At 41.0% G+C, this 252,362-nt stretch overlaps 8 protein-coding genes, 3 long non-coding RNA genes and 1 pseudogene across 15 annotated transcripts; 7 read left to right on the plus strand and 5 right to left on the minus strand.

Annotated features, from left to right (window-relative positions):
• Positions 1 to 151: 151 nt before the first annotated feature.
• Positions 152 to 4,139, plus strand: LOC108894986 (oxygen-regulated protein 1). Its single transcript, XM_018693637.2, has 4 exons — positions 152 to 845; positions 1,333 to 1,489; positions 1,913 to 3,702; positions 4,074 to 4,139. Exons 1-4 carry the CDS (start codon positions 201 to 203, stop codon positions 4,137 to 4,139), a joined length of 2,658 nt encoding a protein of 885 aa, XP_018549153.2. The 5' UTR covers positions 152 to 200.
• A 5,746-nt stretch (positions 4,140 to 9,885) lies between these two features.
• LOC108895019 (N-acetyltransferase ESCO2-like) lies at positions 9,886 to 16,528 on the minus strand (annotated as a pseudogene).
• A 1,974-nt stretch (positions 16,529 to 18,502) lies between these two features.
• LOC108895018 (nucleolar protein dao-5) lies at positions 18,503 to 22,057 on the minus strand. Of its 3 annotated transcripts, none has more exons than XM_018693676.2 (2): positions 21,958 to 22,057; positions 18,503 to 21,236 (listed from the first exon to the last, which is right to left on the minus strand). In XM_018693676.2, the coding sequence occupies exon 2, from the start codon at positions 21,233 to 21,235 to the stop codon at positions 18,725 to 18,727; it is 2,511 nt and encodes an 836-aa protein (XP_018549192.1). In that variant the 5' UTR covers position 21,236; positions 21,958 to 22,057; the 3' UTR covers positions 18,503 to 18,724. The 3 variants fall into 3 exon arrangements, with proteins under 3 accessions (XP_018549192.1, XP_018549191.1, XP_018549189.1); XM_018693675.2 differs by having other exon boundaries at positions 21,973 to 22,053; XM_018693673.2 differs by lacking the exon at positions 21,958 to 22,057 and adding an exon at positions 21,649 to 21,936.
• A 1,373-nt stretch (positions 22,058 to 23,430) lies between these two features.
• On the minus strand, positions 23,431 to 37,996 carry vps41 (VPS41 subunit of HOPS complex). Its single transcript, XM_018693677.2, has 28 exons — positions 37,779 to 37,996; positions 37,366 to 37,404; positions 33,960 to 34,067; positions 32,446 to 32,523; positions 31,114 to 31,188; positions 30,027 to 30,089; positions 29,820 to 29,885; positions 28,143 to 28,262; positions 27,906 to 28,052; positions 27,751 to 27,817; positions 27,533 to 27,630; positions 27,171 to 27,300; positions 26,912 to 27,027; positions 26,696 to 26,814; positions 26,522 to 26,603; positions 26,304 to 26,396; positions 26,083 to 26,210; positions 25,789 to 25,933; positions 25,661 to 25,702; positions 25,522 to 25,572; positions 25,289 to 25,426; positions 25,133 to 25,187; positions 24,916 to 25,056; positions 24,693 to 24,829; positions 24,206 to 24,305; positions 24,067 to 24,111; positions 23,894 to 23,973; positions 23,431 to 23,789 (listed from the first exon to the last, which is right to left on the minus strand). The coding sequence occupies exons 1-28, from the start codon at positions 37,794 to 37,796 to the stop codon at positions 23,709 to 23,711; spliced, it is 2,562 nt and encodes an 853-aa protein (XP_018549193.1). The 5' UTR covers positions 37,797 to 37,996; the 3' UTR covers positions 23,431 to 23,708.
• A 6,610-nt stretch (positions 37,997 to 44,606) lies between these two features.
• On the plus strand, positions 44,607 to 109,904 carry pou6f2 (POU class 6 homeobox 2). The gene is made up of 9 exons (XM_018693700.2): positions 44,607 to 44,952; positions 58,915 to 59,012; positions 64,108 to 64,327; positions 78,617 to 78,933; positions 91,085 to 91,222; positions 96,107 to 96,316; positions 98,182 to 98,335; positions 102,079 to 102,247; positions 106,344 to 109,904. The coding sequence occupies exons 1-9, from the start codon at positions 44,781 to 44,783 to the stop codon at positions 106,849 to 106,851; spliced, it is 1,986 nt and encodes a 661-aa protein (XP_018549216.1). The 5' UTR covers positions 44,607 to 44,780; the 3' UTR covers positions 106,852 to 109,904.
• An 821-nt stretch (positions 109,905 to 110,725) lies between these two features.
• Positions 110,726 to 117,722, plus strand: LOC108895034 (uncharacterized). Its single transcript, XR_001962896.2, has 4 exons — positions 110,726 to 110,830; positions 113,874 to 113,916; positions 114,719 to 114,783; positions 115,559 to 117,722. It is a non-coding gene; the product is annotated as an uncharacterized LOC108895034 (long non-coding RNA).
• Positions 117,723 to 118,128: 406 nt separating this feature from the next.
• otulina (OTU deubiquitinase with linear linkage specificity a) lies at positions 118,129 to 120,512 on the plus strand. Its single transcript, XM_018693636.2, is given in 4 exon segments — positions 118,129 to 118,373; positions 118,566 to 118,619; positions 118,621 to 118,688; positions 119,908 to 120,512. Coding segments are annotated over 4 exon segments (645 nt in total). The 5' UTR covers positions 118,129 to 118,259; the 3' UTR covers positions 120,317 to 120,512.
• Positions 120,513 to 121,237: 725 nt separating this feature from the next.
• Positions 121,238 to 132,306, plus strand: LOC108895014 (protein IWS1 homolog). The gene is made up of 11 exons (XM_018693666.2): positions 121,238 to 121,574; positions 122,261 to 122,597; positions 123,847 to 124,440; positions 125,198 to 125,395; positions 125,632 to 125,964; positions 126,724 to 126,809; positions 126,958 to 127,064; positions 127,188 to 127,331; positions 128,177 to 128,308; positions 129,773 to 130,042; positions 130,651 to 132,306. Exons 2-11 carry the CDS (start codon positions 122,446 to 122,448, stop codon positions 130,867 to 130,869), a joined length of 2,235 nt encoding a protein of 744 aa, XP_018549182.1. The 5' UTR covers positions 121,238 to 121,574; positions 122,261 to 122,445; the 3' UTR covers positions 130,870 to 132,306.
• Positions 132,307 to 132,787: 481 nt separating this feature from the next.
• On the minus strand, positions 132,788 to 237,112 carry ankha (ANKH inorganic pyrophosphate transport regulator a). Of its 3 annotated transcripts, XM_018693670.2 has the most exons (13): positions 237,095 to 237,112; positions 151,682 to 151,767; positions 142,825 to 143,041; positions 142,526 to 142,644; positions 142,176 to 142,259; positions 141,876 to 142,046; positions 141,577 to 141,711; positions 140,799 to 140,891; positions 140,618 to 140,710; positions 135,768 to 135,897; positions 135,508 to 135,631; positions 135,221 to 135,320; positions 132,788 to 133,714 (listed from the first exon to the last, which is right to left on the minus strand). In XM_018693670.2, the coding sequence occupies exons 3-13, from the start codon at positions 142,994 to 142,996 to the stop codon at positions 133,586 to 133,588; spliced, it is 1,350 nt and encodes a 449-aa protein (XP_018549186.1). In that variant the 5' UTR covers positions 142,997 to 143,041; positions 151,682 to 151,767; positions 237,095 to 237,112; the 3' UTR covers positions 132,788 to 133,585. The 3 variants fall into 3 exon arrangements, with proteins under 3 accessions (XP_018549186.1, XP_050922871.1, XP_018549185.1); XM_051066914.1 differs by lacking the exons at positions 151,682 to 151,767; positions 237,095 to 237,112 and adding an exon at positions 150,420 to 150,455; XM_018693669.2 differs by lacking the exons at positions 151,682 to 151,767; positions 237,095 to 237,112 and adding an exon at positions 144,203 to 144,763.
• On the plus strand, positions 154,402 to 157,078 carry myca (MYC proto-oncogene, bHLH transcription factor a). The gene is given in 4 exon segments (XM_051066916.1): positions 154,402 to 154,648; positions 154,995 to 155,270; positions 155,272 to 155,704; positions 156,083 to 157,078. Coding segments are annotated over 3 exon segments (1,290 nt in total). The 5' UTR covers positions 154,402 to 154,648; positions 154,995 to 155,027; the 3' UTR covers positions 156,697 to 157,078.
• Positions 158,398 to 180,010, plus strand: LOC127139256 (uncharacterized). The gene is made up of 2 exons (XR_007809430.1): positions 158,398 to 158,523; positions 179,390 to 180,010. It is a non-coding gene; the product is annotated as an uncharacterized LOC127139256 (long non-coding RNA).
• Positions 237,113 to 243,255: 6,143 nt separating the features above from the next.
• On the minus strand, positions 243,256 to 245,325 carry LOC127139249 (uncharacterized). Its single transcript, XR_007809419.1, has 3 exons — positions 245,160 to 245,325; positions 244,591 to 244,704; positions 243,256 to 243,638 (listed from the first exon to the last, which is right to left on the minus strand). It is a non-coding gene; the product is annotated as an uncharacterized LOC127139249 (long non-coding RNA).
• Positions 245,326 to 252,362: the final 7,037 nt, after the last annotated feature.

Below are 252,362 nucleotides of genomic sequence, written 5' to 3' on the forward strand. Positions count from 1 at the left end.
TATGTATTAAACATAGAAGCAGCAGAGTCCTTACCACTGAATCTGTGGTGGCTGTTTTTCTACTGAGGATTCAAAAACATCATTATTTCACCATTGATCATCTAATATAAAGAATAGCAAGCTGAGAACCATGATGTGGAAATAAACAGTGTTTCTACAATGTCTAATTGTTGACATTTCTTTCTTGCAGCCAGTCAGCAATGATGAATCAGGCAGGGCTTCGGAGGATCCCCCCTGACCAATCGTCAGGGAGTGGTCACACCTTTGGCAGCCCTCGGCACCCGAGCATCAAAGACCCTATTCTTTCAAAGCGAGTGTGCTTCTACAAAAGTGGGGATCCTCAGTTTAATGGTCTACGTATGGTCATCAATAACCGTACGTTTAAAACCTTTGATGCACTCTTGGACAGTCTATCTAAAAAAGTCCCCCTTCCTTTCGGGGTCAGGAATATCACCACCCCTCGGGGGGTTCATGCAATCTATACTCTGGATGAACTGGAGGATGGGAAGTCCTACATCTGCTCTGACAGCCGTAAGGTAAAACCTATCAACCTGGCACTGGCCAGGAAGAAGCTGCCACCTTGGTACCATGCCAGGCCTGTTAGTTCCCGTCGTCGGACAGTGCAGCAGGCCAGGTTTTTCCCCGGCCGCAACATCCACAAGCAGGAGCCAGTGGTTGTGCGAACACCAAAGAAGCTACTCGTTTTTCGCAATGGAGACCCCACTGTACAACACACTGTGGTGCTTCACAAGAGGACTACACCCACTTTTGAGTCTATCCTGGAATATATCTCAGAGCTGATGCAGATCCATGTGGTGAAACTATACACCCCTGATGGCAGACGTGTGAGTGGTTCTGTCTGTCAACACAATTCAATTCCAAGACAAAAATAGGATTTTATAAGCAATGCATGTGCATTCCAGTACAACACAAATAATTAAGTTTTAGGTTTAGGTGACATCAGTATTGACCCATAAAGGACTGGCTTAAACATGGCTGTAAATAACCATCACATGAGAAGAGAAAGTGTTAAGCTTCTTTGCCAACTCAACCTAATACCCAGAGAGGCATTCTGGGATACTGCAGTGTAAGGCTTTAGGGTCAAGGAGCTATTGTAAATTTAGTGCCAGGTGGTATCACAAGGTGCCATTTTAACCAATAATACATTTAATTTAGACTTGTCATATGCATATATACATATAATTTAGAATTATGTAACACTATATTATAAGAATCAAGGATGATAATATTTTTTTATTTAAATGTTAATTGTTCTACTATATAAAAGGGACAAAAATGTATTTCTATTAATTTATTTTATGTCTGCTGCAGGTTGATGGTCTTACAGGGTTGATATTGTGCTCTGGGACTGTCGTGGCTGCAGGCAGGGAGCCTTTCAGGTCTGCAAACTACAATGCACAGAAATCACCAGCTCCAACATGGTCCTCTACCAACCGAAAGGGTCTGAGAAGACTCAAGTCTTTAAACCGTAAGTTGAATAAGAATGTAGATTAGATTCTTTTTCTTTTGTTTTATTCGATAGTTAGTTAGAGCATGTTAGTCCAATAGACTTTCATTCGAATGACACAGACTGAATGCCTACAGTAATCTACCTGCTCTCATGGGATGAAGATTGGGAAAGCGCTGAGGCAATGATATTACACATAATACCATATATGACCTACATACACTGTCTGCATGGCTGCTGGCTATTGTTCTTCAAGAGCTTTGAATAGCTGTACTGTCTTTCTAACTTCTTTTTTCTCTCTCTTTACCTTTCATGCTTCTTGGGTATCCTCTTCAAACTGCCTACCTATCCTCTTCAATCCTTGCCTGAAATGTTTGGATATTTTTTACCTAATTTTTCTACATTCCCCCTTTTTTATGTGCTCGGCTCTTTCTGACTGAAAAGGTAAAAAGAAGCATCTTTCATATGGTTCAAAGTCAAGGAATTTCTCTCCATCATCTGAGAGGTATATTGTGAATCGGATCCATAACTCCATGGCAGAAAGTTCATGCGATCTTCCCAGTTACCACACAAACTCTGTCGAACTGGAGTCGAGTCGTATGCTGGAGTCAGTAGCAGAAACAGACCGTGACACCTGCCTTGGCGATGGAGCTGAGGGGCAGGGCTGCTTGCTGCCCTCTGAGGATGACATTGAGAAGTCCTTTCGGGTGAACCAAGATGGCAGCATGACAGTGGAGATGAAGGTTCGCTTGACAATTAAGGAAGAGGAAACCATCCACTGGACAACTACTCTTACGCGCTCAAGTGTGGCCAATCAGCTTAATGTGAGCTGTTTGCCAGAGTCTGAGGCAGAGCAGGAGGTCTGCTCGCCTAAATCAGACTCGCTGGATTTACAAAGTCCTGCTGCCTCTATTGACACCATCAACAAGGACAAAACTAAGGACAACAATGATGAGGATCCACCATCCCTGAGCAACGGAACTATCAGTGAGAGTGGTAATGAAGAGGATGATATGAAAGTACAGACAGACGTGGCGTCACCTCGGAGAGCTCCGACACCAGGGTACACGCAGATAAGAAAAAAGCAAGCCTCTATGGAGAGCATCACATCAGTAACACCTGAGGGTATTCAGCAAGGAATTGTTGGCTCTTACTCCTACAAAGAAGAGACAGAAAATGGAGCCATGACAGAGCAATACTGTATGGTCAAACAGAGCACCACTCGACCAGTACCAAAACCGAGAAGACTTGGATCTGTGGATGCCAACAATATAAACAGCAGAAATGTATCCACATTCAAATCAGCTGAGATCCTACAGATTGAATCCAGTGGGGAGGAGGTCACTGAAACTGTCTTACACATATATGAACAGCAGACTTGCCAGGATAATTTCCTTGCAAACATGTGTGCGCAGGGTATGTCTGCTTCCAGGACTCCTTTTGGTCGGCCAGCTACTTCAGAAACAGGACAGCTCTCCTCCAGTAACGAGTTCGAACCTGAGCTCTGGAGACCTTCAACGGCATCTGAATCCATTAATATCTGGAGGGCTGAGAACATGTCAGCAACATCTGATTTTGCCTTGCAGTCACTGAGGACTGATGCAATGCAAGCGACAAATAGGCAGCAACAATTCCCACAGGCCACCAAAGGCAAAGGCAAGGCCAAACAAAGAGAGGTCAGTAAGGATAAGAGGGTGTCCCCGAAACCCAAAGTGATCAATAAACGGCGGCTGTTGACACCACGGAAAAGACAAAAAGAGAATTCTGCAGAAGCGGCTGGGACACGTACAAAGGCAAAAACTTTCTCCAGCGCTGGGTTCATTAAGCGAATTTATGGGAATAAATCAAAATCAACAAAAAGCACAATGAAGCTTAAAAAGAGACTGACACAAAAAAGGGACGCGGGTGTTACAACACAGAGCTCACAACCATCAGATGACATAGACATACCATCGCCACTGAAAGGAAGTCAGAGTGAGACAGATTCTTTAGAAACAAGCAAGCTGAATGTTTCTTCTACTGAGAGGGGAATACTGACACGACAGACATCAATGCATCAGGAAAAAAAGAATGAAAACAAGGCCCATGATATCAGCAAAAGCATGGCACTGCCTGCTCTTAACTCCTCCAGCTCTGTTACTAATGAATATGTAGAGAACTGGCTGGAGAAAGCCCACCTTACCCCCACTTCCTCCCCAGATGAGGAAACAAAAAAATTAGATGCAGTTACTCTTGTACAAACAGAAAATGGCAGGTGTGTGGAAGAGAAATCTGAAATACAACCATGTCAGACTCTCAGATCTGACCCACTGCTGGAGAGTTTGTCAGGAGCGTCTGTCAAACTGAGAATCCAGTGTTTTGAAAACAAATCATCAAGTCCTTCACTGGAGAAAAATAGAGTAACTCAGCAAGGGGAAATTGCTCATAATCATGGCACCACTTTAAATAGTGTAGCTCAGAATAATACAGAAGAAATAAACCCCTCCTTGAATGGCATCTGCTGTGAAATGAATGAGAAGGCCTCAACAGAAATGCGATCAGACACTACAATGGAAAGCAAATCAAGTCCAATCAAAATTTCATTACAGAATGCAACACCTTTCAGTACGATTTCAATGGAGCTACTCACACCACCGCCACCACCACCACCACCACCACCACCACCAGCTGAAATAACAGAGCTATCAAACACTGAAAGTTGTGTGATGGATGTACCTTCAGCAGCCAGCAGCCCATTATACAGGCTCTCATCAGTGAGCAGTCAAATGTCAGATAATCATCCATTATCTACCAGTCCTACATCTGACAATGCCGCATCACCTACCAACCACACAATGGAAACAACAACACCAGCTCAAACTAACATTCCCTCCATGCCGAGGGAAGCACCATTACCAAGATCTGTGTCTATTAAAAGGGCCCCTTTGGTCAGTAATGTGTCTCTTGAAAGGAAAATGTCTCTCAGAAAGGCTTGCCTGGATAAACACAGTGATGCCTCTTCAGACACAACCACATCATCTACTCCCATCAACACAGTGGGTGATAATGATAATGTGCTGCCATATGGCATCTGTTCAACACAGACACAACTGCCACCAGAAAAGATACAACAATCAAACAGCATCTTAGATTTAACAAGCAGTCCATCATGTTGTACGTCCGCATCTCCTATTAGTTTAACATCTGGAGAGAGAACATCATCAGCCAGCATTTCATCACTCCTAACTCAAAAAGAAGCATCATCACCTAATCCACTGGTGAAAAAAAGTAAAACTGATAAGCAGTCCGTCTCCGGAGAGGAAACCCCAAACCAAGAAGTTCTCCTCTGAACGTGCTAATGACTCTCCAAAATTATCATCACTACATAACCACCATTCTGTTAAAATTACGTCACCAAATATTGGGATCAAACGAGAACATGCAGCTTCCACTGCTAGCCCCTCTACTGAGAGAAAGAAGATGCTTCATAAACCTAAACAGCAAAAGAGACCGTCTCCATATTCTCAGTCTCTGGACATGGTGTCACCGCCGGTTGGACGCAAGTCAAGTAGAAAGATGCTCTCCAGAAACCTCTCCTCAGACAATGCATCAGAGCCTGCAAATAAAACTCCAAGGAAAACATCATCCCTGCGAAAACATCACCAAACATCACAGTCGATAAAATCAACAGCCGAAGTGGACAAAACACTGACCTGCGAGACTCTGGTGCTGGAAGCTGGTCAGATTGATGAAGATAAAGAGAAATCCATGACAGAAACACAGCCAGTGCCACAGCCATTAAACATCCCAAACCAGCCAAACATGAAACCTGTGCTCGAGAAGATTTGCTACTCAATAAAGTCGATTAGACAAATCACACAGAACAAACGTCCATCCTGTTTAGAAAAGTCCAACAGTCTGCCTGACTTCTCCTTTCACGTAGCCTCTACATTTGGCTCATCATCTAAAGCTCTCCTCGCCTTCTTGTCCGTCATGACCCTAAAGGAAGGCTTAACTAACTTCACTATGGATGAGCTGAACGCAAACAATGTCAGCTGTGCTGAGGCTTTAAAAATGATCGACTGCCTCAGAGAAATCGCCAGTATTGAGGATTCGCACATGTTAAAAGCTAGTTTGTCAAATTTACAGCAGTCAGCTTCCAAGCAGCTCCTGCAGAGTTGGAGAGGCTTTCAGGAACTCAGCGATAAATGCAAGAGTCGCAGCTCAACACCTAATTATTCAGAGCATGAACTCATGACAGAGGCTGGTCTGGAAAAAAGTCTCATTGAAGAAAATGTAATTGATGAGATCATGGTTAACTTTAACATACCAGAGAAGCTCAAGGAGGAACTGGCTTGTCTTTCAGTAAAAGTCAAAACTGAGAGTGACAATGAAGAAAAGATGGCTGCCAGGTTAATCAAAAAAGATAACATTGATTCTAAGATATCTCATTCCCCCACAGAAGATGATGTTACTGTCAGGGATGTTATTCAAGATGAGAAAGCTAATGTTGACGTGAGCTCCATGATTAAAAAATTCACAAACATTAACCAGCCTAAACAATCAGACATGGGCAGTATTCCCTTGATAACAGAGACAGTGAAGCATAAATCAACTGACCAGGAAACTAAAGGCGATGAAGAAAGGCAGCTTTATAGTACAGTAATGTTTGTGGAAGAAGATACAGAGGAAGGAAGAATGGAAGAAAATCAAAGTGAGGAGAGCATGAGCATCCCTGAGAATGAGCTTATCAGTGATTGTGAGTCAGGTTCAGGTGAGGAGGGGCAGAATATCACAAGTACCAATAAAGATGTAGAAGAGAGAGAGAGCTCTAAACAAAGTGTATCTCACTCAGAAGCAGTTGAGCAACAACCGGAAGTTGAATGTGAGGAAATAAAACAGGGGAGAAGTGCAGAAGAAGACTTCTCCAACTGTGACAGCCACTCTGAGGAAGAAGTGGACAAGCAACAGAGCTCTAACTACTATGTAGAGCTGAACATGGGCAGGAAGGAGAGTGTCCCCAGCCCAGATAGTGAAAAACAGTCTGAGGAAGAGGAAGAGCCACCAGAGGTAAAATGTAAGGAGCTGAGCAACAAGTCTGAGAAGGAGCCAAAGATTCAAAAATTGTGCGTCACTGATGAAAATGCAGGTAACTCAGATGTGGATGAGCCAGCTTCTTCAGAGGAAGAGCAGCTGGAGGTTGAATGTAAGAACCTGAAGGTTATAATTGAGGAAAGTTTGTCAGGCAATGAGGAAGAGAAGGAGAGTATTGAGGAAGAGGAGCACCTTGATGATCTGCCAGATCATGAGGAAGAGATGACAAAGTGTAAAAAGCTAAAAGCTTTGATAGAGGAGGCAGAGGGGGACAAGGTTAACTCAGACAATGAGGATCCCTGCTTGATAAAGTCTGACAGTTTAACAAAGCCTTATGGATTGAATGCAGATGAGGACAGCGGGAATGACCACAGCAGCTGTGAAGAGCAGATAGAGGTAAAGATTGAGCAAATCAGTAGCTCAATTGAAGAAGATTTAAGCTACTCTGAAAAAGAGTCCAGCTCAGAGGAGGAACATGCCAAAATGGACAGATACATGAGGGAGAGCTGTAAAACAAAGCAGTTGGTCGTCACGAAGGCTGTGGAAGAAGTCAAACATCAAGCTGAGGAGATAATATCCAAATCAGTTGCAGAGAGGATAAGCCTTCTGGAAAAGAAAGTCGCAGAAGCACAAAAGAGAAAAAATGTTCCAGAGAGTCCTGCTGTCAGGCGGTTTTCTCAAAAAAATGTCCACCTGGAGTCAGATGTGGAGGATTCACCCTCTGACTCTCCCACGTCTCAGTCAGCTCTCTGCACCCGATCAGCTCCTCAGTCTTCACTGTCTTTCAGCTATGATTCCAGTGGAGTTATTACCACGGAGCCTGAAGGCAACAGAGTCAGATCCATCAGGGAAATGTTCTTGGCAAAGAGTGCCATAGACATTCAGCCTGGACCCAGACGTTTCTCAAACTCATCTGAGCTGTCTGAGTTGAGAGCACAGACCTCTGCTAGCGGTGGCTATCAGACTCAGACTTCAAGTGAGCTGTCCAGCGGTGAAGACGATTCAGCACGGAAATCTATCACTAAAGGGTTTGTGAGGAGGACAATTGAGAGACTTTATGGCAAGAAAGAGGTGACTGCAGACGAGGAGGGAAGTGAAAGACCCCCGTCTGCATCAAAACAGAAAAAGAAAGAACATTCAAGCATTTTCTCCCCCTTCCACATAGTGCGATCTAAAGCAATGTCTGAGTTGTCTTACTTCAATTCCACTAATGCAATGGACACCTTGAGTGAAGCAACAAGATGCATTGCTTTTAATGCACAAGTTGGGCCTGGAGACAGTGTTCCTATTGATAATGGACTATGGCTAATTAGAGAAAACACAGTGATCAGAAAATCAGTTTCAGACCCAGTGAGTATAAACAAAGCCCTCACAAACCCTCCTGTGGGCGAGGGAATGTGTGAGGACACAGAACAGAACACCCCGTATTCACTTTTCAGTACAAAGTCTGAACAGGAAGACAACACAAAGTCATTTTCGAGAAAGTGCACCTACTTTTCTTTGCCCCATGCCAGCGACTCAGACGCGTGTCAGGATGACCTGAGCACGGCGAGCAAGGGTAGCGTGAACGGTGGTGACAGCATCACAGACACTAAAGACAATCCAGAGGATGCTAAAACGTGGGCAGAGAGGAATGGCACGCTGCCCGCTGGTGGTGTTACTGATTTTAAGATGAAGGATAACAAAGTGCACCCAATGGTAGAGGTTCCGCCGGGTGGTGAGGTTGTAGTGGTGCAGCCTGGGAAAGGTCAGGGTGTTATGAACAGGAGGCTTCCTGAGCCTGATATGTTGGACTTCCTGTACAATTTTTGTGGTGAGCACTGTCCCATTCTATAAGGACATTTTTGCAGCTTTTTAACAGAAATCACACAATCAATAAACAAAAACTCAAGACTTTTATTGTCTAAATTCAGAGGTACATCCCCCAAATACATGTTGGGCCACAGTATATAATTTTATTTTTGGTGCCTACACTTTGATGTTGCCATAGTCTTGGCATAATACACTATCATATGTCAACTCACTTGAGCTAACTGCCGAATGTATAACACTGTTTCACAGATACACAAGCCAATGGATTCAATTTTTATCACATTGTACCATATTTGTTGAGAGCTTGTGATACTGTTTATCAGTTTATGTTCAATGTTCAACGTAAAAATAGTCAATGTTTTTTTTTTTTTTGGTACCACCTTGATTGTATATTTGCCATACACCCTCCAGAGCAGCTCTTTTCTTATTATAGGTTGCCTGTCACCAAGAACAAGCAACTCAGAGCATTACTGTAATCTTGTTTTAAAACTATTAAAACAGATCAAGTCCCCGCTGATGGTCAGGCAACGAGGTCAATCCCCCACTGCACTGTGCGAACAGGTCAGTTTGTGGTCGCAGCTCAGGTTTGGCCTGGAGTTCAGGTCAAAATGGTGCTGTTTTTTTGTTTTCTTACCCTCAGAAAAGCAAATAAAGTGAAATGGGTTGTGTGCAGATTGTAGAAATTGTAAGTAAATACTTTAATATTGTTTTGTATATTTGTTACTTACAGTGTAAATAAGATATACATCAATTTTCACTGAGTAACGATAGTTTATCACATATTTATGATAACATGACCTTTCTGAGTAGGATAAATGGTGTTATTGTTTACAATGTGGCAGCTGTGACAATTTTGTCTCTTTAAATTGATGTGTAAGAATAAAAGTGTGTATTTACAACTGTTGGAGTGTCTCTTTATAATGACTTTTTCCTGGATTCGATTAAACATACACTGCAAATCACATGATGGAGATGATCCTAGTGCAGTAAGTAAAAGTCAAAAGGCCAAGGCAAACGCGGTGTTAAAGTTACCTTAGGAAGCTCAGCTCAGTTGTTGCTGATCAGTATCAGATCTCTGAGGAGGAGCGGGGACCTCTGTTTTCTCACTCTCTGCCTGAGGAAGTATCCATGTTGTTCTAAGGTTGTTTTCTTTCTCAGAAGTTGCCATCGAGCTGGTCCATGTTGTGACAGGAGTGTCGAGGAATGCACTAAGTGGGGAGTGTTTATATCTGCAACTACAAAGAGAAAACATGACAGTTAGACAATTCCCACAATTGACACTTATCTCAAAAATGTAAATGTGATCTTAATTAGTGCAATTTATATTCATTAGCATTTAATATTCTGAAGATAATGATTAATTCTGCCATTTTATTAGCGTAATGAATGCACTGACACACAAATGTTTACTGCAACAATGGCCACTAGATGGCGTTGCACAATACCAATACTTGTCTGAAGCAGGAGAGTAAAGGTACACAATAACACACTCACCTGTTGTTTCTACCAAGAAAAGAATCTGGGCAAGAGACAACATTTTAAAGTGTTTATTATTTAAATAAATATTTACATAACAGCTTCGTATAAATCAAATTTCTTTTTCTTACACGACACATCGTTCTAAAAGCAACTGCTGACACGAGGAAGAAAATAAGGGATGGATTACAATGATACTGTAAATCTGTGTGTTGAGAGAGGCAGAAGTCCAACTTAACCCCTCGTGTTGATCACTGAGCAAATATTCCTGTTTGCAATCATAAAGGCTGAACGTGGATGACATTTACCATCACTCACATACCGTTTAACACCTGAGCCTTAAGATCTTGCACATCTTCCATTATAGATTTTATTATAGTATGCATAAATCTACATGATAATTTCATATACATTTTAATTTGTTGTTACTAAGGAATAGGAGGATGATACTCTACGCTAACTCATTAAAAGGCCAGATGCCGCTTAGAAGAACATGTGGCTAAAAAGAAAAGAAAACAAATCAACATTGTAAGTCACACATTATTCATTCAGGCACAAACAAAGCAATAGACAGCCTTGATGAACTCAAAAGACATCACTCATACAGTATAGGCTACAATGCCCTGCTAAATGGTGTACAGTATATGGCTCAGCTTGGAAAACTAAAAACAGTTCAGGCAAGGTGATCTAAGAAAATTAGAGCACACAGTTAATGCCCAAGCTACAGTTCTAACCCACATCTCTTCGATCAGATTATTGAAATGAGTCCCGCCGGTCAGAATCACCTGGTTACGATGATTTAGTTTGAAATGTGAAATCAACAGGGACTGATGTAGGAAAAAAGTCAACCTCAACTGCTCGGTGTACATCGTGCAGTTGTGACTTTAAGCGTAAAACACAAATTGAAACAATGGCAGCATCACTGTTGACTGTCAAGAGATGAAAAAACCCTCAATGTACATATAGTTTACTCCATGACAGGTATAAAAAACATTACAACAGAGTGAAGACAAACTCTAAAATAACCGTTTATTTAATGCAATCAATTGATACTATGCTTCTCAGGGATGGGGAAAAAACAATGAAATGCTCTTTGTTTTCTATTGCTGTCAGTTCATGCATGTAAACTCTATACTTCTAATAAAACCAATTGTTTGCTTAAAAATGTATAAAGAAAATACTCTTTTTTTTTTCAAAATACTATGCAGGGAGGGATTAAAGGGTGAATTAATAACATTTTTCAACAACACCTTGTTGTTTTCATCCTGAGATTTAAACCAATGTGTATCCTCTCCAAGGATTAATTTAGTTTTTTAATCATTACACAAATAAAGACTCTGTGTCAGACACTTTTTTTTAGCGAGGGCGGGTCCTGTTAGTCAGTGAGCGTCTCGGTTGAATCCCATCATTACCTTTCCCCTGGGCTGTCATACCGCGTCAGTTTTGGGTTGGGACGAGCGTGTTCCGCTCACAAAGTTATAAACCAAAAACTGAGAGGTACCAAAGTACTGCGTGGCAAAGAGTTTCCCGTCGGGAGTGGGGTCGGAGAAAGCGATCTCGTCTTTGCTCAGGTATGAACCGTATATGAAGTTGTTCCTGTGCAGAAAAAACAAAACAGGAAGCGTTATTTTAGTTTTTCAGGTGATGTAGGAGATGTAAATGTTGGCAGGCCGTAGACACACTGACCTGAGGCACTCGAGCATGCGCGAGGCGATGCCCTGGCGTCTCATCATGTTGACGACCCAGATGCGGCTGATCCCGCAGATCGCTGGTTCTGGCGTGGTGGAGCAACACCAGGCTCTCTGCCGTTCAAACATCACCTTCTCTCCCTCTGAACCCTCCGGTACAGGCTCCTCGATCACCCGGTACCCCTGTGACCAATCACAGACACATACACGAACAAGGCTCAGTATTAAACCTAAACTAATGTCCAAGTCTATCAATTTCAGATCATTTTTTTGACATACGTGGTATCGACAGGTGTCTCACCTCTTGTATGTGCTCCGCTATCAGGCATCCAGCCACTTTCTTGTCATTGGAGATAAAGAGGAAGGTCTTGGTCTGAGAGGGACACTTGGTCTCCACCTGCTGGAAGCCGAGGTCATTGTCCACCATCTCTCTGATCTCCTCAACCTGTGGAACAAACAAGCTGCTGTTTAATTGAGAAATAATACGGTGGTGGTGGCTAAATAATTCCAGTTCATGAACACCTGCCATCTGAATGATGTCAAGTGCTATGTGTGCATTATAAAGGGTTAGATACTTCTTGTACTATATTATGTATGACTGAATTTTCCTGTATTGTGATACTGTACAAGATATGACACCCTCTATAGCCTTAGGCCCTTAACACAGGCTCTAAAATAGTCTCTCTACAGTTTATTTCCCACATGAAATAATAAGCTCAAATTGGTTTAACCATTATAATTTATCCAAGGGAAGATAGCAGTTACATTTCCTTTTGTTAGGCTGTATTATACTAGAAGACATTTTATTCAAGACATTTTTCTTCTGTCTTTTTCTATTGTCTATTTAATGCCTCACTTTCAAATGCCTTGTGTCTGAATGGTGCTATATAAATAAACCTGCCTTGTCTTGCCTACTGAAATACATATAACTGCTTTAGCAAGGCTGCCCACGACACTGACAACCACCGAAAAAAGCCACTTTCTGTAAACACTACCTTCTTCAGAGCATATTTGGGATCATCTGGCAGGACAAGAATGATTTTGCCGTCAGGATACTCTCCCAGAATCCTCTCTTTTTTCCATCCCTGAAAAAACATAAAAGAGAAACTGTTATATACAGTAACCATCTGACCATCTTAAATTTGACTACCTGGTGTTAATGTTCTTATCATGTCACTTTTCTTGCTCTTTATTATTGGTTATGTCTTAATTCAGTTACATGCTGCTGCACCAACAGGATAATTTCACCTAATGTTTGTCAAATGGCAGAATATTGTGAGTGAAAATTACTTGTATTAAACATCAGGAAAACTTCTTAATACTTAGCTTTGGACCTTTTATGGTGGTGAGGAGTCAGAACCAACCTGTGCTCCATTACTGAATTCCACCTGCTGTATTACAACATGCTCAGGGTTGTTTCCTGTTATTGGTTCAGATTACCTTGTTGCTCTTAATGTACCAAACTGCAGTCTGGCTCTCTCAGTCAGTTACCATCAAAGTTTATGTTCTCAGGCATCCATTGAACTTAACTGAACAGTGACTAAGTGCTCTAAAGCTCAAATAAACTACTCACAGCCCGATGTGGATGCTCTTTCAGTGCATTTAAAAAAAGACTGTTGCGTGGATACACTGGTGTTTTGCCCTGATGAGTCAATACTGTGAACCAGTCGGCAAGACAAATAATAGACGCCTCATTTAAGGAAACTCGCTCTCACCACGTATTTGACGGCGCTGATGAACTGATTGTGGAAGAGTAAATGCTGAGATTCATCCTCGGGGTTGGCAGCAGAGTAGAGCATCCCACACACGCTGCAGGCTACTGCTCCAAAATGTTTCTGTCCTGCATCCTGGCAGACAAAGGAAATAACTGATCATTGCTTTTATCTAAATACATCCTTCAAAAACAGCAAGAATAAATTAATAGAGTCCTACATTTTAATTACTGGAAGACGACATTAACAAATCCACTTACAATAATAGTTTGGGTGCCATCTTTGTCAGCCTCCTTCAGTTTCTTGACTTCTCTTTGCATACAGGCATCAGAGAGAGGAGTCCCACCATCTTGTGGCTTTCGCTGCTCTGCTGTGATATAAAAACACTCATCAGACTACTACCAGTTTCTACTGAAAAAAACCCATGTCAAACAATTTTAAGAGAAACTTCTTACTCTTGACAAGGCTTTTCCGATGTCTTCTCAGCTGCCTTGGCTGTTTCTGTCTTATTCTCTGGAGAGGGATCAACATCAGTGACTGTAAGAAAAGGTGAGATTTTTACACACTGGTAACATTTTGTACAAACAGTTGGAGCAGTTAAAAAAAAAAAAACACGCTCCATTTTTATATCTGTCATAGAAATATGCACTCATACTAATAACATACATTTTTAGCTTCACAGTTTCCATGGTCTTCTTGACAATATCACAATTTATATTATGTTAAATCTGTATCAAAAGTGTTTTCCAGACAGCGTGCTATTGTTCTTTCTCAGATTTCATAATCCAGTGATGACAGTACAAATAATATTAAATGGTTCAGGGTACAAATGAGAATAATTGCTCAGTAAAAGATAACCTGAAGACAGAGTCAGTGCTGCATTTAGCAATGCCACAAAAAACATGACAGAAGTTTAAATAAATCGTGTCACTTGCAAATAAATACATACCTGCAAGCTTCTGCTCACTCTGCTGTGCACCATCAGACGCTTTCAAGCTCTTTTCAGAGGAAACGGAAGAAGTGGGAGTTGATGAGAGTGGATCAGCTGTATCCTATGTAAAAGGAAGAGAGAACAGATAAGCGACAGTATATTCACATATACCGATTGTGAACCACACTATAGCAGAATTTATCTTTGAGTTACCTTGCATTTGCCATCTTCCCCTGATGGTGGGTTTGGGGTTTTCCGAGACATGGAAGCAGCATCAGGCTTAGAAACATCAGGTTTTGTCTCAGATGTGGTTGAAACAGTGTGTTGAGATGTTGTTGGAGCCGCCTGCTTCAGCTGTGCTGCACCTCCACTGGCAGTAGGTTTTACCTGGTTGGGAGCAGAAGCAGCAGGCTTGTGCTGACCCGGAGCCAAAACTGCATTTGGCTGCGGCGTTGTTAGGACAGGAGGCTTTAATGGAGCTTTAGCTGAAGGAGCAGGTTTTGATGAAGCTGCAGCTGTAGGTGTGGCCTTTGACTGGAGGGTTGTTGCAACAGCAGGTTTTGATTGTGGATTGGTGAAAGCAGCAGGTTTTAGCTGAGCCGTAGCTGCTACAGTGGGCTTTGACTGTCCTGAGATCTGCCCAGCAGGCGTGAGCGGAGCTTTGAGTTTTGCCTGGCTGGCAAGCTGTGATGAAACTGTGGATTTTGACTGAACTGCGGGTTTAGACTGAGCTTTGGGGTTTGACTGAGGGATGGGTCGGGTCAGTTGTGTGGGTCTCAGCTGAGGATTGGGCTTTACCGGAGCTACTGGTAACGGGTCATCATCTAGCTCAAAGTCATCAGGGGAATACTTGGGCCTGGGTTTGTATGGCTTGTACTCGACGGGCTTCGGTTTTTGCGCATTAAGTCCGTTGGGCATGGGAGGAGGTACAGCTGGGAGGGTCCTCTTGGCTGCTGACCTGGTGACTTTTGGGGCCGGCCCTCGAGCAGGGCCTGCTTTAGAAGTCTGAGCCTTACTTTGCCTTGTAGATCTACGGGTTTCAGTACTAGGGGGTTCAGTTTTAGAGGTTTCCGTTTTGGCAGGTTCAGCTTTAGCAGGGTGCAGATTTGGAGGTTTCTGCTTTAGAGGGTTCAGATTTGGAAGTTTCTGTTTTAGTCGGTTCTGTTTTAATGGGTTCAGCCTTGGGAGTCTCAGTCTTAGGAACTTCTGCCTTGGGTGTAGCAGGTGTGCTAGTTGAGGGAGGGCTAGGGGGAGACGTTACTGATGGACTTGCAGGTGAAGGAGTTGTGGTCAGAGGACTCATTGAAAATGGAGAGGTGGCAGACATGGGTGTTTGCCAGTCCATGTCTGAAAACATCTGATTTGCCTGGTCAGACTTCAGTTTCTTGACGCGTGCCCAGGACATTTTCTCTCTCTGCAGCTCCACCTGTCTCAGTCTTTGATATCTCGTTAGCTTCTTCTTCTCGTGGGCTTTCAGCGGCACTGAAACTTGCGTGATGAAGAAGCGTCTCTTCTGAGGCTCTGCAGCAGGTTTGGCCTCAGCCGAATCAGCTGGGGCTGAGCTGGGCTGAGCCGCAGACGCCTCCTCAGCGGGGGTCACTGAAGCAGAGCACCCTTCTGGTCCGGCAGGAGTTGCAACATTAATAGTATCTGAATCCTGCGTGTTAACAGGTGGACTTTCCATCTTGCCGGCTTCATCCTTGGCTGCTGTGGCTGTGGTGGTGGTGGCGGTGGCGGCAGCAGCAGCAGCAGCAGCAGCTGCTGCCGCTGCTTGTTTCTCCTCCTCTATCCTCTTCAGCAGCATGCTATCTGTGGCAATGTCCTCTGCAATTTCCTGACACAGAGCTAAGAGGTTCAGCTGCTGTCTGTTTGCCGTTCTCTTAGACGCCGCAGCTTTTTGCTCAGCCAGAGCTGCCAGCCGAGCTTTGGTCCTGGCTTGTGTATTCATTTCTTGCTTCTTGGGTTTTTCTGGCTCCTGTCCCTTTTTATCATCCTCAGCCTTCTCGCCGGCTGCACTGTTTGGCTTCAAGTTGGTCCCACTGACGTCGTCTTTAGTTTTCTCATTAACCTTTTCATCAGCCTTTTTAGGAGGGGCTGCCTCAGGTGTTTCCTGGAGTTTTTCTATTATTGTAATGTCACTGTCTTCCTCATTCTCCTCCTCTGCTACTACGATCTCACGACCAATCTCTATATCCTCCAAAATCTGCACTTCTTGTAGATCCAAATTACCCTCAGCATTCTCTATCACCACCGCATTACAATCTTCATTTGTGTGTTGAGCAGTGATGTCCATCATGTCAGATGATGGTTCCAAATTTTCTACTTCAAAACCTTCCCCTGTTGATATTTCTGTGCTAACCCTGGTCATCTTATCCTCATCTGAACCAGTCAGTGAAGCATCTTTGACCTCATGCACTTCTCCCTCAGGGAAGACGGTTTGTCTGGAACCATTTAAAAGCCTCTGATTTTCTGCTTCACCTACTAAAGCACTGTCTGGACTCACCTCCTCTGAAAGCGAGGCGGACAAACCTGATTCTGCTGCTGCTTGAGTGACAATATCAAAGTGAATTTCACTCTCTGGGACCGGTTCTAAGATCACATACTCCTCAGACGTACTATCTGGTACCTCAGGCTTGGCAGCGGTGGTGGCTTGTTGCTGTCGTCACCGTGATGTCTGTGACCTCCTGAGGTCCAGCGTCCTCCTGCACCTGTTCGGAAAACTCTGTGACACTGACGCACTCTGGAAAGCCATTCCTTTCACTTTTTTCCCTTGCATCTTCTGACTGGCCATCTGGCATGCTGATATCATCGCTGGAGCTGATCACTGCAACTTGTTTCACATCCACATTCATGTTACTCTGCTCCAACTGTGCGGGGAGAGAACTTTCTGGCACGCTGACGCTTTGTGCTTCCATTTCAGCTGCTGCTTGGCTGTCGCAAATTTGTCGCTTATCGTTGTCCTCATTTCCCACTTGTGGGTCACAAATTTCTTTGCTCTCCTCATTAGTAGATGCATCTTCTTTTACCTGCTGGGTCTCTGTGTTCTGTACATCCAGTAAAGACACACCATCACGCTCCTCTGATGCTGCAGATGTCTCCCTATCGTCATTACTCTCAGGACTGCTAATGGGCTCGTACACTATCTGGTTTTCATGACGCTGAACCTCTGACTGATTAACAGTCTTAATCTGCTCTTCTGATGCCTGAATTACAACATCAGTGTCATCTGGCTGGCCACAAACAAAAACGATTACTTCATTGCTTCCAGTTCCCTCTCCTTGTCCTTCAATAATGGTGTCAGCCTTATCACCAGAAATGACTGCAGCCTCATTAATCATTTGCTTCCCCGTTCCCTCCTCTAAGGCAGAATCCACTGGTTCTATTGATCCACTTATTACATCCATATCCCTGTGGATAACTTCAGCACTGGGTTCTGTCTCAGGCATATTTTCATTTTCTTTATTTTCCAAATTTGTCACAGGAAGAGGTTTCTGAATTGCATTTGATAAGGCTGCAGTGTGTTCACTGACTTCCTCCATCCCATGGTTTTGTTGCTCTGCTATAGGTGCTGCAGTAGTTTCCATGCTTGTTTGAATCTCTACATCTTTTTGAACATTGTCTGTGTTGAGTTCACTGACCTCCTGGCTTGCCTTGTATTGTATTTCCACTACAGATCCAGGATCAGAAATCTCCTCTGTTGTTGCTGCTGTTTCCGCATTCCATTTCTGTTTGATTCTCAGTAGCATGAACACATTCAGTGATAACCTCTTCCTTGTTTTCCCTCCTCTCAGTACAAGCAACGATAGCATCTTTTTCAAGTTCAGTGTCTGTGGTGAGTTCATTGACCTCCTGACCTCTCTGGCTCTGTGTCTGTGTTGCAGCTGTTAGATCAGCAACCTCCTCAGGTGCTGCTGCTGTCTGCATTTCCATTTCTATTGGACTCTCAGTAGCATTGACACATCTCATGATAACTTTGTTTTCATTTTCATTACACTCATTTGCAGGAACCTTTAGATCTTCTTTTATTTCAGATTCAGTGACTTGGCTTTTCTGACTTTGTATTTCCACTTTAGATGCTAGACCAGAAATCTCAGATGTCGATGAAACCTGTGTTTCCATTTTGATTTGATTGATGTCCGTGCTATGTTCACTTACATCCTGGCTCCTCTGGCCTTGTATTTCTACTGTAGGTGCTACTTTAGAAATCTCTGATGTTGTAGTAGTCTCCATATCAACTTCACTTTGGCTTTTCTGACTTTCTCTTAACACTGAAGAGGCTGGATTCTCTGGTGCAGCCACAGATTCAAAGTTTATCCCGTCTTCATCCATCACATTTTGAGAATTTTCAACCATTAGGTCGTCGTGAACCTTTGTAGATATGTCCGTAGCATGTCCGCTGACTTCCTGGCTTTTCATTTCCACTGTGGGTGATGTGTTAGTTACATCCCCTGGTGTTGTGGTTCTTATTTTTTGTATTTCCACTGAAGGAGCCGAGTTAGAGATCTCTGATGTTGCTGTCATAGGCAATTCCATTTCCATTTGACACTCTGGTGCAGCCATGGGTTCAAACGTTCGCCTTGTTTTCATTTTGCACAAACTTAGAATTTTCAACTTTTTGATCCTCATGAAATTCATCAGGCCTGTCTGTGGTAGATTCACTGACTTCCTGACTCATCTGGTTTTGTATTTCCACTGTAGATGCTAGGTGAGAAAGCTCCTGCGATGTAGCTGCAGTCTGCATATCCACTTGTGTTTGATTCTCTGGAGCAGCGACACACTCAGCATCAACCCTGTCTTCGTCTTCTGTGCTCTGACAATTTGTAGCTGGATGTTCGTTTGCTTTATTAGATATGTCTGTGGTGGGTTCACTCACTTCTGGGCTCTCCTGCCTTTTCACCTCAAGTGTAGGTGCTGGATTAGAAATCTCTGATGTTGTATGCATTTCAATTTTGTTTTGACTCTGGGGTCCAGTAGCACACACAGAGCTCTCAATTTTTTCAGGATTTTCACTCACAACATCTCCTTTCTGATTTTGTATTTCCACCTTAGGGGCTGCATGACAAATCTGTGATGTCGATGTGGTCTGCATTTCCACAATTTTAGAATTTTCAACCACACCATCCTTATTAAATTCAGCAGATACATCTGTGACAGCTTCACCAACCTCTTGGATTTTCTGGCCTTGTGCAGAGGCTGGATTAGAAATCTCCTGCTCTGATGTCGTTGTGGTCTGTGTATCCATTTTGTTTTGACTACTTGGTGCAGTGGCACACTCAAAGTTCACCCCCTTTTCTTTTTCCATACTTGTCGACTTTACCTTCACATCTTCAGCAGGTATTTCTGTAGTGTGGTCGTCACCTCTGTGGTTCTCCTGGTTTTGTGCAGCCTCTCCAGGTGCTGAGTCAGACATCCCCTCTGATGTTATTTTAGTCTGCATGCCCATGTCTATTTGACTCTCTTGGACTGTGACACATTCAGGTAGCACCTCTCTTTGTTTTTGCCCGTGCATTGCCTCGCAATCAGGTGTCAATATTTGAGCACAGCTGTCAGTCATCTTGTTTGTCACGCCACTGCTCAGCTGTACCTCAACAAAAGACCCGGGACCGGCAACAGACTGAGTCGACTGGAATTCAACTCCTTTTCTTTCACTTTCTTCAAGCTTTTCTTCAGACTTTCTGACTACTTTGTTCACCCCATCACAGGAGTTGGTAATTTTCTCTGGCACTTGGTCTGGCATGTGTACAGATTTCGACTGTTCTTTAAAGGTAACTTGGATTTTGACACTGAGGTCTGTTTGGCTCTCTGGATTACTGTTTCCTACCAGGATCTCTTCTGGAGCAGAGTTTGCTTTGTTTGACAACACTTTCTCTTCTATACCTACATCTTTAAGCTCTGCTGAGGCACTGGCTGCTTCAATCACTCCTTTCATTTCACATTCACTCTCCTTAGTTTTACATTTTCTATTCAGGTCCATTCCTTCAGAAACAAACTCTGTGGTCTCCTTTATTTCAGTTTCACTGCTCACACCTGTCTGACTTTCTGGTCTGCAAGCTGAGCCTGCTGTTTCATGTGCCTCATCTTCCCCTTCACAGCTTGGAATCACCTCTCCACTAAGAGAGCATAGTGTTTCCGCTGTCAGTGCTAGTGTTTTATCATCTACATCCTTTCGGCTTTTGGTGGACAACTCCTTTTCATTTTCCTCAGCCTCAGGTGTGATGCAAGGAGCATCTGCAGCTGCAGCAGCTGCAGAGTGTAATATTCCTCTAGATGATGGTAGTGTGTCATTATCTATGAGCTTTTGGCTTTCTGAATTTTTTAATTCCTCATGTTTACTAGTCTTAGCACTGCCTGACACAGAGACTGAAGTCTCCTTTGACTCTGCTTGTGCTGCATTATCTGACTTTTCTTGTCTCCTGAGTTCTGTAAGAGACTCTGCAGATTCTTTTTTCTCATTCTGATTAGCATCACCCACATTTTGACTATCTGGCAAATCTGAGAATCTGCCATAATTATGGTCCATCTGTACGGGGTCTGTAGGTGCAGATGGTAACCCTTGGCTTGTTTCCTGTGGGTCAGAGGATGACTCTTCAGCCTTACGCTTCGCTTTGTTAGAATATTTTCTGATACAGCGGGCCTTGTCACCATCATCCCTCTCTCGAAAGAGGTCAATCTTACTGCTGTCACTACTCAACTCATCGTCAGAGTCTGTAGAGGCTGTTCGCTTCAGGGAAGCTTTGGAGTTAGCTTTCTGTGAGGGAGCTTCTCCGCAGGAGGCACTTGTGGTGTTCAGGAGCTTGGCTTTTTTGATAGGCGGGTCAGAAATGGTTTTGCTGGGATCCTTCGAAGGCGAGCTCTGTTTGGATGACTTGGCTGGTTTATTTCCCTCTTCTGCTGAAGTGGACAGTTTTTTCTTGGTCCGGGGGGCTGCTGACTTTTCTTGCGAATTTCCTGTTTTCAGGGACCTATTAATGGTAGCTGGTGCAGTTTTGGATGGAAGTGCCTCCCCATCCTCATCCAACTTCCTCATCTTGGGCTGAGAGTCATGAGGAGTTGGTCCTCTCTTTGGGGCCGGCATTCTGTCAGAAAACATTAGTTGAAAATAGATAAATTACAACAAACATAATAAAGCCACAACTACAAAACAAATACAACGTAATGTTAAATTTATGATGTAAAAAACTGGCTAGGATTCACAATCCTGTTTCTTTTATCCTCTGTGGTGGAATAATAACATGCGGTGAAGCCCTCCTGAATAGATAACCTGCCCCCAAACCACATCAAAATAACACATCTGCACAATTGGGAAATAAGTAAATTCAAGGCTTATATTATATTATTATGTCCTGTAATTCTTTTCCAGTTGCATTAATAGTTACCTGGTTTTCCTATAAGCAACAAGGCTGGCTAACGTTGGACATAAACAGTGACAGATCGTAGTTAAACTAGATGGCTAACGAGTCACACAATGTACGATCTACATTTACTCACTTATCCAGCGCCTGTGTAAAGGATCTTATAGCTTGTCTGACAGCCGACAGAGACTGTTGCCCTCACAAGCTGTGCAGACAGTCAGAAATGGCCAGTTGAGTAGCTAAGAGTGGCTAGTGTGCTAGCTGAAGAGTCCACAGTGAGGGGGAGCTAACGCTAGCAGCAGCAGCCAACTCGCAACAAATGAGCGAAACGAGACTCGCTGTTCCAAGTCAGCGGAAAAACAGCGGCCAACACAGCCCGAGTCCACAGTTTACAGAGCAACCCCCACGATACTAACCCCAGCGAAAACAAAAAGGCACGACGTACGTCAGTGAAACTCACTTTTGATGTTTTCTTTTTCAACAACAGCTGTTTTTTTCCCTGTGAATAAAAATTAACTGTACTTCCGGAGGGAAACGGCGGATGTGACGTAGCAGCCCTTCAGCCACACTCAAAACCGAGATTGTAGTTTTGGAAAATTTAATTTTAAATATTTAGATTTTTTTTACATTTATTATCAGAGACTGTGATGTAAATGTAAATTTAACTAATGGAAAATTTCTTGTTTACAACTTTCAAAAACTGTTACTATATGTATATATCTATGTTTTATAGTCATGGGTTTAAAAAGATCTTTCACTGAACTATATATATCTGTATTAAGTCTTTTACCTACTTGCTTGCACATAATATTCATATATTTATGTTTATTTACCTTTGTTGTGTGGTTGTCCCTGTTTTTGCTGTATTTCCTGTCTTCCTGATCTTTGGTATTGGTACTGTGTTTGAGTACAATGACAGCCAGAAGAAAGTCCTGGTGTGTGTAAACATGCCCAATTTGGAGTAGAAAGTTAATAATATACAACATACAGGCAAAACAAAAGGCAAACTTAAGGAAAAGTGCAAAAGTATTGGCAGCGAAATGTCCTTAAAGTGTGCTAAAAAGTACTTGTCCTGCAGTAAAATGACCACTAGTGAATAGTTTTACTTTGAAAACAGGACTTTACTTGTATCAGGATATTTTCACATTGTAATGTTACTACTTTTATTTAGATAAAGGGTCCAAATACTTCTTTCACTGCTGAAAATCGCGACATCAGGTCTCTCAAGTGAGCTGGATGTCTTTTCTGGCAAAGTGTTGAGTATGTGATCTCTGCTTTATTGGTGCCATGCTTTCACATCTATTACCAGGTCACATAGTTGTAGTTTGTTTGTGGGTTTTCTTCAAAGCTTCTGTTAATATGGACAGAGCAAAACCATTAATATTTCAAAAAACTAACAGTGAATCTTTATACACTGTTTCTCAAAATTTCCACACTCAAAGATCATAGCTAAATATCCCAAATGGTTCAGTCTCTTGGAGATGTTCAACATACTGTATAAACAGGCCTCAAGGGGTGTTTCAGTCAAACCAAATCTAATGAGAGGTTAGACATCTTTTTCCAGGAATATGTTGTCATTTAAGACACATTTAAAATATACTGTGGCTGTAATGTTGCTAATTTGTTTTTGATTAATTACTAAAGCTCAAACAGTGAAGAGTAAATTAATTTCCTTTCCCTCAGGATCAATTATTTAATGAAATCTTTGATAATAATAAAATATAAAATAGTGTGGAGGGTGGTCTTAAAAGTTTCCCCGCCTTTTGATGATTTAAATCATTTCAATATACAGAATATCATAGACTTCTTATTAAATTTAGACTTTTTCTTGGATAAAACTCAGAAATATCAGACTTGTAAATACATTCTTAAACTGAGTTATGGGGAGGACATACATAATTATCGGACACAAACCAGACAGTTTTTATGTGATTTTATTTTTCAGACGACTGCAGACAATTCATCGCCAAATCACATTAGTGGCAAGCAGAACAAGTACAGCACTTTACAGTTGTTAGATTTAAATATACAGAGACAATCCGATATAAATGCTTTGCATTTTTGCAAGTGTACAATTCAGTGACTGAGGGAAAGTGATATTTATTGATCGATGCACTGACAGTAAAGGGAAAGCAGCAGGAGGGTGGAGGGGGGATAAAAGCATCAATAATAACATTGTGAGTGCACATATCCTCGTTACTTTTTCATCTCAAGGATTCCACTTCCTGGCCCTCGCCTCTTCGCACTGCAGATGTTACAAAACTGCACCCCAGGAATCTTAAAATATATAGGACAGTCAAGTTATGTCTGAGCTTCTTGGATGAAATAAAATACAACAGAAACATGTGATGAGTGGATATGATACATGTAGAAGTACTTACTGTTCCTGGAGATGGTAAACATTCTTTGTGAAACATGTGTCTGCAGTGAAAGACGACCACGCCGAAGGGTTTGGCCATATCTGAAACAAACAGCAGGTGTGAAGCATAAATGAACAACAAGTAGCTTTTAAATACAACACAACACACACAGCAACACACAGTAAATGACCTACCTGATGGTAATATTGTAGCATGACATGATTCACAAATGTTCTCCTCTGAAAAGAAAAACAGCAACAGTTTTAAGAGTTCAGTTTAAAAGGATTTTAATCTTCATTGTTTCCACATTAATGCCACGAAAAGTGGACCCACCGTCGACCCTGACTCCTCTCATCTGCGTTCGGTGCATCTTCTGCAGCAGGGAGAGAGAGTCGGCCACCAGGATCTTCTTACACCCCTCTCTCAACAGAATCTTCAAAACAGGAAAACAAACACTGGTGCTTTAATATTTCTCCTCTAAAATCATCTAGAGTGGTAAATATATCTTCTAAGCGGGGCTACTCAGGTTATAAGTTCCACATAAATGATTAAATAATGAAATAAATAAATAAATATCACAATAAAACACGAGAGATGCAATGTCATCTCCCTCCTACTGTCATGAAGTGCTACAAATCTAATCTACTAACCATGTACTAATAAGATTTCAGAGGGAATAAACTGCTCTTTTGTTGACAAAGAAAGTATTAATACAACACTCCACTCTACCATCTGTACCTGCGATTACTGATTCTGATTGTGTGTATCATCAAGATTGCAAGTGAAAAATGTTAGCTAATCTCAGAGAAACATGTCTGACCTGTAGATTGTAGTCCTGAAGGATTTTCACCAGTGAATCTCGGAGGTTTGGGATCTCCATGCCCTCCTTTATGCGGTGGATGAGCAGGATGGGATCCACATGAGTGCCAATATTATTAAGGAGGCCAGTGATGAATGCTGGAGAGAGACAAGAAATATTGTGCAAGTGAGAAAATGACAGGAGGAGAAGAAGAATGAGTGAGAGTGAGGAGACTGTATCATACGTGGTTTGTCAATGGAGTAAGAGATGAGATCCTCCCACAGCTCGCCATCGTCCTGCTCTTTAGCAAACTCAATGGCTTTGTCCACGTCCTCCAGCTCCTCCATGATCATCTGCAGAGCTCGTCTGCAGTTCCCCATCCGGCCTGGCAGCAACGTGACAGATTAGTTTCCTTTTAAAGATTTCAACAAGTAGGAAAACAAACACTGATTAACTCTTACTGAGCAGGAAGACGGTCTCCTCCACAAAGTTCCTCTGCTGACAAATCTCAAGAGCCTGAGAGAGAAAGACAGAAAAGAGGATTCAACATAATTCACATTTTATAGCTTCAGGAAATTTGGATGTGTGTTAGGATTAAGAAAGGTGAAGAATTGTACCTTTTCGAGTGGGCAGTGTGTGCTATCTCTCAGGAAAGGTAGGAGATTTGGTCGGTCGTACTCGGCGTACAGGCCAATCTGCCTCTCGTGGTACTTTTGGCCTTTGTGGTGGTCCCGCTTGAATAACTTATGGAGATACTGTAAAGAGAAGATGAGTTACAAACACGTTACAATCAGCTCTGAATTAAATTTTGAGGCTTGATGTGATTAAATTTAAAGTTATCTCAACTCACCACGTGTAGTAGCTCGGGCCTGTCTGCGAGTTCTTCGACCACCCTGTCTGTCTATTAGCAGAGTGAAAAGAAAGAGCATTTAACAGATATTCTTACCAGAATATTCCTCAAAAGACTGATGGGTGCGAGGTGCACTTACTGATATCTTGTCTTCATTGTCGAGGAGCATGTCCACAGCTTTCTGGCAACATAAATTCAGAGCAAATATTACTTAGCTGCTGACTAGAACAGATCCTTTGATTATGAAGAGAATGATTTGTCTTTTACCTCTCTGTCAAAGTCCATGAGGAGTACGATCTTGTCCTCTATGGATGAGAAAAGGTTGTGTTTGTGGATCAGCTGGTAAACGTCTTTGTGCCTCAGTCTGAGGTAGATTTCTAAGGCTCTGTCGTACCGCTGGTCGTAAGTATAACTGCAAAAGTATCAAAGACAGACGAGAGATGATTTTGGGTCAGTTTCTTCTGTCAACAGTTATTTTCAAGTCACTGCATTACTCCTTCAACCCCAGAGGCCCTTCAGTATCAATGCAGACACACAGTATATTATGTTGAGATGACTCACAGTTCAGCCAGTGTGGTGAGCAAGGTGCTATTAGTGGGATCCCTCTTCAGGTGATCGGTGACGGCCTGAACAATTGCATTGTTATTGTAAAGTTCTCCGGGCCACTCCCTGATCAGTGTAGCAAAACCCTGTTGCGGAGAGAAACAAGAAAGTGACTTAGCTGATATTTATTGACGAATTCATTTGTCGCAGGATGACAGGGCTATCAGAGGACAAAGTACCTCATAATCAGTCCTGAGGAATTCATGCAAGATCATCTCATAGATGGCTGGTCTGAGACGCAGATCTCCTCTGGGTAAATACTGACTGATGGCCTGAAGTTGGAGAGAGAAGCCATATTGATAAGAGACTGATCAACTGATACAAAGAGAACACATCACATTTCATAATCAATTCATAACCATGTTTACTGTAATATGACCGAGAGCCCTTCACCTACCTTCAGCTGTCCGATGGTCTTGAACCTGTAGACCTCATTTTCCCATAGTTCCATGTTTTTGCCCAGAACCTTTTGACACTTCCTGCATTGACAAAACAAAACACACGAATCAGATGGAGTCAGATGGTCCCTGGTAAAACGTATCATCTTACAGTCGAAACATGGAGAACCTACCTCGCAGCGCTGTCATAGTCTCCTTTCTCCACTAAGTGATTGATGTAAGACATCCCAATTTTCTGGACATCGTGTCTCTTGATGTTTTTGAAGCTGATCTCTGCAGCCATCAGCGCCTCCTGTCACAGGTCAACCACAGTAACAAGACACACAATTAATCTTTGACATAATAGACTGTAACCTTTTGTAACATTCATAAAATTCACAGACACAAACCTCATATTTCTTCTTTGCAAGCAGCCAATCGATGTGGTCATCCTGGTCTCGCTCCTTGGCCACGACGATGTCTTTGGGACTGATGATGTAGAAGAGCGACTCTCCCTCCGAATGCACTGTTAATGAAAATACATTTATCCCTCTGCGTACTGCGCATTACAGCTGACATTTGATAGTCCACGCATAATGAAATCAGAGCGCAGTTAAGAGGCTGCGTGACATTTCTCTCGAGGAGGGAGGGGGTGGTTTATAGTCTCACCGAGGCGGTAGTCTCTGCACTCGTTGTCTTTGAAGTTGCGCACGGTCAGCGCGTCTGAGGAGATCTCCTCGCAGCTCTCAGGGAGAGGCTGTATGATGTCGAGACGGGGCCGCGCGCAAAACTCCTCATCCTGCACACACAATGATGAAAAAGTTGTATATCATATTTCTTCCTTTATTTAACACTTTATTAGGTTCATATGTGGAATCTAATGCAATATCATGATGCCTGTAATGTTCATTTCCAACAGTGTCACCAAAAACTGATTATTAAGCTTCATAAATGTATATTTTATGGCAGGGCCGTTGTACTGGACTGTATTAGACTGTAATAAAGTGGACACTGAAAAGCAGCATAATTACCATATGATCAGGGTTCTCCTTCACAAAGTACAGGGCGACCAGCTGATCCGCCAGCGGCGCCAGGCCACTAATGAAAAACTCAGTCTCAAACGCAGACACTGTTTGAAAGAGACACAGGAAGAGAAAGCAAACAGGAGAGAATCAAATGTACTGTCCTCTTGTTGTAGTGGATTTAATATATTTATAAGACAGGAGTAGTAACAACAAATACTTTATACCTATTTCCACATAGCGGCTGGGCAGATCTCTCATTTCAGTGGGATTTCGCTCTTTCACGACACAAATCTGTGGAGAGAGAAGAAAATATCAACTGAAAAACTGCAGCAGCTGGTGCCTGTGATGACCTGTAAATTAAATAAATAACAAAGCAAACCTTAATGGAAGTGCCCCAGCCAACAATGAGAGTGGTGTTGTCTTTCCAACACAGGCTGCACGGGTACATATCAGGCCTCAGACTGACATTATCCCGCAGCACATTGGTGATCCGCTGTTTGGTGCTGATGTCATAGATTTTAACTCCCTGAGAGAAACCCCAACAGAAATAAAACATTAGCATTTTCCAATTCAGATACTGTGCTTTTTATTTTGGAGCGTGTGACCGAACACTCACCACGTTGTTTGCCCAGGCGATGAGATTAGCTCTCCACTGGACATTAGTGATGGAGCCCTCGCCTTCGTGTAGAACAGACGTCTTCCAGCGATTCAGCCAGTTTTTTTCATACAGAAGAAGCTTAGAGGAAGGAAACAGGAACATATACATATATTTAACACTGGGTATTTAACACTGGAGTGCAGTTGTTTGGTACGGCCTACAGAGGGCAGTAGATGCACAGTACATTACACAGATACAGGCAGTCAGGAGCTGTGTCTGAGAAAAGGGTGAAGCAGCCTTATAGATGTAACTTAAACTGTAAGGACCTCTCCTGCAAATACTGAAGTAAAACCTGTTTTTAATCCTTACATGTAGATCTGAATTCCACTTCAGAGCATTTAGGCACAAAGACAATAAAGATAGACTGCTCATTAGACTCTAACTGAGTGAGAAAGCTTCACATTCAGTGAAGTCTCACATGGACGACGTCATGAGCAATTTCATACATCCCTCTCACTTTGATCCTAATGCTTATGGCTTCTTTAGGATACACACCATTTACTGTAATCACTGTGGGTGGTGTAAAATATAGAAATAAGTATTTAAGCACAAATTCATGACATTTTCATGCTTTGTATTTACTGTCTTGTCTTCTCACGAGGTGTAGGAGCTTGGTGATAGTCCTGAGATTGTTTTTTTGGAACCACAGTGCAATGTGGCTGCAGACCTACTTCATGAATCACAGTTAAATGCTCAGGCCTTGTGCTGCATATACTAGAGGACAAATCCTGTCATTCACATTCCCTGCATTGTTACTTTCCTTACAATATAAACTAATATTAAAAAAGCCCCCCAAAAAAGTACATTATATTACCAAGGAGGTTGAGAGAAGGTTGTATAGGCCCTTTAATTCAGCAGTTGGGCTATGTTAATAAACAGTTTGCTCTACAAAGAGATGATATGACAAAAGAACTGTGGAGACAAAATTGAATTTCCTTTGACAGGACGTGGCTCCCGTTGAGGCTTATTGATTTTCATCACAGGCACCTTGTGGAGGGCCTCACAACTTGGAACTGAGAGGAATCAGCGCCAATTGAAAGAAAATGGCAAAGTAACACTAACAATGGGGTTTCATAAAAAAGTTGTTTTTCCTCACCCCTGTTGTATAAATGTCAGTATACTTTATTTATGGATGGCTGTGTGTTGACGCTACATTGGAGCAGTTTATGGAGGTGTAACTGGCATGTGGTAATACACAGTTGTTTTACTTCCAAAAGGTAAAAAGACAAATCTAACGTCTAAAATACTTTTCGCCTTCCGCAGTGACATACCTACCGGAGGCAACATTTAGGAAAGAGATCACTGTAGGCGCCCGGAAATCCTAAGACTATGTACCCTCTTGATAATGACATCTATTTGCTGTGCTTGTGAACCATTGCCTTTCAAACACTGTTGAGCGAACAGCACTTTGTGAAAATGGGCAGCTCTCCCGAGAGCACTCCAGCAAAGAGACAGAAAAGTAAGAGCCTTTCACACCAGACAAAGGCCTTTGCATCGCCTTCAGCAGAGCCAAAGTGAGAAGGTTTGCAGGATTCAGTTTTCACCCCGGACACAATCAGGATGAATTATTGTGGCAGGAAATGCCTAAAACTGTACATAATGACTGCACAAGTATAAAGTACTACTCAAACCTACCTTGTTGCCTCCAGTGACAAACTGTTTGTAGTTCGATTTGGTGAACTGAGGGTGCAACGCTACCACCTACGAAACAATACATAGGGGACAGATTAGACCATAAAGTTTGACTGTTTAGAGGAGTGAAATTAGATTTTTCTTTGTGCTATATGAAGGTAAGACCAATAGATTTCAGAGAAGTTTTCAGAAAATCTGATACCAACTCACTTTGATGGGACAGTCAAAGTTCTCATGGAAGCCCTCTCTTGTATAGAGGCCGAACACCTGAACCTGAAACAGAGACGAGACAGCAAAAAAGATGGTGAGCAAAGGTGAATAACTCAAAAATTTCTCCTTTAATTGCTGCCTCTGCAACTATCTGAGGCCAGCGGGGGGAATTGTGGTCAGAAAAGACTTTGATTGGCTCCCTACTTCTCCGCTGGGTCACCAATTAGTGGACAAGTTGATTCTCTGAACCCTGCAGGGTTTAGAAACAGGGGTCCTAATCTTGGACTTGACCGCAGAAAACTCTAATGTACCATTAGAGAACATGACACCCCCTTTTTCCTTTATCTGAGGCCCCAAAAAGAAGATTTTTTTTAAGTGTGGGAATAATATAAAACTCTGATACTATCGTCATTTTTTTTAGCTGCACCAGTGATTAAGGATTAAGCTAGATTTCAAAGGATTAACAGCCAGCTGAATTGGTTGAGGGCAAACAATTGCTGTAGCATTGATTTTAATTGTCTGCTCTACTTTTTGTGCGACAAGATCTTGTTTTTGCCACCAGAGTGCTAGAAATGTGTGTGTGTGTGTGTGTGTGTGTGTATGGGGGGGTGTGGTGGTGGTGATATCAGAGAGCATATCTTGACTGCGAAATCCATGAAGGATGGTGGTAATGATGAGAAGAGACAAGATAACAGCAAGGTGGAGAACATGGAGAGGGTATCCATAGACGGCTGATGGCTGACTGACAGCTCGACGGATCTGAGTGCAATCCTTTCCCCTACTCTTCAAAAATTGGTGCGAGCTTTTTATAAATTCCCGCATCATGAAAAAAATATGGGTTTATGTGGAGATATAGTGGAGATAAAACTCCAGGTTAATGCTTAGACTGTGAGAGAAGTGCCTCCTGAAAATTCACTACCAAATGCCTCAAGTTCCACATCATTAGCATAAAGTTTAACACCAGATAAGATGAGTTTTATATGAATCTGAGGACGAATTATGAAAGATGGAAAACACTGATTGGTGATTCTTTCTGCTGCAGGCCCCAAGGATCAGTAACCAGCGGTGATGAGCGGAGAGATCTCACCTTCCCGTCCTCGGAGCAGATGCCCACATGCTCTCCACTTTCGTCCAGACTGATCTGGTTGATCTTCACTGAACTCTGCGGAGACACAATATCATGGCATCTTTTTTTAGAGGTGGGTGAATATCTTCTGCAGCTGGCCAAATGTTGCTGGCTGACATTTTAGCCCACTAAATGAAATGCCAGAAAAAGCGGCAGGCAAAAAAAAGAATCTGAGTATGTAATGGATGCATGGTCTCATATGTGTCAATGCATAGAGCTTGGCATTAATAATGAGAAGGTTAGGGGTCCTTTCACTGCTGATGCTTTTAAATTTAGACATGCATGAGACTATAGGGCTCCTAAGATAAAAGGAATGGGATAAATTAAAGCATATGTTACTTGACAACCTTCAATAAAAGGCCTGACTGAGCCTCTGTGTAGACTAAAGGAGGAAAAGCTTTGTGCTTACCATATATTTAAAATTTCTCCAATGTGTCACCTGGGTATTTTGTAGGCATATATAATCCTTCTCTGCCTTTCACTGAATTCTGACCAGGGTCATTTTTAAAACTGTGTCACAGATCCATCAGTCAGAACTCAGTGGTGTCTCTTCTATTTGGTGAAATAGCTTCCTTGTTTCTTTCAGGCAATGACTGATAACTGGCAGTGAATTCCTTAGGTGAGTAGCACTTGAATCAATGTGCTCCGCAGGAGCACTGCAGTTAGAAGCATGAGTGCAGGTACAGAAATGTAAAACTGCTCCTTTATAGCAGCCAAATCAGCCTTGATTACAGATTTTTTTTGACTTGCAAATTAAATTACTGCTCAGTGCTCACTCCCTCCACATCAGGTGAGCAGAAATGTATGGGCAAAGTGAAACAGTGACTTGTGTGAAAGGTCCGATTTATTCAATCTGTAATGAGGTCGAATCCTTAGTGCTTTTATTTTGGGATTTAAAGGGTTTATCAACCTACGGCAATAAAAGGACATGGGAGCATTGATGGAGACATTTGCTTAGTATGATGCTTAACACATAGAGGAACAATAAAAGGCGATAAGAAGTAAAGAACTGCACTATTCGTCTTTACTATTTTGAATAGAGCAAAACAATTGGATAAGGCACCCTAGCATGACATGTTACACCGGTAGCTCTTATTATTAATATTGTTATATGATGTAAACCATGTTCACCATCTTAATTGACCACATTAGCATGCTAATATTTGCTAGTTGTTGAGATATTTCAGTCTGGACCAAAACGGTGGACCAACATGGACAGAGCTTTGACGCCTGCATGGCTAAAAAAGTGTAGTACATATGTCAGTATAACCTAAACAATATTGATGTACTCACAATTTCAAACCTCTGAGTTACATTTCCTTGGATGTCCAGCAGGAAGACCTTTCCAAAATGGGTACCTAAGGCAAGAAACTGAGAAAAGGATAAATTTGATGTAAATTAAACCAGAAGACACTTGAAACCAATTCAAGATTTTGGAAAAATCTTGTGCTGATGAAGGCTGTGGAAGAGGATAAAAAATATTTCCCGGAGCTGGAGTGACATGGGCAGAGTGGGGATTGGGTGGGCTTGGAGGCAAAACTGTGAAATTGCAGGGGGTGGAAAAGCCCTATTTATTAAAGCAGACAGTGTGAAATGGCATTTTTTTCTCAAATTAAAATGCTTAAGCATAATAAATGCACTGTACATCTTACTTCTTCCCATGCTCCCCATGCAACCTAATCACCTCCCTGCCCAGCACAGAGCTATTATTTCTACTGAGCAGCAACTGGTTTCTGTGTTTTGTGCTTCAGCAGAAATGCATGTGTGCACATATGTGTGTGTGTACGTGAGTCCACTGGGACAAAAAAATTATAGAATCTGGGAGCTTTTGGCATTAGATTAAGTGTGTGTTCTTCCACCCCAGCCCCTGCTCCATGCCCTCCTCCTAATCCCCCTCCCTTCTAGACCAGCATGTGGATGTGCGGCGAGCCCACCATGCTTCAGTGCAGTCTATAATGAAATGCTTATATTTACAGGCACAGCTGAGCATGTCAGACAGAGCCCCTGCAATCTCCCCAAATAAAATAACCAAAAATAAATAAATAAAGGGTTCAACCTTGTGAGGCGGAGCGACTTTTAAAAGGATTTATCAGAATGGAATTGTTCAAATGAAATTCCGATTCAGACACTTAAAATATGAGGCAACATAAGGCAATATGTGCTGTCGGTGGCTTTAAGGTTGTGGGAGTTTGCTGGGGCGGCGGGGGGCTGGTGTGACCACACATGTAGCAGGATGGCAGAAGGTACACAAGCGCAGAAATCCCAGGAAGAAAGACAGTCAGATCAAATTTAGAACTTCAGCAAAGCAATGTCTCTCAATATGGCATGGTTGCTGTTTTGAGGTTATTTTAAAACAAACAAAAAAAAAGAGGTGGTTGGGTGGGGACCAAATCCTCAAAGTAAAAATAAATAAATGAAAATCAATAGCGGTTAATAAAACATCAGGTGAGGAGACATAACTGGGTATGACTTTTGCTCTGCTCAGGCGTGCACGTGTACTGCTGCAGGTGCCACGACGATTAGCCATCTTGCTGAGAGGGGCCCTCTTAAAAATATCAACGTTCAACAGTGGGAATAAAAAGAGGAGAAGACAATGGCGCCTGGTGTCTTTTGATGCACCTCCCCGAGTGGAAAAGCAGGGGAAGGTGAGAAAAGAATGGCCTGCCTTTACAGATTGGACAGTGGGAATGAAAACCAACTTTGAAGAGGACATCTCTCAAATGTGTACATAAACAATGTGAAATCTACTTGAGACGGGCGGACTTGAAAGTGAAATGCCCTTGTGGGTGGTGGATTATAACCTCTACCTTGTCGTGGACGGTCATACAGCTGGCTGCATCCTTCTGGAGGATTTCGGTCACCCCATTGAAGAGCCTCTCATACTTCAGCTTGGGCTCCTCCTCGCTGTCCTCCTCCTGGTTGAGAAAGTAGACTCCTAAGATAGGCTCTCACTATATCATTTTACTAAAAGGTATTCATTACAACAACAGTGTCCCCTCACAAATGTTACAACTCACAATGCTTTTTGAAAAGCCCCCAACAAAACCCTTCATGCAGTCAACTGGAACAGACAAAATGTCCAGCTCAAGTCATTTAAATCCTGTGCTATGTGACATGACTTCATATGCTCCAGTATAACTTAACTTAAAGGTAGCTTATGGAGTTTTTGACCACTAGAGGTGCTGTAGAGCAGCGTTTTTACATGTGGGTGGGTGATGGTAGAGAAGACTGCTAGCTTGTAAATGTGGATGTAAAAAATGTCTGTTGAGAAACAGTTAAAGTTTGTTTGTCTATAAGAAAACTCCACATGGCTTTAACCATCGCATGAGAAAATAAAAGTATTTGTAAGGAATATTTTTCCAGTGCTAAAATGTACTTTTACATGCAAAATCACATCAAATTACTTGATGTTCAATGCAGTGAATTGTGTTCCTCAGCACTTCAGACAAAACTCTTCACAAGTGTAAAACAAACAAACAAACAAAAAAAAGATAATGCAAATATTGTATTTTTAACTACACCTTGCTTAGAATTAGAAATTTAGCAGCAGGGTTTTGTGCGACCATAACACATGCCAATTATATCATTACAATGCAACAGCTGTTAATTCCTATGTGGTGATATATTTTAAGATTTCGTTGTTTACGCATAAAAAGGTGAAGCCACATGAAGCCATTTTATGCTATTTAAATTTTTCAAAACAGGATGTTTCAGCTTTACATCCATTTATATATACACACATGACAGCACTGTATAAAAAAGATAATAAACAGTGGGCTGCTCATAGTCTTAAGCAACATTCCTATTAATCACCACTGATTAATATGCAACTAATAAATGTTGGTTTACACCACAATGCCGACCATGACTGCTGCAGCATCCATGAGAAAGAATCAGACCGATGCTGCATGTATTCTGACCTCTTCAAAGAAATTCATATGTCTTGAATGTGTGTACCAGGAGATATATGCACAAAGACACCGCGTGAAATGCAGCACAAAGTAATATTTATTTTCATTCATCCCCCAGTGAAATACATGAATCTGGTCTTTTCATAAAACAAACTTAAGGTATTCTACAGTGCTACACTTTCCAGCGTGAGCCAACATTTGCGGCCAGTCACAGCCTGAATATTACTCATAATTCAGTTTATAACCAATGCTGCACAGTCTGTGGCTGCCCAGAGGGTGCATCAACTCAAAACATTGTCTGCCATTATGTGCTACTGGGTTAGAGGTGGGGGACAATAGCGTGGAAAAAATGTTATTTTCAAAAACAATCCTTTCCCACTCAACAACGCCATATCTAGGCTATTTCCTGTGTATTCTGGTTGTGAGATTTCTGATGCGAGGGCATTTGTCACGGGTTTCAAAGGCGTATCAAACAACAAAGGCAAACTTCATCCCCAGAGAGAAACCACCCATTTTCAAACTTTTGCCATCTCTTGTAAGTTGCTCTTTGTTTTGTCAACTACTTTGTTTCTGTAACCATTTCTGCCATATTCTTTGCCTTGTGGCAGTTAAGACACAACAAGCTGAACCTTCTCTCTACATGTTCTGCTTTCAAATACACACTGAGGACCACACTAGTCACACACTTATATTCAAGATGAGAGAGGGGGGCATGCGCCCTTCATCATTAAGGAAATAATGAATCATTCTGCCACCCATGGGTGACAGGATGGGTGACAAATTAAAGTAAAATCTGAATATATGATTGGACAAACATGGTCAATGCAGACACACGACACAATCGGTGACTGCATAGTTTGACAAGTGTGAAAATGATGTAAAATGTATGCTAAGACCTTCACAGTCACCTAATTTAAATTCAGTTATCATCATCAAAACACGAAATGAGGGAAAACATTTTAAGAGAATGGTATACACGATCCACATCTAGGAGAACATTCCTCAAATACACATGTACATTGACAGGACATATTTTGGCATGTTTTTCTGACTTGAACACTTGAACTATTATGTGCTTTTTGGTAGCATAGCTGTTATATCAAAGCAAATTTAATGACAAAATTTGGATACAGTCTCAGACAAGCAGGGTTAAAGGGTTAGGATTCAAGTAATTGGTCAGGTATCTCCTTTCAGACCAATGACGCTCCTGACTCTCCACATTATTATGTGTCATCTGCTGCTCTAAAGTTAAAATGAAACCTACTCTCTTGACAATGTGAACAGTTCAGAGATCAGGCATCAAAACAAGACCAAGTAAAAACACTCACCACCGGACTTATTACTGTATTATGTCATTAAACTCAAACAGATAGTGAAGAGCACACCTTTGACTTTCAAGATCCACAATTTCGACAAATTATTATCCTGCTCATTACTTCTGTGAGTAGCAGAGAGTACTGCAAAGAGGCCCTCAGTGCCTTCATCTGGTGAGGTTGCTGTCAACCAGGTAACAGCAGCAGCAGACACCAGGCAAACTACAGTATCTCATAGTATTCTGAGTAAATAATCATCTGCTTGCAGGCACATGGAGGAGACACACAATCCCACAACCCCTGATGCTTGTTTCTCTGCGAGTGTTTGTGTCCTACAGTACTGAACACACTGTGCACAGACAGAAAACAGGATGCAGAAGCTCTTTCTATTTACAAGCCTGGAATTTTCCTCTTTTCGTTTTGCTCACTCTTAACTGTTTTCTTCGGAGAGGTGTAAGCGTCTGCTGCAGCCTAACCCTGATATTTCATTCTCCTCTCTGCTTCTTATAAAGACAAACTCCCCTTCCTGCCAGGCTGATGTGTAAAGCTATATTTTATTTAGCCTACTTGTGATTCTCAGAGGTGCCGGTCTACTGTAACATGCCAAAGCTCAGTCATAATATTGATGGATCTGGAGAGCCATCTGTAATTCATGAGTGTTTGACACCTCTCAAAACCTGACAAAGATCCTTACGGGATCAAGCTGGGTTGATAAAGGCTGGCTATGTATTACAGTTGTTTCAGTAGGCAACGAGCTTTATTTGAGTTCATCACCCGTGTTTGACAGAACTATTCACACCCCCTGACGTTGAGAATATGTTGCTGTTGATGCATTTTTACATCAACATACTGGTGCAACTGCATGACATTTCTGGGTGCAAATTTTTTTCCTTTACTCATTTGACCTTAAATAAACTTCTTTTTACTCTGTCTTTCTGCAGGACAAATAAGGGGGAGCACAAATAGTAAATTGTTAATGAGTTTCTTACCTCAGACTCATCTGTGGATTCCTCACTTGGCTTCCTGCCCTGAATGAAAATACATTTTGAATTAATTTCAACAATCAAATAGGTCTTACTGACACAGTAACACAGCAGAGATTACAGTTGTGAGACATCAGGAGGCTGATGCATTTTAATTTAACTCTTAATACACAAAGTGAAGATGAGGCATTGATCCATATTTCTTATGAGGATGCAGATATCACATCATAGTAAAACTAAAATAACCTCGCAAATATCTGCCTCCCACGCTATGAAGATGATGGAACTGTTAGATGAGAAGCTAAATCAAACAAAAAGACAGCTGACAACATTCACAAGTCATCATTGTTATTTATATTGATGCAGTAAGGTAGAAAACAACAGCAGTTAGCCAGCTAACGTTAGCATGCTGTGCTTACCTCTTCCACTTCCGCCATTGTTATAATCGACAGCGTTATATCCAATCTGAATCGTTATAATATCTCAGTACGTGTTTAAAAATACATGTTAAAGGTCCACAATAGCGCGATTAGGTTCGCTTCATGTCAAGAGCATCCAATATACAACAAAGTGATGTTTGTTGTCGATGTCTACTCCCTGTCAGAAGTTAAATCACATGACTGAATCAACGCCGTGAAGCATTGTGGGTATTGCAGTTTTCCATGCAGAGACACGACGCCAACGTTGAAAGGTGAGGAATGGCGTCAATTTAGGGCAGGTGAGAACTAAAAATTTGTTTTCTACCTTTGTAACTTGTGTCCCACAAGCATAACGCATTTTAAGCTCGTTTTTGTCCGGTTTTAACTTTTTTTTTTTTTTTTTACTAAAGTCAGTATCGTTCATATTTGAGACAGTTAAGCTTCGCAAGTTTGTGGAGGGGTGTCTATAATTATCGTTACACACAAGAGTTAGTCTGTTTTTTCTCTGGGATGAAAGTTAAAGGTCTTACACTAATAAAGTCTTAAACTGCGCCAGGTAGAGGACGGTATACTCTAAACCACAAATCATGTCTTTACAGAGATTTCATTAAGCCGACTTCAACAATTTGAACAGTTGCCAAATACAATAACTTAATGGCAGACTATCCTCCAAACTTTCCCCAGGTGGATAAAACAGTTAATGGCTGCAGTGATGAGAGAAGTATTCAGATTTAATTAGACTACTATAGTGGTGGCCTATATTGACTCACCACAGCACATTTATCAGCTACACTTACTGTTTTCTTTGCTGATTAATATTGTACATGCACAGCATTCTCAAAAGTATGAAATACAAGACAGTGTTACAGTTATCTACCCAGCAATATGTAACTAAAGTAGATGAAATCAGCTCCACTGCAGCCAGCTACAACAGTAAAATACCAGGCCTACTTACACATATGCATCAACAATAATAATCAAATTTTGTAACATATAATACATCACTCACAGGGGTAATTTTGCTGCAAAATAAGCACTTTTACTTTTGATACTTAAAGTGCCAAGGTACATTTTTCAGAACTACTGTGTAAAAGTATTAGTAGCACAATATAAAGTTAAACATGTTAAAGTCCTGTTTTCAAGGCCCTGCGTTATTATAAGTATTATTAGCTCATATGTAGCATACCCTCAAAGTGTTACATATGCTTTATGTTATTAGATTATAGTGATGCGTGCAGCATTTAATGCCCCAGCAGGTCAACTTGGAGCTCATTTTGACAGTGCCCCATTATTTTTTGAGCTGATTAAGTTTTGTATTTAAAATATGCATCTGCATCATAACTAGTATAGCTTTCAGATAAATGTAGTGGAGTAAAATGGAGAATACTTCCCTCTAAAATGTAAAGAACTACATGTAGAAAGTAGAATAAAATGCAGCTTTTACATTAAAATTATACAGGACAGCATTTGAACAAATGTGTTTATTTCTCACCACTGAATGGTTGTTGCAGATCTACAAAATGAAAATGATAAATTAAAAACTAAAATAATGCCTTTTTTTTTCCAGACATTCCTGAACATGGTGGCCAAATGAATCCCTCAGATATTAGTCGACTCTCCCTGTCCTTCCTCACTCTGCTGACAGCTGCTCGCCAGAGTCCAGATGAATGCCAAAGGTATGATTTGCCTCTTCTTTATTGAGATTGTCTCACACCCCCATCTTGCCTCATCCATCCTCAGGAGAATCCTAATGCACTGATACCAAGGGGGAATAATTTTTTTTTCTTTACAATCTACTTAGCAATGATTTATTGATTGTGGCTTCCACCCTCACAGAGAATTACCGATCCTTTTTGGGAAATCAGATTTTCACACCTTTCATCAGTGTGTATGTGGCGCTGGTCTCCAGAGACGGTGTGAGGGGAAACTGACTTTGAGGAGCAGCGGTGTGTGAATCTCTGCGGTGTCACTCCTCTGCTGCCAACGGTATGCCCAATGAATGGCCTTGTGGTTCTCTGCTGCTCTCTCTATAGTTTTGCATTATTTATTGCTTGATAAATACAGTGTCCGAGCTAGATTTTAATGTGTTTTCATTCCCTTTCAAGCCTTTAAAACACATGGTTTGCTCACTCTCATATCATAAGCATGCAGGAGCCCCTCTGAGGTATAAGCATTTCATAGAAAAAAAGAAAAGGAAAATAATAAAAACAACCCTTGCCCTCATAGGAGGAGTCAGATTAGTGTGCTGAAAGCTTTGATGCTCCAGAATGTCAGCTCCGTGGATCGATCTAGCAAAAAACACACACACACCTGACCAATCAGAGGCGCCTATCTGTTGTGGACCTGCTGGGCACCGTGGTTTACAAGCTTCAAAGAGCTCCTTTTAATACACCGCTTTGATAGCCCTCAGCCTTCACTGACCCACCGACTATCCACTGGGGAGCATTTTAGCTTTAGTGGAGTAGAGAGGGATAACTGTTGATCATATTAATGAGTGTGGAAAAAAATCACCTCAAATCTTCACTACTTATACCACTGGCCTGCTGCTATTCCAAAAAAGAGTATACAGAGGAAGTAGATTAGCTTGTAACTTTACAGGTAAGATAATAGAAACCTGCTGCATTTTAATGAGTAAATCACAGTGAATATTTAGACACATTTGCATGCACAGTGTTGCTCTGGAGTACACAAAGATCCATTTACTATGTGATAGAGGAACAGTTTGGTTAATAACCCTAAGGGGGAGACAAATCATCATCTACCATAGCACATTAGATATAAAGGTCTTGGGATATTTACCCAGTACAGTAGAGAAACACAACAGATACAAATATACAGAATTAGTGCTTCAAAATGATTTGGTGTCGCTGGCCTTTGACTGACAAATTAACACATACATTTAATGTTCATTATTTAGCTCTTGAAATATAGTTTGTTTTAGTTTTGAGCCTTTTTAAGATGGTCACATTTTTTTTTTTTTTTTTTTTTTTACATAAAACCCCAGTATATTTGTAGTCGTTATTTGTGTTGGTAGAGGTCATTTAGCCTTCCCTATAGCTTTTGTGCAATTTATTCCTGGAAAACTGAACTTATTTTATTCCTGTTACTGCAGCAATTGAAACAGATTTCTCAGTATCTGTGTCCTTGCATTACTCAGGCCATTACAGGCTGCATAACAAGGAATGCCAACTTGTTGAGTGCCAGCAGAAAAACACATGAGCTAATAACAGTATGAATTTACTTGCATTTTAATCACAAGGTCACTTAGGAATGGAATTAAAATAAAGCAGTCATGGGTTGATTGCGTTCAGCAGATGATCCATGAGGTACTTGGAAAACATTTGTTATCTCATAAAGTACTGACTAAGAGCCATACATGTTTTTCCAGCGATACATCACGTTAATGTATATAAGAGAAGAGAGCAGTCACATGTAATATAGTCAAGGTGTCATTTGTGCAGATTATAATTCTCACTCTGTAATATTTACTGAGACAGGCTTATTCCATTTTAGGGTTACAGGTGTCCTGACAAGGCAGGGAAACACCGTGGACAAATGACCAGTTCATTATAGAGAAAATGTGTCCGAATTGAATTCCAATCCACGCTTGGGCTCTAAGAAGCAGGTTTTGAGTATGTGACGTGTTTTCTTTGTGGAAGTGAGAGATGAAGGTATACTCAAAAAGTACACATCTTGATTTTTAAGTGGATTGTTGTGCAGTATTCCTCTGCAGAGCAACACAAAAACGAAAACAAAAATATACACATTATATCTTTGGAAATAAAACATTTTGCTTTATCTTTCTGAAGTTTTTTAGCATTACAACGTACTGTATCATTTCTTGTTTGTACAGAACAAGACAGTACAGAGCGATTTTTTTGTATGCCGACTGCAAAAACAGTACGCATACAGAAATAACATAAATATCAGTAAGATAAACAATGTTAAGACAATCATGATGAGTACTGATTATATTTTTTTCTCTGTTCATTAACCAGATGAGTCGTGAGTGTTGGAGTGGAGCAGATGAAACCCATCATCCTCACACTGGGACATCGCTGGTAAGACCACTAGCTATTAGCATGGATATCTGATGACACTCGGGACTCTCTGCTAACCACTGATTCTCTGGGCCACTGGGGGTGTTTGGTGAACAGGAGGCAGAGGCAGAGGGTGGTGGGGTGGAGAGGGAAGGGGGTCAAGTGCTTTTTCTTGTTTCTGCAACCTGTTCCTGAGAGCTGTGGCCAGACAGAGCGAACAGAGAAGAAATGAGACAAACCTTGTCCCTCATGTCTGCTCCCTTGAGCCCTCTTAAACTTACATTATTGCTTTAATCAGGGGTCTGAGGTCTGCTTTAAAATATGAAGCTAATCCGTTACACAGCCACTGCTTTGGATCAGTAATCTAATTGCTTATGGTAATTTTTAAAAATATCCCTTTTTATTAAGGATTCTTACAATAAGATTGCAGTTATCCCATTATGTGTAATTACATTATTCCATGAGTTTAAATTAATAAACACACCCAATTTGGTGTCATGATTGCAAATAGGCAAAGCTAGCCGTTTTGAAATGAAGTAATTAACAGCTGCGTAAGATGGTGAGAGATGTGTTGCCCCCTTATCCTGGAGCCTCAGAGGCCAGGGGAAGATTAGAGCTCTGATCTCATTCCCAGCACTTGTTTGGAGTCTGTCAGGAAGAGAAATGCCAGCATTAGAGAGGTACTGCCACACTCCTGATATGATGAAATAAGGAGAAAAGGGGAAAGGGAAAAAGATGGAGGGATGGACAGAAAGGACCCTGCCCTTCTCTGAAGTGTCAGGAGCTTGTTTATTCTATTTTTCATCGTAGCTGCTGGGGCAAAGATTCCCATTTTCCCTTTATTTTTTCCCCCCACCTCCTAACAAAAACCACTGCTCTCATTTTTTATAGGTCTTGCAAACTCTCATGCCCCAGTGAAAATTACATTGTGAAACGGTAGAAATTTCAGGGCTGCCTGTGCTCTCCGCTGTCCCTCTGAGCTTTCAAACAGTCAACAGACTGTGAAGAATAAATAATAAAAAACTATTGATTATTTTGATGACTGCAAGATTCAATTAGGTATTAATTTTGCCCTCCAGTGGACCTATCAAGCAACTCAAAGGAGAGGAGGTGGGAGGTGGGGGGTGGACCCAAATGCATGCAGAGTGCGGCCAGGCTCAGACAGAGGGGAAAATGTGTTTACCTCGGCGGGCAGAGAGGTGCATTGATGCGCAGTGTCCCACATTTAAGTGCTCCACAAATGAAGCCCTGATGACTAGTGACATTGTTACCAGGGATATGAGTATTGACCAGCCGCCTCACGTATTTAACGACAGCTTAAACTATTTCTATTGATTAACATTTTCATAGATTATCATGTGTCATATCAAAGAGGGCTGATTTCCCGTGATGAGCACATTAAAAAGGCCCCTCTGGGCAGGAACTCATCGACCACCCTGATAGAAGTAGGGGGAGTATTGATGGGTGCAGGGGCAAGATAAGACCCTCCTTTTTTCCTCCCTCTCTGTGCCTATATGTGCTGGTCACCTGTCCTTTGCTGAGACATATTTAGGTTGGACTTGATTCATAAATAAGGAAGAGGGCCGTGGTCCTGCTGCTGTGTGTCTGTGTCTCAGAGCCTGAGGTGGGGTGAACACTGTCTGAGAAGCTCTCCAGTCAGGAGACACAAGGGGGAAGAGACAGAGGGAGTGAAGGAGGGGAGGGAGAAGAGAGAGAGAGAGTGTGTGTGTGAGGGAGAGAGAGAGGGAGGGAGGAGGTGACATCTCCAGTGCTTGTCTTAGGAAGCAACCTCAGGCTTGAACCTGTGGTGGACATTCAGATTCACGAAGGTTGAGGAGGCTGCTTCTGGTTCAGTAGAAAGCATGTACTAGCTGGTCTCTGCGCTGTGGTGGCATGTTTTAGCTGCTGTTTGACTGACTTCAACATTTGGACTTGCTGAAAACACTCTCTTTTTTTTACTCTTTTCTTCTGGAGCTTTGCTTAGGTAAGAGCAGTTTTTCCAACGGCTTTAAAGAAAGTTTCCGTTTAGTGTTTGGAAAAGTTAAAAAAAAAACAAACCTGTAGACTGTATTCTATTAGTTGTGTGTAAGTGTTGGATCTCTTTAAACATAAAATATCCTGACTGAAGCATCTAAACCTAGAATACAATTTATAAAATGCTTTTAAACATAATTTTTGCATTTCTAAACCGTGAAGTTCACAGTTTTGCTTTGCTGAATTTATTCTATTCCAGGATGTTCAGACAGATAATACTCTGATCATGTCATGTAGATGTTTCATTCTTATTTCTAAGCAAAAGACTCAAAAAAAGAGAGAAGATAATTGGACAAAAAAATTGCAAACATCAGTGACTTCATCTCTTGTTTAAATCAGGCCTTAAGTTCATGTTGCCTCACTCTCTGCTGCAAGATGTCACCTTTGATCTCATATTGTGTCCCCATTTATGTGAAAATTGATATAATCACTGGCGTGTATTTTTTCCTCATATCTTCCCTTTTGGATGTAGAATTAGATTTATTTCATTTATTTATCGGCGCACAGCCCAGGACCTCTTTTGTAGGCTGCTGTCAGCTTAGTGTTTGCTGAAGATGAGGCACATGTCAGGTAGTAATGAGCCCTTGGAGATGGATGTATCACCGTTTTAGGACTACAGGGTATAATGGTAAAGCCACGCGATCCGTAACAGTTCTTCACCAGGCAGCAGCCGGCAGTATCAGCGGGGTAGCACCAGCCTCAGATAAAAGAGAGAGCTGGAGAGGGAGGGAGCAGGAGAGAGAGGGAGAGTGATGAGTGAGCCATAGAAAGGAGAAGCTGGGTAGAGAGAGAGAGTGAGTAGAGACATAGAGAAGGAGTCGGTGTGGGTGAGACGCTGAAGCAGATCTAACCAGGGGTGTTTTCTCTCTTTTTTTCCTTCCCCTCCTCCCTGTTTCCCACCTGGGCTCCCAGCTCCCTCCAGGATCCGATGATTACAGGGCAGCTGAGCAAGCCGCTGCTCTCCTTGCGCAGCAACATGAGCGCGGCAGAACTCCGGGCGGATGACAAAGCGGCCACCCCAGACAGCGAGCTGAACGACGAGCCCCTGCTCCTGCCCTCCGAGGCCACGGACAGAGAGGGCACTCCCAACAAGCTTTACGGTAAGTCGCCTCACTCTGTCCGTCTTTCCCTTGTCCTTCATGAAGCTGCTGGATGAGGTCTGGCTTAAGCAGTGGTGAGGGGAAACCTGAAGGCTTCCAGTGCTGGGACAGGTGTCAGCAGTGTCAGGCAACAAACTAAGTTTAAGTGCAGCAAGCAAGTCAATGTTTGGCTCTTTTAGTGCTTTGGTATGTTAGTGGGGGAATTGTATTATATGTCATTTTTGTGTTTCATGCACATTCATACCTCAGATTTTCTTAGTAGAGCAGTTGAAAGTGTATTGACTTTGCGAGAGAAAACTGAATTGCAGAAATGTTCCTTATGGAGATGCAGTGCATATTTATCACACTGTCTTAAATTATATTACTGCTAAATAAGTATCAGTGAATCATGCTGATGCCTTCTTACAATACACGACTGTTATTTTAATTATTTTTAAAAGTTTAACTGATGTGTTAAAATCTAATTTTACCTGCCAAGACATTTTCTTCACAGTCTTGGTGGTGTTTACTAATATTATTCACCTTTTTCTTAATATAAATGGATTTAGTGTCATATATTTGTTATTTAAGCATTGATGGAATTAATAGTGAACTATTCAGATAGATTATAACTTAATGCTTAGTGGAATTAAAACCTCAGCTTTACAGCATATATTGTAATTATCATTAGCACATCCAGATATAATATTATAGTTTCTAGATTACTCCAGAGATTTCTCTTTTGATAGTTATTTTTTTCAGTTTATTTCATCTTTATTTTTAATCTGTTGGTTTCTTCAGTTGCAAATGATCTTCAGAATTAGCCAATTTCTGTATCAGCATGCCTCATTATTTTTACAGTTATCTCATTAACTGAGTGTTCACACTCTATTTTGGTTGTGTCTAAATAAGCATGTTAAGTTTTTTTTTTTTTTTTTAATTATGAGCTGTTTGAGTCATGGACTAATTCAATCACTGTGCCTCGTTGTGAATCAATAAGCATAATGACATAAATGATCATTTAGCAAATGTTCAGATTATTTACTGTAATGAGAAAGGTAATGTAGCCTTAAAGCCCTGTGTAGCCCCTTAGTGAGATTTAGAATCATTAAAATTAGAAACTGAATATTTGTATTAATATCAAATTACAATATCTAGTAACTTCAGATTGAAGGGATTTGTTATTTTAGAGAGCTGGAAGATTTCAACTTGAAGTTATATATTCAATTTCAAGGAAATTATGTGCTCCCATCCCCTGAGTATTTATCTGTCCCCACTTAGCAAATTATTTCCATTTATTTTGTTTTTATTTGGTTAATATCAGTAGAACATTTCTGAGAGGAGACCAGTCCAAATATTGTGCAAAACAAATTTGAAGGACTTCTTATAAAGAGCTGATTCACTTAACATATTTTTATAATTTTACCCTTTTGTCAAGTTTTTTTTTAATTATATTATTCATTTTTTGATGTGGATTCAAGGTGACAAGTGACAAAAATCCTTCTCTTGTGGCTTTAGATGTTGGTTTTTAGTATTTATACACACTCTTCTTCCTGTGAGCATCTGTTTTTCCATTTCTGAAAGTTAAACTGAGTGTATATTTGTGTACATGCATGACTTAGTGTGTCTGTGTGTGAGAGATTTTGGCATGTAATTGATTTATTGCTGGTTATGTTTTTATACTGCTATTACCAGAGTATTTTATTTATTGTTTTGTATGATTTTAATGAGAAATGTTAATGGAATATCAGCATGTATGAATCTCTATCTGACCCTCTCAGTGTGTGTGTGTCTGTGTACGTGTGTGTGTGTTTACGTGCTTGTGTGCATGCGTTTGTATTTCCTGGGAAGTGGCAGCGAGTACAGTGAAGTACCAGTGGACTGAGCTTGCCAAACATTTGTGAACGATATAAAATAAGAATTTGGAGGAGGGATAGCCAAATATCACTCTCAAACCTAATCAGCGAGAGTTCAGCTGTCTTTTAAATCCTTATTTCAAGAATAACCTGAGGCTAGAGGCTTCTAAACAAGGACTGGGTACTGCAGGATTTGTCTCAAAAGCGTTGCAATTTGGTTTAATAAGCATCAAGTCTCTCCCTCTTTCTTCGTTTCTGATCAGTCTCTATCTGACTCCTCTCCTGCTTCTCACTTTGCTACTTCTTGCTTCTCTTTTTTTTCTTGTGCACTTTCACTTATGTGATGGTAAATGCTTTCCTATCTGTTTATATTTGAAGCTATCTCACTTTTACATACCTGTTACATTGTCAATGATAAATATGCAAGTGGCATATAGCTGCTTAATCATGTTGCTAATTTTTGGAGCCATAAAAATGATTTTTTAATGTCCATCTTGAGGTTAGGGTTTGCTGATGGCCTGTTGTCATAGTGCATGTGACTGGTCAGAGCTGCTCCAGTGAATTTCTTGGAGGGGGTGGGGGTGGTTTCTCTCTGCCCGCTGGCATAACCCATAGCAGCAGGTTTGGTTTGGAAACCGTTGCCCACATGACCTGTCAGAGAAAAAGGCAGGGACTGGTGAGGAAACGTGGCACAGTTGTGTTTTCTGCTGGGAGAGATAGGGAGGAAGAGTAACAGAAGAGAAGGGTGATTACAGAAGAGGGACTCAGCATCTTTTCGGTACATTTCCTGAAATTCTGCCAGAATAAAGTAAAAAGCAGTGGTGATAGTGACACTTAATTTTTTTTTTTCTTTACTCAGTGAAGAATTAGGACTGTAGTGACGGTTCTATTTTGTTTGACATTTTAGTTGACGTTTGTGTGAACATTTTGGAGATTTTTACGCTTTTAACTGCACCACACTCAGGTGTATGAAGCCTCTCCAAAACCAATTAAGCGTAACATGTGGCCATAAAGGTAAAAACTGGACTGTTTAGTTAGCCCTTTGAATATCAAATCAAACATTATAGACAATTATTGATATCATAGATGCCATAGTCTCATTTGCCTTTATTTGTGTTTGCAGCAAACTCTCATGGTTGCAAGATTATAGTAAGTTTGCACTTCTTGCCATTGTTCTATCAACAGGAATGCCACTGAGCCTTTAAACTGGGATTTACATTATTCAGTGGTTTTCTTCATGTGGTTCTGCACAGTGCAGAAGCCACAGTATTAAGATTCGTCCCCTTTACTTGCATTGTGGTGGAGAAGCAAGAGATGATGGTATACTTAGGATTCCTCAGTTTCAGAGGAGCAGAAATATGCGAAGTTTGTTCTGTTTTATGTCTGTTATTTTGCAAAATCTCTCTGATCTAATGTTCCAATTTCATGATTGGCAGACACACTTATCAGATGCACAAAAAACAGCACACACTAATAGTTTCAGGGAAATACAAATCATGTTCAGACTTAATTTGCTCCCCCAGAATAAGTATTACTGTATCTATCATGTAGACAAAAAACTGCTCTTAAATGCAGTTGGAATAGTTTTATGACACAGACACAAGCATGCACAGTGTGTTCATAACACAGGTGCTTGAAAGTCTGATTAAAACACACAGGTCTTCTGCTGAGGACAACCTACAGTTAAAGAGTTATAGACTTCATGAAAATACGGTATACAGTTGTATAATATCTCACTCTGGATTTTTTGGACAACAGGTGTGATAAATGTGCTGATAATGTCTGCTGCATATATGTGTTTTCATATTTAATGAACCTGCAGCAACTTTTTTATCCCTGACAGAATTGATGTATGATTTCAGTTTTAGTGCTTTAATACTTTGTGTGAGTTTGCGCAAGTATGAGAAGGAGAAGTCAGCGGGAGACAATGACAATAGCGGTCATGTTTGTCTACAGTAAATTGTCCACCTTCTACACCCACCACATGCTTACTGCGGTGGTGAAAGGGTCGTTCTCCTCCTAAAAGCTTGCCTGTGCAAATAGTCTTCCACTTCAGCTAACAGGGGCTACGAGGCACCACAAACATCCTGCCGCCTTGTATTTATTCCAAGTAGAAGTGGACATTAGGTGGGAAAGCTGTGGTTAGTAGGGCAAGCAATTTTTTTTTCAAACGGACGAGATGGTGTTGGAAGCGTACAGTTTCTGTCTTCTCTTCTCAAGCAAATCTCCCCCTTTCAGACATCAACAGACAAGATAATAAGACACTCAGAGCACAATTCCGTATTATATTCAGCAACCAAAGGCTCATCTCTTGTCAGTTTGCATTTACTCTTCCAAGGATGTGACGCTTCTATCATCATGCTGTCAAAGAGAGCCAGGCTGGAACGACAGGAGCACTCATTTCATACACTTACTGTCTACATGAAATGGTCTGCACTTATACGGATCCTGCCAAAATTGTGGAACATTTTCACAAAGGTCACCTACAGACCCCCCTCCCCAAAAGAGCAAAATGAATCTTTCATTGATTCCTGGTGTTGGTGGTCATTCACAACAAAAAGTCCACCCCGCATCTGCTCTAATGCTGTACCTTGCTTTTATTGTTTTTTTTACAAGCTTATTAGGCTTCACTTACTATCAGATTGTTCACTGGATTAGTGAAATTAATTTCATCAGGACAATTCAACATGTCACCCACAGAGGACAGTCTTTATTTTGGAGAGTATGTACGCTTGCGTTATTTGAAAAGTTCCAGCACAAATGTTAGTTTGAACAATTTTCACAGTGCAAACGTTTTCATCAACCATTTTTTCAGTGGGTGCACATCATGGATTTTGACTTTAAATGTGATGTGTCCTACTTTCATAATTCCTCTTGGGTTTATATCTGGTAGTTGGCTTACAAGTGGCCAAATTAAGTATACTGATATACATAATGCAGGGTATGTAAGAAAAGGTATAGCCACTCGGTTGGAAAAATTAAAACTACTAGTGGACAGTGGTGAGACAGCTTCAAGAAAACACCTGGACTAACATTTTTCTTTCTCTTTGTTGAGTTTCAAAGTTAAAACTCTCACATTTTACTTTGACATTGGCCTCCCAAAGTCACAGTTTGACTTTGATTGACTTGGTCATCTTGTCTCACTCAGTATAAAACAGTACAACACGCTTATTTCTTGTAGACTAACTTACTTACTGCCTGCTTGATATTATTACTATAGTGTATATATGGGGTAAGACTACTGTCTTCAAGCAGAATTCTCCTTTGCACTCCTTCCCACTGCAAATTCATACACATGTAGACACACAAAGAGACACGCACACACACCGCTAGAGGCACAAGTTCTTATTATTTTTGTGTAATCAGCTTAGTGAGCAGGATGCATGGTGGGATAGGCTGCTTGCTGATGCAAAGAGCCTTGTAATGTTGTGTGGTGAGGTTAAGTAATAAAGTGGCGCAAACCCAGTGCTGAATGGGCCATGCTGAGTAAATAAGAGTGGATAAAGGAGGCTGAGGGGGGAACAGGTCTCTCTGCAGGAGGTGGATCTCATTATGGGGATTTCTGCTGTCTGAGAAAACTTGAAAACAAGCTTAATGCATGCCTATAAAGCAGGTGTAATACATTTGCTAATGTGCCCGCAGTGGCCATGGCTACAGCAACACAATCGACGTGTGGCATGAAGGACGGGGAGGGAGGATGAGCATGAGGCACACTTCTTGTTTTCAATGCAAACAGCAGCAAAGGTCATCAGGTTTCACGGATGCTTGGTTATGTGGAGATGACTTTGAGCGACGCATAGAACTTCAAAATAACTGACAATATAATTCTCCCCATTGTTTTTATATTTAAAGTTAAAAAGGTTATTTTTGCCTTGACTAGAAAGTACTCCAAAGAAAAGCACATTATAAGTTCTGTAGGTGGACAGCTGTGGGGAAAATAAATTGAATTTCAATATGCATTTATTTTAGTTATACACTTTCTTTAAGTTGTGAAATCATTTTCAGAAAAAACCTACATGTTGTGTAGTATGCGCTCCATAACCAATATCAATAAGCCTTTCATGTAGAGCTAACAAAGAGGCATCACATCTCCTGGCACGGACACGGTTGGTGTTGTTGAGATGTAATTGAAGCTGCAAGGGTCACATTTTCGGAATAGAAATTACAGTCTTGTCTTTGACTTGTGTGGCGTGAACCAGAGATGCATCCCACAGCCCTTGTGTCCTTCACAAGCCTTTATTATTTATAACGCTCGCTCTTTGAGCAATGACCAGTACTAATGCATAACCTTCTGTCCTTCTGGCTGATTCGCTTCCTTTGAAACCAAAGATTGAGGCAGGAGAAGTGGGTGTATGGTGGATGAGGCTGGGGTGTGGGCAGATGGAGGGAGGGAGGGAGAGGAGGGAGAGTTGGGGGGGGGGCTAGTATAGGGCAGTGGAGATCCAGGCTATCGAGAAGTTATTATGTTTTTTCCCTTTATATCTGAGGATGTGGAATAACACTGTGATGCTTCTTTTCTCCAGAATAGAGTTATGGGCTTCAAAGCAATACTATTTCCTGACGTCCCTCCTTCCACTATTTGTCTGCTCCACCAGAATAATGTACTGGGAGGGGGTGGGGTGGGTTGGGATTGGGTGGGGTGTCTTTTAGCTACATGATTATTTGCTTGTTTCCACCTGTACCCACTCAGTCCTGTAAATATCACCACAACAGGGGCATACAGTAACTAATACAGGACTTTTTCCAGATAAACTCATTTCTAGATAAAGTCCATTTAGCTCAGGTACAGTGGAGGTAAGATATACTCTTTCGCAGCCTGTATCACCTGATGTTATCCTATAGTGATTGAGCCTGTTCCGCGGCGCTGCTGTGATCCATTGTTATTATACCTCTATGACAGAAGGAACGGATGAGGAGGGGGAGAGGAGGCTTCGAGGGGGCAAGGGGTAGAAAGTGGGACATAGGCAGCATTAGTGCCTGATAGCCTGGGGGGCCCAGGCTGATGTGTCAGGCATGACATGTGGGTGTCTAGCCCCCCACGCACACTCACACACAACGTCCACACTGTGTGCCGGACTGCCCTCACACCCCACCGGCTACTTCTAAATGTCCTGCAGTTGACCAGATGCAACGTAGGATGGACAAATATCAAAAAGGATGCTGTTTTTAACACAGTTTGAGGATGCGGATGTTGTTTATTCTGTTAATTGGCAGGAAATAGTGTAAAATGCCCATCACAACTTCCCAGAAAGCTATGGTGGTATTTTTAAATTGCTGATTTTGTCAAACCAACCATAGTCCTAAACTAGAAATAAAAAATATTCAATTTATAATGTTTTTAAAGCAGCAGATACAAACATTTCGGAGGCTGGAAGCAGTGGATGTTTTGCCTGATAAATCACTTAAATAATTAATTGATTATTGATTATTTTCTGTCAATGGACTGTTGGAATAATTAGCTGTTACTGTAGTTTCTGTGCAATTTGAAATTTTTCTTCTCTGTTTTCTTGACGTCATAAGTGTGTCTGCAACCAATCATAACATTTTCACTATCAATTAATCCATCTCTGTTTCCCAAGAACCACACATTCAAATGTAATGATGTACATGATAAACCTGATATAAAACAGGGAAGAGTTGAAAATCTTCAGATTATAAAGCTGGAACCAGAGCATTGTTGGCATTTTTGCTTGAAATCGGTTATCTGTAATAATTAATTTATTGTTTTCAGTTCTAATCATAACAGCTTTGTCTTCATATATAAATAAAGTAGAGAGGTATGACACAGAGCGAGAGGAAGGCCTTATTTCAGCGCAGGGTTGCAGGCTGCAGGCAGCAGAATCCTATTTACAGCAAATATCATTTAAGTAATTTAGGAGGAGGAGCAATAGTGAAGCAAGCATCTCCTAAAAGGCTTATAGCTCTCTAAAGCTTCATCTCAGCGTCCCGCCTTTGCTGACGGCCGTAAAAGGATGAAGAATAATTTGGATTGTTATTTGCCTCGTTCAACCCTGAGCTAATCAGGTTGACATTGCTTTGGGAATGAGGAGGACGCTCTGTAACAGATGTGCTCATGTGCAAAGTGTCCCAAGTCCTCCCGTGAGGATGCAACACAAAAGCCCTCTTCTCTCCTCCCTCCTTCCGTTCCTCTTTCCCTTCTCCATCGTCCTCTCTCCATCACACCATCTCTCCTTCTTGACCTTTGAAATGGGCCTTGCCACTTCGCACCAATTTACCTCCCCCCGGTCCCTCTCGTGCTTGTGCTGCTTCCATCTCCACTCCAGCATCAAGGGAGAGACAGGTAAGAGCTGGTGCAGAGCACTCTCATGTCAGAGAGCCTTTTGGTGAAGACCTGTGGCCATGAGTGAGAGCATAAGTGTCGGAGCACAGGGGCCCTCGCTGCTTTAAGCATCGTTTGCATGCAGATTCCTCATCCATTCATCAGAAACTGGAGGTCTCGCTTCAGAGGAGTACTATTTTCTGTTGTTTACATTTAAAACCTGCCTGTGGAGACATCTATTACTCCATCGCATCTATTTCCTCTCTGCCTGTCCTTCTTCTGTCCTCTTCTTCTGCTGCCCCCCAACCCCTCATATGTGTGGCTTAACAATCACCTCAGAAATAGTCACAGAACTGCTGAGGTGTAAAATCCTTTCTGTTCGGCACACTCCGCGGCACCACCTCCTATGTAATTCCTTAACTCCATAATTCCACTTTGCGGCAGAATAATGAATGACAGAGATTTTTTTCTTTTCCCTCCGTAAGGTCTACACCCTTGAGCAACGAGGTAATCTGGCTTTAATGCTGGAGGCCTCGGAAAGATTGCCGTGGCCTCTTCTCCCTCTTGCCCCTGCGCTGGGCTCTTAATTAAGGAAATGACAGCTCTCCTAGCAGCAGCAGTAGCCATAATGTAGCTAATAGTGTTACAGACAGCCACTCAAAAGTCAGTCTCTGGTGATTTTCTATCCCCAGAAACACTATTGACCTATCCCTTGCAGCTTCTCCACCCCAGCCTCTAAACAGAGTATTACTTTCCCACCGGTCCAGAGGGAACCATCTGACTAAGAGCACCTGGAGTTATTGGCAGCAGATTATGCCCTGTGTTATTGTTGAGGGCTTTGGTGGGAGTAATGAAACACTGAGCTAAATCACAGGTGATTTTGGCTCTCTTGCATTCTACAAGGAGTTAAGTAAATCACTATAAAGCCCACACTGCATATTATAGACTGCTCTCTTCCATACAGTGCCGGTGCCTTGTTCGTAACAGTACTTTCTGGACTTTACTCCAGGCTGCTGTAGATAGAAAAATGAAAGTGAAATGATCTGTCGCACTACATTTCTTTCTCTCTCAGCTCTCTGCAATGCCACATCAGCTTTCCAAGTGGTATTAACAAAATCAATGTTGACAATCCAGGACAATTGGTCGCGTATTGATGGAATTAAACCTTGTGTATGATGTGGCTTGTTGTTTATCTGTGTCCATCCTTTTTTTTTTTTTTGCTCGAACAGATCCCTGTCCAACATAAACGCACTGAATCAACAACACAACACACGTTTGGTGCTGAAAATCATATTATCGCTTCACATGTCTTTGCACTGTGATTACCACAGCTGCAATAACTCCACTCAGAGGAACAATTAAGAACATAATTAACTTAAAATCTTCACTCTTTTTAGATGTGGAATTATTTTCCACGGATTAGATTTCAGTAGCAAAATGATTGACAACATCTTAATAGCAAACACATGCACTCAGCCAGACATTTTCAAAAGAACCATTATAAAAATGGGGGTTGGCTGTTCATTCTGAATAGCCTGAATCGTTACCAGGCCTCTCTCGTACATTTGACAACTTACATAATGCATTTCCACTAAGATAGCTTAAGTGTTAAAGCTTCTTTTATGGGCAAAAATTGATTCATAAATGCACTGAGGCGAAAGCTAACATGAACACAAAGCTTTCAATAACACCCATTTTATTCAGACTGTCAATGTATGAAGCGGTTGCATTAGACAAGGTGGCATGCTGATTGCTTTATGAAATCCAGGCTAATTGTTTTGTGGCGTAGTCCTTGGGGCACCCTGCATTAAGACAGGCCGAATGAAGTCAAATAAATATAGCTCTTTGCACCCACCCCAACCCCCTCCCTCCCCTCAACACACACACACACACACACACACACACACACACACACACAGAGCACAGACAGGCCTTCTGCCTTGTGTGGCATTGAAAGTCGCTCTCCAGTGGCCACTTTGGTGATCAATGAAAGAGAATTTATATAGTGGTGGATATTGGCAATATTTCCATGACATAAGTCACATCAAATTGCACCCTGTGCCCTGTGCTAAATATGATTATGTCACTTACATAAAAATAATTATTTTCACTGTCACTAATAATGACGTTGTCAGTATGAGTTTGGATTTAATCAAGTCTATGTTTTGTGTAATTAAATTCATCCTCTTACTTTAAGTCAAGGCCATTATAAACCCACTGTTTGCGTGTACAAGGGCTAAAGAGTGTTTTCTGTTCTGAATGAAGATGTGATTTAAGTACACTAGTGCTGTTACAACAGCAATTAAATTGCTCAGGAAATTCAAAAAAGAGATGAAGCCTGAGTGTCTCAGATAAATGTAAAGCTATGTTGAATGTGCGTCGCCTGTTCTTTCATCCATTTGGCCTCTGCTTTCATCTCTCCTCACATCAATACATCCATTCATTCCATTTTATCCATTGTGTGACCTGCGTATAATCACGGCATCAAAGGACTTTCTTTTTAGTAAAGGTTTGATCGAGATATTTTCTCTCTTTTTTTTCTTCTTTTCCTGTGTACAGTACTAATCTCCATCTGGAAATCCATTTAAGAATCATTCACATTGGATAAGTAGATTTTTTTTAAAGAAAAGAAAAGCAAAACATGTACAAAGACTCTAGTAATAAAAAAGAATTGAAGATTGACTCCCTGGGCATTTCTCCTGTCAGCTATTTAATTTTGTTAAAGAAATTACACAAATCCTTTGGGGGAAGATGTGCATGTGTATTTATTTATTATTGATTTTTTCCCCCGCGATAAATGTGTTAACGTTACAGATATTTGCAAGGGGATGAAGCTTTCTAAGTTATTGTGAAATGCTGCAATGAAAGGCATCAAGGAATCGTTATTCAGAAAGTCTCCCACACTGTTTATCAGATAGAATACATTATTCACAACCAATATCTTAACTACAGTCATGAGCCGTACTCTTTGGAGCTTATTGATGATGTTATAAAGTCTCATTCCTTCATTGTAGTCGGGAATCTTAATTTAGCTTAATTGGCTTTTTTTATGATGATAACTGGATAATTCGCTGGAGTAAAAGTTTCTCTGTTGCACTGCTGGGTTTGTTATTGTTATCACAGCGTGGCAGCTGTATATAGAGAATTTCCTTTGAGATGGTTGGAAAGTTTGAGTTGCTGTAAATGAAAATCAAACTGTTTCAAGTCTGGGGGAAAGAAATTACTTTAATTTGATAACATTTAAAGAGAGAATTAACTGCTTAGAGACAATGCCTCTGATGAAATCCTGTAGAAGAATTTGTGGCCTCATGATATGCACTCTCCAGTTCTCCAAATAAATGTGAAATTATACAACAGATTATGATGATGGTATTCTTTATCTGTAGCTTTGTATTGACTCAGATGCAGTCACAAAGTCTTTCCTGTATGTTCAGATTGATCTTAATTCCAGAAACCGAGTGCACAGGGTGGGGCTGTGCACAACCATGATCCATAATGGGTGAAATAATTGGTGAAAAGAGACTGGCTTGTCAAAATATCCACTGCGTTGCGAGGCTGATAAGCGAGAGGATGTGGACCTTCATCGAGAAGCAGGGCCAGCCAGCCAGAGGTAGAAACCAGCTAGAAAAGCAGGCTTCCCCTTGGGCTTTCACATCAACCATCAAATGCTTGAGGTTCATTTGTTAGGTCATGCCATTCACCAATTATTTGGATTTTATGTAAAGATGAAGTGATTTTAGTTGGCGGAGGGGAGTTTAAAATGTAATGCATAAATATACTTGACAGGCAATGAGATCTTGCTGGCGAGGCTTTTCAATAGTGCATTTTGTATGAAGCCTTTATAAAAGGACTAGAAAACCACTGCATGCCCTGTATGTTTAACAGAAAACAACCTATTCATCCATGAATAAAAAGACACAATACATCAGGGCTTTATTCTTTATTTAAAAGCTGCGATATTCCATTTAAGAAAATCGATCTGATAGAGGAAATGTGATTACATTTTTAAAATTCATTACCAACATTGTGTGGTTAATGAGGTTATGTGGCCTTCAAACACATTTCCACACGATTGGCCTGACTTCATCTACAAAATCCACTTTATTCAAGGTAAAAGCTGTTTTATGAAGAAGCCAGTACATTTAAAAAGATGTTTTACTAAATTTTTGTCAGAGGTTTGTATCACATATTCAAAGCAGACCCATGCTTATTAAATTACAGATGGCACAGAACCTTTTTGTAAAATGATTGTATTGATGATTTTAAAATAGATAAGTCAATTTTACAGTATTGTGCCTGTAAATTAACTTAACAACTAGTTTCAGGCATTTTTAAAATCCCTCATTTCAGTTGTAGGTAGGAGTTTATACATGATATTTGAGGGAACAGAACAAAATAGCATCTTCCACCTCATTTTGGGCATTTACTCTAAAGCCCCTGAACGCTTATTTCTTTACCACGTGAACTACTTGTGACTAAATAAGCAACAATTAAAGTTGAAGTTCAAATGAAACTATTTCACATAATATTTATTCAAAGAATCCCACTAAGAAAACAAGCTAATCCAGAACAAATCAGGACTGTGTGGGTCCTGTTGAGGGGGTTTGCTCAGATTGTGTGTGGTGTGGTTTGCTCAGATTTTATTGACAATAGCCTTGTAACACAAGGAAACATCCCATACATGACAAAAACAAATTACTCAATCACTTAATAAATATGTTTCCAAATAAAAAGCTTAAATATTTCTGCTTAAAGGCTGATCACAAGCTGTAAAGCTTGTCACTAAGAGAACAGGTGTCTTTGTTTGTAATACCACATAGTTTTACAAGATTTTGTTTCAGCAGCACTCCACCAACTTATTCAAGAGACATTCATCCTCTTAACCAACCACTAAAACATCTTTTCAACTCTCTTATTTGAAGTCTCATGAAAATCAGTGCAAGGTTGCTTCGAGTATCACACCTTGTGTTTGTCAATTTGTTTCATATTGTTTTTGGAGCGTAAAGAATTATAAAAGCACAGAATTCTTGCTTTAAACCTGAATGTTTCCTTAGTGCCTTTTATCCGTCAGCCTCAGATATTTGTCCATAATCACAAGTTTAGGTTCAAGTTTTCAGACATTCTTGTTTTTAGTAACATGCAGTTCTTTCTGCAAGATTTACTCATCTTTGCACTCCACAAGCCTTTGTGTCAACTGTGAGGCGTTGTGCGATCTTGATATCATCGGGGTCAAAGGGTGAGGGTCAAAGCAGCCTTTTCTGACTTTTCAGAGCAGTCCACACTCGGCACGCTGCTGAGAGATCCTGTGAGATAGGGATTGCTATGATATCCAATCGTTGGTGTCCTTTATTTTCCCTGCAGCCATCAGCAAGCTTATTATCATGTCCCTGTCTGCTCCGCTCCACTCTGCCCTCATAGCAAACAGGTCTAATTGTGTCTCGTAGCTGCAGGCTCAGAACAGAGGGGGAGGCGGGGTGAGGGTGGGTTTAGATGAGTGATACTCAGTGATGTAAATGGCTGAATAATATGGCCCCAGCGTTTGTGGTAGAGCTCTATCTCTCGGCGGTAATCTAGGCCATCGGGGACCCGCCAGTATGCATCATCTCCCATCAATGAGCCTCTCCACTGGTTGGTAATTTATTCAGCGCTACAGCAGTTATTGATAAAACACTTAAATACAAATTCCCCTCCTTTCCCAACTGCCCTCCTCAGCTGTGTTCAGCGCTCTGTATTGTAAAATCACAGCTTGGTCTGTGTTGTGTGTTTATCTGCTTATGCTGACTGTGTTGATCTAAGGTGGAATCTTTGTTTTCTCTTGTCCTCCATGGATCTCTGTTGCTGTCTCAGGAGCTCGCGATGGTTCAGTCCAGTCTGATGCCAGCAGCAGTCCTTCAGAGCAGAGTCAGCTGGGCCAGTCTCACCCAGGATACCCACTGGGTCCACAGGTGAGTGAGAGGAACCCAAACTTGAAACACACTGCATTTTTAACCAGTGATGATGTGAACACCCTGATAATACTAATAGCCTGATTAAGACATTTACATAGTTTACAACTGATCAACTTATAAAATAATCTATCTATCTAAGCAGCAGCACCACTGCCACCCTGTTATGTTTGACTGAGTGCAGACTGGACGCTTCAGTGACTCACTACCACTCAAAGTGGTATTATGGCTAGCTGGTTAGCATGCTAACTTCATTAGAAAAAAAGAAATAGATAGTAGTAGTAAATAGAAGTAGAAGCTCTTGATGAGAAAAGGAGTGAAGTTTGATGCTGAGCTTGCAACATTTCCTCTAGACTTATAAGTAAACAGCTGTGAATGCTAACAGCCTAACAATTGCAAAAACTTACAGCACCATGTAGCACCTTTAAATATTCATGACTAAATAAGTAACAGTCAGTTTCAAAAATTCCAAAATCCTGATTGGTTGACATAAACGAGGGAATACAAAACAGAAATCTCAAATTTGAAGTAAAACTAACTGTCTAACTGTGGCAGAAAATATTGTATTTAAATTACATGGTCTAATTGTTTTGCTGACAGTAGTCCCTATGACCCACACATTCACTTTTTTGTCACATTTTTCACATGTAATAAAATGATTCTTTTTGTATCTGAGGATCCTCTCTTTTCCCAATAATGAGGAAACCAGGATATCTTGTTGGGTTTTCATTGGTTTCTCAGTTCTTCTGAGTGTATTTTTGTTGGTTTGAACTACTTCAGCAGCTCCCTGTGTCTCCAGTGTTTTCTAACTGACTTCAGATCTCTGAAAATGGTTGTTTTTCTGCCTTTACTAGCCTCGCTGCTCTTTTTTTATTCGATGATCATTATTGCACGTGTGTAGAATAAAAATATAAACAAGCCAAACGTAAGCAATGTACACTAAGAGTAATTCAAAAGACTGATGACTAACTCAGCTCTGCTATTCGTGTTATGTTTACTCTGATCAAAGCTATAAGGTGTTTGCATGACAGTTTCACTAATCAACTTATGTGTTACTCTGCTTCTAATCAAATTCTCACAGTGTGAGACATAAAACACCTTCAGTGAACGCTGCACCAAGAATCCTTTTCAGCTAAAATGTGAAATTGTAATTTATTTGTCATCACGTATCATCTTCAAATGTAATTGAGTTGCGGCACTAATGAGCTGACAATACAGGCCTTGTCAAAACAAGCAGGGGAGCAAAGAGCCTGAGCCTGCAGCCCTGTTAATAGCTCAATCAGGCATTGTCCTATCTGATTGGATTTATTGGCCTAGTGGCTCGCCGATGTTTAATGAACATCTATCTCATTAGTGTTGCTCAATGTCACCGCACCACACACACACACACACACACACACACACACACACAAAGAGTGTCAGGTTTTCTCCACCCTCTTTAATAAGGCCATTCTCCCTGCACACAGTGTTACTCAATGACAGTCAATCCTCATCAAGATAAACAAAAGAGGAAACATGAGAGGAGGAAAGCTGTTCAGTTTTGTTGAGTAGGTTTGCAGGGTGAGAAATCCCTGGTGAAAGAGTCAATCTGCCACGAGTGGAGATAAAGAATGAGCTTAATTAAAAGCACTTTTCTGATTACACGTACCCTCACTGGTCAGAGCCACTGTTTTGGTAATAGATAAGAAATAAACACAAAAGGGGAAGCATCTCGAGCAGCCAGCAGTTAGAGTCTGAGCCTCAGCAGGCGGCTCTCAACAGTCACCATCTAATATATTAATGCTGTCAGTACAGTCTCTGTGAAGCTAACACTTTTCAGAAACAAAGGCGCTCCGCATGCCATACCCAATTCTCTTGTTCCAGGATCAATATGTTTTGATAGATTCTCGCTCCAGAGCCGGATATTGTTCGAACAACCATTATCCGATGGTAGTTTACCCAACATGAATCCACCTTCCTTCTGTTTCCCACTCGCAGTTAGGATGACAAAAGTCTGCTATCTGGGTGATTATGGGCAATTTCTCAGTGCCAGAGCTGCCAAGCAGACAGAAGGGCCTATTCTCCCCTGATGGGCAGAGAGGCTGGGTACCACATCCAGTCCTGAGTGGGGCTGCTTCCCCAACCAGAGCCCAACACACACCCAGTTCTGTGCGTCTGTGTGGCCCCTAGGAGACCACTTCTCAACACTCAGCTGTCAGGCCTGCCAAGCACTGTACAGCAGCTTTCCAACAGCACCTATGGCGAGGGGGAGTGAGAGTATCAGGCGAAAAGCCAGAAGACGAAGTACTTGTAAAATCTAGCTGAGTGATGCTGGGGAATCTTGTAGTAAAAGCTTGTTGTGTGGCTGTAGAGGTGAGCTAATTATGTTGATGCTAAATTTATTCATATCTCTGATTTTGATATGAGCATGTACAGTGATCTCACCTCAGATGGAGATTATAATCAGTCTTAAACTGGCACAACAAACAGCCTAAAGACCAAGAGCGTGCTTTAAAGAAAAAAAAATCTCCAAAGTGCTTTCTCTCGGCAGCTCTGTGTCTAACAGCTGCCTGGTTCTCCAAAGCTGCCTGTAATGATAAATAAATCAGGGCTACATCTGATAATTGTAGAATTGTCTTTTAATGTTATTCCCTTCTATGTGAGGCTGTCTTTGCTGTCAAGCCTGGCAATCTCATTTTGTTTGGCTCAGAGATGAAATGTTCAAAGAGTGTCTTTGATTATATACTGCTTCGATTCAAGATTAAATTTAGTTTAAAACGCAAGATTAAACATATGTCACTTGGAGCTAACAAATGCATCGCCTTTGTTATTGTCCTTTGAGGATTCTTTGAGCTACCGAATTATTAATTCATTTTTTAAAGTTAATGGCAAATGTCATTTTGAATGCTCTCAGAAGCGTCAGATATTGTCATTGGTTATGCACTGTTGTTGTGTATCAAAGCAAATGTTGAGAAAGAGGAATCCTATACAGTGTTTGTGATTACTCCTGCCAACAACAATCACCTCTCAGTGCTTTTTTCCCCTTTAACAGCCTAGAAACACAAACAGGTATTCGTTTGTCTTTCAGTGCAGATATTTCGCCCTGAGATCTCTCCGTGCTTTGTGGCGTTAAACCCACGTGACCTCATACCTCTTAAACTGTGATCGCATGTGTGTGTCGGAGCGGGGCGCAGGCGTTCTTGAACCATGCAGGGTTATCACAGTGACACGCCTGTCACCTAGGAGCACCAGGGCTCGGGAGTACGGTGGGCTCCTTCGCACCAGTCAGCCCGCTCTGCATCCTGTGCAAGCTGCAGACACACCATGCAAAACAGAAGCAGATAGCTGACAATTGGAGTTAAAGGCTTGTGAACTTAAGTCACAGTGGAGGAGTCAACACAGTGCAGCCAGGCTTACCTAGCAACGTCTAAAGGCTGCTTTACTGTGGACACAACACAAGCTGACAATGTAGTTTTATTATCAGTTTTATTCCAAACAATTCAATTCAACGTTTAAAGAGTAATTTTGTCAGATTTTGCAGCATCTTCAGCATCTCCTGTCTCGTACCTCCTGTGCAAATTCAGTTTGACATGCTACAGCACTGACATAATTTGAAAAAAGGTTTTATGAGAATGAATGAAATGTAAGATGTCATTCCCAGTGTATTCATGGAGATTTCAGCCACGGTACAAACCTTCCCACTTCTGGCTCAAAGCTCTCGATGAAAAATGTGTTGGTGTATTTCCAAACCCACTTCCTCGGAAAATGCATTTGAAGAGATCTTCTACTGTGCAAAATATCTCAGAGCGATACTTCTGATAACATATCTTTTCCTCTATGGGTATGACTGCCCCGATTCCTCTTTAACTAATATGAATGAATGGATACATGAAGAGATGAGAGTGATGTGTTATATCCCCCATCAAAAGAGTAAAGTACTGCCACTTTTTTTTTCTGAATAGTACTGTGTATTTCAGGCACATTTCTGTGGTACCAGGGATTTGTTCAATGAGATAAAACATAAAACACTCTGCATCTCTGTGAGAGAAAAGTTCTCAGCTCTTTTCACAAAGATTGGATTTGATCTGTGTCAGTACCAACGGCAGTGTGTTTTGACTGTCAGTCTGTGACACAGCAAAGCGCAGAATTCAGCTGCAAAAACAACTGCATTCATCAAAACACACTGATTAGTCATACAGTCGAGTTGGTGACATCTGCTTCACTCCTTCACTTGTCTCAATTAAACATCACAGGATGTAAAATAGTGTGTGTGCATTCATCAGTTGCATGTGATGTCCTAATTCTGTATTTTACCTACAACAAGTAGGAGCAGTAATTAAATATTAATGGACGACAGAGGAATCTAATCATGTTGTGCAAAATTCAGGTGTTTTAGCCAGTGATTCTGAGCAAGCTGTAATTAATAACTAGCACAATTAGCCATTAATGGTTTTATTTAACACATATGAGGTGTTGCTGTCATGTAATCCTTAATAGTGGAACACAGTTCATCAGTTATATTATTTTAGTTGATATTCAATTTGTTTTCCACACCATTATATACGTCACTATTTGAATATATCCTTATAAATATTGTAAAATGGGTTTTATCCACCTGGATCCATACTACACATACAGTAGGTTTGAGTTGCACAGGGTATATAACATTAATGGTGTTGTGTATGCCAAAGAGAAAAAAGTGTTACTTTTACATCCTTCATTACCTAAAATAATAATATTGTATTTTAATTACAGATACTTTCAAAACGTCAGAGGTTTGACCAAATTTTAAAGTAAACACATTTTAGACTTTAATTTACAGTATTAAGTGACAGTTTGGGTGTGTGTTTAAAATAGGTGATGGGTGAACGTTTCTACCCCAAGATAAGCAACTGTAAGTAATCAGATTACATACAGTGTTTAGCTGACATTATGAGGGGAACATACAGTCACAGAAATGTCCAGGTGGAACACAATTAAGTGCAATTAATAAAGACTTTTTTTTAAATGCCTTGTTTAACACAACTAATGATATGAAACATATTTAAAATGAAAATTTATCTCCAGTGATACTATGGATGTGTCTGTGCATGTGTGTTTTCTGTATGTTTTGCAGTCTCTCCTGGTGGCGCAGCAGCTGGCCAACGCAGTAGGTGGCGTGATGTCCGGGGCGGCACCGGGCATGAACCAGCCCATCCTCATTCCTTTCAACGCAGGCGGACACCTGGGTGGGCAGCAAGGCCTGGTCCTCTCCTTGCCCACGGCCAACATCCAGAGCCTGGTGGCTGCTGCTGCTGCGGGGGGCATCATGACGCTCCCCCTCCAGAACCTGCAAGGTAAGAAAAAAGGGCCAACTAGACTGGCTTGTATGACAAAACAAGGTCAACCTGATATTCCAGGAGGAAAACAGAAAATACTTCAGGTACTCTAGTAAACCGATGGACGTTCTAAACAAACATCAACATTTTAAATCTATTTTTCTGTATTTTACATGATGATTCATAGAACACAAGACACCACATTTACCAGGAAGTATTAGCAATAAATACAACGAAATTTGCTCCCAATAAGAGTTTGTTACTTCAACTGTATGACATGAAACAGTTTTTTGTTTTCTCTTTAATAAAAATGCTTTACAAAGCTTCCAAGCAGGTAAGAATACTTCAGGGGTTTGTATCCCAAAAAGCTGCTATCCTCAACTTGCCCGGAGGAACAACCATATTAATTACAGGTCAACGTTTTGCAGTGCAGCGCAAAAGCACTTTATGCCTCTTTTCTGTGCATAAGAGTGCACTGTACTTCACTTTTTTTATCTCTTTTCCACCTCATCTGTCCATCCACATGGCTGTACTTATCCTTGCCTTTTAAACTTTAATGCCCAAGTGTTCTCTTTTTGATCATAGTTGTAAATGGTTTTCATTTTAATGTTTAAAACATTGTCTCTTTTATACCATTAGATTGAGGGATGGATGGGGAAACAGTCAGTCATAAATCTTGGATGAGAGAGCTGCACTAATGTAAAAAGATGCCAGGCTACATGTAAAGCAGTGTGTTTTTAGGATGGAGATTACAATAATGCCGGTGCAGCACAAAGTGCAGGGAAGGCTCCCTTCATGTGGGGAAATGGATGGACAGATGCCCTGAGTGAGGAAATGTGGAGGTAGAAGCCTAATGGACACAAACATGCATAAATAACAGCAGCCATCGCTGTGGGCAGAGCTTTTAATAAACCTGCATCTATCCAGCGAGCCCTTCAATGTATCCGTCAGTAGTGGACGATAATGGGCCCAGCAGGCCCGTCTGACTCACACTTCAACAGATCTTCCTCCTGGTGCGTGAGGGACAACCCAAAGGCTTCAGTGATCTGATGAACTGATCGACAAACACATTGTCAGGGTGTCAGAATGCCAAAACAAACACCTCTCAGTCATCCTCATTGTTCACTGCCAAACAAACCAACAGACAGTCTGGAATCCAATGTCCTGATAAAATTCCCCATCCATGAGAGATAGTGAAAAAAAAAAAAACTGTTGTGGAGAAATGCCTCTGTGGCAGATCTTTTTTTAAGCGTGTGGACTGACAGACTGCCTGTTCGCACGTCCTCTTATCTGAAGGGGATGCATTGAAGGGACCTCCATGGAGAGAAAGTGACACAAGTCACGAGTGAAGCTAAATGTCTTGACTGTGTCCGGGCCCCTCTGGCCACACGGCGCTCTTCCACTCTCCCCTGTCTGAGTTGATCACAGCTTCTCTGAATGAGGCCTGCTGGCACAGCACCTCTGTCAGACAACTGCAACTCTGGCCTCTGCCCCCGCCTCCCCCTCGCTTCCCCTCCCAGCCCCTCTGGGTCTCCAGGCCTGATTAATCACACATATAATACAGCGTCACACTGTCGCCGGGGAGCAGTCAGCTCATTTCACGACCTCAGGAGCAAGTGTGCTTTACAGCACTCACGCTGCTAGCTAATTAGCGTCAGATCAGACACAAGACAACTGTGAGGCACAGTAATGAGACTCCAGGAGGAGCCCAGCCAATGGCTGTATTTAAATGTAATGAGGCGGCTAATGACCAACTAATAAGGCTGTTTGTCTTGGGGAGTGGGTGGTTGAGGATGGAGGAATTGTGTACTTAAAATGAGAGTCAGCGTGCTGGTAGCCTTGTAGTCTTCAGACTTTTTACCCTTTATTAAAATACAGTGTTTAGTAGTGATATTAGGTCAGATTTAGTTATTTCAGACCAAATCGTTTTTGCATATTAGCTCCATTTTTTATTCAGCCTTAATGAGCCTTAAATGAAAAGACAAAATCAGAACAGGCAGTGACAACAGCATCTTTGATCATACGTTTTGATGGTGCTAATCAAAGCTGGCTCTGTAAGAATGAATGTTGACAGAAGGGAACCGGCTGGACCGCTGTGAGCTTTAGGAGGGCAGCTCCCTCAGACTGTGATGAATAACTATCACTGTAATGGGGTTGTGCTATAAAGTTGGAGCGGTTGCTTAAATAAAACTGAGCAGCATCTTGTGGCAGACTCAGTAAACACAAGCACCAGTGTAACTGGTTATTTGTCAGAATGATTTATGCCTGCAAACATGCAGTAAAAACAAATTCCCAATGAAACTAAACAAGGGAGAAAGTTATCTTTTGTGACAGAGTGCACACAATTCTAGCTGACTTCACAGAGGCAAAAACTAGGTTGGGTCATGCTAGAGGTCTGTAAATATGACAGCTCATATGGATAAAAAAATCATACATGATTTTCACAATTTTAACACAAGTATGTATGACTGATGCAGACAAAACATCTACAGATTTTTGTTTGTAGATGTGGTGCTAACTTGCGGCTGCATTTTTAATAGGTTTTCATTTCACATGATTTTATAACAAGCAAAGCATGATTACCATACTTGTAAAAGTAGTTGTATCAAAGCACTGTACATGTAATGCTCAATGGGAGGAAGCAGAACAAAGTCTCATCTGTCTACTCCTCTTCTCTGTGACTCACTCAAAGGTAATGCAAGAAGCTAGTTTACTGGAGCTCTTTCATATTAATAAGCATATCCCATCTTATTTGCTCTCAGCAGAAAGCCAGGCAGCGCATCACATCAGAGAGCTGAGTTCTAATGGTGAGGTGAGAGCATTGTTCCTCTGTACTCGTCCGCAGGAAACACAAAACAGCACTCAGGCTTCCTGATAAAGGTCGGCATCCCACTCACCTGCAGTAATGAGACCCAGTGTCAGTGCCAATCAAAGGCATGTCTGCTGTTTTGATGAAAATGCTCAGCAGTGTCGTTCGCAAGGTTGCGGGTGTTGGCATGATACAAATTAGGGAAATCACTCTGCTCATTACACCACCAAAGGGTGGGCTCCTGAGGGAAGAGCCAAATGTTTCCACACTAGTTAGACACGTCAGACTGCATCTCTTCTGCCTCAGCTGACTGCTGCTCCTTTAAGAGGTTAGCTCACCGGGCCGGGCCACTGACTTAACCTCTGTCTGCTGTGGGAATGCCTCTGTGTCCCTTTACCCGTTACATTATCGGAGTGAGAGAACTTCAAACATCCTTTTCGGGCTTGTTATAGCCACACTAGTTGCTCATTGTGGGATTCCTTTCCTCGTGTGTGTATATTTGTTGAATGATTTTTGGGATAAGAAAAGAAATAAGCTATTGTTTGTGTGCACATTCAGTCCAGCAGAGGAGTACATTAAGAGGACCCAGTGCAAGAAGTCCATATTTCCTCACATCAACATCTGCCATCTTAACACAATAGAGGCCAAACCCATCCCTTCTCCCTTATCGCTGTTTAATTTGAAGTGTTCTCAAGCAGTATGTATTCCACGTCGTCCTTTAATGATTTAACTTTGCTGTGGTTGTAAGATGACTCGCAGGGGAGAGAGCTGCATTAAATAAATAACAGTGATAAAATGTAGACCTCATACATTTCAAAGCTAATGCAACTAGCGGTGCAATAGGAGCAGCTGCACACAGTCCTGGAGCGGTAATTTGATTGATTTGTTGTGACAGCAGCCAAATAATTGAGAGTGAGAGGTGCTGCTGGAGATGAAGCGCAGGCAGAGGCAGGTTCGCTAGGCAGTCCCAGCAGATATGGCACCAGGATTCTCCTCTCTGCCATTGATATCTGCCAGCGGTTTATTGTTTGTCTTCAATAAGCAGCTTGGAAACGTGTGGGGTTACTGCCTTTGTGACAGTTTGGCGATGGGAGAGATGAGATAAAAAAAATCACCAATCAAAATGTACAGAGGAGCGACGGGAGGGTTAGAATCAAACACGCAAATTTACAGTCAGGCTGATGCGCAGGTTTACTGTACATGCACATATGAAGACGAACAGACACACTCCCACGAGACTTATGATTTATACTCTGATATCTTTTTTTGAAGCTGAGATGTGAGTAAATTTTACCCCCTGGTGTTTCACTTGTTGCAGACATGCTAATGATTTGTTCTGAATTCAAGTTACACATATTTCATAATTGCACAAAAATAACAGTACAAATGATTCACAGTGTATCTGAATGTAAAGTATGGATTTTTTTAATATATGTAACCTGAGATATTCTTACGTTTTGTGACTGGTAAGAAACCGTGGTGCTGTTTGTCTTAACCTGCTGGCTCTTGACTCATGTTTTGTTTCTGTGGATGGTGGCAGTGTCACTCTGGCTCAGCCATGCCACAGGACAGCACGCTGCCAGAGCCTGAAATAGAAAGAAAAGAAAAGAAAAAGAGGTGGGGAGGGAGAAGAGGATGAGTCTTTATGGCGGTATGGAGGAGGACAATAATATTGTTAATCAGATGTGGCTGTGTCTGCTCCTCCACAGCAAACCCTGACATCTGCCCTCACTGGTAAACACTGAGGGAGGCTTTTTGCAAACCTCCTGCCATAAACACACAGCCAACAAGACAGTCTATCCACATTACACACTGTGTCTGTCTGCACTGTGTATGCACAGAGTGTAATGCATTTATTCAAATGGGTTTTTGTAGTAGAAATGTATTAGCGGAGCATAGTTTTCTGAATTAGCAGTTTGAATTCCAGTATGACAGTTTTTAGAATTAGCTTCATGAATAATTAGAAACATGCCTAAATTATTCCATTTTAATCCAGCTGTTTTCGATTCCCTCAGCTCCTGAGCTACAACAGATTGCCCTCTGCCTGGTGTAATTAAGTTTTTAAATGTAAGACATGCATATTATTGTGTCCATTCAACCAAATTAACAGTTTATCATTTCAAAATATTACAAATTATGTGGGTGTTTTTGTAATTAAACCTCAAATATCTGAACCTTTTCTAAAATACACTGTACCCTGATATCCTGAATGAATATTAAGAATTTAAGATTGACACACACATTGATTAAGTGTCCCCATAAATTATGCACAATCAATAGAATTCATCTTTTCATCACCACATAATCAACTTATTCTTCCGAATGAATTGACCAGTCGACCACAAGTCTGAGGTTTCAATAAATCAGGGGTATTGAGTGTGATATAAATTACAATACATAATAGTGTATTGTTTTCATGATATTTCAACACTTGTAAAATGCTTCCAGTAAATGCCTTGACCACTTGGCCCCGGAGTTGTTTTGTAGAAATTACATCTCACTTTTTTCCCCTCCCTTTTTCCGGCCAGACTGTTTCCGAAAGATTTGCTAAAGGTCTGCCATATTGCTGAGGTGCAATTCAGAAGCTTTCAGCAACAATCTGTAGTCAAGCATTTTAAATGAAAATTGATTTGTGATTTACATGGTCAGTGAGGGGAAAATGAACTTATGAAATGTTGTAAATGAAATATTAGACAAGGTGCAGTGGGAGAGAGCAGACAGAGATGGTAATCTTGTGGAACTGGAATTCCCGCCTGGCAGAACTGGGTGACATTTTACATTTATCTGTGTTCTGCATGAGTTGTAATGTTAATGGTAATTTTATGGGACTGAACTGGAATGAAAATGGTGTTATCACCAATTGCTTCAAATGTGGAATTGTGTAAAGTAGCACAGCTGCATCCTTTATTTCCTGTTCCCCGGTAATGTGAGTTATTGCATGATCTGTCCTCCGAGGTTGAATGTGTGTATTCAGTCTGTTTTTATCTGTGTGTTCTCGTCAGAGCACTGTAGTATATCACATACCTTTAGCACAGAATGAAATACACACATGGTTGTATTTTGATATTAATACAAAATGCGACATCTGTGGATGTGTCTCAGGTAGGTATTTGTTTTTGTTCATGATTTCCTGCAAATTCACATATCACATTGACTTTAAATTGATGTTAATGAAAAAAATGTAGATAATCAACCTAGAGTATAGGACACATATTGAATCAGTGAAAACTTGCAGCATTATTTAAATTTATCCTCAATTTCAATCCAACTTTAAATAAGATCATAATGTAAAATAACACATCATCAATATGGATCTATCGTGGACTGAATAATACAAGCAAATCAATGTAGCATTACACTCTAATCCATACTACTTACACTCAGCCCAGATGTTCTAATTATGATCAATACCTTGTGCAGTGAACGTTTCCTATTCCCACTCTGGCCGTGTACAACGTGTATGGATTTTCATAGAGCTTGCTCTTCCATGTTTGAAAGAGAAAAGAACCAAAGAAGTGAGAAGAACAAACAAAGTGATCCTGCAGCAGCAGCAGCAGCAGAGAAGCTGTGGGAGTCTGGGAGCCAGCCTGGATCACACAGAGGTCATTTTTAAACACAGCTCTCCAGTTCCCTGTGTGTGAAACCAAAGAGTCCGTGGTGACATTTGTCAGCAGATGGTATGGAACCAAACCCCTCACCAGCGGGGACGTCTTAGCCGCTGCTAAAAGCTATCTGTGGTTACTAATTGCTGACCAGGGCCTAATTACCTTAATTAATGGCCGAGGTATCTGGGGGCCAGATTTGTGGGGGCTTTTATCAGTATCAGTGCAGCTTAAAAGGTCCCGCAGGAGGCCTGAGGAGTGTGTAGGTCCCGTGGGTGCTATTTCTGGACTAACTGCAGACACATCACAGATGGATCCTGTGGTATCAGTACAGGACGGCATGTTTGGAGAGAGATATCTGTTACTTAGAGATCATAAGAAAAGAGGGAAAAAGGGGGCTTTTCTTTTTGCACATATTTTCTGCTTTTCTCTCTCATACACACCAGCCTGTTTCCTGAATTACACCGCCGTAATTCACAATGACAAAGTAGACTTAGCACCTTTTTCCACAGACCGTGGGGGGTTTTGTTCAGTGAGCTCTCACTGTGAAATTAGCCCTGGTACTTTCATTTTCCAGCTGCAGTGAAATGGTTAAAAGACACAGATCAGCCAGTATGAAAATAGAACTGATTCAACAAAATCTGCTGCTTCCCCTTGCTTGCTCCTCACCCATCCAGCAAAAAAAACCCTCCCCCACTATTCTCTCACTTCCCCAGCCTTTTTTTTCTCCCCCCTCCGCTATCCCATCCTCACCCCCTCCCCCAGCCCCGTCAGGCACCTTGTCCGCATCTGAAGAAGGCTTGTAAGTTTCGGGTGCATACATTTCTTTTGATGATATATTGTCCCGGTGTGGAATTTCATTTACTGCCGCTGCCCTTTGCTGAACCTGTTGCTAGTCAGTGAGCACGATAAGCGTATAAGTAGCATGCTACTTCATTCATCATACATCGTTCTGGGCTCTCAAATATCTCATATGCGATTCAGGAAGAAACTACTAAACCGGCACAAAGGATCCCACCAGGATCAGCTGAGGTTCCATTAAACGCTGTGTACAAAATAGAGTGCACTTGGTACTTGTTATCAAATACACATTTTCTATGTTGCATCTACAAAACATTAGCCTTCATTTCATGGTGTACACATTGTTTATGTAGTGGGAGTGGGGGGTATATCTCAAGTGCAGTGCTCATGTAGTACATAATTCCATTCACATTGCATTTTGAATGCATGCATTTTGAAATCTGTTTTTTCCCTCAATCATAGTGGCTGCTCTGTGTTGTATTAAACAGCATTAATAATCACAAGAGGCTCAGTGTCACTCAGAAGTCTCCACATCACTAAGGCAGACAGTGTTGTGCTGCTGGGCATGTTGTGCTGTGTGAAAGTGCTTACACGCTCCCTCAGACAACCAAAGGGAATAATTAAAGACAGAAGATGGAGGCAGAAGAATGGAAAGCAAATCCCATTGTTTGGGGTTATTTCATCCCACTGAATTTCTTTTTCTCACTTTCTTTCGCTCTCTTCTCACATTCCTCCCCAAATGCACTGTGGGTATGTGGCACGCTATCAAAAGCATATGTAAGCGAAGCAGCATAGAACAAAAGCCCTATGATGTCCTCCTCATACCCACATTGTCTTTTGATTATTCTACAATCATTTTATATCTGTGTAAGTTGGAGAGGAAGGGAAGGCTTAATAACCTCATAATATACAATGCTGTAGCTGTTCAGAAACCACAATGCAAGATGTGTTTTATATGGTTTGAAAACAAGCTTTGCTTATTCTTCGTTCGTTCTCGTTTTCTCTAATGGCATAATTTCTTCAAGCCCTCAATATCCAAGTTATCACCAAAATAATCCACAATGAAATTCAAATTTAAGGTGAACTAGACTATTAGGGTAACTCCACTCCACTCCATTTCTAGAGCAGTAAATGTAGCCCCTCAATCTCTCTCAGCTTTTACTGTCAGTCAGAGAGCACTCAGTCATCTCCGTGCATCAGGCCCGCAATATTGATTTTTCCACCCACTGAAACAGCCGCATGAACATAAATTTTGCATGAGGCTTTTACTCGCGGCCTCCGCTTTGGTCTGACGACACATGATGGGACCATGAACACGCTGTAATAACCCAGTCTGTCCTGCCAAGCAGACAGACGCTTTTTTTAAGAAGAGAGAGAAGGCAGTGGGGGTCTGGGGGGGATCCAACACCTTCTGGACTCTGAAGGACAAAAGCGAGGGACCCCTTACTGGGCACTGCAGTATTACACATTGTGTGGCATTTGAAATAGCAGTGAAACTCCTCAGTGTCCAAAAGCAGGGGAAAATTTCTCAATATATATACAAGAGATGTAGCTGGTTTTAGTTGTTAATATGATTTTTAAAAAGTGTTTTTATGAAACAATATAGATTATAGGAATATTTAGATATTGAAAACTAAGTAATAAAATAAATGTGTGCAGTCTTTAGTTGAAAGGAAACCTGCTCCCAGCACATGATTTGGCACCTCAGGTCAGTATTAAAGGGAGAAAAAGGAACAATCAAAACAATGATTGTTACACAGTCTCTCAAAGGAATGAAATGTAGTGAAAGTAATCTAGAGCTCACTTTGCTTGGGACCCCCTGGAACTCTCTCAGGGGCCCTTTGAGGCCCCTGGACCACACTTTGGAAATCAATAACCTAGCGTAAGCAACACCAAAAGGGCAACATTATCGAGTGCACAGGGATTTTCTTGTATGTGTAACATCTCCATGGAGAGGATTTGATTCTTTGAAATGCTTCCCTCAGAGTGAGAATTCTACAACACAGCTTGATATTGCCTTGCATCACAAAGTGAAAGCATTATCTGTGGATCCCTGCAAGTGATGTGGTTTAGTCTCTAAAATCCTGTGGCTCCACGACTCCTCTCAAATCTTAACTGCCTATATATGTGTATATGTGTGCGTGTGTATGGATATATATATTTTTTGTCTATAGTCTCTGAGCTCCTCCTGCAGCAGGACTGAAATACTGAAATTGCCTGTTGTGGCCCTGACTAATGTTTTTATTCAGTAGTTCTTAATTCTTGAAGGTTTCATTTTCCAAATGTTTATTCCAGCCACAGCCAAGGTAGGAATCTATTCTGCATTCCTTGTTGGTAAAAAGAAAGTGACACAATTATGTGTCCAAGGTTGTTTGATTTTCTGTTTTATCTGTAGCTGATGAAATTCCAACTTTACTTAAGGTGTGTGAAACAAGACACAGAGTAGATCAAATAATTATTTTTTAAGTGACGAGCATAGGTGGAAAGAAACAAAGTACATTTAATCAAATTCATGCAAATCCAAATATTCGTAGAGTATGTCCAGCTCATGTTAACTTTGTACTTCTTTTTCACCACATTTCAGTGATAAATATTCTGGTTTTTAATCCACTGCATTTATCTATAGATTAAACTACCCAACTGCTGTAGAGTAAAAAATAGGTCCACCTTGACCAATACTACAGTAAAATACTACTTATCCATAAATGTATCAGCAATTATGATCCAAGAATGTACTGTAATATATATAGAAACATTATAGTTCTTACAGGGGACATTTTCAATGCAGGACTATTATAATAAATGGATGAAGAAATCAGTTTTGAGTCTGGTAACTTTGTCACAGTTTCCAGACTAAAGAATTAATCACAAAACATTATTAACAGATTGATCATATGTGATAGGGAGTGACCAGTGGTGATGAGAGTTAACAGCGAGCTAAAGAAATGAGTGCAGAAACAGTGATGTTATCCACTTCATCAGTGTGCGCGTGCTCCGATCTAATCCGTAGAGTAAAAATGACCTTCCTTTGACCACCTTCATAATTACCAGATCTCATAGAGTCTAAATCTCCCTACCTCCAGTGGAGTAATTATCAGTGTGACTCACTGAAAAGGCAATTGAGACAGTGGTTTATGGACTCCCATAGTGGAACGTGCGGCAGAGCAGTAATAGGGGAGCTTGTTTGTCCCCTCTCACCTCTCTTGTTAAAGAATGACAGCTGCGTTTAGACTAGAGCAGTTCCTAAAAATACAGGGTGGGTCACATCAGACGATTTCATTAACTCCTGACAGACTCCTGTAGCAGTTTCTGACCTCTTTATTCACAGCACTTCTAAATTATGGCAAAGACTTTCAACGCAGTTAGGGATGATTTTAGCTGAAGACATTTTTCTGCTCTCAGTTGAATTATGTATCTGAGGTGAATAGACGCAAACAGCACACCAATACACATAATTTACTGAAGTGATACAAAAGGTGCTGTAGATTTTATTCATTGCTGTGAACTCCTTTTTGACGTCCCTTCAGCATTAGATGACTGTCCCTGTCTTCCACTGTCCATACTTTACACAGTGGGGAGCGCACAGTTTGTTAGAGTTAAAGATAGTCAAAGTCCTTTTGTGCAGATGTGATTACTGTGACGGTGAAGCCCCTCTTAACGATGGCCTTGGCTCAACTTTTTCTAAGGGTTATAAAATGATGAGCACCAATTCGCTTTCTAGATAACCTAAAAGCATCAATAGATAATTTTGTTTTTCTTTGAACTCCAGTTAGTATGACACGAAGCAGGCGTGTTATGCGGTGTGTATCTGCAACTTATGCAGAAATATGGCCAAAGCACTCGCATTGATGCATGTACATTTCTCACACCGGGCAACTGTGGCAGTTAACAGTCTTTAGGTTGAGTATCAGTGTTGGACATCAGCCCTGACTACACCTGTACACAAACACCATGCACACACACATAAACGATGTATAAGATAACTCATAGGGAATAGTTGTAAACGTAGGTGTTGTGCATTGAGAGGAAAACAGGGAGCCAAGCTTGAATCAGCCCCGGAGAGAAAAGTGCTGTAATAGGGGGGTTGGCAGGGACTACTGAGATAGCGCTGGTAATGAGAGAGCAGGCTGCACCCCCCCTCCTCCACCCCACCCCACCCCTCTTGCTCCTCAACCGCACAGGAAACAAAAATAGCATTTTGTCTGACGAATGTGCTAGCTTTGACCTAGCCTTTCGACCTCTGACAATCAGTCTCGCTTCGTCCTCCAGTACTTCAGAAGCCGGGGCCGGGACAGTCAAAGATAACAGTTGATTTCTACTGTGGCACTAAAGCACAAAAAAAGAGAGGACATTCTCTGAAAGAGAGATTGCAGACAGTTTCTCAAAGCGTTGAGGTTGGAGGCCTCAGACTCAGCGCTGGTGTTTCATACTCCCAAATGATTGTTGTTAAATGTTTAAATGGAGCACAAAATGTCACAGTTCAGCTTGTATCTGATCATTTAGCTTCACGACTTTTCGCTATGATCTGGCTCATTCCTCATTATAAACATTAACATAGGCGAGTTGTGACAACAGCGAAAGTGGGACCCTTGCTCTTAACATCCCTCGGGCGTGATGACTAAGTGGGAGCGCTGTTTGCATCGCAGTCTGAGGACTGGTGAATATGAAACACAACAAAGAGACAGTGGGAGATATAATGAGCGCTATAGGATCCCGGCACCCTTTTGCCCTCTCTCCATCATAAGTGAAGCTCCCGCTCTCATCCTCGGCCCTGTGTCTGCTGGAGGAAGGAGCACAAACAATTAGCTGAGACAAGCCGTTTGGATTATGTGCTCAACCAAAGCAATCAGACAGCTGTGGTTAAAAGAATGAGCTTCAAAATGCCAGTTGCCCAGTTAGAGGGGAAGGGAGGGTCAGTGGTCCTGACAGTCTTAACAAGATGACAGAATTTATAAAGCACTGCTGTTAAAGAATATAGTTACCTGCGGTGTAGCCCTTATAATAAGGCCACATGGGGCTTCTTCCATATTCCCTCTGTATTTGTTTTCTTTTGCCTCATATTCTTTTGTTGTGCCTCTTGTTCCTCGGCGTAATGGTTGGCGCTGGAGGAAATTCTCCAATCGTCTTTGATCTTTGCCTGGTTTCGATAATTTTTTGACAGAAATCTCATTTTACCCCCCTTTTGTTTTCTCTGTCTTTGTTCCCTTTTGTTCCATCTTTAAATAGGGCTCAACATTTTTGTCGTTGTGAAGTTGCAAAGGAAAAGAGCCGGTCCTGTCAGCGGGCTCAGGCGCTTGCCAGACAACTTGCCCCAACATTTCAAGGGAGAATTGGACTCTCGCCGTTTGCACAGATGATATATAATTCATGGTGGGGGTGTGAGAGAGGTGTCAATGTGTCAGGAGGTAGAAGAAATGTAAAAGTGTACTGTTTACTGGCCAAGAGACGCCAGCTTTTCTTTTGCTGAGCTTCTGCAGAGTGAGGAAAGAGGGCGATGATCTGATCTTCATCAAATGTTCATCTGTGCCTGTCCTGCAGTCATAGTGACCATACTAATCAAAGACTTGTCTGCCCCGATGTTTTATTCATCTTTTATGAGACAACTATGCTTAAATTATTTAAGTGCATTGATTCTGTATATATACAAGCTTGTCTACGCCTGTGTTCACAATTGCTCGGCTGTATTATCAATGGATGTTCACAGACACTCCTCTGAACCCGTGTTTGTTATTCAGTCCTTTGTGTTTTAAGTCATGTTGATACTAAACTGTGTATGTGACTCACACTTTTAAGCAGAGCTACAAGAGTTCATTTAAAAATTCAAGGTTTTTATTGTCATATTTCACTGTAGTGTAGTTTCTACATTTAAATGAACAACTGTCTAAATCTGTTAAAATGGATTTTAGGTGCAGAAAGAGACATTTCCCTTTTTTTGTTTTATATTTTAATCCACAGAAAATCATGGTGGATCCTGTCATGGTCATCTGTTGTACTTTTGTTTTCTATAAAGATGTATCATCACAGAGTCAAAGGAAATTGTACAAACACAGCTATTAACTATCTGCATCTATGAAGCTGTTGTTCATGTTTTTACCACATTTTTTGCATTTACCTTTACTCGGGAATAACTTAATGCACAGGACTTTATTTTGCCATGTAGAATATAGTTTATTTTAATGATTTTCTAGAGTTATTGACTGACAAGGCTGACAAGAGATTTCTGAATGTGTGCACAGGTTAAAAAAAACTTTTCTATCCGTTATATCTGTATGGAAACTCAGTTTGTCCTTTCTTCTGTTTAAGCTGTGAAGGTCAGCTTAGATGGTGTTTTTTAGTCCAATTCTCCACGTATAGTCGGTTTTTGTAGACATTATTTGTCGCCTATGTTGTGTTATGTATTTTTTCGGATGTTTTTGTAAGAACTGCCAAAGGGAATTACCATGAAGCTGAGGTGCACCTTCACAGTGTTCCCAGAACAATATTTTTATGTTCATTTTATATCATATTTCAGATGGACGTAGTGGGTCCATGGGAGTATTTGCATGCTGGTGTGGCTGCAGACTGTTCTCTCTCAGCCTGAGTATTAACTGCATAAAAATTTATAAGCATTTAAATGTAGAAATGAGGTTCTAATGGTGTGTCATTATTGGATCCAATTAGTTAATGGGTTTATTTCTGAACTCTTGCAGTGAAGATGGATGTCTCTTTCCTATGAGATTTTAAGCCATTAAACCAAAGATTCTGACATTCTCGAAGTGACAATGAAGACTTTTGGCTCCAGAGAGAGCAATTATATCAGTCAGGCTTGATAGCTTTGTCCTCCAACTAGCAAAATTAAATTCACTGACTCTATCATGCAGGGTATAAACCCTGGAGGACCTTGTTGTGGCTCCATGCAATTTACATCTGTCTCTCACTATTCACCCTATGCATCCCACACCTCCATGTGTACCTGTGTTTCTATCTGAGGTGTGAACATATTCCTCAAATAATGAGAGCTTCCTTTTTAAGTGCCATGTTGTCATGTTGTCAGTCCAAACTCATTTGTGTTGGCTCCAAGAAGACTCAAACAACTCGCTGTCCTCTCATCAACAGCTACCTCATCACTCAACTCCCAGCTCCAGCACCTGCAGCAGCTCCAACAGATGCAGCAGCACCACCAGCAGCAACAGCAACATCAGCAGCAACAGCAGCAGCAACACCATCATCAACAGACCCACTCCCACGCCCAGAACCAGCTGTCATCCCAGCATCACATGACCCCACCCAACCAGCAGCAGACCTCCGTCCCGTCTCCGGGCTCGGCCTGCTCCTCCACCTCTGGACAGCCGCAGCAGTCTCCGCCGCACCGACCCAACCAGTCGCCGGTCCGCAGCCTCCCTTCTCCCGTCACCCCGCCCATGCCTTTGCCAGTAAGTCAACAAACTAAGATATATTTCTCTTTATAATACAGATTCAACCTGTTACCAATTCTCTTTGGTTTTGTTTTGTTTGTTTTTTTGCATATTGTTTAAAGCAACTTAAACTACATATTACCTCTTGCTCTTGCTATAATTTAAGATGTTCATACTTTATTTTCAGGATTGTACAAATCTTACTTTTCTTTCTTTTTTTACACATTGATTAAGTTCTGTTTTGACAATTTTATAACAACACGATACAAAGAAACATGATAAAATCTTCCACTGATTTAATCCAACTTGTCCACCAGCATTTACAGCACTAATGATTTAGCACATATTCACTTGTTAATGCTCTCAGTGTCCTCCACTTGTAGCCTATTCATGTAATTTTTCATGGACACTGAATGAACTACATTAGGAAGAGCACAGGAAAGCCACAGTATTACTTGAAGTTACACTAACAATACCCAAAATTAAAAAGCACAAATTAGATGTGTGTTTCCCATTTAAAAATATGATGACGCACTTAAAAAATTCAAGTGTGTATCTGAATGGTCTCATTGATGATGGTGTGATTTTGGGCAGGTCAACCTTGAGAACATGTTGTGCTTAAGCAGTATACACACACAGCGCTTGATTTTCTGTCAGCACTTGATCTTTATCAAGTGGCCGTATTTGAATGGAGGCTGGCAGCTCTTCTGTCTATGTGGAGCTACTAGAATATGCATCTTGTTGCTGAAGCCTTGATGCACTTGAGCACATCAAACCTCACAAAAAGGCAAGAAGCCTGATTCACATCCTCCTCCTGCAGATTCGCTAGGGACTCTGAGGTTATCTATCCTTGGGCTTTCCAGCTGTAATCAGTCCCTTAATCTTTGCTGCTCTTCCTACTCAACCTCCTTTTTAGTCACTTTGTCTGTCCATCCATCTCTGCCCTTCTGTCCGTCTGGCTGTCACTGTGTGACGATAATAACCTATTTTATATCCCTGTGGTTTCATTTCTGGTGGAGACTGGCCAGGGTCGCCTTTCTGTCCCTGGTCACATTCATCAGCGTCAGACCCTTATTGGGTTGTGGTGCAACCTTCTTTATGGCCAGGATGAGTTGGGCTATTTGTTTCCCCCCTTGCAGCCCTCTCCGGCCCTGTCACGGCCTAGTGAGACTCAGCAGGAAAAACAGCCTCTGGATTTAATGGGCTCCAAAGGCTAGCCGCTACATCGCACCAAACACACTGTCCACCCTGATAACGGCTACTGACCAACATACAGATTCGCACATTATGCTTTCATTAGCCTGCTATGAAAGACCCAAGGTAACAGCTACACTACCATCAGACTTATAAGTCTTTGATTTGCCAGGAAAGCACAACTTAAGTTGAATTTCCAAGAATCTGTGAATATCTTTCTCTGACACACAAAGACAGCAGAGGCAGGGTCATTTTAAGACTGAGACCCTTAGCTTTATATAGATTGTCTTCCTCTAAGAGAAGCAGCGCAGCTGATTATGATGACTGAGGACAGACCTCCCTTGAGGGGGGCCGAAAGGGCCACATCAGGTATCATTAAGATATTGCCTCATCAAATAGGATTATGGAGTGTGTGTGTGTGTGTGTGTGTGTGTGTGTGTGGGAGAATCAGAATGGCCATAAAAGGTTTAGTTTCTCTGGGTCAGTGCTGGGGTTGTCAAAGAGTGTCTCACCCAGCGAGAGGCTTGCCCAAGGACAGGCCGCGGCCTCAGCACCCACTCAAGGCTGCAATAGGATTTAAACCACAGCTCCACCTCCCTCCACCGCCTGGGTCAGTGATTGGATTTTCAGTCTCAGAATCACTGAGCACCTCATTGGTTAATTCACAGAAGTTTTTTAATACAGGAGGCAAAGAGTTTGTCACAAACACATGTGAATTGTCACTGCTGTTATCTGCCTTTTGTATGTTTTAATTGAAGGGCATTTCTGGTGTTTCCATGCTTTACCCAGAGGAACTGGTCTGTGCAGTAAAGTCGAGTCATAATTACCATAATACAATCAGCATTACACAGATAGCTCCCCTATTTCCTACTGTCATTATTCAGACACGCAGAATCACCCAGCCATTCAACTATTTTCCGAAAATACAGTGCAGAGCTGCAGAGAGACAAACACTCATTATGTTCCAATTAATGTCCCATTGTAATTCTCTTCTCATGGGAGGTGTGTGATATTCTTTACAAACTCATAGTGAGGAAATCCTGAGCATTCATTACATCCCTAGTGTTTTTAGTGTTTTGGTGTTTTTAATTTGTGAGACAAAATTCATTAATTGGCTCATTAATATCCCTATTAGAATACAAATCACACCACAACAGACTGTGTCCCCTTGAGTCAATGGACTAAACTCAGATTAGTGCAGCTAATTTGGTTAAATGGAGTAAGAATTTACCTTTCTACCCCGCCCATACCCGCTCTGCTCCCCAATATGCAGAGTACAGTGTGATGCAGCCTGTAGCTGCCTGAAATAGCCACCACAGCGATGACAAATAGACGGGGGGAGATTATGAAATTTGCTTAAGTGTGTTAATGGGCTGATTGCGGGAGCCCGCTGGATTTTGCTGGAAGTTGATTGATTAGAGCTGCGGGTTTTCTCCACGCCCTGAGAGCTCAGGGATTTGACGGGGTAAAGGCGCTCGCCAAGTCTGTTACACCGGAATTGATCTTAATTAGATCTGAAAGACCTGCCACAGCAGAATGGTCGCGGCGATTAAAATGAAAAACAGGAGAAATTACTGATCAAATTAATCATAATGTCGGGCTACAGCTGTAGGTCTGGTGTAATTTGCCACTCCAGTGAGTTACATCAGCCCAGGCAGGGAGAGGAGAGGCAGTACATACTGATCCGTGGCAGTGGGAAGCTTAGGCCAGCCTATCAACTCTCTTATTCCAGTTTGCATTCCCAGACCCTACTGACCCTGCTGCGCCATCCAGTGGAGCCCTAGCATCCCTCTCTCTCTCTCTCTGTGGCTTTGATCTAATTAGTTGCTTCTTATTGCTTTTTTTTCCTTCTCTTATTATGTCTTTCTCCATCCAGGAGCTGCACCCTCTACAACACTACGCTGTCTCTCTGCCGTTCTTGTCATGGCTGTCTTGTCACCAGCATGTTGTGTATTCACTAATAGCCTCTGACCTTGGTCCAGTGTCTGGCTGGCTGGTTTTTTCGGGGCGGCCTGGCGGAGATGGAGGCGTCCTGTCTCCCTCCTCCGCCAGACTCCTGCCGTCTGTCTGCGTGTCTGCCTCTACTCCCCTTCGCAGTCGTCTCCTTGATCGCTGTCAGAGCCCCACACTGGGCCTGTCCACTCTCCATCCGCACACTCATAGGGGTAATTACAGCCTAGGGGCCTGCCTCCTCTCCCTGTGCTCCACAATTTACCACCAAAGCGTCCACAGACATCTCTCTTCTTCCCCACTGCACCCCGACATCACAGGACCGCAGGGCCTCAGACCCACAAGTGCTGCAATTACCTGAGCCTCTCCTCTGTCCTTTTCTCTCTCTCTCTCTCTCCCTTCTCTCGTCTTGCTCTCCCTTGCTCTCTCTCCTCTTTCCCCCCTGCTCCCCTCTCTACCCCTTGGCTCCCTCACTATTCCCTGGCAATCAGCCTTCATTAGAAGCCTCTGGTGAAAACCCATCGTCACCAAGGTCAGCGGCTGCCAACCACAACGGCCTTTCAGAGGCCTGGCTGTCTGCACTCTCCATCTCTTCTCACCTCCTTGCCATTCTCCCCTCCCCCCCCTCTCGTTCGCTCCACCATCCTCCTCAAGTCTTGGGCCCATCTCTGCTGCTTTTGTCTCCAGCTGAGGCCCCTTCAGACACTCATGTCACTGTTTTCCGCTGCAGTGCACTTTTACTTATGTCAACGGCTGTTAAAATCACCACTGTCCAATTTGCTCCAAATGTCTCTTTTTTATGGGCAGTGGGTGTTTCTCCCATTATATTAACATGTGTATTAAATGAGCCTTGCACATCGATTAATTGATTTTCCAGATCAGCTCCACGTCTATTCAATTTAGCGAAACGGCCGCCATCACTCTGCTGGGGTATTAAATCAAAATTAAAATGACATGCTCAAATGTGGACCCAATGGCTCATACTGTGGCTCGTCGATGAAACTGGCAACGCTCACATTGAGGGAAGAGTCCATTATCCATCGTATGTCTCATAACTCAACAGTGGTGTCTGTTTGGAAAAAGACCAGAGGTTATTCATGAAAATATAGTTTTACAGATCTTTTTCAGTTGATTTCTGATGGTAAATGTCCAACTTTTTGTTTATTCCTTGTGTTTTAAAGACAAACAAATTATATTAGTCTGGATTTTAATATTTTGAAAACATCACAAATTGGATGTTTGGTAAGAGTTTTTTCATTTTGATTTTAAAAAAGTAAAGTAAAGCACAGGGTTGCCATAAAGGACACTGAGGTAAACGTCCAGGCTCTCTTACTGTTTGTAGGCAAAATATTTAAATTAGATAAATAAATTTAATGCATCTCACCAGAATTATATTCCCAGCAGTGTGGCGAAGGCTTTAAAAAGCATTCAGAACATCATGATGGGAGATAAGATTGGCAGAAAATATAATTAATCAGGTAATTGAAAAGGGGCATGGGGTTGCTGTGCTGCCACTGGGACTCATAACTTCATTATTTCAAAAACTCTGGTAAAGTGGTGTTCTTGTATTTTACATTTATCTTCAGGGGAAGCTGCAAATAATCTGACTATGCCTAAGCTTTAAGCGACTATTATCCAGGCTAACACCTGTTTCTAAATCACAATTTTCTAATAAAACTTTTAAATATGTATAAATGGTATGTGGTGCCAGACTGTGTTTAAATGGCTGCTGCTGCTTCTGTTGCTGCTGCTGCTGGTTGTGTGGTTTAGAGCATGAACGGGCCCTCAGCTCTCCAGCAGCTCAGCCTAGCCTCTTATTAATGCACAGGAGATCCGGCTCTTAAGAAGGCAGAAAATTGCCTTACATAACAAGCGCTCCACAATTTAGAAATACAAATGTGCACTGTTGACTGAAGCAGAAAATAAGACTGTTGCCCATCAACAGCACCACATTTCATATGAATAATTATAAAGCATGGGAGCTAGATGAGGAAAACAACCTGACCATGACAGCTCTACTACTTTTATTTACTTCAAATGAGGGATTAGGCAAGAAGAAAATCTACAGACTTAAGGACCAACGATGAGTCCTGAATTTCTAAATAAGGAGGAAGTTAAATTTATCATATTTCTGGAGGATCATCTGGAAGACTGTGCCAGTGCTTTCACTTTTAAAATTACACCTACATTGCGCTTTGCACTTACTTTTTGGCTTTTCTGGTTTTGTTCAGGTTTCCGACCACCAAGTTGATATTTCCTTCACTTTTTTACATTTATTTTATTATTTTTTTTAAGGTCTGCGATTCTTACAAACTTGGCCCCCGTTACTCTTGTGGTCGGCAGAGGGCTTCCAGCTTAGACACCCAGCAGAAAGGCACAGCTCCCTGATCAGCCCACATGCACACTGGGAGCAACACGCATTAGACGCCCACAGGGGAGCCCTCAGATAGAGCACCAAGCTAGGGCTCACCTAACAGTGGATAAGGAATAGGGTTTCTTTAATTATGAGGCAGGGCTGTGACATTGAGTTCCCCCCTTCCTCCTCCAGCAGCCTCCCAGACACTGTCTAAGTGCTCCGCTCCGCTGAGGAGGCCAGTCCCCCCGCGGGGCGCGATTCCACTGCCTGTAATTTCTGATGCCCATTAGTGACCGCAAACAGAGCACCGGGCTCACACAAGGAATACAGCCACACAGCGCTGCCACGCTGTAAAAAGACCCTTTTAATGCAATGTTATTGCATTATGCCCTCCTCATAGACCAAGTCAAAAGTCCCATTTGTGGTCCCTGCAGAATATTATCAGAAATTCTTCTCCACAGTGTGTTCGGCTGTGGTTAACTGAGGGTGGATTTGGTATATATTTTGTAATGTATAGTGGCTCTGTGAATTGAAATTCCTCTAAACTCTCTTGGCCTGTGTTCTTATGAGGAGGATTTTGCATTTTTATATTTTTCCCGGTGTGTGATTTAATGCCCTTTTTCATTAAGAGTGGGGAATGTGCAGTTGATGGGCTTGTAAATAGACTCAACCAGAATGCAAGAACAGTGCATTTTCTTAAGTCAACTCTTCAAGAAGGGAGCCTCGGAAGTCAAAACTCAAGTAATCAATACAAATACGGCTGTAAATGTCATCAATTCATCTTTTCACTTATGCTGATTTAGCTTGCGCCAACGACTGTGTGTATTTTGGAGAAAAAGAGAGACAGTGAAGCAGAGAGACACAGAGGGAGGGAGGGAGGCGGATTTATTGATCAAGGGTGACCACATCTTAGCCACAGAGCCCCTCTGTTGTGATTAATCTTTGGGCTTAGAGTTGGCCAATGACACATGACAGGCCTCCCCCTCAAACTCCTCCATTTCTCTTCATTACTGACCGTATTTTTGGACACCACAGTGGAGAGTAATCATTTACCTTTATTGTGTTTATAAAGCTGCAGCATGGATGACCCTTCCTATATTGAATTGAGGACATCAAAAGATCACTGGACATTGATTAGGAGGATATTAAAGTCATTCAAATGCTATATTTATATGTCAAACAACAGCAGAGTGAAAAGAGATGCCATTTCAAACGAAACGAAAATGAATGGATTGTAGTCGGTGCAGTTGAAATAAAACTCTTAAAATCAAGATATATGTTTTATTAGGTATTGAATATTTCAGGTAATTGTCATCAGAAGGCTGGGGAGAGCGTTTGATAATAAACCAAAATAATAGTCTTCATAATACTCTGATCTCCTGACTCTGACCGGAAAATGTAATGATTTTATTTCTCTCACAGCGACTAACAACGTAGCCAGGTATCCACTTTAAAGTCATAGCCACAGCCGCAGTAGATTTACTGCAACACCGGTTTAACGCTGCTATGATTTCCAACCCAACACCAGTATGGTACAGAAATAACTGCACCAAATATGTCACATCATGAGCTGAAATGGTCAGCACTTTCCTCCAGATACTTAATCACCAAGTAGTTTCAAATTTAATACATCTGGAAACAGCTAAATATTATAGATCATTCCTCAGGAAGAGAAATAGTGTAAGAGGAATGTAGTATAACTTATATTTTTACTTGCAGTGTCCCCTAACCAGAGGAAATATACTGCTGCTGTGATTGATGACAAAGAACCCACTCTGAACCTCCGCGCTTCACAATTATCAACAAATGGGCTGGAGCAGATTTTATGTAATGATTAAAGCTGCTGTTAATTTCACATGAAGGTAATGAGCGGGGAGATTGACGGCCACTGTCCGACACTCCATCATCTCTTTATAGTTAGTTTAAACGTTTTCACGACTCTTTTCCTCCTTCATTTGCATTTTGCCTCATTAGATATGGCCATTTCTGAGGCTGCCCGCAATATCCATTTCCTGGAGTTAATGCATTTTATTTGATCAGCCAAACCTCCCCAGTTAACTAGCTGTCATTCTTTGGCGTTTCATGTGACATCACTCCATTAGCACCCACCATGCCACCTCAGCCACCTCCACGTCCACACCCACTGCCACCGCCGTCCCCTCCACTGCCTTAAGCAATTACAATGTCCAACTGTCACCGGATGCAGCGTTATTGTATTTTTCTGGGTGTTATCTGCCCCAGTTGTTCTATCCGTCTTTCACTTCCCAATATTTTTCCTCAAGAATGGCTCTTTTTGGGGTTTATTTTTCACAACGGCTGGAGCAGAGGCCCAGTGGTGAGCAATAGTCGGCACTCGGAGGGCTCAGAGTGCACGACCGCAGTGCAAGGCCCTGCCAACCAAGGGAACAGAGGTGTTTTTGAAGGGCCTAATGGCATTTTGATGTTCATAAGCACAGTGGATGTGAGGGAGGGGAGACAGGGAGGTGGTGGGGGAGAAGGGGGGAGAGGCTGTTTTGGGGGCTGAGGAGGAGGAGGAGGAGGAGAGTCAGTAGAGGACTGTCAGCAGAAGACTAGCAGAGTCCTGACAGACAGAGAACGTGTTTTTTCATGTCACAGCTGATTACATTCACTCTGGAGTGGGGAAAAGAGCAGGGAGGAGACACGGGGCCGGGATGAACGAGGGAAACTTCCATGTTGGTCCAGAGATAAAGGACACTCTTCCAGTCCAGAAACAACAGCACTATTGACTGTTAATTTGCCATGTTTGATCCACTTTGATCCACTTTTGTCTGACTGATGGTGAGACTTCGGTACATGTCTCACGTCAGCTTCCATCATACTTAGTTCTACATGTAATCAATCTGAGAGACTTTTTGAAAAGGAAAAGATTCTAGTTTCAGTCACTTTTTGAACAAAAGTTTACCTACACCAATTAAAAACATTAGTAATCACTAATTTGCTAAATCCTTTTCTGTGGTTTTATAGTTTATTTTATTTTTTCCTGATATACAAGATAAATGTTTGATTCTGTTGTTGAATCATAGATGAGTAGAAAATAAGTTTTACACACCGCTGAAGCCAGAGTGCAGACAAATCTGCCCGCCTCTGGTGTCTGCACCACTTTGTCCATTTATCTTTGCTCTTTTATGTCATGTGCAGACCCAGAAAGAAAAAAAAAGCAATTAAGTTTAAAACGGCCACATGAAAAGAGCAAAAACCAAGAATAAACTCCAGTTAGTTTGTGTCAGACAGTTTTTAGTTTCCAGGGGTCTCTCCGCGGTTTACGGGGACGCTATTTTTCCCTCTATTCCTGAGATTACACGGGTTGCTGCACCAGGTGACCCTTATGGTCAAACAGGCGACGGAGAGCCTGATGGAGTTTAGATTCCCTCTCCTTTGTAGCATACAGGAGAAAAGATGCATTTTTTAACAATTTGCAGGGTTTTTTTCCCTGTCAGAGACATTTATTTAGTGTTTGTTGAGCCCTGCGTAGCCCTGTATATTTGACTGTATTAGACTGTGATAGTGCAGAGAGTGATAGCAGCTGTGTTGACTTAAAGGTGACAAGATGATGTCCCACGGTATAATGGAGGCTGCCAAAGTTTGCAGCTGCACAACATGGGAATGAAATACACTTACATTTGACTAAAAACCTTTTTATTTATTTTAACGTTTGTGTTATCTCAGCGCTCGTGTGGATGACCAAAGTGGTCTATGCTACTGAAAATCCTCTTGACGCCCTTTTCATGGCGAATGAAAAGAATGAAACACAATGGTTAACATGCAGGGTCTGCAAACGGGAAGATCACTGTTTATCTCCTCCAACACATGCAATCAGTACAAATGCTAGGCCAGGTCTGTCATTTTGTGCCTCCCGCCGAGGTGTTGAGAGGAGTCACCGTGGCGGAAAATCACCTGTTTAGGTGTTGAACACAGCCTCGCCTCTCCTTATTCCTGGCTCTCCTTCCAACTGCTATCCATATTATCCAGTGCCAGGAGATGCAGCAATAAACCCTGCTCTCTTTTCACCTAGATTTACCAGAATAACATAGCATCTGAAAGGGCTATCATCGAATGAAACACAATGATAATATTTCAAATCAGTCTGAAAGCTTTTCCCAACAACCTATCACTCACACAATGAGACAGAGCGCAGCAGATTTTCAGGGAGACTCTGGGTGTGCTCCTCTGAGCAGATCACATTATCAGTGTGTTGATCTGTAGCCTCTGTTTAACTCTGTTTAACTGGCTGTGTTGGCTTTTCTCAGTGTACCCATTCACTATCACAACACCCATAATACTGTGTTTTCACCAACACGGCTTAGACCCCTTAAGTCACTGATTTTATATTCACAACCTCTCTCACCTAAACTAACACAGCAGCCGGTCCAGGTCTAGTTTCCTCCTCTCTACTACTACTACCACTTCTACAGTCACAAGTGAGGGGAAATTGTCTGCTGATATCAACCTTTGTTTCACCCACATAGGGATTTTGAAAATACTGATGTTAATGTAAAGAATTACCAGTTCACTGATCATGTGTTTTGCTCAGATGTGTGCTGGTCAAATCCACCTTATATAATATATAGCTATTTAGTCACATAAAACTCTGCGCATTTAAAACATATTTCAACAACCAAGAAAACATAATGCGTTGTGGTGGAGGTGTTGCAGCTTTCTTGTGTTGCTGCTTTTCAGAAGTCAGAACTCAGAAATTATTGTTTCTTATTTTGTCTCCTCCAACAAAATATTACTTCTCCCATTTTCCACCACAAGAATAGTACATTTACCACAGACATGTCGATAAATCTGTGGATGTTGCTATAGTAAAAACTAATATTATCAAATTATTATTTGTATTTTTATCAAGCTATTTAAAATATATCAGTTAAGCCTGGGTTATATGGATGAAAATATTTTTATTTCACCGTATTCTAAAGGATTTTTCCCTAAATCAGTGTATTTGACTGTATGGCACCAGTTTGCAACATCACATGTAAAATAATCAAAACATATTTTCAAAGAAACAAACCGTGACCCGTACATGTTTCAGGATATATTTTATTTCATAGGATATATGTGCATTTTCCACTGTAGATCCATCTCAGTTTAACAAATATACAGAGTAATGTTGCTTGATTATCAGAGCATGAAAACCCAAATCAGCTCAGTCCAGTATTATCCCAAAGTACATATAGGTACGTCTTATCTAATGTTGACTGTTGATGAATATCAAAGTCTTAATTCCAGCTTGACTGAGATTCTGCCTTTGCATGTAAAAGAAATCAGAATCAGGCTCCTGGTTTTCTCAACATTTGAGATGCGAAGCTTTCCGAAGGACAGCTGCTGGACACAGAAAAGACAATCCTGCGATTATCGAGGAAAAACTGGATGACTTTCAGACGAGGGGAGGCAATATCAATCACGGCCAATTTGAGGCCACCAACATGAAATATGATTTCATAAGACAAATGCAGTGTCATTCTTAATGTGCTTAACCTTTACTGTCAATGAAAAAGTATTGATTGCTCGGTGGCATTTTTTCATCATTTGATTTCAGAAAGTGTAATAATATATGGTGGTGGGGTAAGATAAAAGATGAATGGCAACTGAGTGATCTCAGATGAACAAAGCTGAAATCTCTGCAGAGAACACAAAGTGTACAAAAGTTTATACTTCAGTAGAAGAATTTCTGTTGCAGCACATTGTGTTTTACATAAACTTAATAGCTGTATATAAAACACAAGCAATACTTCATGTTATTTTAAAACTTTTATATAAACTCTGATTTTGATTTCAGCAGTCTTGTTTGAATATGTGGCCAACCAGTATTAGCAGCAGGGAGCAGGCAGCCTGCTTCTAAGCAGTGTTTCTATTATTTCTCTATTCTGTTGAGTAATTGGGAGGTCTCCTATCTCTTCTTGGTCTTTGATCTACTTACTCAACCTAATAAGACTTTGCTCTGCTGCACTACAACCAAATCAGCAGTGCATTTTCAGCCCCCTAATAAGTGGTTAGCTTGATTTATATGGGTAATCTTGGCGATGTGGCGGGGCTCTACAACCTCTCCCCGACGCAAGGAGCCTCTTTTCACAACCACAGGCCAGACCAGATGAGTCCATTACAGCAAGGGTAAGAGATGGTCATTTAACCCTCCTCTCCTTCAAAAGTAACAGTGTGCTGGTGCATTATGATGCAGGAGGAATTCTTAGTCGAAGCGTATTGAAGCGGTTGACGATACAGTGATGCATGGCCACACCGCCTAGCTCTATTGTGAGAGCGGGATGCTGTTGGGCTGCTGCTGCGGGCGGAGAGACTCGGCTCGGGCCCGTGGGGAGCCCCGGGGGCCAGAGGAAGCACTTAGAGTGGTAAAATGGCCACTTATTCACAGCCACCCTCCCGTTCTCACCGCTCCTCCCTACCCTCGAGCCTCCCACTGGGTCCAGGAGCACAGACCTCCGGGAACTGTATGATGGACTGCATAGCCCTCACCACCGGACTACACAGACCTCATTGCAGTTAGCCTATTCTGGCCCCGGCAACAAAGAAAACGAGAGTGAAGGGCCTACATGCCGAGCTTCACCTGCTTTATTAGGGATTAGTAAACATCTGCACTGGTGACATTAACAGACGCAGATTTTTAATGAATGGTGTCTTTTCCCTCTCCAGCTGAATCCTCTGGCCAGCCAGGCAGCAGTAGCAGCAGCAGCAGCCATGGGATCAATCGCCGGTTCTCAGGTGTTTGGCAATACCCTGTCAAACCTGCAAGGAGCCACCGGACAGCTGGTCACCAATGCACAAGGACAGGTGAGTCCTGCACCTTAGATGCTAAGATGATCAGCTGTACATGCAGCTAATTAAATACCACAGAGAGAAAACAGTTGCATTGGTAAATGCTCTGTAAAATATGTTTCTGGGCCATCTATCATGTATGAATGTGCAGCTCCAAATAAAACATTTGTATAGTATTTCTGATCTTTTCCTCATAGATTTCTAGTGTTGGCTCTTGTTGTGTTGTCTTGAAGCCGTTTGTCTACAGACTAGTGGCCACCCTACCATATATTAAGCTTTTTGGGAATAAACAAAGCCCCTGTTTCTGTTATCCGCATGCGCTTGTCGCAGTAAAACGCTGACCTTGTCATATTTACGGGGTGGCTGCAGAATTGTTCCATCAGTAGCCAGAGGCTTGAACGATGATGCTTGTCATTGTGGGGCCCTATCTAATGAATCATCTTATCGCAGGTGCACACAGCACATATTAAAGGAAAATTGTATGGACAATGTGCCCTTTCATGCCACTTTGTGTTATTTACCTTAACCCTTGTACATCTTTTAACAGTCTTCATAGCGTAAGGTTAAAAAAACATATGATGAAACCGAAGCAGTAGATGTTGTTTCTTAGCATTTAAAAAAACATGCAGAAACAGTTGATTTTTTAATTTTATCTCTTGACATTTAACCTGCTGGAGTTGTGTTTCAGCACCACCAGTGTGACCATGCTTCACTGTTTATAGTTAAGTGTTGTCCGTGTGTGAGCGCTTGATGCTAAACGTCGCTAATGAGACAGTATGGACCTCCCTGGCTCACAAGGTGCCTGGAGCGCTGGGGACAGATCACTGTGGATATGGAATTGATGGGATGCTCTGTGCTTTTGTAGTGTCTTGGCGGCTGACACTCCCTGACATAATCAGGTCACAGACACGGTCAAAGCCCTGGGCTACAGCCTTTGCTCCCCACCTCATTATTCCACAGCATTATTCAGACAGAGGACTCTGAAACATGCACTGCCCTATCAGAAGGTCCTGCCCCCCCTTCTTCCTAACACAGAGGAGATTATACAGGCTAATACATACCTCAAACAAGGCTGGAGGTCCAACAAACACGCTCTGAGAACTTAAGTCAGCGTGGTTAAACTACAAAACATGAGGCAGCTTTTATCAAATTGTGTTTTGTATTAATTAAGAACGGCTTTTATCCATTCAGTGTAGTATTAAGCTGGAATTTAGGGAATGATCTTCATCATCTCTGTGCTCTATGAGTAGAAGGTTACCTTTACTTGAATTTAAAACATGGTATACTGTGTTTGACCTCCTAATTTCCTCTGCAACTCTGTCAGAGGACCTTTTCATAAGAAAAAGCTCTGGGGACCTTGAAAAGTGCCAGGTTTGATGGACGTTTGGAGTTCAATATGTTTTTAAACCTTAATTATATTGGTCCCAGCCATTTTATTCTCCAAGGAGAATCAATGAGGCTCTTTTATCCTCACCGCCTCTACAACAGTGATTAAGGCTGTGGATAAAAGCCAGAATATTGTCTATCACGCCTGATTTTTTTTTTTTTCCTTTTATGAATCTGTGGCATTTTTGTGAACATCTATTCAGTACAAATTTTCACTTTTCCTGCAGCTTAAATCAGAAAGAAAAACTAAGGTGGAAAATGAGGACATTACAGACTGTTTCATGTAGCCTACGATGCATACTGAAAGGTGCAGATCTGCCTGGGTCCCACTTTCATGAACCACAGTGTCTCAGCTCTATGTGTGAAAACCTCCTCCTCCCACTGTGCCGTCCATTCCTTTTACTCCCAGCATTCCCAGCCTTTGGGTATGGCCTTGAGCCCCCTGGGTAGACAGTGCTGGCACTAATGCAGAGAACAACAGGTAAGAAACACATGCTGTTAACCTGCAGAGCGAGTTAGCCTGTAAAGCAGGTGAAGCTGAACCACAACACATGCTCACCCTGTGTATTGATGTGAGCTCCTACCCCCTAGATCAAGTGCAACCACAGTGTAAACTGCTATTGACCTTGTAGTTGTAAATCTACTATAGGGCTGCAACCATTGATTATTTTCATTATCAATTCATCTGCCAATTCCCTACATCTCCCCAGGTTGCTCGCTATGTCCAACACTCTATCAAAGATGTTACATTTATAATCATATAAAAACAGAAAAGCAGCAAATTCTTGCATTTGAGGTGCTGCATCCAATTAATATCTTTATGGACAAATAATTTAAGTGATAAATCCATAGTCAGGATTGATTATAAATGACGTTTCTGTTGTTGTATATTTGAGAAAATAAAGCAAAAGCTGTTAAATTAATAGAAAATGCCCATAATGTTCTGTATATGCTCTAAAAAGGGATACCCAGGAAGCGTTGTGTCCACTGCACCCTTATGAGTCTGCTGTTTTAGGCTCTGATTTGCTCTGAATGTTAGCTTTTTTGGACTTGTGTGTTGACATGAGTCCAAACTTCCCAAACATTTTTCCTCTCGGGTCTCAATTCACCGCATGAACAGTGGAGGAGAGAAAATGGGCAGAGATATTGCCTGGCGACCATGGCTAAAGACACAGATTGCCCTGGCTGGAGAGATGAGATGACATTTCTGTGGAAACAAGAGCAGCATAATCTTAATGAGTTCTGCTGGGTGGATGGAGGCACGTTACTCACATGCCATACGAACTGGAGCGGGAAGCCAAATAAAAGAGAGAAAAAAACTAAAAGATAACTGTGAAGAGGGACTTAGGAGTGAATGGGTGACACTCCTCAAGGCTGCCTATTTGTGAAAGAGTTGAATGATGAAATTGCACCTTTGCAACACAAGTGTTTTGATGAGGAAAACGATTTAATATCTCTGTTAAATACAGGCTTGGTTTGTAGTGAGTGAATTTTCTGCTGGTTGGTTGGGAGTACAGAATAGAATAGAATAAGGATGACGTGCTATGAATCGTGTGTCATACATAACATTAGTAACTTGACCGTGTTTTCCATCAACAATTTTAATCCCGCAGATTGTATGACATTTATACATAGACCAATCATTCTTTGCCAATTTGAAATTCTGTACTTAGGCCCCAGCTACCAACAACCCAACCCTAATTATATTAAAATAAAAAGTCAAGAGCATTTTTGTTAATGAATGAGGCCTCTGCTCCCTAAACCTCAGCATTACTGAATTCAATACTTCCCATTAGGTTATTATATAAAAAAGTCTTCCCATCTGTCTATAAGTTAACACTCAGACAGCTGACTACACTAAGAACTCCCTCCTAGAAGAAGAGGCTTTGTGACTGTGCCATGAAACATCTGCCTGAGATAGTCAGATGGAGAAGCATTGCTTGGTGGGACAGGGACGAGAGCTAAGCTGTCAGTTGCCTGCTCTTTTATTATGCTTATAGAACAACCACTTAGTCCAATGACGATGAATAATTGAGCGGAACAAGTTCCCTGCCACTGTTGCATGCAAAGCGGGATCAGTGGGACTCGGGAGACACGAGCGTCAGGCAGGGCAATAAAATATGCTAAGTGGCAGGAGAGCATTACCGGGAATTTGTAAAGCCGGCGCAGAGAGAGAGATAAATTATCTCTCCCCTAATGCGAAGCAACGTAAGCAAATGAGCCGTGGCAGGGATGAATTACAGATTGTCGGCCCACCTTTCTCTCACTGATCCCTCCCTATTATGTCAAAGAGACGGGGGAGAGGGGAGAGGGGAGGGTGAGGCAGACCACGCACTGAAACACATCAGTGGTGGCGATTGAGACCGCAGAGCCAACAAAGGCTCGGTTAATGCTACACGAAAGCTGTTTGTAGTTTTGTGCTGCTTTGGGTTGAAGTGTAGAAGCTCTGAATAAAATGTAAACTTAAAGAACTCAAAGACAGGCGCAATTTTAGTAAAAGTAGCTTTTTGCCCAGTTGCCAAATAACAGAATTTAGAATGATGCTCTCTGGTGTAATGAGGCTTGGTGGAGGAGCGGGAGGTGGTGGTGGTGGTGGTGGGGGATGCCGGAGCGACGGCTGCTCAGGAGCTGCCCAGAACCAGTCCCCAGATGACATTAACCTTCATCATGGTGAAGAGGCGCTAAGTCCCCCCTAAAGCGGCACTCTTGGCCACACTCTGGCAGCTCTGAGAGCTAAAACGCTGCAGTGACACTCTGCCGCCCCCTTTGATCTGCCCTTCCTGATTACAGCCACAGAGGAGAGGAGAGCAGGGGATGGAGGAGGGGTGAAGTACCCCTGGGACCCTGAGAGTTGAATTAGAAACACAGGGTCCTGTCTCACTCTCTGATGCACCTCTTTTCTCCCTCTTATTGTTTCTTTTCTTGCTCTTTCTTTCCACTTCTTCCCTTTTTTGCCTCTGCGTGTGTGAGAGAGAGGGTAAAATGGGGGACTCTGTCTCTCAGCAGCCACACTCCTTCTCACCAGAGACAGACAAAGACACTTAAGCACAAACACACTCAGACACACACACACACAGTCACACACACACTCATCCTGGTCGTGGCCTGGTGATGGATAATACAGTCAGTGGTGTGCACCATCACACACACAGGTATTCAGCGCTGACCTTTGCAGTGTGCTCCCAGCAGTCTGCTTTGGCTTCACTTGCTCCAGCCTGTAAAACCACCTCAGTGACAGATGATCAGTGAACACTTGTGCATGTTTCTGTCTGCAAATCGCACACAGACCAACTCAAAAGCAGTGCGCTCTGATTAGCCTCATAACACGGTGGAATGACCGGCTCGTCCCCTTTGTTTCCGATCACATCCATAAAGCTTCCCCTCCAAAAAAAAAAAGGCTCACAGCGGCACAGATCATTAAGACTGATACCTCCAGTAGCGTTTACCCTCTCTGCTCCTTCTTCTTTTTAAAACTGCCCAGCTGATTTCGTCTCCTCTCTACCCCCTTTGTAGATAATTGGAACAATCCCACTGATGCCCAACTCTGCAGGGCCCTCCAGCCAATCAGGGGGTGGCAACCCAGCACTGCAGGTACAGCCAATTACACCTCAGCTTCTGACCAACGCTCAAGGCCAGATCATCGCCACGGTGATCGGCAATCAGATCCTGCCTGTCATCAACACCCAGGGAATCACACTGTCACCAATCAAGCCTGGACAGCAGGTAACATATACACTGATTCACAAACACACTCACACTCACACACACACATATATATATATATAAAGGAAGATATCTTGTGGAGCAGCTTATTATGTAGTGAAACTGATGCTCTAACAGTGATCAAGAGCTGAATTTAAAACTGTTGAATGAGCAACACCTAGTGGAGTCACACCAGAGCTCTGTTTATTCATAAAAGAAATACTCCAGCACTGCTAGTCGGGTCTGTTGACGCTAAACACCTCATATTATTCCCTCTTCAACACACATAATGCTCATTTGCATCATTCCACTTACAATGTGTGTGTGTTTGTATGTTTCCGTGTGTGTCTGCTCATGTTTGGAAAGCACTTGTCAGCCAACCTTTCAGACTCAGTCTCAGGGAGACTGCTGCGCCCCTGCAGAGCCTGAACCTCCCCTCGCAAAAAAAAACAAAAAACAACAAAACAACACTTTTCATCACCCCACTTAAAACTCAAACACTCCTGCCTCTGTTCTCCTCCTCCTTCCGTTTCACTCTCCCTCCCTCAATCACACTCTCCAGCCTTATGATTTGTCCTCTCTGACCTGAACTAGAAGTATTTTGTTTTGATTTAAAGGCAAGGCACACAAAACACAACACACAAGTTCTTTTCCTTTTTTTTTTTTTTTTGAGCTCATACTGTAAGCGCAGAGACTCGAGCTCAAACATTTTCTCCTCCCAATTTGAAGATCTATACAGTGCTGGAGTGTGGAGCCAGATTCATGCACACAACAATGAAAATGTTATTGACTTGATAATGGCGATGTCAGCGCAGAATTACAGGGTAAAAGTTCACACTGAAGGCGGCGTACAGTGCCGAATGGATGAACTCTCAGCAGATGGACACTTAATTGTGGCTCCCTGAATCTCCAGATCATACTCTTGAATGAATTAATGCATTTGTAATAATGTTTATGCTTTTGTCTCCACTTCAAAGCCCGCATGTACACATTGTTCCACAGGCATAATTTACGGTTGTCAGAGCCTGCAGTCTAGAATATTTCCAGTGAAGCTAGATAATTCTCTGAGCCTGTCAACAGTCCTGACAGTGTGTGCATCGCTGTTGACACCCCCCACCATCCAAACAAACACATGCCACGGAGAAAATAATTAATAGCAAAGAAGGAGAGGAGAAGCCAGCCCAGTTTATGGAGGAGAGACAGCTTTAAAAGTGAAGACGTACCATCTTGATCTTGTAAAAGCAATTCAAATGTGCATAAAACATGAAAATACATCGTTTTCTCACCATCAGAGCACGCAGCTTGTGGATCATGAATTATGTTTGATATGGGGACTGCTGTGTCCACATGTTTTTCTTTCAGATTCAGGCTGCCATTATTAGCATCCTCGCAAGCCTGATGACGAGACAGAGGGCTCTAATTGTCATGAGCCTGTCCTCCACTTTTTTTAAAACTGAGTTTATTTCTGCAGAGTAGCTATTATGAAGCTCATAGAGACAGTGGAGTACCTGAGCTGAACCAGACTCTACTTCCTCCTAGACTCTCTATGTCTCCTGCACTGCAGTACTATGTATAGTCTATTGAGCAGACAATTGACATTATATTCTGGTCTGTCAGCCTAAATACTCAAGTCAGTAATTAACATTTATTCATCATCGGGAACAAGGTAAATCTTATTATATTCAGCTTCTAAGTGGCTAATTTAATAGCCGTTGATTGGTTGATTAGATTTAATACAGTAGCCCAATCACCATAATGACATGATTACTTTAAATGATGGTTATTATGATGATGTGCAGAGGGAATAATGGATATTATTCTGTACTACACGCTGTCGATATGTTGTATCAGCTCTTGTGTGTGTGTTTGTGTGTGTGTGTGTCTAGCTGCCTCAGGCTCAGCAGGGTCAGACAGGCCCTGCATCGTCTCAGCCCAACCTGCTCCACATGCCCCACAGACAGAGCCCTCTCCACCAGGCCTCTTCCTCCTCATCCACCTCTTCCTCTTCCTCAGCTCTCAGCGTGGGGCAGCTAGTCAGCAGTAAGTGTCCAACACAGCTCACAAAAGCACAACATGCCTTCAAATATACAGAATAAAGAAGCATACGTGACGTGTCAGGACGCCTGAAGTACAAAATCATCTCTGAGATTCCTGCCACTACCTCAATACATTAGAGTTGAATGGAATTTTGTTAGTGGTGAACTGAAAGAGGATTTTGTCTCTCATTATCTAGAGTACTCAGAATACCCACACAAAAATCATTTGGCAGTGTTCTGTACCTTTGTTTCTGTCTGTGGCTCTCAGACCACACCGAAGAGATAAATCTTTTAAAATTGGAATCACAGCAATATAGTCTCATTAAAAAAATAAAATAAATATGACAAAACAATTCCCTAAATCATCTGTGCACTGCAGTTTTCAGCAAACTTTTTCCAAACAGGACTAAACAGTGCATTTGTGGGGGACTATTTTCAGCAGTGGATTAATACAAATTTGGTGCTCTTGTGAGTATTTATATACAAATGTTTTGCCACAAATGAAATTTAATTCACCTTCGTTGTCACCTTCAACAGTCTGGGTGAATAGAAACCACAGAGAATAATTTGTAATTTGTGTGAACTGTTCCTTTAACATCACTTGCTGGAGATCCAACATGGTGGTCTCAGTACCTACATTTCTCTCAGTGTGGACAGCTTTTGACTGATCCCCCGCCCCCTGTGATTGTTTTATTTTTCTTGACTGTCATTTCTGTGGTTTATTAGACGATCCAAAGTGGCGTGTGTTATGTATAATGAACATAAGTTTCATTCTCCCAGTGCGTGGGCCTTTGGCAGAGCCTTATAAATCACTGGGCCACAGCCTGTCAGCATGCAGCTACTGCCTTTAAAAACTCTGTTTTATTCAGATAAATTTCATTTGTCAGAGTCGATTCCACTAAACTCCATGTAAACTCATTTCAAAGGCAGCTACAGTGCCACTGAATTTAATAAAAAACAAGTCGCCATTGATCAACTTGTTGTAGACATTGTGTTTAGTTTATGTTTACTTGTAGCTTGGAAAATATCTTATAAACCATTTTTGAGTCTGCACAAAATCATTGTGGCTCAGTGCTGTGGTAAATAGAATTAATGCTTTATGCTGAGTATGAGTCATATCACTTCCTCTCAATATCACTTACAGCAAATATACGCAAAGCAAAATCCCAGGACAGAATCAGAGTCGTCTGCAGAGGGGAGACGATGAAATGTCATCGCATTCACTGGCCACAAACATAGGTGCCAGAAACAGATTAAAAAAGCTGAGAATGTTACTGTTGTTTAAAATAATCAGACGTCAACGTCAATCATAAAGACAAATGTCAGCTGGGTTTTGTGTCAAGGTTATTTTTATTTTTGCTTTTATTCATCTGGAGAAAGTCCACTGAGCATCCATGTTGTGTTCCTTATCCTTTTTTAGCATTCATTCATCTTACGTTGGTTAACAGAGATTAAAGTGCCGTGCTCAGCAGCATTTTTGCCCATTTACACCTGGTAATTACATGCCATCTCTATCTGGATGGCAGATCTGAATAGGAAAAACATGCATTAATGCAGGTGTAATGCATGCAGGACACACTGTGATCAGATCATGTCGGTGGTCTTGCTCTCATTTCAGTCAGGTGCAAATGTAATCTGTCTTACGTGACCATTTTTGGTCATTTAGGAGCAATAGAAACAAGCAGACATACTGACATATCATCACCTTTAAGTTGATATGGTGGACTTGTTAGCATCCAGCAGTTACAGAGCAACATTATCATTCATTTGGAGATGTGTTTCTGAATGGAAGCCCAATATTCACTCTCTTTTAGCTCTGTTTTTGGTCTCGACCAACTCCTGAGGGAAATATCTGGTTCTTCAGCGACTATATGCTCCACTGTGTTCACCAGCTGGCCTCTAACTGTGTGTGTCTGCTGGTTGATGCCGAACAGTACTGGTAGTTTACAGTGGGTTTTTAGTGTTTTTTTCTCTGAAATGGCACCATGAGAACAGTGAGAGTGAAACAGAACAGTAAACTTATGGGCTGGAAAATTGACGTATCTCTGCTTCTTCCTGCTAGCTACTGTTAAAAACCTGCGAGAAGCAGCAGCAGCTAGTAAATCTTCCACGCAGAAAGTGATTTTAAAATTAAATCATGCTTTTCTTGCCCGTGTTTGTTGACAAGTCAGCAGCATTTGAATCCAGATTTCTAACTTTTAGACTCCTGGTTCTCAACTGGTGGATCTCAACTGCAGATTTCTTCATCATTTAGTGAAGTTCAGGTGGACTCAAAAAGAAAAACAAATAGTTGTCCACCTTAAGTTTAAGACAGACAAAATACAAAAACTTGACTGCATTGTGTGCCACTGAGCACTTGCACATAATAATATGAGTCTAGCCTGTAATTTATTAGGAGAACTTTTTTTAAAATAATTTTCCTCTCCAGCAAACAAAAGTGAGTGTTTAACTTGGTATTGTCCTGGTGTAATTATTAAGCTTATTAGTGTATTGTTGCTGTGAAGAGAAGCAGCTTTTGGAGGCCTGTAAATTGATTGTCTCCATTGGTTCAGTGTTTTTAAAATTGGCTTTTAAAACCTTTTATGTACTGTTCTGTTTGTTTTGTTAAAGCTTTACTCCACCATTCATTATTGCAAGATAAATTAGAAGAGGTTTAAATCTTAAATCATGTTGTGACTTAATGTCTGAAGAAAAATATGGATCCAGAGGCTCCACCAGTTGAGAACTGCAGCTCCAGACGGCCATTAGTCTTTCAAACCGCTAAGTAAATAGCCTCCGCTGGGAATGATGAAGAGATGCTCATCAATGTGGAGATGATGGGACCTGAAGCTGTGAGTGCTCATCCCTCCCATTTCAGTCGGCTCAGAGTCTCCAGTCCCTCATCTTCCAAGTGTTCACACGTCTGGAGCGCGCTGTGTACGCTACACGTCACTTATGAGGCACAACGAGATGGCAGCCCCATAGATTTTTGCTTAAATACGCTTGGAGGATTCCTTTAATAATTCATTGATAATGACCAAGATGAATAATTCAGAGGCACAAACTTTGCTTTAGTAAGCAGGATGCCAGGGCACCTGACATTGATGTACAATGTGAAATCACTTTTTATTAGCAGGGAAATTCTTCAAAATGCTTCGGAGAAGTTTTTCAGATCTGCTCAAATGCGGAGATTCACAAACAGCATTTCTTTGTATAAAGAGTGTTTCAGTTAGACTGGAGCTGAGTATTGTTTGTGTATGAGTCTCACTGCTTCTTGAAGCCCTGAACTGTATTCACCAAAGGTCAGATGGATGAAATAATGTCTTTATACATTCTTTAATGTTTATCTGAGAAAGCTAGCTTCAAAATATATGTCTATTCATACAGAAAACTATAGAACTACAGTAACTGTCTGCTCCAGATCTCTCTGTCCATTGAATTAACAAGCTCTGTGTCATGTGGTTTTATCCATATGCTTTTGTATGTGAGATTTAAGATTTACACTGGCAAGTCAGAGCCATGACATGCCTGTATTCACACCTCAGATGAATTTATTCTCCAAAACATCTCTCAGACACATGTAGTTTACAGCACAAGGGCAAAGACAAATAATAAGTTCTGACCCAGACCAGGACTATTTTTTAAAAGTTGTTTAGAGACGAGCATGATCGCATATGGCTGAATGTTTGCTTCATTCACTCTGGAAAATGAGGTAAGCGACGGAGGAGCAGAGGGCTAATAAAATGAGATGTGTTTGTTGTATTGTAGACCCGCAGACCGCCCCCAGCGAGGTGGACGGGGTCAACCTGGAGGAGATTCGTGAATTTGCCAAAGCATTCAAGATCCGCCGGCTGTCCCTGGGCCTGACACAGACTCAGGTGGGCCAGGCGCTCAGCGCCGCCGAAGGGCCGGCGTACAGTCAGTCTGCCATCTGCAGGTAAGGACAAACAAAGAAGGAAAAAAATATAACAATAAATGTTTCAGTATTTCTAATCAGTATGTCCCGATTGTGTCAACTTGAAGCAGATGAAGTGGTGCAGCCTCAGTGAGTCGTCTGATGCTCATAACTGCCATCTATTTTTCATTCCATGTTTTAACAGACATTATTAAGATATTAAAATACATAATTGACTATCACCACCCTGACAAACGAAAGCTCTCATGTCTGTACTTACCCCTCTTCCTCTCCCTTCTTTCTCACCCGCTGACATGACAGCCCCGTGTTACTTATGCAAAATACATACACAAGTATTACGCGAAGCACTTAAAGCATTTAATAATTACTAAGGCCTGTTGCCTCTCACTCCGCCTGAACATGAGAGAGCTCGACAGCAATGATCTGTTAATAAGATTGCCTTTTTTTGCACTGCCATGAGGACAGTTTAGTCGTAAATGGTGCATTATATATTCATGATACAATCAGACAATCAGTGTTTCATCCCTCCTGTTGTTCCACTTGACTAACATTTTACATGAAGATGCCAAATGAGCCACATTCCCATTCAAGGCAGAATAAATGGAGTACATCTTGTCCAAATATTAATTTTTTAAGAGAAATAAATTGTGTAATTATTTCTACTCAATATTTAAAAAACTATTTGTGGTGTAAAATTAACTTAAGAGTGAACTAATTCCAGTTAATGTTAAATTTATCTTCTAAAATCAGATTAAAAGACACTTTTCTTTGCCTAAAACACACAGAACTTCACACGATTCTAGTCTGTTTGCATAGAGCATTCCCCTGTCTGTTTTCAGTAAAATTCCTGTATTAATTTTAATGTCCCTCTGCAATGCGTGTGCTCTGCTGATGACCGGTACTGTTTATGTGACACAGCGCTGCCACGCACTTTTAAAAATTTCATCACATCAACATCAAACGGCCGACAAAATGTGAAACAGTACAGGGGCCAGGGTTCTTATGAGGCCCAGCCGCCGTCTCCAACTAATGTTTAAAGTCTTAAAATCACACATGAAATATTTACAGCCAGGTATAATTCAAATATTTATAATATACATTAAAAGCCATTAGCTTCAAAAAATAAACACTCTGTGGGCTGTTATTCATGCCGTTAAGACGATTTTTTTGTTTGTATGACATTGGACATGACATCCTGATGTTTTAAGTAGAGGGGCAAACTTCACATGCTTTAGTTTAGTTAACATCAACACAGACATGAAGTTTGAGGAGAAACGGGATGTCACGGTAGCTCAGGGGCTCCAGCTCTGAACCCAGACAGTGAACAGACACTGACAGATGCTTCCATCTTGTCTCCTTTCATTGCTCAGTATGTTTCCAGGCACTTTATTAGTTTATCTAAACAGGCATGGGCATTACATGCAGGAATCATCAAACCAATGATGTGCCAGTCTGTCCTCTTTTGGCTCGATTTTGGCTTCTTTTTTTAAATACCTTATCTGAATAGAAAAATATTCAGAAGGAAATAATTTGATTAAAATTAAAGAATGATTGTCCCATTTATCATTTTAATTACATGATTTAAGATAGAAAACATTAATAACTCACGTTAATTAGTGATTCACACTGCTTAGAATTCAGTACACCATTATAAACTCTGAGATTGATCATTAGTTTAATCTCTAAGTAGACACATTTGACCTAGCGTCAATAAACACGACCAGAATTTTATCAAAATAATCAACCAGGAACACACACAGCTTATAAAAACATAAAGGTAGCCATTTTTCATCTGTAGCCCTGCTGAACAATAAACCAACTCATTATAAATGTCTTACAATTTCAAATGTACTTATATTGCAAAAGCAGGTTATTGTTCTAATTTTTTCAGTATTGTTGCAGGTATTAGTACTTTTTTTTTTAAAACCACAGATGTGTGATTAATTATACTTATTGTTACATTATTGTTAATAAAGAAAGGCAAATAAATTCATATAGCACATAATATACACAAAACAGTTTCAAACTGGTGCACAGACGTTTCAACTTTACAATGGACTGGATTAAGGCTGATTAAAAAGACAGTCAAAACATGAGCATGAAAATAAAAATACCATATGTTTAGGTGACTGATCATTTATCTAGATGTAGATCTTAGGTCACTATCATCTAGCATCATCTTAAGTACATACCTCTGAGATATTTCTCTCTGAATCGCTTAAGACTCATGTTCACGACTGTAAACCCTCAGGCAAACTGTAACTCAGGCCTAAACATACAGCACATCGAAGCACAGCTCCTAAGGTACTTTTAAGAAGAGCCACAAAGGCTGGAGGTGCATTCAGGGCCATTTCTCCCTCGTGCTGATGCACTAGAGGAGGGAGTGCATACCCCAGCTGAGAAGCTCTCAACTCATTTTAGTATCTGCAGTTCCTGTTGATCCATGAAATGTCCTGTCTCTGGTGACTCTTCATATTTACTAATGTATTCCCCGCAGTATGGAGCTCTCCTCTTTCCTCTGTTTAGGAGGAGGATGGGGTTATAAATAATACCGCCTGTTGACAAGCAGGAATGCACCAACGAGGTGTAGAAACAGAGGAAGTTCATGCATGCATGGACATCTCGTCCTCACTGCTGTTGTCTGCAGCTGCTCACCTCGCCATTAAAAATGTCTTGTGTGCATTGTTTGTTCCACAGAGAGCAGAGCTTCTCCTCCTTCGCTCTCTGCTTGTCTTTCCATCAGAGCTGTCAATTCAGGACTCATTTCGCTAAAAGCATCCACACACGTCACACTCCTGTTTGTACCAGAAACACATCACAGTTTAGTGACTAAATCTGGAAGTCAGATCTTAAAGATCAGCTGTTCTAAGATAAGAGAAGATATAAAATGATGTGTGTAAAGGCTCAATAAATATGATTTTCAGTGTTATTTTTCAGAATAAACCAATAAAACATCTAGAAACATACTGAACAGTTAGTTTAATAATCCGTTAATTTATGTTTCACATGGCTGTGTTAACAGGGCACCATTTTACACTCTGTAACATCTAGACAGCCCAGATGTCGAAGTAACAGAGATGTTTAAGTAACTGCTGCTGACTTTTTTTAATGTGAGTTTATGTTATGTAAACTAAAATAAATTATTTGAGTCAACTTCAGCTTGAATCCAAAGCTTAATTTCTTACAAAACCATTTAAACTTTATTGTATCTTGCTGTAAAAACCTAAATTAATCTTTGTTCTTTCGGGTGAGGTGCTCTCCTTTCCCCAAACAGTACAATCATCACAGGTGTGAGAGATGTCCTTTCATAACCTGCCATCACCTTCATCATGTCTAATTCACCTGCCATACACAGTCCCTCTTCATATCACAGGCAGAAGCACCTGGCAGAGTCACTGAGCTGCCAACCAGCAGTGTTTTTAGAGAGAGCCTCATTCTCCAGTCTTACTGTGACTCGCTAAAACGCAGAGTCTTTGTGAAGTCAGAATTATGTGTCACGCAGCCGTAAAGTTGCAGGAACTTTCAGGATTAGAGTGTGCAAATGTATTCTTATTAAATATAAAATGAGAGGTTGTTAGAGGATGAAAGAAAGTTTGAAAAATGTATTAAATGTACATTTTGATTAATAATTTAAGCTCTTTTGTAAATAAATGATGGTGCCATATTCAACTGCATGCATTAGTGGAATATTTTTTTGTTTTATTACCTGAGGGAAAGAAATGGGATATTTGACAGTAATTCCTGTTTTGTTTTTCTGTTGATTTCATTTTAAAGTACAGCATTTAAGACATTTAGTCAGACTTTTGGTATGTTTTTTGGTTCAACTGGACCTGGTTTTAGCCATTGGCAATATCTCCTTGCTCCACTATTGCCAATTTGGGACAGAGAACCACAGCCTCCTCCAGAAAATTAACACACCACTGGCAACCGTCACCTCCAGCTGCTGCAGCTGAGGTGTTTCCAGGTGCAGAACACAGAGGGGTTTGGCTCGGATGTGTACCTGGATGCTAGTCTCAGTCCCTGTGGCATTCTGGTTGAGGAGACTAAAAGGCAGGCAGCTTATCCCTTGTTCTGGCAGGGCACCTAAGTAAGATTCTTTTTTCTCAATTCTCCCCAGACACACCATCCTGAGAAGCCACTTTTTCCTACCACAGGAAGCCCAAGAGAACACTATAGGTAGCAGTCTGACAGGCAAACTGAACCCTGGCCTTTTATATCCTGCCAGGTTTGAGAAGTTGGACATCACCCCTAAAAGCGCCCAGAAGATTAAGCCCGTTCTGGAGCGCTGGATGGCCGAGGCTGAAGCCCGCCACCGATCCGGCATGCAGAACCTGACTGAGTTTATCGGCAGTGAGCCTTCGAAAAAACGCAAGCGGAGGACCTCTTTCACCCCGCAGGCGCTCGAGATCCTCAACAGCCACTTTGAGAAGAACACACACCCCTCTGGACAGGAAATGACGGAAATAGCTGAGAAACTGAACTATGACAGGGAGGTGGTGCGTGTCTGGTTCTGCAACAAGAGGCAAGCCTTGAAAAACACAATAAAGCGTTTGAAACAGCCCGAACTCGGCGCGGCTGCACCCATGGACCCTCTCACTGATTCTCTAGAGGAGCTCCCAAAATGAACGAGCTCTCCGACAGGAAAAAAAAAAAAAAGTGGAGTGGAAAAGAAGTGGCAGCCATGAAAAACAACAACAACAAAGGTGGATGAACTCATCTCGAAATGAGAACTGAAACATGTTCCAGTCAACCTGGATGGACAGTCATGAGTTTGCAAACAAAAACTATGTGTTGTCAGTGTGATTACCACAGTTATGTAAATGACCTTGGCGAAACCAAAAACAAGAAAAAAGAGATTAATATCTGAGAATTATGTAAAAACATATGGTGTGCTGTTTCAAAGAGTTTTAGATTCTGGCCTTACAGACCAGACTATCGCCCAAATTTTGGTTCCCGCGAGGAGGGATTTAGTAAAGAGATCATACCAAATCAAAACACTATTTACCAAAGTCTGTTGCATCTGAGTACTAAGAATAATTTTGTAATGTAAATGTGCTCTAAATTTTTACATTTGTACTGGCAAATCTAAGCTATATGTGTGAGGTTGAGTATACATTTTATCTTTGTCTCGCTTACTTTTTTCTTCATTGTTTGTATGTAAATATCTAAAACAAAAAAAAAAAAACAAAAAAGAAAAATGCTGTCTTCAAATTAAAATCACACTTATAAAGTTCTCTTTTGGACAAAAAAAAATTACCTTTGCTGTTAAACAATTGCATTATAATGTTGTTTGCCTCTGATTTGTGTTTCATCTGCAAATATTTTCAGTCACAGTGTAACTTTGTACAACTTTTACAGGTATTTATTAATAATCTCATGAGATTGTTTCAGAGGGACAGATGGAGGGAGGGAGATTAAAGTAAGGACTGTCACACGATGATGAAGATAAGGAGGAGGAGGTGGAGGGGTTTCAGTGTCTGTCAAGTCTACTGCAGCTTTGTTTTTGAGCTACTGTGTCATTCTGTTGCCAAAGCCTGATAGCCAAAGAACACATTAACATTCAGCTCAAGGACTGGGGAAGATTTTACCTTTTTATTTACTTGTTCACACAGCTTTCTCCCCCCCCCCCCTCACCTTTTTCTAAAGTGTTTTAACTCTGTGGGTCAAGTTTAACAAAAAGAAAAAAAGCACTGTCATGTCAAACAGCTGCAACAGTGTCTGCTGTAATTTCTTATCGTGGCAATATAGAAAATGGGTTGGAAGAATTTTCTCGGGCAAATTTGCTTCTGCATGTTTAAACTCAAACTCACATAAGAGGATTATTTACAGACTTGGCGGAGATAAATTTCACCAGACAGCCCCAAAAATACCTGTGTTTTGCTAATATCACTGAAAATAACACATATTTTTACATAGTAAACCCTTTAATTATGCCATAAAATTAAGTGATCGTGTGGTTGAAGCCCGTCTGTTGCCACTGACCAATCTACTGAGCTCATTCCAGTTCAGCTGTTTTTATAACCTGAATATCTCAACTCAAATATGCTTTTCTGCAAAGATAACTGTTGTTATTTTCTTTACATTCTGCATTCCTCTCAGCTAAGTGAAGGTTTACAGGCGTTACAAACAGTGTTTTTAATGGAAATGGTTTTTTTTGCCACCTATGAAGTGTTTAAAAAAGGTTAATCTCAGCAGATTCTCTTGAAGATCTCATGCATTTCTTGTTATTTTTTATTATAATTTGCATGGGTAGAAATTAATTTTCAGTCCAACAGTATTTTTTATTAATTAACTCTCCATCTCTGTGCTTGACATTTAATTTTATAGACTATATTACCGTGTCAGAAATGTCAATATTCCAGGCAAAATAAACCTCCCAGACCATCACTATAAATATTTGGCTCTTACAAAAACCCCATGGGAAAAGGAGGGAAAAAAGGAGGTGAATGCTGCGAATAAGTGTCACATTTCAGAACAAGTGAGCTTAATTTGAAGTGAGGTGAAATTTGATGCAATTTATTCAGAATCATGTGTCTGCTTGATATCTGTCCTTCCATGTCACATTGGTTATCTCAGCCTTTCAGTCCCCTGTGCACTGCTGTGTTCATCTTCACTGCCTGGAAAACACACACACATACACAAACACAGTAAAGATGTAAGAAAACACACACATATGAAAAAGATTCACTTATGTTTTTACTACATTTACACCCACAGATGTTTGTGCATTTTTATTTTGCTTTCAAGAGAAAAAAAATAACTTAACTTCAGGCGAATCTTGGGCCAAGAATTACTACATGTCAGATAAATATATGAGAAAGCAGCAGTGGATCAGTTGTGAGGCTTAACAATAAAGCTGTAACCAAAACCAAAAAAAATAAATAAAAGAAGACACAGAAAGGAGTTATGCCTTTGCTCAACTTTTCAATGCTGGACCAAAGCTCTATAGTTATGCACATTGTACAGAGAAATAGATTCACGATGTTGACAATCTTTAAAAATCTGAGATAAAAGAATTGAAGAGTAGAAATGTACAGTAGTTCATCCAAGGTTTACCTCAGTACTGTTCTTGTGAGAATCATACAAATGCCATACAAGCAGCAGCAGGTCATAAGAAAAAACTAATTATTACTCTGCACTGTGTGTCGTCAATGTTCACCTTCAACGTGGAGGGGGAGGCTTGTGTTTTATTTATTATTATGTGACACATGATTGTTTTATTTTTGTGAAGTGGTTTCCTGAGCCACATGTGACTCTCTGGTCATCTGTTTTTATTAACGTACTGCATTATTTCTCATTCGTTGTGACATCCACCTCAGTTTTCACAGACCTATAGACCCATGTAGAGGAAAAGGAGATTACAGTAATGTTGCTCTTAACCCAATTAGGATGATTTGTTAATCACCTTTAAATACTTTTGTGAAATTTTACTAACACAGACAACCTGGTTTGACGTTTTGTTAATAAGTCGAAGAACTTGAAACCAAAGCTGAAGAGCCTGCAGAGGTTGGTTTTCATTTTTTTATAGACTGAAAACTGTACTTAATCTATAGAGCAATATCTGTTTGGTCAGTTAAGCAGCACTTTGTGTATTTCTAAAAAAAAGGGGGAAAAAAAGCTTCAAGTCTGTCACATTGATTTGTACCATAATTAGTAATAAACAATTGTTTGACATGAATTTTGTGTCGTCTTTTCAGTGAAATGTTTATTCAAGATAAAAACTGTCCCAGAAGGCCCAACAGAATAACTATATATACCTATTTAAGTTATGGGAGGAATTTCACTTTTTAGCGTTTGTGTTGTACTGTCAAATGTACATGTACTGTAAAGTTGACACAGAGTCCTGAACAACTATATCACTATAGTTAAAGCAGAGGGTATAAAAAGAAAGCCAGACAAATGTTAGCTGGGTGGAAAGCCGTGGCTAGTCTTAGCTAAATATAAAACTAAATGCAATTCTTGATTTTTCTTGCAGGGAGGCAGCAGCTTAATTCAGTTATGATGTGAAAAAAATGAAACTCCTGCTATAGCCAACTAGCCTAGCATAGTAGCAATAACTTCCATCTCAGCTTTTGACACTAGTGGAATTCATGTGATTTAATGTGATTAAAATACCTCTAAACATATTCCATATTTAAATGTCGTAAATCTTGGTAATTCTATTTACATAACCAAATGATGCAGTGGTTAAATCTAATCATAAAGCAAAAACAACTAGCCGCCTGCTAAAGCTAACTAGCTTAACAAAATAGCAGTAACTGCCATCTTTGCTTAAGCTGCTAAATTCCTGCTAACGGTAACGGCTTAGTGTAATGCACACAAGATGTGGTCACAGTTTTGTTAATAGCATATTTACTTAATGGGATATCAGCTGTATGTATTCTAGCTCTTGATGCAGATTTATTTTAAGTTTTGAGAGACTTTTATCCGGTCTCTGTGGACTATTATTTTGATGTTATACCTAAACACGTCGGTAGGTGGCAGCAGGACGTTGTGCAGCTGATTTGAACCCTGCTTCGTGCTCTTGTTGACTCTCCAATCTGCTACGGAATTAGCAGCTACAGGCTAACGATACCATGTCTGCTCATTTGCCCATTTCAGCAGGTTAGTGTCATGTGTGGGCATGCAAAGCATGTAAGAATTGTATGTATTTCAATTCATTTCGGTTGGCTTATAAGTAACTTTAGAGTCGTGTTTATTCACTTTTGTGCCTGGGACTTGCAACATTAGCAGAGTAGAAGCTAACTTCACTTTCAGCTTTTGACGAGTGAAAACCATGCGATTTGCTGTAGTTTGGCTACCTATAAATCACATATTTAAGCGTATTTGATCGCAGATTAATGCATTTATTATTGCTTATATTCATGGTAGTTATGTTTGTTATTCCACGTAACTAAATGGGGCAGTAGCTACCTTAAATCATGATCTGCATCTCAGAAATCTCTCAAATGTAAATGTTGTAAATTGCAGATTAATTCACTGTTGAACAGTAAACAGACACTAGCTGCACTAGATACATGTGATCCCTATAACCAAGGAGTAAACCAGATGCTCTTGCAATACTCAAATGTATTTTCATAGTTCAAACTAGTTCAAATGGACGAGAAAGGTGAAAAAGTTGGTAGATTGTGTTTTCCCTAAAGTTTGTCCAAAGGCAGAGCACTACTAAGATGTATGAATACAAGTAAGGCATTAGAATATCTCTATCTGTTAGGCCGGACAGCTTGAAAACGTTTCTTGTGTTATTAATCTTTCTTTGTGGATCAGGATAGATAGGTATTTGCCTTATAGTCATGAAAAACTGAATTCATATTTTGTGCTCCATAAAAAAGGTGTGATATAAGGTAAGGGCTGCTGTAGAGTTCAAAAGTTTCAGTAACATACAAATATTCTGAAAACATGACTGACTCCTCTTTTCATCTTTTCAGTCTACACACATAAACACAGTTATTGAGAACGTCAGATAAATTCAAACTTGTCCTCACTCTCTCTCTCTGCGAGGTCATGTCCAAGTGCATGCTAAATCATCCTGTACAAACCTTCATATTTACGGTGGTATGGGCTTACTTGACATTTGACCTTTTGTTGGTGGATAGATCATTGGATTTAAATAGCTTGAAGATGTGTTTAATGAGAGAAGAAGCAACAAAAATGAGTCTTAAATACAATATTTATCTATTTATTTAGATTTCCTTGGGGTCAGTAGAGAAGAATACATGTCAGGTTTGCTTCTCATCAAAGCTTCATGTGTTTGCCTCAACAAATAACAACAAGACAAGTGTAAAGAAGAAGAAATATATAAATAAACGCGGAGAAAGCCTTTTGAAACTAAACTCAAAAGTTTGATACAGCTTCCCTGTCCATGATGCCTTTGAAAAACGGGCAGGCTGCTGAAAAGAAAGTAGTAAATAAATAAATAATAATAATAAAAAGCACAGACAACATAAATTATTAACATTAGACTGAAAACTGATGTTCAAGATGCTTTTTCGTCTTCCTTTCAGCTCTCTCTCCGCCCTTCATTTCAAAACAGTGGATGTATTTTTGAGTGGTGATGGGTGAGGTGTACGCAGCTCAAGCAAGTTATTTGAAATTCTTTTGTTTTCTAGCCGCACCATTTTCATTGTCGTTGCCATTAACTATGTAATTGTGCAGATGCAGCTCCTGACCCATATCTGTTTTCTCAAACTGTTTGTATTCTGCTACTGATAAAAGTTTGCTTTCCATTCTCCCTCTGCAGCAGCACAGTGGTGTCTTTGAATGTTGAGTAACAGCTCAGATGAAAGGAATCCTAACAGATATTATGGAGTAAATGTCAGGGTTTGCGCTTTTATCAATCATTCTTGGATGTGAATCTGGTAAGAATGAGTCATATTGAAAAGTTTTGTTCCTATTTGTGCACAATTTTAAGTTTTATCGTATCCTTGATTTAACAATGTAAATCTAAAGTTGAACACAGTCCTTTAAAAATCTACTAAAGCTTCTTGATACTTTTACCTGAATAAATTTGAGGAAATTCACCAGAAATGGTTTTAATAGTCAAAAGAATTTCAGCAGCTCAAAGTAAAAATATTCTGCTCCAAATATAAAATTTTCCAAATCTGCAGTGTGTGACCTACACCTTCTGAAAACAGCAGGTCAATAAAGATTTATTTGCAGCGCCCCTAAGTTTGTCTGTGCAACATCGGCCCAGCCTTTATCCTTAGAGCCTAAATTCAGATAAGCAGGATGCAAAAATAATGATATAAAAGAAACTTAAAGAAGAGCAACAGTGGAAAGATCCTTCTTTTAGTATTTAGATTATTATTGCACTTCATAAGTTAGCAGCTTATGGAGAAGATTTAAAAAACAAACAGAGATTAAATTCATTTCTTCAGAGTACAAACAAGCAGTCACTTAATCAATTAGTCAGTTGACATTCCTAGAAACATAATTATTACAATTTTAGTGGTCGAATAATCTTCCAAATGGTTTTTCAAGTAAAAATAGTGTAAAAATGCTTCATACAGTCAGGTTCCAGCTTCTTAAGTGGCAGGATTTACTGCTTCTGTTTGTATTATATAACAGTAAACTGAATAACTTTGGATACTGGACAAAGCAAAACACTGAAGACATTACTTTGGGTTTTGCCTGAATGCCCACACCATTGAAACTCACAGTTTTGAACATTTTTTGTTACAAATTTGTTGTCATTTTTTCAGACTTGTCAAAGCTCCTCAAAACCACAGAAGAAAATATACAACCTGATTTCACATGATGAATAGCACTAAAGTAATAACAAGTAAGACATATATAGTTGCAGTGTAAACAGTAAATAGCTGTAAAGTGCACTAAGTGAAAGTGTTCAGTGATTGACAAACAAATAAGACAGTACAAGTATCACAGTGAGAAACTCATACGCGTTTGAATTAAAATGCAGAATCAAATCCATGTTTATAAGAAAGCTCTGTTTGTTCAAAGATGAGTGGACAAGCTACATTTTCTTGTTTGCTTTACAGTATGAAGCTGAGATCTGAGAGTAGTATACAGTTGTTTGAGGATTCATACCCAATCCTTTGTGGTGTATGGTGTTTCTAGTAAAGACAATCACTCAGTAAAGACAAGTTTTGATCTCTGAATCTTGTTCTGTTTTTTTCTGAACCTACAGAGGCTAACAGGAGCAGCTATGGTCTACTTAAGAAGGATTTAAAGTAAGTCCTTTTCTTTGTGTCCCTCCTTCTCTCTATAGATATTTTTTTCTAAACAGAATCAAAGTGAAGACTCTGGTCTCAGCCAACTGTCTGACTTGTTGAAATAAAACATTCCTGTTCAACCTGCAGCCACCTGAAATTGTCCTGAATGGGGGAGAGAGGGAGGCCGGAGAGAAATATTATGACATGTCGGCGCTCCAAATGGATTATGTTTCAATATCAGTCAGGACACAGAAACAGAGAGGTGGAAGGAGAGAGTGCATGTGTTGGATGCAGATGGTTTTAAATTGCTGCCTTTGTTTTCAATCAGGCATGAAGCATTCACTTTCCTTATCTTTCAGACAATGCGCGGTGGGCTGATGTTCTGGGTAAATGAACTGTCTGTATATCCCTCACCCGCCGCTCCCTCTGCCTCCTTGTTTTCACTTCCTTCTCAAGGTTGAGATGTTGGTACACTGACTGTGAAGCCTGAGCTGCTCAGGCGTCTCCCACTTTGCTGCTCTGCACACCCAGATGCCTCTGGGGGTGCAATTACCAATCCTCACATGCAATCGAGGTTGGCCATGCATATGATCCCTTTTGCTTTCACTGTTGTTTCTGTGTGTTTTTTCTGCCTTTTTTCAGCATTATTAGCAATGACACACTGTGAGGTATTTGCAGGTAGAGGAGTTAATAGCTCAGGTCTTTACAGAGACACCTGTCTAACTTGAGCAGCTGATTGCGTCGGCCCTTAGTCCATTTAACTTTGTAGCAGCTCAGTTTTTGAATGCACCTCTTTGTGTGTGATGTCTCTGTCTTCCAGCAGTTTCAGCTGCAGTGTGTGTTTCTGTGCAGGGGATCTCTCCCAAAAGTATCACAACCAGACAGGTTAGACCTTCTCACTCTGCTCTCCACCTGCCACTCACACAAACACAATCTATGCTTCAGATTTCTGTAATGTTTAAGATAAAAGACAACAAAAGTTCACACCCAGCATTGAATGCATGTCTTTTTAGTGCAGTGAACATAAACTAAGAAATGCAAGGACACGATAAAAACAATCATCATCGTCAAAAACTGATGTCAGTGAACGGCTCAGTTCATAAAGGAAGGAGGTCAAGTTGTTTCTTGTATCTTTTAATACTGGATATCTGATTATATCAAGTCTAATTTGATATTTTCTTTATTGTATTTTGGTTCAGTGTTTCCCCAAATCCAGCTGCACAGTGAAGACTGTTCTAATCTGATAGCCAAATTAAATAAGTAAAAGTAGAAATACTGTAATATGAAAATACTCATATCACAAGTAAAGGTAAAAGTGTCGTAAATGTCACTAAAGTAGAGTTATGTACAAGTATTATCAGCAGAATGTACTTAAAGTACCAATAGTATTTGCTCTGAAGATTGGTACTTACTGGAGTAAATATACTTAGTTACATTCCACCTCTGCAGTGCCTCGAGATGCAAGGGTTAATGTTGTAGCTACATATGGCTACAACCCTGCTAATGTACAGTAATAACTCCAGTTTGGAGCCTTAAAATGTGTTGCAAAAATGTAGTACTTTATCTAAAATATGACTATCACACCACATTTTGCTTGAGATGCATGATTATGAGTTAAAAGCAGCAGGTGGAAACTGAAATAGTTTCCCCCTGCTGTCAGGTAGTTTGTAAGCAGCGCATGGAAAACCCTTTGGCAAAGTGCAACTCTCCTGCGCGTGGGTCATCGCAGCTTTAAGAGCCAGAGGAAAATAACCGGCCCTGCCCTCCATCATCCTCTCATCCCGCTGACCTCTGCGTACGGTATAGTATACTTACTGCACATACGGGGGGGGTAGAAAAGAGAATGATTGCATATCTGAAGGCATCAAGAGAGCAGATATGGATGGCAGAGGAGTGACATGGTTGGACACATCTTTGCTTTCTTATTAGTGAGGGCCTGTACGGACACTTTTGGCTTTTTTTTATGGGGCCATGATGAAACCCCTCTTCGTGCATCTGCGGAAAATGGCCAGGGGAAATCACAGATGAGAATCACTCAAAGACAGGGAGATGTCAACAGGCCCATAATGATAGCTGATGGCCCCAGAACACTCTCCCCTTTTCCCTCTCAGCCTTACCTGCCCAAGTTGCACTACACTAGAAAACATAATTAGAGGTAAAACAGAGAGACGGAAGCTTTATCTCTGTGTTTTCTGTAAGCAATGCTCTTTGTTTTATACATCTGGGAGTCGTTTTTTTCCCTTCCCAATCTCTCTTTCACTTCATGGAGAGAGGGAGGAGGAGGAGGAGAGCTCCCTCTGTGAGATGCCAAGGTGCTCCCAGTCCATTGTGCTGCTGGCTGTCAGGTTAAATTAGGGAGTACAGGCTCCGTGAGTGTAAAAAAATCAATACTTGATGGAAGATTGCTCCCCGGAAAATCTGTTTTGATTCCAGGATTAATTCTTGACCAAAGGCTCCAGCAAAATGACATGCCATTAGCCTGAAAATGAACACATTCTGCAGTGGAAATTGGATGGAAATGTGTCAGGTGATTGCCCTGGCTGGTTGTTTTGACTCTTTGAGCGAGGGGGACTGAAGGTGTGGCTGCCGCGAATGAGGCCTCCGGGCCGACTCCATTTCCAGAACAGAGACAACTCCACCGTGGCCTCCGGGTATTCTCAAGGCCATTGTTGTCCAGCAGCTGCAAATGCATTCCACCAAGGTGAAATGCATTCGCCCGCCGTTCTGGCCTCTCCTGTGTTTTCCATAAAGCATGGCATGAAGAAAGAGAAAAATCTGAAAATAAAACAAGGATTTTTTTCTACCCTCTCCCTCTGTCTCTACTCAACAGTGAGAAGAAGGGAGGTGAGATGCATTATTGATGAGTGAATAATGTGTTTGTCATGACGGATGACATTTTCTTGTTTGAAAACTTAAACAGGAAGCTGTAAAGATGCACCGGACAGTGATTTGAACAGCCGGAGCATTCAGGCTGCACTAAACATTTGTATGAATGCTCAAGTGTTTCACAGAAAAGAAACAACACAAAACATGATTTCTGACACAAACATGTTTACTCACTGAAACGTTGGATTTATTTATTTGAGAAGGCTTTTATTTTTTGTCTAAAACATGGATGTGTCTTCAGAGTGGTGATGTTTTAGTAACTGTTGTGTCTCCTGATTGTTATCTTTTCATAAAATGAGTTACTAAGCCAGTTTTAAGCTTTAAGACACTACAATTTTAAAGATAATTCAATGCATTTGTGCTTATTTATTTTAGCTTAAGACATGGTGGAATTGTCTGACACCATGTTCAATCCTTAAATGTATCTAGAAACCTAAAAATCACAAAGTATAGAGATGACATAGTTTTCACTGTACAGCAGTGATACAGTATATTCCATGTTTCATTTAAAGCTTTTAAACTTTTCTTTTCTTGGCATCATGAGTTTTTTTTTTTCTTTCATTGAAAAGCATTTTAAAAACTTTGCATCTAAAGCCACCACCTGGAAGCTAACATAGAATAATGTGTGTTTTATGTGTTGTCAGGATGCTGAAAATAAACAGTGAGACAGAAACAAAAAGACACGAGGAGACATTAATAACTAATTACAGAGAGTTATGAGGAAAAATATGATGATGAGTGTTAAAGTGATGATGTATGTAAACACAGATGAACTCTGATTCCTGTGGATGTTTGGTGGTTGTGAGTCTTTGTGGACCACAGTCAGTTTTACAGTGAGGCTTTAGCGCCCCCTCCAGGATTTAAACAAATACTGTAATTGTTATAATTACTGTAATGTGGCGACGGCAGTACACGCCACAGCTTCTCATTCATACATCAACACCGGTAGTGTTGTTAAGCAAAGTACAAATTAATATTATAGTGGGTACTGGAAAGGGACATTAATCAATTTTATGTTTCTTTTACCAACATTTACAAGGGACTTAAGTCTTTGGACACATTTTAGAATTTATGCAAGAAAAAAGAGACTGAATAACATGCGCTGTTTCTTTTGCTACAATGGGCATGCATGGTATTTATCCACAATTAAAATGAGATTTTAAATGAAAGATGTGGACAAAAAAGCCAAGAAATAATCAGTTTTTTAAATGATTATAATTTTATCTTTAAAATAAGCGTAAATCAGTGGACTTCAATAGATATAATGGACATCCCTGGCTTGTACAAAGCTGGCACGTGTTTTTGTATGAATGTTAGAAATCGTATTTTCTCTTTAAGTCGCAGGATGATGACGTCATGCCGCTAGTTAAACGTTGCTGCTGCTGAGGCGGCGGTGTTGTTGAACGACTTGGTGTACAAATGCGACTAAAACGTCTATAATAGTCTTTGAAACAGGATCTTATTTTGAACTAACGATGTCTTGGGTTAAAGCTGTGTCTTACAGCGGTGAGGATGTCTTCGACGAGAATGTGGACGATCTTTATCTTCAGAGTAAAGAGTGGAGCTCCAACATGAGGAAGAGAGTCAGGGTGAGGCTAACTTAGCTCAACATGTCTTGTTTTGCTCATTAATTTACCCAAAATATGTAACGTAGTGGGTGAATAGAAGTAGTTAAATGCAGCTCACAATCCTCCAAGTAATAATGTTGGTAACAGAGCTGTATTTAGTGTGGAAACGTGAGCGTTTCCTCCTCTAACTGTTGATGTGGGTGTTACGGACAGGATGGTTATGTGGACGGAGTTGATGCCGGGGAAGAGGCCTCACTTCAGGCTGGTTTTCAACCTGGGCTTCAGGGAAGGAGCAGCTCAGACTGTGGCTGTGGGTCGTCTCAAAGGAATCACGAGGTAAACAATCATATAAGTCATCACATATATCATTTGATCAACAAGTAGTTTCCTACATCCCAACGTTACAATCTCTCAACACTTAACATTCAGTCTAACACCTTAAAGATATTCAGTTTAACATCATTAGAGAAAAAAAACAGCAGCAAACTGTCACAGTAGAGAAACTGGAAGCAACAAATGTTTGGCATTTTTGCTTGAAAAACAACAACTCTCTTGGATACATAGACAAAGTACTTTATTAATCCTAAAGGGACTGAACAGTTTGTGTCTGTCGTTCAGAATAGGGGACAGACAGCCTCTCATATGATTTATTTTCCTCATAATTATTTGTTTTGGAAAAACATACGTAGTCTGAACAGATCTCTTGTGGCGGGTGAAAAGCCACTCAAGATAAATCCCAAGATAAAATGTCTCAAGGTGTATAACTGAACAGGAAAGAAATAATATCTACCACTTTATGCCTGTAGAAAATCCTTCAGGTGAAAGAATCTAAAAGGGGAAATCACTCTTTGGTTAAACTGCTCACAATTCATGTTCAAGCCAAGGCCACAGCTGCTTCATTTTAAAGGGGTCTCAAGCCAAAAACCAGATACATGGCGTTACAGCTGGCATTTTCAAGCTGTAAACTCATGTATGTGCAGTACCTGCTACACAGTGAGATGTATAGCATATTGTTTTGATTCCATCCAAATTAGGAGTGAGTGATAAGATCACTTGGTTAAAAAAAAATGAAGAAAAATCATTAGAAATATCAACATGATCACTATCAATTTCAAATTTCTCAATACTAAGGCAGTACCTTACTTTGAAAAACATGTTTTTACTACAGAAACTAAGAAGCTAAATATCTTTAAAGTTCAATGTTGTCAGCTTTCAGAAACTTTGCCTGAATTAAGTATTTTCTAATCTGGAAAGATTAGGTTTTAAATAGTTCAAAAGTTGTTACTATTTTGAATCTGTCATCAAGATAGACTGAAAGAGTGTGTTAAATATATGATCAAATATTTGAGGATTTAGATGTATTTAAAATCTTTAAAATGATCTTTGTGATATTCCCCTGTAAAGATTTCATTCTCTTTCTTGCACAGAAACATCATGAGTCTCTTTTGTCCTAGCCATTATTGAAGTCTCTTTTATGTCCAGCAGATGCCAGTCCCAGTCACTTCTCTGTGCCATTGTCTCTGACACAGTTGCCTCTTTGTGTCTCTCATCACAGCGCTATATGGTGTTGGTGCCAGATGGAGCATCCGGAAAACCCCATTCCAGCCTCTGTGACTGAGCTCCTGCAGCAGGTTTCACAGCACGAAGACAGAATCACAGACGGCATCAAGAAAGCCTTGGAGAATCCTCCCCCCAGCGTGAGTGACGTCTCAGAGAGCATGGAGGACCTTGAGGTGGAGCAGGCAGATGGAGGCTGCAGCGGAGAGGGATGTGGAGAGACAGACTGCTGCAGGAGAGGAGAAAAAATGGACCTGGACGTCCCTCACCAGCCACAAAGGCTGTGTTCAGCGTCCACTAGCTCTGATGGTCTAAACGTCCTCCTGCAGCGCTGTGTGGATGTAGTGACAGAGCTCGGACTGCCGCAGGAGCTCATCAGTCACATACAGGAGCTGAGGAACATGTAGCGACTGACGATCAGGGACCAAAATCACAGCAGGTTGGAAGGAGGATGATACATGATACTTGAACAGGCACATGAGCTATGAAACAAGACAGGTTTAAGTGTCCAATGAAGAACTTTTTAGGTATATAATGTAAAATATATATATATTTCAGTATTTTAAGAATGTTTGAAAATAAAGATGGATTTACTATATTTTACTGCATCTCTGTTTCACATTTATTTCATCACCCACTGAAAATGCAAAATAAATATATATTACTCCTTATTTATTATTGATAATGGATATTTAATTTGTAACCATTAAGAATTTCCATTAAAATCAATTTGATTAATCTGATATCAAGGGAAAGTCTTTGACCTTTTCATAACATTTGTTAGTAGTATACAAATATTTATTAAATGGTTTCTGTCACATGATAATGTAATACAACAGATATGAGGACATTTTTAGTGTTTCTAAATGTACACTGTCAACAATTGTAACTTCTATGAAGACATATCATCACAACAGTGTTTCATCATGTTTTTCATTCATTAGTCTGTTTATACAGTAGCCTCCATTCATGGGTGTCCACAGGAGGAGTTATAATTGTTGACAAAAAATGATAAACACTCATTTCTACTTCAAACACACAATAAAAAATAACTTAAATTACCATTTTTTTGCCAATATTATGCCATATCTACACTATATATAAAGTGTTACAGCTGACCATTTCTATTATTAATTCAAATTGTACAATCTTTTAAATGGTGAAATATTTTTGTTTGATAAGTTACTAGTTTCTGTTTTGTTAATCCGTTAACTAAGTGTGCATCGTCACCAAAATACACCGATCTCAATCAATCTACCCTGATGTAGTCTAGTTTCCGTGGAGCCCTTGAACGCAGCAAATTCTCGGCGCGCACGAGTATGACGTCATGCGCTCGGCACTGAGCCGTGACCCTGCTGCTCTGGCTAAGCTAAGGGTTCGTACCAACAGATGTCCCGCAGAAAACACAGTAAATAACCGATTTTTATTAAATGTGCCGCATTAAACGTTAACGGCCCAGTTAGAAGAAAAGGTAGCCACTGTGGCGGCGGTGTTTCTCATGAGCGGCGGTCACTCCTGTAGCAGCTCATGTGTGTGTTTTAAGTTTACCGCAGCTAGCTGGCTAGCTAACTTCAGCTTGTTTTCCAGCTAACCAAAAGTGAAACAGGAACAAGAGCTACATGAGTGAATTCTTGTGGAGTTCGTCTTCAATTAAATTCACCCGAGGTATGTGTTTCTCATTACCAGGAGGTTAACACGGCGGCGACAGGTGAAATGTGCTGTTACTTCCTTGTTTTTATGTTGTTTAATGGGGTGTAGCCATGATTTAAAATCGTAGAAACACCGAATCCTGTGACATGATTAGGAGTTTTAGCCATGCTGCTACTGCAACATCATCTTTATCAAACAGTACCACATGCTGTATTTGGATAGGTGTTACCAATAGCATTTATATGGGGTCATAAAATTTGATAGCTGTTTACCAGATGATGTGACTATTTGGCATTTCGATACAGTAAACAGTCACAATTTTCTGTACTATCTACCATCTGTACTATCTCAACTGTGCAATGTCACAATAGTTGGCCACTTTCTTATAGTTAATGCTTTAATAACATTTAATCTGTAAGTCACAAACCATTAAATTTGACGGTTGATTTGTTTGTTGATCGCCTGAAAATTAATTAGCAGCATTTTTGATAATTGATGCATTATCTCAGTCATTTTTTCAGGTGATGATTTCTGGTTCCAACTTCTCAAATGTGCTTTTCTTTAACATGCATCATTGTACATCACTGTACATTTGAAAATGTCTCTTTGGGAATCCACGATAGGTATTTTTCCCTTATTATCTGACTGATAAATGTTGTCAATAATTATTCATTCAGTGGTGTTTTATCGTTTGCTCTTAGGTATTGTCCTTATTACCACACGTAAACATGGTTGCTTCCCGGCTTTAGCAGTAGCCTGACCCTCTTCATCATGGAGTCCTGAAATCTTCGGGCTTCAGCGACTCATCAGGTCGCTCGTGGTTCTTTTGGACCGGAGGTCAACGTTCAGCCTACAACCTGCTGTCTGACTTCCCGGGCAAGAGCAGATGGGGAATTGCTGCTGCTGGCACACTGAGAGTCCCTGTGGCAGTGTGGAGGAAACAAGTGGTTTACTGACAGCTGAAGCAAAGGCCACGGTGCCTACAGGTGAAACAGTTGTGGAGGGCACATGTGGTCCAGATGGAGATGATGAAGTGAGGTGAGACAACAGTTTCCTTTTTAGGAAACAACTTCTGTTCTTCTGTTTTTTGTTGTTTTTTTGTAAACTTGTGTTACCTTGTTGTTTGATTTCATAGTATTATCATATGGAAACCTAAAGGGGGAAAAATCTAACTCTGTGTGAGGGGGCTTGGGCCAGAATGATGACCTGAACTTTCCATGTAGCTCTGACTTGAAGTGGCGAAGATCATATGAATCATCAATTAGTATAATGTCCCTCACCAAACACCTTGAATCCCCTTAGGCTTACACACACCTACTGTTTGTGGATCTTGGCACAGCTTTTAATATATTTTGAATGTAAATCCCTGTATTTTATTTTTAAAAAACCTGTTGTACTGTTAGTTCTGGTGCCCCTATAGCTCAGATTATACACCCATCCTCAGCCTATTGCTTCTTAAAACTCCACTGAAATAGGGAGATATCTTGTGCTAATTGTGAGGAAGACTGAGGAGATGGTAGTTGATCCAGACCGACACCTATATGTCTATAGCAAACTGTTGTATATGTACATTGTGTTTTTTTTCTTCCTCTTTTTAAGCAATGATAATCAAGTAGTATATTTTGAAAATTTTCAGTAATATATTGAGTTACAGTTATTGTGACCACATAAAATACGGGCCGTACCTTAACAATTCACATGCTAATTAACTGCAACTAGACTGGCTGGTGGAGGTTTACTAGTTTGTCAGACTGGCATTACCAAAGTGTTAGAACTGACTCAGTAAATACAGAAGACAAGTCAACACTGAAACGTTTATTAATAAAGTGCATCAGTTTTTATTTTCTGTGTCTGTGGAAATAATGCATTTAAAACGTTGTTGTTTTTTACCGGGGCAAACATTTCATGAGTGCGGACAGAAAATACACAAATATGGGACGACAATAATACCTTTTAAAGCTGTAATGTAGTGACTTTTAGATTTCCCCTGAAGGTTTGCGTAGGTGGTACTATGTGAAATTACAAGATGGGACTGAGGGACTTCCCAGAGGTCTTTAAAGGTTTCAGGATGAGGAAATTTTGTTTGTCATATCACACAAAGTGATAACACCTACAATACAGAAAATGACTTGCAACATTTTGCTGCAAAATCTTATCTGTGGTCATGTATCTACTTGGGGTTCCTGGTTATGAAAAGGGCTTTTACTCAGCACTTAGCTTTACTCATTTAATTTAGGGTGTTTCTGCTTTATTATGTGACATTATTGGTCTGTGCTGTGCCACTCAGGAAAACACCCAATGAGCCCAATATAAAGGTGGAGGAAAAGACTGAGTCTGTGCTGGTGAAGCAGAGTCCTGAGAATGGAGAGACAGAGCCCAACAATACTCAAGAGAATGGACCCTTGAAGAAGGAAAGCATTCAAACAGCAACGCCTTCTCCCTGCAAAGGGTTTGAACTCAAAGAAAACTCCACCAGAGCACAAGATGAAACTATGAAGGAACCTCCAGACAACAGTGGACAAGCTGAACCTCAGCAGTGCACTTTAAACTGGGAGGTTTTTCCAGAAACAAAATATGTGGCACTTGAAGAAGAAAATCCAGCTTCTGTGCAGGAGAAAATCCCTGATGGCATCTCGCAAACAGCCGAGTCAGTCCACGCCGAAAAGCCTTCCCATACTGAAACAACCACAACAACAGAGCACATTACAGCGAGCGTTTCTCACGATGATGAGGAGGAAGCAGGCTCCGAGGTTACTGTTGACAATGCTGTAGTCGAGCCATCAGGGGAGTTTTCTCAGAATAATGAAGTGTTGCCGGTGCCAAACACTCCGCCGCCTGCCTCTGTGGTCAGTCAGGAGATCAGCAAAGAGGCTCAGAGCTGGTAAGTCACATGACAAGTCAAAATTCAATTTAAAACAAATACTTGTAGCCAGAACTGGCAGATATATAAGTATTTTACGTCATTCTTGTTGCATTGTTGTAAATATTTGTCCTAATTATGTCTAAGTCAACAATATAAAGCCAATTACTCTTTTGATTAATCGATCCATCAGTTTCTAAAATGTTAGAAAATTGTTTTTAAAAATGCCTGTTATAAATTCTTACAGACATTGGTGACATCTTTAAATGCCCAGAACCCAAAGATATTCAGTTCAGCAAATATTTGACATTTTCACTTTTAAAACATCTTAAAAACATTTATTAGTTGATCATCACCACAGTTGCTCATTAATTTCTTGTCAGACAGACTAATCATTGCAGCTCCTGTCACACTCTTTTTTTTTTTCCCTGTCACTTGCTGTACCAAGGTCACCATCCTTTTAATCATTATCTCTTTTATATCTATGATTGACTGAGGCCATTGAGTTCAATGCTGCAAAATCAAGTAATAAAGAAAGACTGCTTTATGGCAGTACTGGATTTGGAGAATTTTAGCAAAACTGCTTTGTTAAGTAATTTATACACTAGTCTGATAAGTTCTATGAATTGTTCATCTGTTGAATTTCCAGAAAATGTAGTGAATATATATATATATATGAAAAAAACTTAAATGGATGACTCTTTAATGCTCACACTTACCTTTGAGCAGCCAGTGGAGTACATTATTTTCTGTTTTTCTCCTGTCATCCTGTGTCCAGTGCTGTGACCGAGGATTCAGACAATGGGAGATGTTCAGTGTGCAAGCACGCCAGTCCTGAAGTCACAAAAAGCCATGATGTCTCTGAGTCTTCTCCTGGACCAGAGCCCACAGGACTGAACCACAGTGGTGAGGAGCAAGACTCTGCCAACTCTGTCAGGGAGTCAGAAACCACAGCTCCGGCAGACGCCAGTGCGAGGTCAGTCGGTTCAGTGTTTGTGATATCAAAACAAGACACTTGTTTACAAAGTGTGTGAGAGATTGTGTTGGTCTCATTGTGACCACTAGGGGGCGTAAAGACACCACAGCTTGTTGAATTAGTAAAGTCGTTCGTGTTTTGCATTGCTTATCTCTACTCTTTTACCTTTTTCAATATTTGTACACGTCTGATTGTATGCAAAGCAGGAAAATTAACAGAAATGTGTCACTGTCCAGCTCAAAGTCTGATCAGAATGAAAAACCAGATTCTGAGTCTTCGGCCATAAGCTTGAAGGAGGTCGCGTCCTCAGGGAATGTCAAACAGGATACTGGGGAGGAAACGATGCTCAGAGTGCAGGATAAAGATGGAGACGTTTCCAAAGGGAAGGAGGAAGACATGATGAAGGACGAGGCGGAGAACACTCCCTCAGAGACTGAGCCTCAGGCTGGGAAAGATGCTGAGGTTCAGGAGGTGACTGGAAAAGAGGAGCAGGTGGCAGAGAGCACAGCTGCCAATGTCAAGGTTGAAGTGGAAAAGGAAGACTCTGCTGAAGACGACCTGGAGAACAGGTTTGTAAAGCTCATTTTTGGTCCTGAATTTAATTTCAACATCATCATCAACATGTGTGGCAACGTCAACTCTGTTCATCTTCAGCTTGCAAAGATTTCATCCCCAGAGACACTGAAAAACAGTGGATGTGTTATTGGTTGTAATTTCTGTGTATGCAATACTGGTACACCACACCGTAACCACTAAGAATACACAGTTCTCTGGAGAATGAGAGAAAACATGAGAAAATAGAAACTTATTATGTAGATATTTTGGCATTTATTGTCATGGTGTGGAATGTGAGCCAACACCAAAACCAACAATGTGCTAGTCTGTCTGTCTTGCACTCTCTGTCCTGTCTGTGGCTCTCACTCCAAGGCCACTGGTTTCTACTGAATGAGTCACACATGTAGAGTTCATTTATATATATTTTTTATAATTGAAAAAATGGTAAATAAACCCTCAAAATACCTGTGAACTGCATTTAGCAAATGTTACTCAAAGATGAGCAAATAACTGTTTTAATCTGTAGATTAATATACACGTGATGCTGTAGTTTTTACAGCACCAGGAGTGTTGTGTGTGGGATTAATGCAAAACAGACAATGTGTTTATGATCATTTAAGAATCTGTCACCTAGTGTGACTCTTGTGTTCTTAACTTTTTAGATGACAATTGAGGTTGATGGCACAGAGGAGTAAGCTACATCAGGCTTTCTACCTTCTTTAAGTGTTGAACTCATAGGGTTCGTGTCACATGTGTTTTTTTTTTCCTTTTAGTGATGAAGATCTGTACAGAGGAGCCGAGGAGCTGTCAGCATCACAAAATAATAAAGCAGGATCGCTGTCTGCGTTCGAAGCGACACGTTAGTACATCCAAATCACACATCTACATCATTATACTGCATCAGCGATTACAAACAACGCTACTTTTGTTTCATCATGTAAAACCCAGACAATAGTCCTTTTGTTTTGTCCATCTTATCCTCTTGCGGTCCTTTTTCTCTTACTCAGTTTTAAAGGTGGAGGACAGATGCAGTTTGGCCCCAGCGGTGGATATCCTGTCTTACAGCGAGAGAGAGTGGAAAGGAAATACTGCCAAAAGTGCTCTCATTAGAAAGGTTGGTGCCTGTAGCTCCTGGGAAGAAGTGTTTCAGATTAAAGCCAGTTGTTGTTTTTTGTTTTTTGTTTTTTCACATTAATGGCTCAGAGACTTCCTGTGGTGTCCCTGTGTGCTGCTGCAGGGTTATAAAGAGATGTCCCAGAGGTTTGGCAGCTTGAGGAGAGTGAGGGGGGACAACTACTGTGCGCTCAGAGCCACGCTGTTCCAGGTGCTCTCCCACAGCACCCAGCTGCCTGCGTGGCTGCAGGAGGACGACATAACTACGGTAAAATGTTCACTTCTAAAAAATGGTTATCAGTTGACCCTTGGTTAATGCTGCATTCACGCAATGTTGGCAGAATGAGGAGAACAAGAAAAAAAACTATTCTTGTTCCAACTTGGGAGTGTTCATGGATTATTCCAGGATGGTTAGCCTGAGTGCTAACCTTGTGGTCACATGAGATAAACAGCCTAAATTAGCTTCTTCTGTTGTGTTACATGTTTGTTTCCAAGTGAAACCAGATATAAACAAACACCACAGCTAATACAAAACAAGATGAAACAAAAGTATTAGTGGCAAAGCTGGATTTTGATGTAACTAGTTATTTTTCACCAAGTGGGAGATATCGTCGTCGTTTGAAATTCCTGAAGCTACATCACCTTCACTGAAGACTGAATAAAACCCTAAAGAAATCCACCCGGGATTAACAGAAGCATCTTAAAATGAAGGTCACAATTTCTGACACAGGCCATCAGGCTACTGTGTCTGGAAATTAAATGAAAATATGCAGGTGTAGGTAAACCACTTACCTAATGCTAATGTTGCTAATGTTTGCAGCTTACATTAGAGCAGATAAACACATTTGCATAGAGTCAATATTTACACTTATGCACTTGTTTTTTTTTGGGGGGGGGGTTGGACAGATCATAAAAAAGACATCACCCTCTGAACTCTTTAAACATCAGCTTGACAGTCTTTTCTTGCCTAGCTATACAGCAGCAATAAAACAGCAATAAAACAAAACAAAAACAACTCCAGAAAACTAACTTGTCTGTTATCTATGTTTTAATACCATCACTGCGTCAGCTGCTGATTTTATATCTCACTACTTTTATTCTTTGTGCTTACAGCTGCCGAAGCAACTGGAAGCCCAGGAAGGTCTGATAAGTCAGTGGACATTTCCCGGAGAGTGCCTGCAGGGAGATGGGACAGGAGATGTCACCCAGCAGCTAAAAGGCTACATGGAGCTTCTCCGAAATAAGGTACTGGCTGCAGATCTACTCACAGACAAACATACAGTGAGAAAGTATTTTAAAGACCGAGCGGGAAAACCACAGCACTATTTTTATGCCATCCGTGGACACTGAGGGTATTGATATTCATCCACAGGGCTTTTTGGATGTGATTGCTACCACATGTTAAAGGGAGGCAGCTTTCTAAACGCTGCACTGCTCCATCCCTCATGGCTTTTTTCCCCTCTCGTGTCATTAAACCTTGTTATGCTCTAAAGGATTTGGAGGGATAGATGGACCCTCAACCTCAAAGAAACTGTTTCAACTGTTAAAACCACAGAGCCTCTTTACTACAACAGTGTGAGCCCCCGCGCTGAATTTATAGGCAGCCGCTGCCACTGGTAGCTCTGGTGTTTACAGCACACACTTCTTTTTAAAAAAGTCAGAGGCTCTGTTGCTTTAGCTGTGTGCTGGTTCTGTGCCTGGCACTATGGATCACATATAGCTGCACTTGTAGACTCTGCTTAGTGTTATTGTGGTCTGTGCTGGTTTCACACACATACAGGGAATTGGGGAAAATGGGGGGTGGGGTGGGGGGAATCGCCTTACAGTGCAACAGCTCCTCAGTAAATACCAATACTTTGACCAAACAGCCTCAGGAACTGAAGTCAGGAATTAAGTCAGTACCTACACCTCCCTTGTTTACATTCCTGTTTGCATTTCACCGCATCTAAACAACTAAAGATTTGTCAAATAGATAAAATGAATTACGCCTTTGTTTGACTTGACACGACTGCTAACGATAGTCAACGTGTTGAAGTTTAAGTGGATGTTGCAAATAGGGCTGCAACTAATGCTTAATTTTATTATCGATTAATCTGCCAATTATTTTTTCGAGTAATCAATTATTTAGTTTATGAAATGTAAAAAGAATTTCTCCCAAACTCCAAAATTACAGCTTCTAAGCGCTTTTTTGACCAACAAACAGTCCAGAACCTAAACAAAAAATATGCAGCTTACTGTCATAAGAAAGAAAAGCAGCTGGGGTTTGTATTTTAGAAGCTTTACCTGGGTAATATTTGGAATTTTAGCTTGAAAAATGACTGAAACAATTTATCAATTATCAAAATAGCTGCTGAATACTTACATTCATGCCTCTAAGAGAATTTTGATTTGAATTACCACATGATCTTTCCTTTAGTTCCTCTCTTAGGACAGATACGAGAGCCATGACTACTGAATATCCAGAACTATTGAGTAATCTGTGAATTTCCTTTTAATTGATTAGGCTAGAAAATGTCTACATTTTCATAGAAAGCTTTCACAAAGTCTAAAATGATGTGTTCAAATTCCTTATTTTGTCTGAGTGAAAATAGACAGTGAACATGAGCAAATCCTCACACTGTAATCAGCTAAAGTTTTCACTTGATAAATGATTTCACTGATAAACACTTATCAAAATAGTCATTGATTCATGTCATTGATTTCTCCCAGTGGCAGGCAGCAGTGGACTGTTCCTCAGCTGTGGAGCGGCAGCAGCTGTGTGAGCAAGCGTTTCAGGGTGGAGAAGAGGAGCTGGGGCTGCTGGAGGCGCTCAAACTGCTGATGCTGGGCAGAGCGGTGGAGCTGCACGGCTGCATGCAGGGCGGCGGAGATGTGCCACTCTTCTGCTGGCTGCTGTTTGCGCGGGACTCGTCCGACTGCCCGCGCTCCTTCCTCTCCAACCACCTCAGCCACGTGGGCCTCAGCGCTGGGCTGGAGCAGGTAAGAGAAACCTAGGTCTTTTTTAAAAAAAATTTATTTAATGCTCCAACCGCAGACACAACTCGAAACGGCATTTAAAGATTTCACTGAACACGCTGCGCTGGATACATACAATAAATTCTTGGCAGGTAGGGAGCATTTACATCAAACTTTTATGGTTGACAACACTAATTAGAAACTAGCTCCTGGGATTTTCTTGCCCTTTTGAATTCAGCAATAAATTTTTGCTGAATAAACCATGCCGCTCGGTAGTGAACAAAAACAACACGTAATGTTCGATGATGTGGTTGGGCGTGTGACATTCTCATAGTATGAGATCTGAACGGTAAAACATGCCGGTGCTTGTGCTGTTTTTTGTTTTTGAGCTGTAATGTCTGGGCAACATGAGCCTCAGGGGTGAGGAGGTTTCAGGAAGGATGAGCTGCTGAGTGATTTAATTGTTATTTTTACTTTTTCTACTCAAGCTTTTACAGGACAAGGTTTCCACAAAGAAACCCCACCCATAAATATCATGTGCCTGAGCATCTGATTTAACATTTAAGGAAGTGTTAAAGCGCTTTATCCTTAACTCCACCGTAACCGTGCAATTATCTCTCTGCTCTGTGCAGGTGGAGATGTTCCTGCTGGGCTACGCCTTGCAGTGCACCATTCAGGTTTACAGACTGTACAAGGCCGACACGGAGGAGTTCGTCACCTACTACCCAGACGACCATAAGGACGACTGGCCGCTGGTGTGCCTCATCACAGAGGACGATCGCCACTACAATGTACCGGTTGTAGAAGCTGCAGAACTACACAGGGACACACTCCAGCTGCACTCCAGCTGATTGCCACTGCAGAGAAATCTCCTGCCATACAAACAACACTCTCCTCAGGTTGATCAAGATGAATAGATTTACACCAATTTTTAAGGAGTAGCCCGACATTTTGGGAATGATGCTCTGCTTTCCTGCTAAGAGTTAGATGAGAAGGTAACACTCTCATGCAGGCGTGTCTAGAAAAGTACTGAAGTCTTTTTTGCCTGTCATTGTCATTCTCTTTCATCAGACCTCAAGCAAACACTGTCACTACTGCAAGCTACAGTAGCTGGGAAGCCCATCGTCTCTGGCATGAATTGGCCAGTATCAGTGCTGAGACTTCCTTTCCTGGAGACTTGACGTCACTGTGAGGTTAAACTCATGATACAATGTGTTAATAATTGAGCTTTAGAGGTGTTCAGCAGGGTTTCTTACTTTTAGACAGAGGCAGGCTAGCTGTTTCCCTCCGTTTCCAGTCTTTATGCTAAGCTAAACTAACCAACTGCTGTCTGTACATTCATATTTCCTGCACAGACATGAGAGCGGCATCAGTCTTCTCATCTAACTCTAAGAAAGCGAGTGAGTATATTTCCCAAAATGTTGGATTATTTCTTTCAAAATATGCTGATTTTGAGACCTTGTACAAGTTGTGGTTTACACACTTTTGTACACACTGTACTGTATACAGAGTTTTCTATTTGGGCGTGTGTACATATATGTGCATCTAATATTATCTCAGATTCAAATTAGCTTGCAAGGCGTCATTTTGAGTTTCAGTACAGGAAAAAGAAGTTTTCTGATCTACCATTTATGATTTTCTCTAAAAACTCCTGATCAAGCTGCCAAAATCATTAGATATTTGGTGTTTACACTGGAATTTGGGCACTTTGATTTGTATATTAACTTATTTTGTTTTCACTATGTCAGAAAAAAACCTTTTTAAATGAATTAGAATGACCGTCATAAGTGAAACAGCTGAATTAGTCTATGAAGGGTTTGATGATTTATCAGGTTTACACCAGATGACGATCGGAGGACTTGGAAGATTAATCGCAGCCTCTGTGTCAGAGGTGTGATTTGTGATGGTCTGTGTGTGCGTCTGCAAGTGTGTGTGTGTGTGTCAAACTCAATGTGTAACATGTTGCCTTTAACCAAGCTGTTCTGAAGGGGGAAAAAAAAGAAAAACGTGCCAATGTTGCTGCAAATACTGGCAACAGCCCCAACCACCAGCCACTGGAGTCAGTAGAAAAGGCTTGCTTGGTCCTCCATGTTGCCTTAGAAATAATGCACAATAAGAATGAATGTTGGTTATTAGTGATAAGAGGCCATTTCCTTGCCCTAATTACAGAGCAGGTGAAGGTGATAAGTTAACAGTAAAACGTTGATTATGCCATTTGCAGGAATGTTCTTGCACTGTCAGATTTTTGGATGGTGTTTAATTAAAATGGAAGAACAAGTTTTGTAAAAGTATTTTTTTTTCTTTATGAATGAGGTCTCGAGATGAGGTAAACCTGATATTGTGTTTAAGGTCATGGGATTTCAGGCTCTCTTTAACACCTCTAAAAGTACGATCAAAATTGTTTTATCAACTTTTCTACACGATTTTTGAACTGACAGGTTTCAGAAGTCCCCTACAAAAATGACACATTACTTCTGTTTGGGGGATACAATCAGTTTTCATATGCGTGAAATCTGATCCCAATCAGATGTAATGTCACTCTGTAGGATAACATACTGCAGATTTCATTGACTTTTTGGTAAACAAAAGGTAATACAAATATATCCAGCTTCCAATTTATCATGTATATGTGGTTTCATCCATCCATCAGCTATACCTAAAGGTCAGAGTTACTACTTCTCTACTTTTCTACATATTTAGTTTTAATAAGGTAAGAAGAAAAACATACATTGGCAAGAAAGTAAAGCCAGTGCCAGCAAAGCGACAGAGTTAATAATAAAGCAATTTATTTGCCAAATAAGAATGCCTATACAGTATATACAGTACATACGACAGTCTGAATACTACCAGGAAAATGCTTGGCAAAACAAAAGTAGATCGACTCCCAGACTGCATGGAAAGTGAACAATCATAACTGTATTCTGTAACACACGCAATGATATAACGAGGGATTCCCGACCCCTCTGGGCAATTAAATATACACATTGCATTACCTATATAAAACGACAATAATCTGTACACCATTGTATGTAAAATACGATTGCACAACCCAACAAGTCCCACAACATGTCTATATTTGAATTCAAGCAAGGCCTTGCCACTTAATCTTGATAAAATAACATAAAATAATGAACTCCGTATTTTGCCAACTCCACTACCACTCGACAGACATTTTATTCTCGCCGCTGAGGAGGAAAAGTTCTCCTGTGTCAATTTCCCTTGTTTACCAGTAAACACATGAAAGTGGTTAATACACCCGCTAATGTGATGATGCAAAAACTATGAGAACTGTTGAAAAGGTCGGAAGACAAAGGTATTTACGCTGATGGATGAACAGTTGGAGGTGCATGGCTTTCTTTACAGTGTGCGTTTTTTTTTAATGGTGTGTAGGTCGACACGAAGACGACCTCGTCACTTACTGAAAAGTTCAGTTCTGTAGGGAGAACCTCTGAAACCAAACCATACTCAGGTCCTCTCTGCTCTCCAGCACTGTCACACTCAGCTGTCTCCTCTTCAGCAAAAGTTCTACATGGACGTCAGCTTTACCTTCCCCCTGCTGTCACAAGTTCACTCCTGTTCCTCCTCCTCCTCCTGGAGCTCCTCGATGGCGTCCATCTGAGTCCTGGAGCACACCTCGCTCATCGGGGCAGAGTCCTCGCCCTCCACCACCAGCTCATTGGACATCTCGCTGTTTTTCTGCAGAGACGGCAGATAAAAGGAATGAAAACCACGTTCTGTAAGAGTCTGAGGTAAAGAGGGACTGGAACTGCCAAAAACTAAACAATAGTACTGTGTAGTGTGGATAAAACCATTGTTGTGCTAATCTAATACTTGCATAAGCTGAACACAGTATAATTTAGGAGCATGCTGAACCTGATAACCTCACTGGGTCATGCTTTGGTTATTTTTGCTAACTCATTAAAAAGTAGACACACAGAGTATTTACAAGAGGTGGCTGTGACTTACAGCAAATTTCAAACTGTAAAATTAACATGCATTCAGAAAGATGATTGAGAAGGATGCCACTGCTTTTTTGGCTCTTATTCAAGAGGATGAGGAAGAGGAAGGTTTTAAAAAAATACTGAATTTAACATGTGCTTGGATGTTTCAGTACAAACACTGAACATCTAAAACCCTAACATATATCTCCCTTCAATTTGGGAATAATGTGTGTTGATGTCCGTCAAACATGTCATCAGTTAGGGTAGCACAAATGCTGGAAACAGGGACAAACAGCCAACAAATTCTCTATTAACCCCCCATCAAAGAACCACAACTTGTATTTCCAAGTCACCAAACAAACATGATATAACATGCAACGTTTGCATCCAGATAGTGATCGTTGTTGCATGTTATAGCTCTTCTCTCTCACTAGTTCCTTGTCATTTTTCTCATGTCGTCTGTAATAAAGCTTCATAGTGAACAGACAGTAAGTGTTAAAACTTGACTTTCTCATATAACTCTCACAAAGAGCACATATTTCTCAAACTGCCTACTGTTCCTTTAAAAGTAAGAAACTTGGGATGAAGTTGAGCAAGCTGGAGGCTGTTGCCAACCACACCACTGTTTTCCAATTAACGTCAGAAGATTGTATCATTCTGGTACAATGATGGCTCTATTTTGAAAGCTCTGAATAGAATATAATTATAAAAGAGTGGCTGCTGAATCCTGTTTTTTAATACAACCTTGTAATATTCTGGATGAATAAGATGCTGCCAGTAACAAGGACATTTCTTTGACTAGTAAGCATGATTATTAGGTAAGACTAGAAAAACTGATTTTCCTCTAAATGAACGTTTCTTAAATCAGAAAAAGTAATTTTCCTGACGATCAGAAAGACCCAGACTAACTATACAATGTCTGCTATACATGCTGTGTGACGCCACATTACTCTATTGAATCGCTTGAATACAAATGTCAGTGATAAAGACAAACTTTTATATTCAAACCCTCATTGTTAATTAGCTATACAGATATTAAGCTGCCTTATATCAAAGGCAGCACGGGACTTTTTTTCTTGCATGTATTCATGGTTGGATTACTTTCAGTTACATCCCTATTCAAACTAAACAGGTGATGATCGTAAGTGAAGCTGTTGATGGGATTTGTCTCTCCTAAATAAAGTCTCTGGGATTTGCAAAAAGAACTGAATAAAGGTGTGTACATTCATGTTTGCAGTGACCTCAACCAAAGTGTTCTCACCTGTTGTCGATAAACATAGCATGCTGCTATGGCAACCATTGTCGACTCCCCTATGAAACCGGCCAAGAGGGATCCGACCCCGAGCGTGGCCCCGTGAACCCTGAAATATAAACAATTACATTAAGTTTAGACAAATTATTTTACAGCTTTAGAAGGAAGTGAACTCATTTTCTAATCCTCCTCCCATGTTAACATTTATTTTACCAGAATAACAGCGGTAGCGGTAGGCCTGAGTCACAGTGCTGACCTTTGTGACCCTGACAGTACTCTCTGAAGTGTTGACTTACCCCATATAAGGCAGCACAACTAGACTGGTGATGAGGACAATGATGCGGAGAACTGAGCTGGGGGCCAGCACAAAGGTCTTTTTCAGGGTCATGAGCCATCCAGTCAAATGAGCCCGAACAGTCACTGCAAACACACACACACAAAGTGGAAACATCACCCCACTGGTCTGAGCTACACTCCGGTTAAAGCTACAACAGGAAGGAAAATGCAGCTGAACACTGATGCTGGAAAAAAAACAACATCAAATCGAATGTCTTACCTGGCAAGGGAAAAAAGGAGAAAATTCTGAGCGGGACCACACACAGCTCAGCGAAAGTATCCTTCACTCCAATGACATCAACCATGATCTTCTCTGATATGTGTGGAGTCCAAAACACCACAAAGCAAAGCTGCACACAAAACCAACAAAAGCAAATTAATTTTTGCGTTCGCTGCACCACAATGGAGTCGCCCGGCACGGCTCATTAGATTTCATTAGTTCATTAACTCAAGGGGTTTGGGGACTGAATGTGGGCCTTTGAAGCTCACATAAAACAAGCGAGCGAACGAACGCGTGACAGACAATGTTATTGTTTCCAGAAGCAGTTGCCAAGGCACGTGCAAAATTACTAAAGCATCTCCAAGCGATTACTGTATGATCAGAACATTAGAGAGCGTTAAACAGAACCTGTCTGATCTCGACATGAATACATCGGTTTGTTTTTTATTGTATACAGATGTTTCCCTGCGCTCCAAACTCGGGACAAGCATCAGGGACCCTGGAGATCCATAAAAGGTGCTTTTCTGACCGACAACACTGCTCGCTACTGGCTGCTACTGCATGTTTTGATAGCTGCTGTCTCCGATTTGGCCGCACATTTCAGGGCACTGACTGGCTCTCATGATAGCTACTAGGGATGCACCGATATCACATTTTTTGAATCCAATTACAAGTACTTACATTTGAGTACTTGCCGATACCGAGTACTTATTAATGCCATTACACTTCGCACATTTACTTGAAAACGTGTTTTATTTTCATCAGATGTTGTTTCATTCTCTGGCTGTAAGAAATTGCTGTGACTGACATTTGAACATAAACTAAAAGCCCCTCATTAACAGCCAGCTGGAGGGTGTGTGCGACACACGGCCGGCTCGGAGTCCAGCACCACTCATGATTTTGATGCATGTTTTTCACATTATCACTTAGCACAGCATGAACAGAACTTTTAGGGACCTCCATGTCTGAAGCATGTCAACAAGCACACCTGCGATGGCTTGGATCCTCGTCAATCTGCTGAGCAGTTAAACTGATGAGGGACACCGGGCTAACGCTGCTCGTCCAAATATCAGTGGTGAAGCTGAGGGCCGACATGTCCTGCAACAGGCTGCGGATGTGCCTCTTCACAAAGTTGTGTAGCTTTGGCAACACTGTGTCAGTGATGTGGTGTCGGCTAGGGATCTCATACCTCGGCTCCAGTAGCTGAGAAGACGTCGAAATCCCATATTATCAACAACCGACTGGCTGGTCATCAAGAGCAATGTACTGGGTTAAAGCCTCTGTTATTTTCACTGTTGTCTCTTGACATTGTCTCCCTCTTCTCCAGAGTTTGCTGCAAAGTTGGTTGTTGCTGCTCTTTGAACTCGGCGTCGTGTTGGTTTTTTAGATGTTTTATCAGATTGCTTGTGTTGAAAGTACTCGCTTCCGTCCCTCCTCTTGACAGCTTTGCAGAGCATAATTTGCAGTCCGCTTTACTTTTGTCACCATCATCCACTCTGAAATACCTCCACACCGCCGACATTGCTCCTTCTTGCTCTCAATTAGCACCTGACCGCCCAACTGAACGTCAAGCTGCCGTAAAGTGGTATCGGGTGCCGTGGTATCGGGACACTTTTACGAGTACGAGTACAGGAACATGCTGGTATCAGTGCATCCCTAATTGCAACACACTTGATTTAATCATCACTGTATCAGCTGTTTGATATCTGCAAAAGTAATCTTAATGGCCTCGGGACTTTCCAGTTGTCCTCACTTTTATCTCCTTCCTGTTGGTCTGTGGATAACACTGATTTCATCCCTCTGAAATCTGAATACATCCAGAAAACACTGCACTTCCAGCAGGAGGCTCAAATCAGGACTCAAAGTGGCATGGCAAGAAAAGAGCAAGTGTGTGTCACTTTGTTTTCACTGGTGTCCCACAAAGATCTGTACTGGGTCCCCTTCTTTTTCCAGTATACACCACATGCTTTTTCTTACCAGTGCTGATGATACCCAGCTCTCTCTGGCTTCCTGATGCTGCTTGTGTTAAGGTCAGATCACTATGTTCACATACAGAGTGGCCACTATAACAGCACCCCTGACCTCAATTCCCTCACACAGGTTTGTGAGCCTTCTATTCTTTTTGAATGAACAATGACTAGTCAGACTACAGTCAGTGAGAGGCAGGAAATCCCAGCTCAAACTCTTCTACTATATGGTCTCTGGATGGTGGGACAAATTACTTAACTTGATTTGGTCAGCTTAATCATCTCCTTCTCTTAATAGAAACCTCCTGCTCTCTGTCTTCAAAACTTGATTGAAGACCTACCTCTTCCGAGAGTACTTCCTCAACTAATGTGCTCAATGTATTTCTCTCCAAGAAAAAGTTTTCTTAGGTCTTTATCTAGAATGAGTTTATGTAAAAGTAAAATTATTTTCTGCAGCTAACACTGAGTCGGACTTTACTGTAAGAGAAAAGAAGGAGAGCAGAAAAGACAAGGAAAAGCTCTACAATATTTTGAGGACACTAACACAAGAAAGTGGCCCAGAGTAATTCCATCAACATTTCACCATCTCACTCTTCTTAAAGAATGAGATATTAAACATAACATGGTTAATTGCACAAGGATCTTTGATGTGGTTTTGATCTCCTGAACCAAAGTATAGGAACAGACCACTTGTAACTGATGATTTCATTTGGGTTCACCTTACCATCTATCATTATTTTAGCAAGATGGAGGCACATAACTAATTTGTAAGGCTCAAGCCAAACCGCCGCCTCCCTGACTCAGCTGTGGTTTGTCTAAACAAGGTGAGACATCCACACTCACTGCGGCGACATCCTCAACAAAGTCTGTTTTTATATGATCAAATCATTTGTTACAGAACATTACTCATTTCCCTTCCTGTATACACTTTGGCGTCCTCCTTTGCTGTTTTTCATATTGTCGTCTTTCATCTGTAATCAGAACAAGTCCTGGCATGAGGGCTGTTAGCCTGTGTTCTCAACACTGCAACAGGCCATACCTATCTGCCTGTTGTTCTCTGCTTAGCACACACCCTCACGTACATGTTTACAGCTCTGGGATTCCACATCTGGTGTGCCATTCTCCTCCTCCTCCTCCTCCTCCTCCTCCTCCTAAAAAGGCCCAACCTAGGCCACACACTTCCTGTTTTTCTTATTTGAGCTGTTAAGACAACTAACTAGAGCAAAGGCTCCTTTTCACTTCACATAAATTCACTTTCATTTAACACTGAGTAGGAGGCAGATATGATCAGAGAGACTGGATCATGGTGTGCTCTTGTGGATTTGGGAAGAAAAAGTTTTTTTGCTTTTTCCTTGCTATTGTCGTGAAGTGCTTACTCATGAGGGAACGTTGGGTTTCTGTGAATAATACTGTAAAGTGTGTGGTCTAGACCTGCTCTATTTAAAAAGTGCCCTGAGATAACTTCTGTCATGATTTGGCATGATACAAATAAAGCTGAATTGAATTGCTGGCATAATTATCCAAACATTTTGTGGAAAAACAAAAACACTCAGCAGCAGTGTACATAATGTGACTCCATTCATTACTTAGCATAAAAGTACACCTGCAAGGGGGCTTTAGGAATGTGTTAACTGATATGTTTTATGTGAATGCCTATTTTATTAAGCTCTTAAAGCTTGGGTGGGAGTGTTGGGGAGAGAGGGAGGGGACAAAAGCCCCTTAGCCTCTTCACAAATTCCACCCTAATGTGTCTCCCTCTCTGTGCAACCTGAAACCACAACAGGACAGCAAAGGAAAAGTACATTCAGTACGCCTGCAATGGAGCTGTGAACTCCCATCACCTTGAATGTTGAACTATTTTAGCACTATTTTAATAAAGTACCTTAAACATGAGACCTTATCTTTAAGAATTTCGTAGTTATGCATTCGTGTCAGAGAAACCAAACAGGTTTAAAGATGACAGTCAAAAACATCTGACAACACTGCCTTTGGCAAGGTCTGCAAAACACTGTTAAACGTGTTTCTGCATAACACTGGACCGGTTGTGTCAGTCTTTCAACTGAACCCTGACCGACAAACAGTATCTTCTTATCTGTGATACAGCAGGATTAGAAAAAGGTCAACACAACAGAAATACAACACAAACTGCAAAAATTCTTGCAACCCCCAAAACAAGCTATAATGCATTTGCTGTCCAAAAATATGGGTGTTTGCAGCATGATCAAGCATTTTAATGCATGCATTGCAAGAAAAATAACTTGCTTAGGATGTGAGGTTTGGAGGGCAACATGGTAGGACAACTGACACCTAGTGTAGGAAAGGTCAAGTCTCAATTAGATTGTAAACAAATACAACACAAGAGGGGAACCGCCTGCTGTGAAAATGAATACTGACACTTTATCCTGGCTGTATCATCTACCAAGGTGGGTCGACAAGTTTGGATAACATGTCTAAAATGACAGATGTGCCTGAGGAGAAACTGGATTATTCTTTTTATCTTATTTCAGCGAACCTCATAAATTCAAATTAATCAAATTATATTGTCTGAATAAGTTGTAAACCCAAAGATATTACATTTTCTACTGAATTTATAGTGACATATGAATGAATAAGAAAGAGAAGCTGCAAATCCTCACAAATTCTTTGGCAGTTTTAATTAAAATTTATGAAAAAAAATGTTATTGCAGATTAATTTTCCGTTGATTGACTAACCTCTAGCTCTAAATCTCATTCGTTGACAAAAACTCAGCCAGAGGCTCAGGATTGTTTCTGCACAGACCACAAAAACAACCACACCTTCTTTCTGAACTAAGTCATCCCATGTTCTGAGAGCAGAACCAGTAAAATTATGTGACTGTAAGAAAAGATTCACCCTCATCTTACCGTGAGTGACAGAGCCAGACAGCAGAATGTAAACTTTTTAATATGCGACTTGGTGACGGGGCTGCCAGCGTTCAGCTTGTTGCTGGGATTGTTCTGTTGGCAGGAGAAGAATATTAGATGCATAAACAAACCCATACATGATAAACTGCAACAGGTAAATGTAGGGGGAGGTCTGGTTTACCTTGTCAAAGGCAGGGTACACTGCTCTCAGTTCAGTTAACCAACCGTAGGGCATGTGACCCACTGGGTATGTGGCTGTGAGTACAGCCACGGCCTGGAATAACAAAGACACGGCAGCTATAAGTCATCAGCTCGCCACCACTAATGCTGAAAATACCACACACAACACATGCAGCTAAATTAATGACAGGTGTCTCACAAAAGCTGAAATGAAAGCCACACGTGTGTCTCTCGCTCTCCCCGGCAGTGTGCGGTTTTTCACAAGTTTATGATTTGGATAACAGCCTTGAGCTTGTTATTACAGCGGACAGTGTCAGGCTTTACGCAGGAACAGTAGGGCCATGTAGGAATGTTTTCACTCAGTGTAATCATGCCCTGAGTTTCACATGAACATGGTGAATCACCCAAACCACTGGCAGCCAGTGTTGTCAATGATTTCCAGTTCATTCTGGTAAACAGCTTTGTATTGTCTCTAGTAGTTAGGGTCTCTGTAAGCCAGAAAGCTCCAGAGGGAGTTTGTTAGCATCTGGCATTTCATCTGCAATAACTTGAAGGGAAAATTAGTCCACTGGCTTCACGTAGCAGTAAAGTCTCTCTTAATGATCCCCTATATCAAATAATAGCCTATAATACTACTAGTAGTACTATTAAGTAATTTGTGGCAAGTTTATTAATAAAAGACAGATTAAATGTTAAAATAAAACCTTAGTTCTCCTCAATCTGACATGAAAAACAACAGTTCAGATGTGTTTGGTGAATTAAATCCCTGATACACCCACCTCTGTAGCATCAGAGGTCCCCTTGAGGTCACGAGACACAAAGAGGTTGACGATGGGTCGACTGATGCGCTGAGTGGCCAGGATGAGGGCCAGGGGCCACCAGAAACTCAGCATCTTTTTGATGGTGGCATCGCCCTGTAGGGACCAAGACGTACCCAGTAAGTCTCACTTGTTTTAAAGAAGACATGCTTAATTCTTGTTTTATTGTCACAAACTTTAACTAAAACCACTGCTCTGGCTGAACTGGCTGTACATAAAACATAAACAACACAGTTTAGCAAGAAAAAGGCAGCACCTACCCCCACATCAAGTCCACTGGAGTCTGGGATGTTGTCGTGAATGTTACAGTAGTAACCCAGACCGACGATGCTAAAACGGACCAAGGCACCCATATAAAGGGAAAGAATTGGGATGAGTAAAGGCTCCACACATTCCAGGTTACTGTGGAGGAGAATGGCCACGAACACAATCTGCAGAAAAGAACACAGAGCTGATAAACAACGAAAATTACACAACACAAACCTTGCTTTTAAATGAATTAAACTCCTTAAATGAAGCCTTCTGCAATCAATTAAAAATTAAGGACTGGATCTCGTTACCTGGGCCACAACATCAGAAATCGAGGCTGAGCCTACGATGACACTGTACTTGTGCTTGAGAAGTATCCCTGCATGAATCCAAGCCTTCAGACAGAACAATGGACAGAGAGAAGACACCAAGCTTTAAACTAAAAGACAAAAGCTCTATTATGGCCATTTTCTCAACCACAGCTGAATGACGGGCTGCAGAACAGAAGTGAGCTGCACTTTAAAGCAGGAAATCACTTGAAACCAGCATGAACAAAGGATTAAAAGCTATGTAACTCTAGGCCAGGTGTGTTTAAATCCATCTCTTGCATGATAAAATGTTGGACCACTCGTAGAATAATCCCACCATACTGTACACTCACCATTGCATCCAACAAAGGGAATGCAGCCAGGTATAAGAAAGCCTTTCTTGTCTTGCTCCCCACAGACTCATCCACATGGTGGAGCTTATTAATGATGTAGTATCCTAAATCTGTATAGGCTATGGAGGGAAAAAAAGAGAGGAAACTACAGGTAAGCAGAGACAGTTTTCATTGTTCTCACATGATACTACAATAATGAAACTTTAGGTTTGCCATAAATGTCAAATCTTCATTTTTACTGGTTGTGGTTTAAGCACAGCATGTCATCATGTGTGCACAAACAACCCTTAAACACACACCTATCAGGATATGCAGGACAAACGCGATGGCTCCTGCCGCCGCCATGCAGAACACTGCCTTCTTACGGTCCCTCCTGCTGTTGACAAACACCAAACCCACATTCTTGAAGTCGCTCATGGGTCCAGTGAAGAACTTCATTAGGGAGTAGGCCAGACCATAGCTGGCCAGCATTTCCACTGCATCCTCTTTGACCGTGGCTATGCCCCTGTTGAGAGCCTGGAAAAGATATTAAGAGGGTGGAGAGGGAGAGGTGTCAGAAGGGAGTGAGACAGCAACATGAGGGGGGAAAATAGGAGTTCAGTTTGGTGGCGTGACCAGCCCACATGACCATGACTTAGCCTAACTTTATCTCTGACCAGATGGCAACTGCTACTCCCCCACAGCCCTTAACTATCCTGCATTAAAAAGCAGGTACCTGCATATGCTTTACAGAGACAATAAAACATAGACCTTTGGCTAGTGCAACACAGAAAATGCCATAATAATGTCTGGACAGTAAACACCCACAATACCTTATCCTAGAATTATTTCCATTCAGCTTTACCTAACTACTACAGCTGCCCCTCTCCTTTGCAGGACCATGTGCTATTTATACCAGCAAACAGAACCATTACATAACCTTAATCCTGACATCTTTTTTACTCCCACACTATCTGCCCAGTGTCCCTTGGGTAAGGGCAGCCACCAGATCAGTCATATGGTTGAGAAAGGGCAGGAAATATCCAGACAGGAAAACATGACAATTAAAGAAAAATCCCGAGTGCGTTAAATCTGTGTACATGATCCACCACCACCACCACCACCATCATCTCCAAACAGGCCTGGATTCGGATTTACTTATTAATCAAATGCCAAACAAATCACAGCAGGTAGTGTGGCGCCGGATCATAAATAACACTGATATCCGCAGCAGCTCATATGGTGACAGGAGTGACGACGTTTTTTATAAAGAAAAAAATACACATTTCAGAATAAACACAGGCCTGCCTCTAAGTGAGGGGTCCACACGCCTCTTCTCTTCCTTAATAATGCATGTAAACCCTAATGGATCTCCTCACAGAACATCTCAGCCTGCCAGCTAAGCTAGCTGTGGCTACAACACAAGCCAGCCGCCTTAAACTGACAAAAACAGGCTCGAAATAGCCAGTGTCAGTTCAGAGAAACGGTGCAGGTGTTTTTGTGGAGCTCAAACACTGATGCTCGGTGGCAGCCGCGGCTGACACACTGAAAATAAACCGCTCAAGAGGCGAAATTAAAAAAAAAAACGTTAAAGCCGTTAGCCGCTGCTAGCGGAGCGAAGCTGCGGTCTCTGGCTATTTTTTGTTATTGACCTACAGCGAAAACAGAGCAGCGGGGCAAGCAAAACACAAACATTACCTGTTCCCCGAGGTCGATGGCAACATTGGTGATAGCCAAAGGCACCAGGAAGCGGAGGAGAGGCCAGTAAGGACTGAGAGATGGAAACTCCACCATAGTACAAGCCGGGATGACAGAGCGAGGGGCATCTGCCTCGGTCTTGATTGATTAAAAAGAAAATCAAAGATGAGCGGCTAGAAGGCGGTCGGAGCACCTGTATTTCTAGCGAGAATCTGGGAGGTTATGTGGGGCAGCGGCAGGAGCCGGGGCGCTCCTGTAGCGGCAGCGCTTTACAATGCTTCGATGCTGCTGAGCGGAGGCGAAGGTCAACGGAAATTTCAGACAGGCGCATCTTCCTCGCAAATCATGGTCGAGGGGGTGGGGGGAAACGCAAGGTGACATAAAAACAGCGCCGAATTCGAGCGAGGAAGCGTCCCGCGTTATCGTCCGTGAAGGTGGAGGTGAAAGCGATAATCCGGGACTGGTTAGATTCGTTTCCTAGCTCCGCATTTTACTGCGCCTGTGCTAGGCGGTCTGGTTGTTGTCGACCCTCCCCGAGGCTGGAACCCACTGTCGTCCGCACGTGGGCCTGGCATTCCGGCCGTGACATCATCACCAAGTCTAAACCTGGCTTTTATTATGAAGGCGTGCATACACAACAAGGGGCTGCATAATATGTGTTTACACTGAAGCAGGGGCGAAAGCAAATAGAAGTACTAGAAATAGAAATAGAAATAGTCTGACTACGCATCTCTTCATTTGACTTGTAATGTTGAAATAACGCACTTTTTTGTAGTGTTATTTCTGTATGTACAAGGGACTAAATATTAGGAAAATTTGAATGGACTCTGGTACAGTGAACAAGACATAACAGTTTGGTCTCACATAAATTTTGTCTACGCTCTACCCCTCCTTCAAGGAAAGTAATTATAAGGATAATCAGATAAGCCCTGATATGATAATAGCTAGTGAAATACAGACCCCTGGTGGAGAAGAGGGAAAAGAAAAAATAATTCAGAGGCACCTTTTTAATGCAAGTACCTCAAATACAACACATGAAATCTGAGAAGGTGACAACAAAAATAGAGATAAACATCTGCACACAGCAAAACAAAATTAGTTCAGTTTCTCCTAACCTGCACTAATTATCCTCGAATCACACATGGATTTGGACAAATTCTGTGATAAAATGCTCTGTCAGACAAACACGTAATTAAAAAAAACCACATGGGGAAAATTTTGTGTCTGCATCACAAGATCTGGGCTAAAAATATGAATGCATGATGACTAGACAAACATGGAAAACCATGTGATCCCTTAAATGAGCTCCTCAAAGCCATTTATGTCAGAATTGAAATTATTTAAAAAAAATGTAATCCCTGAAGGAGTGTCACTTTTCCCTCAGGTGTAAGTAAACAACAAGTAATCTTTTTATTTAAGCTACACCTCCTTCCCTCAGGTGTAGGTAAACAGCAAGGTTTATCTTCACCTGAAGGAAAACAGACTCTCCTCTGAGGACAAATATACATATTTAAGATAGGGTGGACAGGTGGTTTGAAAGAGGAGTGAAGGAGGCCATCTATGTTAAAGTGTAAAGAAGAGGAAGGAAGGAAGAAGTCCACAAGTCCACGCATCCCCCACCTATAATGCTGTCCTTTCCCTGGAGATTTACACACACTTGGCCTTAGGTAACACCAACGACCCGAACAACTGTCATTACAACAGCCAGGAGCACTGATGAAATAAAACTAATATTAACTCAACTAATATTACCCAACAAACAACATGACATCAGTGGCTTTGATGACGACCGCACAGAGGTTAAATAGTTGAGTCTCCCCACCGAGTCAGTCAGAACTGAGGAGGCCTCCTGACACGTCTTCAAGCATCCACAACCAAGTCTAGCTATCCCTGATTCATCTGTTGTTGGATAACATGACCTGGATAACTCAGAATCTGCACAGGCATGTGTACGGTTTCGAGTGAAGTCTGCCTCAGCAATGTTCAGTCAAAACACAAGTTGTTTGTGTTAGCGGCTTGTGCCCGAGGGAGATTCTGGGGTGATTTTACTAGCAGCCATGCCACTCCTTGGCAGCTAACTCAGATGTTTACTAAGGAGCATGCAAGTACACTTTATAGGTTAAATCCTGAAGCTAAAGTATAATTTATTTATAATATCAGGATTGTAATTATTTTACTGCTAACTGTTAACAGGGTTCCCAATAATGGAGGACTTTGTGGTTTTCTTTTGAAAGTAAATTACTGATTTTTATGAGAAGGTTTTTGAGTAAACAGTCCAGTAGTGTATTTAGTGGAGTATATATCCAACTGTGTGTATGACAAATCACTGAGTGGTGCCCAGCACTATGAACGTGCTTGATTGTGAATAAAGCAGCAGACAGGACTACAAACTAGTAATTGTACAACTGCATGCATCAGAAATTTCCAAATAAACAATGATTTCAGTGGTTCATCAGCATTGTTTGTTCTTGCAGTTGTAACTGGAGGTGGCAACTTTGGATAGAGCTTCGATACTGGCAAAAACATGTTCATTTTATTATTAATTTTCCATGACTTGAAAAACAGTGTTTACAAGTTTCCCAGATTATTAAACTCTCTTGCAACATTTATTTTATTGTGTGGTTTGGAGCAATCGAGTTTTCCCCTGTGTAGGAAACCACCTTTTTATGAGTTCACATTAGCAGAGGACTAAAAGGCTTTTCAGGGTGGCAGATGCCTCTATCCTACCAATATAAACACTGATTTGCTTTTAACATTTACTAAAACTACGATGTTTGGGATTTCTACGCTGCTCTGACTCCGGGAAGTCTGTGCTCTGAGAACATTTGTCCACCACACATTCAGAAAGCCTTTCATAACCAGCTGACATATTGACAGCAGGAGATTAGGAATCTAAATGCAGGGAGTCATTTCCAAAGACCTGACTTTCTATGCAAAAATTGGTTGCAGAAAACCAAATATGGATATATTTGGATCCCTAAAGACAATGTTTACTGCATATTTATTTCAAATGTGTGGGGAAAAAGTAATTAAAATTAAATAACTTATAACTAAAAATAGACTTAAATCTGTCACCTGTCACAACCAGAAACAGTGCAGTCCAATTGCAATGCATAAGAAGTAGGATTTGTGTAAAATGAATGTAACTGTAAGGGATTGTCAGTGCTGTTTTGTTTTCAGATATATTGTGCCCTCTAGTGGTCAATTTGCAGTGTAGCAGCTCTGTGCAAAAATACCTAGGATACCTGTTTCAGATCGCCTCACACTTTTGTAATATCCACTACAGCTACCCTAAGCTCTGTATAAAATACCACAAATTAAATACACTTCTATTGAAGCACATTGGCAACACTTTGGTTTCACTGAGAGCATCAATATTTCTCAGACATTGATAATTAATGTAGTAATTTTGTACAGTTTGTAGTTGGGTGTGGTCAGAAGTGCTTTGTTGCACCTGTAAACACACCTAACAGCAACACCATGGGATCCTACAGTTCACCTATAGATCACTGCAGGATTGTTTTGGAACAGTGACAATCAAAGACTATTCTATTCTACTCTATTAAAGCACCAGAAGTAAAACAAGAGGGATTAAGCTCAATTGTCAGCTTTGAAGCCAACTAACACAAGCTAATGTGCAGATCATCAACCAAAGTATTGGACGAATAATATTTGACCTGATGATGCTAAATTTCAACCTGGGAGGGACAACCAACCAACCAACCAACCAACCAACCAACCAACCAACCAACCAACCAACCAACCAAGAGAATGGCATTGCCATCCATGGAGCCATGCTGCTACTGTGTTAAAAAATTGCATCTACCTGTGAGAGGATTTAATGTGAAGAACACAGCTTCTTGAAATGCAGCTTACTGGTGCATGTAACATGCTGCTAAAATCCACTCCTGTCCCTTCCACTGACTAAAGCACAGATTTAACATCAAATGGAGCAACTGAAGCTGAGCTGTCACTGAAGGAGAATGTTAGTCATGTATTGAACTGCAGAGAGAGGAACTAACAGATGTTTGACAAGGAATACTTTAACATGGGTAAACAATCTATGAACAGCCATCCATTCAGACTCATCAGACACTTCAAGGTATGTAGAAACCAGAAGCTGCAGGTGACCTCACTGGAAATGAAGGTCATAGGAAATTATCGCCACCTACTCACAATCCAGGTGTTCCTTCTTCCACAAAGCAGATTTACGTTCTCTTCGGTATATGGACCATCAGATGCACTGTTATAGGACACATTACTATGATAAAACTACTCAGTCCACATTTAGGGGGACAGCAAACAAACAACAAAGAAAAAACAGACCACAACCTGTACCTCTCCTCAGATCACACCTGGATCACAAATCGAGTCAGTTGCCCCCATAAACAACCAATAACTTCCATCTGCGAGATGCAGGTGTGGCCTGGTTTTACTGAAACTGACTCGACATACTGGCTGACCCAGTTTTCTCTGAAAAGTAGAAATTCATGGAACTGCAGAAATGATGCCTGCTCTTGTGTGTCAGAGATTTGTACTGATCAATGGGGAAACCACAGGGTGCATTATGTACTGGTTCCCACAGCGTTTAGAGGACTGAATGTTCTCCATGGCAACAGGTGCTCAGATCATTTAATTGCACACTACAGTCTCTGCTCAAGAACTGATTGAGAAGTCTGGACTATATGAATCATTTTTGTACATGTGTTACTGAGCTGTATCATGTGGGTACAGGTGCTTGCACATGTATATCTTTAGTAGCCAATTGAATGAACTGGGTTCTCAGCTCTGTTATGGTACTTGTTTTAATGTGCTAATGATGTTATTTATTCCACCTAGATATTCCTTATTTTACTGTTACAGGTTGAGAGGTGGTGGAAATATGGGAGTATGCTGCACAAGGTAGGGACATACAATACCTGCGCTGATATATGGATACACTAGGTTTTCTTGCTGCACCTGCATATTGGTTAAAGAATGAAATGAAATCAATAAAAACTTTGGCGAGATTCCTGCACAAGGAGGGTGGAGCAGGAGTTCAGTACTTAACTTTTGTGGCTTTCCTTTTTAATTTTACTAGATTTGCCTTCTCTGCATACACAAAGAGACCACTCAAATCTTAAACTGTTGCTCTGTAACTATAAACACACTGCAGGTTGCTGATGCAGGCTGTGTCAATAGCTGTCCTTTGTCATCGTCAATAATTAATGACACAATTAGCTCTTGAGCAGTCCAACATATCTGCCGTGCTCTCAGTGCTTAGCTGGCAACCTCCACCCACCGACTAAGCTGAACAACTATTGATTTTCTGCCTCATTCCATGGCATCATGCTGAATTGTGTCCTGGCCATGTGAGAAGAAGCACACCCTCGTCTCTCTCTGTATGAATGAATTAAAGTGCAGCTGTGCAGCCACATGACTGATGCACACCTCTGTGGAAAACCATCAGCTGCTCTTCAGTTTGGTTTTATTCTCTTGCTGCAAACCAGTGGTGGAGGATTCAGATCCTTTACTTAACTAAGGGTGCCAATACCACACTGTAGAAATACTTAATTGCAAGTACAAATACTGCATTGAAAATTAAGTAAACATATGGAAATATTATCAGGAAAATACACACGGTATTAAAAGGTAAAAGTCTGTAAAACTGTGACTGAATTTTATAGACTATATCCTGAGCTTGTTATTATTCCTGCAATGTATGATCATTTTCATTATGGAGCAATCTACTGATCATTTTCATGATTAATATATTAATTGTTTGGTTTATAAAACTTGAGAAAATAGTGAGAAATTCAAAATGATTTAACAATAAATGAAATATTTAATATATATTCAAATATTGAAATAATTAACAGGAAAAGCATAAAAAGTCTCAATTAAATCTCAATTTTGGTGGCAAAAAAACATGAAATGTTTGATATTTTTTGTATGAAAAATGACAATTATCAAAACAGCTGCCAATCAATTACTCTGTCAGTCAACTGACTGATTAATCCACTAATCGTTTCAGTTGTATTTGTATATACTGTTTGGTAGTTTAACTTTTCATATTTTGTGAAAAAGGCATCATATTTTGTGGGCAGAATTCAAAACCAAATCAATAGACAACAGTAACTAAAGCTGTCCAATAAATGTAAAAAGTGGAACAGAGGTCTAAAGTGTAATGAAAAGAAAATATTCAATTAAAGTACAAGTCCCTCAGGTTTGTACTTACATACAGCACTTGAGTAAACATACTCAATTAACCTCCAGCTGCAAACCATAAGCTCATGTCCACATCAGTGCATCAGATGAGGTATAGGAAAGGGAAATACTGACCATCGCTGGGCTTGTATGGCTACAATGTGCTGAATACGCTGCACATATGAGACCATACGACTCAAGACGTTGGATTTGTGGTCAGAAATTAGAGAAGTTCACAAAGGCAGCCTCTGAGTCAAAAGGAAGGACACCAGTTGGTCTCCAAAGTGTGACAATCTACCTCCTGACTAATTCAACCGTCATACAGTATATCTAACTGCATGGAAAAATGGAGCCCTGTTCATATTAAGTGCTTGACAAAGATTAATTTATAAAAATAGCAATGTATCTACACATTAGATGTACTGCAAGTCTTCAAGACTGGACAGGTATTTACTATAATAACAAGGACAAAATGATCAGATTTTAAGGGCTGTAGATTCCTGTTTCATTATAGCGCTATGTTTCCTTTCAGTAAGAAAACTATTGTTAGGTTTTGCTTTCTGTTTGCAGGCACAGACTGAATCACTATCATCTACACCATCACTGTGCAGGTTGCAGCACTGAAGGCTCCATGAATTTTTCCTTTTTCTGACATTTTTTAGACTAAACAACCAGCTGATTACCTTAAATAATAACTGACAAATTAACTGATAGAGAAAACAATTGTTAGCTGCACTCCTTGTCCCTTCTTTCATGACTGTACTGATTGATTGTGTCTTTCTGTTACACTGTAGGCGAGGCAGTAGCTATTGTAGTTTCCCCAGCCGGGTATTATTTTGCATAATTACAACCACAAAACATCACAAATCCGTCTAAGCTCACGCTTTCATCCACCATTCTTTATTTGTAATTTCTCTTTTTAAACGCACTTTCTTCTTCTTTCCTTTTATTTTGTTTGAGTAAGAAATATGACATATAAATGAACTTATCTTGCCTTGAGTTGCATACACATTTCGATGTGTGGTTGTGGTTTACTTCACATAACTAGCTGTCCTTTAACCGCTGAATTAGCAGTGCAGTTATTGGGTCCAATGTTGTGATTAGGTGTAATATTACAGGCAAGTAGACTGAGGTGAATCTATCTAAATAATGGATTTAAATACTATCCGCCCTCCATGGAAAATAATTTGTTTTTCTAAATAAAATCTCTGCACTTCACTGTACAAACTGTGTCAATCAGAGGTGGGAGAACCAGTTTGACTGAGACAAAAAAAAGAAAAAAGAAAATCAAACCTCTCCTGAGCACCTTCAGTCTCCACTTATCAGAGGAAATGATGCCAGATCCGGTCTCAAAGCTTCTCCCTGTGTCTCCAGGCACTCTGAAACACAGTAACACAAGAAACATCCAGAGCCGATAAACACAATGACCACAACACATGAACCTTGTGGTTATGATCGCTATCCTCCGCACAGCGTCCCACAGCGAGGGAAAGGAGAGACGGGAGGGAAAGGATGAAGGAGTGAGTACAGAGGAAGGGAGAGAGGGTGTAATTTCAGTTTGGGGATTTTCTTCACTTCCTCTGGAATTAAATTGATAACAAGAGGAATTTATATCTCCTTTTCCTCTCCTTCCATGTCTCCTGCTCTTTGCTCTCCTCCATTTGTCCACTCAACTATTGATTTATTTTCTGCTCTGAAGCCTTAAGCAGTGGACATTTATGTGCCCGCTACCATTAGTAAACCACACAGCCCACAGAGAGCTTGAGACTCAATCCCACTTAGTCTTAAAAGAGTTAATAATAAAACTGCTGTAACACAATTCATCTTAAACTAACTTAAAGTTCAATTTCAATATTCTCTAAGTTACATCTGTTAGCATGTGTAATGTACTGTATAACAGATTAGACCAAATTAATCCTGAAGAGTATGTCAACACAAAGTTAGTAACATATATATATATATATTCAGACACTTTGTCTATAACAGTCATCCCAACAGCAGTTATTTGCCTTTTTCTAAATAAAAATGAAGTAATACTGCTTTTATTTTCTGTACCTGTGAATGCTTAAAAAAAAGACTGTCAGTTTGTTTTCTTGTACACAGATCTTGCCCTCAATAAGGCTACATGTTGCTGTTTTCCTTGAAAGAGACCCAATCATTTATCATCAATATGTTATATTAAAAATGACAAGAAATTCAAACTAATATGTCCAGCGTCAACAATGAAACTTTGATCTCAGTAAATAATCAGTGTGCTTCTTCACTGAAAAGTGCACTTTCCTTTATTTGATTATCTTTATTTGAAGACTCTAAAAAGTGGAAATCAAATCCTGGAATTAGATCTACTGTGTATTAACCTGGATTAGAGTTTACAATCACAACTACTTTACAATTTTGAGTACATAGTTTAAGACAATAATGTGACAAATAAATATATTTGTTGAAGTTGAATTTTCGCACAAGAAGCTGCACAAAGTGATGAGGGTGATTATCCTTTAGTGATTACATTTTTCCCTGGTCTATATTAAAACAGTAGCGACTCACATGTCCACACTGAAAGAGTTTTAATAGTTAGATCCCTTTTTAGTTTGATTTGCACTTCACAACTGTGTTTTCTTTTTTTTAAAGGATAAACTTAAAAAATTGTGAACCTGTCCTTTAACTCACAAGTAGTAAGATGTCTGACAAAATCTAAACTGATCATTTTAAATAAATTGACTTTATCAGGATTGTAGTGGATCAAACATCACTAATGAATATCTTTTTTTCAGCTGATTAAAAATAGCACAGCCTACTTTGTCAAAGGGCTGCAGGCTGTTACATTTGTCATTTAAAGCTTCTCCAGAACTCTATTTTTTAATGAACTGACCCAGTAACCCCGATAAACAGCTTCATTAACCCACGGCACAGCACTGTACAGCCATTTATACTGTTACAGCCTCGCTCAACCCAAACAGACTTTCACTTTCTTTAATGTAATCTCCGTTAACAATCTCTCTTTATGTTCACCTTCACGATTTGACCCACCTGGCTGCAGTCCAATCCTGGTTCACTTTGCGCAGCAGAGGGCGCTCCAAGCCCGTCCAATCTCCCCCCTTACCCTCCCCGCTACAGCAGAGGAGAGCTCCTCCATCCAAGCTGCGGTACCCATCTGATTCCTTTAATTGCTTCCTTCCTGTAGTTAATTGGTGCCAATCTGTCCAGCCTCAAAACCGAGCCACATTACACGGTCGGGACGAACTGTTCGACTATTTCTTAGCGTGTTTGCATAATACATTTCAACAGCTTCACAACCCCACAAACTGTAATTATTTAATGCGTCCGCTCAGTTGAAATCACCTGTTTCAGCCAGTTCAGAGCTGTCAGTGGCTGCAGATAGATGGAGGTAAGCTGCTGCACCTGTGAGCTTCGAAATGCATTATGGTGGAAACGCTGCAAACCTGGCAACATCACTTATTTATAGCATTTCTGCAAACCTCCTCACATCTGTGGATAAAAAGCAAGGTTGTTGTTTTTTGTTGTTGTTTTTTTTAAGCAGGTAAATTAATTCACTTTTATCCTGTAAATCTCACTAGAGGATGAATAACGTCGAGAGTAGGAAACGAAACTAAATTTTCAAGTCAGCTGTGGTTTGTTTGGTGATATCTTAGGGCGGGAAAGTAATAAAATAACTCAACCTAATTATCTGTCACTACTACTTACGTTAGTGTTTTTCGCATGTCTCCCGTCAATGGCATCTCTACTCTACTATGACCCCTCCCACTTATCTTGTACCGAAATAGACCCGGAGTAAAAAAAAACTAAATATATTATTTAGCGACTAAAAATCCAAGTGAACGCGTGAGTTTGAGTGTGGTTTACTTATTGCGGTTTTGTGAGAGTTGTTTTCGGCGATAAAAGCGGGAAATAAATGTTGGGTGTGTTGCATTTTTCAAGGCCGGCGAGCGTTTCGCGGGAAAACGAGCGGAAGGATACAGCGGGAAGTGCTGCGGTGTATATATTGCAGCTGGCGGAGGCCTCAGCTGTGATTCTCACGCCGCTGGTGACAGACTGCGCGTCGTCCTCATCGGGTCGCTGGTGCAGCCTCTCAACTCTTTCCTACTCATGCATGCTTCACACAGCTTCACTGAAACCGACCGCGACGCTTCCACCGAAGGATTTAATGCTACTTTCGCACTGGAATAACTTTCCTGCTCTTTTTCGCGCATTTTGGCTCGATTCCCCCCCGTCGTCTTCGGCCGATAATTTTAAATCTGAAAGGTAAGAGGGGGAGGGAGTGGGTTTGTAGAGCTTGCACGTCACCTTCCCACAACACTTTAGTGAAAAATGATTAGTTTATCATCAGTAGCAGTTTAGTGAAGATGAGGTTTCCACTCTTGCACATTGATTTACCTCCACTTTTTCCCAGTTAAGCACCTGCTGCTGCAGCACTGGTGCATGCATGCAAGGCGTGCAAACAGGGTCGAGTGTTTTGGAGTGACCATGTGATGTTGCTTACACTGACTGCTGCAGGATCACTGCCAAGCAGCCGCTCTCTTGTTTTGAACCTGCAGACCTCTACAAACAATTACTAATCACTCTTTTATTTCCCACCCTCTCCAACCAGCTTCACAATAAGGACAGAAACATCAAACGCACCATGCCGCTGAATTCAAGTTTAGCGAGTAAAAACTATGACTATGACTACGACTCTCTCCAACCCTATTTCTACTTTGACAACGAGGAGGAGGATTTCTACCCTCAGCAGCTTCAGCCTCCGGCACCGAGCGAAGACATCTGGAAGAAATTTGAACTGCTGCCGACCCCTCCCCTCTCCCCGAGCCGCCGGCCGTCCCTGTCAAGCCTCTTCCCCTCCACGGCGGATCAGCTGGAGATGGTGACCTGAGTTCCTCGGCGACGACGTGGTCAACCAGAGCATCATCTGCGACGCCGACTACTCCCAGACCTTTCTCAAGTCCATTATCATCCAGGACTGCATGTGGAGCGGCTTCTCCGCCGCCGCCAAGCTGGAGAAGGTGGTCTCCGAGCGGCTCGCCTCCCTGCACGCCGCCAGGAAGGAGTCGGCGGTGGGTGACGGCAGCGCGGAGCCCACCGCTCCCGCCTCCGCCGCCGCTGCTGCTGCAGCGTGGAGGCTGAACAGCAGCTACCTGCAAGACCTGAACACATCCGCTTCGGAGTGCATTGATCCATCAGTGGTTTTCCCGTATCCCATCGCAGAGACGCCCAAACAGAGCGCAGGGACGCCGCCTACTAAGGATTTGGGACTGGACACGCCACCAAACAGCGGCAGCAGCAGCAGCAGTTGTAGTGACTCAGGTAAGTTGTGAATATGCGCTCAACATGGAGTCACACCCCTCTGTGTAATTAGGAATCTCCCTCTGCTGAGTCTGCACGGGCTGTGCATCAAACAGAGATTATGGCAGCCACTGTTCTGACTGAAATGAGGCCAGCTCTTGTTTTAATTCATGTGATTTGCAGTTCCAGGCAGAGAGAGTTAGAGACGTGCTGCCATGTCATGTTGTAGACTGCTGTTAAGATTAGCTGGAGGGTACGGCTGCCTGTTAAGCAGCTGATGTGGAAGGGGGAGTGGGAAATGGATTGCAGAGATTGCACCCCCCTCCCTCCCCTGCTGTGGCACGCCTTGATGCAAAAGCAAGAGTGTGATTGTTTTGTTTTTTTTGTGTTGTGTTGCAGAAGATGAGGATGGAGATGATGATGATGAGGAGGAGGAAGAGGAGGAGATCGATGTTGTCACAGTGGAGAAGAGGCAGGCAGTGAAACGCTGTGACCCCAGCCCGCTGGAGACCAGGCATCCCAGCCCGCTTGTGCTGAAGAGGTGCCACGTCTCCACCCACCAGCACAATTATGCCGCCCATCCATCCATGAGGCACGAGCAGCCGGCTGTCAAGAGGCTGAAGCTGGAGAGCAGCAGCAGCAGCAGCGGTGGAGGAGGAGGTGGCGGCAGCCACGGCCACAGCAGGGTCCTCAAACAGATCAGCAGCAACCGCAAGTGTTTGAGCCCCCGGACGTCTGACACAGAGGACTATGACAAGAGAAGGACTCATAACGTACTGGAGCGCCAGAGGAGGAACGAGCTCAAGTTGAGCTTCTTCGCCCTGCGGGATGAGATCCCAGAGGTTGCCAACAACGAGAAGGCGGCCAAAGTGGTGATCCTGAAGAAGGCTACAGAGTGCATTTACAGCATGCAGACGGACGAACAGAGACTCCTCTCACTCAAAGAGCAGCTGAGGAGGAAAAGTGAACTTCTAAAGCAGAGACTCGCACAGCTGCAGGGTTCTCGTGCTTAAAGTTTGAATCAAGACTTTTTGGCCTTTTGTTTTTTATGCAAGTTCAAGACTTAGGGTGTACAGTTGTTGTTGCATGCAAATGCAAAATGGATTAAGTTGTTTGGAATCTTGTTTGATTTCAATGTTAAAACTGCCTCAATTGAAGTTAAGGGTGGGTTAAATATTTAAAAGTTTATTTTTATTAATAAAATATTAAAAATTGGGCGATCCCAATGGGGGCCCAAACTAAAATATAAATTTTTATGTTTTGTATATAATTAATATTTCCTAAGAAAATGTATTTTTGGATCTCAATTGTCTGGATGTTCAGACCCACTGTTTGGTTTTTTTCCATTATGTTCATAGATTCTTTTTGAAATATAAAAAAATGTTTCTTCTTGAATTTGTGTCCTTGTTCTTGCAGTGCATAAACACACACACACACACATCCCATCACAGCTCCCACTACAAGTAGACATACATGTGTGGGGGGTACATGTTGGAGGTAAAGTGTGGGTTTAACAACGGGGGTGGGGGAGACTAAACACATACATGCAGGCATAATTTGTACAAAGTCAGTGGACTAATGGTTCTCAGATGAGCACAGCAACCCCCCACTGACTACTTAAGGTAAAATATGAAGTGCTATAGAGGCTAAATGAACTAATATTTTCACCTGAAGCTGCCGTTTTAATGCAATCCTTGTGCATGGTCATAAAGAAGACAAGGTAAGGTTAGACTATGACCCTTAGTTTATGTGCACAAACATCTAAACTGCCACTGTAGCTCTTTTAACTTTAACTACAGCTTGTTAACAAAGGAACTCCACCATAACTGAAAGTAAACAACTTTCAGGAAAGGACTGTTGTGGACAAAAGAGGGAGCTCAGCTGACCAAATGTACCATAAACACTTGAAAAACATCAGTTCACACACACAGCCAGTTTCTCACGTTCTTCTTGAACGTTCAGAGCTACAGGAAGCTGGAGTAAAATTCCTTGTATGGTTAAACACACTTTGCCCATTGAGTGGCTTCTGATTCTTGTCATGTCTCACATTTACAGCTTTACAGTTGCAGTTGCATCCATTAATGCAGATACGTTGCCTGTGCAGACCTCTAACACAGTAAAATGTGAATTATATTCATGATAAAACTGAAATATAACAGGGTATTACACAAATATAACAGGTAAAGGTTATATTCTTTTGGGATGCAAGTAAACCCTCCTGCCTAAACATACTTTGTTTGTGATTCTGATCAAATACCCACATCACGTCACGTCTCAGATAAAGATTTAACTCATATTTTTGGTGAATGAAAACAAAGCAGGTTGTTACACAGCTGCAAAAACATGAGTTTATGCTGGTAAATTGCCTGTTCAGACTATTTACACTGTCCAAATGTGTGTTATATGACAAGGAACTATCATCTCTATGATAAATTGGAATATTACACCCCAAAGAACAGTTTAAATTTACACAATTGTGGGAATATTAATGGTCAATAATCAATCATAGCAAATAAAAACACTCTAAACAACAGTAACTAAACCTCTCAGTTGAGTCCAACATATAGTTGAGCCCTTCCATTATACATTATGTCCTATATAATCTTTATATGCCTGTGTTATTATTCATTTTGTTCCGATTTTTCGACCGGCTTTCCAGTCTCGCCGTGACGTCACGCGCCGTATCCCGAGCGCTCCCCCCTGAGCGCGTGGTTCTGGTCGCGAGCACATGGAATGAGGTCGAGATTTGTGTCTGTGAGACGCGCGACTGATCATCAAGGAGGGGGAAAAAGGAATATAAAAACAACGAAGCCGCGACCAAAACCAGCCCGAAGAAGTCGGTAAGAGCCCTTGACGTGTTTCCTATCGATCCCATTCATAATTTTAAAAAGTAATTCTTTAAATTAGACACATAAACAGACCTGGTGATATCATAAAGTACACCTCTTTATCTTTCAATCTGTCTGATGAAAACTTCATTTAAAGGAGTAATAGTGAGTGTGGGGCTGAAAACGACTTTGCAGAGGTTTAATCTGATGTGGATATTATACATCTGGTGATACAACCTGTCTGAAACTATTGTTCTCAGGACAAGTGTTATTTTCGTCTGGCTTCTCTATTGTCTGTCCAACTCCTGTTTTTCATGCAGAGTTTGGAGCTGGAGATGTTTAAAGCACATTTTCTCTTAGTCTTTTGTTGTTTCCGCTCATCGCTCAGACAGATGCTTACTTTATATTCAATACTAAAGCTCATATTGTGTACTTTTACAAGCCTTTATTCTCTATGGACCGCAAAGTCTGGTGTGCTGCTTCAAGCATTGTTTTATCTCTGCTGTCAGTGTGGTTGTGCAGTTGTTTGGATCATAACAAAAGATAATAAAAGACATCTGTGATAGCATCAGGTAACACTCTGCTGAATTTATAGGCTGTTTTATGCATTATACTGAGCTTATTTGTGTGCAACAAAAGAAGAAATATCTCTAAACTACATTTTTATTTTCCTGGACTGCGTATTAAATCAGTTTTAGTAAGAGATGATGGAGCAGCATGTGTGAGACATGAAGTATTGCCACACTGAGACACAGGAGAGCAACAAAAGATGGAGTTAGCGTGGATTCATTGTGTGGACTTTGTGGGTGGGCAGGGCGGTGTGCTGTGACTGGCTGACCCAGGCTCAAGCCTCCATGACAACGTGCATCCACGCCACTGGAGTTTTGTCCAGTAAAACTTCAAATCCTGGTTCAAAGGAGGCGCTCAGATGTAACTATGGCAGTAAAAGTGAGTTTTGTGTCAGGGACCAATATGTGTAAGTAAACACAGACATCTACTGGTAGACATCTGGGTTAAAACTGGGCTAAATTTTGAGTGGAAAGTGACTAGATTATAAATAACTGTCATTTTAGACCACATTTCTGTGGCTGTATTTCAACATGTAGTTAGGACCTCAGTTTTAACCCGTTCACCTGCAGAAAAATCATGATTTCTGCATGAAGTCACACCATCAACAGCATCTGGAGAGGCTTTGTTTTTTTTTTGTAAAATATCTCAGCTTTTCATCTGTTTGGAATCGATTATCTATTTCAGAAAGTTTCACAATACTGTCAACTGCTCCAGTTAATATTTCAGATTTAATTACATGAATCAATCGTAACTTCTCAAGCCCAAAACTGTCTCTGAGTCATGTAGAAGAAGCACTAGTTTTCCCAGTTTGTGCCTCTCTGTATTAGCATTACACTGGAGTCACAGAGCTGAACATCCATTTGTCTCAAAGATAAAGAAGTGTAGATGTTTGAAAACGCCATATAAGGTCATTTAGCAACAGTTCATCCTGTTCCTTAAGTATTTTTCCAGAATCCTCAAACCCTCTTCTAATCATGTGGATGATTAGAATTTTGTCTGGATTATTAAACAGAGATGTAACTTGGGAAGAAGAGAAGAGTTTAAAAAATACTTTTTTTTATTGTGCAGTGAATTTTTCATCATCCAGATCCTGTAAAGTGTAAAGGATGCGTAGCTCTGTTACCCAAATGTAAGGCTTTTGCTATTACATGAAAGTCCATTAACCTGGTGATGATTCTGAACTATCATTCAGTAAACAAAATGTCAGAAAATAGTGAAAAAGGACCATCAATAGTTTCCCAGAGCTCCAGATGACATCTTCACATGTACTGTTTTGTCTGATCAACAGTACAAAACACAAGTGCTTGCTCATGGTGGGATCTGTTGGGTTTTTCTCTGTAAATCTTATAAGATAAAGAGTACGGTCTAGACCTGCTCTATATGTACAGTGCCTCGAGATAACTTCTGTTGTGAATTGGCGCTATATAAATAAAATTTGACTTGACTTGACTTGACAAGTTACAGTGATATAAAACTGAGAAAAGCAGCAAATCCTCACATTTAAGAAGCAGGAAAAGGCAAATATTTGGCATTTCTGCTTAACAAATGACTTAAATGATTAATTAATAAATAATAAATAGGTTGTCTGTCAATAGATGAAGTGCAGGTTTAGATACTAAATTTGATGTTTAAAATTATAAATATGAGAAACTTAGCAGCTGACAGTCTTTTGAGAGAGATGTTACAGTTGTTGGACAAAGTAGAAGTGCATGTGTTTCAGTTCTTGGTAAAAATATCATGTTGATGGAGTCACAGCGAAGTCAGGTCCAAAGATCTGTTCCTATTCCTCGAATGAGGAAAGGAATTTTTATTTTCTGCATTGCTGTGATTACATCAGCTCTCAGCTTGTCTGATACTTTAAATCTTGTGAGACCTTTTACTCCTCGCTGGAGCTGTTATGCAGTAAAAGTCGCGTACGTTAGAGTGTATCTTAGAGATCTGTGTGTTTTCCAGGCAAACACAGACTGAGCCAGACTCCGCTGCCTCACCACAACGACTGCACACATACTTTTCAGATCCTTTAGAGGCCCAGGAATACATGGAGGTCTGCTGTTATGTAATCTGTGTTTTTCAGGGTTGGAAGCTGGAATAGATTAAAGCAGTTGATACTCCTGAAGACAAAACCGTAGCTGCTCGCCAGTTTAGACTTTTCTGTCTGGCTCTGTCTCATTTTACAGCATCATTATTATCAGATGACATCACTTTCCTCTTTGGGAGTTCGCCGCCTCATTTGCACATTTCGCATTTCTCTGTTTCTGTCTCCGAGCTGTCAGTGTGTTTTTATTCGCGGTGACGACTTGTGTTCAGCTGCCAGCTTCGTGCCTGCACAGTGTATTCCTGTGTGAGAACCTTTAGGAGAAATGTGACACATGCACTTGAACACAACGCCATTCTCTTTGTGAAAGGAAATATAAACTATGATAAATCCTGGAGCTTTTGTGCACAATTTTCCATATTTCATGAGTGGTTAAAACCTTTTTTTTCTGTAAATATGTGTGGAATTAGCTATAGCTTTGGGCTGGTTTCCATGGCAACCACAGACTGACATTTGAGATGCGGGGATGCACTATCAAGTTTTGCATTCCCATGAAGACAGGAACACGTCATATCCCTGAACAGCCAACAAACTTTTTCTTTTTTTTTTTTTTTTAATCAAGCCATAAATTAAATGATCGGTACCTGCACTTTTAACAGGAACCAAAAAAACTGCACAAAAATAAATAAAAATCCTCTGTTTCTTAACTGCAGTTGAGGTCAAATAAAAGTGCAAGAGAGTGCAAAAGGTTTCATTCCACATGTGTGCCTTTTCCAGTTCTCCTAAAAGCAAATCAAGGCTACAAATTCATCACATTTCTACCTTGTAGGTAGCATGCATTAGCAGCTAACTTCACTGTAGCAGGCAGATACAGTATGTACCTCAGATCAGTATCAGACTTAAATGTTTATTTTTGGCTTATGTGCTGTGTGGAGCCTCAGAAAGAGAGCATTTGGAGTAGTGCTGAGGGGTACTCGCAGAAATGTCTGGACGTTATGTAACAGTATTGGTCCCTCTGGTAAATGATGTCATTAGCTAACCTCATATGCTTTTAAAATATACGTGTTGATAAAGAGGAGAAAGTTTAAGAAACCAAGATTTAGACAGATTCCAAACTCTAATTCAGAAGTCTAATTTAAAACCGTTAATTTTTGTTTTCGACCACATTACCAGCATACAGTAACAACACTGCATCTTATTTTCCCTCTCAAAGGTGCAGAGATTAGTCTGGACCACAGCCTCTTTTTTTTGGCACAAATCAACTATTCAAGCTGCTGGTCCATTTACATTCAGATGCAGCACTGATGGAAATAAAAGCTGCTGACTACTGTAGCCGGTCAGCCTTTTTTTTCCCTCTTTGCATGCAGGGGACATTGGTGCACAGGAGAGCACAGAGAGCATTGTCGCGTGCTATATTGTAACACTGATCCTCATCAAAGCAGGACACACCGGCTGGATTAGAGTTAACTCTCCCAAAGGAGTTTCCTCTCAGCGTGGTGTACACAAGACCTCCACACAGGAGGCCAACAAGAGGGCAGATTTCTGAAGCCAAGACTTGGTGGAGGAGAAGAAATGCTGTAGTAGTATACTGACTTTACAGACACAGAGGATATATAAGGTTGTATATTGAAAGAAATTCAAATACTGATTAAATTATTTTTGGTGTTCAATTGTAACAGAGTTTATTCCCAAATAGACTCAACAATAATGTTCAATTTTGTACTAAGCAGTAGGACATAGCTGTGGCATTTAATGCTGTGGGTTAACTGATTAGTTTGATTAATATTTATAAATCATTTTCATTACAAATGCTTGCACTGGAGGTAGACTATCTTTGTGTTTTGGGCTGCTAGTCAGACAAACAATTTGCCAATTCTGACTTTTTCACTCATTTCTGTTATTTTACACCTCAAATTATCAATTAATAATGTAAATAATTATGATCTGCAGCTCTGCACGCTGCTACTGGAGGTCAAACTATTTTGAATCTTTTGTAAATGGGATCATTAACATTAACTGGCTTGGCGCCAGAGTTTTGATTGATGATTCTTGGGCTGCAGAGTTGCGACCTGCATACTGAAAATACCAGAAATGTCACATATGAAGTGTTCATATGTGACATTAAACATGAGAGGATGTATCTTATGTTTGCCTGTTGTCTCACTTTACAGCAGCAGTAACAGATGTTAGTAGTGTTGAGTTTAAAGACCCATACAGTACACAGCAAGAGTGGAAGGACATACTGCACGTTAATGAGCAACGACCCTCAATAGAAAAACTATGCAAGGACTCACCACTCTGTGCTCATGCACATTAACATTTCCCCCGAGAAATGTGAATTAAAGAGCCTGTATTTCAATCAGTCACAATGATGATGTCCAGCCTTGAGCTGTTCCATTAGCAGTGAATGAAGTAGATGTCATCTGACCTTCACAGCATCCCCACAGAACAGAACTAAGTGTTCCTGTACTTTTAAAGCCAAAGTCACTCTGTCTGTCATGACTATTTGAACAGAAAAAAAACAATTCAAGCTTATGTATGCCATGCAAAATATAACCTGACCTCCATAATAACCAGCTGCTTGTGTCAACAAACGCTGTCTTCCATCTCTTTAGTAGAAACCAACATTTCTACTAAAGCTCTGTCAGGTATTGTGTTAAAACTGTAATTTTTTTTAATGATTTAAACTAAAATACTTGCATGAAGCACCTTTTAAAAGGATTTAAATGGTAAAATAGTATGAATAGGTCCTGGAAAGGTCACAGGAGGATGAAAGTAACACATCCAGTTAAAAATTACTTCATCTTTAACCTTTTGAACCCCACCATGAATTTCCCCAGTTTCCTTTAAAGCCACTTCAGAGACATTTATTTTTCCACCCTGGATGACACCGTCCCATATATTCTGTTCCTGCTCCCAAAGCTTTGTCACACTTATTATATTTTTTTTTGCAATACGCAAACCCATGACGCCCGGTTTTATGGCTGTACCATTATATCAAATGGAAAAATCAACATGCTGAGTGTATTATCTGTGTAATTCACTGAATGAATTTCATGGATTTCATCCCATGACATCTTCCCTCTTCTCCCACTTCCTCTGCTCACTACAAGTAGTCCAGCACAGTTTATGCCACCAAATGACATACTGCTATAAACACACCCTGGAGGTCAGAGGAACCATCAGTCGTAAGAGAGGGGAAACGTGATCCTCAGTCAGCTCGTGCGGCTCGACAGGTAGATGCTGCCGAGTGTGGCGGCGTTTGGTAGATCACGCCAAACATTCACACGCACAGCGGTGGCGTGGAGGGCACCATCAAGGTGGAGACAAACCCTGTTCCACTTCCCAGGTTCTCTGGGTGAGATGAGTCACACTTGGCAAACAATGTGTTTGAGTTTGCTGTCAGTTCACCTCAGGCGTGGAGGGATAGAACAGACACAAACTGTTTGACTGACCTACATACTTTATTTATGTGTCCTGCCACTGTGCGAGTGGAAGGACCTGTGTTTGAAAGGAACCATGCCCACACATTTAATAAGCAGGTTTTGAAAGTCCATTGTTGAGCTGACAGAAACTGAGGAGTGCGAGGTGGATAGACACCTTTTGTTTGGCTTAGCAGTGAAAGGTGAAGCCCACATGCGTTGCCATGATGCTGATACATGCCTGGCTGTATGCAAATACGGCGGGTGATCTGGCATGTTACCAGTATTGCTGCACAAGCCCTTTTCACACATGGAATCTGTAACATTGGCAGCTTTGTGGGATTCAAACTGGTTCTGTTATGGCTTTTCCTAGTGTTTCACAACCTGGGATAATTATCAGAGCAGAAAATAATTAAAAACAACATTTTGAATTACAAAGTTACATTCCGTTTTGTGAGGTTTCTCTAATCTGTGCTTTTTTTGTGAAATATTGTGTAGTTTTATCTCCTCATGCCTTAAATTGAACAGTTTCAATCCAAAGACATACACAGGGATCACAAGCAGGCCCAGGTATTACCTCTACAGCTTTTATGTTGACTAAAAATGACAGCTGTGCGACAGACTTCACTTGCTGCTGATTTAAAGTGCAAAAAAACAGGAATGAAACAAAGTGGGAATTCAGCATTACTATCAGATAGAAGATAAAATTCTGCTGCCTGCTTGGCTAAAATGACAAGTATCTGTTGTGACAGTGACACTCATTTAGATCATATTTTTCTCACATGCTGTTCCCTGTCGAAAGCATTTTGCTGGATATTCATACTGTAAGCATCTGGCATGAAGCTGGAAATGAGTTTTATTTCCCTTCTTCGCCCTGAGCCATGAGGGGGGAAAAATGAATGAAAACATGTTTCATAGACTGATCCAACATGTGAAGAATGTCCTACAGAACTTAAAGCTTATTCATAGAATTTTGTGGTTAATTAAATCATTTTTATTTCCTTTATGCATTAAAAAATGATAACTGAATTGTGCTGCTGCAGTCTGTAAGTTAACAACGGTGACGGCATTCGATTCAGCATGGCTAACAGAAAAGTAACTCTGGAGCTGATTCAAACGTGAGACCAAATTCTAAAAATATTTACTCTAGTGAATGAGTCTGAAAGGCGACTGGAGTCAACACCAATACTTTTCCCCTCTTCAGTTACAGACTAATTCCACTTTATTACAAAGAGAAGCAGACAGTACAACACAGGATCACATGTTGCGAGCGGAGTTCACAGTGCAGTTTAATGATCATTAAAGCAGCGTTAATAAAATATTAATAGCGTCTTGTCAGTGCCAACTCTCTCCATCACTCACTCCTCAGGGGTTGGAGGTCAGACTGCTTGTCTGTCTTTTAGAATTCATTAGACTGATTAGAAGCCCCTGCAAAATGTTAATGTAGGTTTACTCCTGGTGTATGACTGGCTGTGTGTAGTGTCACGGTGGCCAAATGAGGAGCCGTTTTTGTAATGGAGAAGTGAGATCATCAGGCTGCAGCGCCAGGTCGTTCCATCTTTAAGTGGAAACGGCTTTCTCACATTTCCTCTGTCTTCTGTTGTTGTGTTATTTAAAGCGGCTGGCGAGCGAGTGTGAAAGCTGCCGGCCGTCCAGGAGAAGCCACCAGAGGCCTGGTGGCGGCCGTCGTGCAGTGTGTTTAGGTGTCAAAGGACATCCTCTAACACCTGGTCCACACTAAATGCAGCATGCTCAGACAGCCTTGGGTTGTCACTCAGGATCTCCACACCTACACTGGTCAGAGTAATGCACTTTCTCACGGCAGGGAAGATTTGTTAAAGTAGAGGAAAGAGGAAGATACAGAGGTTTGTGTTTATAGTCACATTTACTATCTACAATGTCTTCAAAATGACATGACCACACTGATTCGATTTTGTGGTATTTTGGATAACATTCACTTCACACTTCAGGGAGCTCAGCCTTCCTTCTCTCCCACTTGATGGGGGGAGTCTCGGGCACACTGATCCCCTCCCTTTTGATGCGCTGACTGTCCGTCCCTGGGGTGGTTTTGATTGCCTCTTTACTCCCCCTCCTATGTAAGTCAATAGGAGCCAGCCTACCATCTGTGGGAATTGATACCTCTGCTGAATCATACTATTAAAGTGCTCCTCCATCTTTCTTTCCACTGTCTCTGCCCGCACCCTCTCGCCCCTCTCACCCCTCCCTTCCCTCTCTCTCTCTCTCTTTTTTCCTGAAGCTGGGCTGAGGGGACAGGTCTTATCTTACTGCTAGAGATGCAGGAGACACGTCTGCCAATTGGGGCTAAGGCCATGCACTCAGGCTGAAAATAGCACCACGTTACAAAATCGCAAGGGGCTACGTTGGCGTGGGTGCTGCCACAGGTAGAAATATGAACAAGGAAGTCCATTTCGAATAAAACGTGTGAGTTATCTGATGCCAACTTCCACACAGCAGTTTGTAGCACCATAATTTACTCTGGAAATTTATCACAGGCAAGGTAAACAGTAAAAATACCACATTTATGCAACAACATAGTCTTCCAGGAATAGGAAAAAGTTAAACTAGGCTGAAATGAATGAGAGCGCTGAATTCTTAGCTGCAATGTTGTACTATGGAACCACTGCTAAAGTCAAAAAATTTCACCACTGACTAATACTTGCTGTTGCACAGTCAAAGTCAAACCTAAATTTAGGTTTAGATGTCTCACAAAGTTGGGTCAAGCTGAAGTCATTTGGTCACAGTGCTAAACCAGCTCCTAAAACAAATGTTTATTTATTGGTGGGATTAATGGCAGCTCATAAATTACACCCCTGCTCCACCTGTGTCACTTTTTCCAGTTATTCTTGGAGGACAGTTGTGAAAACATCGATAGTGACAACAGAGGAACAGAGGCGGCAGCTAGCTGACACCTCCAGCCACTAATGGAGATACAGTGTGAGGAGGAGGAGGAGAGTTTGTGCCATTGCTGACTTGTCACTGGGAACCCAACAGGGCTCATCCTGGTCCTGATTAATGGAGCTGTCTGCGGGGCTTCGCAGGGGGAAGAGCAGGGCTGCTTTCCCATTCACTGAAGCCCCCGTTTATTTGCCCACGACAGATGGGCCCCCCGGGGCCCCTGGCTCGTTTGCACCTCCCCTGCCTTCTGCGCTCAGCATCCTTCATCTTAATCAGTGAACAGGTTCCTGAGCAGAGCCACCTGACCTACCAGTGACCTCAGTGACTCGTCCACCTTCACAAAGTTACCAGATACTCTAAAAACAACGGCTCATTACTCTGGTATTCCCCTGTAGAGACTGAAGGTTGTTCAGACTTATCCTCTTTTCCTTTTTCGCCCTCTCTCTGCGGGAGGAAACAGATCTAATGGTGCATTCAGATGCAACAGCTCTAAATTATACATATATTTATACTTATATATACTTATATGGCTTTTCTGTCTTTATTAGACAGAAGAGTGTAGGGAGCTGACTGAGAATAAGGGGGGAGAGAGACAGGAAGTCCAGGGGTGTGGCACCTTAAAACCTCTTGGCCATGTGACACACAATCCTCAACATGGTTGAGGATTGTGTGTCACTACACCTATATGGTCCAGCAGTTGCTGTTTTAGCTTCTCAAGTGTTAGAAAATGAAAACATCATCAGTTTGTCATAAGCATATATTGATTAGTCCAGAGTAACTGTGACATCAGTTACCTTATATAAAAATGGTTCCAATGAGTTCCACACTGAGATATACAACTTTTAAATTCAGAAAAATTCAATATCAGATCAGTAATTTAAGTTGAGGTATTGTGCTAGCTGTCATTTATGATAATCAAAATTAGGGCTGCAATTAAGGATTGCATTCATTATCACATGATCTGCCTATTACTTTCTTAATTCATTAATTGATTGAGGCATAAATGTTATAAAAATTCCACAGCTAATATATTCCCTTTTGTGTTTGACCAACAGCGCAAAAGCCAAAGATATTCAGTTTTCTATCGTACAAGACTAAGTTAACAGCAAATATTTACATTTGAGAAGCTGAAACCAGAGCATTTTAGGTATTTTTGTTTAAAAATAACTTAGATCATTCATAAATTCACTGACTAGTTGCTTTAGCTCTAATCAAAACTGTTATCTGCAGCTCTAGAGAGTTTGTGTTGCCGTCATGCTGTGTAAAAACCTGTTGTACATAGATGTATTTAATCTACTGACTGACACCTCTCCAGCGGATTATGTTTCAGGAGCTTCTCAGACAGTGACAGCTTTGGGTCAACAAACTCTTAGTTGGATATGAGTAGCGGGCAGTCGATTCAAACACTTTAAAAGTAGAAGTAAAACAGCCAATTAAACATTTTTTTGGTTCCAACCATTCAGCTCTCAGTCACAGTTTTCAGGGTATTCAGTGTTTTTGTGTGCCAGATTTTTTTTTTTTTTGGTTTGAATAAAATCATGCACTTGTACTTGTAAATCTAATCACCAGGTTCTGCCAAATGAGACAAATGCGGCACCAGACTGAAAACTGCCTCGTCCCAGCACCGTCTGTGCTCTGCCATGTCTCATGAGCCTTTTTCATTCACACAGCAGATTGTCTTTGTTTGTCTGAGATTTATGATAAACTCTACGTCTTTGGATGGTGAAGACAGTTTCGAAACTCCCGGTTAATTGTTGCAAATGCACAAATCGAATCCTTTGTTTAACCTTCAGATTTTGAGAACCGAACGTGTCTTATCCTCCTCTCTCCTCTGTGGTGACATTGGACATTGTTTCCTCTTCCTGCTGATGGCTGTTGTTCTTTTCACTATCAGAGAGAAGCAGGACGGGACTTTTTCAGTTGCTGCTGATTCACCACAGATTAAATTGCTGTCCCCAAGTGTGATATTGCTTGGTTTCCCTCTAACATTACACATACAATGCAGGCTATTATATGTGGCTGTTCTGGCCACAGAATATCAAGAAAGGCCCCTTTGAAATCTTATGACCTACAATTAATTCTTTACATTATGACTTAGAACTTAAAACTCTTTACATTAACACAAGGCTGTGTCTAAAGCATTTGCGACAGATTTAGAAAAACCCTAACAGCTGACATTTGTTCACTTGATCACATTTAATTATAGATTCCTTCCCCTGATTATTTTCCCTGGAAGTTGAACTCTTGCTCCTCTCTGTCTGACCCAGGCACTTTTACGACTTAGTGGGGAGTGAAACAGATGCTTCGTTTGGGAGACTTAGCTCGGTCTCTAAATGTAAACTGATTATGGATTAAGAGTAAGAGAGCTCTTTCCCTTCAGTGTTCGCCTTCCTCTTTCCTGCAGCATACATCTCAAGTATCACCAAAAACTCTCTTCCATCCCCTTTTTGCCTCAGCGAGGTTTTATTTTGTCAGGTGATCAGGCTGAAAAATGTCAAAGGGGCAGTTTTGGTTGCTTAAGTACAGAAGGAAGCAGCTTAAAGTCTTCAAATCCAGCAGATTTTCACACCTCTGACTCTGCCATTTGGCCTCCACTAAATACAGGTGACCGGATTAATTGACTGTTCACCAAGCTCCGCCCCCTTAGTTACTGTTGCTATGGATAATGTTTTCTCTTCCTATTTACAACAAGAACCCTGTTTACATGTCTTAAATGTGCAACCCTGTCTCATACATACCTGTTGTTGTAAATTAGTGGTATACAAATATAATTTTCAGGAGATAAATTTGAATTTTATGGCTACATAAATAGTATTGTATGAAAAACTGAATTGAAAGCTACATATCCCAGGCACAAAGTTAGCATCCTCAGTCAATAGATGATGTACAAGACACAAAAATAAAGTAACAAAATTGTTCTTGTAAAGTTCAGTAATCCTAGCATTATAAATATGATAGGGGTACCCATAAAGAAAATAAAAAATATAAGATCAGATTATTATTAATTGTTAATTGTTGCTTCTCCTAGTTCCATAAAAAAGAAAACCGAGCTGCTAACATTAGTACTATAAATTCTGACACACCAGCAGCCAGGACCAGCCTCCACACTATTGTGAATTATGTAATGTGTAATCCAACAAAATATTAAATGCTCCTTGGAGGTAACACTTGGTTAGGTTACTACTGTGGGCAGTAAGCTAGTTAGCTGGACATGCTACATGTTAATGTTACATAGCAGCACTATGCAAACACTGTTAAATCTCTTTCTTACACTTCTGTGCTTTTATATTTTTTAAATTTTTTAAATAAAACTGAGTGCACCACTTCAACATGCACAAAAATACAGCCTTTGACAGACTTTTCGTGCCTCGGTGCTGTGTTACGCTTGCTAAGATATGATTAATCAACAGCTTCTTGGGGGAGGGGTTTATCAAATGGTCAGTTAAGAAAAACAACAAAAAAATAAAACTCGCTTGTACGTGCCTTTGTACAGCTCATTCTTTTGTGATGATGAATGGTATGCTCACAGCTGATCAGATGGCTTGTTGTCTTTGTCTATAATGCCCTTACATGGTATTTCAGCCCACCTCCATTTAATCTCTCTGGGCCTGAGCCAACTCTAAATGCATAGATCGCCTCTTTTCACAGAGACAGCAGTGTCAGCAGGGTTGTGCTTCTCCACTGAGCCCCCTGAGCAGACCCCTGGGTCCCTGTCTCCCATGCCCTGAAAAGGAGGTTGAACCTGTGGGACCCGGCGCTGTAAAGCGGCCTGGTACTCATCAGCTGCTGGAGGTGTTTTGTCTAAAGCTTTTTCATTCATTTACTCCGCTGTGTGAGTGTGCCTTCAACATTAAACAAGCAAGGGCCGACGTGTAAATATTTAGCCTTCCATGTTTGAGAGAGTTCAAAGGCGGCTGAAGAAATGAATGGGCGACTTGCTCCAACTTCTGCAACCCAGATAAAAGAAGTTTTATCAAACGTCCATAAAGAAACTTCACAGCTAAACCTACAGTTTCATTGTGATGGAGCAGCAATTAATCACAAACTCCTCTTTAATGGAGAATTGAGGACACAGCAGCATCCGGTTTCTTATTCCCTGGAGTTTCCCACCACAGTTGTTGATTAATGCGGTGCCTCAGATTTAAGCTCCACCATCCTGTGAAGCTAGGTTAGTTATTGGTTATTACTCAAAATGACAAGCATGCTGGGATGTGTAACAGAAAAGGGGTCACGCGGGGTCATAGGCAGAGTGATGGGTCACGTCTGAGGGATACAAAAGGTCATCTCAGGCACGAGCATGTTGCTGGAAAATACAGACTGGTTTTTGCAGTCCAGACGGTGCGGTCAAAAAGGTCACGACCCCTTTAAAGCACTGGAGCAGAGTGAGATGAACAGTTAATGTCTCACAATTAGACTTCCTCATTCTGACTCCTTTTATAAATGTGAAAGTCCCATGTGAAATGATGACTGTACACAACATATCTCCTATTTTTCCCCTTGATATGTTTCATTTGAATAAGCAGATCTTTCCTTTCCTACAAGTTCACTTGTCATGTGTCACATCTGTATTTCTCAAGTGCATGCTGAGGCTGTTTCTGTTTCATTACTGTTTCTTTCTCAATATGCAGAGCTTCGGCTGCTGCCCTCTGGGCACAAAAACTGCCATTTAGATAAATCAGACGTATCTTTCATTATCTACAGCATCAGATGGTTCACAGGTGGGTCAAGCAGATAAACTGACATCATGGAAAATGTCAAAACTGTCAATGGAGAAGAGATGAACTTCAAAGACCAGGAAAGTCCTCACAAAAATATTTCCACCAGTTTGAACTGCTCTTTAAAAGTGTACAGTAATTTCACGTTTCTCCTGAATGAAACTGCTGTCGGGTGAAAGTATGCAGGGGGGAGTTTTACGTCATTTCTCTGCATCTGTCAGGATGAAATTAGGAGGCAAGAAGTGGAAAGACCCAAATTAAATTGTTTTGCCTGATTTTCTGAGAATGATAATAGTGTCATTCTTACAGCAGGAAATAAACTCTCGTCCATCAGAATGCTAATGTGAGGTCTGGTTGTTCCTTTATTGGATTTGTGTGGGGATGTTTCTTAATGACTGGAAGTGAAGATGAAAGAAGAATAAACAAAGTGAAATTCCATGAATGTCACTGCGAACACTGGGCCTTATAGTGCCATGGGCGAGCATGACAACTTGTCCTTAGGGATCATATGCCTCTTCTGACTATTTATACTATGTCATTCAGTAATTTCACACAAATATACTCCTTTTCAGAGGAAGTCAGTAAAATGTTGCACACTGTGGATAATGCCAGGAGTTTATCAAGTTAGTATATGACCTAATATGACCTCTACCTGACCCAGAATCTGCTTACTAGCTTGAAAGAGGGTAAAGTTTTGTCCTTCAGAGAGAAATTTTTGAATTTTTATAAACAACTGATACCTATGGTAATAGAAGTAACAATAGCGAACAGGAACACATTTTTCCGAAGGGTCAAACATGTTCAACTCTGCGGTTACAGAAGTGGCTGAAAAAGCGATGCACAGTATTTTTAACTCTCACATGACCGATTCTCTCATCTACAACTGCCTTGAATTCTCCCATGAAAACTAGAAGTAGTAGCGCCAGAACCGAAAGGCTTTGTCACTTTATTGCCTAATACGTAGCAGAAAATTATTCAGCAGTAATTCTGATAAGTGCTAAATCATCAGAGTCATTTTTTAAGCAGAAAAACCAAAGATACACTGGCCCCAGCGCCTCTCATCTGAATATTTTCTTAGTCTTTTTTAGTCCTCTATGAGAAATTGGACAACCACAGAATTGTTTAAGTTGTTTCTATGGAAGTTTTGATACATTTTTCCATTGTGATTCAGAACAAAACCTTATTTTACAACTGCCACTCAGCTGTCTGGGCATTAGTGTTTGATACTCAAATGATACATTTATTTTGGAGTATCAAAATAAGAATAATATGCACAATTTTCCTGCTGTGATTTGGAAAACATCACTGAGCTTGTTTTCATAGGACAGAACAAACTAATATCTTAGTGTGCGCATGCTTATTTTGAATAATGTCAGGGCTGTCAAGTGGCGTGGATATTAAATGCGGATTAGCAAAAAGATTTATGTTAGAAAAGTAACCATAACCACCAACAAAATAACCATACATACATTATTCATCGCCTGTAGTCTGTACTAGAATATATCACCATAGTCACGACTTCACTTTCATTAGATGCAGCTCATGTGACAGGTCTTTTATTAAGAGGAAGTTGAGAAATGCAGCACTCTGAAAATGTACATTAAGGGTTTAAATTTCTCAGCTCGTTTCACCTAAGACCCTGTGGGTGCTGTGTGTGGAGGAAAATGTCAGATATACGTGTTTTATTGTTAAGAGTCTTCCATTCACAAAAAATTACGGCTTCAAAATGAGTAAAACGAGCCAAGTTTGTGTCCCAGTTCTTCAATTAGATTTCATGAAGGACGATCTTTGTTTTAATTAAGGCCGTTTTAGCATCGTAAGTTCTCCAGTCTGAATGCTCCTGTCTCACTCCTCTTTGTCCTCGCTCCTTTAGAGGAAAAGACGAGGGAGGGGGGTTTGACCATTCATTCTAGATCTGCACCTGTTGAGTGGAGTGTACGTCTTTCCTATTTTACGTCTTGAATTTACAGCCCTCAGCTGGAGGGACGACCTTTCACTCGGCCTCTATGGGAGAGAGCCGCAGCAGCTGTGATGACTTCACGGGCTCCTCGTGTAAAAGACGTTGAAGGGAGGAAGCTCTCGATTCACCTTGAACCTGATAGCAGCTTGATTTGACATGCGGCTGCCATCAGCTGTTAGTTTCTATCTGATTGCACTGTTTTTCAAAGAAATAAAAAAAGGTGCATTCAGTTCTCCTTGTGGTCTCATTTGTATCTATTCAAATGACTCATAGAGAGGCAGGAAGAGACCACTGAAATGTCCCCAGTTCTTCATATGTGTGGTCCTTGGCAACAGAAAATTGAGTTTTTTTATGAGGTTAGCAGCTGTGTGAAGAGAAACATTAGCAACGCTGACTCATTACAAAGAGTAGCTGAAAAGTCTGAGCCAATTTATTTCTGGTTTGGCAGTAAAAGAAGCATGCAGCACACTTCCACTGGATAACAGCATCTCAGTATGAAGAGAAATCTCTGCTTTGTAAATGGATGATTTTAGGAAGTGCCCCATTACAGAGGCAGCTCCTCTCGCCTGCTGGCTTTCCTCTGGAGCAGCTGTCGGTCACCGTGTCAGTGGGTAAATCTCTGAAATACAGATTGCTAATGAGCTTGGAGCTCTTGAGGAAGGCCTGGCCCTGAACTCAGCATCAAACAGTGCTAAGTGACGAGGATCCCCTGCTGCATCTGGAGATAGTTTCAGACGTCTGAATATTACGCACGTCACATAAAATCTGTAAACAAGATACTCGAATGCAACTTGAGATGTCTGGCTTCGCTGTATACTCATCTTTTCTAAATGTGCAGGAGTCTCCAGATCTCAACGTGGTGGTCCTTCAAACCCAGAACAATCCAGGTCAGACCTTTAACCTCCCTCCAGAATGGTTTCTGTCGACTGCTGACCTCAGTCCCCGGTCAAGAGGTTTTTGGGTAATGAGCTTGTTGTCGATGAAAGATGGGCTCAGATCATTGTCAGAGCAGCCGGCTAGCTGCTGTGAGCATTGACGCTGCTGCACATTCCTGCTGGTTCACATTACAGCGGAGATATGAAGCAGCTGGAGTTCGACAAGTTTAGTAACGGGTGACTCAAAGGGGCTGACGTTGCTTTCATTCAACTAGTCAGAAGCAGCTCATTGCAGATACCCAATGATACTCATTTACCAAACGACTTCCAAGGACATGGCTTTGAAGTGTTTGGTTGTAGAATTGCAGATGTTCAAATTCCCATTTTCTGAGCATTTTAAAGCCACGTTGGCTTAAAAGTTGAAGCTGAAAATTAATTTTTGACCTTGGAAAACAGCAGTTGACAACATCTCCCCACAAGGTCCATTTGGTGGCTTTTCCTGAGCAGATGGAGTTTGCCCAGTTGAGCTGGATTTGTAGATGTTCCATTTGACAACTTCTGGTTCATATTTCCTTCAAATGGTAGTTTCCAATCTTGGGGTTAGGACCCTTTGAAAGATTCACGAGATGAATCTCTGGGGTCATCAGATAATTACTGGTAGGAAACTGAAAATATTTTAAAATCAATAGATGGTTTGCCATGAAATTTGGCACAGACATGTGCGATGTAAATACAGCAGAGTATAACTGTAGACTGGTCTTAAATTAGAGTAAATATAAACTTCATAGTTCTATATGCGAACAATGAAACTGGGTAGTGTTGGAGGCAGCCAGCCAACTCCCTGTGTGTCCTATTGTAGATGAGACTATCCCTTAGAGTGCTGTTGTTATCAAGTGACTGACCTGGTTTAATCAACATCAGATGAAACGGGAATTCCCACAGCAAACCAAAGTCACTGTGTCATACAAGCTCTCCTGCATGTCTAAGTGTTTCAGCAGCAGTTGCTTTGGTTGCTGCTTATCATGTATAAATAGCAGTGGTGCATAAATGAAAGAGCAGTATACCATGAGGTTCAGATATGAGTGTGCAGTGCCTGCTTGTCCATGAGAGCTGCTGCATACTGTAAAGGTACGTCTGACTGACTGCACCTCTTCATCTCAGTGCCAGTTTTAGCCAAGCTGCGCTCAGATACCAAATTTCCACAAATAGGGCGTAGATCACGTGAGGAGGCAGCAGGGCACGGTGCCAGTTGGGTCGCGTTGGTTATAACCTCGCCCACATTCCTTTTAATACTCTGTCAGCCCCCTGGAAATACATTTTCACTGACACGTGGCGTCCCTGCTTTTACAGCCACTCAGCTGCCCAAGAAGTCAACCTCTGTGTGAACCATATAATGCCTTTATACTGCACATGGGACAATGATGGAAGCACCAATTATATCAGCAGTAAAAATACACATAGCAGGAGCTCCTCTGTTTTATATGTACTGTATAAGTACCGTACAATACCTGGATTTTTTTTAATTTAAAGGGACACTCCACCAATCACTACTCGGCTTGTGAAAACAGCTGTATGATATTTTCAGCGGCTCTAGGGGGAGTGTGAAACAGACATATAACACAATATCTGTGTTACAAACTGGGGGCATAGGGTTTGAAATAAGTGGGCGGTTTGACGACAGGGGTGTTTAATGAAAGACGCTACTGGGTTGCATTATGGGAAACGTAGGATATGGTGTTTTTGGAGTGTGGCCCATACTAGAGAAGAAAAGTGAAGACATAATGAAGCTCCTACTGCTTCAATTTTGATAAATCTTTTTAATCTCTTTTATAAAAGTTATCAATAAGCACCAGTTGAAGTAACTAAGTACATCCACTCAAATACTGTATAAATTTGTGGTGCTTCACTCAAGTGTTTCTGTTTTATGATAATTTAAATAATAATACATTTTTTACTTCTCATTACATATATGATCAGTTAATAACACATTTTGTGTAATAGGTACTTTTACTCTTGCTTCTTTAAATACATTTTGCTGTCAATACTTCTGCACTTTAACTTAAATAAGAGTTTTGAATTAGGATTTTTATATCTCTAATGCATCAGAGTCCATCCACAAATAGTTAAAGTTTGTTTTTCACAAGTATTGACTTTTAGTCTGATTTTTACACATTTTATAACCAAATTAACTTTATTATCACCAAATTTAGGGGTTTTTTGGCGGGGAGAAAATAAAAATTACAAGCCCTGTGGTGGTTTCACCCTACTGTCATATGTGCTAGCAACTAAACCCTGCTTTGTAATTGTACATCAGTGTTCGCCAAGATGTTTCTATGTCCTGATTTTAGTTTGACATATGGAGACAGGTATTCAGTGTATTTCTTTAAAAGAGTGCTCGTGTGACTGATATTTCAAGGACAATCTTTTAAGAACCATTCATGCAAAAATATCTTGCTTGCTTATTTGACATTATTACTGGGCAAACACCTTTTCCACTTGCCGAGCAAACAATGTGACGTCCCCTGCTGTTGTTGTTTGAACTTTTTGACAACCTACTCAAACGTGAGGCAACTCGACAGCCTCGTCATATGATACATTATACATCCCTGAGTGACTTTCCCCAACAGGCGTAGACACACCGCTTTAGGTGCAGTGACAGGAAGCGGAGGAGGATTTTCACAGTAACAGAGAGACTCCAGTTGAAAGTAGAGCTGCCCATTAAAGTGTGGCTTCTTTGAAATGCTGCCCTCATCTTTACCACCAAAAGCTATTGTCATGTGGTTCGCAGGCTGAGTGCCTGATAAAATGAGCATGTAATCATCAATGTGTTTAACCACCAGGACTTTAATTCTAGTCTTGATTGTGTTTAAAATGTTGCACAGGACATTTACAATTTCAATTTGACAGAATAATGCAGCCATAAAAACTATGGAATCAGTGTAATACAAGCTATGTTTTACAGAGGTGTATGGTCATTTTAAAAGATATAGTACGTGGTGCTGTGGGGCTGTACTGCGTCATACAAACAGGTATTTCTGTTATTCAGACCAGCTTTATTAATATGAATGTGTAAACATTGTGGAAACATATAGTTTCAGTGATGAGCTGTAACAAACTATGAGAGAATACATGTTTATAATGAGGGGATTTTTCCAACTTTAAAGTGAAACTAACTGCAACTTTTGAGAGAGGAAATAACACTTAATAATGTCTGCCTCTTACGAATGAAAAGTTGCATTCATAAGCAATAACACTCACCCTCTTTCAGTTTATTACACTGCGACAGCCTCATTTGGTCTGGTATGACCACTAGCTAGTGTAAGCTATACACAGTAGATACTGTCAAAGTTGAAACAAGCCCATAGGTCACCTGTGACTCATAGTTGCATTTTATTGTTAGGCGGCCATAATAATAATGATAGGAGCAAAGGAGGAAGTCAGCCTACTTCCTTTGTGACATTTAGGGATAATGTCGAGGAGGAAAGATAAAAGCCAAAACAAGAGGTTAGCGATGAGGAAGAAACTGCTAAAATTCACAGCTCTACTGAGTCGACAACGTTAGCTCAGCCTCTGGTCGAAGACGCACTGCCAGTGAGTACCTCCTCATCAGTAACACCCAGTGGTAACAACCTTGAGATCTAAGCCTCAAGTGATAGGTATTCCACTGTCACGCCCTCACTCACTGCTATAGAAACTGCAGGCTGACTCCGTCCTCACAGCTCCCTTTCTTCAACTTACAGATTCTCCCTTGATTTTAAGAATGTTTTGCTCCTGTTGCTGCAACTGTTAATAAGTTAATAATTCGATCCTACTATGTGCAAATCAATGAGAAAGTTCAATCCGGTAAATCCACAAAGTTTCTACTTTGTGTTCCTGGACAGGGCTCCACCTCCACCACTACAGCCCCAATTCTCCAGCCCCCCTGGCAACAAAGCACAACTGCAAGCACCCAATCCTTTGCACCTTGTTAGATCACAAACACCTGCCGGGTCTAACAACTTCTCATTAAAAATGTATATATACTGTATGTATAAATAAAAACTAAGTTCTGTGATCACTCACATGAACTAACTTGAACCTTGATCCTTTTTTCCCCTTTCACACAGTTTTTTTTAAAACTTCTCTTTGTTTATTCTTAATCTTTTGATCAGGTAAACTTACATTTGTGTAAACTGTGACAAAGATGAGTCTTAGGTTTTTGTCACCTCTTATCTGAATTTCACAGCAAATTTATAACTAATACCCTCCCAACTCATAATGAAAGGAGTGGCTCATTTGCAGAGCTGAAAGTTTTTTCTTGATAACCCGCATAATGAAAGTTTGTAAGTCACACACAGTCATATCAGGACTGTATCATGCTCTTGTCCCTTCTTTCTGTTTTGCAGGGCAGGTGGTGCTGCAGCAGACCCTCACACATCCCCGAGTCCTGCTGCAGCAGCTGTTGCACTCATGGATGACTGAAGATACTGATCTGAATGGGAAGGATGCAAAGGTGGAAGCAGTCAGAGCTGGATTCGGTTTCACTGTGTCTTGAGGGAGCACACACACACACACACACACACTCAAACAGACACACACATGGTTTTTAAATACTATCTACTTCCCCCTTTCTTTGAGAGGACACAGATACACCCTGAATGGGCCCCTGTGGTCCTGACACTGTGGTTGGGAAGTACCTAGTGTTACAACTGTCATGCTGGTGTACTTAAAGGGACAGTGCTGATCACTTTCATTTGCACTAAGCTCTGTGTTCACTGCTTTTCAGTCACATTAACAGGGGTCATTTCTGTGGATGTTTGAGTTGTTGCCTTAATAGTGTGTGAGCAGTTTGTCTGTGCACTTTCTCAACAGTCAGGACACTGAATGTACTGGAATTTGTTTTGCAATAGTTTCTAAAAGCGCATATATATGTTTATTTGCATACTCAATGTGTATTTTCTGGCACTTTACACTGTTGAATGTTTTTCAAAAGCTGCACTCTTGTCCGAATAAATTTTTCACTCTGGCAGATGTTTACCGAGCGTGTGTTTTTCTTAAGAGTCCAACAAGCAAAGTGCGCTCATTACACTGAAGCCGGTCCTGTCCGCTCTGCATCGCTGCCTCCTGTTTACAGCTGCAGAGAGTGAGAGCTTTTAATCCAAAAACAAGCTCCTCACACTTCACAGGGTCATTCACGCGCACAAGACACTGCATCTGCACTGAAATTCTGAGCACAACACACAGGCAGTCTTTTATGAATTAGGTGTTCTCCTGCAGACGACCCAGTTATCACAGTTTTTAAAAAGCTATAAGATCAGTAACTTGAACCAGTAAAGATTGATCTTATCTTCATATGTCTTCTATCAATAATGATAACATTTTACTCACCAGAGTAACTGCTAAGATCTGGGAAGGCAGCGACATTATTAGGGAGAAGTGTGATGGGGTGAGAAACACAGACAGGTTTTGACCTTAGATAACATATCCAGCAGTAGGAAAAAAAAAAAAAAAAAGATGCTCAATCTTGTCTGATCATTAGAATAAACCACAACCTGTGCAGCATTTCCTCTGCAGCTGCTTTAATATAAACATTCTTGCACAAGTTGCATTCTCGTCCTGGCAGGAGCTGCCACTACTGTCCGACAATGTACAGGACACATGGGCGAATCTTCAGTACGCACACGGAAACAATGGATTTGAAGGCGACCATGTTAAACTTTCTTAATGACTGCATGTCATCATTGTGCGGAACAAATGTTCTTTTCTTTTACTCCATTCCTCGTTCTGCTAGTCTTAGCTATTTGGTCGGCTTGTGTTTCTAAGAAAGCGGTGTAAGAGGAAGTGTTAGACTTAGGTGTACCACAAGATGAAAGACCCAATCATCACAGAGTCACCGCACATTCAGATTGCGAAGTTTCACATTTCAAGAGGCACGCACCGAATCAATGAGACAGCCCAGTTGCGTAACTGTGGAGGTTTGCGCAAACCAGTGCGAGGGCCATGCATCAGGCCAAGTCCGCTTTGACATTTAATATAGTTAACGGGCTGTTTAGATGGCCTACCATATTTGTCGTAGTTGCACAGACAGTTTTCGTGGGTAACGAGAGATTATTACCGATGTTGCGGGTACTTTCACTTTCGGTTTTACCGCCAAATTAAACCGCTGACTAGATTACATCCTGTCAGATTGTTTGACTGCTGTTGTTTCTTGCTGTCAGACTTAGCTCTAGTGATGTTGCCATATTTCACAACATCTACTTTGGTGAATACAATGTTATCATAACCAGTAGAAAATTACTGCAAAAAAATTAGTGGATCTACCCTTTAGATTCTAAATTACTATGACACAATGGTTCAACATTTTGGTAAATACACTCTTTCTTCTTCTTCGTCTTCTTGGGCGTTAGAAGAGAACTTGCCAAACTATTTCTCGGCTGGGAAACTATTTCAATGGCTCCTAGCCAAGATAGCCCAGAGCTAGACTAGCTGTTTCCACCTATGTCCAGTTTTTATGCTAAGCTAAGCTAACTGGCTGCCAGCTGTAGCTTCATATTTATAGTGCGGACATGAGAGTGGTATCAATCTTCTATTGTTCTAACTATTACTATATTACTATTACTATATATACTATAACAAGGACAGTAATATGGCAACAGCTGACTCAAGAGGAGGTGAAGTGCTTTGCTCAAGGGCAGACGAATAATGATTTGACTACCACTTCCAGTTTTCAGTCTCCAGGTTTGACGACAGAGCAGGTGCTGGCTCATGCCACAGACTTCACACTACATCCCTCTCACCTTTGTCAGCCCAGCAGAAACCTTTGGATGTGGTCAGCTGAGTGGTTAGTCATGCTCACTGGACTGCATATCCTTCTGCCACCGTCACTTTTTATCTCCGTCTACAAACTGCTCTTGTAACTTAACCCCTCCCTCCCTTCTTCCCTCACATTCAAACCTCCCAATTTCAGCTTTCACTTGAGACACTCATGCTGAGCAATTTTAGTCGCTCTCATATGACAACTGTTACAAGTGTTCGCAACCGCAAACTGTGCAAACTGTGTTTTCTCTTTCGCTCGCCTTTCATGTGAAGCCAGGATTGGATCTAGAAGACGACAAGAGGAGGTTAAACAAACACAAACCTCATTAAAATAAACCTCTGCCAACTCCCACTCCCTCTTTATTTTCTAAGGTGCAGGAATGTGCTGTCATGCTTCAGATACCACGCAGAATTACTACATGACTTCAGGTAATGAATGAACAGGGGGATGCCCACCCAGCAACCAGGAAACAATTGAAACATGCAGCCCTCACTCCCAGTTTGGTAACAGATGACTGAGTTTCCCACCACCATGCCACCTCATCATACAAGACTGTATAACACACACAAACACACACACTTGGCATACAGCGGCATGTTTACACACTAATGCTCTCATCATTCATCTCTGTACAACTATACGCTGCAGGGAGTTTTTTTATGCCCATAGGTGTCTAGATTTTGCTGTCTGCTTACACTGCCAAGAAAAATTCCCATGATGTTGATTACATTTGAATTTTCATGATTCATAACACACCCTACTTCAAAAAGGGAACCCCAAACTGTAGTTTAAATGCCCTGAAAACCTATTTTGTCAACCAGTTTCTTACCAGGAGCAATAGAGTTTAAACGGTTGCGGTTATTTCAAGCAGAAATTTCCATATTTGTCAGTTTGTCTTTCCTTTAACGCTGACCTCAGGTGGGCTGGACTTGTGATTTGACTTGTATTTCTGGGCACCAATCAGAGTTTGACAACATTTGAATCAAAATGTGATGACAAACCACACCCATACAATCACCAGAAAGTAAACTACCTCCGTTCGGGACTCAAACAACACCTAAAGATTTTTTTCCCTAAGCCTTAATGTTATGTTGCTTATTTAGTCATGAATATACAGACATATTTCATATTTGATACCAAGGTTTCAGGGGCTTTGAAGAGGGTACTCTTCGTTGTGCAACAAAGTGAAGTTTATAATGAGTACCTGTCCTCTTGTCTCATGTGCTTACAATGTGCTGTGATGCTTTACAGCCCTGTAAACATGTTTAAAAGTCAATTTAACCAGCTTGGCATCTCACTCTTTTTTTATTTATTGGGTCACAAAAGGGAGCAAAGTGAAGTGAAAGACCAGAACAATGAAAAGGTAAAAACAGGAGGAAAGTTGTAAAAGATACAAGAGGTGCTTTATGTGAAAGGACACGTGATGAAGCTTTTTCTGGCATGAAATATACATCTCTGAGGGGAACAACAGGTAATGCATTCATCATTTAAAAGAATATTTGGCCATTTTGGAAGCTTATTTACTTTTTAAATAAATTAGAAGATTGATAAGACTTGTGTGTTTAATTCTATGTTCTGTTTTTGTTAATTTTTTATTATCATATTGGAAATTCTCAGTGTTCCTACTTTAAATGTGTTATCCATTAGATACAGTCTTCTCTTGAATGTAATTTAAAATCAGTTGTGTGCTCCACTAGGCTGTCTTGATCTTCTTGCAGCCGTTTCTCAGTTTAAATTAGTGCAAATGACTAACCTGTTTGTGGTAAATATGTCATTGAGTAATGATAACTATGAGGTTTATCTGGATCAAAGTAAGTTTCTTTACTATTATCATAATCATTTAGAGCTTTTCAGTTTAGGAAAATGTCCCGACTGTCTGACCTTATCGTCACTGGACCAGCCCTCTGCCTTTTGATGTGGCTGCTGTGTTTGTTCACCAGCGCCAGCGGTCTGCTCGCTCCCATTCAACAATCTGCCACTTGCTAAATCCCTCACTCTGGCCGGGCGGCTGCAGCAGCATTGTTTGCGTTTTACACCAGGAGGTGAGAAAACATGCGGTCTCATTCACACTTCTCGAGCCTCGATCCCAGCTATCGAGTGCAGAGATCAGGGGTGACTTCTCTCCTGCATTCAAATTCAGCCTGGGCTCTATTAGGCAGCAGCAGAGTCGTCACTAATGCTACTACCATTTTAAACTTTCGCATTATTGATTGCACCTGAGTCACAGAACGAAGCATCTGTTCCTTTTAAAGTGAAATAAAAACATTTGTAAGCTGGACATTAAACAAAAATGGCTGCCAGCTGGAAACGACACATCTTCTCACCTGTTTTGCACATTACTAAAACAATATGACATTTCATTTTGCTGTAAATTTAAATAAAAATAAGATGAATACAGTTTACCTGAGCAAGGATAGAGCTATATAATTTCCATTTTTATGCCATTGTTGCTTGGCTAAACAAGTTGCAATTGGGGAAATGGACTGAGAATCTTCCTTACTACAGATACTACAGAGTAATTCTCAAACAGCCTGCAGGGTTTTCCAAAGCTTGGTTTGAATTTACTGCACCTCGAGAGGAACAGATGCTCTCTGACTCAAATGTGATCATCAACACAAAACTGAAATGTAAAACTATGATTACATGAGAAGCACAAACTACCTGAAACCATGCTTCATCAACTGCTGATGGCACACTCCTACTTTTAAAATTATTCAGGAAATGGTGAGAAACGGTTGAAAATGACAGCTTTAAGAGTGGCACAATAACATCCATCTAAAAGTCTGGAAGAGTTAGAGAGGTAAAAGTACATCTGTTAGCAGGAAAGTTTCCAGAGTCCAGAGTAAAGCTGAGGGAAAAAAGTATGAATCATCACAAACAAGAACTATTGAAGTTACATTAAACACTTTCAGGTTACTCATTGATATGTGGTCCAGACTGCAAGGCAACAACTTAATTGAAAAGCAAATAATTCAGTATTTACACATTTTTTAAACATTTGTTTGCATTATCACAATGAGCAGCTGAATCATGGACACAGTAAATACAAACACAGGGTGTACTGTAGTGAACCCATGCTGCAGTGGTTTTACAATTCACTGATAGGGGAGACATAACAGCTGAAACTTAGGAGAGGAAACCATTGGTATCAAGTTAAGTTCCTCTTGTCATGACAACTTCACCAGCACCATAAATGGAAGGAGCTTCATTCACAAATTTGCACTCAGTGAACCCCTGACAGCACCCAGTGGCAATCTCTGACACTGAGACCGACGGATGACTTACAGCTCACAAAAAAGGCATTGGCAAACACATGCATGAGCGATACGACAACACAGCGCTGTTTCTGCTTTCCTTGCAGAGTAACCACAAAACAGCAAATACAGCTCATGCATAGGCAAAACATTTTTTTGAATTAGTGATTTTTATAGTACTTTTTGTCAAACTGCATGCAAAAATGCTACAACGCTGCAATCTCTTATCTCCCGATCAAGTGTATATTGAATTTAAATACTGTGTAACCTAGTAAAACCAGTATGCACCAGTATTTTCCATTACATGTGGCTCCATAGATCAGATTTCATTGGATTATTTAATGGTATTAAAGTCAGTAATATAGTTTGCTATGACTCTGTAGCTCGGTACTTTCACTGCTAAAGGTCAGGGAGGGTGTAGTGAGATAAAAATAGAAAAAGGCCCATTAAGCATTAGTATGTCTTCATCAGCAAATCTTCAATTAAAATAACTGCTCAGACCGCCAGTCATTTAATCCCTTTATCTTAAGGATCTGGTCCACTAAACTGATGTGCGCATATGTGTATGTACACACGCACCTTTATGTTTGTATGTGACTGCATCTTCTTATCTCCCCATCAAGTAATATTATACAGCCGCCCTCACTGCAGATTATCTCATTTATCTTTTTTTTCCATTAAGCACAGATCTTAAATGTACAGTACTACCCCCTTAACCCCCTGAAGCAGAGTCTGTGGATTAAAAAGTGTCCAGACACGCTGCAGGTGAGCGGTTAACCCTGCGTTCCCAGCCTCGGCGTAGTCAGACAGCTGTGGGAGGTCTCTGAGTGCCTGTAACTTGGCAGGAGTGTGTTCAAAAGTATGCCCTTTCCTGAGTCAAACATCAGCACAGGCTGCTACTTGCTCCTGTCCAACTGATCTGCCCGCCCACACATGGGAAAGCACTTTCCAGGAATCACGCTCCACCGGTCTCCGTGCCCAGCCAGGCACTTTTATTTCATTTAAACCCATCACTTTTGTTTGGGTTAAAAAGATTTCTTAAAATAACATTCGGTTCTATCAGGCACAGTAAAAGGCTATAAAGTTCCAACGTAAATTCAAACAGCGGTCTTTAATCAAAGGCTTGGCTCAAAGTCACAAATAACGGTGATACAACCGAAAGTGATCTTAACGCTGCTATAGACGCTGCTGAATAAGCCACAGTATACAGAGCTGTCACAGATTGTATAGACTTTAACCGCTCTATATCAAAAGACCCTCCTCATTCCTGCCATTGATGTAAAGACTCTGTCACGAACATGACTGCTGAGCTTTTTCACTTTCAATGTATTTTAATGCGACGGAGTCCTAAGTGTCAGAGCTACACTATATGCACAGTATGGCTCTGTTGGCCATCAAACTTTAAATAAAGACCTTGAAATTGCTGACATTTGCAATGTGGAGTCTGTCTGTGTGTTTTTCCATGAGTTGTGTAAAATCTCCCCACAGTTCAAAGTATCTGTAAGCTTAGAGAAGGAGGACATTTTGGGAAATATGCTCATTATATAGAGTTATATAGAGTCTAACGTGTGTGCAACAAGTACAGCGCTAGAGCATGAAGGAGATTAGCTTAACTTAGTATAAAGAGTAGAAGCAGCTGTACTGGACTGACCATTTATCTCCAAGAAACAGTAATAGGTGTAACGTATTGACTACTGGGTTTTACAGGTTTTCCTAGGCATATTTTTGAGCTGGCTAGCTGGTTATGCCATCTTCTATTCTTGATGTAAAGCTAAGCTACTCGACTTCTGGCTCCAGCTCCATTATTTGGGCAAACTGGGACACTAGACTGTAGCTGTATGTGTCTGCAGAGTTAGTCTGTGCTATGTTTGTGTTGCAGCTCAGGCTCTGACTGATTTCAAAATTTCACTTCTTTGTTATTTTGGTCCAGAGCCCTTTCCCCTTTTCATGTCTCTCTACATTCATGAGTTGGTGTCATAAAGCTTTGCAATACACACGCACTTTTTGCTGGTTGAAACACTTTCAAACCAGCCACATTTGCATACATTTGCATGTTTTTTTTTAAATAATTACCTTTATATGCTGACAACATTGTATTGTACATAGAATATTGCTTGGATCTAACATCTTCATTTGATCACTTAAAGTTGTATTGTGACTGTATACTGAAGTCAATAACCTAAATAATAAGTAATAAATAACTTTTACAGTCTTTCTTGGTGACTCTCAAGATACATTTGCACGTGTTCTTTGTTTATCTAAAGAATATGACACTGGTTGCATTTTGACAAGATGTTAACTGTGTCTGTGTCACTTTGATATAAAGAAAAACACTTCACATTTACACACAATAGCTGCCACATAAAACTCAACAAGGTATTTTTGGATTCCAGAGAAAACACTTAGGGTGCCGTTGATGTGTGTGGAAAATGTACAGGCATCTAGGTATTGAAAAATTCAGCTTTGCTTAATCTATTTTGTTCAGCATCTTCACTCTGAGTCACGGTTAGGGGAAGTTGTTGCACTCTTTATGCATATGTACTGGTTGTGAAAACTACTGCTGCTTTAATGCCTTTGCTCAGCCAATCATACAGTCTGTACTTGGGGCCTCCCCTGGTCACCCTGGCTCTCAGTTCTGCTAAGCAAAGTGTACATCCACTCACTATATCACACCATTAACCTAAATGAGCTTGTGTACGGTATTGTAGAGGGGAAAAAAGATCACATCTGACTCAAGACTTTTCTTTTGAATTATGCAACAGTGTACATACCAGAAATGTGCATTCAAATGTCACCTGGTATCTCCTCTAAAACCACAAAATATGTTAACATGTCGGGAGTTATTATCTTTTAACAACAGTTAACATCAGAGCCAGAGGCAGCTGATCCAAGAGGATGTGTGTACTGAAAGTGATTCACTCCTCCTCTGCTCTTTCCATGCTCACAGCAGGAAGCCGACAAGTGAATTACCTTAGCGTTTACACAGATGCTGACATTTAGACAAGGCCATGAGAAAGGGGAAAGACAGAGCGATCAGGTTGCAGGCAGTGAATCATTTTGTTCGCCTGAAATTCTCTGTGTTTATAGTAGAGTGTGTTGTTAAGGGCTAACGTAACGGCTCGGGAGAGGATGGGGCATTTCGCTCGTCTGTTTACCTGCTGGGTTTGTGTTAGTGGGTGTCACTGCTGCTCTTTGCCCCCCCCCCCGGGTTTCTCCCTAGGAATGGGTCAGTCGGTAAGGGTGTGTGAATGTTGGTTAAGCAAACTAACATCACTCAGAGCTGCCTTTTGACACCAGTTTCACAGCTGATGAGATCCTGGAAACTAGAAGACAACAAACTCCCATTCACATTTCAGACGTTTAAAATCAGAAAAAGCAGCTTTTTGGCCTCAAACGCACAAACTGCCACTAATTTTTACTGCTGAAAGATACAACCTTTAACATTTAAATTGCACAAGACTGTAGGAAATTGCTTCAGAATCTTTTCAGAAGGAAGTCAGCATGCATATTTTCAATATAATGTGGTAAACCACTTTACTCTGAAACTTTAAATATCAATATCTTGAATGGAGGCCATGTTGGTGCATGTGTTTTGGCTTTGCCGCAGTGTTTATCACCCTGCTGACACTTCCAGGAATGATCGTTGTCACGTCTTCGCAGAATGTAGAGCATGTTCTTTGTAGCACAGACTTAAAATAAAACGGCAGTTTCCTCTTTACTTAAAATGCTTTCTGGTGATTTACTATAGCCTTTATTTTGTCTTTGTAGGCTAATTAGCAGGCTAATATAATGAGCTAGAGGTTAGAATACAGGAGTAACTCTAATGAATTAAGAAAGGTGCATGAAATATGCATCAGCAAAACACACAGACCAATTTGTTTATGAATAATTTAAGTGATATTTTTAGGGAAATTTCATTAACTCCTAGGTGACTGCAGTGCTCCAGAGGGTGTCAGCATTTTGAGGTATAATTTAGGAAAAAGATGCAGTTGTAGACACCTCCCAAACCCCCCCACAACTTCCCACACCCCAAAATCATATCCCCCAAAACCCGTCTTCCCGTTTCCTCCTTCTGTCCCCTCCTGCAATTCAAGCATTGGTTATCAGAATTGCAAATATCAAACGGGCCAGCTCCTAAATCAGAATTATTAATGACTGAGCCTTTTGAAGTTTACTCAGGGAAGATTCACTTCACAGACGAGCAGTAAAGTATTTAGCTTTGTGAGCCTTATCTATGCATTGGGGCAGGTCAGACAAAATATTTGTGACCTAGTAAAACTTTATTTTAACTCCCCCTAGCATTTCTAACCAGCATATGAACAAATAATAAATATAATACAACATACAATGTTGTTGTACGTAAATACAAAGAGAATGGTAAATCCTCCTGTGAGGCATTCACCACTGATGCAAATAATAAGTTGTAATGTTTAATATTATTTATCTATTAATAAGATTTTGATACTATTTTTGGTCTGCATTTTTTCTGCAGTAGCCACTCAATTTACAGTACATTCAGTATTTATCCCCTATATGTTGTCTTTTATGGTCAGTGGTGGGGTCCAGAGCAATGCATGCACGTTATCAGGTGTTACTGTTTGTGATTTTATCTCTTTGATGTCTATCTCACTACTCGCCCTAATACAGCTGCAGAGCTGCAACACAGTATAGTTTAAAAAAAAATTATCAGCAAAATCAATGCAGCAGAGCCAGACACATACTCTTTTTTACCCACAATGCAATTCAGACGCAGTTTAGTCAGAGATCTAGGTGTGTTATAAATATAGAAGTAAATGTAACTTTGGCTAATGAAGCAAAATATGATCAAATGTGATTTTATCTACATTATAATCATTTATTAGCTGTTTATACAACAGTCATGGATGAACAGTTGACTAATATATTAATTACTACTAAAAGATGTCCTATTATCTGCTTACAACTGTCACAACTACGATGTGTTATGAATATATTTGGTGGTTTTATCCTGCTTATAATTGCTAAATAACGGGCCTAAAGAAAGAATCTCACATTGCTGTGATCTGAGGTCTGAATTAGGGAGAAATTCAGTGCAAAAAAAGACTTTCTGGGGCATGACTGTGTGTGGGGTTTTCAGGTCACACATGCAGATCCAGTAATTTCATCTCACTTCACTTCTTGTCTGAGTGGGCTGCTCTGATTCAGACAGCATGAAATCTACTGACAGACAAGGTCGATAACAGATGAGAGATCCTCTGATTTTGAGATACTGGTTGTCAAACATGACATCAGAGGACTTCCTGATTCAATAATACTCGCAACTACGTTAATCCAACCATTTTATTAAATAAGGAACGCTCATGATTGACTTGTGGAGTCTCAGACTTTGTGGAGACAACAAGAATACAGAGAAGCAGCTGCACTCTCCACCCACTGTGTTGGTTGGGGATCTGATGGGCAGAAACCTTGTGACGTTAGCGCTAGAGAACAGCTCAAGCTCTCTCTCTGTCACACACAAAAACCACAATTGGATCAAAGCTTGTAATTTTCAACGCAGTGGCGTTTAGGCATCTCCCATCTAATATAGCGCCTGTTGTTTAGGATGAGTATAGTCCTGGAGAAGCAGTATAGAATCATGTGCATCCACAAATGACAGCTCAGGACAAGAAAAAGACAGAGTTCACAGAGTGCAACTCCACGGCGCCTGAAATTAATTCACTGTTTCTCCTACTATCAAGTGATCAGATGCAGCAGCAGGAAAAGGTCAACTAAGAGGGAACATTTGATGATTCAACACTCCGCAAATGACTTCGTCCACACTGACTCTGAGGGAATAATGCCCTTGACCTCATGAAGAAGCTTTTATTATTTAAACTGAATAAATCAATTATCGTCTTTGTGCGCAGTCACAGCCGCGAGACGAAATGTCTTTTTAATATGCCACCACATTCGTAAATAGGCTGATTAGGACGGCTGTGGGTGTGAGGATCATGTGCTGCAGTGTGATAGACAGTGAATGGCCGGCTGTGTTAGCTCACAGAGGAGGAGACTCCGGGATGCTGTGTACATGAACGGTCCTCTGTGTCTCTGCCGTGCACACAAGTATGCATCTCATTACTAACTTTGGACTGAAATAACTTCATGGCTCAGGGTTTTGGGCTTAAGGCCACCTCAGCTGAGCCCTGACCTGCGCTGTCCACAAACTTGACCCTCCAACGTCATTCAGGTCATTCTGTGAGTACAAGCCTCTGCTGCGGTGTCTTTATATGAAGTGACTGTTTACCGTTCTTGCTGAAAAGTTCATCAAATGACTACAGAGGGACACAAAATGGCCGGAAAGAGATGCAAAAAAGTTACAAAATGACCTCAAAGAGACACAAAACAATTACCAAGAGACCGTGAATGACTTTCAGAAGACACAAAATGACCATATAGACACACAAAACTACTAAGAAGAGATGCAAAACCACCACAATGAGACCCAGCACAGCTACAAAGAGACCAAAAAAGAGTACCTAGATATTTTAAGATACACAAAATGACTACCAGAAATCACAAAATAACTGCAAAGAGACATACAAGCTAGAAAGACAAAGCGACCACAAAGAGACCCAAAACAACTACTAATAATGTGGCTTTGTCTCTTTCAGTTTGTCTTGCTTCTATGTAGGAGGAGGGCCAGGTCCAGGGGCCCATTTTCTCATGATCTGTCCGTGGTTGCAGGCCTTTTAAATTTACAAATAGCAGCTATTCATTGATATTATTTTAGATAATTTAAACCTGGTTATTTGGCAGTTAACAATATAACTACAATAATATACTGCTTATTATTACCAAGAACCAGGTCTTTGCATTGCTCTCCTCAGGGTGGAAGAGAAGGTTCAAAGTACACACCTGAGAGAAGTCCCGTACGTCAGCAAATTACAACCCACCACTCTCTGACTGTCATCTGTCAGACTGATTGTGGGGCTTTTAGTTATCTGATAACTAGACTGCATGATAAGCGAAGAAATCAGACAAAAAGACATTTACATACACACACATACACACACCAGCCAAGGTCAGTAATTAACAAGGGCTCAGGGCAAAAGTGCCCTTGAAGGTTCATAAAAAGTCAGTAAAATGAGGGGGTAAGAAGCGCCCCTGATAATTATGAGTAGCCTTTTTTGCATTTCAGCCTGCTCACGTCTTTGATGGGTAGTCAAATATTCATGTGAGAGTGAGACTGCTGTTCCCCAGGGGGCCACTGAAGGTGTCTTGAGGAGCTTTTGATCAGACTTCTGCAGTGTGAAGCAGCAGCACACGACTCTGATTGGCACTCTATTGACTTAATTATATTTGATATTATGTAAAATATAACAAAACCTTAATGATACCAATGAAATGTCTGTCTACCAATATGCTTTTCCAATTATGTCATAAATCAGTGTTATTTTGCCTTAAAAGCCAAAACAGCCTTTTAAAAAATGACCAAAGAGATTTGAAAAATATCTGGAGTAAAATATCTAAATGATGGTTTCAGTGTCAGTCTTTATCAAATAAAGTCTCTGCATTCTTTATCACTTTTATGGACGTAACAGTGACTCACTATTGCCGAGTGGCATTACAAGACAGAACAGGCCGGCTAGTTGGTTAGCAAACTAATTTCACTAGAAGAAGTGACAGAAACAGAAGCAAAACAAGAGTTAACTGTAGCATTGGCGAGTAAAGGAATTTAGTCTGATGCTGAACAATGTTTCCTCTTGGCTGGTAAATCAACAGCTGCTAACGCTAACCTTGGCTATGTAGCAATAGCAGAATTTACACATAGCACCTTTAAAATGGATGCAGTCTGGTGTTAACAAAGTTCAGATTTGCAGGTTTTATACCACAGTATATTCACAAACTGTTATAATAAACGAAAGCCTGGCAGATACATGCAGATACATCCACACCCGAGCTTCCGGCTCCTCAGAGCATCCTGCTTTAACATTTCATTTGCCGGGTCATAAATCTGTCCAGCACCCCCAGCAGGAAGCGGGTTGAGCCTCTTACAAGAGAGGGCACCTCCACTGTAGCGTCACCCAGTGAACCCTCTTGCTTCCCATTCCTGCCCTGTGACAGAGACCCACAGCTGCTGCATGGACGTCCCCATCCCTCACTGTCAAAACATGGCACCCACCCAAAGTCCTGTTCAGTAGTAGCTGCTTACTACCTGGGAATGCCGCCAAGGCCTCTGCAAAGAGATGCTGTATGTACAAAGGTTGTAGCATTTGACACTAATCCCTCCTCAGCTGTATTATGTGTGTGACCGACTGTGTGTACATGCTGGATGTGTGTGTACCTCACAGCTTTTTTGTGTTTTCTGATCAATCAAGTGGTGCTGACTTTCCCTTTCTTTAATGTTCTCCCTATATGGCCTGAAATAAAGTGAAGTGAATTTAACCGAACTGAATCGAATTTCCGTTTTGCTCATTAACTGATCAGATCTGATTAGCCGACAGCAGGTGGACTAAAAGCACCAGAGGCATCTTAGTACAAAGATCACTTATTTATGGTCCCTAATCTGGATGATTTATCTTTAGGCACCGCTCATTTGCAGGCAGCTCTGACAGTTCGTAGATATAGGGAGCACCCAGTTGGGAAAGTGTCCTGCAGGCCTCAAATACTGCAGGTGTTAGACCGGTGTTGAGAGCTCATCTGGAGAACAGCTGTCACCTCAGGTTAAGACCTGGCAGCTCTTGCAAAATTCATATTTCAGCTATTGCACAACAGCAACGTTTAGATAACTGAGAAAGCTGCTGCGTGGGAATTTGTCCTTCTCTCACTCACAGAAAAACATTTTTGCATGCTTGATTTTCCTCCTATGCATGTGTTTATTTATGCGTTTGTCCTTACTGCTGTGAAAGTCACCCCTACTCTGCCCCATAGTGGCAGCAGCAGGTGTATATGAGCACCTAATCATTACGTGTATCTCATATGTGTGTGGCTGAAGCCAGTTGGAAGGGCGCAGGGGCCAGAAAAGGGATGACCCGCGGCTTCACGTGTAACCGTTCCATGTGACGTACCTGTTATTGACACTGAGCATTCAAGAGGGCTCCTGTGGGACCCTTGAACTTGAGAGGCAGTCCCTGGGAGCAGCACTGGAGGGCTGAAGAGTTCAGAACAGTTAATGTTCAACCGCGTTTGATCTGTGCTGAGAAGTTGCATTCCCTGAATTCCTCACCAACATTTCCAGTGGTAGGGAGACTATGAATGGTTCTACAGAAGACAGTTAACACTCTCCCATGCCTTCTCACTCTCTCTCTCTTTTCCCCCCTGCCTTTGCATTTTGGAAAAGCACGGCAGGAATAAAGCAGAGCTCGGGGGTTGTTAAGCCTTAGAGCTTACTGTCAGCAAATGCTGGAGCTAATTTACACTTTTTGGCTTTTTAAATTTTTTAAATTAAAGTCATATACATTCCTTTCTTCAAAAATTACTGTCTCATCATCATTTGTGGCATTATTACAAAAGTACTGAAAAAGCGAGCAAATGATCAAGTGAACCACCATGTTGAATATGTCACGATATCAGGGAAAACTCCATTAATCATTGCCAGATACGATGAGCTCATGCTCATGTTGTGATGTTTTGTTTTTTTTATTTAACTTGTCCTTTCCCTTAAATGGTGTATCCACCAGATCTGGTCAGAACGACCTGCTGCTTTGAACTCTGGGTAAATTGAGCAATGGGTCAAGCATGGGTAAATGATACAGGGTTGTTATCTAGAAAGAACAGAAACTCTTATCCTGACCTATGCAACCGTGCTCCCTCCACGTTTGGACATTTACTGCCTGCTGACTGTTACTGTGTTACAGCCTCAGACATCAAAGCAGCAAAACCTTTTTAATGACAATAAAGTGATCGCGCCGGCGGGGGGAATGTGTTTTGTAATTTGCTTAAAATGTCTGCCATGTGGATGCCAGACTTCGTTCAAAAAGATAAAACTCAGCAGATGTCACAGCAGAGACGACCAATTTATCGCCCATATGAATAATACGACGCCCGGGCGCAGTGATCTCTCTGAGCACCACCGTTGTAAAATGCTGACTGATTGTGTGAGATGTTTTCTATTGTTTGAGCGCTGGAGCTTAGGAGGTTTACTGTGAGAGTGATTAACTAATGGAGGCACATAATCCCAGGTAAGAGTCAGATGCTGGGGCCCGAAGCACAATGAGAGGCCTTCACTTAACCTTAACCAAAATGCTGAGATGGCAAACCTCCAGGCCTCAGTCACCTGGCAGACATCATTCTTGAGGGCCATCTGTGCAGGAAGGCTGGACTAGACAGGGTTAGGGCTAAGTACAGCTGTCCTGACTTTAGTGATCCTTGTTGTCTTTGACATTGACAGCAGCACAGAGACACACTTAGAGTTGGCATTGCCTTTGTTTCCAGCAGTATGAGAGTTGAATGATAACATGACCAGATGTAGCAGCTTCCTAGCAACAAAGCACAAAGGTGCCTAAGGACAAAACACATACAAAGGTGAAAGCAACAGCTCCAAATAAAGAAATGATGAATAATCATGTCAAATATCATGTCAAATAATCATGTCAAATATATGCAACAATAAAGTTTTTTATGTGATTTTAACTGTTTTTGGTTAACAAAATATGAGAAAGAGCATTTTCTTGCTGTTTAAACAGAGTGAGAATTAAAATTAGTGAATCCTCATTCAGTTACTTGCTCACTTGTGGAACAAATCACTAGAGAAATCTGAGGCCCTTAAAAACAGGCTTGAAACCCTGCAAATTTCTGCTGAGTTTTATTGTTGTCTTATGTCTTCTTATTCTCATTTTTAATATCAGTCCTGCCTCCAAATTTGTAACATGTTCCCACTTTCTGTTACTGAATCTTTTAAAGTTTCTTTTAAAGTTTAATTGCCTGTAGAGCACCTTAAAACAGCCATATGCCTTGCTTTACAGTGGCAAATGTGGCACAGAGGCTTATGGCTACACAGACAATACTTACAAGCAGAATAAACTGACTGGGAATTCACAAGAGAAGAAGGAAAGGAAGAAAGATGTTTTACCAGTTTTCCTAGAGAGAATGCAAAAGTTGCACACTCAAAACTCTGTTGTAATCATTTGTTTCAACCTCGAAAGATTGACATTTCAGCGAACTGGAGGATGGAGGAGGGGCAGTATGTCGAAATATCAAAAACGACTGCGTCTGAGTTATGGGTGTACAGCTTTCCCATTCTTTTTTTAGAAGTCTGCCTGCGAGCCAGCTTCCCCAGGTTAGGAAAATCTTCTGTAAGAGGCTGAAAAAGAGATGACCTTGCCATTTTTTTAATGGAAATGGAAGCAGTTCAAGATTGAAAAGCTTCAGTTTTAGGGTAAAAGGTGTCTTCAGTTAATACTGGTTTCAGTGGTCTCCTGATCTGATTATATGACATGACTGAATGGTCGTTTCCAAGGGAAATGCTCCTAAACCCAAACAGGAGCACACTTCCATGTCAAAGAACAAATGGTTTGATGGCTTTATATGGCACCTTTGCTCACACCATATGGCTCTGTGTTTCCTGTGGGCAGTTGTCCAGTTGTTCTGCAACTCAAACAGCAGCATCTGAGCATGTGCAGAAGCTCCTGTCATCACTGGCCTGAGGGGACAAGGGTTTGAACCTGTGAACTGATTGCCAGATCTTGATGGGCAGCACCATTCAGACTGACAGCACGGAGGGACGGTGAGGAGTTGCTGTAGGGGGGGAGGTTCACTATGAGCTAAGGCCTCTGTGGCTTTACAGTGACATCAGGGGATTGGTGATATAATCCTCTTACTGTACACTGTATGCTGTAATGGGTTGGCTAAACTTCAGGCAGACCTCTCCAGGCTCGGCTGCCCTGCAGAGCCACAGTGGACACGAAGGAGAGAAACACGACAGGCAGCTCCGAATTTACACATCACACAGGCTGAGACACTTTGTTCTCGGCTTTATTTCTCACTGAATGGATGGTAGCAGCTGGGAACTTTATGATCCCCTTCACAGGTGCGGCAGACGAGGCCATGTTGATGATGAGTTACGCTCGATGAAATGCTGCACCTCATCATCCATCTATGTATTTTAAAAGCAACTTGTGGCAACACTGTCCTCAGATGTTGTTCCAGGCGTTTTAAAAAAAAGCTGTAATTTTTCTCTAAGTGGCCTTGGGAAGGAGTATAACCGTGTTTATCTTGCAACTGCTGTGCAATGATGTTTTATGAATGCATGTTACAGTTTTATGACCACCTGACTCCCTGAGCGGTGTATCAGTGCTGCCTGTGCCACTAACCTTTATGTTTGACACTGTCTTCTATTATTCAGGTGGAGAGTGAGTAGTTATCTTCTGTCTCTGTACTGTGATAACACACTACAAGAAGTTTCTGGAGTTAAACAGTTAAGGAAGCTGTCGCCAATCAGTCTAAAAGAAACGTTGTGAGCTCAGCATCAAACTTTATTTATTTACTTGCCAAGAGCTGTCTCCAGCAGAGGAAAGCAACACCAATGTTTTGCTTCTCGTTCTTTCACTTCTTTTCTTCTACTGAAGTTAGCATGCTAACCAGCTAGCCACAGCCCAAACTGCTCTGAAGAAGTAGCCTTATCCTAAACTCTTGTATTGTAAACACAATGATGGCTGAAGGTCTTGGCAAGTGACCATCACCTGCCACAGTCAGAAGCCAATTAGCTTAGCTTAGCATAAAAACTGGAAACAAGTGGAAACTGCTAGCCTGGTCATGTCAAAAAAAAGATAACAAAATCCACCTCCCAGTGAGGAGATTATTAATGGTGACAGTTATCTTCTCATTTTCTCTAACACGCATTTAACAGAATCATCTCCTCTGCAAACCTTCAGCCCACACTCTGTCAAAGTGAATGGAAAAACATAAACACATCAACTGTACAGCAGTAGTCTACTAAATAAATACAGGTCACCTGGATGGACAAACTTTATGCACTTTATTTCCTGAGGTTTTGAAACCCCTGATTTCTCAGAACTCAAATTGTGTTGAAAGTGAAATTCATTTTGGTCTTGGTTCTCACAGCTCCAGAAAAAACCAGATCAAAAAACAGAGCATCTCTCCAGAAACAGTGTCATTGTTACTTGGAAGAATCTACAAACTTTCAATGGGACTACTTTGCTGGTAGAAAATATCGTATGAAAATGAAAGGAGAGAGGTTATAACCATAGCTGTGAACTCTAGTAGATGGAAAAGGTGACAGCAAATCTGATAAAACTGCTGCTTTTCTGTAGGATTAATGTGCATCAATATGCCACATCAGATTCGCAGGAAAACAAGACGACTGCTGTTGCTGGTGCTAACAAAGCTAAAGTTAGCTCAGTTTGCTTAAGTTAGCTCAGTTTGGTCAAGTTGACATCCCGCATCAAGTACACATACACTGTATCTGTCTGTGATCTGAAGAAAGGTCCCCCAGCTGGATGCAGACTGGGGGCATTTCGGTTCATGGTCAGCCACCCGGAGATTCCATTTACCCTCATCAAATGGCAGCAGAAGTCTGCCAGGCAAGATACAACTAACCGGGAATATACAGTGCAGCATGTTTTGTGGTGATTTTTTGTGGTGAACCGAGCTTTTAACACGCTCTCACAGGATTAGGGGTGCACATGGAGAGGCATCAAACTGTGAGATATGTCATCCATTCCCCACAAAGGCTTGAATATTTTTAGGAGCTGCAAAATTCACAAAAATCCAAACCACAGCATTCACACCCCCAACGGCTTTCATGCAATCATGCTTCAGAAAAACGTGGGAGTGGTGGTGGTGTGGGTGTTGTGGGTGGTTGTAAAGGGAGGGGGGGGCTGGACTCAGCCTGTTTGAGGACTCTCAGTGTTGCTGTTGCAGCTGCTAAATTTCTCACAGTAGCAATTTCAAGGACGCCAAAATGAATTACATGTAGGGAGCCCGCGTTTGGTAAAATCTCACCGCCTAATCCGCACAATCCCGTCCTCCTCAGCTAATTCCATATCTGCTGCAATTCAAAAAATAAAAAAATAAAAAAGTGCCACACACCCATGCATACACAGGCTGCATTCCCTTATCCTCTCACTCTCTCTCTCTTTCTCTTTCTCTTTCACAAAATATTTGAGCCCTGATCTGTGATTTGCATGAGCAATAATTAGGAGGCTTTGAGATTAAAGGCACCACAATATGCCTGACTGAGGAGGCGCGCAGTGGGAGGTGTTACTTAATCGACAAGTGCCATTCAGATAATAAAGCAATGAATAACAATTGCTCCCTGTTTATTTTTTTTTTTTTTTGAGACTTCCGTGAGATTATTATACGAGCTGTTAAAGGTAGGAAACACAAGACAAGAAGATTTCAGCAGCCATCAGAGAGCTGGTTGGCGGTGCAGCAGGGTGTGTGAGGAGAGTGATACCAGAGCTCAAGTGTGTATATGTGTGTGTGTGTGTATGAGAACCAGCAGCCTGTCTACATCTGCTCCATCCTTCACCCTGCTCTTATCCCACAAGGCCCTCGGTGCCTTTCTCTTCTGCTGGCGTCTTATCAGGGGGACGGCTCGTCAGGGACACACGTGCCATCGTTCTGACACTGACCGTGGGTCATTGAAATGCAAACAGAGAACGCACTAAACCAAATGGGGTCGAAGAGCAGCAAATATTTGGCCAAGACCATTTTTCACTGATGGAGCCGGCCTGTTTATGGTCGATGAAACAAGGTTAGAGCAGATGGCCATTCGGAGCACAGAGCATTCATTTGAACTGTCTTCAAATCAAATAAAGCCAATGCCACTACTTGTAGGAAGAAAAGAGGATGTAAGAGCTGCGGCTGACCATCCAATCTCCTCTCATTAAAAATTGAACTGAGGGAAGGTCAGTATAAGAGCTGGGATAAAATGATTAATCTTAAAACCAGTACCGTATGAAATTGATGGCTTTAAAAGGTAGTTTTCCACTGATAGAGCTGAATATTACTTAATGAAACTCAGTGAAGAGAGGAAACTGTGCAACTGGGATATAAGTCATCAAACTGTCACATTCAGAGGTTCAATCATAGTCAGGGTAACTACAGGAGAGGAGCTCCCTCTATCTACCAAAACCAAAAGAGAAACAGTGATGCTCAGACACATTTTATCTGGAGCACAATATTCTCCAGCAACAGGCAGACACATGAGCAACCAGTTGTCTTTGTGATATATGTTTTTATAACTACAACAAGGCTCAACAACAAACAACAACTTCCTCCCTACAACCTTCACACCAACCTCCACCTCCAGGAGAAAAGTGGAACTAAAAATGTATAAACAATACAAAATACAACACTACCGACAAAGCTGTTATTATTGTATCTTGTGTATCTTTTTAGATATTAGTAATTTATTCATGTGTTTATTACCAGTTCCACATATATTTTCTTTAAGCCTTATAGCCTTTGATTTTTTAGTTTTGTGATTAACAGTGGGTTTTTTCTTCTCCTATCTACACTGTGTGTATCTCTTAATCTATATAGTGAGCTACTGCAATTGTTCATAAATAAATAAAATTAAGTTTTATTAAATTGAACTTATTTGAATATTGGAATTACTTTGTGCTGTTAAGCCTCTCAGAGCATACCACAAATAGGATTCACAAGGAAGAAAGAGATGATTAGGATGCTAACAATGCGAGAAAATTATTCAGCAAGCAGAGATGGAAATGTTTGGGCATCTGCCCTAATTGCTGTAAGGTCTAAGAGCAGATACAAGTCTGCAAGAACTGAGTAAACAAGAAGTAAGCTCGTGGGTGGTGAGTTATAGTTAGTTATATTCCTGAGTTACAGTCTTAACATCATGTGAAATCTTAAAAGCCACTGAAGAGGAGTACTTTCCCTCTTTTTCCAGTACAGTACACTCTGTTTGAAGCATTTGTGACAGTTGTCAAAAGAGTAAACCCAAGACAATGAAACAGGCAGCATATTCAAAAGATGCTGTTTGCTGCTGTAGACACTAAACCAACAGCAAGCAAGAGGCTTTTTACTTTTTTGTTCCTTGTTCCCTTTGAATTAAACAACTAACAGCCTATCTTGAAATACAAATTGTTTATGTTTTGCCTTACTTTTCACATAATACCACTTGATTATTGCAACTTCCTGAAACATCCTGTCTTCTGAAGCAAACAAGGGAATTTTTACACCCACTGGCAACAACCTCCTACAGACTGGTACTTTCACTGTTTTCAACAAAGGCTGAATTTTAGCTCTCAGTGGCATCATTAAAAAAAGGAGATTTCTGTGATATAGAAACTTAAGGTTGAGCTTGACTGTGGGCTGCTGCTGGGAAATATAAACAATTCAGCTTTTCCAGCTTTATTCACATAGTGAGTTATATGACAAAACTCTACAACAATATTCACAGAAATCGGTGGCGTTTCCATTTAAAGTGCTCAGGAAAAATGCAATCTGGAACATCTGGATTTCCATGACAACTGGACAACCTCCATCTACTGAGGAAGACTGTGTGATGTGACTGAAAGCTCCACAAAAGCTACTAAATGGCCCTGATGGTGAGCTTGTGTCCAAGGTCAAGAATGAACTACTTTCTGCATATAAACCTTTGAGAATACCTGAGATTTACCTTTATTTATCATAAAACTTTTCTCTGTTTCTCGGTTTTTCATTCAGGTGTGGAAAATGATCAGTCAGCTGTAACATTTTCTCTGTCATAACATCTCGCCTAGAGAGCTCTGTTGTGATCCGACTGCCTCACTCCCCGAGAAATGATGCTTTTGACATTTATAGCTGCGGCACATCCGTCCCTGACGCACTTGTTGTTTGCTCTTTGTTTTATTGAGCGTGATGAGTCAGTCTTTCCCTTCTACTGTCCAGTGCGCTGCGGCCTAACTCTGTTTCCACGGTGATATATCCTCCAGACAGCACCGGCAGCACGATTGATCAAATGGTCGATGTGACCCGGCGGTGGCACAAAGGACAGCACAGTCACAGTTTTTACATTTTTCACTCTGGGGCTTCAGATGACGCTCTTCAGCAGAGTCTCTCTGAGAGGCTCAGTGATGATGCTCAATCTGGACCTCAGCTGTTTTCACATTCAGCTTAGTCATGATCTTAACAAAGATCAGGGGGGTTTAAAACTAAAGATGGCACAAGTTTAGACTGAAGCAAATACAAAAAGCTTGATGACTGTTTCTATACCTGATATCTTTTGGTCAAAGCTGCCGCAGAAACATTCCTTCTTTGATTTAAGAACATTTCATTTCTGCCCGTGCTGCAGAAAATTGATTGAAAAATTTCTGTACCATTACAAATATATTCTTTTGAGATGGACAGATGGACCCCAGCAGGAGCTATCCACAGATTTTTTGTAATTAACTTCAGTACATCCAAACCTTCAATCATTTTCAGTGAATTCAGACCAGAAATCCACTAAGTGTTTGTAAAGGTGCGAAGTCATGAAAGAGCAGAGTGGGTACATGCTGTGATGCTGGTGTTAAATCATCTCTGTCAAAACTGAGATACCAATAATGTAATTCTTATCTCTACTCTGTATTATAACCTCATTCAAAAGTGTAATTATTCTGAGAATCTGCTCATAAATCTACTGAGATTTGGGTGAATAACACCATAACTATCTCTATGACTAGTGGTGTGTGGTTCCTAGCCTGGGGGTTGGTATCCTTGCAAAGGGGTCACAAGATAAATCAGATGGGTCAGGAGATGATTCATAGGATACAGAAGATGGAAAAACACAGAAATATTTATTAATTTGACTCATACTTTTCTTGAATCTTTGCTACTTTTTTCCCTCTTGTGAAATACTGGATAGTTTTAACTCCTCAAACCTCAATATATTATTCAGATAAAACACCTTTATCACTTTAAGGGAGGAAACCAGTAAGTATTTCCTTTAGCATTGACCTCAGTTGTTCCCTAAAGGAGTTGTACTGGGCAAAAAAGGACCTCAACCATAGAGGTGGCAGATTAGAAAACAGTAACATAAATCTGAATGGTCCTTTTGTAACACTACATGCTGTTGCCCTGTCGATCATGTTGGAGGGCAGTGACAATCAGGTTGTCGGACTTGTTGGCTGATAGAGGTTTTATTTTAAATCTGCATTCACTTATTTTTTGAAAAAATAAATAAATAAACACAAGCTGGAAACACAAGACTGATGTATTATAATTTTATAAAGTTTATATGCAGAACTTCTTATTCAACAGCTGCTTATTTACAACATTCATTTGGACATATTTCTCCAATATTTGCCATCTTTTAGCTCTGCTTTTGGTCTCAACCAACTCACTGTGTTTACCAGCTAGTTGCTAATTTTTCCTGTCTGTTGTTTGATGCTTAACAGGTACTATACAGTGAGTTATTAGAGCTGTCTCACTTAAAACAGTTGCCTGCTGCAGTAAGAGTGAACCAAAACAAATCTGCAAATCTGCTGTTTGGAAAACTAAAACAATGAGCTGAAAGATGTTTAAAAGCTTGGAAAAGCTTGGGGGAATGACAGGTCTGTGTGATGAATCTGTAGGTTATTTACTACAAGCAACATCTTAAAATTATTTTTAAAAAAAGCATTGGTTAGTGCAGTTTTAAGGTGTAAAAAGCCCCCAAAAAGTTAGGTACCAATCCACTAAAGCTACTGGAAGAAAGTTGTATGTTTCTTCCAAACCAAACCTAGTTGTTCTACAGTTATAAAATAGTTTTATTAAAAGCTGAGAACGGAGGAAAAACAACTCATTTACACAGCCCGACACAAAGCAGTCTTTTCTTTTTTTTCCTCTGGCTGAAGAACAGAGGTCTGAACAGACAAGAGGGAATCTGGCCTTTGTTTGGTTATCATCTGTAGCTTTAATGAGGATACCACACACGGGCAGTATTTTAACAGGCTGTTTTAAGGCCTAATGAAGGGAGTGTTGGGTCAGACTGAACGGTAATGAGGCGGGCTGCTTAGGGACGCTGCCTTCGATCGCCCATTCATCAGCACATTCCTCTTAGCCTCACACACACTTTCTATTTTGTCCCTATCTCTTGCTGTCTCTCTCATTTTCCCTCCCCTGTAATTACACAGCAAATTCTCCCCACAGGCAGCTGAGCGTGGACGTTCACAGAATACACACTCGCACGCGCACACATGCACGCTAACCACACGTTTATACACTTTCCCCTCATCCTGTCAAGGTACATCAGGAAGAGGCCATTTCCTCATCACTCTCTAGGTAGTGGTGCTGAGTGAGACGAGGGGAGGCAGAGGCGGAGACATTCAAACAGACAGAAAGAGGCAGAGGTAGCCATTAGTGGAACATCTTGGGAATAAGTGTGTCTCCACAAAGCAGAGGGTGTTGGTGTTTGAGTTTCCTTTTTACTCTAATCTCTCTGAGCGGTTGGAGTGAACACTGACTGATAAGTGGTATCCATCCTTTGCTGCACAGATTAAATGTTTCCAACCTTGTTTTTTTTTTTGTGCCTTGGTCACAGTGTACCCTGCACAAACAGAGCAACTGCTGAAAAGACTCTGAAACAAAAGCAGTTATATAATGTAGCAGTGGGGACTGAGTGATGGAAACCCATCATTGCACGGTTGTCAATAGAAGAGTGGATGCAGTTTGAACTGTGGCAGAAAAAATACAAAACTGATTTACCTACAGCAACATCCTTTACACAGACACCTGCCAGACAAAGCAAAGAAGGAAGCAAAAGAAAGAGAGTGTGCACAACAGCAGCATTATTTGATTCATCTTCCACAGCATTTAGATTTAAACTAATTAATGGTGAAATAAATACTTTAACATTAACCGAGTTGTTATGCTTGTAACCATAGAGGCGGCAGATTTACACATAAACACATAAACATTCAGATGGATTGTTTTGGAAGGAAATGACAATCCTATCATATAATATCTTATTTTTAACTGTCTTTAGTTAATAAAACCATGAACCATCAAGGTTTACAGTTGTAAAAATGGGCTGTTGGATAAGTGCTACTGACAGAGAGACTATTAACCACACTGGTTTCATTCTAACATGTTGATGTTTCACAGGTAATCTTTACCAGCATTATTAAACTTTTTATGGTTATGTTTAGGCACTCACAGCATTTTGGTAAAGGTTAGGGAAAGAGTGTGGTCTGGTTTGATACATAAAAAGTTCACAGTGACTTCAGACACAACTTGTTTATTTACGTTTAACCAAAACCATGATCTCTCCCCAACCTTAACCATAATGCTTTTGTTGCCTAAACCTAAACCTAACCACAGACAGAACGATTGATGTGAGCTCTGGTCTCTGGTGTGATAAGACATCCACCCAAACCACCTCTTTGCCAAATGCAAAACAACTGTTTCCACAAGTCCACCAGTACATTCATAATATACATCTTCTGAGTCAAATAAATACACTGCATGCCATAAAAGATGCAGGACACCCTTGGGCTCGTCAATAACAAGATTCGTCCCTCTAAGTTTCACCAAAACAGAAGCAGTTGACCTCTATAGCTTAATTTTTTGTTTGGTTTTTTTTTTTTTTTGGAAAGGAATAGTTGTCAAACTGGCAACTTTTATGCCCATCTGCTAGTTAATCATAAACAAACCGTTTCCATTGCCATTGCATAACAGCGGTTAACAATCTGCATTAAAGAGTCACTTCAGTGGTGCAATATTGAAACCAAAGCCATCTGTAACAGTAAATCACACTGTTGTCTGCATAAAACTTACATGAAGCACGCATCAATCAAGACTGACAGCCCTACTGAGGAGAGACGCCTGCAGCACAAATCAATTGAACACGTGAAGCTGTTAACAGAATGAAGGTAGCAGCCACGCTTACACCCTGATCTGACAGATGTACCGCATAAGATTCAAAGTTTCTACATCACTGGCCTATAAACCTGTCACGTCTGCCAGTTACGCAGCTATTTGGGTCCAACGCGCAATTAGCCTGGACATCAAATCAATATCCTTCTGCTCAATTACTCTGTGAGTGACTGATGCTAAGACATGTAGGAAGGAAATAATAAAGTCGTGATGGGGGCGACATCTGACCTGTTTTGATACTGTCCAATTTCAGTCGTTCTTTGAGCTTCTGAAGAGCCAGCTCCAATTTTACATTGTTCTCTGCTAAAGTGCTCTTTAACAATTTAACTGATTCTTTTCTCTGCAGATACCAGACAACTTCCTCCATAGCTTCATCAACCAAGACAGAAGAAACAGAAACAGCGCAAGCAATAAAATCATTTGATCAGGGACAATTATTAGAACCGCTCATCAGCCTGTCAGGACCTGTCGTTTATTCCCAGTGAAGAGAAGGTCACCAGCTGTCCTTTTACCTGTGCAAAGCTGAGATAACAGCGAGGAAGATTCTCACTTATTCTGCCACTGACAGGAGAGTAATTATTTGGGAATCGCCTCCCAGTGTCTCTCAATTATAAAGCCAATTTCCTCCTCTTATGAATTTTACTGTTTCAAATTGAGCAAAAGAAAAGTACTTACTGAGGCTGTAAGTCATTGCTAATGACACTGCCATCCCTCCTCCATAAAATACAACTTAATCCAGCTTTACTGGGCTATCATGAGGTTGTAAAAGAATAACCAATCGTGGCACATTGTTGGCAGTGCTAAAGAAATATAATTATATCTTTATTAGTTATTTTTACTAATGATTTATCCACTTCGACCGTGGCCAGTGTTTACCAGGAGCTGCGACAGGTGTGACAGTTGGTATTGATTCATCCATGGAGCTGGGTGTATGGCCAATAGCCGATGGAGAAGCTTAGAAACACCCTCTAGACTGACTGCTGGGAAGCAGGTGGGCGTCAGCTGCCCTCATACATCACAGCACTAACAGCCTCTTCTGCAGACAGTGGGGGTAAAAAAAAAAAGGGCTTGGGGCGAGAGCTGGAAAAAATGTCAATAGAAATTGGACAAAGAGAGAGAAAGAGAAAAACAGAAAGAGAGGGAACAGCAAGGTCTGAAAAACAGATCAAACTGGTTAAAAAAAAAAGAAAAGAAAGAAAAGAAGGTGATGTAAGAAGAAAAAGCCGGCTGTAAGTAAAACAAAGGAGTCAGCTGCTGGAGTCGTGCATGAACAGCTGGTGCCAAAAACAGAGCTGAGGACAAAGTGGGTTCTGTTTGGACTGGAGCGGGGCCAAAGCTGGGCCGGGTTAGCAGGCAGGGAGTGCTGCCAACACCAGAAGAGGCCTACGGGAAGATCATTATATAACCGAGAAGGAAAACCTCACAGGCACAACAGAGATGCTCTTGACTCCCTAATGATATGACTCGGTTTAAACCCATGTCAAGGGGGAAGGCAGGGAGACATTAAAAAGAAAGAAAGGCATCTATAAAAAGACAAGGAAGAAGGAAAAGAGGAGAGTGGAGAATGCAGTCTATTGTTTATCCATTAACCACTGCTTCAGAAACCATGGTGCCTGTGCTTCTTCACATTTCTCCCACTTCAGAACAAACCACACTGATTCATATGACTATATAATTGCACCATATGGAAAGTCTGCCTCTTACACTACAGGTACCAGGGCTTGAATGGAAAATGTTACAAAAAACTACCCATTTTTGATTCACTCTTCCCATTTTCACCAACTTGTTTGCAGAGAAAAAAGAAATGTGGTTCTCTTTAAAATAAAGTTTGTTTTGTGTAGAAAGTGAAAGTGCTTTTGTTGTCACCCAAGTGTCTCACAATGCACATATTTCTTTCATGAAATTCAAAATGTGGCATGAAATGATGCAATCAGTGTTTCACATCAAATAAAAACAACATCATTGTGGATTTTTACAATTCACAAACAGGATGACTCACTTTGCTCAATTTCCAGCTCTTTGATTATAAAAAGTTGTTGGTACCACATAGCAAATGGTATTACAAGGGCACACAGTATCTAGTTATGCCTCAGTGAACTCCATGCTCTTTCCTTTCTTGTCAGATATTTGACAGAGTGCCAGCTTTCCTCATATACAGCCGAGTTTGGAAATAGCGATTGTGCAGAAGCACCTCATTTATCTCTGGCTAATATCCTCCCTCTGCATTTAAAATCAAAAGCCATTGTTCCTGCTTCTCTGAGATTTAGGACAAGTTAAAGGCCCTAATGTTTGGAATTAGCACTTTTTCATATGACCACTGAACTTCTCTGTAAGCTCTTTCATTAGGTTTTGAGGCACAGAGCCAACTTACAAGCTACAGAATTACATAAGAGAGGCTTTTAAGAAACACTGGCCCATTTTGCCTGTGCCATGTAGTAAAAGTTTTATTTTATGGTTCTGATTGATACATGATGAGTACTGTACAGTGGAGTATTCAGACTTATGAAAGAAGCAATTTCGATGTCAATCCTGTCCTGTAGTATGAGACATCGGCCCCCTGGGCAGAAACATGTAAAGACCCCCCTCAGCTTTCTAAATAGGGGTAAGACACCCTGACTAAAAGAGACACAAAACACAGATGAATGTCATGGCCCTGTCTTTTTGTGGCAGTTCTATATGTCTTCGTGTTCATTTTGAATCTTCTTATTGTGGATATAGTTGTTTTGCAGTTCTTAAAGGGACTTTTTGTAGGTTTTCTCTGCTGCCGAACATGTTTTTTTGCTGGGAGTGATGGTTGCTTGCCAAGCGCTTCAGCCATTTTTGTCTTTATAATACAAGAGGTTATAATACACCCCCTAAGCAGCACTGCTTCTTCAGGGCAGTCTGGTGACAAGATGGACCGGCCGGGCCGGGACTAGTTAGTTAGCAGGCTAACTTCAAGAGAAGAAAAGAAGTGATAGACGTAGAAGCAAAAAAATGGCTGCTATACTTTCCACTGCTGGAGACAGCTCTTAGCAAGTAAAGGATTAAAGTTTGATGCTGACTTTGCTACATTTCTTCTAGACCGGTAAATAAACAGCTGTTAATACTAACATCAGCTATGTAGCAATAGCAAAACTTACAAATAGTTGTAGTCAACTGATTGACTCTCTAACCAGTAATGTTAACACTGAGTTTGCCTCCTTGACCTCCTCTGGGCCTGTGCCTGGTAGGCTTGTTCAGTAATCCATCCACTGATTCTGTCATGTTTAATAAGAAACCGTCAGTTGTTTGGAAGCGCATCATGCTTTCAGTTACTGGATGAATCTGTGCATCTGTGCAGCAAGCCTTTTTGTGGTAGCTTTTTTCCCCACCTGTTCTGATTTCTTGGTGTGTTTTGACCAGTTCTGTTGAATTTATCTAAAGCTGCATCCCTGACAGCTGCACGAGGCAGCTGCTGGCCTGCAGAACGAGTGCGACCTCCCAACAGTCTGTGGATTCATGCTGCACTTCATGCTCACCCACTGATGGGATGGCGATGGGGCGTTCGGCAGGGCATGCCTAGACTTGTTCCTAATTGCTCATTTGGGGGTTCAAATCCTGCTTAATCCTTATCTATTTTTCGTCTTGTGTGCCTGTAGCTCCTCACCATATAGGTGATTATCTGCGATTATCTAGCTGCGATGTCATGTTGACATTACAATAATGAAGGTAATGTCAAGTGTGTAGCCTGCAGCAAGGTGTTTTTGACCTCTTACCAACATAACACCCACTAACACATATTAACAGCCTTCATTTCCTCGCAAGTATTTAAAAAAAATTGCACAAATAAACTCTGACTGCCAAACAGGGACTTACATGGTGTGCTAATCACCGCCTTCATTGTTGGTTATGCTCCCTTTTATCTGTTCCACGGCTGACGAACTGCTGGAGCGTGCCGCAAAGTGTTAACATGATGAGCGCTGCAAAAAGGGGAGGCTTGTTGGCGAGGACAGATATTCCTGAGTCAGACTGGGTTGGGAATACTGCAGCAAGTCAAACAGAATCAATGTAATCATCAGTCCCACACTGACTGGTAATGGATGGCCTGGCAACGCTAGCAGCATACAAACTTGTTGTACGACATGACATTAATCATAGTAACAATTAAAAATGATAGTTCATAAAATAATAAATATAATTGCATGATTTTCAAATGTTAGATGTTGGTGTTTTACATTGGTGTCAGATAATTTAGATCAGATCAAACCTAAAGCACCTGCTGCTAATGGACACATCATCAATATAAAACCTCTCTACCAGGATTTCATTAGCACTCAGAGCAGGAATACTCAAAATGATGTCTCTGTTACTCATACTCTTTACTTTTCTGTGAGAAGGCAGTAAAAGTCAGTAAATCGTGACAGCAGCAGACATAAAACACTCTAATGGACACCAACTCTCCTGAAACAGACTCACTTTGAATTTAAATCACCCAATGCCAGAATGAGAAATGTGTTTTGGCATTTTCTTAAAAGTCATAAAAACAATTGCATATGCAAAAGTATATGAAACCAGAAGGGCATGCAGAGCTCGTTGCAACATTATTATATGCTGCAGTGCCGTGCATTTTGAATTATGTGTTATTAAACACAGCAGACAAAACACCAGTTTCAAACTTCCAAGCTGAATTTGAGGATGCAGAGAGCAGCTGCACAGGCTGAAATGATCACATTAGTTTGGATCAATCGAAAACATGTAGCTGTTCTTGTAAATTTGATGTGTGCAGACTTGATCATCCCATTGTCTGGTTTTGAAGATTTGCCAGCAATGTGAGCAAAAGTGTGATATTTTTTAACCTACAGCTGATGTTTAATGCATCCTGATGTGATCGAGTCATAAACGTCAAGCTCAAGCTATAACTCAAGTTGTAGCCTGGATGAAAAAAGGACGCATCAGTAATATCAGACACAAACTTCTCAAACTCACATATTTTACTGCCAACAGGGTAAGACAGATAGAGCTGAAATATGACAGCAGAGGTGTGTGATCCTCCTACAATCATGAGGACAGATGTAAATTTAAACTGCTTCTGCAGTCACCTTCATTTCATTTATGACAAATTTCTGACACCTAAGAACACAAGACCTATCAAATAAGTGTTGTGAATATTTTAATCATTGTTTCCAGCTAGACTCAGGGCCTCAGTGGAACATTCAGTTCGTCTCTGTCTGAGTGTTATTGATAATTTATAGTTAATTTATATGTTTTCTTTGAAAAACCCTGATTAATCTCCTACGTGATTACTGCCAGCTACCAGTCAGAGAGGCTGTCCCTTACTTTTAACTTTTACTTCTCTCTCTAAACTTTTAAACAAATCTGCAGCCATGTGAGGGAAAACAATAAGCACCTCAAGGTCCACCTATGTGGGAACTTTTGTGAGCTTTCTAGATAGTAATTGTGTTAAGTATTTAATATATTAAATTGTTTCTGGGGTTTTATATTCACTATGGGAACCACTGTATGAACAGACTTGTCTTGGTTCTTTTGTTTTATGTCATTTGTACATTTTTAAATCATTTTGCTTTGGTTTCTCTGTTTGTCTGTGCATAAGGAAATTAATAATGATTATATTTTCAAAATAAAACCTCTTGAAATTAGGATTTTGACTTCAAGTTGTCTTTATCCTAATCTACATGTGAGATACATTTGCAAGACTGGCAAACTGGGTAATATCCAGCTTAACATAATGGATTGGTTTAAAATTCATTCCTCCCCATTATCAGACCTCACAGTTCTAAAATCACAGCGGGAGACCAAGCAAAGTGAATGGTAGTATTTTCTCAGAAAGCCTGGGCTTTTTTTTGATCATTCACGTTCGCACTACAAGCTCTTCACACACACTCAACACCTCCAGCGAGCTGGCAGATCAACTAGGAAAAGGTTTCTCCTCCTCTCAGTCAGTGGACTCACTCAGTTGTACTACAATCCTTTCTTTGTTTTCTTTCACTCTAATGGCTTCTTTATAATTTCTTCCTCTGTTTAAAGGGCACACAGTACTTGACTGGCTGTAAATCTGTTTGGAGACTAATCTGCCACTACCTACCAGCTGCTCTCTTGGCACTTGCCAGGGCCAACATTCCCGTTGCCATGGAGATAACCAGTCACGCCAGTTACACATAAGGCCTGGAGCCGCGCCGAGCAGGCCGTGTGTAGTGAGCGCGTGCGTGCCCGTGTCTGCGCGCGCCGAGTGTGCCTGGATAAATGTGCGTGTGTATTAATAGAAGTCCGACCGTGTGGTGTGTCAACCGCCAAAGAAAGAAAAGGTTCATGATTAACTGCCATTACCAGCTGTGTGTCAGTCTGAGCCAGTTAAGTGGTTACACACTGTACAGTACCTCTTTCTGTACACAATGTGTATGAGAGAGTCAGCCAGAGTCAGTTGAACATTGCCTTTTGTGCGATTGTCTAATTGTAGAACACAAAGTCTGTGCAGGCCTTTATCCTGCCTGCAGGCACAGGATTGATGAAGACAGACACACACTGAAAAATAAGGCTTCTATACAGTCACATAACACCTGCATCACACAACTCAGCCCCTGCCTATAGATGAATTCAGATTTAAGCTCAGGGGTTTTGGGAAAAGGTAATTAAAGATACATTTAATTACAACACTTATTTTCTTTCTTGCCAAGAGATGAGGAGATTGATACCACTCTCACATCTGTACGGTAAACATGAAGCTCAAACAATTCCTTAAAGATCTCTAAAAACTCCAGCTTGTGCTGTGGTAATACCAGTCTATGAAATTTTGGTAACCGCTCCGGCACCTCTGGAAACTGTGTCGATTATGGCCTCATGTGTACTTTAATTCATTTATTGTAAGTGGTTGAAAGAATATTGTCACAGATGCCGTATTTGTTTGATAAATTTAAACCTACAGGGTACAAAATACACGTTCAGCTGTTTCAAAGTGCTTGCTTTCTTTGCTTTCATACACACATTTTTTGCAACGCACATATTCAATTTGCCTTTAAGTGAATGTGAGTTAATGGCTACCCTTAGCATGACTAGAGAATGGTGGTCTACTGGTGTACGACATGGATGCGGATGCAATTTATTCCGTTATTGGTGCATTTAATATGCAGCCATTAGCCACTGAGGTGACATGTTTCACGCTATCTGCTCTCAGCTGAAAGATGAAGCCTTTTCAGACTTTTCAGTTTGTTGTCCCAAGCTTTAAGCGTGCAGCCTGCAGCCAAAAATGTAACACATATTGAGCTTTTGATGTATTAAAAAGCTGTTAGTGAAAGGTGTTGAATATGAAACCTCAGAACATTAAACTTTAGGTGCTATGAGTCACACAGGCACACATGGGTTTGTTGGTTTGAGACAAAAAAAAAAAAAAAAAAAAAGATGAAACCAAAAGAAAAGCTATTGTTGTCCATCACAGCCCCGGATGGCACATGTAACCTGTGCGCCACTCTTCTTGATTCCCCTGTGTTTTCTAGGTACGCATGAGGCCTTTCACTGAACACATCTTGCGAAATGTGCAGGGAGGAAACTGCTGTGGTTTGGTTGCCGCGGAAACCAGGTGAGAGCATGTGTTCTGTGTGTGCTCTAGCGATGACATCACACATTCCATGACGTCGACGTGGCAACAGTGAAAAGCAGAGAAGAGGCGAGGGGGCGAGCTCACACTCACACACACACACACACACACACCTCAGAGTTCAATTGATCCTCTTTAAGCCACAGAGACCTGTGAGGGAAAATATAGAAAGGGAAAACCCTGTTGTTCCCAATATAATCTATTTGTTCCTCACAACATCATACATTAAGTATAATTCTGCTTGTTTCATTGATTCACTTAAGTGCTATCATATTTATATTTAGAGTTGTATTAAAATTCAGTGCAATTTTATGGCTGCACCAATTCATCAAAATGCAATATTGCAGATGAGGGAACAGCACCAGGAAACAAAACTTAAGTTTGGGAAATAAAGAGCTCTTTCTGATCGCAAAGATAAATTAAAATCCAGGTTACATCAGAATGCATAAATAGAAGTACTAATTTTAGGGAACATATCTTAACCTTCTACCAATAATGTGTTATTCTACCTCCACTGTGAATCATTTAAAAACTTTCTCACCTTCCCCTCTGAGGTCAATTCACTTGTTATCGTCTTCAACTATGATTCAAAAGGATGTGTGTTGCTCCCACATGAGAGGACTGTTTGAACTTTTAGTTGTTTAGGTGTCTGTTGATTTGCCAAAATCAGCAGTCTTATCATCACTGTCATTATCAGCCAAGGTGCTGTAAGGTCAACATTATCTGGTTCCTGTACGGTAACTTTGCGTCATATTATGTCAGTAAATAACTAAAGATGATGAGCCTCATCTATGTTAAAGCATCAGCACTTCTGAATATGAATCAATCTTTTATGCTATTAGGAAATTTTAAGAAAAAGCAAATGTGGGATGATTCATGCAGGACTGCTTTAAACCCTTAAACCCCTCCTTTATCACCTGTCTCCATCTTGTTTAGCTGCAAACAGCAGATAATAGGAAGCAGCTTGAAAAAGACCCAATTCCCACTTATCTGGCTTCAAACATGGATTTCAAGTTTCCTGGTCTGTAGAGGTGATTACACTTAGATTGAAAGCATCTCTTCCAGATGCTGGAAAGACTATTAGAGACAGCTATTCAGGTTCAGCTGTAACTCTCAGCAGGTATCGCTAAAGATGAACCTCTTAAGCTGCTTTTTACAGGGCTAACAAAACAGCAATATGTCCTGTGATGAGCTGATGAATCGGTGGTCAATAGATCTACAGGAGGGCTTTGGTGCTCTAATCTCACTACCACTTGAGAATAGATGAAAAAACGAGTGAAAAGAAAACATACAGTATCGGGGGGAGAATATGCTGCTATGACGCACGCTGAAAAGAGCCAGCTGAGAAAATCCAATAAATTAGAGCGCACACAAAAACAACATACCCCATATTTTATATGGATCTGCTAATGTGCAAATCCTGCCAAGTGTCCAAGAGGGTAATTGAATGAATCTGTGATTAAATGAGCGAGGCATGAGTTTCGTCACAGTCCTCTAAATTAATCCCTGCACCCTTATTTGCATGCATTCAAATGCACATTGTCATCAGAAAGACGAGTAGAAAATGCATGGAAATGATTGCCGGTGACTTGCCAACGCCAGCCCGTCTCTTTAGTCTCTATTAATCCCCAGCTCCTGGCCTCGGGCCATGGCGGGAAAGTGCACTGGAGGACGGCCGCATGCCCTCTCTCAGCTGCCTCCTAATCTTACCCTCAGCCACAGGCTCGCTCTGACCCTTCGGCCCCTGCCTGTGAGGTCCAGCCAATCTTTTCCTCTGGTTCTCTCCTGCCCCCTAAAGCACAGAGAGCAGAATCAGCCTGTAATGGTCAGTCCTGATGAATCACTGACTGATTTCCTCAAGTGTTTTTGAGTAAAGAACATGGAAAATTCAACATACAGCTTCATATGGATACTTTCCTAATGCATTCACTAAGCCATATGATGAGCCTTACATTATAATAAATCATCCTCATTCCTTCCTCATTGTTGCATGAATGTCATCAGAAGATAGAAGAGGGAGTAATAGTGCTTGGCAATCAAATATTCCCATGTCGTTGGTTTGCTGGCGTGTTTCTTTGAACCTTCTTGATTCACATGCATTCCTCTCCCAATAGGAGCTGTCACTTTGTGTGGACATTGTCCCTTCAGTGTGTGTGGCTATAGGGAGCGTCTGATGTCCACTCTGGGCCACTTGTCTATGATGTGAATGGGAAGACAATGAGACCCCCAGTGGCTCCCTCTCTCCATGACCCGCCTGGGGTCTGATTTGCCTTGGCAAGGGGGACAGAGGCCCAAAACAAAGCTGAAGGATTCTCCGGTGAAGGGGTGCAGAGGTCAGCCCCAACGCCCAACTAACAGGCCCGTCCTCTAGTTTGGGCTCCTAAATAGGGAAGGGACACAGAGGCGTAGAGACAATGGGATAAAAGGGACCTCCAAAGCCATTAAATTCTGAGGAAGTGATGGCCGTGAATGATGACAGAGACTGAATAGAGACTCTTGAGGTGGGAGGTACGCTCCATTAATGACCATGGATGCTCCATTATGGCAGCCCTGGGAGGTGGTGATGAGGTGGTACATTTTTTCCCATTAGGCCTCTCTTCTCCGAACGAGGAGACAATTCCAGATTGATGCAGGAATCCTGGTCAGGCCTGTATAGGCCCCCGCTGTGAACCTCAGCGCAAGGGGACAACGTGACACCACCAGGGCCCCTTTAGAGGTAGGACGAGTCAGATTACTGTTTGCGTAACGTCAAGCCTTTCATAGCTCCCCTAAAGGACACTTTGATTGATGGACTTTCCCTTTTACATTGAGTGTACAAGAGGATGTGGTCATACAGTTCATGGTTTCAAAGTGAGCAAGATAATGGATGTGCTTCTGATTAGTATTAGCAATTCAACTTTGTCTAACTTTTCTAAAGGCTAAAAGGGATCAGTGATCTTAATGATGATTAATTCATTACTCGCTGTCAACACAAATATGAAGGACAAACTGCATGTAGAGCTGCATGTACAGCACAGGACAAAACAGCAGAAGATCTTCCTCGCAGTACCTCAAACATGCAGTTTCATCTATAAATTAAACCTAATCCCTGTTGAAGCAGATTTATTTAGGTGTCTACATTAAGATTATATTACCAACATATGTTGCTCGTTTATCCTCTGCATTAAGTCTACTTACTGCTCACCAGTTGTCTCATGGGTGTATGTACAATCTCTCTTATATGGACAGATTTATTATCTCTAAGATGCAATTGCTAGCCATTAAGTACAGTCATATGTTTTTAATAGAAGCAAAATCAGCAGCGAAATTCTAAAATCAGGAACAAAACTCAAGTGATGACGTGTTATGACATTTTGCATAAGTATAAGATAAAGGTACTCTTTATATGTCTGAGTAAAGTTCAAGTTTGTGAGTTTTTATTATGCAATGAACACGTTTTTTCCAATCCCCCTGCTTCTCTACAATGAATTGAAAACTCATTTTCCTTCTGAAACACTTCACATCCCTCCCTCCACCTCCCTCATCCCTTACTTGGACCTGATTCTGCAGCTGTGATGTCAAAAATAAAACTTTTCCTGCCTGGATTTTTTTCCCCCACACCCAGAGACTGTTTTACAACTGTTGAACACCCTGGGAACCCAAGAAGGCACTTAGCTACTGGAAAACAGAGTGATAAATATCTAAAAATGATTAATGATTCAAGTACTACACAATAAAAACTCAACTGGATTAACATCCTTTAACCTAAAATATATAATAGCATATTATTTGACTTGTTGATCATTTTGAGATGTTGCAGGATGGTTAATCATACCTGTCAGATCCAACTAGGATCAGTACGTTTATTTATTATCCATTAAAGGTGCTATACGCACGTTTTTGCCATTGCTGCATAGCTAACATTACCATTAGCAGGTGTTTATTTACCAAGAGCTTCAGCCATCATTGTGTTTACAAGAGGTTAGAATACAGCCTCTGGGCTGCACTGCTTCCTCATCCTCTCATGTTGGACTGAGGGCAGACTGGACACTACAGTGACTGACTAACTGGCAAAAGTGGTATTATGAGACAAGTCATGATGAGGCTAGCTGGTTAGCATGCTAACTTCAATAGAAGAACAGAAGAGTGTTGCTTTCCACCGCTGGAGACAAATCTTAGCAAGTAAAGGAATGAAGTTTGATTCTGAATTCATTTTAACTGACAGATACGAGGGTGGTATCAATCTTCTGTCTGTATCTAACGTTGCAAGAAAGCCAATTAGCACATTTCCCTAGTAAACTACTCCATTAATTAAAAATCAAAATTGGTCCTATCACCAAACATTTCAGTTTGCTGATACTGGGTTTTTCCCTAATCTTCCTAACAAAGCACCAGATTCATTTTTTTACTCACAAAGTCTGTGTATATTATATGTAGATTCAGATATAACTCCAGATTCATGTTAGAAAACAGAAGCATGTCTAGACTGCAAATGTGTAGCCACAAATAGCTTGATCTAAGGAAGCCAGCCACATGTTTTACAGTAAGAGTCCTTAAAAGCAACACTTCACAGCTGGCTGTGACTGCTCAACAGTGCTGTCAGGAGAGTTTGACTTTTTTTCCATGCAGAAAAATGCACCGGTCCAGCCAAAAATAGGCATTCCACACTGTGAGGAATTGCTTGCAGGATGATATTCTATAGCAGTTCTCCAGAGCCGCCGCACGTGGCTCAAATCTTGGGCAGCAAACTTTGAGCAGAGATAAGGAATGCAGCTTAATGACCACCAGCACAACACATTTAGAGCATAATTATGCAAAGATCAGGTCAACAAAAACCACCAAGCACGAGCACCATACATGTCCAAACCACTTCTGCACACTCTTCTGGTCCTCCGTCTGATGGCACTTTCAAGAGAAAAGGCACTACAGACTGAAGTGCACTTACGGCATCTTTGAGGTTAAATGCTTCACATGTTGTTGCCCCTTCTGCACAGAAATAAGGGGATGCTATGATGCCACAGCATTTCTAAATAAAAACAGGGGTATATACCAATGTGTCTGTATTCCTGCATCAGTTCAAAATGCTGCAGAGACAGTGGAAGGCACGATGAATCCATTGGCATGAGGATTTATCTGATCAAAGCAAGTGCACTAAACCTTTCACCAAGGGAGCTCTAGCTGTCTGCAGATGGAGATCCCTGCTGCTGACCGAGTTAAACAGGCTGCAGAGGGAATAACAGAGGGGACCGCCCGGACTGTTAACTAGCAGGAAGCATGCTAATATGCTAATGTTAATATGCTCATCACAGCTCCCACATAGACGCAGGGATTTAGCCTAGGCAAGGAGCACTTTAACAAGGGCCAGGTTTCGCCTCTGGGACAGGCATGAATGATAAACATGTCTGAAGTTAAAGTAAAGCTACGTTCACTGACATAACGATGAGGTTTGTTCAGGTAAAAAATATTTACAACCTGACGCTAACATAGAGACGCAATAAGAATATATTTAGAGTGAGTGTATTAAAAAGAACAAATGGTATCTTAAATACAAATTTAAAGAAATAGTTCAACATTTTTCTTGATGTTAAACTAAGCGTGTCACTGAACAAACTCTATCCATTTTCAGGATTAATAATTGAGGGTTTTTTTTAGTTCTTCGTGGAAATGCCACATGTAACACAAACAGAAATAGCCATGGAAAATACGTTTTTGAAAGATTGCTCTGTATTTGTTGTAACCCAACTACAGTGCATGTTTCTTATTTAAGGGTCTTTGTTTGTTAATTAAATTGGGAATTTGCTTTTGTGTTCAGTGCACTGCAGCATGCATAATTTAATTTTCCATCCGTAATAACCCCAACCCCCCTCCTCCCCTGCTCATGGCTGGTGTCATGGCCCTGGAACGGGTGAACTAGACTTTCTTTTGACTCAGCTGTAATTAAAGTGGACTGATGGACAATTAGTTTGGTCTAATTTCCAGGATGGCACTGGTCTTATTCTCACCTTTGAACTGCAGGGCTTGACACCAGTCTGACCCGCCAGGCTGAATCTATAGACGGCTGCGTCAGGGTCAGCAGGGTGGAGAGGTCATCCATACTTTGATAGGCTTTTGATATCTCAAAGACTTGTTTGCAGTGATTTGACGGATGTCCATTCATTGGTTTTGTTGCCACTTAAATGTTTAGTGTGACATCGATGACACGGGTGAGGTTATGACTTGGATGCCACTTGTAAATTTTTAATCAGTATTTTAAAAGAGAAAGATGAATTTCAAAAGAAAAGACTTCTTTTGAAGTTCAGAGCACTAAACATTGAGCAACACAGTTTTTAATCATACAGGACCAATCAAAAAACATAAACGAAAGAAGAACTTAACTGCACATTATTCCTAAATTGTTCCACATTCATTTGCTTTCAAATTATGCAAAGACCCAGATTAGATCCTGCAGTTGTCTGTGGTGTTAACCTCCAGACGACAGAGGTTAAACCCTTGACTAGAGACTCTGGAGCAGGAAGCTTTTCTTCACACAGCAGTGAGTTTTCCTCAGCTTTCCACATGCTAACAGTGCACAGAGTAGTGTTTATTTCAATTTGGTGTTGATTCCCCAACCGCTAATGTTCAGCAATTATCTGAAACACTCTGGCCTCATACTGCCTATGACTTGAATATGTACAAGTTAAGTCAGTGTCCAGTGGCACCCTTTTTGTTAACAATGAAAATGCCCTCACTAATAAAGGCAGCCTTTGTCTTCATTAAGGAAACCTGACCTATTTGTGTTCTCATTGTTTTGGCGGCCTCATTAGGGTCTTCATGTCAACTCATCTCCTTTTAAATGTCTCAGGTCTGTAATTAGAGGAGAATCCCCATTAATAGAAACTTACTGTTCTAATTTTAACTCATTTAACTGATCATTTAATTAGGATGGAGCATGTTTAATTAGATATTTATATAAAGATTACATGCCTATAATATACAGCTACACATGTACACAGCATATACTGTCTCCAATGAAGTCCACCAACATGTTCATTAGAATTTATTTCATACTAAATCACCTCAAACATCTTCTCGACATCCTTAAAGAAAATCATCTCAATTGTCTCAGAACTCATGTTATTACCACCTCCAGTATGTCCTGATATCTATTCAAATTATTTTCATTCTACTATATATGCATGTGCGTCATCAGATGTTCAGTGTTTACGGTCAGAGCACACAAACACATAGCAAATCGTCTGGAAACAAATGTGAATTGAATAGCAATTGAGGCAATCAGCTTGTCGTTGACAAAGATTGTTGTGGGCACTTGTTTAAAAAAACTTTTGAGGAAGACGCTTTCAATCAAAACCAGCTCTGAGGAGGTTTTAGACTGCGAGGGTTCAAGTATTATATTGTTGAGTGTAAAAAACTGGATTTTAAGTGTGAAACAAAAAGCTAATTTTTACATATTTTATGTTTAAATCCACATCAAGTTGATAAGAGTGTTTTTTATCAGCTGCTATTGGACATAAGACAAGTCATAATAAACAAAGAAATAGTATAGGTAGATAATGATGGGTTGTCATGGCAACCAGATGAATCACATACTGTTGTTTTTTGCTTTACATCCCTGGCCAGACACCAAGAGGTTTACATTGTCCTGTTTCTATATTTAGGTCTGTTGTTGAAAGTTGAACCGCACATACTCTTGACACTGGGCTTACTGAAAAGTCAAGGCCTGTACAATTGAAGTTCATGTGACGAGACAGCATGAGCCGTATCATAGAGGACGACCCTCGCAGTTATTAGCTGTTTGCATCCTGACAAAATGACAACATGTTATTCCAGAGAGAGGCTAGCATGGCAACCGCACAAGAACTAAATCCGACACAAACTGTGAAATCCTGACATATGGTGTTACACAGAGAGCAAACTCCTCAGAACGCTGGAATTTATTCACATCATGTGTGCTGTTTTTTTGAGTTATATTGTATTCTGAGAAAATGTCGAGATACTGTAGGTCCACATCTGGACAACAGCAGCAACAACAGCTACTCATCTGTTTCTGAAGATTAGCACAAGGGTTAAGTGTACAAGCACAGGAAAGACATTTCTTTGAAATTAAAGAGGATGAAGGATTCCACTTGTATGGCCTTAATTTAAGTGCAGTCAGCAGCTCTCAGGGGCACAGTGACGTAACTGCACAGATATGCACCTAGAGGTCGCGAAGTATATCTGTAAATCTGAGGCTGACAACAAGATAGCTAAAGCAGGAAAGTTATCAAGTGACAGCTAGATGTCTTACCAAATTTACCTCCTGATTTTTCATTTAGCTGTAACTAATCTGTCATTCTACTTTTATGAATCAACACTTTGGCAATTGATTTTGTTATTTCACACAGATAATTAGGCGGTAGCTTCAGTCATGAGGGAGAAAAGGCAACCAAACTCCTAGCTAGTTAGCTAACTGGCAGTAGCAGTGAACTGCCATCTCAGCTTTTGACACTAAAGGAATTCATCTGATTTGGTGTGAAAAAGCTATCTTTAATAGATGATATAAATCTTGGTCATTAAGTTTGTTATTCTGCATTTTAGGTAGTCCATAATCAATCACATTGGAGAAAAAAAAAACCCAGTTAAACTCATGCTAACAGTAACTATTTTAGCAGCTTTTGATTTTAGCAAAAATTATGTGATTTAGTGAGATCAAAATACCACAGCATATTTAAATGTGTTAAAGTGTGGATTAATTCATTAATAATCTCAAAATACTATGAATACTAGTAGTAGAATTAAATTAAAATTAAATTAAGGCATATTTGTCCCACAGTTTGCTGGGCAGCCTGAAAGGTTTAAACCAGTCACTGCTCTCTAACTGTTTCCCATAGTTTTGGATATGGCCCTTGCGTGTTCAGTTTGAACAGCAGGGCTTAGATCCTATGTGAGTTCTGAGAAGCAGCTAGTGTGTGTGGACTGACAGCTGATTGCACTATGGTTTAATCTTGTTAGGGATTTTCAAAAGTGCTGCGTCCACTCAGATCTGGAGATAGGAGCGCCGCGCAGCCTTTGTGTGCAAAATTTCAACGCTCCCAAAAAGGGGGACAAAGGGCCCCCCTGGTGATGTCATTCCCCTGTCAGCAAGCAGACCCTCGCTGCAGGAGAGGGGCCAGGACAGGACATACTGTGACCATCACTCCCCCACCGTCGTCCACTCTCTACCATAGCCCCAGCACCTCACCCTGACCCCCTCTTAGCCAATGTACCAACCCCTGGTGTGAAGTTCAAGACCAAAATCTGAGTTGGACAGACATAAATTCAAAATATTTCTGACCTTATGGCATAAATCTGCCCACAGAAACTCAAATCCTGATGAATGCTGCATATATGTCATGTTTCTTATGATATGTGTCACTCCAGCAAACTCCCAGTCGTATACAATTACCATCAGTGCCAAGAAAAGTGCAGCTGCCCATTTGGATGTGTTCCTTGAACTCCTATATTTATCAGGGACAGTGCCCTGCTCATACTCAACTGAAAGTCCATCTACATGTGACACATGCTGCAGGAAACTTGTGTTGTATAATATTACCTACATCAGCATACGGATGACCAATTGTGCTTGACCTGTCTGTTAAGACACCAATCATGTGTTATGGTAACCAAACAGTTCTCCATATTTGGGTTTGTGTTGATACAGTAGCCGAAAAGTTGAATGTTGTATTACAATACAGTTTTTGATTTCCAAACATATTAAGCTTATTGTTCATCTGTAATTAAAATCATTAAGATGTTTATAGGTATTAAAGAGGAGTTATGGATAATTTCTCATGTTGTTTTACGCTTTAATACACGTGTACTGCTCTGCTTACCCTTTAATGACCTTTAACTCTACTTAACCTAGGCCTAACATATGACACAAATTGAGTCTTGGCCCCTTGGCACTTTTGTGTCTTTTTTTTTTAATTATTATTTATTTTTTTTTTGGGGGGTGGGGGGGGTTAACCTTTATTTTGATAGTACAGTGGAGATGAGAAAGGAAACAGGGAGAGAGAGCAGGGGAATGACACGCAGTAAAGGTCCTGGCCGAACCGGGAGTCGATCCGGGAACCAGCTGCTCAGGGCACTTAAGCCATGTGGTACGTGCCCCAACCATTCGGCTATGGGGGTGCCCCCACTTTTGTGACTTTTTAAACTTGCAATGTGAGTTGTGTGAGGAATCGTTGAGCCAGCTTCAGATTCCACGAAAACAGCTTCATAAATCTCAGCTGTGTCTATGTGTGTGCGTGTGTGTGTGAACACAGACAGATGTGTCCTAACTTAGCAAAGTACACTGCACAGCAACTCCTGTTTCCAAGAAACTGTATGTCGCTAACTTCTCCCCCATTTTTAGAGAGTGTATCTGGAGACGCACTGCTGGCTTGTGTTACAGTACATATCACTCTCTCTCTCTCTCTCTCCTCTCTCTCTCTCTCTCTCACACACACACACACCACACACACACACACACACAGAGAGAGTGACAAACATACAGGGATAAACTTGTGCCGCCTACAAGCAGACATCTTACACCTGGTTTCAGATATACGGTAGCACACACACTCAAGTGTTTATGGGTATTTATGGATATGACTCATGTATGTTCATCAGAAGTCCCATCCCCTCGCTCTCATATACACCCGTCAGCCACACATACTATTTCCCCTCAAAAACGTGTCAGCCCCCGTGGTGTCCCATTTAAGTCGGACTCTTTCCTCACCACTGTAAATCATCTGCGCGGCCACCACAACAACAGCAGGTCTCACTGAGCAGAAGAGACGGTTAGGCAGAAAAGGACAAGCAGCCGCAACCAGTGCTGTGAAAATATGGCATTTGATGGATGAAAGACAAACATCCACTGGGGTCACGGGGCTCGAGTTGTGAATGAAGCTGGTATGCTCAACAGGCAGCCTCTTCCTATGCAGATCACTAGGGCATACAGAAGCTGTAACTCACAGTGCAGACTGCCAGACCGTGTCTATTGAATTTATACAACATATTTTGATAACTGAGTATCATAATTAAATGCTCAACAGCAATTAAAACAGCAAATTATGAATAAATGTATTTCATTTCAGTGGAACCAACGCAATTAGTGGATTCACTCACAAGAGTGAGGAAAATCCATGCAATTTTCAACTTTGATGATTTTTGTTTTGACACGCCAGTTAGCCATCTTCATGGTGCTGACTTAAGAATTATTATTTGACCATGCATCTGAGTATAAATTGCCCCATTAAAGAGTCTGCAGAAAATTATGACACCAGAGTCAATGGTGCAACTACATCTTTTGAATAAAACTATTCAAACATTTTGTCCTGTTAACAACCAAGCTACAGTAACAAACTTTCTAACTTACTGTTTTAGCAAGCTCATGTTCTCAGTGAGCATTTATTTATTATATATTTATTTATATTATTTTTACTCTTAAGTGACTAAATAGAAGGAAATAATGAGGAAATAAAAACATCCTAGTAAAGACACAATATAGAGAAGCTCTGAGAGCTCAATGTGACTAACTAGCACAAGCATGTTCCCAGTAGGCAAGTGTTAGCAGTTAGCTAACACTAGAAACAGTGGCTTACCATGGAAGGTACAGTTACATACAGTGGATTAATATGATGTAAGGTACCCTGGGATAAAGAGTAAGAAAACAACAATAATTCAGACAAAAATCATTAAAAACAAGACAAGAGATTTTCCAAAAATAAGATGAACAGTCAACTAATCATACAAAGCCAACAATAGCCAAGATATCTAGACAAGACAGCGACTCTAAAAATGTGTTTAAATGCAGGGCCAGCAGACTGAATAGTAAATTAAAATTGTTAGAACCGTTTGAACCAAACTTGTCCTTGCATTTAATCAAGAACAAGTAAAGACATAAAACATATTTTCAAGGGGAAAAAAGCATGAAACAGATAATTCTGCCCACACGACATCAGGATTTTCTCATATTCTCTGTTAAAACACATGGTTAACCAGGAAGGAAGTCTGGCCAGATGATGATACTTCACAGGCGACCCATCCTCCTCATGGAAACCTCCTCTGCTTGAGCTCACAGAAAAGCTAAAAGCCTGCACGCAGCTGCTGTGACGTGGGCGAACAGACGAGACGTTTTGACCACCTGTAATGGAGTGTTGGCGGATGACTTCACGGCAGCTTGCAGAGGAAGCCATGTGAAATCCATTGACGGCAGAAGAAGAAGGCTGGCCTGGCTCGCCCCATCCTGAAACTAAGAAGCAAGAGAAGAGGGTGTCGAAGCCTCCCATTCTGATCATTACTGAAGCAGCAGAGGAGAGGAAGCATCGTCTCAGGTTCAGCATAACAGGGAAGTGGTGGGTCTGTGGTGGGTGTTTGCATAGAGCACCGGGCTTTTAAAATCTGGAGGTGTAGAAGGTGCAGCTTGCTTTCTTATAAACCATTTTCCATAAGGATTGGTTTGGTTTTCAGAAAAGAAATATAAAGATCACTGCAAGCATCTGGACTGAATGATGACATAGCAGTTCAACTCAAGGCCTTTATCAACTGCAAAGTGAATGATGTATTGAGACAACCATAATGCAGAGGCTTCTGTTTGCAATAAGTGCCTTTCATTTATATGAGAGACAAGGGGCTTTTGAAGTGGAAAAAACACCACCTCTGCAATGTGTTCATTAAAAAAGTTATTATACTTTTACCCTGAAAGTTCATCATTCGGGTACTGAGTCACAGCAATTTTAAGCAGGACCCCTGCACTGCACGTTTAGCTTCTACAAAGAGCTTCAATAAGGACAAAGCACACGTTTTCCCATAAATACCTGAATTTGGCCAGTTAATGATGCCTGCACAAATGGCCCCCAACCAAACTAAATAGCCTCGATTGCTAGTTAATTTATTGGAGACAGGCACCTTACTGAGATCAAACAAGTCGCTCTCTCTTGTAGCACCTTCGTTGCAATGAATTTGCTGACCCCACAACCTTCTGCATTTTTCTATAAGGGGCATGAGAGGCCGGAAAAGAGTAGCCCCTAAGGAAAAAAAAGAGGGTTAGCCAACATGAGGTTTGGGTTTGTATGATGTTTGTGTAGCCCAATAAATCAGCTAGTTAGGAAATGTTCAGTACACACACAGTAGCTGAGAGAAAAAGCAGCATGAAAGCCAAGTACCCTGAACAAGAAGTAGCTGCAGGGAAAAGAGACACACACTCCCCTAAGCAGACATGACTGACAGATGCATGGACGTCATGTCTGTCTTTGGTAAACATGCTGCACTCCAAGAATGTGAACCTGAAACATTTCCACCTGAGATAAAAATACTGCATGCATGCATGTGCATACTCTCAAACTATTTCTAAGCACATCCGGCATGAGCCTTTTTTTTTTTTTACTGGGACTATCTCTGAGTCAAGGTGAGGCTAGAGTTTCATTACAAGACAGCTTTAATGACCAGGTTAAGGGCTTGGAATTCCCACAACCTGAACATATGAGGAGGATTTAGTTTGGTTCTTTTGTTCCTGACATGAAACAGCACATTGTTAGCCATGGCCTGAAGGCAGAGTGGCCAGAGTGCACGACAACAGGTTAGGATCACCAGCTACCATTTGTGCAGAAGATCTTAAAGAGTCATTGTTGGCCCAGCATGCTCACGGAAAATGGAGGGTTATTAGTTTATGGTATGTTGCAAATTATCTACAATTATGAAGCTTTAAGACAGAGAAAAGAATTGCACTACAATATAGATAGACCCACGATGGATAGATTTTTTAAAAAAGGATCAAAATCGAGGCAGCAGAACCAGAGATATCATCTTTTTTATTATTGTGTGATCATGGTTTCCTTCTTAAATTCATGTAATGTGCGTATTGTAATGTATTTCACTGAATTATTGTGATGTTGCAGACTCAGTGTTATTCTGTGTTCTTGTGATATTTTTCTGTCCTGATTCTTAATCGTGCAGAGCACAATCAGTGAGGATGTACTGCGTTGCTTATTTCGCTCTGTGGTAATTCATAATTCTTGATGATCTGTTAGCTCAGTATTTTGCTCTGTTAAATTAGATTTACTGGGAGCAGTCATTACAGTGTGCACATCTTTTGTTTGACCTGTGCCTGGTTTATACAAAAAAATACCCCGTGGCCTCCAGTCTTTTCTCAGTGTCAATAAAGACTAACTATCACATGGACGGGCCTGTCGATGGTTAAAAAAAAAAAAAACACTAAAAGCTTCCCTCTGTATAGCAACGGCTGTGTGTTTGTCTGCAGTTATTTGATGTGGGTGAATGTGTCAGGGTCACAGTCAGGAGGTCTCCACCCCGCTGGCGATGGACCCCATTGTTCATGGAAGACCCCCCTCTGTGTTATTGAGACATGCTAGTCATCTCCATTATGAAGTGTAATTAGGTTGTTGTGCCTATTAACTCCTATTATCAGAGGAGCCCTGAGATGTCTACATGTGGCTGGTGGTACGGGCTGGATTTGCAGATGGCTGCAAATGTGTGTTGGTATCTTGTCCCTTGACTGGCAGAAAGACACAGATCAAGGCTTATTTAAATAAATGTTTTGCCTTTATTTCTTTCTTGTTGTATCCCATTTATCAGCATTCATTTAGCAGTTACATTGTTGACATGAAAACCAAAGTATACTATAGATTTACAGCTTGATTGGTCTCCTATTTGAGCATGCTTTGAAAATTACTGACTCAAAACATGGCACATCATAGTGAGTGCTTCTGTCAGAGTTACATTATAGTGGCTCGGGTAATGCAATCACAATGAAGGCTACAGCATTTTGTAATTTCTCCATGGTGATGCATTCAAGAACACCCCTGATGGTCTGATTAGAAAGTCAGCTGCTGAACCATTCTGCAATCACAAGACTTTAATAAAAACAAAGGAGGATTCAGAGAATAATTATCGGATAATGTGAATTTTGTAGCTTGTAACATTAATAAAAGTTTCAGAGCAGTCGGTTCAGTATTTAAATGGTCAATTCAGTGATTTAGTATTGAAGTTGGATGACTTGCAAGAAACAGATTAAAGCAAGTACAGTTTAAAAAAATGATCAGAAGCTAAGATATCCTGACTTTTAATATTCCCTAATATGAGTCAAGTTTCAGGAACACCGGATCCTGCATTTCCCATAATGCAATTTGTCAGCATCTTTCATAAGACCTTCTCTGTCTAATAAATGTACATATCTTTTAAACTCATGAAAACTCCTCTGGAGCCACAGAAGACAACGTAAATAAACTGATCTTCAGGTGTAGAATGAAGTGAAATGTCCCTTTAAAAAAGCACCACTAGGTCCCACACATTGATAACATACTGTATCTCTGACGGACACTAAAACCTTCATCACAACTATGTCAAGCAAGCGTTAAAAATGTCTTCAAATGGATGAAAACTAACAGAAACTTTGAAAACCCTTCAGTTTGTTTAAAGTTTGTTCAAATGAGTCACACATTTCTCAGCCATGTCTGGTCTCAGTTTAAATTTAGACTCCCAACAATCAAGTAAAGCAGAAAATAACTTACTTAGACTCTGTGTGATTGGACTGAATAATAGTAGTTCATGGTGTAGTGGTGATGTGAAAAAATGCTGTTGAGCTTGTAACAAGTATTCTGCTACATTAGACTAATAATAGGAGCCCTTCATTTCCTGCTGGGATAATTGGCCAAAGTGCTGCACCTCCTCCTGGTGTCACCGGCCTGAACCGTGGTGGTCCAAACATCCAACACACATCTGGCCAGCTTCCACAGAGTTTCTGTATGTTCCTCGATGCAATTAAGGGGAAACATTAAGATTAAAAGGGGAAGTGTGGGTCATGGATCAAGCTGTGTCTGCCTCAGGTTCTCCGGGTTCTTTAACCCTTTGTTTTAAAAACAAAATCGGACCAACTGATGCTACAACATTTGAGATGCCAGTTACCACAGTTCCCTCTGGCAGACTAGTATTTTCTTTCAGTTTTAAATGAACTTAATTAGGTCAAAATTGAACTGAAAAGATTTGGTTAATGTCTGTCCTGCTATCTAACATCATCTCAGTGTAAACACTTGATTTGGTCCCTGTGCATTCAGATGAAGCAAACATTAATGCCTTAACATTTGCTGAATTAGACTTTTTAATTAGCTAACTAATAGCCATAGCTAATGAATCCATAGCCCTCCTCATTAACACAGACTTAAGTTTCTTTTCTTGGTGGTGGTGGTGGGTGGGGGGTAATTTTTTAACTTGTGCTTGTTATGTACGGTTTCAAGAATTTCTGAACATATGTTTTTTATTTACTACTATCTGTTAAGTGGTTGCAGGTGTAATGGGAGAGCTAGATGTTCCTGTGCAAATTCTCACATATCTGATTGAAACCTTTGCTCATCACTCATTCAGCATGTCTTTCATCAGTCTTTGATGAAAAATGAAGCCTGTTCCCGAGGTTTACTTTCAATACTCTGAGACAAATCCACATTCACTACAGCAGCTGCTATAGGTATCAGTAAAGGCACTAAGATTATGATAACTTCATTCCCTATCCATAAAACTCATCAATGCTATCTTCTAATATCATAACAGCCTCCTCTGTCGAGCTGTGACATTTACCTGGCTAACATCTAAGTCTTATTGATGTTTCTTGAATAATAATAATAAAATAGCAAAAAGCAAAAGCTACAATCTTAAAACATGAAGTGAGCCACACAACATACTGTTCTACTGCTGGATTGCTGTCATTAGCATAGTTACAAATGTCAGTGTGAATGAGGTTTTCTAATTGTGGAACAAACCCCAAAGTTCAGCTCTCCATTAACACAGAACGTTGTACTGAAGGTTCTATTTTTAATCTAATATCAGTGGTGAATGTGGTGTTGTCAAGACTGAGACATGTATAGATTGTGTGAACAATCTATATGTATAGATTGTGTGATTCACACAATCTATACAACTGTATAGACCACAACTGTTATTTATATTGTGTATTACCAGTGGCCATGCGATAGCAACCGGAAGTTAAAACACAAAACCGCAAATAGAACCAAGTGGGCGGGCTGCAAAAACTGTGACACATGTTCAAAGTCAGCAGATTTGGTCAAAGGTAAGGGTAAAAGGACACTTCAGCAGGTGAAAATTTGAAAGCTGGACTCCCTCCTCACTGTGGATGCAGAACAAAAGGTCATAAGCCACATTTGAATCTGAATATGTATGCTCCACATTCCTCTCACCCACAGGACGCTTTTATTGACTCAGTGGAGTAAGACCTCCATCGGATCCAGGGACTGACCTCGGTGGAACCTGAGGAATGAGGAGCTGGTTGGCAGGTGAGGAGATTCACAGGGAGGGGACACATGGCATGAACTGGCTGAACTCGGAGTCCATCCTGTCGGGCATCGAGCCCAAACCTCAAACAGGAATGTGCAGCTATAACATACTCTGCTAGGGAGCAGTGACCTGAAACGTTCTCCTTATAGACCACCATAACCAAGAATTTATTTATCTTTGCTGGAAATGGTTAGGATGAGGTGACACAGAATGTCACACAAACTGTTTCGCAAGACAGTATTTTAAAGCCTAGCAAAATGCTGATGGGTAAATGGGAAGAAAAGTAAGAAAAAAGAATAAATGCGGAGGTAAATTTGAAAAGTAACACAAGAAAATCCCAGTATAACTGCACCTGCTGTAGCTTCTTTGAATCAGCACAAATATCAAGTCAGTATAGATTTGACTGAAAGTGCGTTATCACAGTAAGTTGTGACTAGGACCAGACCAAAACCAGTCACAGCATCGACTGGGAACAAACAAGAGTCAGGGGACGGCCCTGACTGAAGATTCAAGAGGGCCATTCAAATCCTACACCAAGCAGAACAATAGAATCGCCCAACATCGACATTCTTGTCCAGTTACACCAAAGTCTCACACATGACGGCAACTGAGCAAGGTCTATTTGTTGAAGAAGGTTATGAGATTCAGTCAAAAGCTCCAGAAAAAGCTAGTAAATGAACAAAGAGTTTAGAATATTACATCATAGATACAGTACATAGTACAACAGTAGGGAAAACAATAAACCTCAACGCTCAACACTGATTTAGTCTCCACTTTGATTTTGCTATTTATAGCTCTTATTTTAAATTTGTTGTTTGTTTTTTAATTATGCATATCTCATCAATTATTTGTTTTATCTGCCTTATAATGCACTAAATCTTTTAAAATGTAGCATATAAATGACCCTACAATTCTAATTTTAGCTAAACCATCATGTTTTTTTAGTTTATTCAACAGCTTTTTGGCTTTATAAAGACTTTAAAAAACATTCACCAAGAAATGTCTAGAAACATAAATTAGTGAAGTATTTTCAAAAGACCACAACAATATTTGTGTGTGCTTTTCTAAACTTTCTGGTACTCTGGTATGTTTTCCCCATGTCCCATTTGGGATTAAACATAACACATATCTGTGAATAGTGAATAATACCAAATGTGATATTCAAACTGAGCGAGACTCTCAGCATGATGGGATTCAAGCTAGCTGCTCACTGTTTGATTTTGGCGTTCTACTCTGTGAAAGGTCCCTGTTGGCTGGCAGAAGGAGATTGATTGCGACATCAGTGCAAACCACCAGGGTACTCTGCACTGTCTGATGGAAATACTGTTTAGTGTGGAAGAATTGAAGGTTAAAAGGCTCGTGCCACAGTGGGAGCAGAGGATGTGGGAGTGGCACTCGACAACAAGCCTCCTCAGTGTCTCTCAGACAACAAAGAGACGTAGACGCTGTCTTTTGACATTGCTGATCTGTCATTTACTGACAGTCACCTGAGAGGTTCAAACCATGAATGGAAATGTCAAGTGGAATTTCTTCTTGGACATAAACTGAATTTCAACACGTTAAACATGCCGTAGCCGCTTCAGTTGAACAATTTATTCTCCTGATGTTATTTCTTAGAAGACACAGCAGAACTTAAAATGTGTCTGTGTGACAATACAGATGGTGACAGAGATTCTATTAACTGCTAAATGTTCAGTTCAGTGATCTTTTCTTTTCTAGTACTGGGCTGTGAAGGTAGCTTACTGGATTTCAGTGCCTGAGGATCAGAGCAGTCCACGCTGGACACACACAGAAGCCTTAGTCTGTGCTCCACTGCCTATTAACTTGAAGGCTGCAGGAAATGTTGTTATTAAAGGCTCCTTAAAAATGTGGGCACAGAGCAGGACCAGTTTTGAACTAAAACAAGCCTTTCTCCTCTATGCCTTCTACAAGTAGTCCATTACATACACTACACCTCTTAATGAATTATGTCTGTGAATAAGCATTACTTTATTCACTTTTTTTGGACAGCTGGAATACCCCATAATCCATACACACACACATCTGTGACCATATTACATCAGTATTACTGCACCATTACTGCATTCATTCAATGAATGAACAAAAAAAGAAAAGGGAACAAAGAAAGCCTATGGGAATTTATGTTTAAGCAGCCAGGGAACCACCAGCCTTTTCATCTCCATCCAAAGTGGACAAACTACGCCAGCAATCTATGGTAAGTTAACAATGTAAAATCACGTCAGTGATGGCGCATTAATGTGAATCGTCCCTGCAATGTTACCAGCAAACACAATGAGAGAAGATGCTACAGCGATGTCCTTGCTTCTGGCACTGTGCAATTAAAATGCAACTGTCCAGAGTCAAACAGCCACGTACCAACAAAGAGGACAGTTAACATAACTAAATACTACTTCACCAGCTGCACAATGAATGGTGAGATCTAGATAAATGTTGATAATCAGCTGATCTGTAAGCATGTTTTCCACTACATCTGTGTACACACCCCTCAGCTGTTCTAAAATCACCATAAAGGAAGGCCTCTTGGAGCTTACTGCTTTAATACATTATAAAATCCCCCTTAAAAGAAAGTTTATCAGTGTCAGTATCACTGCATTAAACAAGAGAGTGCATCTCCACACTCACCACAAGGAGCCCATTACAGAGAGAAGCCCCAGAGAGGTGGAGATATTGGATGAAATAGGTCTAAAGCTTCAGGCCTTTATCTGTCTCTTACTTTACTTTTCCCCTGCATCCCTTTAGCCCCACTCAGCAAATAAACATTAGCAAAAAAAGGCTGTGACGGGGCACCAAGCTGTTGTTCCCAAAAACTGGAAAAAGTAAATGGCCAGCGGGCACCACCACCCATCAAACACATCGCATTAAGTATTATCTGCCCCGGCCCCAGACAGACACATCAAGCGAGCAGAGCGGATGATTCCTGCTCTCCCTGAAGTCTTACTGTACTCTCTCTCCATCTGCCTCACTGAGCATCTTAAATGAAGCTGCCCATTGACCTGAGGAGGCTCGTAAATCACTGTGATGGCTTTCAAAGGTGGGTTCTCCACAAGGTAAAAGGGTCATAAAATGGACCTTAATCACTTTTTCTTTTAAGCCTCTACCCACATTTTTTAAAAAGGGGAATCCTACTGTATTCTGTTAAGACTTGTGACTGCATGGAAAATGTGTTGGGACAGTTAAGACTACAAATTAGGAGGTTTGGTGATGATAAAACTGCATCACTTTGAAGACTGCCTAATTGTAAAAAATGAATGATTTATCATCTCCTCTTTAGAGCAACCTCCTACTGTAGTTGCAGGTGTTGAAGTGTTTTATGTATGTCTGGATCAGGACGCAGGATTTAGTGAGAACATAATTGCGCTCATGACTAAGTGTGTTGTGTGATCCTGCTGCTGAATTTACTGAGCACAAAATGAGCATCAGAGTAACAGAGGGAAGAAAGAGTTTAAGTGTTAATTGGAAACAACAACAGCAAAAACACAAGCAAATGTCTGCACTGAAGCTGATTAATGAGGAAGACAGAGTTTTGAGAGAATTCCTGCAAACTAAATTCACACAGATGTCATGTACAATACGCAGATTCAATACTGAACCTCTCGTCAGACCTGTCAGAAAGGTGTTGAAATGTTCCCACAAATGTGTTTTCATTTCTGTTTTTTGGAGGACCTCTGTTCAGCTTTTCAAATGTAAGTTTTTGATGCACTTACCAAATCCCATTTAGCTCCACAGAGTTAGTCTGGAGTAAAACAAACTCCTTCACACTTCAGTACGTTGCACTACAACTGGTTGAACTTCTTTAAAAGCTAAAGCCTTAAATCACTTATGCTGTTTTTTAAAGATGCAGATATTGTAATTCTGAAAACAAATCTATGTTTCTTTCGGCCTTCGATCTGTCACTTCTGACCACTGATGATTGAGGTTTCTGAAAAACTGAGTGGTGAATTTCTAAAGACAGGTTTTGAAAAGCTGATAAATGATTGTAGAGTGATTTTGGTCCAAAGCTGCTGGCTCAAAGGGCTCACACATTTCTAGTGGGAAATATTTTCTGATTTTGAATTGTTCCATTTCAGGGTGAAGTTTTAGAAATTTTGGACAGTTCTTTCGTGTCTTTATAAACTCTTTGGCTGACAAAAACATTTCACTTTTCCAATCCTCTATATTTTACAGATGGTGATGAAGGTTTTTTGGTCTCTAAAATAAATTTTCAGCATGTCTGAGTTGTACCCTCGAAGTTAAATTAAAAGAATACCTCAACTTTTTTGTTGTTGACAGCTGTTTGAGACTAAAGCAGCCAGAACAAAATGAAAAGAAAAACAAACTTACTACAGAAGTTCATGCAGTATATATCTGGTAACACGGCCACTAGGTCAGTTTCCCTCATCATTATTTATGAAAAAAGTGATAATTTTAACTTGGCGGCTCGCACCAGTCGGTTTGATGCTGGCGCCCACGTACAGTATTACCCAGGGTGCCCAGCAGAAGGTTAAAGTCTGCAAAGAGGCCAGGTCTGAAATATGCCTGTGTTGAGCCTAATGACCCACAGCACAATTAACACTCTGCAGCTCAGCAGGTCAGCGTGCGGATACGGAGGTGTTTATTGGCTGTTGGCTTTGGTTCCCTGGCGGACTCTGTCGTGCCCAGCTGATCATCGTCCAGACTGGAGCTGGAGGCACTCCAGTCTGACACATGCACAGTACGGTGGAGCCCGGCAGCCACACACAGGAGGAGGCTGACACACATAGCAGCACAGAGGGACCAATGAGACACCAGAGAAGTGATGCTCGAGTGCTATTTTCATCCTCATGTGATGTACAGTGAAGAGCTTTGTTTCACTCTTTGTTTCCTCAAAAAAAATTTAAAAAGACTGTTAATGAAGTCTATTTTCTACCTGCTGAGAAAAAGTAACATCTCAAGATATTAAAATTATGTAAGCTGATATAGTTTTCCTGCACGATAGCGTGTACAGTCCCAGCTGACTGGTCAACAGTGAGGCAACTGGAGATTACCCTAAAGCCAAACCTCTAGTTATATAATCACACATTCAGTGCTTTTATCACCTCAGCTCACATCCAGCATGAGATGTCTGCGAATTATAATGCAACTGACCCATTTTTCACACAGTAGTGTCTTTTGCCTCTTTATAGACCTAATGGAGATCAGCTGTTAACTGTGTGGGACGGCTTGCAGAGAGGATGCTCTGCTTGGCTTCAAAGTCACAGAAGCTGCATGATTTTAAATCCTTTTGTCCTTTATTGACTCTTGAGCTAATGCTCATGTATTTACTCACTCGCAAAAGACAGAGGAAGGACGTTTCTGTAGCTCCGGGAGAGCATGTTTAACTGCAATGTACAGTACAATATGGGCAGAAAAGCAGAAGACACCTGCACACACACGCACATCTGTCCCTGAAGATTTCACTCAACTCAGCTCAATTATCTAATCACTAGAAGCAGGACAGAAGACAGGGGAACTCCCCCCAGATTTATGCAGCTCAGATCATTTCTTTTCCTCCCATGTGTTGAATGTGCAGACATTGAATGTGCCAGACCCCACGAAGCAGGTGCACCTCATCGAAGCCAGATTTTAGACCCACTGTCTCCTAGCAACAACACCAGAAGAGGAGAGCGCCACCGGCTCCAAGGGCTACTGCTATTTACCAAAACATCCCCGGGCTTTGTTTGGCTGTTTTGGTAAAAACTAGGCCACCGGTGCACTAGACTGAACTGGTTACGAGAAAGAGGACAAATTAGCATGTACTTGCTTTGTGTTTTGCAGCAGGTGTGAAGTATAAATGAGTGGAGCGTGCAGGTGATGATCAGGTCACAGAAGTTTCTCTAAGCCAGTTATCCTGCAGGCTGCCCCCAGCCAGTCTGTTAGTGCTCCTCATTATGCAGCACACACACACACACACACACACACGCTGCTGTACGAGCATCACAAATATTTACTTTTCCCAGGTTTTCACTACTAATGCAAAGCACATATTTATATTAAAAAGCAAACATGAGGGTATGCAGAACAGATTTTGCCAACACTGCAAGAGCAAGCAGTTAATTATATCTTTTTACTGTTTCTTTTTTCTTTTGTTATATTGTTAAGCGTCTTTGAGTGTCTTGAAAAGCGCTATAGAAATCTGATGTATTACTACTATTATTATTATTATTGTTGTTGTTGTTAATAATTATGAATATTAAAGACACTCAGCGCTATCGTTAATGTTCAGATTAAATAATTTCCTTTCAGTTAATCTACCTATGTTCAAGGAGAGGTTTTCCCTGAGTGACTCATGAGAGGAGTTTGTTTAAGATTTCACTTTCTTGTCCTTGTGAATTGTATGTGTTGAGTGTTCTGCCACTGCCGCTGCTACCTGTGTAGCGCTAATAGTGTGTGTGTGTGTGTGTGTTCTTACCTGGTGTCCCAATTAATGAATCAAGCTGGTCAGACGTCTTCTATGGAGGGATCCCACAGTAGGTCATACCATTTCCACAACCGTCCATAGTCCCCTGGGCTGGGCTCGCCATCACCAAATCCTTGGGGTTCGAACTGGTAGTTCAAAAAACCCATCTATACAAATAGTGCGTAATAGCAAAGGATATTGTTATCTTTCTGTTTACAGTATAACCAATAGCTTACAATTCACTTCGATTACAATATGATGAATTACCATATATGACCTATTAATCATAAATGACCAGAGATCACAACACAGCTGGTATTTTAACATGAACACATGAACCTTTTAAACTACTTTTCACTTGTGACATATTCATTTTTAACTCTTTCCATCAAATATGAACTGAATTATCATCAGTAATACATTTTACACGTACATTTTAATAATCAAAATGAGTTAAATTATACAGCAGTTGTACAACAAACCATTGTATTGAAGTAACTTCACTAAACCCGAATGATTTTAATGTTGACAAAGTGATGCAATGTAGCTTTAACACCCTGCCACAGCTGTTCCTCGAACCATAACAAACACACCTAATCGAAGCTAGCAGTTAGCTTGGCGGTTAGCGTTAGCATTGATTTTAAGAACATTAGTACAACGATACAATGTGAACCAAAGTACGACGGAAATATTGGACAACGTTCTCATAACCCCGACTGTTTAATTTTATTAAAAGTATTTAAACTTGAACAATAAATGTTGTGTACTCTCTCCCCCCAGTGACTAGCAACAAGCTAGCAAGCAAAGTGTGCTTTAACTCACCGGGTTTCCAAACACTAAGACACAACTCGACAGGAGCTGCCTCACGTTCACAGTTGTGATTCTAATAAAACAGAACAGCTTATTAGTGTTGACACGTATAAGATAACCACGATTAGAGAATTATTCTGTGGCGTTACACACCGGCAATTGTTTGGTTAAGTTGGCGGCACGTCCAGGGGCGTTTTCAGGAGATGATTTGACAAGGAAGGTCCCTAAACGCAGCACGTAGCGCTCGCTACACCAGGTGTGCAGACAGTTTATTGCGCCCCCCTGCGACAACATTCAACTACACCTGTAAATAACATATATGGTTAAGTAGCTATGTTTTTCATAATGGGTTTTACATATTTTCCCAATAGATGGTACCAAATAATATAGAATTGGTGAACAAATTTTGTGAAATTGTTAAACCTTTAGTTGTTGAGAAAACATTCCTACATCTCCAGCAAATACAAATCTGTACAAAACCACTTTAATATCTCAAAATGCAAAATCTTAAGACACAGCTGCTTTTATTAATTCATGACTCCCTTAACAATCAGCAGCTTACCAATAACCCAACTCAGTACAAAACACAGAACTTTATTCAAATTTCTGCTGTGTGAATTTTGAGGAAATGTGTATAAGATCATGTATTAGACACCTAAAATATTTCCCTTTAATAGATTGGTATACTCATATAAAACATGTAGACTTGACGTGAGTATGTCACTGAGTGTATACTAGATACATATGTGGAAACAAAAGAGGGAAGTTGAATGTTAAGTGGTTTTAAACGTTGATGTTTTGGAGATAACACAGTATGTTCATATATGTTCAAGACCACAGACATCTCACACAGATATCTTTGCTTCAATATTATGTAAACAGCATCACTTACTGGCAAAACATACACTACTGTATGTTGTCATTAGTATAATTTGTACTGAAAAGTAATACAAATGTGTACCATTCAAAACCACTAGTAAATCTGTCAGAAATGACAAAAGGTCATTATAGTAATGACAACAACGCACAGCAATTATTGTTGTGTGTCAAAGGAATGTGGTTTTAAAACATCTGAGGCATGTGTTTTAAAGGTTCCTGGCAGCGCTCACAGACGAAGCAGCCTATGTTATACCATGAAAAGTTATCTATTGTCATTCAGCTTTTATTACAGAGGCTGGTGCTTGATGAGAGTGGTAGCCTTCCTTTCTTATTGTGGGCTACCCCAGCAGAGATTAGGGGCCTGGGCTGCTGAATGGAGGTGAGAAGCAGCTCCTTTTTTTCTTCCTCTGGATGCTTTCACTCATCATGAATGAGTGTAATTCTGGGAAATGTGCCCCCGTGAACAGTGGAAGAAACCCCTAAATCCAGCAGAGCTCCTGAGGGGATCAGTCTTTGACAAACGACTTCCCCCCGCAAAGAAGGGGAGAGGAGCCCTCGGATCATTGAGTGCCTTCAATAAAAAGGGTGAAGGCGTGATCTTATCCACCAGCATTGCAAAGCTTCTGGCTTCTTCTGGTTTCCAATCTGAAAGGAAAGGTCGATGAGAAGTGATGCTGTAGGTAATTTATCTGCTCATGCCCTCATATGTATGATACATCGTTCAACATTAAGTCATATACTGTACACAGTAGGGTGTAAGAGGATATTTACAGGCGTGTCAGGCAGTAATATTCCCCTGTAGCACCTGAGCAGTGGAGAATAATGATAAAACAAACAGTGCTCACAGTTTTAACACATTCCCATCTCAAAAGGTCAAACATCAAAAAGCTGCTGAGTGAGTGACACTGACAGATGCTGTCAATCCTTGTGGGGGTTATACTGCTGGTGGTTAGCAAAGGGGGCAGGGGTGGAGAGGGGGATCAGAATGGGAACAGGCAGCTGAGTGGGCCTGATGCTCTCCAGAGCCTGAACAGCTGAGACCACGAGGGCCCAGGCAGGCAGCAGAGAGCAGCCTCTGGGACTTCTTGATGAGGAGAGCCTGTTGAGGAGAGGAGATGAAGTCTTTCTGCACACTCAGACTGTTCCTTCAACTGAGCAGAAGCCATTACCCAAATCTCCGCAGAATTGACCAAACGCTGAGAGCAAAAAAAAACAAAAAAAAAAACAACAAAAACGGCTTTACACTCACTCAGCTGTGCTCAAAATAGAAGAGAAACGATAGGAGGTTCTGTACTGTATCTGGAGAAAACAATGCACAACTGTTGCGCATTATCACAAACAGCAGTTCTGCATCAATTTCACCCGTAACGCTCTGCAAACGGTTCATGCTATCTGCAGCAAGCAAGCATGGTAAGATTAGACACTCTGTGGCTGTGCGGTACCTGACTCAGTGCATTTCGGTTCAACAGTCTAACAACATACATTCAGTTCAGGAAAACCGTTCACCGTGAGGACCTCCTGCTCCCGTGGACAAAAAAAATCTTTCTGACTGATTTCCAGAGTCAGGAATGCTAAAAGCTCCAAGACATACTTCATGGTCGGGCATCAAAGGATCTTGGGGGGTACTCGAATGCTCAAGCTTTCATCTCCACTCTGCTGGTTAAGTAAGCTTTGAGTGAATGATGGGAACACTTTGTACAGGCAGGAAAAGGAGAGAGTTCGGTGCACAGTGGCTCTATGTTTTATGAATTTACCACGGGAAAAACACTAAACTGACCTCAGCTGATGCAAAAATGCTGCCTCTTTTGAAGCTCTCCCCTGATAATAGTATTATCACCTATAGATGTTACACCCACAAACACAAACTACCCTCTCAGGACAGTCTCCAGCACCACAGGTAGCGTGGGATGTAAGTGATCTGAGTAGGGCCTCCCTGCAGACCAGATCACCTCAACACAATAACTCACCAAGGGTCAAGTTGAGCGCTCAGTGATGTGCTCAGTTACCCTCCCACGGAAGAACATGACCTCTGTCAGGCCGGGATTGCTCCACTGGGTCCACTGTCCTTCCTCCTGATAGCTATCTGAGCAGCGACATCTGTTTTCAGGCCATATTTACTAAACTGGGACAGAAGCAGATTCAGAGATTCCCAGGAGGCTCCTTGTTGGGTCTAAAGGGCATTTCAGCATCCACAATCCATAAAATGAGGCATGTTAGACATAAATGAGTGCTTTAAGGGTCTTTAAATGTGGCTGTCATGTGGTGTGTAGTGTGTGGTAAAAGTCAAAAAATATTGTGGACACCTTATACTTTTATAACCCTGTCTCACCACCCGACACACACCGAGGAAAAACATAATAATAAACAGTCAAGACAGCATTATGTTGATGCCAAAAGCAAAATGAACCTTTTATTTCTCATGTATTTCTTACAGATTGGATTTTTTAGATTGGTGCCTTTTTTTTTCAACTTTTGTATTCTAACTATATTTTTTGACAGAACTAATAATGTTACTTTCTCATTCTGAATTAGAAGCAGTTAAACGAACCATAAAATATGCCTTAAATAAATCTGAGTTTTTCTTCCTTCTGTTTTCTATTTCCATTTAAGATCATCAAAGTGTTTGACTCCTGATGTATTTTCTTATTAGATCTATACTAATAAATGAGACTTAGGTTTGAGAAGGAGAAGTAAAGTAAGTGTAAGTGTAAACATGACATTTTGCCTTTGACCCACTTACTGAACCATAGATACGTCATGTTTTAATCATTTTTGTCATCAGGAGTCATATATACATATATTGTGATGAAAGTCTTTGTTGCAAAACAAAACAAAGCATTATCTGTATGTGGGTCCGTGAGGGTTTCTTTATGAAACAGGTTCAAATGAGGAAACATGAGTGAAAATATTCCAAGTTTTTCCATGAAATGCACCTGAAAGATAGAATACAATAATACATTTTAATTCTGATTATTTGTGATAATACAAGTGCTTCTTCTAAGAAATGATGGAACAGTATTTGTGCTGGGCAACAGCCAATCTTAGCAGCACTTAAGAATGCTTCCAAGGATGAAGAGGCTGCCATGGCGGACCATCTGGACACTGGACGTTTCACCACTCAGAGGTGAGGGATCGTTTTTAAGGGATGCATACTAAGGCGAAGCGGGATGATGCAAGAGATTGTTGGTGAAAACAGACACAAAGAGTCGGCTCTACTGTCCATATGAGTCATCGCTGTTTTACCTGTTTTAGTGGTAGAGTGGTAGTGTTTTTACTGAAAATACTCTCCAGTCCATCTGAGGTAAATGTCTTTGGACTGTGGGATGAAATGGAATCAAACCTGCACAGAAATCCTTGGAATTGAACCTGGGTCCTTCCTGCTAATGACTGTTCAGGGCCAAAGGGAACGAAAATGAATAATAAATCAAATACTTCAGAGAGGTGCTGACATGAGTCCCGTAGGGTAACAAATGGCTCATCAAAGTGCTGTCATCCCCGCTGACGTGGCCATGGAGGTTCGGTAATGCATGACCAAAGCAGCTTTTGGACCATGCCATAAGATAATGAATGTAGGTGATGGGACTATCAGATAAGGGTGAAAAACTCTGATGTGGCAACACCGTCTGTTAGAGTAAGGGAAGCGTGTTGTTTTCAAAACAGGAATTCATGAGTGCATGCATGTTCAAATAATACACAAAACAGTTGGGTTTGGGGAACATCTCGCTTTCAGGACAATGGTCCAGGTAAACATGATGACACAGTAGTTAGAACATAGCTGTTCCTAAGTAAATCACATTCATCTTGGTAAAATCTATCAGTATCAGGAACTTGTTACAAAGGTCTTGTAAGTTGTAACTACTGTCTCTGTTTCAGTTATTGCTATGCTAAAGCTAGCCTATAGACTTGTTAGAAGCCATTAGTAAGATGTAAAATGGGATGTAAAAATATATCAAAATGCTTTTAGACATACCTGGAAAACAACTTTCACCTGAACGACCTTATACGTCGTTTGTCTGTACCCTCTGATACAACTCATTGGAGTGTCTCTTGAAATAGCGCCCCTATGGTGGCAGGCGGACTGGATGTTCGTCGTCATGGTTAGAATAACAAACACGTTGTTAAGGTTGTGGGACAGTCACGGTTTGGTTAGGTTTAGGTGTGAGAACAACCCGGTTAGGGTTTCAGACAGGAAATGAAGACAAATTCTTGTGTTTTGTCGACCCCTCCAGTCACCCCAACCTTCTCCCAATGTGGATAATGTCGCTCTCAAAACTACGTCACCTGAGGTCGCTCCTGTCATACTCACCTGACAATAAAACGTAAACATAAGTTGTAATAGGATGCCTGGACAGATGACCTATGGGCTTGTTTTTTTAGAGGAGGACAGCAATGTTTTTAAAAGTATAGAAAATGATGCCTCCCAACAACAACAACAAAAGACTGAGAGTAAATGGAATGGAAAATGGCTAACTGAATCAGGAGCATTTATTTTCAGCAGGATGTGACAGGGTCCAGAATTAAATGCAAATATTTACTTTTTCTACCAGCTCTGTGCTTCCATTAAAAACTGTGTTCTCTGTCCTCTGCACAGATGTGAGGGTCAAGGAGACGGAGCAAGCAGACACACTGACGTCTTGGAGGATGGTGGACAGGAAGGCAGGCAGGCAGGCAGGCAGGCGGCCCACGGATCTAGGCAGTGGCGAGGGGAGATCTGTCTGACTTTGGTGTGAATAAAACATGCCATGGCATGTTGGTAGCGACTATCGAGGAGGCCCCCTGCATTATTCATGCAGAGTAGCAGGCGAGGATGAGGGGTTGGTGGTTGGAGGGAGGGTGTAGTGATGGTGGTTGCTGAGTAGGAGGAGTGCTGTAAAAGAGGAAGAAGAGGAGAGGAAGGAGGAAGATTGGGTGATACACTCTGCAGGGGCATGAGAAGGTGTAAGGGTGTTGCCAGGCTGTAAAAACCAGAGATGGTCATCCACCCAGTAGTCAGTTATCATCACCCTGAGGCCTCTCACACACTGACAACCATCTCCCTCTTCAATACTGCAAGCTGAAATAGTAACTGTGAACAGCAATTTATGGATTTGACACATTAGCAGAGCCTAAAGATCAACCTGGGCTTCTCTATCAGAGGAAGTTAAATAGAAAAGACCTCAAAATATATTTCATTTAAGAAATGTGAGCAAAAAAAAGTCAGCATCACCAGAAGCCAACTTTGATGAATAGATTTAGCCACATTTAACAGCAAATCGATGGCTGTATCGTATTAAAAACCTTCATGTGCACGCTCCGGTGTGTCAGTGAGTGATGTGGATGGGATGTGGGTAGTGGTGGTGTTATCCCAACCCCACTAACCCCAGAGACAGGGCTCTCCCATAAGAGCTGAATCAGTGTTTTCCCTCCGCAGCACAGAGCGGAGGAAATGTGTTCCAGTCAGCAGCTCTTCTTCCAGTCAGGGAGAGGCCGACAGACAGAGCTGCGAGCCAAAGCTGATGCTACTGCACCACCTGCAGGCTCACGACCAGACCAAGTGTATGTGTGTGTGTTTGGGTGTGTTTGTGTGTGTTAACACAGTGGGTGCGAATAAGTCAAAGTTACCTTGATATCTTGGAAGTTCTCTGCCAAGTACATTATTACTGTATCAGTGAAAAGGATATTAAGCCAAAGAGAAATACAACAGGACAACACTGTCAGATTCTCATGCTGCAACCTTGATTATCTGCTGCAGAGGATGTGAATTATTAAGTGTTGTGATGTTAAATCTCAATTAAAAAGAAAAAAAGAAGAAAAAAGATGTGTTCCAGTTTGTCACATACAAATATTGCAGGCAAGACTGCAGCTGTAGTTGCTGGTGCCCATTCATTCCCCTTGTGACACGCCCTGCAGAGTAATAGGTCAGTGATGAGAGTGCTGCTGATGGAGGCTCTGCACTGCAAAAAAAGACATGCATCTCAGCAAAATCTTAAACCAGATTGTAAAAATGAAGCAAGTAGGGCTGCACTGAGGATTATTTTACTTAATGATTGATTATTTAGTCTATGGAATGTCAAATATAGTTTAAAAAAACAAAAACAAAACACCTCTTAAAGCATCTTTAAATGTCCTGTTTTGTCTGAGAAAAACTCCAAAACCCAAAGAGGGAGGTTGGAACCTGCAAATATGTTGTGTTTTTTTCACTATTTCAGCTTGAACAAGGCTGAAACTATTAATCTATTATCAAAATAGTTGCCTAATTGATTAATTGACTAATTGTTTCTGCAAGATATTAATCCTGCTTGAATCTTGCTTGACGCTGGTGGAGTTGTCTGCCTTCTCTCCTTTTAATATTCAGAAATAAATTGGACACAAGTGTAACTGTCAAACCTCACGTGCAAAATCTCCTCACCCAGAATTCCTATTTAAGCTGAGGCATGGTTTACAGCGCCCTTTCTAGTAATGCAAGATGATTCTGAAGCGCGGAGGAGGTGAAGAGGAACAGTGTCGCCGGTGCCAACGGGGGCTTGATTACAGTAATGTGAACGCTCAGTAGCAGCTGGAGCTTCTCGGCTCGGGCTAAAGTCAGCAAGCAGCACAGCGCACTGCACCGGCTGACACGCCCCTCCCTTTCCTCAGCACACACACACACACACACACACACACACACACAGCCTGGTGTATAATTCAATATAAATACACTCCATCACCCTTTGGAGGGAAACAGTGTAGAGCCACAGCCTCAGACTTTTATGTACAAATGTTAACTGATTTAAATAGCTAAGTCTGTATTCACTAGCCTCACTCACATCATGTGACTTTTCCTATACCAAGACTGATACCTGTACTTAAGGGTATGTGATGGTGGTGATTCCCAAGGCAGTATCTCTCTCTCTCTTACTCTTTTTTCCCCCAATTTAACATCTGTATATCTCACTGTGTGGGGCTCGGGATTGCAGTGGTGCTAAAAATGGAGTCAGAAACCTGCTGCGAAGCGGAAGTATTAAATTTTATTATGACATTCATGGAAAAAACTGTATTCAGTGTGGATCAGTCCCATCTAGCTGATATCTGATCCTCTTAATAAGGTCAATATTGGTGCTGAAACTGATCTGGCAAACAGATCAGTCAAGCCAATTTTATTTATATAGCCCAGTGTCACAGATTATAAATTTGCCTCAAGGGGCTTTATAACATCCCTCCATCCCTGAACCCTAAATTCGGATAAAGAAAACCCCCCCACCCCCCAAAAAAACCTTCAATGGAGAAAGACCCTGTTGCATCCCTGCTTCACACAGAGGAAAAGAGTGTTTGCCAAGTCTTTATGCTAAACTAAGCTAACTGGCTGCTAAAGTGTTTCAAGGGTCTCAGAGATTTCCAAACTGTCGTACCCAAGACTTCCTGTTACCAAGAATAAAAAACTGAAACTCTTTCACCATTTTTTGCCCGAACAGGACAACCACTGAAACACAACAACTCGGTGAGACCACACCAGCAGATTTCACACACAGCCAGGGGCCTCTCATTTGAATGTTCTGTCGGATATTACTCAGTGGCAGGATGGCTGGAGAGACAAACCTCGATTGTGGAGACTGTAACGACAGTTGCACAGTCATCAGGACTCAGGGTCATGATTTATGGGTCCTACAGAGAGACAGAAAACGGTTGACTCCCTCCGTCAGGACCTCCGTCTGAGGAAATTGCAATAGACAGGGTGTATCAAAACTGCAAGTGGAAGTGAATGTGAGCTTGGCAGTTTTGTGCACATGAACAAAAACATCTTGATGTCCAAGCCAAGCATTAATCTGAACCAAGCTTTGAGGTTATTCTTAGTTTTGAACAAGAACACATTTGTCTTACTTGCCTGTCGAAAGGGGATAACATTTGTCAAAAGATCATGAATGGCCAGATGATATTACAGTGCAACTTTCTAGTCGTACTTTGCAAGGTTATAACTAATGGTCACTAAATAATAAACAAAAACTTATGGAAAGAACCTTGGCAAATGGGTTATAAATTGTGGATAATTTCTTTATTATAAATTAATCCCTTTTTGTGTATAACCGCTCTTATAGTCTTGTATGCAAATTAGATGTGCGGTCCCCTGTTCACGATTGGCTCCAGCTCGACTCAACGACCGCCCTCTCCCATGCCATTTGATTTCTGATTGGTGGATCCCAGTCCAGTGCCACCAATCCTGGTGAAGCGATTGGAGACTGAAATTTATTTAAACTCATGGCGGCTACGGTAAAATCACAAATCGCCCCAGGTGTTTTTTGTCGTTTCTGAACGTTGATGTTTATTGTACAGTGGGTTATGTGTCTAACTATTGACCAGGTCTACTAATTTATGTATAAGTGAATATTTACTTGCAAGGCTGTTTACTTAACTGCTGTAGCTGCTGGGTTAGCATTGATCAGTCACAGTAGCTCCTGTGGTTTCTCTCATTTTTCTCTACACTGTTCTCTTTACTTCCCCAACGCATTTTGTTCACCATTATACACCATTTTGTTCAAAAAAAGTTACCGAAAATGGTAAATAAAGCTCTCCCAGCCAACAAGCTTTTGTAACAGTTAATTAGCACTTGTTAGCTTAGCGTTGATGCCAATTAGATATACCATCATTTGGTGTGAAAGCCGCAGCTGGTCCCTGATGGCTATAAATAACTATTTATTGCAGTTTGTATGCAAATTTGGATGTGCTGTCCCCGGTTAACGATTGGCTCCAGTTCGACTGCTTGTGTTTTCTGATTGGTGGATGCCAGTCCAGCGCCACCAATCCTGGTAAAGCGACTGAGGACTGAAATTAATTTAAAATCCTGCCGCTTGCTCGTTGTGGCGGTTGTTGTTGTTGGGCCCACATAGGTGTTCTTAGTAATGTTTAGATCAACTCGAAATTTTGTTTTAAAAAAAAACTATATATGTATTAAAACTACCTGGGGACTGGGCCAGGGTTTTTTTTTTAAAGAAACCTTCAGTTTGTGGCTTGCTAGGAGCGATTGTTTAGCCACGCTAGGTGTAGAAGTGCTGCCCCCAAGGTATTTTTGGTTTTCTAGGCAATTAGTGATGAGGCTTTTATTTTCCTTATTGGTTGTCTTTAGTGTAGGGATAACTCCAGTTTTCAGAGTCCTCTTTTGGTTATATTTGTTTCTTTTATTTGGGACAGCATCCATCCTTTTTCAGAAGCTAACTGGTAAAGCAGGATTCTTCCTGATGAATTAAAGTAGACTACTAAATGAAAATATTAAAGCAGTTATTCTCAAGGAGCGAATATACAAGACAAATGAGATTTTCACAGCCATAGGATAAAAAAAGCTCTCACAGCTGTTTTATTTCTCATCTATAAAGCCTTAAAAAAATTTAATTAATAAACTTTTACTAGAGCATTCAACCACAAACTGAGCAAACTCAATCAACTAATGAAGTGAAGATTATTTAGTCAAATATTTCTTTTGATTTTAACCCAATTTCTCAAAGGTCATACTGTGAAAATGTAAGTGAGAAAACAATACTTCTATAGTGCCTTTCAAAACCACAAAGTGTTCCACAGGTGCACAGAAAAAACACCATAAAATACAGAAAGAATTTCAGGGAGTGGGTGAACATGGAAATAAATGAAGTTATAAATAATACAGTACTTTATATTGTGTTGTCTCTCTCTGTTGTTACCTAAAAATATCAGTGAAGTAAAATTCACTCTGGGTTAGAGTAAAGCAAAAGCTGCTGTCGACTTTGGCCCAAATCTGCGTGTCGTGCCCTGACATACTGACAGGCTGTTGTTTGCAGTTGTGCCATGTGTGAATGGCTGGTGCGGTGACCTGGCTCAACAAGGCTCAACAAGCACGACAAGATTTCTTCTGTCAACAAGGAAATGACAACTAGTGAAAGTGCATTTCACACTCTTCTTACAAAGGTGTGAAGTATGAACATGTGTATAAAATATGAACGACCCACACAGTATGGTCATCGTTTACACGCAGCCAGGGCTACAGGTGTTTCAACTGTCAGCTTTCTGTTAATAAAACCGGTGAGAAATAAGTCACTGCTTTTTCTCTCATGCACAGTCTTGCAAGCGATGCTAACATCAGCATGCTAACATGCTCACAATGACAATGTTAGCTGTTTTTTGACCAACTAATGAAAAATGATTTGGTTTACTATCGTATAAAACATAGAAATGCAGTGAATCCACACAAGAACAAGGCAGAAATCAAACTTAAATCAATCAGTTATGGAAATTGTTGCAATAAATTTTATGAAAAATTTGCACAAAGAAGCAAAAGACAAAGAGTTGTTTTACTTGAATAATTGAAAAATTGTGGGATTTAAACTGTATTTTCCTTTCTCTGACATATGATTATTATTGGATCACTTTGTACAGACTTTCCTCCCAATGTGTCTGAACTCTGAGACTCAATATAAATGTTTTTCAAGGAGTTAAAGTATTTTTATCTGCAGAAGTTCACTAAAAAAACAAAACAAAAAGGGACATATATCTTGGTGTAAAACGTCCATTTTATTTGACAGTGTTTTAGAGGAACTTGGCATGGGCCTGTGTCCTCTCACTGATGTGTAGCAATACTTTCACTGACTCTTAGTTCCTGATAAAGCACTGATGCTTTGCCCAAGCAAATAGTCCTATCTGCCCAACGGACTGAGATTACAGCACCCTTGGTTCAGTTTTGCTGGCAAGAAATGTGATCCTCAATGAGCCGTTAATGTTTTGACACGACTGATTAACTAAGACTCCCCCGATTAAAGCAACGTACAGAAGGAAGTGGGATTTTAGGGGGGCTCTGCATCTGTGAAAGTGTTTGTGTGTGAAGGGGGAGGTTGAGAGGGTGGCGGGGTGGTCTCAGAGGATAGCCGTTGTCTTTCTCAGAAAAGTGAACTTGTCTCACCCAAGAGACAGATGAGCAATGTGTTAGGGCCTTGTGGTTTATGGACAAAACTCAGTTCTCAGGCTGCTTGGGTTTTCACCGGAATAAAAGAAGAAACTCTTTACTCAGAAATAACTGACAGTTGTGCCAGTTCACTGTGACACATAATAGTCCAAATGTCAAACTGTCAAGCGACGTGAGAGGCGCGTCACTCAAACTGCATGTTTTAAGAAAAGGCCTCATTATGATCAAGAAAGAGGAGAAAGAGTTGTCCTCCAAAAACTCAAAAAGATGGATGTTTCCGATCAATCCCATAAGGCAACGCTCCTTTCCACCCCTTCGTATCCTTTCAATCTTTACTTCAGTCATGAACTTTATTCCACAACAGCCACATCAGCTCCTTTCTGCCCAAGCTGTGTGAGCCAAATGGTGACAACCGCCCCGAAAGCCCTCAGAGTGATCGGGGTCATGAGAAAGAGGTGTTTTCTATGAGGTGTGACCAACATCATACTTCACTTCCTCTGGACGTTTGTGTGCGGCTGTATGTTCCTCTCTTAGCGGGACATGTGTTAAGTCATGTTGGGGAGGTTACAGTGGACCGTTTGCTTGAGGAACACAAAGTTCAGAGACATTTTTTTTAATCCATGAAGGGTTTGATTGGTACGTAAATGTATTCTGCAATGTCCTGTTTTCTTCTGATGATGCTTGCTGGAAAGTACAAGATCTTGTGTGTTTGAGGACAGTTAATGCAATCATTTTCTCAACAAGAATTAATTGTTGTCCTAAGATGACTAAAGAAAAAAGGCAGCATGGTATGACGACATCCAGCAAGTCAAGATAAAGACATAGGGTTCAAAAATGGCTCATGACTGCACATTCAAAAGACAGATGACAGACAGTCGATGCATTCAAGGTCAAGATCACTGTTGGAAAGGGTCAAAATGTTGCCTCATTAAAATTTTGGAGGCTTGAAATTGCTGCAGGGCTCCTGCTCTTTCGTCCTTTGTCTGCTGCTTCTGTCCTCTACCTGCACCTAACCCTGGGTTGGATGTGATATACATTAAGCTACATATTTCCCAGGTGAGATCCAACAATAGAAATCAAATAAATATGAGCATGCAGCCCCACATAAATGCAAATATTAAAAGACATAGCCCAAACAAACCTGCTCATGTAACTTTAAACTTAGTATGTCTGATTCAGACACTTTAGAAATGAAAAACTTTCTAAAATAAAGTCTGCCGCTCCTCTCTGTGTTTCTCATTATTAGTCTATTATCATCTTAGACTTGATCACACCCAAGACAAAAGGTTGACTTGGTGTTAGATTAAATACAACAGCACTCCACCTGCAGCAGCTGATGATGCAGGATGAGTGAGCGCCTTGGTGTTGAGGGGTCACAGCAGGAGATCAGGCCAAGGTTTCTGCTGCCCACCAAGAAGGTGTCACGGTGACAAACAGGAGGCTATTCTGTGAGTGTTTCGTGCTCGACTGACCCAAGTTCGAGCTGCATTCGTTCACTAAAAGAAGCTGCAACACAAGCTACAGGGGCAGCACTCTCTCTCCTCGAGGACTTTAAAATCCACCCAAGATTAAACCACTTTATTTCCTCCCGTCTCCCTCTCCTTTGCTCCACTCCCTACCGTTTCCTTCCTTTCCCATGTCTGTTAGTGCAGTGATGCTGCAGAGGACACACCCATCCACAGTCTGCTGCCTCCCTGTCTCTCCCTCCTTGACCCTGAGAAGTTCTCCAACGCACTGCTGATAGTGCTGCAGTGCCCACCCAAGAGTAGCCCCCTTCTCACTCTGAAGCAGTGCTGAAAAGAGGAAGGAAAAAATACTGAAAGGTTAGAAGAGTGGAATTGAAAGGATATTTCCATTGTACTCCCTCTCTTATTGAAGGATGAGTTCAAAAGAAAAAAACCTTGAATGAGGAGGGAAGGAATAATGGATCCAGAAAGCTTATTTTTTATTATGAAAGGGAGATGAACACTTGTCACTGACATCATGCAATTATGCTTTTTCTTTTTAAATGTGCCATTAAGTATAGTAAAAAAAAAATGGAGTGGACATTAAGAGGCAAGAGGAACATGGCTCAAATGAAAGGCACATTCAGTGAATGTGTAACAGTTACAAATGCATAATGGTTTTTCATCAGCAGAGAGAAAAACAAAACATTACTTGTTTTCTTTTTGCTTTTATTTAATTATTAATTCAACTTTCATGAAGCTGGAGCCAATATGTCCTAAATAGTTAATACTAACTGATTGATGTCAAATTATATGTGTGTTAGATATGAAGTTACAGCCAGAAGCCGGTTAGCTTAGACTGGAAACAGGTAGAAACTGCTAGCGCAGTTCTGACCGAAGATAACATTAATTTGTACAAAAGAAGTATAAAAAAGATAATAGAAACAACAATAGATTCAATTAAGCATTTTACAGTGGGTTATGTGTCTAACTATTTCTTGGCATTAGTCACAATAGCTCCTGAGGTTTCTCTCATTTATACACTGCTCTATTTACCTCCCCAAAACATTTAGTTCAATAAAAAGTTACTGAAGAAGGTAAATAAAGCTATCCCAGCTAACAAGCTTTCTAACGGTTAATTAGCAAACTTGTTAGCTTAGCTCTGTTGCTAACTAGCTAGAGCTAACTATAATTCATGCAGCTTGTGCAAGAGACATATATATACCAACTCCGGTCTCATAACTGCCTGAAAACCTCTGTTCTTGAA

This window comes from Lates calcarifer, linkage group LG24 (assembly GCF_001640805.2).
Source record: "Lates calcarifer isolate ASB-BC8 linkage group LG24, TLL_Latcal_v3, whole genome shotgun sequence".
Lineage (NCBI taxonomy): Eukaryota > Metazoa > Chordata > Actinopteri > Centropomidae > Lates > Lates calcarifer.

Excerpts from the sequence above, each read along its gene's own strand:
- pou6f2 (XM_018693700.2), top strand. The coding sequence starts at position 44,781 with ATGATTACAGGGCAGCTGAGCAAGCCGCTGCTCTCCTTGCGCAGCAAC. Across the intron at positions 64,328-78,616 it reads CCCCCTCCAGAACCTGCAAG|CTACCTCATCACTCAACTCC; the intron begins GTAAGAAAAAAG and ends TCTCATCAACAG. Across the intron at positions 96,317-98,181 it reads CAATCAAGCCTGGACAGCAG|CTGCCTCAGGCTCAGCAGGG; the intron begins GTAACATATACA and ends GTGTGTGTCTAG.
- LOC108895014 (XM_018693666.2), top strand. The coding sequence starts at position 122,446 with ATGGGGAATTGCTGCTGCTGGCACACTGAGAGTCCCTGTGGCAGTGTG. Across the intron at positions 122,598-123,846 it reads GATGGAGATGATGAAGTGAG|GAAAACACCCAATGAGCCCA; the intron begins GTGAGACAACAG and ends TGTGCCACTCAG. Across the intron at positions 127,065-127,187 it reads AAAGTGCTCTCATTAGAAAG|GGTTATAAAGAGATGTCCCA; the intron begins GTTGGTGCCTGT and ends GTGCTGCTGCAG.
- vps41 (XM_018693677.2), bottom strand. Across the intron at positions 26,815-26,911 it reads TTGCAAAGAAGAAATATGAG|GAGGCGCTGATGGCTGCAGA; the intron begins GTTTGTGTCTGT and ends GACCTGTGACAG. Across the intron at positions 23,790-23,893 it reads GTTTACCATCTCCAGGAACA|ATTCCTGGGGTGCAGTTTTG; the intron begins GTAAGTACTTCT and ends ATATATTTTAAG.
- LOC108894986 (XM_018693637.2), top strand. The coding sequence starts at position 201 with ATGATGAATCAGGCAGGGCTTCGGAGGATCCCCCCTGACCAATCGTCA. Across the intron at positions 846-1,332 it reads ACACCCCTGATGGCAGACGT|GTTGATGGTCTTACAGGGTT; the intron begins GTGAGTGGTTCT and ends TGTCTGCTGCAG. Across the intron at positions 1,490-1,912 it reads AAGACTCAAGTCTTTAAACC|GTAAAAAGAAGCATCTTTCA; the intron begins GTAAGTTGAATA and ends CTGACTGAAAAG.
- ankha (XM_018693669.2), bottom strand. The coding sequence starts at position 144,298 with ATGGTGGAGTTTCCATCTCTCAGTCCTTACTGGCCTCTCCTCCGCTTC. Across the intron at positions 142,645-142,824 it reads TGTCCTGCATATCCTGATAG|CCTATACAGATTTAGGATAC; the intron begins GTGTGTGTTTAA and ends TTCCCTCCATAG. Across the intron at positions 142,047-142,175 it reads TTTCTGATGTTGTGGCCCAG|ATTGTGTTCGTGGCCATTCT; the intron begins GTAACGAGATCC and ends TCTTTTCTGCAG.
- LOC108895018 (XM_018693676.2), bottom strand. The coding sequence starts at position 21,235 with ATGCCGGCCCCAAAGAGAGGACCAACTCCTCATGACTCTCAGCCCAAG.